Consider the following 281,276-nt stretch of genomic DNA (forward strand, 5'->3'; position numbering starts at 1 on the left):
TAGGGCGGCCTGGGTTGGAGGGGAGCATAGGCATGCAGGAGGGGCCATCTGATCAAGGCCTGGGGCTGCCCGCAGATCGGGGAGTGGGGACACCTGCCCGTGGAGAGTGCAGCAGGGGGAGCAGTGGCCCCAGGAAGCCTGGTCACCCTGGATGAGGTCAGGACCTAGTACCGGGAGGGTGGGAGAGGTGGAGGCTTCAGTGAGGGGGCGGAGAAACACCCAGGCCAGGGGGTGGGCTGATCATCCCTTTCCGAGCCCCACTCTGTGGCAGTCTGCTCCCAGCGGCGCCGGGGACCTCTGCCTGGGGATGGTCTGTCCGTCGCCATCCAGCCTGCCTGTGCCTTGGCTGCTTCCTCCTGATGACCCCGTCCCTGCCTGTGGCTGCCCCCAAACTTTGTCTGCAGGGACACCTGCCCCCTCCAGGCTGTGCCCTGGGGGTCCTGTTCTGTGATGGTCACTCCCCCTCAGCCTGCAGGCTCCCAGCAGATCACCCATCACCACTGGCCTCTCAGCCCCATGTCTAGGCTTCACTCTCTCCGGCATCCTTGCCTTCCTTCACCCCTGACTCATCTGGAAAAACCCAACCCGGTGTGTATATGTGTGTAGGGGGATGGGGAGAGGGTAGTTCCAGGGGCTGAGCGAGGGTCTGCATAGGCTGTGTTCCCAGCTGCCTTCAGGGGTGTGCCCTGATCACGGACCCTGTGACCGGGGACACAGGTAGGTGTCAGGAGGTCGTGGCCTGGGCGCCCCTGCAGGACAGAAGTTGAGGCCAAGGCTGACACAGAGTGGAGCTGGACCTGTCCAGGGCGTCTCTGTGGCTTGAACTCCACTCCAGCCACGGAACCGGGGAGTCGGCCATCAGTGGCCAGGGCACAGCCCGGGCTGTTCCTGGCTCCTGTGAAGCTCCTGCTGGTGCGTGGAGGCCAGCCCAGACAGGGGCAGGGGTGTAGTGGAGGCTGTGGACCTGTAGGGCCTTGGGGCTCCAGCCCCAGCACCCCTTGGTCTCCTGACCCTAGACAGGCCCCCATATGGTGTCCTCTGTTGCAAAATGAGGGCACAGTGCCAACTTCCAAGAGCTGTTAGGAGCATTAAAGGGGCTGTGTGTGCCAAGGGCTGACCTGTCGTCCCTGCGGCCACAAGAACCCACCACCCACGAGGGCCGTGAGGGCCCCAGCTAGCTCTCTGTGGGACAAGGGGCTTTTGCCCATGTTGCTCAGTCACTCAGTCGTGTCCGACTCTTTGGGACCCCATGGACTGCAGCACACCAGGCCTCCCTGTCCATTACCAACTCTCTGAGCTTGCTCAAACTCATGTCCATTGAGTCGATGATGCCATCCAACCATCTCATCCTCTGTCATCCCCTTTTCCTCCTGCCCTCAATCTTTCCCAGCATCAGGGTCTTTTCAAATGAGTCAGCTCTTCTTATTAGGTGGCCACAGTATTGGGGGTTTCAGCTTCAGCATCAGTCCTTCCAGTGAACACCCAGGACTGATCTCCTTTAGGATAGACTGGTTGGATCTTCTTGCAGTCCAAAGGACTCTCAAGAGTCTTCTCCAACACCACAGTTCAAAAGCTTCAACTCTTCGAGGCTCAGCCTTCTTTATAGTCCAACTCTCACATCCACACATGACTACTGGAAAAACCATAGCTTTGACTAGACGGACCTTTGTTGTAGCTGGAAGAATAAAGTAAGGAATGGTCACCGGATGAAATGCCATGCAGCTATTAACAAAAACGTGGCCAGCTGGAACACACTGATAAGGAAAGATGTCTGCTGTGGGTTGAATTGAGTCCCCAGACAAGACACAGTGAGCTCCTCTCCCCTGGTGCCCATGAATGTGACCTTATTTGACAATGGTCTTTGCAGCTGTTATTAGGTCATCCTGGAGTAGGTGGGTCCTTAAGCCAACGCTTGGTGTCCTTCTGAAAGGAGGACAGGGAAATTCTCTGGAAGTCCAGTGGTTAAGATTCCAGGCTTTCACTGCTGGTGGGCCTGGGTTCAGTCCCTGTCAGGGAACTAAGATTCTGCAAGCCAAGTGATGAGGGTAAAAAAGCAACAGAAAAGACGACAGACCCACGGGGAAAAGGCAACTTGAGGATGGAGGTGGAGACTGCAGCAACTTGCCTACGAGCCAAGGGCTGCCGGCCACCAGGTGCTGGGAGAGGCCAGGAGAGATCCCACCAGGTGCTGAAAGAGGCCAGGAGAGATTCCACCAGGTGCTGAAAGAGGCCAGGAGAGATTCCCGTCAGGCCCTCCAGAAGCAGCCAACATGGCTGACGCCTGAATTTCACACTTCTGGCCTCCAGAAGCTAAGAGAATAAATGCCTGTTGTTTCAGCCACGCGGTCTGTGGGCCATTGTTACGGCAGCCCTGGAAACTGCTACAATCTCCAGTCTCCAAGACAACTGCCGACTGAAGACAGTGAAGAACGGAACGGTCAGGACCCGGGCCAGGCTTTGCCCCGGGGGAGAGGACGTTCCCACGTGCTGGGACTTGCCTGAAACGCCCCGGGAGGGACGCACAGCCAGGAAGAGGCAGGAGCCAGGTCTTCCTCCTCACTGCACAGCCTGGGTTCCGCTTGCATTTTTTACTTTTTACCACGTTAATAAGGAAATAAATAAAATTCAGATCAGGGAGAAAACAAAATGTCAAAAGACCCGTGTAAACCCGACACCTCTCCTAACCCTCCTCTCACCTGACTTGCTGTTTAACCATCAGCAGCAAGGGTGGGAGCGGGGACCCTGCCTTTAGCATCTGCCTGGTCTCTTTCAGAGGAAAGAAAAATGAGAGGCAGGGGGACCTCACTGGGGAAGGAGCCGCTGCTGAGGACCGGGGCGTGGGGGCCCTTCTGGATTAACCTGTCTGAGGACACCCGGCCTGGGGTCACCAGCCAGCTCCTCTCTGCCCTCCTGTCCTTGGAAACTGCAGACAAGCCTGTCGTCACAGGCTGGTGCAAGGGATTGGCGGGGTGTGAGGGCACAGGAGCCCTGGAGCGCTCCTGGGGGGAAGCTGGGCCTCTCTCTCCAGCTGTCTTCTCTCCTTTGCCGGGGGGGCAGAGGTTTTTGGCTCAGCAGTTGGAAGGAATCTCCAGGCTCAGAGCTGTGGAGACCCAGGGTGGCCCAGATTGAACCCGGGAGGCTGAGCAGAGGTGGGCGTGGGCGGACAGGAAGACACCCCTCTGGCATGCGAGGCCTCCTTCAGGAAGCCCTCAGGGATCCTTAGGTTGGTCTAGGTCCAAGCTCAGAAGGACAAGTCCATCCTCCTCCAGATTCTGGCCTCAGCTAGGGTACCCGAAGCCCTCCCACCTCAGTCCTTCCAGAGAGCTCAAGGCACACAGGGCCTGCCCTGCCTACTCTCCAACTGGGCAGGGACTGGGCCTCCCCTCCCTGGGTCACAAGAGACACAGAGACGCGCTCGCTGCCTGGCCGAGGCTGCACGCAGCACGTCTGTGGGCTTCGCTCAGTCCGCCCCTCACGCCTCCATTAGCCCCATTTTGTAGATGAGGAAACTGAGGGTCTGGAGGTGCCCTGTCTCTGGCCTAGGTCAGGCCAACCACCAAACTGGCCCCTCTGACTCCAGCGAGGGGGTAGGGGTGAACCCCGTTCTTCTGTGATACACAAATGAAACCTCACTCTCTTAAAAAAACAAAGAGCACTTTATTCCCTTGGAGGTTTCTGTACAACGATGATGCCACGTGGGGGTGGGGGGGTTGGGGGAGGGTCATCCTGGCTTCCTTGAGCCACATGGGGGTGGGGGTGGGGGGAGGGTCATCCTGGCTTCCTTGAGCACAGCCCGCCTCCCGGGAGTAGGGCCAGTCAACTCCAGTCGCCGTGGAGGATGCAGTCACCTCCAACTTGTGCGAAAGCACTCACTTCCCTGTCCGGTCTCACGGCCACGATGTGCCAGCTGTACCCAGGCTGCCGGAGCTCACACCACCGGCTGGCTTCTAGTGACGGCCCCGGTCATGTGGGTGCAGATGCCCTTTGGCCTGGAGGGGCCCAAACTGGTCAGACCTGTGTCCATTTACAGGCCCCGCTTGGACTCATGGGAACACAGAGCATTGAGACTGACTGCCTGGGAAAGACACCATTTCCCACAGGGCTCAGGGATCCCACAGGGTTCTCCCTGCCGACCCCTCTGCAAACCTTGGGGAACCCCGGCTGCTGGCAGTGGGCCTGAGCCGAAGACATCAGCTGAGTCATGTTCCCATTTTACAGATGGGCAGCCTGAGGCCCAGAGAGTGGAAAGACTCCCCCTTGCCATGTCTCTGTTTAACTGCAGAGATCTCCCCTTCCACTGATCTGTGCCTGCCCCGCCACCCCAGCTCCTAAGCTAATGTAGAACCTCCAGAAGGTTCCATGGCTTCTTAGTGGTCCCCAGATTACCTTCCAACGGGAGTGGAAGGAGTAGGGGTATTCCCAGCCTTGCAGCTTGGAGAGGCTGGGGTGTGCTGGCAGAGGGTTTGGTTCTGGGACCCCAGAAGGCCTCGAGCTGCCCCTCTGTCCCTAACGCAGACTGGACAGGTGGCCCAGAAGTGTCCCTGGAGCTCTGCCAGGTGGAGGAGTTCAGAATTAATGAATCACTGGCAAGCCCATTGGTGGGTCTTCAGAGACCCTCCCCCTGGGAGGTGTGGCCAGGATCCCAGGGAAGGGTTGGAGTGTTGGCTGGGCTTCTGGAAGAGTCCAGAAGCCAGTAACAGTGACAGGCTGGGTGCCCCACAGGCAGCATCTCTGAGCTTCCTGACGGTACAACAGGGGGAACAGGCTCCGCATTTTGCAGTGGAGAAAACCAAGAGGTCAAATACTGCGGCCAAGGCCCACACAGCCGAGGAGCGGATTCAACCCAGGTCTGACTGAGCCCACAGTCCATGGGGTCTCAGGTGTCTGGGGCAGGGCGATCGGCGCGGGAGCCACTTACAGTTCTGGAACAGTCTGGGCTGCATTTTGGAAAAGCCGCCCCGGGGAAGGTGGGGCGGGGGCATCACAGGCTGGAGGGCTGGGCCAGGGCGGCGGACCCAGCATCGCCCTCCAGCCGGGCCTCCTCGCCGCGGGCGTAGCTGAGCACCACGGTGACGGTGGCGAAGGTGGCGGCGTTGACTGGGAAGGCGCGCAGCAGCGTGGAGGCCAGCCCCCGCGTGAACACGCGCCAGCCCTCGTCGCGGTAGCTCTGCTGCACGCAGTCGACGATGCCTCGGTAGCGCGGCGCGCCCTGCAGCCCATCGGCCTGCAGCCGCGACTTAACCACGTCCACAGGGTAGGTGGAGAGCCAGGACGCGATGCCGGACGTGCCGCCCGCCAGCAGCAGCTTGGGCACCAGCAGGCGGTCGCCCGGCTCGCAGCCCAGCGCGCGCGTCAGCACGTCGTAGGTGAGGAAGTAGACGCCAAAGCTGGGCGTCTCGCGCAGCAGCGTGGACACCATGCCCCGGTTGACGCCGCGCAGGCCCTCCTGCCGGTAGATCTGCGCCAGGCAGTCCAGGGGCCCGCGGTAGGTGCGCGCTGGGCCCGCCTCCTGCAGTTGCAGCCGCGTCTTGGCCAGCTCCATGGGGCAGCAGATGACGCACTGGATGGCCCCGGCCGCCGCGCCCGCCAGGAACTGGTTCAGTGGCGAGTCCCGGCCCAGCGCCCGCAGGGTGTTGCCCTGCACGCCGAACACCAGCGCGTTGATGAAGGTCAACCCCAGGAGCGGCGACCCCAGGCCTCGGTACAGGCCCAGCACCTGCGGGGCGCACGGAGAGGCGTCAGGTGCGCTCCCGCTTGGAGTCTATAGAGCTGCCCAAGCCCACCTCCACCCAGGACCCTCCATGCAGGTGGCGGCTGCCTCGGCCCACCTCAGCTGCTCATGAGGACCAAGCAGAATTTGATCAGAACCCAGGTCCTCAATCTGAGAGGCCCGGGCACGCCCACCCTCCTGTTCCCAAAGTCTGGATGTGCCCCGGAGTTGCCCACCGCCTCCTCTCCCAGCTCTGTGGCCCAGGGACCACAGCGTCGCAGAGGCGGGGTGCCCTGCTCCACCTCCTGTGGGCCAGTGAGAGAAAGTGAAAGTGAAGGTGGCTCAGGCGTGTCCCACTCTTTTCGACCCCATGGACTGTTCTGTCCATGGAATTCTCCAGGCCGGAATACTAGAGTGGGTAGCCTTTCCCTTCTCCAGAGGATCTTCCTGACTCAGGGATCAAACCCAGGTCTCCCGCATTGCAGGTGGATTCTTTACCAGCTGAGCCACCAGGGAAGCCCAAGAACACTGGAATGTGTAGCCTTTCCCTTCTCCAGTGGATCTTCCTGATCAAATTGGGGATCAAACTGGGGCTTCCAGCATTGCAGATGGATTCTTTACCAACTGAGCTGTCAGGGAAGCCTCTGTGGTCCAGGCCTGCACCACCGCAGAGGCAAGGCTGAGGCCGGCGTCCCACCCCACCCCCATGGCCCCCAGGCACTCACGCTCTCCTGCTTGATGATGGCCTGGAAGCAGTGCAAGGTCCCTCGGTACTGGGGCTTCTCCACACTCTGGACCTGAAGCCGCACCTGGAAGGAGGGCCCAGGGTAAGTGAGGTGGCCGCGTGGAGTCAGAGTGCCCAGCTCTCTGGGGCCGGCACGCAGAACCCCCGGGGAGACTCTCGCCAGGAGGCCTGAGGTTGGACCCATGAGGCAGGAAGCCAGGGAGCTTTCTGTGGCTTTTGGAATCCCAGGGAGGGAGGCTGGGTGTCTGTGCCATTTTTAGGGAGGGCTGTCCGTGGACAAACAGTCACAGAGACAGCCAGCTGCAGAGGGGTGGGGGTCCTCAAGACCCCTGTTCACTATCTCCACACAAGGTACTGACAGTGGGGCCTAAGGCATCTCCCAAGACCTCCCACCATCCCAGAAGCAAGTCCTGGCCGATGCCCAAGGGGTGTCCAGGCTTAACACCCCACCACGCGCTCTCCGAGTCGGGGCTGGGAATGCCCATGGGGTGCTATCAGCGAGGAGCCTTGTCCTTGCGGGCCTTCCCCTTGGTTTCTGCCGGTGGCCCCTAGGGAGGGCAGTGGTCATGAGTTAGTAAAGCAGCGACTGGAGAGCTGCTGGCCGCCTCCTTGTGACCACGTCTGCAGCTCGGGGGCCCTCAGACCCCAACGGCCCAGAGCCTCGCTGTGAAAGCAGTCTTTGTCCACAGAGAGCTTATCTCAGTCCTTGATACTCATTCCCCAGGGTCAGAGCGGGAGCATCCTTTCTTCCTGTGTCTGGGGGAGGCGGGTGAGCTAGGTTCAGCCCCAGGCTCAGCTCTGACTCAGACATGACCCCACTACAGCCCTGGCCGTGGTGTGAGCGCCCCTCTGTGCGGGGCAGTGGAGAGGGGCTCCAACGTGATCACTGGCCAAGGTGGGGTTGGGGTCACTCCTGTTTCAAAGATGGGAAGGCTGAGGCTCAGAGAGATCCTGCAACTCGGTCAAGGCTGTCCTCTCCAGGGACATGAGTGGCTGTGTTGGTCGAGGCCAGGGTGGGGTTGAGGGTGCTGGCGAATGCACTTACAGAAAAAAAAATGTGTTGTAAGCAAAAAAGAAATCTCATGTCTGCACACGGGGACCTCAACGCTGGCGACCACCGCTCTGAGAGGCCGCTGCCCACCCCAGCACCCCTCCTCACCCTGGCTGCCAGCTCGGAGTAGAAAAGCACAGCCACTCAAGAACACCAAGGGCATCTCAACACCATGAGCTCTGCCTTGGGTTGCTTCTGTGATGGGAGGTTTCCCACTTCCCCTTCGACGGCTGGTGGTCTCTGGAGGACTGGCTTTTCCTCCTGTGGCCCCTGACACTGGCACCAAGGAGGCCGTGTCAGCAGAGATGATGTGAAGCGGAGCTGGGCCCTGCCCTCCGTGGCTCAGACTTTCAGACACCCTGGTGACATCTTAGCAGGCTGGACTTGGTTTCATGCCCAGGCTTGGGCCAGCTCGGGTCCCACAAGAGGCTGCAGGGGATCTCCCCTTTGTGTCTGACCCCCAGGGGCTGGGATGGGCACCGCCATCTGGGAGTGTGGGGTAAAATGTGGCCCGAGCCTTACAGAATCTAGAGTTGAGGTTTTTAACACTTGGGGGTAGCAGGATCTCATTGGAAGATTGATGGACCCACCCCTGGAAAAGTTGGTCATTTACACACCAACCCCAGGAGGCTCCCAGCTTCCCCCCCAGGGCTGGGAGACCCTGCACAAAGAACCCCTGATCGAGACGGGGCTACTTTTTCTCAACCAGCCCCCAGGGCCCCCACCCCGGGACCTGTGCTTGGACCCAAGCTCATTTCATACCCTCCCTGCCCCTGCCAGTCTGGGAGGGCAGTCTGGTGGGTGGGGGTGGTGGGGCGGGGTCCAGGCCCAGGGCCTGGTTTGGACAAAGAAGAGAAGCGTTGGGTTCCCCTGGTCTGTACTTACTAGAGCTCTCCGGGATGAGGCTTACGCTCATCTACAACAAAGTTACATTTTGCTATGGACGGAGACAGCCCCTAGCTCAGAAAGTAAAGGCAGTTAAAGCAACACAAAATTTCAACATCACATCCAGGCCCGGGACCCCGAGGCCAGCCCCCAGCCTCCCCGCCCCCGCCCACCTGGGGCCGGCTGCTCCCTGGTGAGAGAGGGCTCAGGCGCCCCTGGTGACTGCCATAGTGGCATCCACGGGACAGGAGACAACCTGCCCAGAGAAACACACGTGAAGGCGCTGTGCCCAAGGGCAGTGGCTGCGGTTCTGGGCGCCACAGAGGTGAACCACGTTTTGGACTCAAATTTCAGTTCCAAGGACCTGGGAGGACACACTGCCAAGGTGGCAGTCATGAGATGTGCGGATGGCACTGCCGCGTGGCGTCCCCTCATGCACTTGGAAGCCCGGGTCCAAGTTCACGAGGTTTATAAACAGGGAAAACTGGACCGTGGATGAGAGTTAGGGAGCTGGCCGCCTAGAAGAGGGGAGGGCGGAGGTGTTAGGAGGGGAAGGGGGTTTCTGGTGAGGGGCGCCTTGTTTCTCCTCCCAGGCGTGTAGTTTAGCATTCTTGGGACTTCCCCAGTGGTCCGCTTCAGCGGTAGGACCACTTGCAGAGCTGGCAGGTAAATCCCATTTTTGCCAAAAACCAGGAATATATATGGGCCTGTGTGCATGTCTGTTTTCTGGTAGAAACCATTAACAAGGGTTGGGGGGAAAGGCTACATAAAGGACTAGTTTTGTTTTTGTTTTGTTTATATGTGTTTGTTATGGTGAACATTCTTTTACACCCTACATTACTTTTGTAATAGAAAGCGAATCAAAAAAAGTGTGTATGTATGTGTTTTAATTAGAACACATTAAAAAAAACCCAGCGTTTTCCAGTTTTCTTTGACTGAGAATGCTCATTATTATTATTTTTTTTTGATATTTATTTATTTGGCTGTGCCAGGTCTTAGTTGTGGCACGTGGGTCTAGTTCCCCGACCAGGGAGCAAACCCAGGCCCCTTGCGCTAGAAGCTTAGCCACCAGACCACCGGGGAAGTCCCAAGAATGCTTAACTTTTACAATGGACAACAGCCAGGAAAAAAAAAAAGCCATTGGCATTAAATTAAACCAACGTCCAATCAGAACAAGGTCACAGTGTCTGAGCGCGTGGCGGGGGGCAGTGGACAAGAAGGGTCACAAGCTTGGGTGACAGTGGGGACTTGCGAGGGGTGGGGTTTTTTCCCCCTTCGGAATAAAAGGCTTGGCTTTTTAAAGATAGGTTTGCGCAGAGGTGATGCTGGTTGGCCACAGTGGGAAAAACAAAAACAGTTACAAATGGATTTCCTCAAAGACCACCTCCAGGTGCCAGGTAAGGTGGGGCAGGGCAGGAACCCAGCGGTGGACAGGTTCCTGAGCTCAGGCTACCCCTGGGGCGCTGGCCATAGCTCAGGAGCTCAGAGGGAGCTGGAGGCACCCGAACAAAGTGGTCCGCAGCCTGGAGGGACTGACCTGGGGTGGGACGGGCACCCCAAGAAGCCTCTGCAGAGCTGGGCAGAGGAAGTGAATCAGAGACACTTCTTGGCTAGATGCAGCTTTGAGAGGCACGCACAGCACAGGACCGCAGTGCAGAAGCACAGTGTAATGTGGACCCTGCAGGGCCATCCTGGGCTGCTCTGGCCCTTGGGCAGGTGCCGTGGGGTGGTCAGCTGGGCAGAGGGGTGGCCAGCCCTGGAGGGACTCGGGGGCCGCTGCATGGCAAGAAAGCCAGGCCTTGCCTTCTGGGATGGAAGGAATCGCATGCCCTTTGGAACTAACAGTTCAATCCAGCACAAACTACACTGCTGAGTGCCGGGCCCAAAGGCTTTAGGAAATCTCGCCAGCCCCTCACTGTGCAGGAAGAACAGTTGGCCCGGAGGTAAAGTGACCGGCAGGTGGGCTGCCAGGGGGCCTGAAGCTAGCTGCGCAAGGCCCAGAGAGAGACCTCTTTTTGTTTTTGGAATGGCTTGGGGGATCTTAGTTCCCGATCAGGGATGGGGCCCCAGCCCACAGCAGTGAAAGCGCAGAGTCCTAACCACTGGGCCACCAGGGAGTTCTGGCACAGACCTTTCCAAGGTCAGAGCACAGTGCTTGGGGCCTGTGCTGGAGGAAACGCAGCCCTACTTCACAGGACCTGTTATCAGCCCAGGGACACCTGGGTTCCTGAAAAAGGAGGAGACGGGGGTCTCTCAAACCTGCCTACACAAGGGTGACGTCCTTGTCTTTGCTCCACCCTCGCCCCTGAAGAAGAGGAGCCAAGTTCAGGGTTCAGCGGGCTACAGGGTCTGGCCTAGGGCCCACTGCTTGCGGTTCACTGGGCTCCCAGGGAAGCCCGCAAGGAAGGGGCCTGACTTGGCTAGTTTAAGGATAAAACCCCCAACAACAGAGGGCAGATCTTATTTGGGAGTTTCTAACCGGGAATCCGGAACTCCGGAACTCTTGGTTTCCATTGAGGCGTCGGGGAACCCGGGACCCGACACCGTGCGGAGGAATGGGCTCGCGGAGGGGGGAGTAGGGCGCCTCCCCAGAGCTGTACTCTGCAGCCCCCCGGGAAATGCCCAGGCAATGTGTCAGCCTCGAGGCCCACCACTCTGCGGGGATCGCAGTCACGGGAAAGGCTGATGTGTGATTTCTCTACAATTCTCTCTGAATCCTTGCCTGCAGGAAGCATTCTGGAGGTGTTCTGGGTGAGGACGGGGTGGATGCCCCCACGTCTGGGCAGTCCCTCCATCAAGTGTCAGGATGGACCTCCAAGTTTAGCCCCAGCTGGGAGATGGAGGGACAGACCGGGAGAAAAGGCCGGGACGGCCTGCTGGACAGGCCGCTGCTCACCTGGGCATCAGGGAGAAGCCTGATTCTACCTTCTGACCTGTGGGAGGACCTTGAGGGGCTCCTGAGATGGTCACCAGAAAGGGGTATCCCGCCGCCCCAACCCTGCAAGCCTCCCTCCAATGTCTGCGCCTCCACCATGGCCTGAGGATAAAACGGCGATGAGACTCACCTTGACCGTGTCAAACGGGTGTCCCACCAGCACGCCTGCCACACCTGGGGGGAGAAAGGACAGCCTGTGACCCAGACGCCTCAGAAACCACCATGTGGGGCCTGGGTCCAGCAAGGATGTGCCTGCCACATCCCGGGAGCCCCTTGATCCTTTGGGTGGAGCGAGGGGAGGGTGGCCGTCCCAAGGTCAAGCCAGGATCTGTCAGACTCAAAGCTGGTGACTCTCTCCGCCCGGCTGCCCGTGGGAGGGGACAACAGAAGGTGCCCCTTGGCGCAGCAACGTGGAAGGACCTAGAGAGCGTCAACTGAGTGAAGTAAGTCAGACAGAGAAGGAGAAATACTGCATGACTTCCCCTATGTGTGGAATCCAAAAGGAAATGATACAAATAAACTTCCTTACAAAACAGACTCACAGACTTAGAGAATGCTCTTAGGGTTGCCGGAGGGAAGGGTGAGCGGAAGGGATGGTTAGGGCGTTTGGGATGGACGTGTGCACACACTGCTGTATTGAAAATGGATGACCAACAAGGACCGCCTGTAGAGCACAGGGAACTCTGCTCAACGTTACGTGGCAGCCTGGATGGGAGGGGGTCTGGGGGAGAATGGGTACATGGATATGTATGGCTGAGTCCCTTCACTGTCCATGTGATACTCTCACAACACTGTTAATCAGCTATGCTCCAATATAAAATAAAAAGTTAAAAAAAGAGAGAGAAGGTGCCCCCTGAGAGGCTGTCAATGCCATTTCTCAGGTGTTCCCATCACTCCAAATGCCTGGCGTGGTCAGGCGCTCCAGGGGTTCTGGATTTGGGGTCAGCCCCTTACCCAGCTTTCAGTCTTCCCTCTGTCATTTACCAGCTGGCTGAGCCCACATAGGACTCAGCGTCTGAGCCTTACTGTCCGCACTTGTACAGGATTGAGAGTTAAACTTCCCCAGGGCTGCCCCCGGTCCCAGAGTGCTGGCCCGGACATGAGGCATCGCGGCTGCCGGCTGACCGCTCCCCTGCCCTGCACGGGAGCCACGCTGTGCCCGTGGTGGCAGCCTGTGACCCTGTTCGCTTGGTTATGTATCAGTCTAGACCTGTAAAGATTCACCCTCCCAAAAAAGGACAAGCCCCGCCGCCCCTGCCACCCCGAATGGCTCACGAGCACCTGTCAGCGTCCTGTGTGCTGTGTGGGCTACAACATCCCTGTGAATCAGGCAGTCTTGTTAGGCACTTCACGGAAGGACAGTGAGGCTCAGAGAGGTCAGGAAACTGCCCGACTGACTCGCATGCTGTCCTCCCTGGAACTTCACGCGTGTGCGTCTTACAGCACTGCTTTTATTGCTAAGTTGTTGTTCAGTCACCCAGACGTATCCGACTCTTTGTGACCCCATGGACTGCAGCACGCCAGGCTTCCCTGTCCCTCACCATCTCCCGAAGTTTGCCCAAGTTCATGTCCATTGCACTGGTGATTTATTACTGTATTTATTGCTATATTTCAATGTATAATAGAGCAATTAAACAGGCTAATATTCATTGAGTCACAGTCACGTTTCTACCTGCTGGTTACCATTCTTAGCTTTGTATGTGTACCAACCCTCCCTCTTATGTAAATAAAGGACCATTAGCCCATTTTACAGATGAGGAAACTGAGGCACAGAAAAGTGATGTATGTCCACACCACACAGTAAGTAGTGGAGCCGAGATCTGGACCGAAACCTTCTGAGCCTGGAGCCCTCCTTAACCACTCATCTCTCCTGCTCCCCATCAGAGCTGGTTACCAGCGTTAGTGGATGTCCACAAGTAAATAGGAGTTTTTATGCTTCTTCACATATTGTATTTTTAATCCTTATATAATGTCCTCTTCACCTTGTTTAATGCTTCAGACCTTAAAAGTGAAAGTCGCTCAGTCATGTCCGACTCTTTATGACCCCGCGGACTATACAGTCCATGGAATTTTCCAGGCCAGAATACTAGAGTGGGTAGCCTTTCCCTTCTTCAGGGGATCTTCCCAACCCAGGAACTGAACCAGTGTCTCCTGCATTGCAGGCAGATTCTTTACCAACTGAGCTATCAGGGAACCCACGTGTAGAAACAGGGTTAAGAACTATCACCGCCCCGCCACAGGGTGAGAGTAGGAGGCCTTCTCTCACCCTACTTCCCCACCTTACCCCCAAGCACGTTCCCACCCTGCCCATCTTCCACTGACCTTCACCTTCAAAACCCACGAGACCCAGGGCTATTCCATCTTGGGGTCTCTACTCGCATCCCTGGAGCCTCTCTTGATTACGACCCTCAGATGTAAGACATCTGAACTCCCGCTCATCTGCAAAACCTGCTTCTTTAATGCCATCAGGAAAGACAGTCCTGAGCTCTCGGGAGGACTGAGCCCAGGCCATTAACTCTGGCCACAGCCACGAATCTTCTGGTTTCCAGCACCACAGATGAGACATCCGCGGGCAGCGTGTCTGTTCACCTTTGTCAATAATTTATTTATTCTATCAGAGAGCCACTGAGATTTTTATCTGTAGATTTTGGGAATATCACCAGGAGATACCAAGGGTGTGTCTTTTTTTCTTTAAAGAACTCTGGCTGGTACGCCCTCAGCCCTTTCACGCAGCAGACTTCTGATCAGAGAAAATTTCCACTATTATTTATTCATCCTACTCATCACCTCCAGACCTCTTCCTCCTTCTGGAACCCCTGACATTCACAGGTGGGTGAAAACATACCCCAGCCTGTCTTTTCCCTCAGCTCTTCCACCTTTGGGTTTCTGGTCTTCAAGACACACTTTGTTTTGATCGTTTGAGACCCACCCCCGTTTTCATTTCATGTTTTGAATTTTCTGAATTTGAAATTCTAGTTCTTGGGGGAGTGGAAGTCGGTACTGAGACCCTTCTAACCCAGTCCCCTGCAAGGCCTCAGGGCTGCTGTCAATCAAGGCCCCACCCCGCCTCCCAGAGGGGGAGGTTGGACACGTGGTTCACACGCAGCCAATCAGAAGGGATCTACCCTCTTCCTCCCGGGACTCTGAATGAAGAGCCACTCAAACCCAAGGAAACCAGACAACCTCTGGGGCCCAGGCTCGGGGTGCCACCCGGACATGGTTCCTGGACGGCCCCTCTGCTCTGAAAGCTGAGCCTGGGACAGTCAGGTCACTGTCCCTAGCGCCTTGAGCCTGGGGGAAGGGACGAGCCTGGCTGCCCCCTTGCACTTTTCAGGGCCTAGGTTTCTCCTGGGTCAAGTAACACCAGGAGAGAGGGTCCCTTCTACCCTCGCCCATCTCCGTTCACACCACGGGGGAAGCACAGGCACCTCTAGCCCCAGGCGTTCACCTGGGCCCAGGTAGGACCACAGGTGTGGCGGCCGTGGAGTACCTTCTGCTCGCCAACCCAGGACGCGGCCAGGATCTCTCCCGGCTGGGCGTGGTGAGGATGGGCAGGGGCCCTGGTGAGCAAGAGCCCAGGGTGACTTGACTGTGTGTGTCTGGAGGGATGGGTCTGACTTTACCAAGAGTGTTCCCGCCCCAAACCCCACGGCTCCCAGCACACCTGTGTGAATACAGAAGGAATCCTGCTTCTCTGGGGGAAGAACCCACACTCCTCAAGAAGCTGCAAAGGGGCCTTGGCCCTGGGACTGAGCGCCCACTGGGGGAGGGGTAGAGAAGGGTCTGCCCACCCCCCACCCCGGAGGAGCCCACGGCCTGGTGGCAGGACACAAGGGGAGGTCCCTGGAGGTGGCGGGGGTGGGGGGTGGGGGCCGCGGGGCGGCGGGAACAGCAGAGAGGGGAATGGACAGGGGGAAACCGACAGCTTGGTCCATCGAGGTCGGCCCCTCCTGTCTCCTCTGGCACTGGGCTTGAAAGAAACCTGACGGAAAGCCCTGGGGCCTGGAGGCCTGATTGGGTAAGCGTCTGGGTCACTTCCCAGCACACTCCCTTCTGCATCAGCCTCACAGGAAGCTAACACAGGTTTATGTGCCTAAGGCTGCTCTCCACACTCCTCTTCCTGCTGAGTCCCTGACAGCTAAACCTGGCTCCCAGAGAATACCTGTTGAATAAATTAACTCTACAAGAAAAAACAGAGACACTAAAGGCCAAAGAGGGAAGTGCCAGTGCCGGATGCCCACGGACAGGCCACAGCCAGCCCAGACAGAACGCGGACTCAAGGTCCGCGGGGGTGGGGTGGGGGGACACACAGGGCCTCAGCGCTGTGGGGCAGCCCGGCCTCAGGGAAGGTGCCCCACATCGGGGACATGCACGCGTGAGCCCAAGACGTAGATCCTGCGACGATTCAAGCCTACTCTGCCCGTTCCCAGGGGCTTCCCTGGTGGCTCAGCTGGTAAACAATCCTCCTGCAATGTGGGAGACCTGGGTTCGATCCCTGGGTTGGGAAGATCCCCTGGAGAAGGGAATGGCTACCCACTCCAGTGTTCTGGTCTGGAGAATCCCATGGACTGTATAGGCCATGGGGTTGCCAATAGTCGGACGCAACGGAGCGACTTTCACTTTCACGGCTCCCCGCCCCCACCTCGCCCCCAGTCTGTTCCCCAGAAGAACCGCGCATGAAGGGGGCGGGACGCCAAGGCGTGACTAGGCGCCAGGGATCAGGCCCACGCCTTTTAAGCCATCTCACTAGGGGGTCGTCCGGTGGCCCCCGGCCCCAGCCCACCCACACGGATGCGGGAAACGGGGTGGAGCCAGTTTCAAACTTCTTGTGCCCAGGGAGGGGACCCTGCTCCGAGTCGGCGCAGGCTGGGGTACGGCATGAGGGAGATGGCCTCGGAGCCTCGCCGTCCGCTGGCCTCGGCGAGGAGGGTGGTGGGGCATCCTTCTGGCGGTCCTCTGGCAGCCACGGTAATGTCCCTGAGCCCCAGATCGCTCGTCCGAACGAGCTGCGAAAGACTTAAAAGACAGTTGCCTTGGTGGACAGCGCCCTAGGGGCCCTTCGGGCCTGATGTCAATTCACGCTCACAAGAATCCCGTGAAACAGGAGCACAGCTAACCCATCTTACACAGGAGGAAATCTCAGCCACAGGGCAAGCCGCGGGGCCAAGAGGTCGCAGGTGAGCTGGCCTCCCAGGCCGGACACCTCCTCCCTGGGCACCGGGCGTCCCCGGCCCCCGCGCGCGCCCGGGCAGGACCCGCCCTCTTCCTTACCCCCAGCGCATCCAGCCAGAAAGTCGAGCGCCATTGCCGGGTCCCCGGTGAAGCCGCCTTCCTCCGGGTCCTCCTTCGCTGGCCCCTCGCCGGGCTGGTCGCCGTCGGGGGCCCTCCGTGCTTTGCTGGGCTGGCACTCGGCCTGGCCGCTGCCTTCTGGCACGGAGCCCCGCGCAGGCTGGGGTCTGGCGGCAGCGGCGGCGGCGGCTCAGCGCGCGACTCCTTGCCGGGCGCTTGTCCCTCGCTGGCCGGCTCGCCGGCCTTTCCGATCTTCCGTGCGCCGCCCGTGGTCCCTCACCTCGGGCCGCGCGTCCCGCCCCTCTGGCCGGCCGGCCGGGGTTCGGGCGTGGGGCAGAGCTCAGCCAATGGGCGGGCGAGGCGCGGACAACGCCCCGGGCCCCGCGCGCCGCCGCGGCGCTTCATTGGCCGGGCTGACCTAGGGTGCGGGCGAGGCGGGGCCACGTAGCCGGCCGGCGGGCGGGGGAGGCGCGGAGGCGCTGCAGACAAAGAATGCGCTTCGTGCGCCCGCCCGCGCCGCCCCGGGCGGAGAGGAAGGCGGTCGTGCGCCGCCGCGGCGGGACGGTGGGGCCGGTGCTTGCGGGGAGTCCCGGGCCGGCGCAGCCTGGGAACTTCCTGGCGTGCGTGACGCGGATCAGCGGGGCGGGAGGTGGCGTGCCCTCGCTCTGGACCGGAAGCCTGGGATCCTTGGGGCCTTGGTTCAGATCCCAACTCCACCGCCCAAGCTCAGGGTCCTTGCTTGCATAATGGGGACGCGCCGCGGTTAACGGAGGTGGAGCGCCGGGACCCTCCAAGGCCTGCAGGCTGGAACACTAATTGTAACACTCCTCGAGCGGCGGAACGCCCCTTCGGGGGAGTCTTCACCCCCACGCCTCCTGTCTGTGCGCCCTCCGGCCGGTGGGCCTGGGGCTCCCGGCCTCCTGGCCCACGGCGCTCGGGGCGAAGGGCGTGGCCAGGACCTCGGGGTGCAAACTTGGGGAGCCGTGGAAAGCTGTGCGAAGGGGAGGTTCCTGGACTCGTCCTGGAGCCGCGGGGCGAGAGAGGCCAGATCGGGCGCGGTGTGGTCACGAAACCGCGGCTCTGGAAGGCCTCGGGGCCTGGACCGCCTGGCGGAGGGGAGGGTATGTGAGAAGGCCAAGTGGGAGGGCGCTGGGCTCCGGTCTACGCAGGTAGCTGGGCGGCGGGAGGTGGGGGTGGATTAAGAAAGAGCAGAATCCGACTCTGCTCCGCGTCCGCTTTTCCCCCATCCCTGGGATTGGCCGCGGCCAAGGACCCCTCCCTGGGGAGCGTCCGGGTCAGAGACTCCCACTTGCCCTTCTCCAGCACCTCGTGAAGTCCGGACTGTACGGTTTGGACTCGGTTTGGCCGGGCGCTTTCTCCCTCACCGTGAGTCAGATGACAACTTCAAGCCTTCGCCCAACTTCCTTCATGCTCTTGCGATCAGGACACACAGTCCTGTGTTTCCGGGTTGCAGATCACACAGTTCTTTTATTTGCATGTTACTATTTCTGAAATCGACAATGAGGTTACCATGGATATATACCTCACAGACGGATTTTAAAGATTATATATACTTGCTACTAGGGGATACCTGTCCGGTGCATTAATTATCGTGGTGATCAGAGGCCACTCTAAATCCAATGGTTCCGCATGGTTTCCTTTTATTCTTAGAATCTAAAGAGAACATCCATTGATCTGAGACCCAAACCCAGGTCTGCTGACTCCTAGTCCAGTGCTTGTGATGGCTGGTGGGCCCTGAACTAGGGGTCTGGAGGCCTGGGTTTGAATATCACCAGCCTCTGACAAGACTCATGAGCCAGGAAAGGGTGTGGGCCCTAGGAGAAGCCCAGACCCAAAACCCAGGTGGGAGTTGGCCGGAGGCCTCGAAGTCACAGTGATTAAACTGGACAACCTACATCCAGGTGACTCACCTCTAGGAACAGGGGTCCCTGGGTTGCTGAGGCCTCAAGGGGGAAAGCACAGATGCCTGCAGCCTCCGTATCTGTTTTTGGAGGTTTGAGAAGGAGAGTCAAGAACCTTAACAGGGCAGTAAGTCAGAAAATTCTTATGGACCGATTAATAAGGAGACAAAGAGAACACAAGTGCCTTAAGTTAATGTTGTGCTTGGGGCAGCTTGCATGAGCCCTGACTCCTGTCCTTGGCCAGCCCAGCAGCCTGGTACACAATGAGCACTCAGTATTTAGAAAGCTCCTTGGGGAAAGCTGCATTTGGGCAGACCCTGCAGGCATCCAGGCGGGGGATCCGCAGAGGTAGCAGTGGGATGGATCCTGGATCCTGCACTTCAGGCAGGCGGTGAGCTGTGCACCCTGCAGGGAGGACTTGGAGAGGGGCTGGACTGGGGGAGCCAGTGTTCAGGCTGAGGCTTGTTGGCTTTGGGGACAGAGGTCCAGCAAGTGGTGAGCAGTAGAAGGGTGGGCTCTGGGGCAGGTGTGCCCACGGTGGGTGCTGGGGGTCAACCTCCAACCAGGAGCACCCCAAGGCAGGTGCTGGTGCATCCCAGAATCTGCTGGAAACAGCGTTTGGGGAAGCAGTGAGGAAGCGGCGAAGGCAGGCACTGGTAGGGGCTGGGGTCACGGGGTTGTGTGTACTGCTGGCTTACTAAACCACTGAAAGCCGTCCCTCCCTAAAGAATCGTTCAAAGACTTCTTGGTTCCAGTGGTTAGGGATCCACCTTGAGACCCAGGGGACACAGGTTCGATCCCTGATGGGGGAACTAAGATCCCACATGCTGCAGGGCAAGCAAGTTGGCACGCTGCAATTAGCCCATGTGCCTCAAAGAAAGATCCCGAGAGTCGCAACTAGGACCTGACGCCACCAAGTAACATTTTTTTTTAAAAAAAGAATCATGCATTAAAAAAAAAGTGATTCCTGCTGCCTGAGAATCATTCACTTGGGTGGTGCTCTGCACCTGGAGTGGGCACAGAGAAGACCCGCCTCCCTGGCCTCCAGGGCCTCCCACGCAGCTGGCAGGGAGACCCGAAAGAAGTGAAGATGCCTTAGCCAAGGAAATGAGCTTGTAGGCAATGGGCCTGCGTCATTACATCAGCTGCTGGGGTCCATATCTGTTCTGCTTCATTTCCTGAGATTACAACAGTCTGCTTTTTCAAACTTCTCAGGTTCCACAGGGCCCCGGGTCCCTCCCACCCTTCCTGGGGAGGCTGCCTTGCAGGGGGACTCAGACCCCAGCCTTTAAGAAGTGGGAGGGGCCCAAGGCCAGAGCAGTAGGGAACAGCAGGGAGGGGAAACATGCCACGGGGCAGCAGGGGACAGGCCGGGTCACTGGGAGTGTGTGACAAAGATTTTGTTTTGCAGGGCGTTTGTAATTCCTGACACAAGACAGATTGGGTGTGGGAAAATTAATAACAGCAGTCTCTCACCCTGGAATCTGTTGAATTCAGTGGTGGGAGGCTATTTGGCCCCCGGGGTTGGGTGGGGAGCAAGGCTGGAGCTTGAGATGTCTCAGGGCCTGTGGGGTAGGGGGTGGTCTGTAGACCTTGTGGGGAGTTGGGCTCAGCTGGAGGGTGTGCAGGGTGGGCCTGGGAGCCAGGGCAGGTGTAGTTTTAGGATGGGAGCCACTGGAACAGGTTCCAAAGCTCCTGGGCACAGACGGTGGGGAGGGTGGGGCTGTTAACTGCCTCCCACACCCCCCACTTGGAATAAAACCCAGGCTCAGAGCCCGAGGTACCTGGCCGAACCCTTACAACTGCAAGCTCATTCTGCCCCAGGGCCTTTGAATTGGCTGTGTCCCCAAGCCGGGGTGGGGGCGGGGTGCGCTCCTCCTCCCAGCCTGGTATAGTCCTCTCCAGGGCTCAAGCCCCTGCTCAACTCTCAGCTCCTCAAAAGGGGCTTGGCTGCGGAGCCCCCCACCCCACCCCATGCCCTGTTCTGCCCCAGCTCCTAGAATGACTTTGCATGTTCCTCTAAATGTTTAACATCTCTCTTCCTCTCGAATGTTTGCTCCACCAGGGCGGGGACCTTATCATCTTTAAGTAACACTAAACTTGGCCTGGCACACAGCAGGGGGTGAGCAGGCACCCTTGGGTGAGGGGACCTGGGCTCTGGACTGTCCTGCCCTGTGGCCACGGGTCCCCCCAGACCTCTGGAATTGGAGTCTCCCAGGACAAGCTAAAAGTGCAGATTTCAAGGCCCCACCTCGGCCTCAGGGAGCAGGTGGGGGTAAAACCTGCGTTGAAACCGGCCTCTTCAGGGATGGAGACCTTCTCCCAGGACAGGTTCAGGGATCTCTGGCTCAGTTTTGCTTTCCAGTCTCCACTTGCACCCCTCCTGGCTGCGTGGAAGACCCTGCAAGGAACACGGTGGGGTGGGGTGGGGGTGGCTTTGTGCCAGGGGGTCCACCTGGACCCAGCACTGGGTGCTGATGAGCTGGCTCCGCCCCACGAGTCTTTCTCCCTGCCGATAAACGTCTTCCATCTGGATGTCCCTCCGGCCTCAGGTCTGGTCCACTCTGGGAGTAACTCAGCCTCCCTGGTGAGTGAGTCGGCTCTGTGCCTCAAAGGGGAGAGGGCCTGAGACCACCTGGGGACAGCCAGTCCCTGTCCTGGTGGCCCCTCCCGAGTCTGAGATGCTCAGCGCTCTCCTATTGGGTGGATTTTACAGAGTTCATGTCTCTCAGTTGAGTTTCGTCAGCCCCAAAGGGGCCACCACGCCGTGTGGGTTTCTGGCACCTTCGTTCAGTGGGATACAGTCACCGTGGTCCCCGGGGCGGAGTCCCCAGGGCGGGTGTGGCCTCCACTCGCTTGGCACCCACTTGGCCGTGGAGGGGGTGGACCGAGAGGCCGAAGCGAGGGAGGCTCTGGCCAGATGGAGATATGACCAGAAACTCAAGAAGGAGCGTGATATAAATAGATGCGGCAAGTGCTTCTGGTGTAAAAATAGAGTTAACAGGATGAGCCTGGGGGTGCCCCAGACCCAGAAAGCCACAGAGGTGGACCCCAGCTGGGGTTGGCTCGACTGGTCAGGGCAGAGGGGCTCGGCCAAGCGCGGACATGGGGTGTGCTTGCTGCCCACGGGCCTCGTGGAGTCATGCCCCTGGGTCAGCGCAGGGTGGGGTGGCGGCCAGGCCTAGGGCAGTGCCCTCTGGGGGCACCCGCTGTCATGGTGGGGGGATGGCTGGACCAGCAGATGGTCCGGGGCTGTCGGGCAGCATGAGCGGGCACCCAGGGCAGTGGCCAGAGGAGGGCAGTGTGCCCCTGTTCAGGGCTGGGGTTGGGGCGCCAGGGTGAGGCCGTGTGGGTGCAGTTGGCAGCGGGGCAGGAGTGGGCGGGGCGCTGCCCCAAGCAGGGAATGTGTGTTGGGATGGCAGGCGGGTGCCCTGGGGAGCAATGGAGGGGACAGAGAAAGGGCTGAGAGAAGGGCCTCCTGGAACTCAGGAGCCCGCTGTGGTTCTTGGAACCCAAGCCCAAGCTTCCCCTTCCAGAACCCCTCTGGTGGGACAGGCCTTCGCTAGCTCTGTGTTCCTCCTTCCTCCTGTGGCTTCCTGATGACCCAGGCTCGGGCAGTCATCTGTGGCCCAGCAGGGGGCATGGACCCCTCTGCCCACACCATGATCTCCAGTCCTGTTCCTTTGGGCTCTGCTCCCTGGAGCCCCCACCACAGCCCCATCTTCTGCCCCCTTGGGTGCCTGACTCTTGGCTGCCGTGCCTTGCCCCCGGCGGGGGTCGGGGGTGGGGGGGTTAGGCTCACCTCCCAGATGAAGCCCTTTCGGGGCCTTGCTGTCCAAAGGGAGGGTCACAGGCAGGCCTCTGCCACCCCTTTGAGTGTCTGTTGGCGCTGGGGGTGGGCGTGTGTGTGTGTGGGGGTTGGTCCCGAGTGAGTCTGCCCTCAGGCACTTCCTGTTAAAGTGTGCCGGGTTCCATCCCTGGTCAGGGAACCAAGATTCCGCATGCTGCACTGTGTAGCAAAAAGAATAAAAATTAAAAAGAAGTGCCTGCCTTTGCTTCCCAGCTGGCTCCATGACACTTTGTCCCAACCTCCCATCCTTCCCCAGCCTCTGCCCCACCCAGCCACCGCTTCCGCTGGACGTGCCGTGCCCGCACCAATGAGCCGTGTCCACATGCTCCAGCCGGGGTGTTCCAGGCGCCTCCCCCAGTCCCGACAATCTACTTCTCAGCCTTACCTGGTGCTGCCCGCCTGCGGGTCTTGGCCATGCTGGGAACAGCCTCCCACCCCCCGGCGGGCGCTCCAGTTCTGCCTGTGATTGGGGTCTTCCCCTTCAGGAACACCATAGCTGCACCATGCTCTCTCTGGGACCCCTGACTGTGGGGGACGTTGGGCCTCTTGTGCAGACATGCGGGCAGTCCCATGGGGAGGTTCATGAGACCAGGAACTGAGGCCTCTGGCCAACAGCCCTGTGAGTGCGTCACTCTGGACGGGGGATTCCTCCAGCCCCCCAGATGGCTTAAGATGGCCTCAGCATGAGACACCTTGAGCCAGAGCCACACGTCTACGCTGGTCCCGAGTCCCGACCTGCAGAACTTGTGAGACATGAATGTTTGGTGTCAGAGGCTTCTCCTCATGGGGATAATTTCTCAGGCAGTACCAGAGAAGGCATGTACTCCCCAGGCAGGCCAGGGCTGCAGGGAGGCTGGGCAAGCCTCTGAATCATTGTTGGATGCCTGCGTGGGCTTTGCACAAGAAGGTGTGTGCTGGAATGAAGGAATGAATTATTGACAGCGGTCAATAGCTTCCCTTCCCAGATCAGCAGATCCGATAGGCCTCAGGCCCTGCCTTGACGAGAGCCTCATTCCTCAATTCCACCCTCCGGGGCCTTGGATCTCGTGGTGTCAGAGGTTACCTTGTCCTGGAGAGAACCTCCCAGCCAGTGGGCCCCAGGGATGCCTCCTGTGCATCGCTGAAGGGGTCACAGGGGCCTGGAAAACAGGAGGGGCTGCGCGAAGTGACCAGAAGGGCTTAAGTTACTGCTTGGGCATCTGGGAACGGAAGAGACGGGCCAGGGAGTGGGTGGGGACAGGGCAGGGCTGGAGGCACCTGACCGCTGGCCCAGGCCTGAGGCTGCTGGCTGGCACTCCAAGGGTCGCTTCTGCTCCGTCTGATGACCAGTGCTGGGGAGCCTTCATAGTCCTTACCTGCGTTAGCCCTGCTTCAGGTGGCTGTCGTCCCTGTTTGCAGATAGGGAAACTGAGTCTCGGGGTCACGTTAATCAGTGTCCCCCGTGGCAGCGCTGGGCTCAAATTCCAGGCCTTCCCTTAACTGTCACTGTTGCTCTCTGGCCGCGGTGTCCTCGTCTGTAACACGGGGGTGGGTCCAGGGGCCTGGAGCTCTGTGCTGAGCTCAGACATGAAGACACCGCTCCTGGGGGGGATGGGGGCGGGGGAGCTGAGGGCAGCCCTTCCTGTTGGCCCCGTTGCCCCAGTGGAGGCACAGGCTGGGGACGCCCTGTTGTATGCTCTGCAACCCTGAGACCCTGGGAGCCAGGGCCCTAACCCCTCAGGATGTCAGAGGGAGGCCAGGGTGTCTGGGAGGTCTGAGGTGGGGGGTCATCCACCCTGCAAACCAGTTACACCCTAGAGATGCTCCCCAACCCGGAGGTGGGTGCAGCCTCAGCTCCCGCCTGTGGCTGTGTGGGCTGCAGCCCCCAGTGGGGCGTCGTGGGATGCAGGTAGAGCGTGGCAGGCGCCAAGCCCCTGAGCGTACAAATTTGTCTCCTGTCCCATTTTACAGATGAAGAGACGGAGGCTTAGAGTGTCACAGAGTGAGCCAGGTGACTCCAGAGTCTCCTGAACTCATCCAAGTCTTGCCGAGGAGCCTCATTTTCTGGAAATGCCCATCTCTGGAGCTGGCCCAGTGTCCCACTCTGGACTCATTGCCTGGAAGTCCCACTGCCCCCATCCCTGCCCTTCCAAATCCTGCCAAAATGGCAAAGTGCATGATAGGTAAAAATAGTTCAGGTGGATTTCCCTGGTGGTCTGGTGGTTAAGAATCTGCCTGCCAATGCAGTGGACACGAGTTAGGTTCCTGGTCCAGGAAGATCCCTCGTGCCGCAGGGCAGTAAACCGGTGAGCCACACCTAAGGAGCCTGTGCACATGGAGCTGCTGCCCCGCAACAAGAGGAGCCACCGCAATGGAAAGACACCACAGGGAGAGTCCCCCCGACTAGGCCACAACTAGAGAAAGCCTGGGCTCAACAGCAAAGACCCAGGCCAGCCAAAAAGAAATAAACAGATGTGAATCATTCAGGGGGGTTTGACCCAGTGAACTCCCCTCTGAGAACATACCCACTGAAACACAAAGACCTCAAAGCATAACTCCTGGAGCACTTTCTGTATTTTACAGGCGTATCCCACTTGCCTGTCCTTGACATCACCCGCAAGTTACATCGTAACAGTGATATTTATTCTTTTATCTCGGTTGCACCATGCGGCTTGTGGGATGTTCGTTTCCCAGACAGGGATCGAACCTGTGCCTCCCCCTGCGTAGGGAGTCTTAACGCCTGGGCCTCCTGTGAAATCCCATAACTGTGATACTCAGAGCTACAAGTTTGGCTCCAGGAGCCTAGGGCCTGCTGACCCTTTAGTCCTCCCTGAGCCTTACGGGTGGACGGCAGCAGAGCTGCCGTTTTACAGACAAGGACACTAAGGCCCCAGGGGACCTCACAGAGAGCCCCTCAGGGTGAGGGCCACGCCCAGGCAGCCTGGCTCAGCCTCCTGGTCCACCCCACGGGCACCGTGGACGCGCAGGAGGAGTGAGTCCCCGGGTGCGCGGCGTCCCAGAGGGGTTGAGAAGGAAAGGCAGCAAGTGACAAAATAGTGAAAACAGAGGTGTCTGCCTGCGTCCTGCCGGGAGGCGGGGCCTTCGCCTCGAGGCCGGCTGCGTCTCTTTGGTCTGGATGTCTTGTTAGGAACTTGAAGTTATCCCTCTTGTTATAAAGCGTAAGCACGCCTTTTAGGATATCAGGTTCCTCCCCGGCACCTCGGCCTGCAACTCCCCCGCCACCATGTCCGGTGAGGCCTGCGCCCCACTTCCCCTTGTCCCGGGGGCCCCTGGTGTCTGTGCGGTGTCTGTCTCCCCTTACAGGATGGCTCAGAATTCCTCGCTTGGGCCTCCTGGGGCCGCGCGGGGTGGGCCTGCTGTTGGAGGAGGAAGCCGGAAGCCAAAAGCCGACCTTGCTGCTCCAACAGTGACCCTTTGGAGTGGCCCCAGCGGGTGCCCTGGGCTCTGACTCCTGCCAAGCATGCAAGACTCAGAAAGGTCGCACAACTGGCCCAAGGTCACACAGCTGGGAGGGGTGGAGCCAGGAGCCAAACCCAGGCTAAGACGGCCTCCTGTTGTCTCCCCCAAACCATGCGGGGGTGGGGTGAGCCACAACTCCTCCTGAGCCCAAACCCCCACCTGCCACCAGGGGGCTTCCTTGCCGTGTCCTGGGTCAGGTGCGAGCAGATGGCTCTGCCCCGGGTTCATCCACCTGTCTGTCCAACCATCATCCAGCATCTACCCACCCATCCACCCACGTTTCGATCCATCTGTCTGTCCTTCCATCTGTCAGTCCTTCTGACCATTGTCCGTCCATCCACCAATACACTCACTGACTCATTTTTCTCACGCATTTATTCATCCACTCTTCCCAGGGTGCCCACCGCGGGCCGGGCACGGTGGTCTCAGAGACAGATGCAGCTCGGAGCTGGCTGGGGGCGTGTTCAGACCTGCACGGGGCAGCCTCTACAGTGAGGTGGCAGGTTTTCTGTTTCTGCTGCGGCGAAGGGTAGTTTGGGCATGTTTGTTCAGGAGGCAAAGGGCGCGTGAAACTTGGCGACAGTGACCGAGAAAGCACGCTCATCTGAAATGCCACCTCTAGGGCTGCCCTAACACCCCCATCCCAGCCCTTCCTGCTCCGACTCTCATTGGCACAGACTGCTCTCTGGCAGACTCATTATTTAGGTTATTTTTTGTGTTGGTTGTCTGTCTCCTCCCCTGGATCATAAGATCCACAGGGAAGGGACTTTTGCCTGTGTTTACTGCTGTGTTCACTGAAGTGGCCCCGGTGCCTAGGATGTGGCATGCAGTAGGCACGACATGTTTGTGGCGTGGGTGGGAGGGATGGGCAGGGCGATGGTTGGGGGGTGGTTGGGGGATGGTTGGGGGATGGTTGGGGGCATGGTTGGGTGAGATGGTGGGGGGCATGGGCAGGGTGGGCTGTCGGGAGACCAAGCTGGGGGCTGTGGAGGTGGATAGAGGAGTGGATCTGAATGTGAACATCAAGGGGTTGCCCTCAGGACTGGGTGCCTCACAGGATGCAGGGTGCAGGGGGAAAGGTACCCAGGGCGGTTCCTGGGCTCTGGCTCGGGTGCCCGGGGCCGACACTGCAGGAAACATGGAACTCGACCTCTCCCTGTTTCTTCAGTTAGACTGCATGCCTCAAGTTCCCTCACCATCCAGAGGACTGGCCTCCGCAGTGTAGCGTCCCAGCTGGACGTGGCCTGCTCAGAACAGGCCTGTCCACTCCCTGCTTCGGGAACCTGCGCTCCTACTAACGCAGCCTGCACGCTTGGCCAGCCACTCCCCCAGGGACACACCCGGAGCGTGCCCCGAGTGGTCCCCGACACAACGTGGGTGCCGTCCTCCTCTCGTGGAGGCAGAGACTGGGGTACGGAGGAGTCGAGAGCTCGCCCGAGGTCTCGGGGCTGGGATCTGAGGGCGGCAGCCTGGCTCCTAACAGGATGCTGGCCTGCATCTCTCTAAAGGTCAAGGTTGGCCTCAGGACCGGCCTTGGACGGGCTGCCTCTTGCCCTTTGTCCTCTGTTGTGGCAGTGGCCACTGCCAGCCTGTGTCCCCCACCCGCCCCACAAACACCTGGGCAGGGGGTGGGGATCCCCCTCTGTCAATGCGACCTGCTCAGGGTCAGCCTGCGGTCCACACACAACCCCTGCCCCAGGGTTGCCTAGAGGGGGCTGCCTGGGTGCTGCCGTGCCAACAGCTCTCCCAGTCCTGCCAGCTTCCAGGTTGGCAAAACACGCACCGTGTTCCCTGGGCAAGTGCACAGCCTCCTTAATCTTCAGTGTCCGTGAAGGGCTGCGTTCCGGTGTCATATGGGGGGTGAGAGTCATGAGGGCAGGGCCCATGGGTCTCAGGGCCTGGCCCGCGTCATCAGAGAGCATCTGGTTGGGTAAGTATCCAGTGATCAAATCCGGCCCTGCTGCCTGCATGGCCCTGGATGAGTCCTTTTTCTGGGCCTCAGTGGCTCCATCTGTAAAATGGGACCATCAGCTCTGCCTCCTCCTGGGGCTGTGACGAGGATGCCCTGAGATGGCGAAGGAGGGCTTGGTTAACTAAAGCGAGGGCACAGCCAGGGAGAGGTCACCATCCTTTACAGTGGTTCCCAGTGACCAGCCTCTCACTGGAGTGGCTTCCCCTTTAGGAGCGCCCTGATTTGGTTGGAGGCAAGGTCGGGAGCCCTGGCCCCTGGTCCCCTTCCTCAGCGAGCCCTGCTCAGAGCTGGGTCCGTGCTGGGTGCTGGGGACTCAGAGTTGGATCTGGCTGGAGCCCTGGGCACACGGAGATGGATGTGGAAGCAGCAAGGGGAGTGGGGCCCAGGGTGATACGAAGGACATGGAGACCTTGGTCTGTGGCTGGGTTGCTCACAGGAGGGCCCTGGCCAGCCTCCCTGAGGCTGTGTCATTGGTGGCCGTCATCCCCACTCCCTCCCTGCTAGCTGGAGCTCCCTGGGGATGGGACTGGGCTGCCTGAGCGCAGTCTCAACTCAGAGAGTGTTTATTGAATGAATAAGTGAGGGAACGTTGATGGTTACCCGGGCAGGAGCAACTCCGGGGGAGTCAGGGAGGCCCAGGGATGGATAAGGGCTGAGCTTGGGTTTGGAGAAGTGGGGGCGTCAGAGCCTCCCCAGGGGGTGGTCTGAAACCCGGGCCTGCAGGCGGTGGTAGTGATCATACTTTCTGAATCTGACGTCACCCGTGGCCTCTCACACACTTCTCGACACCTGGATCCCGAGGGCACTGGGACAAGGGTCCTTTGGGGTAGGTGGGAGGGAGTCCAGGTGGGCATTGACCCGCCTGCGGCCCGGCAAGGCCTCTGTCCCTGGGGCCACTGGTCAGCAGGCTCCGCGTCCTGTCCCTGCCCCCACCGCGGTTATTTAAGGTCTGTGAGGAGCCCGCGGGCAGCTTCGGAAGCCACCCTGGTGGTGGCACCAGACCGACGTCTCAGGCAGCCTGACCCCTGCGCCTTCCCCCGCCACCCGCGCTCTCCATGGATTTTGTTGCTGGCGCCATCGGAGGTAAGAGTGGGCACCGTGGGGCCTCAGAGGGGGCCGTTGCTCCCGGGGGACCTGGGTGGGGTGGGGGTGCTGGAAGGAGGCTCTCTGTCCCAGGGCAGCAGTGAGGTTTGAGGCCTCCAGGAGGTGGCTGGTGCCTGGCGGGGGGGGCACAGGTGCTGGGAGGAGAGAGGAGTTTTCCCCGGAGATGACGGGGCAGGCGGCCCAGAGCCCAGGAGGAGCTGGGTGGGGGCGACTCTACTCTGGCCTGGGGGGCTCGGCCTGGAGGCCGAGGGGCGGGCAGGGGTAGGGTGCAGAGGGTGGGTGGTCTCTCTGCCTGGCCAGGGGGAGGCTGGGAGCCACGCGCATGGAGAAGGATGGGATGAGAGGCTCCAGGAGAGGTTGGACGGTGGGGACCAACTGCGAGGGCAGAGGTGTGGTGGGGGAGGGTCCCGGATGAGCCTGGCACCCCCTTGGCTCCCTGGCTGTGTGCACCCGTGGGCCCGTCCCCACCTGGCTGGGCTGTTTTCACCTCTGGAGAGAAGGCTGTTGTGAAAGCCGGATCCAGGAAGGGGATCTGCTCCTCCCAGCTCAGCTCACACAGGCTATTTTGGGTGAGGCGCCCTCGACCTCTGTCCTCTTGTGAAATGGCAGGGGCTGCTCATCAATACTTCTAGGAATAGCGTGGGGTGTTCTCTTCAGAAGGGGTGGGCAGTGCTGAGATGGGAATGACCCGGCCCAGGCCTTACCAGTGGGCTGTCTGAGGTTCCCGCTGGGGGCCGGGCCTGAGGCTTTCCTGGTCATCAGCCCCCTAAGGAGCCGGGGCTTGACCTGCCCTGGATCTCACAGCAGGAAGGGCTCCTGAGTCCCACATCTTCGCGCCAGGGCCCTGGGAAGGCCTGGGTAGAAAGGGATCCTGCTCTCTGTGCCTGACTCTGGGACACGGGGAGGCAGACCTGGGCCTTTTCCTTGAAGAACTTGAGCTCTGGATAGAAGCAGAGCCCTGTGACAGCCATGTGACCAACGGTTTTCTGGCTCGGGGGCAGCCCTGAGTATGGGGGTCAGGGAAGGCTCCACAGAGGAGGTGATGGTGTGGCAGGGTTCTGATGGACGAGCCAGAGCGTGGTGTGGTATAACGTAAGGGTTGTGCCTGCGTGTGTGCTTAGTCGTTTAGTCGTGTCCGACCTTTTGCGACCCCATGGACTGTAGCCCGCCAGGCTCCTCTGTCCATGGGATTTCCCAGGCAAGAATACTGGAGTGGGTTGCCATTTTTTCTTCCCCATGGGACCTTTCAACGCAAGGACTGAACCCATGGTTCTTGCCACGTCTCCTGCATGGCAGGCCTCTTCTTTACCGCCAAGCCACCTGGGAAGCCATATGTAAGGGTCGAGGAAGGTAATTCTCAAGTCAGTGAGCCATTTTTTGGCTTCCCCCTTTTTGTTCCTTCACTCGTTCGTTCACTATTATTTCATTCGTGCATATTTACTGAGTCCTGGGATACGTAATAAATAGGGCTCAGCCCCCACACACCTTCCTGTTTTCAGGTGGTCTTCATGAGCCCCCCCTCCCCCCGGATGAAACCCCAGGGACCTGCCCACTCTCTGTCTTCCGTGTGGTAGCGCCAGGGGCTTGGCTAAGACCCTGGTGTTAGGAGAGGAGAAAGTGAAGGAAGCTGGCACCTGTCCTCTTGGCAGGAGGCAGAGAGCCCTGGTCCCTGAAGTCTCGAGTTCTACTCCGTTTCATGCAAACTTGTGCTTCCAGCAATCCCTCTTGGAGGCCTGGTGCCCCGGGCTTTCTCCGTCCCCAGCCTCTGCCTGGGCCACGGCCCCTCCATCACCCCCCGCAGCTGCGAGGCGCAGTGGCTTCCTGCTTGCAGACAGACCCTTCACAGACTGAGGCTTGAGCGTGAGCTCGGCCTGGCTAGGAGACAGGGCCCAGCAAATGGACCAGTTCTTCTGGAACTTGATGCTGGAGGGGAGGCCGTGGAGCACCCTTGCCTCTCAGAAGGAGGGTTCAGGGGGCCAAGACTCGGAAGGAGAGACCACTGGCAGCCTGGCTGACATCACGTTACCCTTCTGAGCCTCAGTTTCCTCATCTGTAAAATGCGGGTCACGCTCCTGCTCTATTGAGATGTGGTGTGGACAAGAAGAGCCTGGTGGGGTCTCTCTGCAGGAGCGTGGTCGGGGCCCTCCCCTCGCTGAGGCGGCTCAGTCTCCTGCTCCCCTCACCGGCTCCCCTGGTTTTCTGACAGGTGTCTGCGGTGTTGCTGTGGGCTACCCCCTGGACACGGTGAAGGTACGGTCATTGCCAGGCCCCTGCCTGGGCTTAGGTCCCCATCTATGGCCAGAAGAATTTTCTAGCCTGCTGGGCAGACCCTGTCTCTCCCCACCACCTCCCCTCGTGTACTCAGGACCATCAGAGCCCCCTTCTCTGAGCGACTCAGGTCGCTCACCGTGAAGGGGGTCACAGCATGGCTGCGACTATCAGGGATTGGCCCTTGCCCTTCCCCGGGGCCTGCCGACCTCACCCCAGGCCTGGAGTCACCCCTTCCTGAAGCCTGCTTCTCCCATAGGTCAGGATCCAGACAGAGGCCAAGTACATGGGCATCTGGGACTGCGTCCGGGACACGTATCACCGAGAGCGGGTAGGCCCGGGGCCAGGGTCATGGGCAGGGGGTGGACTCTGGGGCCGCCACTCAGCAGCCAGCCTGGCAATCCTGAGCTCCTCTCCGAGCCTTCCAAGTGGGAATAGCTGTACCAGGCCCCCGGATTCCTCTGAGGACGAGAGCTGGGGTTCTGGCACATAGGAGGCGCTCAGAGTGAGGTCCTGCCTCCAGGAGAGGGTCTGGAGGGGGCATCTGGGGACTTCAAAGCTCAAGGGAGGACCACCAGGCGGGGCACCCCTCCAAAGAATGTTGGGTGGAGTCATCAGGGGTCCAGCTCAGAGCCCCATCTGGAGGAGGGGTCTCAGGGACACTTGCCGAAGTGAACTTGGGAGTCGGTGCTGGCCAGAGGGGAGCGAAAGAGAAAGAGCAGTGGCCACGCTGCTAATTCAGCACCACTGTGGTCGCAGCAGCCCCCAGGCGGGCCTGGCCTCCGGGGTGTTACAAGCCCCATTGTACAGCTGAGGAAGCTGAGGCCGCCTTGCTGAGGTCCCGCAGCGGGGGGGTGAGGTGAGAGCCAGCTCCTTGGTCCAGGGGCCCCACGGGCAGCCGGCCCTCCTGCCCCACCACTGGCCAGGCCTCCGGCCTGACTCGGGCCCCGGGGCCTCTGCCCCTGCCGCCAGGTGCGGGGCTTCTACAGGGGCCTCTCGCTGCCCGTGTGCACCGTGTCCCTGGTCTCGTCCGTGTCCTTTGGCACCTACCGCCACTGCCTCGCGCACATCTGCCGGGTCCGCTACGGCAGCGCTGACGCCAAGCCCGCCAAGACCGACATCACGCTCTCGGGGTTTGCCTCTGGCCTCGTCCGCGTGAGTAGGGGAGGGGTGAGGCAGTCCGGGGCACACAAGTTGGGGGACAGGTGGATGGAGGCGGGGGTACTGTGGCTGAGGATGCAGCTGACTCGGTAACCGAGGGCAGGCTAGGGGGCCTGTCTGAGCTTCCGTCTCTTCATCTGTAAGAGGTGTGCTAAGGTCACACGTGTGAAGCCCCCAGCCCAGGGGGCTAACCGGTGGGAGCACCTACGAGATGGCAGCCCATAGTATGAGTAAAACGATCCTGTGTTATAATATATGTTAGTATTGTCAGTGTTCACATTAAGGGTTGCATTACTCTTAACATTAGTTAAATAACACATCAATATGTCGATCCCTGGGTCAGGAAGATCCCCTGGAGGAGGAAATGGCAACCCACTCCAGTATTCTTGCCTAGAGAATCCCATGGACAGAGGAGGCTGGCGGGCTACAGTCTGTGGGGTCTCACAGAGTGGGACACGACTGAGCGCTTGAGCAGCGGCAGTCGTGAGCAGATGAATGGTGTGACTGAGTACTGTCATGAACTGGAGTCACACTGACCCGACACCTACTGTGTGGCGGGCGCTCTGCCAGCAGGGGATGTGCAGCTGAAGGAAGGGCTGGCTCCGGCCGGGTGGGCAGAGCTGGCTTCGAGCCCGCCCCACCGTGGCCCATGGGCCAGCGCAGGGCTTCCCAGGACTCACGCTCCTTTGGAGAGCACTGTGGGCCGCGGAGGCTAAGGGAGCCCTGGGGCAGGGCTCCCAGGCGGCGCTGCCTCCTCACCGTGCCCCCCTCCCCCAGGTGTTCCTGACCTCACCCACCGAGGTGGCCAAGGTCCGCCTGCAGACACAGACGCAGGCGCAGCAGCGGCGGCGGCCCTCGGCCTCGGGGCCCTTGGTGCCCTTGGCCGCGCCTCCCCCCTGCCCCGTGCCCCCCGCGGGTCCGCTGCCCGGGCCCAGGTACCGCGGGCCGCTGCACTGCCTGGCCACGGTGGCCCGGGAGGAGGGGCTGCGCGGCCTCTACAAGGGCAGCTCGGCCCTGCTCTTCCGGGACGGGCACTCCTTCGCCACCTACTTCCTCTCGTACGCCACCCTCTGTGAGTGGCTGACTCCCGCTGGCCAAAGCCGGCCAGGTGAGCAGGGGGGCCTGGGGCCTGGGATGGTGCAGGTTAGGGTATGTAGGGGGGTGGTCAGCCCAGCCGGCATTGCAGCCTGGAGAGGAGACGGATCGAGGCCACGCTGGCCCCGGGGCCCCCAGGTGGGATGCTCGTGGCCCCCAACACGAGTCAGAACAGGCCTGCTCCGGGTGGCGGTGGACAGGTCACATGGGTGGCAAGAGCCCAGGGCACCCTCACGGCCAGGAGGCCCTGCCTCGGGTGCCTGCCCTACCCTGCCCAGTCTCCCCGGCGCAGCTTCTAACCGAGGCGCCCGTGCGCTTTCCCCGCAGATGTCTCGGGCGTGCTGGTGGCCGGTGGCTGTGCCGGGGCGCTGGCCTGGGCCGTGGCCACCCCCATGGACGTGATCAAGGCGCGCCTGCAGGCGGACGGCCGGGGCCGCCAGCGCTACCGTGGCCTCCTGCACTGCGTGCTGACCAGCGTTCGGGAAGAGGGGCTGCGCGTGCTCTTCAAGGGGCTGCTGCTCAACTGCTGCCGTGCCTTCCCCGTCAACATGGTGGTGTTCGTGGCTTACGAGGCCGTGCTGAGGCTCACGCGGGGCCTGCTCACATAGCTGCTGCCCGCCACCCACTCCGGGGGTGGGGCGCCAACCTGCCAAGAGCTCCCAGAGGGGCCTGCAGGAGCTAGAGGCGGCGGAGGGGAGTGCGAGGCTCTGGACCCAGGGGGCTACTACCCCCCAGCACGGCCAGGGCCTCCCCGCCCGGCGATGGACCATGAGGAGAGGTCCGGGGGCCCGCCCGGCCACGGCCAAGTTGACCTGAGGGTCAAAGCCAGGGAGGGGCAGGTGGGCCCCCAGGGATGAGGATGTGTTGGCCTGGGGCTGTCTGTGCATTTGGTTGGTGGGGCCATCCCCGGCTTCCCTTTCAGCCTTTCCCCCACGCTTCGTGTCCTCAGGGCGCCCCTGAGTCCGCCTGACACCGTTCCTGCACCCCACCCCTCCTCAGTCAGCTCTCCCTGCTGTGCAGGCCGCCCTTCAGGCCTGGGACCCGGGCACAGCTGTCAGGCGCCTGCCTGCTTGGTCCCTGCACCAGGCAGCCCCGGGAGCTGTGTGAGGTCTGGTCCCCCTTGTTCTGCTGCAGAAGCAGGACTCAGAGGGGAGCTGTTGCTAATAAAATGTTTTTCTCAGGCTGCTCAGGCATGTTGCTCTGTGGTCTGTGGGGCTGGTGACTGGTTTTCCCCATTGTCAGCTGGTCCTCAGAGGCCAAGGCCCTCGCCAACTGAGTGGCCGAGGTGCCCACCAGGCGGACGGTGCATGGAGGCCCAGCCCAGCTCCCCCTGACTCCCCTGGTCTGTGCGAGGAGCCTGCCGCAGCATGAAGCCAGTTCTCACCCCTCTACCCCGTCCCAAACCCACCCGCTTTCTGAGTCAAGACAGGGCCCGGAGGAGGGGCGGTCCATGTATCCTCAGCACTGCTGGGTCCTCAGGCAGGTCATCACGACGGCTCAGAGAGGGAGCCAGGCCTGCCCAGGGCCACACAGCATGGAGGACGGGGGACCTCACACCCGCACTTCTGAGATCCCAGCCCTCTCTCAGGCACCACGTGGCTTCCAGGGATGGTCCAGCATGAACAGCTAGGTGCCCACTGAAGCAGCCCTCTGATAAAGCCAGGCGACCCCTGCCTGGACACTCACTCATTCGGACACCAGCCTTGACTGTGACTTTGGACTGAAGGACATTCAGGGTTCTGGCTGAACGGAAAACTCTTTCCTGTTCCCAGAAAACATGGCTGGACCCTCCTCTGGCCTCTCCTGTCCCAAAACCCAGGCATTTGCTTACCCCTGTGCTCTCTATGGGAGCACCTCTCCCCGCCCCTGCCTGGACGACCACAGGTCCCAGAGGGCACTTCTTCCAGGAAGCTCTCCCTGCCTGCCCTCGGCTGCGGGAAGGTCTCTCCTGCTTTGCCCCTCTAGGCCCCCCGCTCACCATCTGGTCACTTATCCATCTCCTGCCCCCACCCCCACCCCACCCGAGACTGCAAGCTGCCTATGGGCAGCATGCTCGGTATGGGTTATACTCAGGTCAGAGCCTGGCACACAGCCGGTGCTCGAGGGTTTGTGTGTGATACCGGTGTCATACAGCCGGTGCTTGTGCTTGTGCGTGTGTGTGTGTGTGTGTGTGTGTGAGATACCGGTGTCATATAGCCAGTGCTCAGGTGTGTGTATATGTGTGATACCGGTGTCATACAGCTGGTGCTCGTGTGTGTGTGTGATACCAGTGTCATACAGCCAGTGCTCGGGTGTGTGTGTGTGTGTGTGATACCAGTGTCATACAGCCAGTGCTTGTGTGTGTGCGTGTGAAACTAGTGTCATACAGCCAGTGCTCGGGTGTGTGTGTGTGTGTGTGTGTGAGATACTGGAGTCATGCAGCTGGTGCTTGAGGGTGTGTGTGTGATACCAGTGTCATACAACCAGTGCTCGGGGTGTGTGTGTGTGTGTGATACCGGTGTCATACAGCTGGTGCTTGTGTGTGTGTGTGTGTGTGTGTGTGATACCAGTGTCATACAGCCAGTGCTCGTGTGTGTGTGTGTGAAACTAGTGTCATACAGCCAGTGCTCGGGGGTGTGTGTGTGTGTGTGTGTGATACCAGTGTCATACAGCTGGTGCTTGAGGGTGTGTGTGTGTGATACCAGTGTCATACAACCAGTGCTCGGGGTGTGTGTGTGTGTGTGATACCGGTGTCATACAGCTGGTGCGTGTGTGTGTGTGTGTGTGTGTGTGTGTGTGTGATACCAGTGTCATACAGCCAGTGCTCGTGTGTGTGTGTGTGAAACTAGTGTCATACAGCCAGTGCTCGGGGGTGTGTGTGTGTGTGTGTGTGTGATACCAGTGTCGTACAGCCAGTGCTAGGGGGTGTGTGTGTGTGTGTGTGTGAGATACTGGTGTCATGCAGCTGGTGCTTGAGGGTGTGTGTGTGTGATACCAGTGTCATACAACCAGTGCTCGGGGTGTGTGTGTGTGTGTGATACCAGTGTCGTACAGCCAGTGCTAGGGGGTGTGTGTGTGTGTGTGTGAGATACTGGTGTCATGCAGCTGGTGCTTGAGGGTGTGTGTGTGTGATACCAGTGTCATACAACCAGTGCTCGGGGTGTGTGTGTGTGTGTGATACCAGTGTCGTACAGCTGGTGCTCGGGGTGTGGTGTGTGTGTGTGGCATACAGCTGGTGCTCAGGGTGTGTGTGTATAGTATACAGCTGGTGCTCGGGGTGTGGGGTGTGTGTGTGGCATACAGCTGGTGCTCAGGGTGTGTGTGTAGTATACAGCTGGTGCTCAGGGTGTGGTGTGTGTGTGTGGCATACAGCCAGGGCTTGGGGGTGGTGTGTGTGTGTGGAATGCACGAATGCGTGCGTGAGCAAGGCCCCGCAGAGTGTTCCTGGGGGTTCACTGGTACGCTGGTGAAGATGCTGGGGCGTCCTGGCCAGGTGCTGGCAGAAGGGGTCAGCTCACAAAAGGGTTCAACCGCTGTCGAGCCCTGTGTCATCTTCCTGACGAGAGTGCTGCTAGCCTGCCCAGGTGCTTTCCTCTAGGGGAGGGGGTGGTCACCGGGCACTGGCCCTGCCGTGCTGGGGAAGCGGCTCTGCCTCGCTCGGGCCACAGCCGTGAGGAGGCGAGGTCCTCTGGAGCGCGGAAATGAAGGGTGGGGAGAAGGGCTGGCCCAGAGTCCACAGGGCGCTTCCCAGGTGGCGAGGTGGTAAAGATCCCATCTGCCGACGCAGGAGATGTGGGGACGCGGGGTTGGGGCCGGCCCACCTCTCCACCTGCGTGGGCTCTTGCTGCCCCTCAGACCCAGCTCCATCGGGTCCACCAGACTGGGCACCCCTGAGGTGCCGTGAGGTCTGAGGGGATGGACAGTAACAGTCATGGCAGCTGGGGACCGAATCCAACCTCACCCCTCAGACAGCGCTGGGCTGCACACCTGCCCATCCTGATGCAGGGCTTCTCTCGGGAACTGTAAGAATCCTCTGTTTTTTAGCAAAACGTGGGGGGTGGGAGAGTCTGTGGCCCTTACCAGCAGTGACTTTGGGCATTGACCTCTGACCCAAGACCCAGCTGACCCAAACATGAGGTGTCTGTCGTTGCTTCTGTTACATCAGGGGGTGGGGGTGAGGTCCCTGCCCCCCGCCTCCGTCATTGGCTACTGTGGGGCTGCAGCCCTGTCCTCTGAGACCCAGGACAACGCCCACCCTCCCTGGGGCCTTGGCTGTGGTCCCTCCTGAGAGATGGGCACAGGGGAGCAGAGAGATCACCTTAGCTGCCCAGCCACACCGCCCCACCCTCTGCTGGGGGCTCACCTCCAGTCCGGAGGGAGTAGAGGCTGGGTGAGGAGACGGGACGTGCTCCCGATCCTGGCGCTGCCCAGGTGGGAACCTCGTGCAGGCACAGCACAAGACAGGGTAGGCCCGTCTGACACGACCTCACGGGGCGGCCTTGGACAAGCCGCTGTGTTCTCTGCTGGACCTCAGTCTTCCCGCCTGCAGTATGAGGCGGGCAGGCAGCGTAAGCCCTGGGCTCATCTGGCCGGGCCCTTGCTCTGCGACCCCTGCAAATGGCCTGGGGCCACTGTCTACACAGCACCTTTCAGATCACCCCCATGGCCACTTCCCTCGACCACAAAATGCGGACATCTGTCTGCGTTCTCCAAGGCTGTCAGGAACATCCAGTGAGTGTGGGAGCCAGCGCCACGCAGGGCTGTGATCCCATCCCGCACACGTGCCAGGGGGACCTCTGCAGGCTCAAGGGCATCCACGGCATGGCCCTGGGCCAGAGCGAGGCCCCTGCTCGCTCCTCAAACCCCAGACAGCACAGTGACACAGGTGGGACCACAGGAAGTTTATTGTCATGAGAGAGACCGGAGTAGGGTGCCCAGGAATGGACCCTGTGCCTCCAGAAGGGACAGATACTTGGACCAAGGGCTTTCCCTGGGACAGGTCTGCGCTTTTCCACAGCTGCACAGGGCGCTCCACCAAGCAGGCCTCCCACGGACACGTGGCCGCGGCCTCGAGGGCTGCTGGCGGCATCTAGCTACGTCCGCCCGTCTGGGGACACAGGCAGGGCCTGCTGTGTGCAGACAGACCTCCACACCAGTCAGGTGTCAAAACAAAAGGATCTGCAAAGGCAACAGACTGGCCTCAGCGTCCGGCTCGGTCAGAGTGGAACAGCCACTGGTTCCCCAGATGGAGTGTCTAGGATTACTCGGTGGATAGAGCATTAGTTCGCTCAGGGAAAGGCGCGTCACTTCTGGAGTACAGTACATGCATGGCCTGGAGTTTAGTAAGTAAACTGGAAAGTTTCACCCATAAAGACTCAATTTAGTAAAAATTGGCCAACTCAGGCCAATACTCAGAAACGTTAAAGGCAGCTTTTAAGCTGTGAGATCTTGGAATTTAAAGTTTAGCAAAGCCTTTGGCCATCATTTCGTCTTCAATAAGATGGGAGGGGGGCATGGGCTGAAATGCCTCTTGTGCCCATTAAGCTTTCTTACATTACTGTTTCAAAGCACTTAAAAAAAAGTTTTATGGCAACACCATGTTGATTCCAGGTACGTATAGATGGACTATATATCCTTTTATAGAGCAGGTGGAAGAATGTGTTTGGCCGCAGGATGCTTTCAAACAGGGAGTCGTCCTGTGGACCACAACAGGCTGGTTGGTGGACATCCAGCCCCAGGGGCTGCTTTGTGGGAGGAACTCCAGCTGGACTTGTCTGTGTGACCACACGATACTACCCGGCACCCAGTTACCCACAGGGGCCGGAATGACATTCAAGGGAAGAAACAGCGCTGAGAGAAACACAGAACTTACAGATCTGGGCCAATAATTACCATTTGATAGAGCCTAGGGCAGCAGCAGGGGGGTGCTGATTTGACTGAGTTGGGATTATGGGTAAATTACATCTCTGAGTAAGCATAGAGGAAGTGAGCGTTACTGAAAGTCGTAGGACAGCTTCCGGGGGGTCATGAATTCTTTCACGATCTCGTCGGTGACCTCCTTGCGCCGGGCCTGGTGCTCGGCAATCAAGGGCTGCAGGACTTCGATGAGCTCCTTCTTGAGCTCGCCGGTGAGCATGGCCCCGCTCGTGTAGTCCTGAGCGGGAGGAGACAGGCCACATGAGGCGGCTGTGCGCGCCCGGCCACCTCCCTCCCTCGACAGCACCCACGCAGAGCCTGGCACACTGGCCACACGGAAACATAAGGGCCTTAAACCACCCTTTTCTGAAAACGCCTCTGGGCTCTGCGGGCAGCTGTGACTCAGCTGACACATGAGGACGAAGAGCAGGGCCGGGCACCCCACCTGCGCGCCAGGTCAGCGGAGTCCAAGACCCGAAGCCATGGCTGAGCCTTTCAACCTTACTGGCGTCTCTAAAATCTTCGCTGAATTTGTTTTCATCTTCTGATTGTGATAGTAAAATGTACTTGTTGAACAAACTTAACAAAGTACCTAAAGCTGACAAAAAGCAGCAAAGGAAAGGAAAAAAATCCCCTGCAAATTCCGGGCCCAGAGGCTGAGCCCGCGCGAGCGTCCCGGCCTGCTTTCTGTCAGATTTTGCTCTCTGCGGTGTATTTAGACTTGGTGGGTCTCGCCGCACGGCCAATTTGGGGTCCTTCTGCCACTAGCACTGGCCAATCCTCCTGCGTGATCAAAGCCTCCCGCCTGCCTGAGAATCCCTCCTGACGATTCTTAGTTAAGGCTTCCTCTGCTATACAGTCTGTTCTGAACTTTTTGCTAACACCATTTCAACATATTTGCATACAGAGCTCTTTCTTACTCAGGATTAGTTTCTTGGAAAAGATGCCAAGGACTGGAAATCCTGAGGCAGAGGCTACGAATGCTCCCCGGGCTCTCGGGCTCACTGTGCCCCGGAATTACAATCACTGTAATACGACACAAACCCGCTGGGGAGGCTCGGGGACGGTGTCAGCACTGACGGGTCTCATTTTACCTTCTGCTTCCCTGATGACCAGGAGGATCTAATCTTACAGTGTGGCTACTACTAGTTTGTATTTTCTCTTTTGGGAACCATCCGTTCACGAGGTTTCCAGGCACGTGGTCATGAAGACGACCAACCTACTCAGCTCTGATCTCGTCTCAGCTGAGCGCCGGCCCTGTAGACCCAGGCCCCGGGAACGTTGGCCGCAGGGCATTCCAGGGCCCTCACAGACACAGCCCCGCCTTACCCTCCTGATCTGCTCCAGCTTGTCATCATCCTCCAGGAAGAAGGTCAGGTACATGAAGGACACATCCACGTCACAGTTGCCCCCAAACTGCCGGTGCTCCTCAACGGTGTCCCTGCCTCCGGAGAAGGCGTGCTTGTTGACCTGCACCAGGAGAGGGCACACGGATGCTCGCCAGGCGGCCCCCTGTGTGATGAGGGGAGCCCGCAAACCGCCCTTTCCTGTGGAGCCTGGGGACTGGCCACCGCGGGGCTCACTGCAGAGAAGGGGGCTCCAGAGGGTGGGTGAGCTCTGACCCCTCCCCCGACCCACAGAGACAGAACAGAATCAGAAAAACCACAGCACTGCCCCTGCAGAAGCTTGGGCAAATGTCCTCACCTGTCCGCAGGCTCACCTAGATGACAGACACAGCCACCCGCCCCTCCCTGGGGACAAGGACAGGAGGCACAGAGACAGCCACAGGGAGGCAGAGCCCGTGCAGGGCCTGGGTGGAGTGGGGGGTGGACAGGGCCACGGGCAGCGCCCACCTTAACAGGCACTTCCAGAAGCTGACAACAGACAGGTTCAGAAACTAACAAAATGGCTTGTAGGACTGAAGATAACCTTAGAGAAGTCAGGGTCAAGAGCAGAGAGAAGAAAAGCCCAGAAGTGGAGAGTTCCTCCAATATTCTTTTAGCGAGTGTCTGAGAAACCTTCCATGTACAAACGTATTTTCCCGTGGGGAGAAGAGTGCGCAGAGTCAGTGGTCTCAAGGAGATGTCTGGTAAGCCTCCCAGAAGGACTCCGGGCAGATTCCTGACTGGATCGCCCAGAAGAATGTGGGGGCAGAGGCTGGCGGGCAAGGCCTTTCTGGTGGGGATGCTAAACGGCTCCGAGAAACACTGGAAAGTCTGACAAGGCCCCTGCTACTAGGCAGCTGTTCAGTGATCCATGTTGGGACTGAAATCTCAAATCTGGGCTACCCTCTACAGGCAGTAACCACTTGTACACACGATCTCACGTGAGCTTTGCCTCTAGTCTGCAGTTCTGTAGAACAGCTCCCGCTGGACAGTGATACCTGATGACCGTGGTCCCTTACCAACAGCAGGTGAGCGGCAGGAGCCCGACGCCAGGCCACGGGCCAACCTGGGTTACGGCTGGCCCTCTGCGACCCGGCTGTGTGAACGCAGAGAAGCTGCCAGACACTCTAGGCCTATCCCCTTGCGCAGGCAGTGGACGCAGCGTCCAGGAGGGTCTGAGGACTCCGTGAGCTCACACAGGTGAGCGTGTGGCAGGCAACCACAGTCAGGCCGCCGTGTTCCTAGCACTCTACTCTTAATTCTTGGGACGGGGCTGGAGCAGATGCCCCCTCTCTGGGCTGAAGACTCTGCTTCTGGAGTTGAAGTGGGACTTAGGGATTGGGGACAAGGGCCTGGCCTGACCCTGTCCTGTCCCCCAAGGGACAGGTGCTTGCAATCTCGGCAGCCAGGGTGGTTCCTGACGCTTGGGTCTCTGCTGGCCCCTTCTTTTATAACAACTTCTCAAAAAAATGAAAGGAAATGACTTCTCTGCAGGAGGGAACAGGAGTGTCCCTCCCCTTCTTCTGCATTCCAGGTGCTGGAATTTTTAGCCAGAAGTGAAAGAGAAAGAAAAAGCCCTGTTCACACCAGCCTCCACCTGAGGCTGGGAAAGCTGGCAGCTGCCACTTCCCGGAGGACTGTTCTGATACTAAAGGCTCCCCATTGTCAACCAGAAAGCGGGACTTTCCAGGAGGGGCAGGGGCCTGGACTGACTCATGGTGGCATTACACGCCCCAAATGTAGTTTCGGTCACTCCTGTTGTAATCTTCCAGACCACAAACACACACACAGTTCCAACTAAAATGTCCACAGCTTTGTGCAACAGTGAGGGGTCTGTATGCACACTGGCAGCTCAGAACCGAGCAACGAAGTGCGGGCCTGAAAAGTAAGGAAGCTCAAACGAATTCCCATTTCTCGTTTCTCTGGTGACTTGAAAAATATTTACTGAGCTCCTGCTGCACGTGGGTTGGGAGCAGCACTCCTGGCCAGGACCTGACTGGCCTGTGGAAGGACACTTGTCAATACTGAGTCTCAGCGGGAACGCTCCGGAGAGAACCAGCCCCTACACCCTGGTGCGGGAACACGGTGCGTGGGCTAGGAGGGCACCTTCGGTTTCTGGGGAAAACTGGGTTGAGCTGGTCATCCTCGCTGGGCCTCACCCTTCTCATCTTAAAGGGACACATCAGTGAGAATAAAAACCAAAACATACAGAGAGTGCGTGGTCCAGCTCCTGGAATACAACTGGTGCTCAGAAGTACACTAAATTTTCTCTATTGTTTAGCTGTAACCAAAGAAAATTGCCATGATTTTGTTTTCAGAACAATGTTGGTGAGGAAATCAGAGAAGAAAAAAAAGACAAAAAAAACAAAAAAAAACTCCCAAGTTTTGCCTACATGAAAAGACACAAGCACATTCACTTCGTATCTGGGAACGGGGCAGGCTGCCTGGACCCTGGAACTCAGGGTGCCCGTGGTGGCCAAAGGACAGAGCGGTAGTGCGTGAGTCCCCCGAGGCCTGGGCCGCGCTCACCTTGGTCTTGATCTGCTTGGCCGTGTCCGTGAGGAAGATGGAGGAGTTGGGGTCACTGGCACTCATCTTGGTCTGGGCCCCCTGCAGGGCAGGGAAGAAGGTCGAGTGCAAGAGGGCTGGCTTGGGGTAGCCGATCCTGGGGGCCACGTCCCTGGTCATCCTGAAGTACGGGTCCTGTGGGGAGGCAGGGGCAGGGGGAGACGAGGGCTGCCCTCAGCTGGCAGGCACCTCCCGAGTAACTCTGCCCTGCACCACCGTCAGACCCTCCTTCCCACCCCTGAAGTGGGTGAAGACCCCTGCTAACATCCAGGCTGACGGAACCCTGGCTCTGCCTCCTAACCTGGTCGATGGCACACGGGATGAGGCACTGGACGTCCGTCCGGTCTCGGAAGATCTGAGGGAATGAGTTGCTGAAGGAGGGAGCGGCCTGGATGGCAGGAAAACTGATCTTCCCTGGGAGGGAGGACAAAACATTTTTATACCTGAGACTGGTTTCTGCCTGGAACTGTAGAAGGGATGAACAAAAACGGGCTTTTCTCCCCCCTGGAAAAGTAACACTCGTTAAAGAAAATCTGAAACCTACAGAGAAGGATTGCTGGGAGGAAGGAAGAAAAATCTGCAATGCCAGTTCGTGCCTTTCTCATCCATTTCCCCCCCATTTCAGTGAGCTTCTCCTCTGCTCTGCTCTTCACAGCTTCCACTTCGTGACGCTTACCCACGCTCTCTCCTGTGCCTCAGCCACTCTCTAGCCACTGGGTGTCCAGGTTGTTCCTCAGTGTCAATTAGTATAACTAATTATGACATTTTGGGATGTAAAACTGTTCTTAATATTTTGGATGCTGCTGCTGTTAACACTGCTATTGTATTTGCTCAGACCTGAGGAAGCAGAATTCTGGGGTCAAAGGGCACGGATCCTGGTGTGACCCTCGACGCGTGGAGGCAGGCCAGGCCAGGACGTTTCTGGGACGGCCTGGGGTGGGTCCGGCCTGGAGTCCTGTCTCTGTGACGCTTGTTCCTGGCAGCTGTTTTCTCCCCTCTGCGGAAAGACACCGCTCATTTCTGGGCTCCTGCCTGTCTCTGGGGGTCCATGCAGCAGCTCCGTGGGCACCCGTGTCTCCTTTACAGCACTGAGCATCCTGGGCTCGGGGCCTCCTGTCTACACCCCACGACTCTACAGAAAAGTGTCACCGCGTCCCCATTTTATGTACTGGACACCAGCCCGGATCACCACTGGGTTCCCAGAGCTAGGGTGCAGCTCTGAGAGGCCGAGCCTAGACTCACAACTGGGTCTCAGCAGCACAGAATGTGCGGCTACTCGCCACAGCCCCATCTCCACATTGGCTCGGGGCAGCTTCAGAGAAGTCTCCCCATTCGCTGCCTGGATTCCAGGATTAAAACACCGTTTCAAAGTAGAAAAAAGTACAAACAAACCCCCGAAAACCATTTCCAAAGCAAAAGGTTTATGCCCCAAGTGTCAGGAATGAATCTGACTGAGGCATCAAAGGGTTCTGCTCCTGTGAAAAGCCTCCCAGCAGGACCTCTGTGGTGTTTCTCTTCCAACAGGCCCCCCAGAACGTGCTCCCCCACAGTGGGGCATGCCTGGTACAGGCGCCCACAGATACATCCTGGGAGCTCCATGCTGGCAGCTAGTGGGCCAGGGGCTGGGCGCCTAAAATAAAGGGAGGGGTCAGGAGACCAGCCAGTAGTCTCAGGACTGACTCTTAGCTCAAGGAGCTGAGGGTCTGAAAGAAGAGATGGTCACTGCATCTGAAAGGGGTGCAGAGACACGGGAAAGGGAGGTCAGTGTGTGCACAGAGGCCTGTCTGCTGGGCACTGAGCCTGGCAGAAAAGCAAGGCAGGCAGGTGGGCAGGGTGGCTCCTCCCGGAGGTGGGGAGTGAGGCCCAGGGAGACAAAGATGGCTGGTTCCAGCCACAGAGCAGCCCTCCTGCAACCCGGGTCCCGCCAAGGCCTCCACACCGACGGGCTCCCAGGAACAGGTGGAGGGTCGAAGTCATCCACAGCCTCCTTTTCCTTCTAACCTCAAAACGGACGCGGCAGGAGAGGGACAGGGTGTGACCTGAGGGGATACTCCACGTGGCCCAGAAAAGGGGCCAAATGCATCACTTTACGTTCAGGGAAAACCCACCTTTTTAAAGAGACAAACTGCAAACCACCCCAGAGACAGTGCAGCCTCGCACAGGCACCCGGCACGCGCCCCCCTCCTTTGTGCTCGGCTCCTCTCTGAGGGGCCAGCGGGCGCTGTGGGCAGTGTGGGCTTACCAATGCAGTCGCTGTCAGTGAAGCCGAAAATGCCTTTCACTTGGTTGAAGGTGACGTGCTTCTGGATCTTCACCACGTTCTTGTAGAAGCCAGGGCTCATCCTGTGAAGAAGGTCAGAGTCAAACCCAGAACTGAAGGGTGGTGGCCGAGGGCAAAGCAGCAGACAGCACGGCCACGTGGGGCCGGGTCAGCTGGGGAGGAAGGCGCTCTGCTGCCCGCTGTGGGCAGAGAGGCCGGGGGCAGGCGAGGCGGACACACCCCTGCCTGTGGAAGGACGTCAGCTCGAAGCTGAGCAGCACAGGAGGCAGGAGCACAGCCGATGCAGACTCAGGGGCTCATGTGAAGGGTGTCAGCTCTGCCGGGATCACTGGCTGAGCGTGCGGGGCTTCAAGTTTGGGGGCTCCAGGGCAGTCTATCTGTTGGGACGGACTGTGTGCTTTGTTGTGGGAGATTACTGCTGGCCCTGGAGCAACATGGGTCCACTTACACGTGGTACTTTTCAGTACTGCAGTGCTGCACTGGCTCGGCTGGTTGAGTCTGCGGAAGTGGGGAAACCATGGCTAGAGAGAGCCAGTGGTGAGTTAAAGGCAGATTAACCTTCTCATCATTCAAGGGTATTGGCAACTTGCAGCCGCACAGAGTATCTGGGTAGAAACTGATGGGCCCTGGAAGGAGGGTTTGTCTCTGTGAGCTGCTCTGGCCTGCATCTGGCCATCGCTACCCCCTCCACAAGCTAAGGATGGAAGTCTTAGCTGTCAATAAACCAGGAAACCAGACCATAACATTGAATAAAGGAAGAAAACACTCTGCAGACCTCAAGATCCTTCAGCTGTTTCTGAAGCAGCCCTGGCTGCGATGGCCTGTCTACAGCCTGCGTTCACTCATTTAAAAGGTGGCCAGGCGTTTGCCCCTTACCCCATGTAGTCAAGGTCAGAGAAGATGAACGTTTTGTTGATGTCAAAGCCGCAGGCGATGATATCCTTGGCGTTCTCCACGGCGTAGCCATAGGCCTGATCCAGGGTCAGGTCCTTCCACAGGTACTTCTCGTCGTCGGTCATCTGGATGACCAAGGGGACGCTGAACACATCCTGCAGCCACCTGGGAGACACGGGGAGGGAGGCCCACGCCTTATTTTTCTGCAGAGAAATACTGCTGCGCCTCTGAAACCACAGGTCCTACTAACAGTGTATTTCAAAACCCCCCTGCCCAGGAAGTCTCACCCTCTGACCATACTGTGAACTCAGCTCCTATAAACAGGAACACCCTGAGCTCGACTCTGTGTGAGTTCTTGTTAGCAAGGGCTGTGCAATGTGTGCTTAACCCTCAGCCGTGTCCGACTCTGTGCGACCCCATGGACTGCAGCCCGCCAGGCTCCTCTGTCAACGGGATTCTCCAGGCAAGAATACTGGAGTGGTTGCCATGCCCTCCTCCAGGGGATGTTCCCAACCCAGGGATTGAACCCAGGTCTCCTGCATTGCAGGCTACTGCTGGGGTCCAGCCCCGGTGAATCCAGGGAATTCGAAGTGGGGATGGCGTCGGCGAGATCAGAAAACAACTGATTAGCCTGGAGGGCGATGCATGTTGGCTCCGAGCTGGCCGCTCTGCACTCTACTCTGAAGTCTTACAGGGACAGCAGGGCGGGGCACTGGTACTTCCTCTGGGAGAAGTGGAGACTAAGGCCCAGAGAGGTAACGCTTCTATGGTCACCCGGACAGGGACAGGAGGACACAGGTCCGCTGATTCCACAGCAGTGCTCTCCCCACCACCCAGTCCTGCTAAAGTGACCCTAGGGACGGGGTGGGGAGAAGCCACAAGGGCACCAGCTCCCCGAGACCTTGGCTATCAGGCAGACGTGATCTGGCACTGTCTCCTCAGCTCTGCACAAAGTTTGTGATTAACATTTCTTTTCCTTTTTTTTTGAGGGGGGGAAATAATAATGCTAGTAATACATTTATTGCCTATAATTGGCAGATATATTGCTGGTTTGTTCTCTCCATGTTTCAAAACTCACCGACACGGTGAGCACAGTCCCGCGGTGCAATACTTACTTGGTGAAGATGAATGGGATGAGGTGACCCACATGCATGGCTTCAGAAGAGGGGCCCCTGCCCGTGTAGAGATAGAACGGCTTCTTGTTTTCATAGGCATCCAGAATCTGATGCATGTCTCTAAAGGACAGAGGGGACAAGAAAACAGTGAGGTGTTCTGAGAGAAGAGTCAGGGTGTGAATGCTCAACTGGGAATGAAAACGAGACAGACAATCCAGCCACGAGAGCGTGTTATCCTTGCTGTTCCTGCTGTAAGGACGACAGGAAACTGCTTCTGAACGGCTCCTCCTGTGCCTGCTGAAAAGTGTAAGCCGTGCAGGTTGGGAACAACGTGTTTAAAGGGTGGGTATGGTTGGGCAGCCCCTGGACCTCTTTCGGAATTCTTCCAAATTTCGATGTTGATGTACTGTCTGCTTCACATGCTTTCCCGGGAGTGACCCAGGCCGACACCACCCAGTCCTTCTTGAGAACCACGCAGCCCCAACTCCGCTGGCTCAGGAGGGGGCCATCGCAGGGCTCCCCGCAGTCAGGACTCAGCAGGGCGTGGCGGGGGATGTCCCCAGCTGGAGATCTGCTTTGGGCTCCTCAGCCACACTGGGACCAGGGCTCTCCATCTGGGGAGTTATCGTGCACCACCACAAGGACTGGGGCCCATACCCAGCGCACACCAAGGGGCCTCCTGCGGGGCGGTGCATCAGAGTCACCTGACCAGCCGTCTCCACATCACACCTGCCCACGCCTACCTTCCCAGCCTCTGATCCAGAGGGTCTGGGGTGGCATCTGGGAGTCTGTATCGTTAAAGTGTGCCAAATAAGAGGACTGGCTCCCTTTCCCAGAGGCCTGGGTAGGAGAACCCAGACAAGAGTATTCTGAAAGTGACTTCTATTCTTGACCAGGGGTGAGCAGTGCTTATCTGTGGGCTGACAGGATTAGGGCTATTCTGGATTTTGTACTTAGCTTTGATTTGATGGTGACACACTGCTTCTGAAATAAGGAAAGATGAAAATGGCTGAGTTTGGAAGAAAAAGAGTCCTTTTTCGGTTCTTACAAATAACAAATCAAACATTTATCAGCTTATGGAAGGAAAAAAGAGTGCGGCTGTCACGTAAGCTGCTGTGGATGGTTTTGCAGGAAGTCTCTGAGCACTCGAGGTGCTATCCTGAGGGCAGGGCACTGACTAGGCCCCCTCACTGAGTGCAGTTTTGTGAAGGCAGATCCCAGCAGGGACCGCTCAGCTCCAAGGGATCTAGTCACCTGCCTGGTGCTGCTGCCCGACAATGCACAGCGGATCTCATCAAGTCCTTAAGGAGGAGAGTGAAAAAGCTGGCTTAAAACTCAACATTCAAAAAACGAAGATCATGGCATCTGGTCCCATCACTTCATGGCAAATAGATGGAGAAAAAAATGGAATTAGTGACAGATTTTATTTTCTTGGGCTCCAAAATAACTGAGGACAGTGACTGCAGCCATGAAATTAAAAGATGCTCCTTGGAAGAAAAAATATGACAAACCTAGATAGTGTATTAAAAAGCAGAGACATCACTTTGCTGACAAAGGTCTGTCTAGTCAAAGCTATGGTTTTTCCAGTAGTCATGTACAGATGTGAGAGTTGGACCAAAAAGAAGGCTGAGTGCGGAAAAATTGATACTTTCAAACTGTGACGCTGGAGAAGACTCTTGAGAGTCCTTTGGACAGTTAGGAGATCAAACCAGTCAATCTTAAAAAAGAAATCAACCCTGAACATTCATTGGAAGGACTGATGCTGAAGCTCCAATACTTTGGCCACCTGATGCGAAGTGCCAACTCATTGGAAAAGACCCTGATGCTGGGAAAGACTGAGGGCAGGAGAAGAAGGGGGCAACAGAGGATGAGATGGTTGGATGGAATCACTGAATGGACATGAGTCTGAGCAAATTCAGGGACATGGTGAAGGACAGGGGAGCCTGGTGCGCTGCAGTCCATGGGGTCGCAAAGAGTGGATTTAGTGACTGAACAACTAACAACTTACAAGAATAAAAAGGATTATAAGTGAGTAATATGAACTGCAGGCCAGTGTGCGAGATGACCTTGATGAACCAGACAAAATTCCCAAAGAAACAAACCACCAAAACTGACTCAAAAAGAAACAGAAAATCTGAACAGATCTAGAACAAGCAAAGAAATTGAACTAGTAATAAAAAAAGTCTCAGAGAGAAAAGCCTAAGGTCAGATGGCTTCACTAGAGGATTCTATCAAATTTTCAACAGAACTAACAACAATCCTTCACAAACTTCCAAAAAATTTCTGAAAGAGAGTATACTTCTCAACGCATCTATAAAGCCAGTATTATTTTGATACCCAAAGCAAAGACATCAAAAGAAAACTACAGACCAATGTCCCTTATACAATTAAATCTTCAAATTTATATTTTTGAATTTTTTTTTTCATAAGAATAAATGAACTCAGCAAAGTTGCAGGATGTGGGATCAAACAAAAATCAGTTGTATTTCTGTACAGTAGAGCAATATTGTGGTTGATAATAAGAAATATCATATATTTCGTCTTTGTTTTTATTTTCTATCAGGCATAGAGTTCCTTAAACCATTGTGGGAATTTCCTAAGCGATAAGAATGATAGAGTGTTATTCACATAAAAAGTTCCCCTTTCAACTACATCAAAGTTTACGTTATTTAAGTGACTTTGGGAAAGTCCCTGGATACCCTAAGGAAGGGGACTGGTTGCTGGGGAACCAGCTCTGATTACAGGGTTGGAACTTTCAGCTCCCAACCCCCATCCCTCTTTCTGGGGAGGGAAGAGGGGCTGGACATTGAGTTTAACCATCAATGGCCAGTGATATAAATAATCTGTGTAATGAAGGCTCTATAAAAACCCAAAGGACAGTGTCAGAGAATTTCTGGGTTGGTGAGCACATGGAGACAGGGGCGTGGTGCCCGGGGCGGCGGGGAGCTCTGAGCGTCCCCACATGCCTCCTCCAATCTGGCTGCTCCAGACTTACATCCTTTACATAAACTGGCTATCTAGTGAGTAAAATGTTTCCCTTGCTTGAGCAAATTAATTCCAGATCAGTTGTGGGATTTCAAGCACAGGTAAGAACCTAGACTCTGATCTGTGTCTGAAGTAGGGGGTTGGGGGTAGTCATGTGGGACGGGACTGGACACTATCTCCAGGTGGACAGTGTCAGAATTGGTTTAAACTGTAAGAGACCCAACTCATGCTGCAGAACCCCCGATGGGTGAAAAACCAACCCCCTGATGTGTGAAAACCCTACCTCTCTGGTGTCAGCAGTGAAGCAGAGCTGCAGTGAGGCTGAGCTAGAGCAGACACGCAGGGGTACACTTCCCCTTCAGAAACAGCAGTGAAATGTTCAGAAGGGAAATTCAGAAAATACTCTTTTCAAGAACACCAGAAAGAACAAAACCTAAACCTAACAAAAGAAGTGCAAGGCTTGTACACTGAAAACTGCAAAACACTGCATGAAGAAACCAAAGCGATGAGAGGAAAGATGTTCTCTGTGCACGGGCCGGAAGCTTTAGTATTCCACCTCAGACGCCATCTTAGGGTGCAGACTTCTCCAAACTGACCGACACACGCAGTGCAATCTCTATCGACACCCTGACTGCTGTCTTTGTACAGAAACTAGCAAGCTGATTCTAAAATCCAAACATTCTAAATTCTAATGGCCAAAATAATCTTGAGAACAAAGTTGGAGGACTCACATTTTCCAGTGTCAAGATTCACTACAAAGCTACAGACATCAGGACTATGTAGTATATTTAATAAATCCTTAAATATATTTTCAATTGATTTTCAACAAGGGTGTCAAGAAAATTCAACAACAATTTCCAAAAAGTGGGGCTGGGACAACTGGATATTCACATGAGAAAGAAGGAAGCTGGATCCCCCCTCACACACACACAAAAATTAACTCAACTTGGATCAGAGACCCAAGTGTAAGAGCTAAAAAAATACCACTCTTAGAAGAAAACACACCTGGATATGTTCACGACCTCGAATTAGGCAACGGTTTCTTAGATATGATACCAAGCAACCGAAACCAAACCAAACCAAACTGGAGTTCATCAAAATTAAAGCTTCTAAATGCTTCTAAGGACACTGTAAATAAAGAGCTGATATTTGCAAATCAAGTATTTGATAAGAAACTAGTATCCAAAGCATATAAAGAACTATTATAATACAATAAAAAGGTAAATAACCCAATTAAAAAGTTGGCAAAGGATCAGAAGAGACATGTCTCTAAAGAATACATAAAACAGCCAGTAAGCACATGAAAGATGCTCAGATCATTAGTCATTATGGAAATACAAATCGAAACCATGATGAAATACCACCTCACACTTACTAGCATGGTTTCAGAAAAACACAAACTGGAAAATACAACTAGCAAGGATGTGGAGAAATTGGAATCCTTGTTTGCACTTTGCTAGTGGGAATGCAAAATGATGCACTCGCTGTGGAAAACACTGGCAATTCCAAACAACTGTTAAGGTTACCTCAGGACCCAGCAACTCCACTCCCGAGCACACACCCAAGAGAAACCAGACCCTGTACACAAACACTCAGAGCAGCTCCACTCCCGAGTACACACCCAAGAGAAACCAGACCCTGTACACAAACACTCAGAGCAGCGCTCGTGCTAACCCCAAAGGGAAAACCCCCCAAAGCCCGTCAGCTGTTAAATGGGGCTGCATCCACTCAACAGCTTTCAGGCGTAAAAAGGAATGAAGTACTGGCACACGCTGCATCCCAGGCAAATGCACAGACATGGAAAGATGATTGCTGGTGGCCAGGGCTTCGGGTGAGGGTGGGGTGGGGTGCTGGGAGGAATAGGCAGTGACTGCTAATGAGTAGAGGGCTACTGTTTGGGGTGATGAAAATGTAAGGAACCAGACATGGCGATGTATGCACAACCTTGGAACAGACCGAAAACCCCACTGAACTCTGTCCTTCGCAAAGGTGAATTCTATGTCATGTGAACTAAATCTCAACTAAGGAAAAAACTGTGAGTGTACTCTGCCCGGAAAGAGGGCTGAGTGGGGGCCCTTCTCCCCATGTAGAATTTAGTGTTGGGTGTGCTGTGTAACCAGGGAGCTCAACCTGGTGCTCTGGGATGACCCAGGGGTGGGACGGAGGGACGTTCAGGAGGGCGGGGACACACGCACACTCGTGGCTGAGTCACAGTGTTGTATGTGTGCTAAGTCGCTTCAGTCGAGTCCAACTCTTTGTGACCCCACAGACTGCAGCCTGCCTGGCTCCGTCCATGGGATTCTTCATATAAGAATACTGGAGTGGGTTGCCATTTCCTCCTCCAGGGGATCTTCTCAACCCAGAAACTGAACTCGTGTCTCTTGTATCTCCTGCAACGGCAGGCAGGCTCCTTAGCACTAGCGCCACAGAAACCAACAAAACACTGTAAAGCAATTATCCTTCAAATTAAAAAAATAAAATCAAATGTTCAGTGGAGTGCCGAGTTCTGTCCTGTGTGTGCTGTCCGTAACCCTGGTGTGGGCAGAACAGACCAGCCCTGCCTCGGACTACAAGCTCCAAGATCTCTCGAATCCAGCGGGAGGTGGTGTGTGGGGTGGGAGAGGCAGAAGCTGGCTCCAAACCTGCCCATTCTCTGAATTTATGGTCTCAGGTAGGGATACTCTGTGTCCTGTTCGCTCTACTAGTTTCTCTCTGGACACGATTTATGAGCAGGCCAGTACAATAGGAGGAAGAAGTATGTAACTTCAGGAAGCCTCCTGCTTATCTCACGGGAAATGCTGAGCCTGGACACATTCATCTCTTTTGTTTTGTGACATGCTATGGCTTTTAGCACATAATCTGGCGTGAATCTCCTCTGGTGTATACTTGACCTCCACCTTGTGAGACAGGCAGTTTACAGATGAATAAACTTCGGGCCAGAGGGGAAGGGACAGGTGTGACCCCACAGGCAGTCACTGGCAGGACAGGAGGTGGGACCGGCCTTCTGCCAACTGGCAGCCAGGTCTCCCGAGGGCCGGCGGCTGGAGGGACCACGGCCTGATCGCTTCCTTCTCTAAGACAAGAGGACGGGGGAGGTCCTGCAGCGAGAAGCGCCTGACCTGTGTGAGAAGAAGATTCCCCTGCGCAGGAAGCGGTGTGGTCTCTGGCCCGTGGCTCTCTCTATTCGGTTTACCAGCTCCTTGTCAATTTTACTGCTTCCAAATCGAACTGGAAGAAAAGAAGAGATGCTGAACTTAGGTGGTGGGAAGCTTGGGGACGCTGCAGAGACCAGAGGGAAAGACTCATGATCACGTGCTGTCTCAGCAGAACAAGGCCTCTTTGGGCTACTGGCTCTAGTCCCTTCCATCAGTCCAGAGCAGACGTCACCGCCAGCAGAACACAAAATAAATGCAGGGCTAAAGACTCTCTGGTCTGGGACTGGATTCTGATGGGACAGATCCAGAATGCAGCCTAGTGAGGAACTCCAGATAACCCGCCCAGCCCCCCACCTCGCCTCCTACACACAGCTGCTTATTACTTATTGCAGTATAATTTATATATGCTCACAACCATCATTTTAGAGCCTATAACCAAATTAATGTTTGTCTTCCAGTGAGTTTTCTCTCCCTGATGGTCTGGGCATAAATCATGGAAAACAGCTTAGACTCAGATGAGAGAGCTTTAGCTCTGTTTCTTCTTCGACAGCCACCAATGACCTCAGGGAAAGGATGCTCCTGAGCAGGAAGCCCTCCAGGGCAGAGCTGGGCAGCGAGGACATGCCACCTGTGAGAAGGCTTACTTCTTACACAATCCATGCCTGAATTGTACCCACTCAGTGAAAGACAATTTAAACCACTGTGAAAATACTCGCTGCAATGGACCTTCCCCGAATTCTGACCTGCTCAAGAAAAGGAAAAAGCTAACACCGAGCTGTTTGTGCTGGGCTCGGTTGCTCAGTCGTGTCCAGCTCTTTTCGACCCCGTGGACTGTGGCCCACCAGGATCCTCTGTCCATGGGATTCTCCAGGCAAGAGTACTGGAGTGGGTTGCCATTCCTTTCTCCGGAGGATCTTTCCCATCCAGGGATCGAACCCAGGTCTTCTGCATTGGCAGGTGGATCCTTTACCGTCTGAGCCACCAGGGAAGCCCATTAAGCTGTCTACTATAGATTATTATTTTAAAACATATTTTATATTGTTATGTTAATTAAAAACAAACCTCTGGGAATATAATGGACCACCAAAAGATTCAAGGATCTTTTTTCCCTTGACATTGAAGTTTGACTGGATTTATGATTAATTCAAATTAGAAAACATCAATAACATCACTTCTAAGAGTTGAGGTTTTCCCCATGAACGTACCAATGAGCTTGTCGTAGTCAATGCCTTTGGCGCTGCTTGTCTGCACCGTCCAGGGGTCCACGAAGTCCTCGTCTGCTTCGGTGGCATCCAGGCCCTCACCACTCTCGGGCGCCGGGCCCCCTGGAGGACAGTCCACCTTGTAATCCTCCCCTGTGGCAGCTTTGTAGCTCGTTTTTAAGGACAACAACATCTTCATTGCAGAATCAATTTCATCCTGTACACAGGGGTTAAGGGTGAAGGTGGAAAATATTTACAACCACCAGCGGCAGCCACTCCAGTGCTCTCGCCTGGAGAATCCCACGGACGGAGGAGCCTGGGGGGCTGCAGTCCATGGGGTCGATAGAGTCGGACACGACTGAGCGGCTTCACTTTCACTTTTCACTTTCATGCATTGGAGAAGGACATGGCAACCCACTTCAGTGTTCTTGCCTGGAGAATCCCAGGGATGGGGGAGCCTGGTGGGCTGCCGTCTATGGGGTCGAGCAGAGTCGGACACGACTGAAGCGACTTAGCAGCAGCAGCAGCATTTGCTGAACGTTACTGCTACTGGGTGGCAGGCGGTGTGCTAAACGCTCTCACACTTACTCTTAGAATAATCCTACAAGGATGGCAGTGTTATCACTGGCCTTTTCTGGTTGAAGAGTCTGAGACTCAGAGATGTGAAGGAGCTTGCCCATGCACACACAGCAAGTCGTGGGCCTGAATGTATTTTATTTTTATCTGGGGGTCAAGTATCATGGGTTCCTACCACAAACACTACAGGCTATGTGTAGCGACACAATTTGCACAATTTATGACAGTTAATGGCTGAATATTAAACTTCACTGATGCCAGTGAACGTATGTGACATGCTCCATTAATCAATTATAGTGAGTTCTACACTGGAACTTAACAGATAAGGGCAAGGAAAAAACACAGACTTTCAGAAAACAAGGGGGGACTCACTGGGAAACAGTTATACCACAGCATTTGGAGTCCTATCCAGCTGTCCAAAGTGTTTGCATACTTAGTGTTTTAAAATGAGAATAAGATAAACAAACAAACAAACATAAAGTGTATCTGTGGGTCCGCTGGAAACCTATTAAAGATTTCCTCTTGCAGGAGCCCACACTAGCCATCCCTGGAAGCCTGGCATTTAAAAGAGCAAACCTAATTAAGCAGATTAGTCACGCTATGCCCTAAAGCTCCACTCCCATAATTGGCCTTGCTGGATTTGATGGCAAACAAAGAATACACACAGCCCAATTTGCTTGCCAAGGGAAATACAAACACTTCCATTTAGACTTTAGACATACGTGCTATAAGCTGGGCTTCCCAGTGGAGGAACAACGCTCGCAGTCCCAGACTGCATTCAGAGAGCCCTTCCATCAGGCACGCCTGGGCCACAGAGGGCTGTTACTGTGGGGTGATTTCAGATGCAGGTTTGTGTTTCAAGCTGAACCCATCTGGAATTTGTCATTTAAATGAGTCAGAGTGTGCAATCAGTGGCCCCATGGATATAGCTCATGCAAGAGGCTGGGTGCTGGCCCACCTTAGGCAGGCAGGCGTGTTCTCCTCCCCTCATTCAGCGCTGCCTAGGCTGAGCGCTTGCAGCAGAACACAGGCTCTGAGAGCACGATCTATTGCTCTGTGAGCCATTATCTGAGGAAGAAGTGCCCTGATCTGAGTGCCCTGCTGCCACCGCCCTTTAGTCGCCAGTGGCGTGACAGTTCACACTCTATCTGGTTAACCCAGCTTCCAACCAGGTGGCTCTTTGAGAGTCAAACATCTAACCAGAGTCCCAACTCAAGGACCACCTGTCATCTGGAATAGGACCGAAAAGACAAGCAGGCTCCCTTGTCTGTTCTCCTGTTCTCAATCTAACACGGACCTGGACGTTGAAACAGATTTTAAAAGTTGATGTTCTGAAAAAAGCCAGACGCGGAAGACTATCTACACTATGGGTGATTATATACAGTTCCTGCACAGGAATTCTCCATGGAAGGAGAGGGAGGGAGAGACCTCTCTCAGGAGGGAAGAGGCGAGAAGCAGAGGGGCCTGAGATGGTTTCTGGGCTGTGTCTCCATGGGAATGTTGGTTACACAGGTTTGGTCATCTTGTGAAAACTCAGTGAGCTGCCTGTCTGTGATCTCCGTACTTCTCTGAACGAATGGTGTACTCCAATTTTAAAAGTTTATTTAAACTGAAAGGAAAACAAAAAAGGCTCTGTTCCCTGTCTTCAGCCCCATGGTCCAGTGTCATCTCTCGAATCCTGCTCAAACTGTCTTCCCGTCAGAGCCCCCAGATTCTGACCTGTCCTCCAGGAGAACCTCTACTGAGCTGCTACTTCTGAAACCCATGGGCGTTCTTCTCTCGGTACACGGAGCAGGAAGAACACTGAGGACCGTGACCTCAATGGCACAGAGATGCGGAGGAAGAGCCCAAGGCACCCTCACTGGACCAGCTGTGCCCAAGCGGCTCATCTATTTTGCCTAAAGGGAATTTCTAAAACATCAGGTGCTTCTAGTATGATACACTGGTACAAGTTTACTTCACTTGACTCTTCACATGGTTTCATCATGTAACCTCTGCTGTCTTTTGTTGAACGCCATCTGACTTAGCATTAGTCAAAGACTATGCTTGAAGACTTAACTCTAAACTGCATCAAGTATTGTTTGTTTGCTAAAATGCAGAATGTGACTGGGGTCACTGCTGCTGCTGCTAAGTCGCTTCAGGCGTGTCTGACTCTGTGCGACCCCACAGACGGCAGCCCGCCAGGCTCCCCGTCCCTGGGATTCTCCAGGCAAGAACACTGGAGTGGGTTGCCATTTCCTTCTCCAATGCATGAAAGTGAAAAGTGAAAGTGAAGTCGCTCAGTCGTGTCCAACTCTTAGTGACCCCATGGACTGCAGCCTACCAGGCTCCTCTGTGCATGGGATTCTCCAGGCAAGAGTACTGGAGTGGGGTGCCATTGCCTTCTCTGGGGTCACTAAGAACTACTAACTCAAAGCATTCATTAATGTCATTCAAATTTAATGTTAGATGACAAAAATATCACCGTTAGGTTCCTAAGATGGGTTTATAGAGTAATGAGTTCTTTATTTATTGTAGGTTTATAGATTAAAAAAACAAAATAATTCAGCCTTATCTATTGAGCCCTATCTGCTGTGTAAACCTCTTTCTGTGAATAATCAACTCCTTTTTTGGACATCACTATTTCTTTTAAAAAGTAATGGATTACTTAGGGTCCCAAGAGTCAAAGTAAACTACTGAAACGAGTGTGAGACGGTTGACCCCATCTGGTGAGAACCTAGAAAGAGAATTTTGAAAAGACGACAACAGGGGTTGGAAGTGATGGATGAGAAAGCTGTGGAGCTGAGGAAGCTGGGTGACCCAGAGTGAAAGCAAGGGCTGGTTATAGATGTAGACTGAGTTATGCTTCTGAAACCCAACGCAGAAACTACAGAGAGATCTTTAAAAAAGGCATAACCCACAAAGATAAAGGAAACAGGAAGAGGCTGGCAGCGACAAGCCTCAGCAGCTGGAGAGTAGAGGTGTGATCGGCCTGCGAGAGCACAGGAGAGCAACACAGGCTGAGACCACGCGGGAGTCGGGGCGGCAGCTGGACTCGTATCGCTTGGGATCCCTGAGAGGCTCGGGCACCGGTGGCCCTAGATACTAACACGAGTGAGGGTAAGAGTGGGCTCTAAGATCAGGAGCACTAGCTGGAAGTCTAAAAAGCAGCTACTGAGATCTCCAGGCTAGCCCCCACCCATAGCCGGTACACGTCCCCTGCCCCATCCAGAGGTTTAGTGTCTTGACAAGGAGAGCCAAGTGTCCACGCGGAAGTGCTGTGCACAGTGAGGCAGACAGGCTGGGGGCAGCACACTTCGAACAGGGGCTTCAGCGAAGGACCACGTGGTCAGCTCCTCAGCCCCACTCAGCTCACACCGTGGGCGGCCACACTGGGACCCTTTGGAGAGCGAAGCCGAGGAGTCCTCTCTGGGGACTCTACTGGCCTCAAACAGCAGCTCTAAAGACCCCGCATTGGAGACCTCCTGAGGCAGAGGAGTGCTGTGGGCGCTGTCCAGGGAAGGGAAGGCCACACCCTAGGCTCCCCCTGGCTCCGAGTGCGCCCTCCAAAGCCTGAGTGCACAGCTGTCACTGAACACCTGCCAGTGGCGTCCACTACAAGAGGCGGAAGGAACACAAGCTAAGCTGGAGGAGATTGGTGCATAACGTGCGGAGAGAACACGGGGAAGCTGTCACCACGAGCTCAGAGGCAGAAGGCTAGGCGCCTGTGAAATAAGAACAGAGAGCCTCGAGGAAAGAACATGTGGAAAACAAATGAGCGCTTAGAAATTGAAAGGGGCAGAATGAGTGAAAAACAACAGCAGGGTTAGAAGTTGAGGAAACATACCTAAAAGAAGAAAAAATAAAAATAAAAGGAAAATAAATCAAAAACTAAGAAATTCAGAGGACACAGTCTTTCAACTAAAAAGAAAATACACAAACAGAAAAATAAAAAACCAACCCAGAATAAATCAAACAAATATGATAAATTTCTGAGAATTAAAGGGCATGTATTTCTAGTTTGAAAGGAGTCCTGGGCACCCAACACAGGGTGTTTCAGAGCTGGAGAGGCCCTGAAAGCCCAGGAGAGGGGGCAAAGGAGTGGCACCGGCTTCTCCATCGCAGCCCTGGGTGCTGGGAGGATGCAGCAGCGCTTCAGAGTTCCGAGGGAAGTCACGTTCTCCTGAGAATTCTCTACCGAGCCTAGCTCTCAGCCAAATATGAAGCAAGATGCTTGCAGACCAGGCAAAAGCTCAAAAAACACTTCCTTAGCACTAATTTTTGCAGAAACCTCTGGAGGATTTGCTCTGCCAAAATAAACTAAGGAGGAGTGAGACATGGGGTCAGGAACAGGGAGCGTGGAAGAGGAAAGAGAGTGCGTGGAAGGCTTGCATGGACAGGGAGGGCGGGTCCGGAGATGGGCTGTGAGGGAGGCGGGTCACCACCGGGACAGAAGCGGGCAGGGCATCCTGGGAGAGAGTGCTCGGGAGGATGGACCTGATCAGCGGCCTGCTATGGCTCGAGAGGGGGTTGACCCAACTGGGGGAGCACCTGGAGGTCCAAGAGCGTCAGTACACAGAAAGCTAAGCAGGGGAGGTCCCAGATGGCCTGATGGTTAGGATTCTGGGCTTTCACTGCCATGGTGTGGGTTCAGTCCCCCACCAGGGACTGAGGAACTGAGATCCCACGGGGAGCAAGGCATGGCCAAAACAAAGACAAACCAAGCAAGGAGCAATTAAAACAACCCTGGGAAAAACAAAAGTTGGGCAGGAGAGGAGCAGCACGCGTGCTGTTCTCAGGGGGGTTAGCCGTCGTTTACACGGGGACTGGCGGGTGGGCAGTGCTCCGAGATGGCTAATTCCTTTGTCTTTCACAGTGGAAGCCCCAGACCTGAACATCCATAAGGAGCAATATGATGTGTGATTCTAAGAGATGTGGGCATTGCATATCAAAAGAATCGGCTAACAGAATTGAAAGTGGTTGCTTCCGCAAGCAGGACATGTGGAGAGGAAGGGTGGACAGCGGCTGTGCTTCCCAGCGGCTTCCCTTCAGACCACAGGCATCAATGCCGAGTAAGGAGAAAATACATTTAGCACAAGAGCCAAAATACTTCAGGTGATGAGGGAACAGAAACAGGTGACTGTCCTACAGACTGGCTGGGACACGTGTGGAGGACTGGCAAAATGACCTACCTTGGCTGCGTTTCTGGCTTTGAGGTCCCTTACGAGCTCCCCCTGAGCAGCGATGCTGTGGAACAGCTCCAAGGGGGACCCACAGCCCTGCTCGCCATTGGACATGTCTGCCATCTTCTGGGAAGATGTTCACAGCTGGTTGGGGTGCTGGCAGATTTGCTCAGTGGTCCAGACAAGACTGTGGGCAGAGAAGAGGGACAGAAAGAGATGAACAAACCACGGCAGCTGTTTTCCCTTTACCGTTACCTGGTTCTTCTTTCCAAAAAGGCTGGAGATGAGTTGTGATAAAGGGCATAGATAATATAACATTAATAAAAATATAAACAGAAATATGGAGCCAGGAAACAGGAGAAAAGAGGAGGAACAAATGTTAATGGTGGGGTTGAAAAGAACTGCTGATTTATAGGCTTAGGGAGGGCAAAGAAAGGCCCCTCCCAACCAAGGGCAAGTGAGCATGTGCTGACATGTCCGTGTGCCTCAATTAGTGTCCAGGACACAGGAAGGACTCAGATACCAAAGTGCTTTAGTAAACCTAAGTCCACCATGGCTAGAAGCACTTGGCAAACTGCAATTACTCTTTATCTTAATTGCTCTAGGGGGTGAATTCCTAGGCCTTTGCAGTCATAACCCACATGCTACTGAACAAACAGCTTCCTTTGCTGGCCAGCTGTCCTGTTCTCAGGAGAAGGGGAGCCTGGGGAGGAGGCAGGGCCTTATCCCTTCTGGTTTGCAAGTGAGGCAAGAACCACATACAGCCTGTTCACTCCACAGGCTGCCTTAGTTAACTGCAAACCTTTGAAGAAGATGTCCTTGGGCCTCCTATTAGTCATTATTTATTGCTAATCCTGGAAAAGGTGGGGCAAGGGCAGGCTACCTGAGGTCGCCTTGGGGCTGAGGCTGGCCAGGATCAGCCCCTCTTGGGTCGGTTACTTCCCTTTTCTGAGTGTCAGCTTCCTCATCTATGAAGCAGAACCCACTTACCTCAAGGGCTGTTATGAGAAGAAAGGAGGAAAAAGTGACATGGCGGCATTGTACAGACTGTAAAGCAAGGAACAAGCCCACTGCAAGTGTTACATGTCAGGACTCCAGAGATCGGCTGAGCCCCAGCCCCACCTGAAACCTGCTGATACACCTTGAACAAGGAGGATGCCAGTGACAACAAGGCTATGCCAGAGCAGCTAACTTCCAGAACTGAAGTCCTGCGTCTGGTGTTCTTCTAGTGAGAAGTGAAGTTGAAAGTCACTCAGTCGTGTCCAGCTCTCTGTGACCCCATGGACTATACAGTCCATGGAATTCTCCAGGCCAGAACACTGCAGTGGGCAGCCTTTCCCTTCTCCAGGGGATCTTCCCAACCCAGGGATTGAACCCAGGTCTCCTGCATTGCAGGCGGACTCTTTAGCAGCTGAGCCACAAGGGAAGCCCTTGCAAGCACCTTATGTAACACTGATAATCAATTCACTGATGCCTACGGCAATCCTATGGGACAGATTTGTTGTCTCTGGTGTGCAGACCAGTAAACCGAGGCTAAAATATTTGCTCAAGACCACACAGTTAAGTAGGCAGTCGAGATGGGACACAAACTCAGGCAGTTTGACCCTAGAGCCCACACTCTGTAACATTACCCTATGTACTTACCTGTCATGAGCCTCAGTCTCTTAACTGTGAAATGGGAGCACAATAATGACACTGACTTGCGGTCATGGATTAAGTGGGATAACGCGGGTAAGTAAACAGCCTAGCACAGCATCAGCCGTAGAGCAGAGGTTTAATGAAGGATGATTTTGTTTCTTTTTTTTTTTTAATTTATTTACTTGGCTGCTCTGGGTCTTAGTCATAGCATGTGGGATCTAATCCCCTGACCAGGGATCGAACCTGGGCCCCCTGCACTGGGAGCTCAGAGTCTTAGCCACTGGACCACCAGGGAAGTCCCTGATTTTGTTTCTTTACTCACTACAAATTTCTTTCTAGGAGCTCTATGAACAAAACACACAAATTTGAGGGGATAATTTATTTTTACTTATCCATTTGTTCAGTTCAGTTCAGTTCAGCTGCTCAGTCATGTTTGACTCTTTGCATTTGTTAAGTATCTGTTTAAAAATATGTAATATTTAAACCAATCTTTAAAGTCAATGAAACCATAATATTGAAACCAGGTGGGACAGCAGCCAGTTTCTTTCCTTTCCTTTCCGAGAATTGCCTCAATTCCCGGAAAGGGAGGCCTGTAAGAAAGAGAAAGAACGTGGACAAGCGCTGGAGAGGAGAAACTCTTAGGCCCATATCAAAGAGCAATCAAAGTGACTTCAAGGCACAAATGACCAAACATCATGTCCAGATGCTTTCCACGGGATCCCCAATTCTCCCAAGCTGCAAACCTGGGTGGCACAGAATCTGCTCTGCATTAGCGACCGGAGGCAGATGGCTCAGGCAAGTGAGAACCACCCTCTGAGGCTCCACGCCAGAGCAGCTGAGCCAGGATCTGATGCCAAAGGCCCCTCGACCGTGTCGTGCTCCCTCAAATTCTACTGCTCCCCCTGCCTGGCGTGTTTCCCACCCTCCTCTGCCCGCTGTCTCACTAATTCAAACCTTGGCTCCTGGTTTCCTGGCCCCTGAGCCTGCAGGGCCAAGTTGGCTGCTCTGTCCTTGGCGATCCCCGGGACTCGTTAGTGAGGCTGTTAGAGCACTCACGCTGCATTTGTAATTTATGAAAACCCACCCACAGAGAGAGCAAGCCCTGGGTTTTAGTCTTTCACGTGCTTCAAGTACCTGGCACAGAGTAGCTTATCAAACAGACTGACGATTTATGAGTACAGGTTACTGACTAAATCTCATAAATCAACTAGTTCAATTTCCCCCTCTGGTTTATATCCTCTTATAATATCTCTGCAAGCACTTATTCCAGTTTAAGGTAGATTCCCCCAATCTGGGCTTCAGAAGGCCTCTTAAAATGTCCCGCCAGTGCACACAGCCTTAGTTTTACCCTACGTCTGGTTTGCTCAATCGTTGTGAACACCTGCCCACTATCCTTTTTAGAATTCCCTTTGGTTTCCCCGTCCTTCCAAATATGTGGTGTTCTGCATGAAAGGACACAAGCGAGCAGGACCAAAATCAAGTATAGATTAAAATTACCCTACTAAAGTCCTAGCGAAACTGCCAGGTAGAATGACTCAGTGAGCTCCGGACGGCCAATCCCCCCCTGCCATGGAGCAGACAATTGCAGAGGATCAGCTAGATGAACTGAGCCTGAATTTAGGATCCCTGTTGTAGGGAAACACGTGTACCTTATATATCAGAATCCCATTTAAGTGAGAAAGCAGACTGAGGAAACAGCAGGTGCATTCTCCCTGCTGTCAGGATCTCGAGGCATACACTCACTGCATGGAATCAGCTACACTATAAATCTCCTGTGTATATGATGCAACTTCCTGAATGAGTACAGAACTTCAGGAGTGATCAGAGACAAAGAGAATGGAACTACCATTGCCCTCATTTCAGGCATCCATCCATTTAGCCCACTTATGAGCATATATTCTCAGTTTTCCTTCCCATCTAGTCAACTTTCTCCTTCATTTCTTTGTTAAATAACTTTTAGAATTTAACTTAACTTTAGAGGGTTTTAACCCAGAGTTCAGAACCTCTGAAACGAAGTGAACAGTCTGCCTACACACAGACATGTGGTTCCAAGTAGAATAACCAGGTTTTGCTACTTTCTCAAAGGGGCCCAAGACGCCCAAAGGCTAAGGACCATTGTCCTCAGTGTTTACCATGTAAACTGCAAACAGGGCTCTGAGTCTTTGTTAAGGGAAAGTGCCTTATCTATTTCACAAATACTACAATCTAAAAAGCAAAGGAGCGTCTGCCTGCAATGCGGGAGATCCGGGTTTGATTCCTGGGTCAGGAAGATCCCCTGGAGAAGGAAATGGCACCCCACTCCAGCACTCTTGCCTGGAAAATCCCATGGATGGAGGAGCCTGATATGCTACAGTCCGTAGGGTTGCAAAGAGTTGGGACACGACTGAGCGACTTCACTTTCACTTTTCAAAGCAAAGGGACGAAGCTATCATTTGTGAGGTACTCTATGACCTCCTCTAGAAAAAGGGCTCGGAGAAGGCAATGGCACCCCACTCCAGTCCTCTTGCCTGGAAAATCCCATGGATATGGATGAGCGTGGAAGGCTGCAGTCTATTGGGTCGCTGAGGGTTGGACATGACTGAGTGACTTCACTTTCACTTTTCACTTTCATGCATTGCAGAAGGAAATGGCAACCCACTCCAGTGTTCTTGCCTGGAGAATCCCAGGGACGGGGGAGCCTAGTGGGCTGCTGTCTATGGGGTCACGCAGAGTCGGACACGACTGAAGCGACTTAGCAGCAGCAGCAGCAGAAAAAGGGTTGGGAGTGAGCACAGCAGAACTGCCTACTCCACAGCAGAGTAGGACAGTTTAGGGGAAAACGAAAAGCATTGTATAAACAAACTCTTCCTCTCTCTTTTTAAGGGAGTTGAACCTTGAGCTCATTTTGAAAGGTTCCACTGTTCCTGAGGAGCACAAGAGGCCCTGAAGAAACCGGGGACAGTTTTGGGATGAGGAATGGAAAGAGGAATTGCAGAACTACAACATGACAATCCCTTGGGCCACTCTGAAGTCATTTCACAGATTAGATGGGAATACACTGATTCTGCAGTTTGTGGGGAGGGTGGCATCGTGCACGACAGCCAGCCCTGGAGCAGCTGAGAAGAGCAGGGGGCTTCTGGGTGCCTGGAATATTACCAAGGTGGGGTATCACCCACCACACCCTGGCACCTGAGTGTGGATGACAATGGCCTTGGACTGTCAGGTTTCCAGAGGACAAGAAAATGATTTCTTTCCAGCAATGAGTCCTTCAATGGTTCAAACCTTGGAACAGGTGGAACTCCCCCGTCTTTTAAATACTAAGAGGAAAGCTTACTTTCCCCTCTAAATGATAAGATGGACATTATCTTAAAAGGCAAAGAGGACATTAATCTACATTAAGCAAGGCATAAGCTACTTAGGAGTTCAAGGCGAGATACTGTTGATGGATATGGACTTAAAGAGACCTCATCAGTGAGAAACAGGACAGCCAACATCAAAGTGCTGAAAGTCAAGCTATGACTCCAAATAGGCAGTGGCTCATCCAGGATCTCTATTCCTTACAGAAGTTGTAAGTCACCAGGGCTTTGGGTCAATAGATGAAATGAAACGCACAGCTCTGTGGTCCTAAGACTACTCCCCATCCCCGAAGCCAGGGTTTCCAACACTCTGAGAAAAAGCTGGCAACAATATTCAATAAACTCTAAGCCTACCAAAAGATGGCAATACGTACCCGGTGGCAGGAGTCACTGCAGAGGTGGCCACTGGTCACGCCCGGGAGCTGAGGAGCTGAGACTGCCCAGTGCAGCTCCAGCTCTTAAATAGTCTTGCCCTCTTTCTTTCAGTTTCCTTTTCAAAAAAGACTCTTTTCTCTCTCTCCCTTTTTGGCTTCCTTTTGGCCCCACCCTCTAACACTTGCATGTAGGAGTTTCTTATAAACGATCCACTTTCTCAGAAATACTTTAATCTCATGACCAACCTCTTGGAGGGCGGGGGAACTCTCTTGAGAACCAAGGTGTTACCTGGTCATTGCATCAGCCACCCTACAGCCCAGGCTGGCCTTCCCATAACCTCCTCGCCCTGTTTCTGTTCCCCGTTCTTGGCATCAGTGTGAAGAACTGTGTCTCTTATGCAGTGGCAGCAGAGGAAGCCGGGGTGGAAAAGCAGATGGCAAATTCCTCGCTGCCGCCGCTGCTCACAGAGGCGACGCAGTGCACTGGAAAGACCGTTGAGTTCTGGGATGAGACCTGGGTTTTCAATCCCAGTTTGGGCGTTTCCTTGTTACAAGACCTCGGGCAAATCACATCACCCCTCTGCTTCACCCTCCGTTTCTTCACTTGTGAAATGGGCAAAAAAGCAGCCTCCTAACTTCACCGTTGGAGGAGGGCAGGGCAACCCACTTCAGTATCCTTGCCTGGAGAATCTCATGGACAAAGGAGCCTGGGGGGCTACAGTCCGTGGGGGTCGCAAAGGGTCGGACACGACTGAAGTGACTAAACACACAACGTCACCGAGGAGGCGAAGCCCTTGTCACACGGCCGACACTTGCTAAAAGTGGGGGCCTCATCCTTTAGGGAAACGAAACAGGAGGGAGACGATGAAGGTCCGGTCCCGGCGCGAGTGCATGACAGGGCAGGGTCGGCGGCGTTGAGGCAAAAGGGGGCGAGGGGCCAGAAGCCGGAGAGCAGAGAGCCGGGCTCTGAGAATACATCAGGGCTTGGCGTGCAAGCGGCTCCGAGAGAGCCAGATCATTGGGCTCCGCCCCGGCCTCCCCCCCTGCCTTCCCCGGCTTCTTTCATCCCCTCACTTACCGGCCCAGCCGGGCCCGTCAGCGTTGCCGGCTCAGCTACGGGTGGCCTCCTAGGCGTCCGTGGAAACGCCTTCCGGCTGGAACAACTTCCGGTTAGGCTGCGCCCTCATTGGCTGTTCGCGCGCGGGGGGGAGGGTGCCGGACGGAGGCCGCCGCTGATTGGCTGGCGGTTCCAGCACCGACGGAACGCTACTGGGTTTCAGGGCGCAGGCCGGACGACCCTCCAGAGGACCGAGAGCTTCCGGTGCGTGTGGTGAGCGGCGGGCTGGGTGCGGGAGGGGACTGCGATCTGACGGCGGCCCGAATGCTGCCCGCCCCTTCGCGTGTATCTGTCTCTCTGTGTCTCCGGTTCCTTCCGAGCGCTCAGTGCCCTGGACGGTCCTCACTGCTCCCTCCTGACGATCCTCAGGATCCCTCTTCTCTCGCTCTGGATAGCCCGGCTAACTCCTATTCATTCTTCAAAACCCATTCCCTGGTCTTATCTTGTTAGTGGCCTTCATCAGTCTTAGCCTCCGGCGCAGGATCTGAGTTTTGTGTTTCATCTCAGTCCATAAGACCTAACATAAGACTTGGCACAGAGTAGGTAATCAGGAAATATTTGTTGAATGACAATATCCTATTCCTTTTACGTTCTCTGTGTCCCCCCTTCCCACCGGGTTGTATTTCACAAATATTTCTAGATGCTGGTGATTTAAACAGTGAACAAAACACAGAAAGTCCTATGTTTTGATGGAACTGACATGTTGATGACTGTCCATGGCACTCTCCCCCCCTTTTGTAGCCTTATTTTTCCAAAGACCTGACTTTTTCTTCTGGCTGTTCTAATTGGTTTAGTGGCTCCTTCATTTCCATAAAAAAACCAAACCAAAACAAAAAAACTTCCTTTCCCCCTACTTTGCCTTAGACACAAAAAAGCCAGCAAACAGTTTTCTCTAGAGTTTATTTTGTTCTCCGTTTTTGCCTCTTTTCCTTGACTCATCCTTGCCTTCTTCTCTCCCACCCCATTTTGATCAGTTTTGTTGGTTCCATCTTTGGTGTTTATCACCTCTGCTTCCTTGCCTTAAGATGATCGTTTTATGCCTGAGGCCTGCCCTGGCCTCCTAATTGCAGTGAAACTGCAATCCCAAGCCAACCATCATGCCTCCTTTTCTTTTCTATCCTGCCTTTCTCCTTAGGATTTCTCACCTCCGGACGTGCTCTGTTTCACTTGGTTCTGGTCTATCTGTCTGCACTGGCATCTGGGCGTGGTGAGCTGGGGCTTGGCTAGTAACGCCTGTGCTGTTGATATTTGTTGAAGGACGGAATGAAATGTAAGCAGATAGGAAGCCCTAACATCCACGTGCGGAGAAGGCAATGGCACCCCACTCCAGTACTTTTGCCTAGAAAACCCCATGGATGGAGGAGCCTGGTAGGCTGCAGTCCCTGGGGTCGCTAGGAGTCGGACACAACTGAGCGACTTCACTTTCACTTTTCACTTTCATGCAATGGAGAAGGAAATGGCAACCCACTCCAGTGTTCTTGCCTGGAGAATCCCAGGGACAGAGGAGCCTGGTGGGCTGCCATCTGTGGGGTCGCACAGAGTCGGACACGACTAAAGTGACACAGCAGCAACATCCACGTGCCTGCATTCATTCAGTCCTTGCTGCCTCGCCTAGTAGGAAGTGGGCCTCATAGGAGGTGGGCCTCATGGTCTCTACTCTCTCATCTGTTCCCACAGACCTCATCTTTAGTTCTGGCCACCTGCCTCTCCGTTGACTGGACAGCTGGGTGGGTAGGAGTCCATCCTAAAAGCTGAGAACAGGTGCCTTTGCAGTGGGAACCTGCTGGGTTCCCTTTGGTGGGATGGCATGGGATACTGTGGTGAGTTGGGCTGTGCATAGGAATTGAGACAGATGAGATGTCTGATTAGGTTTTAGGACAGGACTGAGTCATTAAGGTAATGCCAAAGCCTTCACAGTGCAACTGTTCCATTAGTTTATAATTCAGTTCAGTTCAGTCGCTCAGTCGTGTCTGACTCTTTGCGACCCCATGAATCGCAGCACGCCAGACCTCCCTGTCCATCACCAACTCCCAGAGTTCACTCAGACTCACGTCCATCGCGTCGGTGATGCCATCCAGCCATCTCATCCTCTGTCGTCCCCTTCTCCTCCTGCCCCCAATCCTTCCCAGCATCAGAGTCTTTTCCAATGAGTCAACTCTTCGAATGACGTGGCCAAAGTACTGGAGTTTCAGCTTTAGCATCATTCCTTCCAAAGAAATCCCAGGGCTGATCTCCTTCAGGATGGACTGGTTGGATCTCCTTGCAGTCCAAGGGACTCTCAAGAGTCTTCTCCAACACCACAGATCAAAAGCATCAATTCTTTGGTGCTCAGCTTTCTTCACAGTCCAACTCTCACATCCATACATGACCTCTGGAAAAACCATAGCCTTGACTAGACGGACCTTTGTTGGCAAAGTAATGTCTCTGCTTTTCAATATGCTATCTAGGTTGGTCATAACTTTTCTTCCAAGGAGTAAGCGTCTTTTAATTTCATGGCTGCGGTCGCCATCTGCAGTGATTTTGGAGCCCAGAAAAATAAAGTCTGACACTGTTTCCACTGCTTCCCCATCTATTTCCCATGCAGTGATGGGACAGATGCCATGATCTTCGTTTTCTGAACGTTGAGTCCCTTGTATTATATTAGCTCCATTCGAGATGGGCTGGCTCAGGTTTGAAGTTTTATTTAGACAGTGGCTCTGTGTGTAGGTGTTACCTGCCTGGATTGGGCTGCAGATGAAGTTGGATCATTGGAGGAGGCAGACCACAGAACAGTTTTTGGATGATGATGTAACTTGTTTGGCAGTGGAGCCCTTCAGGCAAACGGTACCCGTTACGGGAAAGGTGGGAATGGTTGATTCCAGGGGACATGAAACCCACCGTCCAGGGAAGAACGTGAGTGATAGATAGGCTGTCTGGAATGGTGTAACCGAGGCCCCCCAGGGAATCTTCTGGTCTCACCTGACCCCGCATGTGGGAAGAGGAGCTCAGGATCGTCTGTTAAGGTAGGACACTCGGGCTTCTCGGAAGTCGCCTGCTGCGGGAGCTGTGGACGCTGCTCCACCGCGCCCTCTGCTGTCGTGGACGTGCACAGCACCCTTGTTTTCCTCGACTCTGCTTGGTGTTAACTGCCCAGCGTTGAATTCCAGGAGGTGCTTCTTTGTAGAAATTCCTTGGCTTCAATTGATCGTGTGTGATGGTTCAGAATTACAAGAAGAGTTTTTAAGAAAGGGGAAGTAGATTGTTGTGTGAGTCTGTGTGTTTGGAGTGAAACAGGAGGATTTGGATTGCACCCTTTGAATGGGGGGGCCGATGCCAACATCCGCTGGATCATTGAAAAGGCAAGAGAGTTCCAGAAAAGCATCTATTTCTGCTTTATTGACTATGCCAAAGCCTTTGACTGTGTGGATCACAATAAACTGTGGAAAATTCTGAAAGAGATGGGAATACCAGACCACCTGACCTGCCTCTTGAGAAACCTATATGCAGGTCAGGAAGCAACACTTAGAACTGGACATGGAACAACAGACTGGTTCCAAATAGGAAAAGGAATACGTCAAGGCTGTCCATTGTCACCCTGCTTATTTAACTTATATGCAGAGTACATCATGAGAAATGCTGGGCTGGAAGAAGCACAAGCTGGAATCAAGATTGCTGGGAGAAATATCAATAACCTCAGATATGCAGATGACACCACCCTTATGGCAGAAAGTGAAGAGCAACTAAAAAGCCTCTTAATGAAAGTGAAAGTGGAGAGTGAAAAAGTTGGCTTAAAGCTCAACATTCAGAAAACAAAGATCATGGCATCTGGTCCCATCACTTCATGGGAAATAGATGGGGAAACAGTGGAAACAGTGTCAGACTTTGTTTTTTTGGGCTCCAAAATCACTGCAGATGGTGACTGCAGCCATGAAATTAAAAGACACTTACTCCTTGGAAGAAAAGTTATGACCACCGTAGATAGCATATTGAAAAGCAGAGACTTTACTTTGCCAACAAAGGTCCATCTAGTCAAGGCTATGGTTTTTCCAGTAGTCATGTATGGATGTGAGAGTTGGACTGCGAAGAAAGCTGAGCGCCAAAGAATTGATGCTTTTGAACTGTGGTGTTGGAGAAGACTCTTGAGAGTCCCTTGGACTGCAAGGAGATCCAACCAGTCCATCCTAAAGGAGATCAGTCCTGGGTGTTCATTGGATGGACTGATGCTGAAGCTGAAACTCCAATACTTTGGCCACGTCATTCGAAGAGTTGACTCATTGGAAAAGACTCTGATGCTGGGAGGGATTGGGGGCAGGAGGAGAAGGGGACGACAGAGGATGAGATGGCTGGATGGCATCACCGACTCGATGGACGTGAGTTTGAGTGAACTCTGAGAGTTGGTAATGGACAGGGAGGTCTGGCGTGCTGCGATTCATGGGCTCCCAAAGAGTCGGACACGACTGAGTGACTGAACTGATTGACTGAACTGATGCCTCGAGTACCTCGGCCCTGTGCTGGAGGTCTGTCTGTCTACACTGGCTTGTAGTTGAGATGGGATGTCAGGGGAAGAGCATTCTAGGCGGAGAGAATAGAAGGAAGGCCTGGAGCGCGGGGGGCGGACACAGGTGAGGAGGGCATGGTCTTGCCATGTGGCGGGTCCTGGTCGTCTTTCTGTTCCAGCGTGTTCAGAATTAACTTCGTTCACGTTGACGAGCGCTTGCTCTTCTCGTTTGTTGCTTATAAGCCACGCTGCAGGCCCTCTGTGTACCTGTCTCTGCACACACGTGCTAATGTTTGTGTAGGATAGAGTTCTAACGTGGGGTTGTTGCAGTAAAAACCGTCTGTTTACATTTGTGGATCCTCCTGGAATGGACCTTTGAAAAGGCCCCCTTAAAACCCTGAGTCTTCCCGCTCAGGCACCCTGTGTCCATTGAGTCAAGTCCCCCTTCGTGTCTTTAAGTAAATTAGTTTTCTGTGTGTAGGTCTTGCTATTTTTGTTATTGTTGTTGTTAGATGTATTCCCAGACATTCCATAGTCTTCATTTAAAGCCTTGTGTCTTCTAACTGATCATACTTGGCGCGTGGACGAGGTCTCTTTTTTTGGCTGCGCTGGGCCTTGGCCGCGGCGCCCGGGCCCTTGTTGCAGAGCGCAGGCTTCTCTGGGGGGCGGGTCCCTCTGTTTTCAGCAAGTGGCCTTAGTCGCCCCGTGGCATTTGGAATCTTAGTTCCCCAACCAGGGACTGAACCCATGTCCCCTGCACTGGAAGGCAGATTCTTAACCACTGGACCACCAGGGATGTCCCAAGGCTTCATTAAAAAAAAAAAAATTGAATTTATTTATTTTTAATTGAAGGGTAATTGCTCTGCAGCGTTGTGTTGGTTTCTGCCAAACAGCAGCACGAGTCAGCCGTGGGTATACCTGTGTCCCTCCCTCTTGCCGTTGAGAAGGCAATGGCACCCCACTCCAGTACTCTTGCCTGGAAAATCCCATGGACGGAGAAGCCTGGTAGGCTGCAGTCCATGGGATCGCGAAGAGTTGGACACGACTGAGCGACTTCACTTTCACTTTTCACTTTCCTGCATCAGGGAACGAAATGGCAACCCACTCCAGTGTTGCCTGGAGAATCCCAGGGACGGGGGAGCCTGGTGGGCTGCCGTCTATGGGGTCGCACAGAGTCGGACATGACTGAAGCGACTTAGCAGCAGCAGCATCACTTTCATGGGTATTTCAGTCTTGGATTTGTTCGGTGGCACATTTGCTTTTAACTGCGTGTGGTAGGAAGCGTTCTGCCACACATATCCTCTGACACTTGACTTTGTTTGGCCTTAGGGAAGTTTGCCCTTGAAGGACAACGTGAAACTGTGTCTTTAATGGCTTCGTTGGTGGCCTACGAGGATTCGGACTCAGAGGCTGAGACCGAGCCTGCGGGCAGTTTCCATCCTGTTGGCCAGATGGAAGACACTTCGGCTATGCTCAGACCTCCGGAGCAGGATTTTGGATCCAGGGTCCTGGATGCGACAGGCGGGTGGGCGCCGTCCCTGGTGTGCGGCTCTCATGATGACCCCACCACGTGTCGTCTCCCACTGGCTCGGCTCTGGAGCCAGGACCCGGGGTCCTGCCCCAGCCAGAGACTACGATGGCCCAGGCCAGAGCCCGAGGCCACCCTCCCCGCCAGCCCGCCGGCTCGCCCCTCCCTGTGGACCAGCCAGGCCCCTGCAGGCCACGTGCCCCTGGCAGCGGCCCGCTCGAAGCAGGTGAGAGTCTGCTGGGAACCTTCCGGCTCCCCCAAGCCGTCTCTCCCTAAGCCGTCTCTCGATGCCCGAACGGGGTCTGAAGGCCCAGGGAAAGGCAGCAGCTCCCTGCAGAGGAAGCGGCGTGAGGACTGTGTTGTACCTTATATCCCGAAGAGACTAAGGCCGCTGCAGGCGCTCAGCACAGAAACAGACAGCGGTAAGGACACGGAGGCCCGGGGTCCCCTTGCCGGCCGTGTTCCGGCCCCGCTCTGTGTGGCCCCCGAAGTGTCTGAGTTTATCCAGCCATATCTGGACAGTCAGTATAAGGAAACCAAGATTCCCAAGACGGTGCTCTTCCACCTGCGGGGCCACCGGGGCCCCGTCAACAGCGTCCAGTGGTGTCCGGTGTCTGCCAGGAGCCACATGCTTCTGTCGACGTCGATGGATAAAACCTTCAAGGTGAGGCCTTGAGTGAAGCAGCTCTTGGGAATGAGCCGCTGGGACGTTTTGTTTTCCCAATGGTGAGGTCGGCCCGGTTGCAGGCCGGATGTTTCTTTCTAGGAATTCCTGGGATTCTCTTTGTTGCCCTCGGGAGAGGGCTCTCGGTTGCCCGCTTGGATGGCTGGTCTGTTCTACCCCCTGCAGCCCCTCCAAGGCTGCCTTGCCCAGGCCACCGGCGGTAACTAGTTCAGACCCCACGTGGGTCATCCTCATGGGGGCCACCAAGGACGCCTAGACCCTCTCCCGCCCTGGGAGAGGGAGATGGCGGAGTGAGAAGGGAGGAAAGCAGACCCAGATCCCGGGGACTCTGGGCCATCCTCGGTGACCCCCGCTGAGTGCGGAGTGGCGGTAGCTCTGTTCCCGGTGCTGTGCTGGGTGCGGGGGGGTGGGAAGGTCCCTGGACTCGACCCTGGCTTCCGGGCCGGTACATGGAGGTAGGGGCTGCGGAGAAGCGGAGAGGTGCTCACAAGCCTGGGTGGGGCTGTGAGCTCGGAGCCCCAGGGGGTCCCACTGCTGCAGGTGCCTGGAGGAGGGGCAGCCGCCAGCAGGGAGGGCTTGGCGAATGCTTCCGGGAGGGAGCAGGTGGGCTTTCAGGTGGGCCTTCAGGTGGGTCAGGCAGAAGACGTTCTTGGCTCTAAACAGGGGAGGCTGTGAGGGGCCTGCAGGGGGTCGGGGGAGGCCCTGGGAAAGAAGGCAGCGTCACACCAGGGAGGGCCTCGGGTGCCCTGCTGGGGAGTTCTGGTTTATACAGAAACTTTTTGGGTTGTTATTTATTTATTTTAAAAGCTCCATTAAAAAAAAAAAAAAGCTCCTGGGCTCCCCTGGTGGCGCAGTGGTAAAGAACCCGCCAGCCAATGCAGGAGAGGGGGGTTCAATCCCTGGTCTGGGAGGATCCCAGATGCCAGCTGGCAACTAAGCCCGTGTGCTACAGTTACCGAGCCTGTGCTCTGCCACGAGAGAAGCCTCTGCAGTGAGAAGCCCACAACTAGAGAAAGCCCACGCACAGCAGCGAAGGCCCAGCTCGGCCCAAGATGCATGAGGAAGTAAAGTTACAGGCCTACACACGGGAAGCTCCTGAAGCAAGGCAGACTTACGGTCGCGGCGCCCAGGTGGGTAGTGTGGCAGCTGTGTTCCACCCTCCAGGAGCTGCCCCCGGTCCCCGGACTGTCGTCTGTCTGTCCCCACCCCCAGGGGAGCCTCGGAGACCTTTCCTTTTAATTGGCGCTTTCAAAGGTGAGGTCTGTGTAATGGGCCTGCACACCCCTCACCTCCTCTCTCCAGCGCCTGCAAAGCACAGCACGTGTGTGTGCGTGCCCAGTCACTTAAGTCGTGTCTGTCTCTTTGCCACCCCGTGGACTGTAGCCCGCCAGGCTCCTCTGTCCATGGGATTCCCAGGCGAGAATACTGGAGTGGGTTGCCAGTTGCTTCTCCAAGGGGTCTTCCCAGCCCAGGGACTGAGCCCACATCTCTATCTCCTGCGTTGGCAGGCGGGTTCTTCACCACTAGGGCCACCTGGGAAGCGAAGCCCAAGTGCACTACATCAGTTCGGTTCAGTTCAGTCGCTCAGTCGTGTCTGACTCTTGTGACCCCATGGACTGCAGCATGCCAGGCTTCCTTGTCCATCACCAACTCCTGGAGCTTGCTCAAACCCATGTCCATCGAGTCAGTGATGCCGTCCAACCATCTCATCCTCTGTTGTCCCTTTCTCCTCCTACCCTCAGTCTTTCCCAGCATCAGGGCCTTTTCCAATGAGTCAGTTCTTTGCATCAGGTGGCCAAAGGATTGGAGTTTCAGCTTCAGCATCAGTCCTTCCAATGAATATTCAGGACTGATCTCCTTTAGGATTGACTGGTTTGATCTCCTTGCAGTCCAAGGGACTCTCAAGAGTCTTCTCCAACCACACAGTTCAAAAGCATCAATTCTTTGGCTGTCAGCTTTCTTCACAGTCTAACTCTCACATCCATACATGACTACGGGAAAAACCATAGCTGTGACTGGGCGGACCTTTGTCGGCAAAGTAACGTCTTAGTACATAGTAGGTGCCAAATACACGCGATCCGAACAAAAGCTACCTGGGGAGAAGGTGGCTTTGGAGTTGTGTGTCACGGTTGCGGAGGAGCTGGTCAGCGGCCCGGCCACCCAGTTCAAGTTCCAGAGTCTCATCTGTGGGGGCCTGATTGTGCTCAGTACCTGAGCCATGAGACCACGTGAGAACTCCCTTCCAAAGCCCCCGGCACAGGGCAGGAGCCCCACAGGCGCTCACTAGACATTGGCTCCCCACCCCCAAAATTGTCCTCACGGCTCTGGAGCCCTCCTACCCAGAACATTGTATCTGCAAGGTTTGTTTTGAGCTTTTCGCATAGGAGGCATTTTCATAAGCTGAGACAGGAAGTCCAAGTGCAGTGAAGTCTTGGCTAGGAGCTCCATCGGGAGTGTCACTTTAGGTGGCGTGTTTGAGTCCCAAAACGACGTGTCCGTTTTCACGTCTGTGAGGCTGATGGAGTTCTGTGGGGACAGTGTCGGGTCCTGTCTGCAGTCTGGAGCCCTGGGGTTGGCACACACATCTCTGGTGCTTTCTCCGAGAGGTTGGGGCCCTGTGCTCGACTCAAGAGGTCCTGGCGTTCCTGGTGTGCACTGGACACCCCCCACCACAAGGCCAGGGGCTTCTCTGGCCTCCCTCCGGAGGGCCTGCAGCTCTAGGGGGCTGTGGGGGCCTGTCGCTTTGGTCAGGAGCCCCCCCGGAGGGTTCTTGGTGGTCAGTGTCCCTGGTGGGCTGGCCCCTGGAGTTACTTAGAATGATCTGGGCTTGGTGGAGGACTGATTCATTTGAAAAAACCCTGATGCTGGGAAAGATTGAAGGCGGGAGAAGGGGACGACAGAGGATGAGATGGTTGGATGGCATCACCGGCTCAATGGACATGAGTTCGAGTAAGCTCTGGGAGTTGGTGATTGACAGGGAGGCCTGGTGTGCTGCCATCCATGGGGTCGCAAAGCATCAGACACAACTGAGTGACTGAACTGAACTGAACTGGGCCTGGTACTGGCTCCATACCAACAGCTTCATGATCTCAGGCAACGCACTTGACCTTTCTGAGCCTCTTTCCTCTTGACAAGTTCCTGAGGCCTATGACTGAGGCTTCTGTCTAAAGCTCCCAGTTTAATGCTGGGCACGTGGTGCTGTGTTTTGTGGAGGGTGGCATGGGTCCAGGTGGGCCGCCTGAAGGGCGTGGGCAGCCCCCTTCTGGGACCCTGAAGGGAGGGACCAGACTAGCAGACATGGGCAGCGCAGGCTCGAGTGGGCAGGCTTCCTGGGGGTCTCAGAAGGCAGGCAGAGCTGGGTGGAGGGCTGTGGTGGAGGTAGGTGCGTCCTGGTGGGTGTCTGCCTCCCTCTTGCCCTCGGGGTCACGTCTCCTGGCCTGGAGCCCTGCGGGGACTGGTCTGCACTTGGCCTCGGTGGCGTGCTCCGTGGCCTCTGCCCTGGTCTCTTTTGCCCAGGAAGTTTAGATTTCCTAAGGCCATCCCACAAGTTTTGGAATGGAGGGCGTCTGAGTGAAGCCGTTGACTTAGGCCGTGGTTCTGTCGCGTAGTGGGTGTCAGTGGGGTAGATGAGGGCGCCCTGCGCGGGGTGTGGGAGAGGCCGGATGGAGGGGAGCTGGGAGCCGCCAGCCGGCAGTGACACTGCATGACCACACGGGGGCGCAGTTGGTCCACCTTGGGAGGCTGCTCAGGCGCAGGGACTGTGTTCCTGGAAAACCCACCTGCTGGGGGCAGTTCTCTGAGACCCCCTCCCTGGCTGCCAGGCTGCCTGTCAGTCCTGTCCCGGGGAGGGTGGTGTGTGCTGCAGGCAATGACATAGTCTCGGGCCACTTGCTGGCAGCCAGGAGCCCCGTCCACTGCGCCGTCCATCTCTTACGGCGGGCTGTCAATAGAGGTGTCCCCAGGGGCAGAGTGTGGCTGCTGTTGTGGCCATGGGGGTCCATGTCTCCTGACCTTCTTACTGTGGTATCTTGAAAATCAGGGCGTTGATAAGTGTTAGAGGCCAAGGGTCCAGGGTCCTCTCTGCTTTATGACATCTGGCAGTTTTCAGTGACGGAGTCACATGGCAAATTGACGTTAAGCGACTGTTCGGTGTGAAGACGATGTGGCAGGGCTGGAGGAGCCATGATGGAAGGTGGGTGGGGAGCAACTGGGGGCTGGGGGCCCTCCTGGCTGAGACCTTGGTCGTGCTGGGCCCCCAGGGGTGTGTGTGTGGCAGCAGGCAGTCCTGGCAGGATGGTGTTATTTTCCCTCCCTGGTGTCAGCAGGTGGGCAGCGTGGAGGTCCTTGTGGTCTGGTATGAGATCAAGGGGCGCATGGGAGGTGTGTGGGCGTGGAGTCTGGAGTGGGGCAGGGGTGCAGGTGGGGCTCCGGGGTGGAGAGCAGATGGTGGCTGAGCAGGGAAGGAGCTCGAAGAGGTGGGCTGCTCGAAGCAGTCCCTACCTGTGCTCTGTTTTGAAGGTGCCTCCCCCGCTTTTGCTTTGGCTGTGTCTCGCAGCATGCCGGATCTTAGGTCCCTGGCCAGGACCTAATTCATGCACCCCCCGGCAGTGGAAGCCCAGAGTCTTAACCATTGGCCGCCAGGGAAGTCTCCCCCCACCCACCTTTTCTGGTTAAAGTTTGCCAGAGTGCCTTCTTGTCCCCAACCTGGTCAGGAGGGCTGGGGTCACAGGACTTGGATTCTGACTGTCCCTCTGCTGCCGACTGGCTGTGTGATCTCACCTTCTCTGAGCCTCAAGCTCTGTATGTAAAGTGGACCCAAGGATGCATAATCTGTTGGGTTTTTGTGAAAAAATAAGTGATGTTGGCTCTGAATGACCTGGTGTGACTCCCGGCTCTTGGCGGGCACTCACTGGGGGCTCACTCTTGCCCTCTCTGGAAATGCTCTCCCTTCCTCACCATGCCACGGTATCTCATGCCAGTGACCCGGCCGTGGAACTGTGCCTGCTACACCTTGTGGATTTTTAAGCTTCTTGAGCAGGGGAACTGTGTGGAATCTGTTTTTACATTCTCCATAGCACCTGACACTAGGTTTTGTACCTGTTAAGTGATCAAAAAAGATTGAAAATGTTTTTTGGATTTTCCTTCCAGCCTTTGGGGAGAGGAGTCGTCTTTAAAGTGCACACATGCTCTTTGCCACTAGGGGGCACAGTAAGACAGGGTGAGTCGCTCTCCCAAGCTTCTAGAACGTGGAAGAATCCTTGATTCAAGGTAACATGTACTGAAATACGGTTTATTTTCTGATCAGGAGGAAAAAACACAACACAATCCATCTGATAAAGAACGTGGAGTGCCAGTTCCTTCATCTCCTTAAAAACGTAGCCTCGGAATTCATAAATTTCAATTGGGCACGTTACAGCAGAAAGATACTCATTTTAATATGTTCTAAATGTTCTGTGAGCTGTAAAATATGCTTGTATTAGTTTTGAAAAATTTACAGCTAGAGAAATTGAGTAAAACAAAACAGTGACGTGTAACTCCGACCGATGCTCCGCTTTCTCTCCTGCCCGCCCTCCGGCCCCGCCCCCGCGCTTCTGTTCTCCACGGCTGTGGTCCCAGCACAGATACCCTCCTGTGCGCTCTGTCCATTTCCCTGTGTCCTCGTTTGGCTCAACAAGCTTGAATACCCACTGCATGTTAAGGTAGAATTCAGACTTTGAGGCCCTTTTTTGAAGGGAAAAGTACAAGCGTGTTGTGTTTTTGACCAAACTTGGGCAGCCCTGATTGGCAGCCCCCCTGGCAGAGCCCTCTGCCAGACACTGGGAAGACCCCCAGAGGCATCCGGGCGTGTTTCTTGCTGCCTGGGACCGACTTTGAAATGCAGAAAGCAGGAAGGGGGAAGGCGAAAGCAGAGATCCCTGACAGTCCTCTCCCCAGCCAGCAGCTCGTTAGCACAGGGCCCTCCCTGGTCGGGGCCAGCATGTCCCTGGTGTTTACTGCTTACGGCATCGGGCTGGTGCCCAGAGCGCACGTCTCAGTGATTTGGAGTCTGCGCCGCCCCCCACCCCCCCACGCCCTGTCTTTTGCGCCGGAGCATTTTTATGCCTCGTTAAAAACTTTCCCCAAACATGTTTTTTCTGACCGTCTTCAGGTTCCGAACTTTGTTTGCTCATTTCCGTGTTGCGTGCTGCCGTTTCCTGCTTTTGTTTTTCACATCGAGCTGCACTGAGCACGGCCCTGCGGCGGCGTGGGCTTTTCTGCTGCCTTCATGAAGCGAAAGTGGGCTTTGCCCCGCACCCAGTCTGCAGCTACAGCCCTGTGGGTGTTGCTGAGTAGACCCCGGTTAGGTGGGCCAGCCTCTGTGCCTTCGTTACAGGAGACTCCTGGGTTCCCGACCCCCACGCTGCCTGGTGGCTGTCTGACTTGGGGGAAAATCACCTAGCCTCTCTGATCCCGTTTTCTCACTGGTGAAATGGGGTAATGGCTGCCTGTTAGGTTGTTGCTGTTGGAGCAGGGGTGAGGAGATGCGGCCCAGGGCCTAGCAGCGGGCAGGGCTGAAGACAGGCTCCCGCACTCCCTGCCCCCGGGTCTGTTCATTAAAAAGCAACCGGAGGAGCGACGAGTCACCCCCAGTCCTCCGACTGGGTGCAGCTCTCGTTCTTGTGAATCTTTTCCTAGTCTGTCTATCGATAATGTATTTTTCAAGAGTTTCGATGTTACTGTTCCCGAGGTAGATACTTTTAAAATTTAAAAAGCTTTTGAGATTGTCTGTACCCAGCCATTCAGCCGCTCCCTTTTCATGCACTGCGCACTTGGAAGTTCCTCCTGGAGGGCTGGCTCCCTGTCTCCGAACTGCTGGCATCCGAGTGTCTCGTGGGTGAGAACAGGCCCAGCTGCGTCTGCCAGTCCGTGGAGTGTTTTTGTGTCTGAGCCTCCGACAGGGTGGTGGGTGGGGGGGCAGTGTCATCATCATGCCCGAGGAAACCCAGGAGGGTGAGGGCTGGGCGGGCGTGCCCGCAAGGTCGGCCACGGACCCCTGCCTGTGGCACAGATGAGAGGGAGGGGAGAGCCGACCGTCCCGGGGTGCCCACCCCCCAACCAGGCACAGCCCTAGAGCCTCCAGCTCGTGTTCACAGCAGGTGTATGGGGCCAGTGCTGCTCTTCCTTCCATTTCATGGGTGAGGAAGTCGAGGCCCAGAGGTTAAGGGGTTTGTCCACACTCACACAGCTGGCCATCAGGCTCCAGAGCCCGAGCGTACAGAGCCAGAGAGCCTGCTCTGCTGCTCTGCCTCTGAGAATAAAGGACGGAAAAGCAGACCCCGTCTCCCGGGTGGTCCCCCAGCACTGTCCAGCTTCAGAGCCTTATGGTTCCCGTAAAAGGGGCATGAGGAGATGAGGTGATTTCTGCGGGGGCTTGGATTTGCATTTTTATGTATTACAGGACCCCGCTGATTTATCATTGTTAGCGTATCTGATTATATTAAGGTGTCTTAGATGTGCTTTGTAGAAAGTAATATATCTCAGATTCAAAGACAAGGAATTTATGGATTCAAGTGCCAGAGTGAGGGTTTTTATTTCAGTTTTAGAAGAATTATTCTTGATGGATTTTACAAAATGAGATTGAGAAATGATTTGATGTGTAGAGTGAGGAGTCTCGGGGCATTATGTAGATGATTGGCAATTTATTCCGAGCACGAGGCCAATCTATTGGAAACGAGAGCCGCACAGCTGGGAAGGAGGGCTGGGCTGCGGCGGTGGGCGTCTGGTATTCGGGGGCTGAACAGTTAACAGCGCGTCGCCGGTAATTAGGTGAAGGAGAGGAGAGAATGGGTGGTGTGTGGGTGCCTGTGTGTGTGTGCGTGCACACTCGTAGAGATCATCTCTTCCATCTGCACTTGACGGAAGCCCAGAGAGGGGAACACACTTGCGCGGGGGCACACAGCGGGGTCAGGTGTAGGAAGCGTTCAGCCACCTCCCTCTCTGCACCCTGTGTCTGCAGTTCTCTGTTCCCACCCTTGGAGTGTTCTCCTTCCAGGGAGAGTTCACCACCATCTCAGTGATCACAGGGCGGAGAGCAAGGGCTTCAGGCTGGTCGAGCCAGCAGGGCTGCCGAGCCTCCAGGAAGAGCTGTGATTCCGGGCTGGAACCCTCTCCTCGTGGGAAGTGAAGTTTTGACACTCTTCTCCCCCATATGAAAGCTGCGACGTTTCTGAGGCCAACAAATGAGACATTTCCCACTTCTCCTGTGCTTGCCAGAAGGGCCTTGTAAGCTTATGCCTGCCTCACAGGAAAAAAACCCTGGGTTGAAAGAGGAATAAGAAAGAAAATTGTGGCAGAGCCCAAGCTGTGCTTTCTGCTCTTGGAGAACTTCATTCGGTTTAGACTTAAACAGCTCGGTGTCCCTGGTGCCGATGCTGACGGGAGAAAACAGCTCCGTGTGAAGGTGCAGCCTCTGTCCTTGGGGAACCAGCCTCATCCAGGCCCAACCCACGTCATTAAGGGAAGAATAGAGCAATTGGGGAAAATGCTTTTAATGTAATTGAAAAATGCAGATTGCAAAATTGGCACACTTAGGAGTTGAGCCTAGCAAATTATTTCTTGCTGCTTTTAAAACTTGGACCCAGAAGACTCTTAAAAGGCCCCTGTCTCGTGCCCAGGGATGGCATTGTCCTTTTCCTTTAAAGAAAAAAAAAATGACAGAAATTTAAGAGGTAACCGTAGACCCTCTGCTCAGACATAGCGACTGCGAACATTCTACCGGTAGTGCGTCCAGCCTTTTTCCCACGTGCGTCAACCGATTTTAATCATACCCCTAGGTACTTTATTTTTGTAACCAGCAATTAAAAATTCCATGGAGGTCATTTCCTCTCCCAGTCGCTAGTATTTTTATCCCTGAAAAGAAGGAGTGGGTAAGTCACTCCAATCAGTCCTCTCCCCCCAACCCCTGCTTCTGCCGTCTGGCGCCTCTCCCAGACAGACGGACGCGGCCCTAGCGAAGACCCCGGGAACTGGGGGAGCTGGGCAGGATGCGGGGACCAGAGCCCTGGACTGAGGCCAGCGGGGTCGGCCCAGCGCCCCTGGAAGCTTTCCTTCACATGGCTTCCCTTTGGCCAGCTTCCCGAAGTTTCTTTATGAGATAAGAGAGAGCAGGCATGCCTCACTACCCCCCCCGCCCACCCCCACCCAAGATGCCCTGACCCGTTAGCTCCGCTTGGCCAGGGCTCCTGGAGCTGATCCAGGCCCGGCCTCCCTCCCGAGGATGAGACGTGCGGACCTCGGCGCTTCCCAGGGAACAGGGGCCGCTCAGAGATATCGAGAGCCCCCGGGGCTGTTGCCTGGCAAGGGCTCTGACTCTGGCACTCTGATTAATTGGATTATCTGGGTGTTTCTGGATTGAGCTTCTAATGTTTTTATATCTAGTTTTCTACTGCTTTGCCTTCCTGTTTTATTTTTTCTGGGGGACACTCTCCTGCACTTTTATCTTTTCAGTCCTTACCCACCAGCCCCCCACCTGCCTGCGATTTTGTTATCTCTGCTGTTCTATGCGTGAGCTTTTTCCTCCATGTACTCAGAAGTGTTCCCTTCTATCCTCTTTTTACATTCCAAGGGTTGTTTCTTGTTTTCTGGATATTCCTTTCTAATCCTGTTTACAGTAGATTATTTTTATTGCCTACTGATAAGGTCTTTTCCTGGCTGAGTTCTTTGAAAGTTTGCCGAAAACGCTCCTGTCTGTCTCCAGCCCCTTGTCTTCTTGTTCCGGCGTCTGTGATTACGTGAGAAACATTCTGCTGTTTATTCTGATTCAGGAGGGAGATCCTGAAAAAGCTGATGTGACTCTGTGTGTGTGTGTGTGAGTGTGTGTGTGTGTGTGTGACGGCGAGGATGTTACAGAATGATGAGGTAGGCTAGACCCCCGAATGTCCACATCTCCGCTGATTGTCTCTCGGCCGGGTCAGGAACCTCCCGGCCCCTGTGATGCGCTCAGCCCCTGCGTCCTGGCTGAGTGGAGGCTGGGGCCTCTGTTTAGCACGCACGCTTCACTCCGGGGCCGTCCACCAGCTGGTTTTCTCACTCGCGTGCCGTGCACGTCTTTCCCTCTAAGCGCCCAGGTCCACGTCCTTCTTTTGAGGGGCTCCGTAGCCTTCCGCTCGTGGCCCACGCCACCACTTCTTGTGGAGACGTGATTGCGTCTCTTCACCCTCGACAGCACTAAAATGATTACAACAGTGGCTAAGCGAGGGGTATATTGTTTGAGAACCAAACGAGTTCATTTACCGGCGGCTCTCTTAGAACGGAGCCTGGCACCTCGTGAATGCTGAATAAGTGTTTGTGGTTCTCACCCATTAATCTCCTGGAGTCTTGGCATTTCTCTTACCCGAGCAATTTACATGCTAACAATACTGACCCGTCATCATAACCTGCCCCCTCCCCTCACCGTGTGTTGTTTGACTTTAGTATCTCATTACTTATTTTTTGGTCCTGGACCTAACATTATTTTATGGTCCAGTCTGAGGGCCTCTCCCTTTGTAATTGTCCCCTGGCCTTGGAGCGTGTCCCTCCCCCTCGTCCCAGGTACTGAGGAACAGTCGCCTATATTCGACCTTCATCTTGCAGTGATTAGCGGGAGCCACTTTCAGTTCTCATCATCTCTCCCCAGCTCCCTGCGGGCCCGGGCAGGCAGCGCGGGTGATGGATGTGCGCTGGGTGCCAGGGATCGACGGCACGCAGGGAGCCGCCGCACCCCACGCCGATGCCCGCCACCTACGGTTTAAAATGACCTTCTTACCATTGGCTGGTTCCGCAGGGCACAGATACAGCACAGCCACCCAAACCATTCCTCAAAAAAGAAATGTTGTTTCTGACCATAAAAGAAATACACACACACTATGGGAAAAAAACGACAAAAACAGGAAGGCATAAAGAAAACAATTGCCCATTGTCTTTCTACCCAGAAGCAATGACTGCAGACGTTTTAGTCTATTTCCATCTACTCCTCAAAAAAAAAACCAACCCTGTTGAATTCCAACTGTGGGTATAATTTTAAACCCCCCGCCCCCCTGACAGCAGCAGCTTTTAATGGTGTTTATTGCAGTGGCGTTGAGTGTGTCTGCAAGCCCCTGGGGGTCCTTGAGACCCTCTCATGGGGTCTACAGGGTGAAAATCATTTTCATAATAACACCTAGAAGTTCCTTGCCTTTTCACTCTCGTACTCTCATGAGTGTACGTGGAGTTTTCCAGAGGCTAGGGTATGTGTGCTGTTGCAATTGATTAAATACAGAAGCAGTTATGAGAACGCAGCTGTCTTGTATTAAGCCAGCCATTAACGAGATAGCAAAAATGTAAACAGTTCTTGCTCACTCGTTAATTTTTTATCTTGGAAGACAGTTATTTTTCATAAGAAGTATGTTATCTATGTTAACATGTAGCAGCTTTATTATTGTTCCTTTTACATAAATTAATAAGTATTTTTCTATGTCCTTGTTATAATTTTTAATATGCTAAATGTGGAGGGGTGAACCACGTGTAAACAGCAGCTCTTTGGAGCCTTCCCTGGCTTTCAGTTCAGTTTAGTCGCTGGGTCGTGTCTGACTCTCTGCGTCCCCAAAGGTCTCTGACTTTAGAGAGCGTCAAAGGGACCGAAGAGTTTGTGAGCTGCGGTTTCACTCACATCTATAATTTCATGGGGGTAGGGGGGCTGTCTGTGTTGTTAAAGACAGTGCTGCCTCCCAGCTCGGATGTGTGCCTGGGGGTCAGCCCAGGCTCTGCCACCGCCTCCACACTGCTTGGTCGGCTTTCCAAACCGTGTGACCCCCGCGCGATCCTACAGGCTCCCAACCTCTCCTGGTCCCCCTTCCCCCTCCTCCTTGCCCCTCTGTTCTGCCCTTTACGAAGATGATGCGACAGCATTACAGGATGATGGGGGAAAATCTCCCAGTGCCAACCTAGACTAAGAGTATGATTATCCTTTTAACACCCTCCTGTCAGCTTGTGGCCCGCACGGGCCTGTGTGTTTCACGGGGCGCGCGTGCCATTGTGCAGCCCACTTCCCCACTTAACATTCTCTCCCAGTCATTCCCGCCGCAGTGCCACCGGCCGCCTCCGAGTCTTTGGAGGGCCGTCAATTTCCACGGGTTCGGTGATGCTCTATCGAGTTGATTAACTGTAATTTACTTAGCTGTCCTCGGACACTTAGGTGGTTGCTAATTTTTGCTATTATAGCTAATGCTGAAGTGGTTATCTTCATGCATGGAACCTTTTCTGTCGGATTATTTCTTTCGGATTGATTCCCATAAATGGGACTGCTGGGTCAAAGGGTTGTACATTTCCATGGGTCCAGATACATCTCCTGTCAGATTGCTTTCCAAAAGGATTATACCAATTTGCACTGCCACTGCAAAGCCTGCGTAATAACCAACTATTTTGCTTAACTATCATGCCTAGAATTTTCCTTTGGAGCCCCAAGGGGGCAAAGGCCCTTATCTAAGTGGATGTGATCTATAATTATTTAGACTAACACCAAAATTGCTTTGAGAACATTTTTAACCTGCTGAGTCTAGGATTCTGATTCGCATACACGCTAGCATTAAAAGTTTCCCAAGTAGCAATTTTTCTCTCCCTGCTCGCAGTGTATTTACACAAGCCCCGGCAACCAGAGGGAAGACTCAAGAGCTTTTATAAACAGAAGTGGTCTCTTTTCTGAACTAGTTGAAGTGTTATTTTGAAAGGCACAAAAACACAAATTAAAACTCATTTTCATTGTCACCTTCGGGTAGAAAACTTGTTTGTTTTCTTCCCCCATCTCTCATCCTGTTCTTTGGCTCTCATTTCGAGTGTGTTCTGAAATGTCCTGATGCTCCGAGCCGGGCGGAGGGGGCCGGGCGGGAGGCGCGGGGCTGCCCTCCGGCGCCGGCAGGGGCTGCGGCAGGCAGGGGAAGGAGATGTCTGCTCTGGGGCTCGCAGGGGCCCCTCAGCACAGGTGAGAAAGAACCTTCCAGCACTTGGAGCCGGGTCGCCACGGGAGCGGCTTCCTCAGGGGGGCGCTGAGGATTGGGAGGGTTCGGGGCAGGCTGGAGCCCGCACTGCTAGTGGGCAGGGAGGTCGCTGCAGGCTGGGCCGGGGGCTCCGAGGCCCCTTTCTTGGACGGCGGGTGCACAGCCCCTGGCTTGGTCCCGACCTGCGGTGCCCCTGGCCCCCGCGCCGGTTCCGGTTCCGAACGAAGCTGCGTGTCCTCCCGGGACTCGTCGGGGCTTCGGTGTTCTCATCTGTGAAATAATTACCTCACCGGGCTGTAAGGATCAGATGAGGTTAGACGTGTGAAACCACTTTGTAAACTCTAAACCCTTACAAATGGAAGGTATTATCAAGAACTCTAAGTCCGGGTTTATTCTGTAATTGCCTCCTAAGCCGCGTTCCTAAGCACGGGAGGCTTGCAATCCAATTTGCCTCCAGTTGCCTTGATTCGCTGAACAAATAATCCGGCGTGCGCCCACCGACAGCAGCGGGCTGCTCCGGGCACCTGGGCCGCCCGGGACGTGCTTGCCTATTTTCCGGCTCAGCAGCGTGACGTTGGCCGCTCGTAGTTGGGGTGTTGACCTGGGGGCGGCACAGCCCGCGAGCCAGGCCTTCTGGACTCGCTGCTCCGTGGCCGGGGGCCTTGCTCAGGCCTTGTTTGGGGCTGTGTCAGCGGTGTGAGCAGCGAGGGCCCCGGAAGGGGCCTGGGTGTCAGAGTGCATGAGTGGCCCCTCCGGGTCTGTATCGGGAGACCTGCTTCCCCCATTGCATTCTTCTGCTGGGCGTCTGTCCAGCCATCGATTGAACGCTGGCTCTCTACAGGCTCAGAGGGGACCAGACACCCTTGTTGTCAAGAAGGCTCGTGGGGGATAGGTGTCAAAACAGACTGACGGTGTGACGGGCCCAGGGCCCACCGGTGTTGGGGAGCGGGGTGGCTCTGTTGGGGTCGGGGCAGAGGACCAGCCAGGCTTCAGGGAAGGACACGCTTGAGCTGGGTCTCAGGATGGATGACACGGGGGTGCTGGGTGCTGTGCTGGTCTGTGGGGCGGGGGACGGGTCTGGGCAGTGTTGGGGCCTAGCGGAGGTAGCTGGGTAGGGGGTCTCTTGTGAGCTTTAGGCCTGGACAGTCAGTGGCAAGAGGCTGGCTGGGCCTGCCCCACACTGGGTTTTTGCATCTTAATGACCCCCAGCTGGGTTATAGGGCAATCAGCTAAGCTCAGGTCCCACTGCAGTGGGGGTGGGGGGTGTCCACCCTGCCCCTGTGCGTTCTGTGTGGCTTTGGGTAAGTTATATAACTCTTGGGACCCCAGATTCTCCATTAGTAAAGCAGGATAATCATAGCATCCATCTCAGTCTGACGATGAAACAAGAAAACTCATGGAAAACTCTTTGAGAGCATACAGCAGGCGCTCCCTAATGTCGGCTGGCACCGTTGTTAGCCCCATCTTTATGCCCATTTTACAGATGAGAAAACTGAGCAGAGAGGGGTGCTGAAAGATGTGTAGCTCCCCAGCACAGGGCTGGTGTTTGAGCTCCCTTCTTTCTGCTTCTGCATTCTGGGGTTGTTCCCTGTCCACTCCTTGCTTGGGAACTCCGGAAAGTAGTTGTGTGGGTGTGGGTGTATGGGGGTGTGGGTGGGGTGGTGGTAAGGGGGCAGAGTGGGGCAGGGGGGCAAGGCCCTTAATCGTTATGAGTCCTTTATTTGTTTGGTTTTGTTTTGTTCTTGGGCCATACCCTGCGGCACGTGGAACTTCCCTGACATGGGATCGAACCTGTGCCCCCTACATTGGAAGCACGGAGTCTTAGCCGTTGGACCACCAAGGAAGTCCTCCTTGTGAGCCTGAACTAGTTCCTCTGTGAAGTGAGAAGACGCTTCAGAGGACATCATGAGAAACGCCGGGCTGGAGGAAGCACAAGCTGGAATCAAGATTGCCGGGAGAAATATCAATAACCTCAGACATGCAGATGACACCACCCTTATGGCAGAAAGTGAAGAGCAACTAAAAAGCCTCTTGATGAAAGTGAAAGAGGAGAGTGTAAAAGTTGGCTTAAAGTTCAACATTCAGAAAACGAAGATCATGGCATCTGGTCCCATCACTTCATGGGAATTAGATGGGGAAACAGTGGAAACAGTGTCAGACTTTATTTTTCTGGGCTCCAAAATCACTGCAGATGGTGATTGCAGCCATGAAATTAAAAGACGCTTACTCCTTGGAAGGAAAGTTATGACCAACCTAGATAACATATTAAAAAGCAGAGACGTTACTTTGCCAACAAAAGTCCATCTAGTCAGGGCTATGGTTTTTCCAGTAGTCATGTATGGATGTGAGAGTTGGACTGTGAAGAAGGCTGAGCACTGAAGAATTGATACTTTTGAACTGTGGTGTTGGAGAAGACTCTTGAGAGTCCCTTGGACTGCAAGGAGATCCAACCAGTCCATTCTAAAGGAGATCAGCCCTGGGTGTTCTTTGGAAGGACTGATGCTAAAGCTGAAACTCCAATGCTTTGGCCACCTCTTGCGAAGAGTTGACTTATTGGAAGACTTATTGGAAGACATCAGAGTAAAGACTCTGATGCTGGGAGGGATTGGGGGCAGGAGGAGAAGGGGACGACAGAGGATGAGATGGCTGGATGGCATCACTGACTCAATGGACGTGAGTCTGAGTGAACTCTGGGAGTTGGTGATGGACAGGGAGGCCTGGCATGCTGCAATTCATGGGGTCTCAAAGAGTCGGACACGACTGGGCAGCTGAACTGAACTGAACTGATGTAAATTCCGTAATGGCAGGGAATTTATTTTCTTCCTTTGTTGTATCTCCCCTTTAGGAAGAGGGCTGAACACAGAGTAGGTGCTTTAAGAACACCTGGGAATGAATGAATAACACCTACTCAGTCCCACACCCTAGTGGGCCCCTTGGATCTTGGGGACACGGAGACTCTCGGGGGTGGTCTTGTCTACAGACCTCGATGCCCTCCACACCTCTGATCTGAGCAGGAAGCGCTCCGGTGGAGGCGGCCGGGCTGGGGAAGAGTCTTCGAAGACCAGAGTGGAGCTGGAAACTAAGTCAGAGTGAGGCTTGCTCTCCATCCGTCGGGATGTTTGTGTTTCCACTCTCGGGTAACGTGTCCGGGCCGATGCTCGCAGCCTGTGCATTTGTTTATTTGTTATTTATTTATAAACCGTAAATCCAGAAAAGATTTGAGGAGGCTTACAATAAAAGACACACACATGGTGAAGCTGTTAAGACAGAACAGACCATGAAAAGCCACCCTGGAAGGAGAAGCAGGCTCATAAATCAAGCTCAGAGCCCAGCGCCGCTGCGGGGCCGGCCAGGCTCTGCATATGCTCACGGCTGCCGGGCGGGGGCGCGGGCTGCCCAGGCTTGCTGCCTGAGCCTGTCGCCACGGCGAGCGGCCCTGCCTGGGGATGTGGGCTGGGCGCTGGCAGTGCCAGGGCAGGCGTTTTCCCCCAGGGCCTTGGCCGCCCTGCGGTAAGATTGGAGGGTCAGAGCGGAGGCCCTGGGCAGTCATGTGGGGTCAGTCTGAGGAGCTGCCATGCTCTTCCGGGGCCCCTGGGCCGACCGCCTGGGCTGCCCCTCACTTTTCTGCACCTCAGTTACCCTCCTACCAAGTGGTGCCAAGACTCAGCAGACTGTTGTAAGGCCTTAGCGTGTGGCCTGAGACCTGGCCCTTGGCGAGCACAGTTGTTGTGGATCTGACCTGTGTGGGCTGTGATTCCCGGGGCTAAGTGTGGTCCTGGGCAGGTCCTCACCCAGGTTCAGAGGAGGCCCCGCCGGAGGGGGTGGCAGGACGGGGTGCCCCCGGCTCCGTCCGTACTGACGCTGTGGACACTGAGCCTGGCCTGTTCATTATTGCTTATAAACACTCAAGGAGTTCGAAGCGAAGAGAACATACTTTTTAATTATTTCCCTGCTTGTCTCCAGCTATGCTGTTGTCAAGGAAACTGAAACCTTTGAAAAGCTTTTCAGCTTCCCGGTTGGAAGAGGATACTCGCGTAGGGCTCATGTTGTCTGTGGAAATGGACCCGTCATTCTGTAACAAAATCTGTTTCTCTTAAAAGGGCTTGCTGCTTTTGCGTCTCACAAATAGAATGTTTTTGACCCTTTCACAGAAGATGGAAGGTTTTATACTGGTATTTTCTCTTTTAAAAGAGTTGCCCTCATTCTTGACTCCCAAGTCTTTCATTCATTGAGCATCTGTTGCAAGACCTGGGTGCTGGAGGTGAGCGTGGATACAGGGCTGAATTCAGCATCTCACCCTGCCTTGAAAGACGCTCGGTCTCTTTGGGAAAAAAATACAGGTGGACATGTACTTCCATTCCATCATAACTGCTCTGGTGGGTGGAGGAGAAGGTACCCCCAGGGCACACAGGATAGCCCTGGAGGGGGTGCCATTTCTGTGAGAGTCATGTGGGGTCTTAGAGGATACACAGAAGTCGTTCCGCAGCAAAGAGGTGGAAGTGCATTGGGGAAGAGGGAATAGACCACGTGAAGACTGGAAAGCATGGAGGAACATGCAGACTGCAGGGCTGTCAGCAGGGCTGGTGGGTTGGACCCAGAGAGCTGGGGAGCGAGGCTCTCTGGAGAAGACATGGGAGGCAGGAAGTCAGGAGTGCGGCGTGTGAAGAGGCTGTAAAGGCAGGTTCTTGCAAGCCTCTCCGTTTCTGCGGATCAGAGCCCTTGCCCCTCGGTGCACGGGGCCCGTCTCTCCCTGCATCCCAGTTCCAGAGCACAGCGGCAGTGCTAACACTTTCCGAGTTTAATGATTCACTTTTGTTGCAGGAGCCCAGCTTTCGCTGTAATGTTTCAGCCAGCCTTCCAGTGAAACTTTACGATAGTTAAACCCTATCAAGGGCATTGGTTTTATATGAAAAAGATAAATCACTGTTAGAAAAGCAGGAGTCTTACTTTAAAAACAGCCCTTGTTGTTGTTCTTTTAAAACTTAAAATAATTTTAGACTTACAGAAGAGTCGTGCATGTAATTCAGAGAGTTCCGAGGTTCCCGTCTGCAAGCTTCCCCGGCATCTTATACAACCCTGATGCGTTTGCCAAGACCAACATGTTAACATCAGTGTAACTACATTTGCTAAGCTGTAGACTTTGTTCAGATTTCACCAGTTTTCCCCCTAGTGTCCTTCTCTATTTTAGGATCCAACCCAGGATTGCAGGTTGCATTTAGAGCTCTTGTAATTTTTACTTGTTAATTATTGCTTTTTTTGGGGGGGGGCAGGGAGTGGACTGAATCTTGTCCTGGCCACTTATTCTGAGCTCCTTGTACTGAGGACCGCCCCTGACCTCCAGACCTGACTGGCAGCCCATGTTAGGGCCCTACAGCCAGGCTCTGGCTGGACACATTTTGGTTTTCAAGACCCGTCTCGTCGTGCAGCCGCGAGCAGGACCAGCAGGTTTGCCTGCTAATGAGGCTCCACAAACGCGCTCGCTTTATCAGGCGCCAGTGGGGCTGCGTCCTAATGGTTGCAGGTTAGTGATAACAGGTCTCCCGGGCCTTTGCTTTTCTCTTCCCTTTTTTCCCTTCTGGATTTAACCCAGCCAGACCTCTGGGCGGATGTTGACGTTACTGAGAGTTTGGAGTCAGACCTCTCACCACATTCACGTTCCGGCACAGCTTTCCTGGGGTTTATCAGATAATTGAGTGTGTCTTGAGGCAGCAACCGGGAGTTGAAATGGGTTGCATTTAACAAGTGGAACCAGGAGGCTCTTTGCATGCAGATAGAAGTGCACCTGTGGGTGGTTTGGCCTGACCGATGTCCAGCGTCTCCTCTTCCTGCCCCTCCCCTCCCCTCCTTTCTTTCTCATCTCTTTCTGTACTTTTCCCCTGCCTTCCTCCACGTCCCGTCCTCGGCTGCCCCCTTCCTAGCTTTTCCTCCTCTCTACCCCACCGCTTCCTCCTGCCTCTCCCCCCTCCAGTTTCCTCCTCCTTTCTGTGACAGGCCAGTGAAACTGTTGCCACGGAAACAGGAGCCCCAGCAGAAGCTCTGCTCTGCGGTCCGGATGCTTCTAACGATGATGACGCAGATAATGTTGAGTTCTAGAATCAGCTGAGCCCCCGGCCTGTGGCCTCCAGAGCCCCTTCATTTTCCAAAGGCCAAGCTAGTGCCATGGCTCATAAATCTGTTCAGTAGATGGTCATTTTTGATATGGCAATTTCTAAATTTGAGTAATCCATTTTCCCATGGCTCCAGAAGACTAGTTGCAACCCATGTGAAAAATCCTTGGCTGAATTTACTTAACGGGGCGGGGGTGGGGGGGGCGGAAATCACAGGGGAAAGAGAGGTAGTGGCGGGGGGTGTGGCCAGGTTCCCAGGGTGACTTTTAGGTTCCGCTTGGGAAGCGGGTGCGCCACACTAGTTGCGTTCCTGGCATGGATGGCTGACTGCTCTTCCAGGAGGTTGGGAGAAAGAGAAATGTAGTTGGGGCCTTAAAAAAAAAAGTCTAATACTCAGTTTCACTTGACAAATGTTCATCGAGGACTGGCCAGTTCCAGGACAGGTGCTGCTCCCCTGGAGAAGCCCGTGCTTGAGCAACAGAGTGTGTATGTGTATGTGTGCATGTGCGCACGTGTGCACACACACACCCCGCACATGCTTTACTGCAGAGTCACATGCCCTGCTGTTTGTCATAGCAGTCCAGTGGGTCTGGCTATTGTCACTTCTGTGGAGTGGCGTGTGTGTGTGTGCGTGTGCTCGTGTACACACACATGCCTCACTGCAGAGTCACATGCCCTGGTATTTGTCTTAGCAGTCCAGTGGGGCCAGCTGTTGGCAGTTCTGTGGCGTGGCCTGCATGCCCGCACGTTAAGTAGGCTTCGTGGTCTCCCCCCAGCGCCCAGAGGACTCCGTGGAGCTGGTGTTTATAGTGATGGCACTGTCGCTCCGTTCTGTTTGTTCAGGGTCTGACTTAGGCCCAGCTTGTTGGCATTAGCTTGGACTTGGAGTTTTGCCATCCAGCCAATACCAGCTAATAGCCCAGCAGGGGAGACTTAGTTCATGGATTACATTTAAGTTAGTACTTATTCCCAAAGGTAACTTTGCTTAATAAAAACCTTAAGCCTTTATTACTGTGCTTATGGGTATCTTAGCTCCAGGGTGTAAAAATAAGACTTATAAAATCCAAACATTATTTGTGGAAATGCAAAATCATTTTCATTAATAGAGGGTGTGATAAAAAGCAAAAGGCGCTTCCCGTTGGTGCCTAAATGGTCTTGCTGCACTTGGGTCTTTTTATTTTCATAGTCATTTCGAGCTTATTTAAATATCGTCCTTTCAGCAGTGACTTTTAAAGGAAGGGAGCTTTGGTGTGTGAATAACTTTACAGCAGCCCGCAGTACCTGCAGCCAGTTGCTGTAGCTTAAGTTGATAATGTACCCCACACAGCAGTCGCTAATGGATGATAATCTGGAGTGTTTTTGTTATTGTTGTTTTTATTTTAGAAGAAAGGTTTGAAATTAGCATAGTAAATCTCTGTGGGATCTTTGCAAATAAAAGAATATTCACGTTAAAAACAACTTTCAGGAAAGATGTATGGTAATGAATAAAACATCAGTGAGTGAAAATAAGCGTGTTTAATTATTCAAGTAGAAGTAGTAATTTAAACTAATTATTGCTTGCGGATTTCATAATTCAGTTTTTGTCTTGCAATAATATTTCCTCTGGGCCTCCGGGGCGCGTCGGCGGCTGCTCCCGTTCCCGGGGTGGGGGGGAGGTCCCCCTCCCTCCTGTACGCAGCCCCTGCTCCTCCGAGGATCTACGTGGCTTCCTTGGTGGCCTCGGGGTGGGTAGTCAAACAGTACCCCTCCTTGTGCTGCTTAACTAAACACTCCTTGCTTATTACTTTTTCCCGTTGCTTCAGGGGGTCTCAGTCCAGTCCTGCCTGTGAGCCCTAAGTGTCACGGGGGCAAGACCCCTCTCCTTCCTGCAATGTCTTTGCCTTCTCTGCACCACCCCCATAGCCCAAGCCACGTCCCTGTGCCCCCCAGTTCCCCACGGGGCAGGTCCTTGCGCTTCTGGGCTGTCCCAAATTCCCTCTGCTGAATGGCCTTCCCTCACCCTCTGCCAGAATTGACCGTTCCTTCCTCCTCATCGCTCTTTACCAGTAGGCTCTTGTGGCCCATTAAAAACAAACAAACAACCGCGGGGACTTCCCTGGCAGTTCAGTGGTCAAGACTCCACACACTTGCACTGTAGCGGGGGTGCGGGTTCTACCCCTGGTCGGGGAAGGGAGAGCCCGCATGCTGTGCCAAAAACAATATTTTTTTTTGTTAGTTTACAAGTTTTTTGTTTCTCTAGCTTTTCATTTTGTTTCTGACTCTAAACGGGTTTGTAGAGAGGAGTTGGAGGGTATGGGAGAGGACAAGGAGCAGGGGGACAGTGACTCACTCGTAACTCGCACTCCGGGCTCTCTTCTCCTTCCTGAGATGCCCTGTGCCCTCTCAGCTCAGCGCATCCTCTGTATTCAGGCACCTGCCATTTCCCCCTGGAATTTGGGGTGTCATCTTAGTACAGACTCCTGGGAGGGGCTCCAGCTCACTCTCCTTGGTGCACCTTCCTGGGGTCTGACTGGCATTAGTCGGCGCTGGGGAAAGAGTAGTTAAGTGTCGGATGGGACTTGTGCTAGAGCGTGTGAGGCTTTTAAACCCGCTGATTCATGGGAGTTCCCTGGTGGTCCAGTGGGAAAGATTCCACGCTCCCACTGCAGAGGGCTGGGCTTCAGTCCCTGGTCAGGGAATTAGATCCCATATGGCGTGACTAGGAGGTCGCATCACCACAACTAAAGAACCCATGTGCCGAAACTGAGACCCGGCACAGCCAAATAAAGGAAATAACAGCCCAGTGCTTCCTGCTGCTGCGGTGCACGCCTGCAGTGGCATGAGGCTAAGGAACCTCTGCCTGGTACACGCGTGCTGCCCCGGACAGGTCTTGACGATTCAGGTGATTTATTATTCTGCCTCCAAGAAAGTAAAGGGAGGAAAGCTTTCTCTTTGTAACTTCTTCTTCCCAAGTGCCCTCTGTCAAAAGGTAGTGACATCTGCTCTCCTGACAGATGACAGGCATTATTACCTTGGTATAATCATCCACCATTCCATCTCACGCTGAAAAGCTTTCCACCCATCACGTCAGGAAGGACAGCTTTTACTTAAGACACTCCCCCGCCCCTCACCTTTTCTTTGTTATTACTTTTTTTCCTAAGAAAACAATGCTGTGATCCTACAGGCATGATCTGGGTGAGCGAACGACTCATTTCTCTGTGCAGTTATCTTTGTGGATGGGCACAGACAGGTGAGCCATGGGCGCGGAGTGCTGTGAGCCGGCTGTGGGGGGCCAGGGGCCCACGTGCGGGCCAGCGTGTACCAGCTGGGACCCTGAGCACGTCAGGCCAGATCTGGCTCTGATTTCGAATTGGGAAAACGGAGGCTTTGACGGCTCTCCAAGGCCTTTTTTAAGCTGGGTGGTGGTGTGATCTGCAGACTAACTTCGGCTAAATGAGAAAACGAGAGGATTATAGGTGTCACCCCAGCTCCTGTGGGCAGAGTTGCTGAAATGCGCTTTCCTGATTCTGAGTAGGTTTTCTCTCCATATGACCTCCCGAGGAAGCCACTGAGCAAGCAGGGAAGTTGCTAACACCTTCTGACCCCGTCCCCCCACCACACGCAAATGCCGGGGGACTGGACCCGAGGCAGCAGCGTGGAGCGGGTCCTTCGCTCTCCAGGGAACTGACGGCTGAGTGTCACCGCATTTGTGACCTTTCTCACGAAGCTCAGGGCCTCCACAGCACAAGGACCCAAAAGATGGTTGTTGGGGTGAATGAAAATGTCTCCTGTGGATTGGATCTCATCTCCCTTGTTTGATTGTAAGCCTCCTCAGGAGGAAGAAACCATTTTCACTCATTGCATTAAAAAACAAACTTATTTTTAAGAGTAGAAATGTTGATTTGGCCAAAAGGTTTTGTTTGGGTTTTCCGTAAGATGGGATGGAAAAACCCAAACGAACTTTTTGGCCAACCCGATACATGAGTTTGGTGTAACATTAAAAAGAAATGGGTGAGCTGTTTTTTTATTTGTTTTTTTTTTTTTTAGTTTAAGGTAAAAAAAAAAGGCAATTAAAAGAAATCAAGGCAGACAGGATGTACAGAACAAAACAGGTCTCCTCCTCTTGGCCACTGTGGTCCCAGGTCCACTGCTATGGGCTGGGGGGGCCACTCCTCACTCATTTCTAGATCCTGGGGTGCACCTGCAGTCAGTCTGCAGCCTGACTGCAGAAGCAAACGGACGTGGGCTCAGTTGAATTCGAAGGACCCGGCTGCCTTTCCAACCAGAGCACGTGTGACCAGATATTGAGCGAGTGAATCGGAGGGAAAGGCTTCAGAATTGTTGGGACCAGTGGGGCTCCTGGAAGAAGCTGGCCGAGCTGTTCCTTAGCTGTGTTCTCTCTCTCCGGGGCTTCGGGAAGATTGTCGGCCTCTCTCCCGTGTCACTCCACCGGCACACTTTTGCACATTCAGTGTGATGGCAGTCATGAGTGATGCCTGGAGCTTGGCACAGCTGTGGTAACTCCTGGTTCCTTCCCTGTGCTTAAAATTCAGGGTGGAGAATGAATATGCACCATTCTGCAACGATAATGTAAAATCAATGTGGAGGTGTGATTCCATTAATAGTTTGCTGATTAACTCAACTTTTTAGGAGCTTATTTGTTGCCCAGAGTGAAGCTGGCTGGAATGAAGTGGAATTAGAACGGCCAGCCTCCCCTTCTAATTGAAACGCACATAAAGTGCTCGGCCCTCAGACTTGCATCGAGATGATTGCAGCGATCAATATTCCAGTTTGCTTGGTTGGCAGCTTCCGGGGAATAGAGTGGATGACGGACCTAGGGAAGCATGAAGTTGATTCCCGTTGGCCTGGTTTCTGGCTTGCCTGAGAAAGTGTCTTGGGGCACTGGGGGCCACGCTGGTGTGGACTTGACCATGGCTTGCATCTTGTACCACAAGAGCTCAAGGGGAGATTGACTTCCGGTGGGAGGACAAGTCTATTTGCTGAGACCCCACCACGTTCCTGGCTCAGTGCATGGCATCACACACATGCTTGCTCCTCCCCAAACCTTGAGATGTTGATGGCACCTCAGGCCCAGCTTGTTAGGGGAGCCCCAGGGCGTGCGCCGGGTGGACTCAGCAAGACGGTGGCAGCATTTGGGAGCGGAGTGAGTTAAGCTCAGACGACAAAGTTTTCAGAAGTCCTTTCAGGGAAAGATCGATGCCAGGCTGAGCCTGCAGTTAACATCTTAATACTACCAGGGAATGTGTGAGAGGTTAGGCAATGATGTATGCACAGCACTCAGACGTTTAATTTGCATTGTGTCCTATATTCCTGAGGAGTCGCTTTCAGATTCTTATTGATGTGTTCACATTTTGGGGGGTAATTGTTCTCCTTTGACATGAATAACCCTCCCCTCCTGTTGACTCTCAGGCCCACATACCTCTCCTGGTCCAGGAGGCAGTGAGGAAGAGCTTTTAATTCAAAGCCCTATTCATCTTCCTAAGTCAGGTGAGATGATGTTAGAAAGTCAGCTTGGCTCAGAGCAGCGAGGCTGGCCTCCTGGGCAGTGGGCGTGGGCAGGGCAGATGGCTGCCTTTCAGCTCCCGACTCCTGCTTCAGGGAGCCCTCGTTGGAAGCCAGTGCATTCCCAGGGCAGCTGCTGCTGGTGGCTGCTTATTACATGCAAATCAGAGAAACCTTTGAGGCCACGTGTACGCTAGGAGCTCTGCTATGTTCTTCCTAGAGGTTTTGGAGGCAGCTGTCCCCTAAAGATAAAATTACTAAGAGTAGGGACCACAGTCTCACAGTTTGGTGCCCAAACAGGCCCCGATGGCCAGTGTTACTAGACTGAGTCTGGGTGCCAGAGACTGGAGTGGGGACAGAGGTGTGGCCCACCCCTCCCCTGAGAGCTCATGGTGTCTGGCCAGTGTCCAGACAGTTCTCATCAGGTGGGCTATAGGAGGGGCCCTTGGCTGGTGTAAACCAGGTGTTGGAGCAATGAGGAAGAGGGCCAGTCCTGACGGGGGTGGAGGGGACACTCGGGCTGGTCCTGGGGGTCGGGAGATGATTGGGGTGGGAGAGAAGCAGGGCAGGCTGAGGACCCTGGGGTACAGAGCAGAGGTGCCCACACAGCAGGTGGTGAGGAAGGGTCTGGGGCGGGGAGCTGTGGACAGGGCAGTGACCTGTAGTGGGGGATCAGGGCTTTGTGGGGAATACTGGAGGACCTTGAGTTTTTCACATAAGCACTGGGAGCCTTGCGGGGTTTGTTTGCTGCGTGTGGAGTTGAGGGAAGCCCGCCTGCAGAGACCCCTTCTGAGACTCCGTGATCAATTAGACTATTAAGATGGAACAGATAGGGGAGGGTTGTGTCAACCCCAACCTCAGATAGCTTTACCCATTCCTTTATTGTAGACTCCCAAGATTTCAGTATAAATGTAATTAAAATTTAGGGGCTTAAAAATGCCTGCATTTACTGAAAACCCACTTATACATATATTGAGTTCCAATATTGCCTGGCCCTGTGTGGTGGCTGTTAGGGATGAAGAAATCTGAGGTGTGGGGAGGTCAAGATCTCTCTGGAAGATTCCACAGAGCCTCCACCCCCAGTGCTGAATCTGTTCCTTCCGGTGCCCACCCCCTTCGCCCCCCGCCCCCAGTCTCTGAAGCCGAAGGCAGCCGGGGTGATGAGTGTTTACGCAGCCTGCACAGGGCTCGGTGACGCAGCAGAGCCGCAGAGCTGCTGGGTGACTCATCAGACCTTTCTAGACACCGTGGTATTTTGCTGCTCTGAAGGGACGAGAGCAATTAGCCGTTAACGCTGGCAGATGACGCTGGAAGAGTACAAAACCTTCCCTGCTTGTCTCCTCTGTGCCTCGGGTGTTTTCTTTTGCTTTTTTTTTTAAAAGCCATGTGAATTATTGTCTTTTTAATAATGTTTGTTTTCTTCTGATTATTAAAATAATGTATGCTTATCGTAGAAAACACATAAATGCATTAAATAGGAAATAAAATGCATGAATTATTTTTCCATTACAGTCTTATTAAGAGCGTTTTGCTTGTGCAAAGGAAATTCAGAGCACTAGAATTATTTTCTTAGAGGGGCCTGTTGAGATAACTCAGATCGTTGGTTTGCAACCTGTGCTTTGGCTGGGTGGGGGGAGCTCCAAGGGCTTCGTGGAAATTTGGGGGGGCTCCCTCCAGGGAGGGTGAGCTGGGGGGCTCCAGCACCTTCTCCCCCTGCCCCACCCCATAGCTCTGCATTATCTGTCTCATGACTGGGCTTCCTCACATGGCTGCCTTGGAGCAAATGGCTCTGTGACTTATCAGGCTGGGGGCTCAGTGATCTGGGTCCAGCCTGTCGTTTCACGAGCACGCCGTTTGAGCCCGGGGGGAGATGTGTCTGGCCTAAGGGGCCATGGGGGCTTGGGGCTCGTCTCCGTGGTTTGTGACTCCGCACTGCCTTTTAGAATATGAATCACAGATGTTGGCAGGCTTGAATGTCGTTGTCGTAAGCTCTGTCGCCACGCAGAGACCCGCCCCCCCTTAGGAGGCATAGCAAGGGTCTCTGTGGAAGGCAGGGGAGACCTCGGAGCAGCTGGCGCTTGAAAAGATGTAAAGTAAAAGCCCCATCATTGCCGTTAGGCCCACAAAGGAGGAGAAATTGCTTCGGGTGATCCCTGGTTGTATGAATAATGAGAAGAAATTAAGTAAAGGCCGTGTTTCCTGACACTGATGTATTAGAACACGGAGTAACTTTCTACAGGAAATTGGAACAGGGATCCCTTTAAATTGAATTTGAAGCTGTGAATAGCAAGCCTACATTGGCCCTGCGTGTCCTAATGCAAGTGAAGGAAGCCGTTTGCCGGGTAAGAGTTAAGTACTTTAGGGATACAGGTTAATGTTGAGGCCAACATGGCGAAAGTTAATAAATTGCCTCTCCCGTGTATTTGTCTGTGAAGACGCCGAAGAGTAATTTGCTTCCCGCAGAGCCGCGCCAGATTCTCCACTTACTTTATTAGGTTTGTGGCCCAATACATTCGCTTCCTCTCATTGGTTTTGTTGATAATAATTACCCACCCCTTCTTCCATCTCCCCATGGATTGCTTTCGATTTTAATTGTTTGCAAGTAGCCGAAAAAAAGTTTACTATTTTAGAAAAGAAGTGTTTCAATATAAGAAGACTCCAGGTCAGAGCCCTTCTGGGCTTCCAGAAGGAGAGAATTAAAGCTCTGTTTTTCTGAGGATTCTGAGGATGGCAGCCACTGGGATTAGGAAAAGGGCCACCTCCATCACACGTGGGACAACCAACCCCTGGCTTCGGGAGCTCTCTGGGAACTGTTTCTTGGAGTTGGAGATGCCACAGGCCTCCCAGGGGAGACTGGAGGCCACACACGCGGCCTCCACCACGCCGCGCTGCCGAGGCCCAGCTCCTGACCCTGCAGGCCCAGGGGAGACAGCCATTGGTAGAGGTAGCCACTGCCCACCAAGGGCCTGCAGGGGGGCAGACCTCATGCCAGGGCTGCCCTGCCTAGCTCACAGCCTAATAAATTCATTCATTAACAAGGTCATTATATGTAGTGAAGTGCTATTTACTGGGAAATAGAGAAACATGGCCTGTGGGTACGGATGTGAGAGTTGGACCATAAAGAAGGCTGAGAGCTGAAGAACTGATGCTTTTGAGCTGTGGTGCTGGACAAGACTCTTGAGAGTCCCTTGGACAGGAAGGAGATCAAACCAGTCCATCCTAAAGGAAATCAACCCTGAATATTCATTGGAAGGACTGATGCTGAAGCTGAAGCTCCAATTCTTTGGCCACCTGACGTGAAGAGCCAACTCATTGGAAAAGACCCTGTTGCTGGGAAAGATGGAGGGCAGGAGGAGAAGGGGGTGACAGAGAATGAGATGGTTGGATGGACATGAGTTTGAGCAAACCCTGGGAGATAGCGAGGGACAGGGAATCCTGGCGGGCTGCAGTCTACGGGGTCACAAAGAGTTGGATAGGATTGAGCGACTGAACAACAACAAGGGGAGAACCATAAAGGGACGACGTGCAGGCTGAGATTGGAGATGTGAGGGAAGGACCCAGGACTGAGGACCGAGGCGCAGAGCAGGCTATAGGCGTGGAGGGCTGGGCTTGGTGGTGGGGAGGGGGATCGGTGTGGCAGGAAGGGGAACGAGAGGCTGGGTTGGGCCCCAGGTTGTCCTCAGAGAAGTAGGCGCTTCAATTACAGTCAAGTCTGTCAGGGTTCTTAAATGATAGAACACTCTTCATTTTGGAGCACAAAGTTTAAGCAGCTCTTTTGGTATTTTGTCTACCACGTAATTTGTAACCATCTGCCCATCACACACACACACGAGTCCCTGGCAAGTCAGTCAGCGCTCAAGGCATTTATGAAGGCCATGTTACTTTATGCTGGTCCTCAGCTGCAGCTTCTCAGCTTGTGATGCTGGGTGAGCAGTTGCTTGATGCCTCAGTTTCTTCACCTGTAAACAGAGAAAATGGCACAGAGGGTGTCAGTTTCCAACAGCGTTGGTGCCAACACTGACATCGCTCATGTTTCTCTAGGCCAGAGGAAGCCCCTCCGTGGTGCTATTTACTAAGGAGTTCGGGCCAGACAACGTAGTGTGTGTACCCTAACAGCTTGGCACCTGTCGGGCACGCACAAGCTCTCCAGCTTGTTAGAGGAAGCCTGGGCACTGCCATCCTCATTTCCTGTCCCGCATCGAACTTCACGTGTGTGCTCAGCTGCTAACTTGCGTCGGACTCTTGGCAACCCGGTGGACTGTAGCCCACCGGGCTCCTCTGTCCATGGGATTTTCCAGGCAAGAATACTGGAGTGGGTTGCCATTTCCTTTTCCAAATCTTCATGTGATACTTGCTTTTCATCACAGAACCCCTGAAAACCCAGCTTTACCTAGATATGACATCATGGAATACAGAAAATGCAGAATGATCTAACATTGAAATGGGTATCTATCTCAGCTTGCAGTCTGCATGGTGTTAACAGATAGTACTGTGTTTCTTTTAGAAAGTTAAAATCTCTCTTGACACCGCTGCGAGGTGCCCAGAGGTGCCTTGGTGCGGAGTTTGGGAACTGTAGTGGTACTTACCTCTGGTGGTTTCGTGAAGGTTAAATGAGATGTTTGATACAAATGCTCAAGGCCGTTCCCTGTCCTCAGGGCTTAGTAACCACTGGGCTCCCTGCTTGGACACGTGTAGAAGCGCCTCTGTCTCTATAGTGGGGAGGCCACTGATGTTGAGGATGCCTAGGAAGAAGGAATGGCAGTAGAAGAATACAGTATTTCTAAATATGCATGTGTGTTAAATTAAAGATAAATACAGATGTTTGATCATTTCCCCAATATCTCTACAAGTCTGTATGTTCACGATGGCCTCTAACCTTTTTGTTTTGCTTTTAGTCTTCTCCCTGGGAAACGAGGGAGGTCCCGCTGGTTTGCCTTAGATCTGGAATGTTAGCAGCTGGGAGAGTGGCTTGAGTTGAGGCTGGCGATTCAGGCAGGGGCCAGATTATGGGGGGCCTCCAAGGACCTGATGGGGCCTTAGGATTTTATTCATAATGAAGTTGAAAGGTTTTAAGCTGAAAAAAAAAATGAATTCATTTTCAGTTCAGTTCAGTTCAGTCGCTCAGTTGTGTCCGACTCTTTGCGACCCCATGAATCACAGGGTGCAATTTACATGTCGTGAAGCACACCCATTTTAAGTGTGCCGTTGGGTGAGTTTTGACAAGTTTGTGCCTCCAATCAACCACCCTCCCCCACCATCAAGATACAGAAGGCCTCCACCACCCAGAAAGTTCCAAGTGTCCTTTATCAGTCCACCTTTTCCTTCCAACCCCAGCCCCAGGCAACCACTGATCTGCTTTGTCATTATAGACTAGTTTTGCCTGTTCTAGAATTTCTCATAAATGGAATTATGCAGCATGTAATCTCTGTGTCTGGCTTCTCTCAACGTACTGTTTTTGAAGTTCGTCCACGTTGCTATGTGTTGTCAGTAGCACCTTCCTTTTTATTGCTGAGTAGTATTCCAAGACATGAATATGCACAGTGTCTTTATCTTGTTCTTCTGTTGAGGGACATTTGGTTTGTTTCCAGCCTGGAGCTGTTAAGAGATCATACTTTTATGAACGTTCGTGTGTGGTGATTTGTTCTCATGACTCTGAAGTAAATATCTAGGGGTGGAACCTTGGGTTTTATGGTCATTGTGTGTCCAGCTGTGTAGGAAAACTGACTGTGTTGAGCAGGGGTGTGACCGGGTACCTGTGGGCATCTCTCGGGCCTGGCCCGTGCCCACACCAGCCGAGCCAGGGGCGCCTTAGCAGGACACTTAGCACCCTGGGGGCTTTAAGGTCCTCAGTCTCCCGTCACCCAGCGAGTTGGGGAGGCAGAGGACCTCAGGTCCGCGGAGATGGAGCCAGATTTGGAGCCAGGCTCTTTCCTACCCACCTGGATGAGCGGCTCCTGTGCTGCGGCTCCTGCAGGCCCGAGCCCCGGCCCTGCCCCCTCCCCGGGCGGCGGCGAGCATCTCGCTCCCGCCGCGGGGAGCGCCGTGAAGTCCCTCGGCTCGCCGGCAGGGGCGCTAGAGACCGAGCCTCGCGCCGGCCGCCCTGCCGGGCCAGGCAGGAGCGCGAGCCTTACCTTGAGGCTGCCGCGTCTGTCTGAGCGGCAGACAGCGAGCCGCCGTCGCTTTTTCCACCTGACATCCCCCCGGCCGCCGCAGGAGTGACCCTGAGCTGTTTCCTGGCCCCTGCTGTCCACCTTCCGTTATCCCTGTCACGGTGACCTTCTCCCACACCGGGCCGGGACACTTAAACTCCGCGCGTGTTACTTTTAGGTTGGCACGAAAGTCATCACTGACCTCCTCACTGCCCGTGAGTTTGCGCATTATGCACACGGGGACAGCTCTGCACTCACTTTGCCACTTCGCTGCATCTATTAAAAAGGACAGCTTTGAGCAACGGTGCCGTCGTCTGAGCCACAGCGTCAAGGGCAGGCATGTGCCGAGGCGGGGTGGAGGGGCGTTCCTGGACAGCCCTGGGGTCACCACACTGCCCGGGGAGCGGTCCCCACGCCCACAGCTCTGGTGAATGCCATCCCCTAGCCCCTGTTTCTCGCGTGCGACGCCGGCCCTGGAAGGCTGAGCTGCAGGATAGCTGTGTTCCCCTCTCCATGGGGGTGCCCTCTCTGACCTCCCGGGGCCTCGCCTCTCGCCTGCCTCTCCCCGCCGTCTGCCCTGTAATGTGTTCGCCTTCTCAGGGAGCCTTCAAATGAAACAGTCTTTAGAATTGTCGAAAGCTCTGTTGGAAAACAGAAAAGGCTATTTCATGGGAAGATGATGACCTTATTAACTATAATTAGGCAATTCACAGAGGTTTCCAATATAGTCCAGCATCTTGCCTTGTTGAAATGGGGGGGAGAATTCTATGGTAATGTCTTTGGGGCTGTAATAGTCTTTAACACATTAACAGTTTTAATTTCTTTGAGAAGGTTTTGCAGCCTGGTGTTTTCATTTAGCAAGCCGAGGTAGAGTTTTACAGTCATCCACATGAATATAATAATTATAATTGTGAGCACGTCATTTCAGACCCTGACATCGAGTGTTTTTTTTTTTTTTTTAAATAGCTGAAGGAGATCTCAGGTAAAGAGGTGAAGACCCCCATCTAATTTGGCATGCCAAGGCAAACCGGGTCACGTCTGAGGACGAGGCCTTGTGTCTGGAGCCAGGGAGGTCAACGCTCAGAAATTCTTCCTGCACTCAGTTCTCAGGGAACGTGCACGTCTGAAGTTAGGGGGAAACTTTCTTTGCTGAAGAATTTCAAGTACACGAGCCTTTGCCCTGAACTTCCTCCTGGGCTCTTCATATCAGATGGCCCTGTGCCCTGGGGTTCTGTGAGGATGTCCCTGGGCAGGGGGGCAGCACCCACCGAGTTCCACGAGAGCCTCCCTCACCTGGCTCTGTCATCTGGACCTCTGACGGCCCCTGGTGGCCCGGGGCTGCCACCTTCTGGGCCAGCCGGCTGTTCCTACCTCCACACCCTCCCCTCCGCCCCTGTGCACCCCACTTAACGGCATCAGGCCCTGGCCATTCCCCTTCTCACCTCCTTCTGCTGCCTTGGCCGTCACTGCCCACAGCAGATAACCTGAGTTTTGTGTTTTCCCTTTCCCCTGTGAACAGATTCTGCTGCAGTTCTGTAGGCATTATTCATATATCAATTTGGATCCTGTTCCTAAAGCTTAATGTCTCTCCCTATTTTTATAGCCTTCAAAACAGTCATCCTCTTTCATGTTGTTGTACCACGACTTACTAGATTGTGTCCCTGTTGCTGAGCATTGGGGTTTGTTCCAGTGGGTTTTTATTGTTGTTTTATAGGCGCGGCTGCAGTGATCATCTTTGTGTGCATAATATTTAGCTTCTGTGTAGTTATTTCCTTAGGCTTGATTCCTAGGGCTGGAATTACTAGCCAAGACTCAGATCAACTTAGAGAAAAACATAAACGTTTTCCTATGATGGTAATGTGTCGTGTGTGTGTGTGTGAGTCACTCAGTCGTGTCCGACTCTTTGCAACCCCACGAACTATAGCCCACCAGGCTCCTCTGTCCATGGGATTCTCCAGGCAAACATACTGAAGTGGGTTGCCATTCTCTTCTCCAGGGGATCTTCCTGACCCAGGGATTGAACCCGGGTCTCCTGTGTTGCAAGCAGATTCTTTACCATCCGAGCCAAATTTGGAAAATAGGAAAAGGGAAGAAAAGGAAAATAAAGATGACCGGCCATCCCCTTACTTGGAGTTCGCACCGTGTCAACTAGGAGCGCCCTGGACTTCAAGTCACAGGAAGCCCCCTGGTGAAGATGTGTGACTCGGGACAGGGTGTTCGAGGGGGGTCCCCGGCTGGTTCCCTGGAGACGCCCCCTGCTCTCTTCTGCCCTCTGTCCTCGGTGGCCTGGCCTCCGTCCACACCCCCGTCCCTCATCCTCCGCTCAGTTTTCCCACGTGGCAGCTTCCTGCGGGCCTGGCTGCAGCCTTGCCCGCCGCTTCCCCTGGAGGGGCCTTTGATTTCCGCCCGCTTCTACTCCACAGACCGTCTCCTGTGTTTGGGCTGTTATTATAACGAGACGTTTGCTGCTGTTTCCTGCATGTCTCGCCTTTGCGGCTGCCTGTGTGTTGGTGGCATACCGTTTGGCCACAGCTGAAATCTTCACAGTGTCCAGGCGGAGGAGGGGGCGCCGAGCGCCTCAGGCCTGGGGAAGGGCTCGTCTTCCTGTTTGGTGGGCTGGTCTTGCATCCCGTGTTTCGAGGCCTGCTGGGTCCCTTGGGGGAGCAGGTCTCCTTTGCTCTCTGCTTGGCTCCCAAGCACCAGGGGCAGGCTGCACGCCTTCTGGGGCCTGTTGGTTCCTCTGGTTGATCCGGCAAAGGGGAGTCTGTTGAGCACCCGCTGTGTGCAGTGGGTGATCGCGAGCACAGGCCTTGCCTCAGGGAGCTCCCGGGAGAGGGGAGGAATCAGGCAGAGAGGCCATCACCCGGTTATCACCAGGTAAGCCAGGCCAAGCATAGAAATGATCAGTTTGTGACCCATTCCACCCTCCAGAAAATTAAAGATAATAAAAGATCCCAATGGACCGCCCCCCCACCCCCAACCAGGTTTAACTTACTGACATTTTACCGTGTTTGTGTTGGGTCCCTCTTTTTATTTTGTAAAGAGTGAATTATTACTGAGGGCTTCCCTGTGGTTCAGTGATAAAGAATCTGTCTGCCAATGCAAGAGGCACAGGTTCGATCCCTGGGTCAGGAAGATCCCATGGAGAAGGAAATGGCAACCCACTGCAGTATTCTTGCCTGGGAGATCCCATGGACAGAGGAGCCTGGAGGCTACAGCAAAGAGTCAGACACAACTGAGTGACTAAACAACAACAACAAAAATTACTGACGTAGCCGAAGCCCTGCCTCCCTCTCCAGCCTTACTACACGTGCTTGTCTGTAAGCAGTATGGAGTATCGGCTTTGTGCTTTAAAAACTTAGAGAACTATGACCACACTCTTGATCCTTTTGTGATTTGTGAAGCATTAAATGTGATGTTTTTGCAGTTTTTCCATACACACGCACACACAGAGAGACGCACACACGCACATCTGTGTGTTTCTCTAGATTATTCCCTTTTAACTGCTGTGTCGTATTCCACCAGGTGGAATAAACTAGAGTTTGTTTTTTCATTTTCCCTACCCATGGAAAGTTTTCACTTTTTATCTCTCGGCAAATAGTATTTCAGTGAACCTGTTTCAGTTGTCCACTCCCGTGTAACAAAGCACCTCCAAACTTAGTAGCCTTAAAACAGTCACATTCATTTTGCTTATGAATCTGTACTTTGGGCCAGGCTCACTAGGGAGAGCTCCTCTCTCCTCTGCTGGGCATCGTGTGGGATGATGCCCTCTGAGGGCTGTTCACTCGTGCGCCTGAGGGTGACCCCTGGCTGCCCTGGTGGGCCCCTGATGTACCGTCCCCTGGAGCACCACGTGTGACCACCCCAGGTGGTCTTGGCTTCCTCGCAACGTGGCATCTGGGTCTGTGCGTGAAAGAGCCAGGCCAGAACTGGGTGGCTTTTATGACTTTGCCTCGGAAATCAGACAGTTTGCTGCCTGCTGTTTGCTGCCTTCTGTTCACCAGAAGCGAGTCACCAGGACTGGCTCCTGTTCAGGGGGATCAGGCTCCCTCTTTTATGGGGCATCCCAGATAGCTCAGATGGTACAGAATTTGCGTGCAATGCAGGAGTGAAAGAAAGTGAAAGTGAAGTTGCTTCAGTCGTGTCCAACTCTTTGGGCCTCCATGGGCTGTAGCCCTCCAGGCTTCTCCATCCACGGGATTTCCCAGGCAAGAATACTGGAGTAGGTTGCCATTTCCTTCTCCAGGGGATCTTTCCGACCCAGGAATCGAACCCGGGTCTCCCACACTGTGGGCACACTCTTTACCTTCTGGGCACAGGGAAGCTGGTGCAATGTAGGAGACCCGAGTTCAATACCTGGGTTGGGAAGATCCCCCTAGAGAAGGAAATGGCAACCCACTCCAGTATTCTTGCCTGGGAAATCCCATGGACAGAGGAGCCTGACGGGCTACAGTCCATGGGGTCACAAAGAGCTGGACATGACTGAGCAACTAACACTTTCACTTTTAATGGGACAAATGTCCCAGTGTTTAGAGCTGTTTTAAAACCAACGGCCTTAGCTGTTCTTCCTGTGCACCCCTGGGTGAGGTTCTTGGGCCCCTCCTGGTGGACTGACACTCCTTGGCATGCGTTCCCTTTAAGCCACCCCGATGTTGCCGGTCTGCTGACCTGGGTGTTTGTTCTCCTGACACCACCACAGTACTTGAGAATTCCATTTCTTCACACCCTCTCCAGCCCTTGGTGCTGGGGATTTTGATTCTTGCCCCTCTGGTGGGTGTGAAATAGGATCTGGTGGTTTTAATCTGCTTGTTCAGGGGTGAGGCCGAGCCCCACGCTGCCCCCTGGGGAGTGTCGTATTCCGCTCCCCAGCTGGTTGCCCTAAAGAAGACAGAAACACCAAAGTGTTATTTTTTTTGGCTTATGATGTCAGTTTTTCAAAAGGGAAGTGGTGAGTATCCCACAGAGTTTATTGCAAACTATTATGAAGACCTTGGAGTTATTATTGGTATGACTCACTTATGAAAAAAATATGATTTCAGTAACTGCAGGCTGTATTTGTAATGTGATGGATTTTCATTTAATCTCTCACCTCTCTATAATTTGCCCAATTTAAAAATGCCCCGAAGCTTGCTTTCTCCTTGTCTGGGAGTCCTGTTCTTGCTATGTGTTATCACAATAATAGTAATAAGAAATGATGCCAGTACGTGTCTGTCTTCGAGTCTTGCTGTCTCCTCGGTCATTTAATTACTTCTGGTACTGTTTCCCCCCGCCACCCTCGTCTCCTGCTAGAACAGAGTGTGGGGGAAGCTTCTGGGGAGAAGGCCTCCCGGGACTGGGCGCTGTCAGAGTCGGCAGGCCCCAGGTTAGGAGGCTTACCGGGACCCCCGGGCTGGGTTGGAAGACTCACTGGGACCCCCAGGCTGGGTTGGGGTCCTCCCCAGGCTGCCTGGTACCCCACCCCTCAATCATGCCTTGCTTAAAGGCTCTGTGAGGTTGCAGAAGGCATCTGTCACCTCCAGAAAGCCTGACACCTGGGAGCATTCAGCAGCTACTCACTGAACCAAGTAATTCCGAATGTTCAATTATTGTAATGATCAATCCAACCTACCGGCTTCTCTCAAGAACGTCTGGAAAAACAGCCACGTCTGAATCACAGGTTTTAAAATGAATTCCTAAGCCTTCCTTGAAAAGCAAACTTTTGGCTACTTTTTAATTTGATCAAGTTCTGGCTAAACACTCTGTCAGCGGCTTGCCAGGGAACGTGGTCTTCCCCATCTCTGTCCTGAGGGACTCTCCACTGCTTTTTATCTGTGTTCAGAACCAGAGCCTCTGTGTTGGACTCGAGACCTCGCCTGTGTGCCGAGAGCCTCTCAGGTCCCCTGCAGACACAGCCTCTGCGTCTACAACAGGGCCCCTGCTGAATGGCGCACGCCGCTGCCCGAAGCGTCTAGATGGGGTGCCCGCAGCGTGTCCTCCCACGTCACTGGTGCCTTGTCATCCAGATCCTGCGGCGGGGGCATGGGTCACCACAGGAAACACCGGGGGGCTCCTGTCCTGGCCCAGCACCACGCTGGTCCTAGGGAGGTCACTGATGGGTGTCATTTCCCAGAACAGGGCGGCCAGCCCGGACTGTCAATGCCGGTCTCCCTGGGCTCGCCCTGTACTGACCAAGTGTGTGTGTGTGTGTGTGTGTGTGTGTGTGTGTGTAGATGAAGAATCTATTATCTGTTTTTTTCAGGGGGAAGAGGTTTGGGGGTGGTTCATTTGCACCTTTGTGGAGCCACTGGGTCATCCGAGGCTATTTGGCAAGGCCTCCTAGGCTGGCAGGGTGGGAGCCCCCAGGCCCAGGCGCTCCCACGACCACCCCACTTCTGGGGAGCCGAGTTTCAGAGCCCGTGGAGTTTTCACACCACATTCTAGGTGCCGGCGAAAGTCTAACAAGGGCAGGGCCTTAGCTTTGTTTCCGTGACAGGTTTGTTCACAGCCTAACAGTTTGCATCTCGCCGAAGCAAATACAGGCGCCTACGATCCTAATTACACTGAGACCTCATTTGCTTAAGGAATGTCAGCGGGGTGTGTCCTTAGTTATTGGGGACCTACCACTGACGCCAGGGCTTCCTTATCTGATGACCCATGTGAGATTTGCCTATGCTTTGCCAGGGGTCCCAACCTCCTGTCGGTCTCAAAGTCATCCCTTACCCCCTACCCCATTCTGTGCCCAGGAGCCTGAAACCCTGGGTTCTGGGATAGCCCTCCCACCTGGGGTCTTGTTCCCTTGTCCATGAGTTTAGGGGTTGGGTCTTGTTTCCTAGTCTGTGAGATTAGGGGTTGGATATCTGTTCCCTAGTCCGTGAGATTGGGGGTTGGGTCTCTGTTCCCTAGTCTGTGAGATTAGGGGTTGGATATCTGTTTCCTGGTCCATGAGATTAGGGGTTGGTCTTGTTCCCTAGTCCGTGAGATTAGGGGTTGGATGTCTGTTCCCTAGTCCCTGAGATTGGGGGTTGGGTCTCTGTTCCTTAGTCCGTGAGATTGGGGGTTGGATGTCTGTTCCCTAGTCCATGAGATTAGGGGTTGGGTCTCTGTTCCCTAGTCCATGAGATTAGGGGTTGGATGTCTGTTCCCTGGTCCGTGAGATTGGGGGTTGGGTCTCATTCCCTAGTCCGTGAGATTAGGGGTTGGTCTTGTTCCCTAGTCCATGAGATTGGGGGTTGGATCTCAGTTCCCTAGTCCGTGAAATTAGGGGTTGGGTCTCATTCCCTAGTCCATGAGATTAGGGGTTGGATGTCTGTTCTCTGGTCCGTGAGATTGGGGGTTGGGTCTCGTTCCCTAGTCCATGAGATTAGGGGTTGGATGTCTGTTCCCTGGTCCGTGAGATTGGGGGTTGGGTCTCGTTCCCTAGTCTGTGAGATTAGGGGTTGGGTCTCATTCCCTAGTCCATGAGATTAGGGGTTGGATGTCTGTTCTCTAGTCCGTGAAATTAGGGGTTGGTCTCATTCCCTAGTCCATGAGATTAGGGGTTGGATGTCTGTTCTCTAGTCCGTGAAATTAGGGGTTGGGTCTCGGTTCCCTAGTCCATGAGATTAGGGGTTGGATGTCTGTTCCCTGGTCCGTGAGATTGGGGGTTGGGTCTCGTTCCCTAGTCTGTGAGATTAGGGGTTGGGTCTCATTCCCTAGTCCATGAGATTAGGGGTTGGATGTCTGTTCTCTAGTCCGTGAAATTAGGGGTTGGTCTCATTCCCTAGTCCATGAGATTAGGGGTTGGATGTCTGTTCTCTAGTCCGTGAAATTAGGGGTTGGGTCTCATTCCCTAGTCCATGAGATTAGGGGTTGGATGTCTGTTCTCTGGTCCGTGAGATTGGGGGTTGGGTCTCGTTCCCTAGTCCATGAGATTAGGGGTTGGATGTCTGTTCTCTGGTCCGTGAGATTGGGGGTTGGGTCTCGTTCCCTAGTCCTTGAGATTAGGGGTTGGATGTCTGTTCCCTAGTCCGAGAGATTGAGGGTTGGGTCTCGTTCCCTAGTCTGTGAGATTAGAGGTTGGGTCTCATTCCCTAGTCCATGAGATTAGGGGTTGGATGTCTGTTCTCTAGTCTGTGAAATTAGGGGTTTGGTCTCGTTCCCTAGTCCATGAGATTAGGGGTTGGATGTCTGTTCCCTAGTCCGTGAGATTGGGGGTTGGGTCTCGTTCCCTAGTCTGTGAGATTAGGGGTTGTGTCTCATTCCCTAGTCCATGAGATTAGGGGTTGGATGTCTGTTCTCTAGTCCGTGAAATTAGGGGTTGGGTCTCGGTTCCCTAGTCCATGAGATTAGGAGTTGGATGTCTGTTCCCTCATCTGTGAGATTAGGGGTTGGGTCTCATTCCCTAGTCCGTGAGATTAGGGGTTGGATGTCTGTTCCCTAGGCCATGAGATTGGGGGTTGGGTGTCGTTCCCTAGTCTGTGAGATTAGGGGTTGGGTGTTGGTTCCCTAGTCCGTGAGATTAGGGATTGGGTCTTATTCCCTAGTCCATGAGATTAGGGGTTGGATGTCTGTTCCTTAGTCTGTGAGATTGGGGGTTGGGTCTCGTTCTCTAGTCCGTGAGATTAGGGGTTGGATCTCGTTCCCTAGCCCGTGAGATTAGGGGTTGGTCTCGTTCCCTAGTCTGTGAGATTAGGGGTTGGTCTTGTTTCCTAGTCTGTGAGATTAGGGGTTGGGTCTCGGTTCCCTAGCCTGTGAGATCAGGGGTTGGGCAGATCCCGGGTTCCTCCCCGAAGCAGCTGACACTGTCACCACCTGGAGTGCACCTGTGAGGGACCAGGTCTGCCAGGCACCTCGCCGTCACGCAGAGCAAGGTTTGACTCATGCCATCGTGCCGGGAGGGAAACCGAGGCCCAGTGAGGCAGCACCTTGCCCCGCACACCTGCCCCTCCTGCCTGCACCCCCTGGGGGCTGACCCCCACCCTCTGCTTGGTAGTTGGGTGGATATACACATGTTGCCGGAGGATGCACAGCTAAAATTGGGGAGACCAGGATTTGGACCCACATAGGCTAGATTCCAGAACTCCCCACCCTCTCTGTCCGCTCGCGTTGATGATTCGAGGCTTGATGGGGGAACGGTACCCCGGCTGAAACCCGACTCGTGCATTTCACGGTAAGCGTCCCTGGCAGCCCGGCGCGCCTCTCTGAAACCCATTAGGAAGCGCTGTCACAAGCTGGTGAAGCTGAGATCACCCGTGTTGACGCGTACTCGGCAGGCTGTATGAAGGCCTTGGCAGGTTTTTGTTTTAAAAAGACTTCTCGAAAATGACAGGTTTCATTTCGGGGGTCTTTGTTAATCTAACAGTGTTCCCTGGCTGAAATGTGCAGACTGTTTACTAAAGCTCTTGCCGGTAATGAGCTCGGGGCAGAATTAAAACAATTTTGGCTTCCTTTCGGGCCCAGTGGGCAGCCTGGGGGGAAGGAACCCTCAACACGAGCCCAGGGCTGTTGAATGGGGCCAGGGTTCGACCTGGAGCCTGCCCGGGGCCTGGGCTGACGTTTCCACCCCAAAGTGGGTCAGTATCAGCACAAAGCAGCCCCTGGTTATTCTCCACACGGTGTCACCTTGCGTACGCGTTCCGGGGCTTTGCGTGGGGTGGTTTAAAAAATTAATAGACAGGCCTTTATTTCTCTCTCTGTGAGCCAATGTTGGGAATTAATTTTTTCTGGCCCACTAACTCTTGTGGTTAAAAGTACAAATTAAGCTTTCTGGGAGAATCCATCACAAAATTATTGAAAAGTCAGTGTGGGGAAGATACTGGGTTATGTCTATAGGGTTATTGTTTCTGCAATTACACTTTGCTTTGCCTTTCTTCTCCCCGTGCTTGGGGAAATCAACCTGAGAATGGTCTTCCAACTCAGAAGAGTTATTGGCTATTTTTCCCCAAATGGGATTGGCCTTCCAGAGAACAGTGGGCATCTATTTGACAACAAGTTATAAATTTGTGCTCCAAGTTCTCTGAAGAAAGCATGAATCTTAGACAATGGCGCTCTGGCGCGATATTTCAGGCGGGCGTGTGGAGCTGTCAGAAGCCAATGAAGTCCTCAGGCGTCGGCGTGCACCCAGGCAGCGTTTGTCAAGCGCCGCGTGTGGAGTCTGCGCGGGATTAGGAGGTGGTGTCATAGTGAGTTCCCTAGCGGTTCTCATCCCACAACCTCCCTAAGTGGGCAGCCTTCCTCATGTGCACATCCCACACGCTAGGATGTGTTCCCCAAAGCCCATCCTAGAGGTGGTCGCCTGAGCCCCAGCCGTCTGGGGCTCAGCCTGGTCCACACGTCTGTCGTCCACACTCAAATTACTGGGACCTGCTGGGTGCCAGGCATGGGGCTGGGCAGTCACACATGTAGGATTGGAGGGGTGCGCCCTGCCCCCAGAGTAGCCTCCCCTGCCAGCTGGGCCCCGTTTCTCCACGGCAGCTACTGAACTTGTGGACAGAGGGGCTCCCAGGTCCTCAATGACTCGAGTCTTGCTTCAAACCCTGCAGAGGCTCCTGTCTGTCTTTGGAAGAGAGTCCTGATTGCCCCCGGTGCCCCCGGTGCCTCCGGGCCTCCCTCTTCCCCTGAGGGGCTTCACGGAGTAATTCCCCAGGACCCCCCCACTTCCTACTGGGAGGGGCGCCCCCTCCCAGCGTGCCCCCTTGGTTAACCATGGGGCAGGGGCGCGGGCCCGGCTCGCGGTGGCGTCCCCGGGTGCGCACGGCGGGCACCGCACAGTAGGCGCCTTGTCAGTGTTGAGGAGCCACCCCCGGTGCCCCAGGTGACGGCTGGCAGCTGTCAGCGTGCAAGCGGGGGTCGCGAGGCAGGAGCTGGAGATGGCGTGAGGGTGAAGGATGCGCATTGGGTCCCAGTCATCACTTCCTTTATTAAACTGGCCCTATCACTTGACATCCTTCACCACCGAGGGAAAAATAGCCTGTTTCTGAGGACAAGTTCAGGGGTGTCGGGGCTGTGGCCGCTGGAGAGAAAAATGACTCCTGGCAAGAGTGCCAGGTGGGCGGGCGGGTGGGGCTGCTGTTAGGCCCTGGGACCAGCCTCCTCTCCCTGCCCGCCTGGCGGGACCCTGAGGGCAGGGGCAGGGGCTGCGGCCCTGGCCTCCTGATTCCGGGTCCAGGGCTCCTTCCTGCTGCTTCTCCAGGGAGGAGAGGGCACTGAGCAGGCAGCAAGGTGGGGCCTGTGGGCAGGAGTGGGCTTCCTTGCCCTGATGGGCAGCCGGCGCTTATGGGGACTCTGCTGACCCCTGGCCCCACCCCCCTCCCCCCTGACCTGGGTGGGAGGTGGCTCCCGTTCCTCCCCCAGCCTGGCTCCCTGGGGCGTGCCTCCCAAGGCCACGTCTCCCTCCTGAGGAAACCCCTAATGTGTGCCCCTGCCATGAGATTGGAGGCTGTGCTGTGGGACCCTGGACGCCAGCTAGGCCCCCCAGACAGACGGCAAGGGTGGCCTGGGTGGTAGGGTCCAGGGACAGGAGGCCGGGACCACCAGGCTCCGGCGTGGTGGGGGGGTGGCCAGCGTGGAGTCCTCACCGGCCCCTCTGGGTTCCATCCCCTCACCAAGGAGGGTGCCTGCCCTCTGAGCCCTTGGTCCTGTGCCCCTCCCGGTGGGCAGACCCCTCCCCGTGGCTGCTTCCTGTGCAGCGCCGGGTCTGCAGCTGCCCCCAGGAGTAGCCCCCTCACTTCTCTTGAATCCAGTGGGTGTGCGTGTATTTTTTTCTTTTTCAATCCAATACCCCTTTCAAAAGTACTGCACCTTAGTTTTTATTCTACTTTGTAAGTTTAATTTAGCTGCACATTTACATTTAAAGTCTCATGTGTATTTATTTCATGATATTGGTTTGTTTCTCTTCTCGCCTTTCACGAAGCAGTACTATCGAGCTTTCTCTCGCGTCTCTGGCACCCGAGCCATCGCGCTCCCCCGGGCCACTCTGAGCCATCTAATAGAGGTTTCCAGAGCGCGTCGGCTTCACTTCCACCTAGGTCGTTTCAGATCCTGCACTTACTGAATCAGCGAGTGATGCTGTCACTGGAAACTTCTTACCAAGCCGCAGGTACTCGTTTGTGAAACTTTAGGACATTTCGTTTTTCTGTTTGGCACTTTGTACTTTTTGTCCTCAGGCTTTGATCTGGGCTGCAGGGCAGGCCTGTCCCCACCTCCCCGCTCTGTCCTCCCACCTTCTAGAACTCTGACTGTCAGCTTGTCACCAGCTCCTGCTCTCCTTGGGGACCAGGGAAGTGTGGGGCAGGGTAGCACAGCAGAAGGAAGGGGGCCTTGCATGTTCCCATCACTTGGGGCTCACAGGAGACCGACCTGCCAGCACGTGAGTGGAACCCAGAGTGGAAGGAAAGAGATGGAGTCATCCCCCGAGGTCTCAGGGGCTCGAGGGGTTCAGATGCAAGCCTGTCCTCTTGCAGGAGAATCCATTGTTTATCTGTCAAGATGCCTTTTATAAACAAGGCCCCTGTGGCCTGGGGGAGGCCTTCACGGTCCTACACATCCAGCTTCTCGGAGCCTAAGAAAATGAAGGATTCAACCCAGTGATGTATGTGAAATGCCAGGTCTTAGTCTGCTTGGGCTGCTGTGACAGAATCCTGCGGGCTGGGTAGCTCACACAACAGAAATTTTTTTCTCACTGTTCTGGAAACTAGAAGTCCAAGATCAAGATACTGAGGGTCGGTGTCTGGGGAAGGTTTTCCCTTGGGACATGGATGGCCGCCTTCCTGCTGTATCCTCACGTGGCTCTTTCTGCTGCTTTGAAAGAGCGCAAGCAAGCTGTCTCGTGTCTTTTACGAGGACACAAATGCTATCAGGTCGGAGCCCCACTGTTAGGACCCCAAGTAACCTTTATTTTTGGCCATGCCATGCAGCGTGTGGGATCTTAATTCCCCTGCCAGGGATCGAACCTGTGCCCCCTGCATTGGGACCTCAGAGTTTTAACCACTGGACTGCCAACAACATCCGTAACCCCAGTTAGTCTTACTGACTTCCTTAGAAGCCCTTTCTCCAAATACAGCCACCCTGGGGGTTGAGGCTTCAACATATGAGTCTGGGGGATGCAATCCAGTCTACCACGGGCCTAGCACCTTGCCCGACACAAGGTGGGGCTGCTCAGTGAGCACTCACTGCGTGTGAACCTGCAGGTCTTAGGTGGGCCCAAAGGCTCTCGCCAAATCCTGAAGACCGTGAGGCCCCAGGGAGTGGTGTGTGTTCGCAGGAGGGCATGTCGTGACCATCGGCCAGTGTCAGGTGTGAGGCAGGAGGGGAGGGCCACCTCCGCTCTTTCATCTGAGCCACCCCCAGATCCCCAGTCTCTGACGTCCTGACCCTCTTGGAGAAGTGGAAGAGTCGCCAGGTTTGGCCAAGGTGGGAGGAGGATGCTAATGGGGCCATGTTCTGTGAAACCCAAATTCTTGGTGTCCTTGCTAATCATAATACCTTATTTTCGAGTAATTAGCTCTGGGAGCGCACGGAGTTTGACAGTTTTGTGACCAGCATGTATCATGCCCGGCACAGGTAGTTAGAGTTGTATGGTCCTTATGACCCACGTAATGCTTCTTGCACTGGCAGCTTCCGCCGAGCCTGGAGGGCTGCCATCCCCACTGGTAGGTGAGGACACAGAGGTGCCGAGGGGACCGGTGACCTGTGTAGGTGAGCCAGTGAGGGGGTCCGGGCCCTGCTGAGCTTAGGACAGTCCTGGGAGGACCAAGCTGTGTGGGTTTGCACAGATTGGGCTCGCTCCTCGGGCCCCCTACCTAGCAGGCACCTTTCTGGCAGGCGGGGAGGGGCCTAGGAGATGCCTGCTCCGAAGTGCCCCAGGCCTCAGCCTGTGGGAGCAAGCCGTTGGCCTCCTGACCTGCTTTGGGTCTCCACGGCTGGGGTTTCTGGAGTGAGTGAGTGAGTGAGTGAGTGACTGAGTGAGTTGATGGAAGGACACGCTAACCAGCCTCATAGGCTTAAATCAAGGCCATTTCGCTCAGCTGGTTGACCTGTTATTCCCTTTGGCCCCTGCCATTTATTCTGAGGTGCATTCTTCTTTTATTAGCGTGGCTAATTAATGCATGACATTAAAATATTGACGGGGATTGATTTGGGTATCTGTATCCTTGGAGATTCAGTTAATAAAACAACTTTTGGTAAGACTAGCGGCTTTAGAACATTTAGACTTAATTATATTTTCTAAAGGATTTTTTTTTTTTTCTGGAATCATATAACTGCCTGGCAAGGTACTTCAATTCCCTAGTTAACTGAAAGAAATTGGTTTTTCGTTTGGTTTTGTTTAATACGAATTAAAAGTAATACACATTTGATGAAAACAGTTAAAGGATTATTTATTAAAGTCTCCCTCTTTATGTATTGGGGGGAAAAAACATCCGTAAGAGCTGAATTAATTTTGAGGATGATGTGAGAGCCTCTGACAGCTGGAGAGCTATTTGGCCCGGAGAAAGCCCATTTCTGTTTAGAGCCTCCTCTGTGACTCTCCCTCCAGGATGAGTGCTTCTCTTCTTTGAGCTTGTTCTGTGCGGTAGATCTGTTACCCCAAGCGCGTCTCAGCTTCGGCGTCCGTGAGTCGTGAATTTTGACAGTGTTGGAAATGGGCGAGCTGAGGAGAATTCAGGTGTTTTATTCTCATCTCACTCAGGCGAGGATGCTGCCAGAGGTAGCAATTTGAAAAGAAAGGAAAGAAAGGGAGGACATGAAAGGGAAGGTACCTTTAGAAACACCGAGGGTAAAGAAGACGAAGCAAGTGGGTGCCACCCCGCTTGTGAGAGTCCACCCCTCACTAGTTGTTTTCAGGAAGCGCTCTGTCCCAGCGCCGAGGTCTCCCCCAAGTGTAGCCTGCAGGAGACCTTGCAAATACCTCCACCAAATTTTACCAGCCTACAAAAAGAAAAACACAAAAATCATTTTCTCCTTTCTCCTTCCTTTTTTAAAAGTTTTGACACAATTTCAGCCTTACAGAAAAGTTGTGAGAGTAGCACAAAAATTTTCCAGATACGCTTTACCCAGATTCCCCAAATGCTGTCAGTGCCGCTGTGTAGTCTCTCTCTTTTTCTGTCTTGATATATGGATGTATATGCATAGAGGGCTTCCCTGTTGGCTCAGCTATAAAGAATCCGCCTGCCAGTGCAGGAGATGAGAGTTCGATCTCTGGGTCCGGAAGATCCCCTGGAGAAGGAAATGGCAACCCACTCCCATATTCTTACCTGGGAAATCCAATGGACGGAGGAGCCTGGCAGACTCCATGGGGTCACTCCATGTGATCCATGGGGTCAAAAAAGAGTCAGATACGACTTGGCGACTAAACAACAACAGCAACAACATGTATATACGTTCTTACACGCATCTTTAGGTACTTTTTTTTCCTGAACCACTTAAGAGTAAATTACGGACTGATGGTAATTTCCCCTTAAATACTTCAGTGTACATTTCCTAAAAACAACAAATTCTCTTCCATAACCGCAGTGCATTTATCAAAATTGAGAAAATAATACTGAAACAACATTATTCTCTAATCTCCTATAATATACTTCGAGGAGATTTTTTTTTCAACAGTGTCCTAACAATGTCTTTTATAGCAAAAGAAACTTCGAGATCGTGTGTCGCCTTCCTTGTCCTGTCTCTTCAGTCTCCCTTAGTTTAGAGCAATTCCCGTCTTCCGTGACAGTCACATGCTTGAAGAGTGCAGGCCAGGTGTTCTGTAGACGGTCCTGCATTTTGGGTGTGTCTGGTGCTTCCTCATGGTTGGGTTCAGGCTGTGGACTTTGTGGCAGGAATGTCCCAGGGGTGCTGTCGCGTCCTTCTTGGTCCCCCACGTTGGGAGGCACGTGCTGTCGACTAGTCCTGTTGTTGGAGATCCTGGCTTTGATGGTTTGGTTAGGGAGGCGTCTGCCAGGTCTCCCCTGTATAGTTATGGTCTTACCTTTTGTCGTGCAAAAGTATCGTGTGGCGAGACACTTGGAGACTACGCAAATAGCCTGTTACTCCTCAAACTTCTACCCACCAGTTTTCATGTCCATTGAGGTTTCCTCTGACAGAGGATGAGATGGTTGGATGGTATCACCAACTCGATGGACATAAGTTTGAGCAAGCTCTGGGAGTTAATGATGGGCGGGGAAGCCTGGTGAGCTGCAGTCCATGAGGTTGCAAAGAGTCAGAAACGACTGAGCGACTGAACTGAACTGAACTGGTGTTTCCTCTGATTATCAATTCCTATGATGGTGGTTGGAAAATGGTGATTTCTAATTCTATCATTTCTTCCTACTATAAAGACCCCCCCCCCCATAAGTCTGTTTATTTTATATCAGTGTGTATTCACGGACTCTTACTTTAATAAATTCTAATCTTTTTTTACCATCTGACTGGTGGAAGCTCCTTCGAGCTGTCTCCCATGTCCACTTGAGACGTCTCCACCGTTCTTTGAATACCTGCTTATTTTCTGGCTCAGCAGCATATCCCAGGCCTATCTTCCTCTATCTTTGCCCTGTCTCCAAGGAGCTGTTTACAAAGGACCTTTAAAAACCTCTGCCTTCTTTCAGTGGAGAAAGGTGTTTAGAAGCCAACATTTGGGTTTTAAGTATGCTCGCTAATGCTGGGCTGTCAGTGCTTCTCAGAAGACAGATCAGTAGATTTACACATGCAGATACCCGTGTGTACCCCTACCTACTCCTTACTGTCACACCCACGAGTTCACGTGGGTTTCTCTAAATCCCACCCAGTACTGTGAAGCTCATCCTGCCCTTTTCCATTTCTGTATTTGTGTCTCCCTTCTCCAGTAATGTGAAACTTGACTCCTATTTTCACAGCGTGTTTATTTACTTGCTCATTTCTAGAATGTCAAAACACCGTTTCAGAATTGTTAACCTCTGTAAAAAAAAAAAAAAAACAAAAACCCTACTAATTAGAATACATTATTAGAGTTCTTTTTTTTTTTTTTTTTTGCCTGTAGTCTGAGGGCAGATTGTCCAAACATTTAGATGTTCCTTGAGCTAAATTCTTTTCTGCTGTCCCTTTCAAGTGTAATTTTGTTGTTTGTTTGAAATACCATTCGGTGCGCTTGTTTTTCTTTCTGTTCCACTTGCCCTTCTTCCCTTCCCCCCTCTCTTTCCCAACCTTCCTTCCCTCTTTCCTTCGGTGTAAACCACTAACGTGTGTACAAAAGTCAAGTCTGTACAGAAAAGTTCTGTGTAGAGAAGCATCTCCCCACCCCCAACACGGTGTCCGTATCCCAGCTGCCCTCCTCCCAGCCCTGCCCTGTCTCACAGCAGGTGTGCACGCTCAGTTGCTCAGTCGTGTCTGACTCTTGTGATGCCATGGTCTGTAGCCCACCAGGCTCCCATGTCCGTGGGATTCTCCAGGTAGGAATACTGGAGTGGGTAGTCATTCCCTTCTCCAGGGATCTTCCCGACCCAGGGATCGAACCTGTGTCTTCTGTGGCTCCTGCATTGCAGGCAGATTGCTTACCTCTGAGCCACCCAGGAAGCCATATCCCTGGGTGCTACATAAAAAGATCCCGGAGCAGGGAGGGGTAACCCAGGAGAAGCTGTTGAATGTTCCACTTACAGCTACTTTTCACATTATCCTTCTGAAATTTCTGTGTGTGTGTGTGTATGTTTTATAATGTGTCTAATGTATGGGTAGAATAGTATTTATGTACTCAAAGTTGTGTGCTTAAAAAAATTTTTTTTAATTAAAGTGATAGTGATATGTAATCAAAATAGTTTGGAGGCTTCTGAAAGAGTTGCTCTCTAAGCCGGAGTGGGCCTTTGGTCCAGGGGTGACTCTTGTGACCCCACCAGCCCCCGCCACATGGGACGAAGGGCTGGGCATTCACTGATTCATTTGCTCACTGGCCGGGCAGTGAGGTTAATGCAGTCAACAGGAGTGCATTGCCCAGACCTCATCCAGAGGCTTCCAGTCCAGATGGGAGCTTCCAGCCCCTCAAGGAAGAACATGGGGCCCTGGGTCACCCCAGAGAGGCTCTTGAGTGAGACTTGGTGGCTGGACTTCCAGGGGGAAATAAGAAACAGTGCAGGAGATGCCTGTGAGCCGGCGAGGGCATGGAGGAGGGGACTAAGGCTGTGGATGGAGCTCACGGTGCATAGATCTTGCGTCTTCCTGGACTTCAGGTGGCTTCTCTGTACCACCAGCCCCAGGGCGAGCTCTTCTCAGACGAGTGCAGATTCTCAGAGCCCAGACTTGGGCGTCACACTTCCCAACTCTTCTCCTGGCCGGCCACGTGAGCTTGAGATGTGGAGTGTCTGAGTGTGTAACTTTCTATCTCTCCCCTTATCCTTTTTAACCCTCTCATTAATGCAGCATGTTTTCTATACGGGATCTTGGGGCTCAGAGAGGTGAAATGCTCATGGAGGGTCACACAGCGAGTTGGAGACTGAGGCTCGGCTGGAACGCAGGGCTTATTGCCGAGTCTGGGCTCAGCTGGATGGACTGCGTGCTTTTCTTGCTTAGACTTCTCCTGCACTTGAGAGAGGGGTTCTGTTTGCTTTAATGTTACTCTAATGCTTTTTGGAATCCATTTCCTTTGTTTATTTTACAGCAGTATAATTTGCAATGAAATAGTTTTACACTGAGCTTACATGTTTTAATGGTGTTTTAATGGCATCTTAATGGTGTCTCCATGGATTTGCCGACTGATACTTTTGTTATCCTAACTTCCCTGCCTGATGATCGGCACCATGCAGCAGTGTGGCCGTGAACTGTGGCCTGAGCTCCCCTCCAGGCCCACTGGGCAGCCTCTGGGTGTCCACTGTCTCAGGGCAAGGGGGCCTTTATCCCCAAGGAGAGGAGAAGGGAACATCGGTTCCCTTCTCACCGGGGTCTCACTTTGCCACATGGTTGGGTCATTCCTGGGGTTGTGTCCCACTTATGAGTGTCTGACCAGGAATCACCTGTGCAGAAGCGGAAGTCCTGGCCCCTGCCCCCAGCCCCTGGAGCTGGGACGCTGGCCCCAGAGGGCGTCGGATTGCCTTGGTGCTCTGCTTTCGGTTGTCCCTGCGCCACCCCATATGCTGAAGCATCTGCTCTGCTTTTCTGTTTTGGAAAATGTGACACAACAGTTCGAGTCTTGCCTGGTGAAGCACAGAAGGCCTTTAGGGCTGGGCTGGGCCTCAGCCATTTGGGTCCCCCCCAGTGCTTGGCATGGGCAGGAGCCGGAGCAGGGGCCCAGTGCCTGCTCGCTGAATGAATGAATGAATGAATGAAGGCTTGATTCATGTGGCTGCAGGGTGATGACCGCGGTAAGAAAGGAGGCGGTGAAACTCAACCCTGGGACCCTGTCCAGGACTAGCGCAGTCATTGGCTCTGCTCCTGGCATAACACCCGCTACAGAGAGCAGGTCTCCAACATTTCTACCGCCGTCCAGACTCAGCCCCGCTTTCTCCTTGGCTTCCGCAGGACCCACCTCCGTGGAAACATCCGGCGCTCGTTTGCCGGATGTTTGCTGCGCCTGTGGTGTCAGCACCCAGCACTCGAGCGCCGGGAAAAGCCTCCCGGACCTGGGCCGGTACCCGGCTCTGGTGCTCGCAGGCTGTGTGGGCTTGAATGAGGCGGCTGCTGGCTCTGGCACCTGGTTCCCTTATCTCCAGGTTGGGAGGTGTGTCCCCGTTTGCAGAGAGCTCTTGTAGGGATGTGGATGCTGTGCGTCCTGCCCAGCACCCTGACATGCGGTCACTAGTGGCTACTGTCCTGATTGCGATCCCTCTTCCTGTTCCACCCCAAAGCAACCGTCTGCTGCCCTCTGCTAGCCCACTGTCCCCGCTGCGTGGCCACCCACAGTCCTGGTGTGTTAAGGCCTCCTCCAGTGGGACAAGAGAGGAGCCGCCATCAGTGTGTACGTCTGCAGAGCTGCTCCGAGCCCCAAGTCGACCACTGAAGCTCGAAGGGGCTTCCAGGCAGCGGCTACCCCACCCTCCCCCGCCTTCTCTTTCTCTTTTCTCCTGATGCACCATTGTTTTCTCAAAAGGAAAAAAAAGAAGTGGTTTGAGTCAGGGAGAGAAATCCCCAGGGCCCTGTTTCAAACGATTGTCCCATTTCTAAACTTGAGTTAATAAGAATAAACAAAGTAGTAGGTGGATTTGCACAGAAGAATATTATTCTGACGATTATGTAAATATTTATGCGTTCTGGCTTTCTCATTTTGTTACTGGTGTCTAATTTCTGAGTCTCATAATGAAGTGTAATTTGGAGAAGCTTTGCAAAGTCAGGCACAGCAGTGAAATAATTTGATTTGTTCAGTAAACTTGGTTTCAGTTATTCCTTTTCATCAGTTCTTTTAGAACCCCTTCAAGTTCTTTGTGATTTGACAACCGCTTTTAGCCCGATGAAGATATGACTCTTAAACATTGCCAGGAATTCAGAAGCGGTTTATAATATTGTTGCTTAATAAGAAAATGCATTCATCGGCAGGATATAAAATTTATGGGCTTCAAATGGATTTGAGTTTGTAGTTTTAGCCCTCTGCGCTCCTGCCATTCTCGAGGCTATGAGTAGGGTTTTTTAATTAAGTCAAATTGAATTGAATGAGCTTTTATTGAGCGCCCACTCCCTGCCAGACACAGTCTCCTTAACCCGTGCACCGCCTGAATGGTGGCGAGGGGGAGCCAGCCAGCCCAGGGAGGCCCAGTGAGGTGCCGTCCTGAGCTCAGGGCATCCAGCAGGTCTGTCTGAGAGGTGGGATTTGGAATTAGGGCTGAGGCTTATGCTCTTTCATCCCCAGCTGATTAGGAAGAAGAGACAGGTTGAGTGGCTTTGCATATGTTATCTCCTTTAATCTCGTTTAATCTTCTCAACCACCCCTTGAAATTCAAGTTTGTTGCATTTCCCTTACTTTACATCTGAGGGAACTCAGGCTGGAAACGGGCAGTGCTGAGCCTGGTCACAGAGCTGGTGAGAGACGGAGCTGGGGGTTTGAACTCGGAATCCTCTGGGTCCAAGGCCATCATTCTTTCTACAACTCCTGGTGCAGGGGGTGGGCGTGGGGAGTGTGCGGTTGGGGCCGGGAGGAGCGTCTGCATTTCTGCCGGCACGTGACTGACCACCTGCTGGTGGCAGTGGCCCCTTAGTCACAAAGGCGCCTTCCTGTGGACCGAGGCGAGGGGTGGTGCAGAGGTGGATTGGTCTTCAGTTTCCCGGGCACTTTCTAACTCTGAGCCCGAGCCCGAGCCAGGCCTCCTCTCTGACCATCACTCTTCCTACCGGTGAGTGAGTGGGCATCGTGAAACTTTCTGGGTTTTTTTTTTGTAGGATTACCTATGCTATGTGGGAGACACTTGGCAGTGTCTGTCCTGTGGCGGGCCCTGCATTGAGGAGCCCTGCCCTCTGGAGACCTGCTCGTTGCCACGGCCGAGAAGCTGCCTCAGCCCCGGGCTCCTGTGCGTCACGGAGCTGACTGCAGTGCAGACAGGTGACTCATGCAATGGCATTTTGTGTGGCATTGTGCACTTCAGCCTGGCACAGCAAACCACACCCACAGCAGGTATTCAAGAGCCATTAGTGTTTATGAAGGGGATGAAATTGCCCAAATGGAGGGAAGCCATCAAAATAAGAGCCTTCGCCTGTCTGATGGAAGTTAACTTGCAAACCTAATGACTGCTGGGCTGTCGAGAAAGTGTCATCTTGTATGTCTCACTGGAGACAGAACTCTCCGGAAGGGCAGTCGGGAAGCCCCTGATCGCCTTGTGGGGGCGGAGGACGCATTTTACATGACAGTGAGTTGGAGAAATTAGCAGTGGTCTCCAAGGAGCGCCACCCCACCTCCGCCCACCCCCCCCCCCCCTGCCCCCAGCCCTGCTCAGCTTAACCCTTTGAGTTGCAACAGCTTTAAAATGAATCCAGGAAATAGCTGTATATATACTTCATACTCCTCATGTTTTCTCTGCAAATAAAAGCGATCTTGAATGTCTGAGATTCTGGTGACAGAAATGCCTCTCCTTTGTGCAGTACGTTGCTGGGGCTTGGAACAGAACCAGCACAACATATTCTGTGCTGTGGCGGGGTGGGGGGTGAGGCCAAGAGGTTCGTTCAAGCTTCACTTCTGGTTGGGGCTGGGGGAACGAGGACCCCCGACTTTTGGCCCGAGGCCAGGTTTACGTCAAGGAGAGGATCCATTGTTTAAAAACAAATGTGCGTAACAGTCCCTGAACAGTCATTTTCAAGTCATTCTCTGATAAAGATAGAACGGCTAATTTAGGCAAATTTAATGGCTCCAGAGCATTTGGTGTAGTCCTGGGGAGACAGCAATGCTTCCTTATTCCGTCTCAGCCTGACTTCACTCCTGTCTTGTGTGTCAAGTGTCAGTTTATAGCAGGGGAGCGTTTTCCTCCTGGATGCGTTTGCACCTGGCAATTTGTGCAGGAATTCCTTGATTGCAAAATAGCTGCTCTCAAAAAAATGCAGACAGGCGGCCGCACTCAGGAGCCCCTCGGTCGGCCACCGGCAGCGGGGTGCTGCCAGACACCTGGGTTTGAGCCCCGCTGGGGCCTGCTGCTCAGTCTGTGCTCAGCCGCTGTTGGCCAGCTTATAGAAGGCGGGTAGGACGGGACCCCTCATAAGGTCATGGGGACCATGGAGACTGGCCAGTGTGATATAGGGTAAGCTCTCGGGGGCAGGGGACCACACTGGGCACTGAAGGATGCAGGGATGGAAGGACAGGCCCCGGCCCGTTGAGGCAGGAGAAGCTCATGCGTCCGGGGCTACACCCTGCCCAGCTCTCCAGGCGGCCTCCACCTTCTGGGGCATTTAGAGGCTCAGTCCTTGTTTCTGTCCCCTTTTCTCATTTTGGGTGAGCTGGAGCAACAACTCTCAGGTCAGATTATTTGGAAGATCCATATTACCACTGATTATTTACGAAGGGACAGGCCAGGAGGGAGGTAACCAACTCGATTAACTTGTCAGTGAGGCAGCTGGAGGGACGTGTGACGAGCAGACCAGGCTGTCATTTGACCAGAGATCGTCTGCGCCGGGATTGTTCCCCCAGGGTGGCCATGATGACAAATGTAATTGACATTTTTTTTATTAACCCTGAAATGATTAAAGACGCTGCCGCTGAATTTGTGTCAAAGTGCCAGGTCCCTGGCCTTCCGAGTGAGGCTTCCACGTTGGAGGCAATGAGCAGGCTTGTGTTTATTTCCTGCTCATCGATTCCATCAAGCAAGCACACCGAGCTCTGCCTGAGTTGGTCTTGAAAGCAGGTCCGGGAGCCCAGGCTCTGCTTCCTGGCTCAGGTTCTCAGAATGTTCTGGCACTAGCGTCATGATGGACACTTAGAAGGCTCTCTGTTCATTGAGTGCCAGGTGTTAGCTGGGCCCCTGCTTCGTGGTGGGTCCCAAGACGTACAGAGCGGCAGGTTGGGGGCCCCGCCCCTTGAAGGAGCCGTCCTTGCAGAGGGCGCGTGGGTAGATGTCTACAGGAGCAATTGTTTGGCCCAGGTGCTGGGAGCAGGACTGGGACTGCCTTCACGGCTGGGGGAGGAGGGACGGTGGCACCGGGCTGACGCAGGTCCCAAAGGGAGGGCATCCCCTCACCAGGCAGAGCTCAACCTCGGGGGCCTTCCAGGCAGAGGTGGAACCAGTGTCAGGGCACATGGAAGTGGGTGAATTGCAGGGAGCAGTGAATGCCGTGCAGGAGCATCCCCCGGGGGCGGCTTGGTGCGGCCCTGCAGACGGGCTGGGGGCTCAGTGGAGACCACCGTGGGCTTGCTGCTGCCTCGCCTGCTGCCGAAGTCACCGAAGCTCTCTGTGCTCAGTCCTCTCACCTGCAAAGCAGAAGCAGTCATCATGGCCTCATATCCGTCAAGGCTGCTGTGACCATGAAGTGGCACTTCGAGTAAAGCTCTTGACCCGCTGGTCCTGGGCAGGGCACCAGGCAGCGGGCATCCCACGGGGTTGCTGACGGTGGAGGGGTGGGGCTTGTGGGAGTGCAGAGTCGCCCATCAACGGTGCCAAGCGCTAGGCAGAAGCCACCACCCTGGCTTCCCATCTTAGAGCCGAGAAGCCTCCTCTTGAGAGGGTCAGGCAGCCGTGCAGGGTCATATGTGGCTGGGCAGGGGTTGGGAGAGGGCAGGGGACTCGTCTAAGAGGAGCGACCTTGTGTAGTGAGGGGGTTAGGAAGTGGTCCCATCATGGCGAGAATAGGACAGTCACAGTGCCCCTCCATCAAGCGATGCATCGGGCGTTTCCCGAGCACCTCTCTGCCGGGGGTACACAGATTCACTCAGTCACTGAGCAGTATTTACTAGGCACCTACTGCATTCTGTCTGAGCCACATGGGCTTTCCAGGTGGCACTCGTGGTGAAGTCAAAGTCTTAAGTGTTAGTTGCTCAATTGTGTCCGACTCTTTGCGACCCCATGGACTGTAGCCTGCCAGGTTCTTCTGTCCGTTGGATTCTCCAGGCAAGAATACTGGAGAGGTATTCATAATAATAATACTGGAGAGAGTGGGTAGCCGTTTCCTTCTCCAGAGGATCTTCCCAACCCAGGGATCAAACCCAGGTCTCCTGCATTGCAGACAGATTCTTTACTGTTTGAGCCACCAGGGAAGCCTCAGTGGTAAAAAACTCACCTGCCAATGCAGGAGACTTAAGAAACGTGGGTTTGATCCCTGGGATGGGAAGATCCCCTGGAGGAGGGCATGGCAACCTACCCCAGTATTCTTGCCTGGAGAATCCCATGGACATAGGAGCCTGGTGGGTTACAGTCCATAGGGTCGCATAGAGTCGGACATGACTGAGTGACTTAGCATGATGCACTGTGTTCCAGGCATTCTGTGAGATCCAGAGTACCCGTGGGTACGTGGTGGGGAAAGAAGGAAAGAAAAGAAAATTATGACATGTCTAGCAATGTGGATAATTGCCATTTCAACCTTGAAATAGTGAGTCCATGTCATTAAAGTTTTGTATATTGGCCCCCTGCCAACCCCAACTGACCACCACCCCCCCTTCCCCCGCCATTGCACAGACTTAGAAGGAGATTTACCCCTTGTGACTTAGACCTGTTGCTTGGGAGTCTTTCCCATCAGTTTAATCTCTTCTGCCTTTTAATCCTGCGGCTGGCAGGATGTTGCAGGGGCAGTAATTTAATAAAAAGTATGCAGTTTGTAAAGCAGCTGCTATTCTGTGTACTAAGCACATTTGCCAACCTTTTCAGGGAAATCTCCAAGCTGTTCTTGGAACTTGGCGATACTGCAGGGAAAAAAAAAAGTTATATTTAATAACATTTCATCCTTTGGGTTCTGCAGCTAATAGTAGCCTAAATGGGAGCCGTGTCTGAAAGCCATTTCTTTATGTGATTCAGAGAACCAGGACACTGCAATTACCCCGCGTACGAGATTTATGAAAACATTAATGCCTAACAAGAAGCAAACATCTCAATAAGTTATTTAATTTGAAGTTGCAGGCCTGGCGGCCGGTTCCTAACTCAGCCCTGCTGTCAGCCCACAGGCACTCGCTCGGAGGCGGGGGTGCGGGCTGGGCAGAGCGGAGCTGGGTTAGAATCACGTCCTCCTGACTCAGGAACCCATCTCTGCCAGGGCAACCTTGTTAGGTCTGTAACATGTGGCAGCCACATGATCTGCTGGATGAGAAACACACATTTAACCAAATTCACGTGCTACACGCTTCCCTTTCTTTATTTCTCTCCCCCCACCCTGAACTGACATAAAAAGGAGAGTCATACACAAGCAGATGTCAGAACGACTGCCGTGCTCTGCCTCATCAACTGGAAAAGCCACCAATTGAATTACTCCCGACACCATTTCTGTGGATGGCAGATGTGGGGCGGGAGCCCGGGGTGGGGGCCGTCTATTTTCCTGTGTTCGGTGATAGCTGAAGCCTTAATTCAAAAACAAATTAAGTCCTTCAGCTGTCACTTGATTGTTCCCTCCGATCTTTGGGGATACATATCATTGCTCCTGCCTCGGATCTCTTCTCCTTTTTCTCGAAGCTTCCCCCCACCTTTTTTTTTTTTCCCTCTTTGCCCAGAACTCAACATTTTTTTTTTTTTAATAAAAGCATGCATTATTTAGAGCCTGTCGCTTCCTGAAGTTCTTTAATTACAGAATTAAACCAAAGTAATGACAGTTTAATTTGTTCTTTCATTAATTGGGAGCGCTCGGGGCTGATGTGGAGTGCGTGCGTTTGGGAAGCGTTGAGGAGTGCGCGCTGAGTGATTGGATCATGAGTCATAATCACGGCTGTCGTTTATCGCCCGGCACTGGGCTAGGTGCTCCTCCTGCACATTCTCAGTTTATCCTCCTGGCCACCTTGAGGAGGAGGGGGTCCCGCTGCTCCGTCCCACAGATCCCAGAAAGGAAGGACAGCGCCAAGTCCGCCCAGGCAGCCGGAGGGAGAGCCAGGCGCCCCCGCCACTGGGTCTAGCACCCCTCACCCCAAGCCCCTGTCTGGTTCTTGGGCCCCATCAGTGGTCTCAGTTCCATGAGGGCTGCCCCCACGAAGACCTGGGGTGGGCCTGAGAAGCTTGCACTGGTGCCTGGCCGAGTGCTGAGGCTGGACCCATGAAAAGGAAAGGCAAGACAGACAGGAGGGGGCCAATGCTCCATGGAGGCTGCTGACAATTTGTCGACTAAGAAAGTGGCGGCGGGGGGTGAGTAGAGGCGTGCCTGCAAGCCCAGCCCGTCCCATTTGGTTTGTGGGTCAGGAAAGCCGCCCCAGGGAACCACGCTGGGCGTGTTGCTCTAAAGCCCGTGGCGCGAGGTGGCGCCCAGGTGTGTGAGGCTCTGTCTGGCCTGGGCTCCCCTCCAGCCAGGGCCTGGCCCAGCCCTGCCTGGCTTAGGACAGGTCTCGTCACCAGCTGAGGCCGAGGCCAGGGCAGCTGCCGAAGCCAAGACGGCGGTCTCAGGGCAGCTGCGTTTGCTCGGACGCGCGTGGCCCAGGCCTCATTCTCTGCACACTGACCCCAGGGCCCGCCAGACCTCTGGACCGGTCTGTGTGTCTCTGGCCACGTCCATCATGTCTGCTCGGGTCCTGGGGCTCCAGGACTGAGCTAAGGCGGCCGCTTGGTGCTCTCCCGTGCGCAGCCGAGACGTCTGGCCTGGCCGGCCTGCCGGAGGGAGGCGCTCACGCTATGCTTTAACTTTTTTTAGGAGCCTGAAGCCCTGTTTGCTCCAACCCCAGGACATTTTGGTGGCAGGTGGTAAAGGATGATAAAGAGAACAGGCGGCCAGCCTGCGGCATCTGCCTTTGTACCTTCTACTCTGTTACTGTAATTCTCTTTGAGCCTCCCTGCAGCTCTGGGAAGCGAGGGGGCTGGCCCCATTTTCTAGCTGTGGAAGTGGTGGCCCAGAGGTGGGGTTGCCTGCTCAGGCCACGTTGATGGAAGGGCACCGCCGGGTTAGGGTTTGGGTGTCCGGAGTTCCCCGTGGGATTGGGCCTTCACGTCCCCATAGCTTTCACCCGGAGTCCCCCAGGCCGCCTGCCTGCTCTCAGACCCCCTAGGACGCAGAGCCCCGCCCCACGGCTGCCCAGTGAACATGGGAACGTGTGAATGCATTCTCTGCAGCGACGTCTAGATGAATTTAGGATGAGAGGATTCAGTTACACTTTATTATTGTTTGCCATTAAAAATCATGCAAATAAGCCACAGGATAAGGCAACTTGTATTGTTTTGGACGCCAGATTTACATGTTTACTGGAAGAAAAATGACACCAAGCGCCTTCAAGGTGGTAATAAGATTGTGCCTCAGAGCCTTCGCTTTGTTGGTCTTTATTTATAATTTATGCCACGAACACTTCCAGAAGAGGTTTTAAACTAGTTTATCATAAAAACTTAGAGTGCGACAAGAGGATCTTGAGGCTTACTGTCGTCGTCAGGATGAAAAGAAAGCTTAGCAGTGCTGTGGCTTGGGGGCGGGGGCGGGGGCGGCAGAACGTGCCGAAGCCGGCTGACCCGGCCCCCGAAATCACTGGAGACTTCCCCTGTTGCCAGAGCTGAAAGGGAGGCCTGCTGGGTGGCAGGCTTCTCATTTTCGGATTATCGGGGACCTCCCCTCCGCCTTTGTTCTCAGTCTCCGGGTTGCCTTGTTGAGCTCCTGACTCTTCTCTGGGAAGGAGTGGGCTCGGAGTCCGGCTTGGAGCATCTGGGCAGAGAGGGTCCAGGCGAGAAAGACACTGTGTTCCATCCTAACCTGAGTGTTGGAGGCGGTGCTGGGGAGCGGCCCCCTCACCTCGGGGTGCACTTCCGACTTGGTGACAGGCCGCCTGGGTGACACCCGCCTTGGGGGGAAGGACTTTAGGTCGGCCATCCCAGCCAAGGAGAAGGAGTCTCAACCACGAGGATTTGGAGCCCTAGGTTAACAGCTGCGTGTGGCCCATCCCTGGCACTGTGCCTGCACTGGGCCACCTTCCGGCTGGTGGGGTGGGAAGGAGCAGCTGGAGGCCCAATCAGAGTCCAGACTGGAAGCGGGTTGGCGTGTACACCTGCTCCTGGGGTCCCCTTCACGAATGTCTCGGAGCCGCAGCAGGTACCCTGCTGGTGTGGACAGTCAGCATCAGTAAAGATGTATATAGATTATAACGCATAGGACACAGCGTGCTGTTGTGTGCTCAGTCGCTCAGTCGTGTCCGACTCTGTGCGACCCCGTGGACTATAGCCCGCCAGGCTCCTCTGTCCACGGGATTCTCCAGGCAAGGATGCTAGAGCGAATTGTCGTTTCCTATTCCAGGGCATCTTCCCGACCCAGGGATCGAAGCTGCGTCTCTTGAATCTCCTGCATTGGCAGGCGGATTCTTTACCACTTGGCCACCGGGGAAGCCCACACACCACAATAAAAGAACAGCTTGTAAGCTAAGCAGCAGTTGAGCTGCTTTCCTCCTTGAAAAAAAGCTGGAAGCCACGTGCCATATCTGGAAGCTCGTGAGCAAGAGTGTGGGAGAGACAGATTGACTAATGGCCGAATGGGCCTTCTGTAATCAGTACAGGCATTGCTGATCACACCTGGCTCTTGGGGGAACTGCTGTTCTCTGATGTATGAGTCCTTGTTGCTGTCAGCACAAGTACAGGTAAAGGGATTTCTGGCTGCTAAACTCACAGCCAGGCAGCTTCTGTAAATTACAGGCTGTGTGACCACAAAAATCGTTGACTTAAGTGCTGCAGACTTATCATTATTATCCGATTATATAACTCTTCTTAATCCTTCAGAATCACTTGTTAAACTTTCATAGGTAAAATAATTTTGCACTCATTGAAGTAATGTAATTATATAGACTAATTCAAAACTATTAGAAAAATTTTGGGGGCTCCGTTTCTAATACCACCTAATGCATTCTGGGTACAGTTTGTTAGGGAGTGATGAATTTTCAGCCTCCAAGAACCCCAGGCCTGGGCATGAGTTCACTGAAAGCTTCCTGTGGCGCTAGTAGTAAAGAACCTGCCTGCCAGTGAAGGAGATGCGGGAGACTCAGGTTCGATTCCTGGGTCAGGAAGATCCCCTGGAGAAGGAAATGGCTACCCACTCCAGAATTCTTGGCTGGGGAATCCCATGGACAGAGGAGCCTTGTCGGGCTACAGTCCGTGGGGTCGCAAAGAGTCAGACACGACTGAACAACTTAGCACAATGCATTCCAGGTACAGTTTGTTAGGGAGTGATGAGTATTCAATCCCCAAGAACCCCAAGCCTGAGCAAGAGCTCAGGGCGCTGAGGTTTTGAGTTAACTGAAAGCTACCAGAAACTGGTTAGTTGGTCCTTAGCTGGCCCTTTTAGAAGTAAGTAGACTTAGGGGTTGTTTCTGAGAAATGGACTCAGTTTCAGCTCAGTTCAGTCGCTCAGTCATGTCCGACTCTTTGCGACCCCATGAATTGTAGCACGCTAGGTCTCCCTGTCCATCACCGACTCCCGGAGTCCACCCAAACCCATGTCCATCGAGTCAGTGATGCCATTCAACCGTCTCATCCTTTGTCGTCCCCTTCTCCTCCTGCCCTCAATCCCTCCCAGCATCAGGGTCTTTTCAAATGAGTCAGCTCTTCGCATGAGGTGTCCAAAGTACTGGAGTTTCAGCTTTAGCATCACTCCTTGCAATGAATATTCAGGACTGATTTCCTTTAGGATGGACTGGTTGGATCTCCTTGCAGTCCAAGGGACTCTCAAGAGTCATCTCCAACACCACAGTTCAAAAGCATCAATTCTTCGGTGCTCAGCTTTGTTTATAGTCCAACTCTCAGACCCATACATGACCACTGGAAAAACCATAGCCTTGACTAGACGGACCTTTGTTGACAAAGTAATGTCTCTGCTTTTCAATATATTGTCTAGGTTGCTCATAATTTTCCTTCCAAGGACTAAGTGTCTTTTAATTTCATGGCTGCAATCACCATCTGCAGTAATTTTGGAGCCCAAAAAAATAAAGTCAGCCACCATTTCTACCGTTTTCCCATCTATTTGCCATGAAGTGATGGGACTGGATGTCATGATCTTAGTTTTCTGAATATTGAGCTTTAAGCCAACTTTTTCACTCTCCTCTTTCACCTTCATCAAGAGGCTCTTTAGTTCTTCTTCACTTTCTGCCATAAGAGTGGTGTCATCTGCATATCTGAGGTTATTGATATTTCTCCTGGCAATCTTGATTCCAGCCTGTGCTTCCTCCAGCCCAGCGTTTCTCATGATGTACTCTGCATATAAGTTAGATAAGCAGGGTGACAATATATGGCCTTGATGTACTCCTTTTCCTGTTTGGAACCACTGGAGACCCATAAATCTACTACGGTTTGACTTTGGCGCCAGCCTGGAGATGCCACTTCTGGGCAGTGGGCAATAGCAGTGGGCAGCAGAGCTGGCTTCTGCTGTGGGTGGGCCTGTGAGCCTCCAGGGGGAGATGAGAGCTGTTCCTTGTTGGGTGTCTGTGAGTTGAGCAGATTGAAACTTTCTCCTTGTCTCTCAGGAGGGATTTGGGGGTATCTGGGCCCAGGGGCTCAGCCTGCCACCCCTCCCCGCCTCCAGGTCCGAGTGCTCTGAGTTTGTTGATGCCTGATGCGGTTCCATGGAGCACAGCCGGGCAGGTGGGGGAGGCGGAGGAAGTCGGGCCTGCACAATGACATTTCTGTGGCCTAATGATTTTCAAAAACCATTTGCGAGATTGAGGTAATGTATTTCCCAGACACAAGCAGTTTACTCCTTCCCACCGTGCTGAATCAGGCTGTTAAACCCTCTTGCTGTGTGCGTATAGCTATCGGCACCAGGGAAAAATGGTCAAGTTCAAGGCCCCTGCCATCTCCGTGCTTGGCTCTTCTGGAATTGATGAGTAACTGCACTTTTGAAAATGAAGTTTTTAAGAACATTGGAAAATGTTAAGTGAGGAAAGCAGGATGCCAAATTATATATTCAGCAGGATCTCGGGAGAAAGCAGGTACACAGAGAAAAAGACGGCGCAGACGTCGCCTGCGGGTCCATGGCGGCTCCGCCGTCCGAGGGCAGGGAGCAGACCCAGCGCCACCTTCTGCTCTTGCCCAGCCCCTCACCCACAGCCCACTGCCCCGGGGGGCGCCCCAGAGAGGAGCACACAGACTTTGACTCTGGGACTGTCACTTGAGCCCTGTCTCAGTATAACCTGGGGCCGCTCTCCTCATGCCCAGAACCTCGGTCTCCTCACTTGTAAAGGGGCCCAGTGGCGTCCACCTCACAGGGGTGCTGTGGAGACCCTGTCATCTGACTGCGCGCCTGGCAGTGTGGGGTCTGTGGGGGTCTGAAGACATGATAGCTCTTGTGGGCCTCATCATGTAAGTGCATGTGTGTGTCTGTCAGAATCTACAGAACGAGGTAAATCACAGGGGAGGGGAGTAACGACCGAAAATGGGAGAGCAGTGGAGTCCTGGCCACACGATTCCTCCACTGACCACTCTGTCCTGACCACGCTGACTGCTCTTGTCTTCAGGAAAGAGGAAGTTGGCTGGCAGTCGATGGCGCAAGGTGCGTCCAGCCCTCCCAGAGGGGCAGCGTGGAGCATGCTGGGAACATCTGCTGGGATTTTACCCCTGGTAGTCATGAGGGCTTCCTGGAGGAAGGAGCATCTAAGCTGAGACCGGAAGGAAATGTGAGGACCAGTTGGTGGAGAGGGAGGAATTCACTTCAAGTAGAGGGAGGGGGGTTGTGTGTAAAGCCACAAGTGGCAAAGAGCAGGGTGGGTTTGGGAAGTCGTGATGGAAGGTCATGTGTAGGTGAGGTGGTGGTGGGAGGTGAGGCTGGCGGGTGAGTGTGGGTCTCTCAGGTCAACTGAAGGCTTCCCCGATAGACGAGGGTCCACTCACAAACCCCACTGAGTCCCTGAGTGTGTCTGGCAGGAGCCCACAGCCAGATAAGGCCTTATGGCCAGAAGGCACCGGGTGTACCTTCTTGCTGGCTTTCTGGATGAGTTCTAGGGTCAGGGGCCTGGGTTCTTTTGAGAAGTCTTAATGAAAATGACCACCCCGCTCAGGGAGGCTGGCGAGAACCGTGGCTTTGGTCGGCAGCGTGGGCCTGATGGAGCCGCCCACAGGACTGCCCTGGAAGGCCTTTTTGGGGAGTGGAGACAGCCTGGCGCTGGCCTGTGGTGGTTGCCATGGCAGCAGGACCCAAGTGACCCTCACTTTCCTAGAGTGATCGCCCCCATCGTGGGGACGTGCTCTGGCTGGCTGTCAGGTTGGGGGGAGTCATCTCAGCTGGGTCTCTGAGCAGGCACTCAGGAGATGCTCTGCCGGGACAGAAGTGTGTGTGTGACAGCCCAGGACATGGGGGCCCCCAGGCCGGGCCCGCAGGAGGGTTCAGTTGGAGCTGGGTCAGGCCGCACTCTTGGGGCGCCCACTCAGTGACTGCCGGGGGCACCCCGCCCCAGCCCGGCCTGGGGGTGAGCCGGCCCCTCACGCCCGCTCAGGTGGCGGTGTCCCTGCTCCCTGCCCCTGCCGTCACTCCGTCCTCCCCGCTGCTCCTCCAGTGGTGCCCCTTCTGCCTGCAGCAGCCCAGCTGCTTTCCTCGCCACCGCTCGGATTGCCCCCCAGGCCCTGGCGCCCCCTCTCCTGTATGATGTCCAGCGTGCCCTTCGCCCTGGCGGACGTCCTCATCACCGGTCTCCCGCAGTACCCTGGCCTCCTGTGCCTTAGCCCGAGTGTTCTTTCAGAAGGAAAATCTTGACTATTGCTTTGCTCTCCTATGTTTAACCCTTTCAGCTGCCCCCACCACCCCCATTTTTCATGGAGGGAGGCAGCTCTGAAGTTCTCCGATCTCTTTTCCCCCACTCCTGTCTCGCGTCCATCCTCACGGGCTCCTGGCCCCCTTCAGGCTGGCTCTTCCCCGACCTCTTGCCTCCCGTCTTGCTCAGAAGCCTGCCCACCTCCCCAGTCGAAATTAAGCTTCACCTCTTTTACTTATTTATCTAAATTTGTTTATTTAACTTTTGGCCGTGCTGGGTCTTTGTTGCTGGGCGTGGGCTTTCTCTAGTTGCGGCGAGTGAGGGCTCCTCTTTGTTGCGGTGCCCAGGCTCTAGGGTGCACGGGCTTCAGTACTTGTGGTATGTGGGCTTAGTTGCCCCGTGGCATGTGGGATCTTCCTGGGCCAGGGATCAAAGCCGGGTCCCCTGCATTGCAAGGCGGATTCTTAACCACTGGACCACTAGGGCAGCCCCATTCACCCGCTCCAATTATTTCACGGAGGCCAGCTCTTTCCTCTCATGGTGTCTTCACTGGTACTACCTGTTTATACGTTGGCTTAATATCTTTCTCTTCCATCAGACTCTTGTTAGCTCTTTTGTTCCCCAGAGATTCAGGCAGTGAGCGATGTCCTTGGCACATAGTGGACCCTGAGTAAACATCTGTGGAATAAACCTGATGAATGACTGAGAGTTGCCCAATCTTTCCAAGGTTGTGTTTGCACACCTGTGAAATGGAGAGAACTTCCCCCGCTGACCTCGTGGGGCTGTGTGAGGCTCATGTGATGCCATAACGTGGAATGTGATGCACAGAAGTTAAACTATAATGTCGTGACTCCTTCTAACCAGGTCAGAGCGACTGAAGGCAGGAGGAGAAGGGGATGATAGAGGGTGAGGTGGTTGGACGGCATCGCTGATGGACATGAGTTTGAGCAGGCTCCGGGAGTCGGCAATGGAGAGGGAGGCCTGGTGTGCTGTAGCTTATGGGGTCACAAAGAGTCGGACACGACTGAGCGACTGAACTGACCTGAACAAGGTCGTACCCTCCACTTCCCCCTCCAAGTTTTGAGCAAGTACTTCTTAGGATAAAAAGATTGGGGAGCAGGGTGAAGCCCCGTTTGATAATCTGCATTGAGGGTGGGCACAGCAGGGAGGTGAGAGCCCTGCGGCTCAAGGGTAGATGTGACCCTCAGCCTGGAAGGGTCCCCGAGTGCCCTTCCTGGTCCCCTCTGGTGTGGACTGAAGGAGCGCCTGGCAGTGTAAGCGAGCTCCAGCCCTGAGACCTAGAGCATTCCCCCTGCTGGTGGGCTGCGTTGGTGCCTGGAAGCTGTGAAGAGCGGGGGAGGGTTGAGGAGACCAGATGGGCTTTCCAGGAGAGAAAACAGGTGGTGTTAGAAGCCTGCTATCAACAAAATTAACGTTGACTTCTGGAAAAATCTACAAGGGGTTTGTGAGAGAACTCTTGGTTGCAAGTGACAGAATACTCAGTTCCTAGTAACTTAAAGCAAAAAAAGTGAACCCATTGGTCTAGGGGTGAAAAGGCCGAGGACCGTGCGGCTTCCGGTGTGGTGGTCAGGTGTCCCCGTGTCTCGGTCCCACCTTCTGTCTCTCTTGGCTACCCTGCGGTGACCCCCTTTCAGCTCCGGCTCCAGTGTGGCTGTCCTCGCGGTCAGATGTCCCGGTGTCTCGGTCCTACCTCCTGTCTCTCTTGACTACCCCTGTGGTGACCCCCTTTCAGCTCCCGCCCCAGCCGTTCTCTCATCTGCTTTGCAGCCCAGCTGGTGAGGAAATGCCTCTTCCCGTTTCCTGCCTGCTGCAGACCGGGGCTGGCGCCTCATGGCCTCGAGTTGGCCAGGCCTGGGTGACGTGTCCTTCGTAGGAGCTCTTGAGCCAGTAACACACTGACTGCATGGGGCACGGATGGTTCTCCAAGGAAGGAGTTGAATGGACACCGGGCAGCCAGTAGAAACCACAGCGCTGCAGGACTAAAAAGCAGTTGGTGTGCTTGCCAGGAGCCAGCATTCACTCCCCCTAAACCATTCACTCTTTTCTGAGTTCTTAGACTCACAGGATCTGTTTGTATTGAAGCTAGAGCCAGTGTGTATCTTGATTTGGAAAGGCACCTCTCACTCCCAGGGCACAGGCCTTTAGAACCTTAGTGATTCCATCTCATCCTTGTTTTGCAGAAGAGCTGGAACCCCAGGTCCTCTTGGTGGCAGAGAATCTCTGGCTCGTTCTGTGAGCATGGAGAGAGAGAGAAGGGGGGTGTCTGCCACGTGATACAGTCCAACTGGATGACTATGACTTGTTGAAAAATAGCACCCATCTCAAAGAATTAATGATTTACTCCTAGAGTTGGGAGAAGTTTCTCATGATCAAAGGGCATTAAGCTTAGCATTCTTCTGTTCCACAATTTAATAATAAATCCTGTAACATCATAGAAGTGACGTCTGCTTGTCCAAGCTATTGTGTTCAGTCACTAAGTCGTGTCCGACTCTGTGACCCCATGAACTGCAGCATGCCAGGCTCCCCTGTCCTTCACCATCTCTCGGAGCTTGCTCAGAGTCACGTCCATTGAATTGGTGATGCCATCCAACCATCTCATTCTCTGTTGCTCCCTTCTCCTCCTGCCCTCAATCATTCCCAGCATCAGGGTCTTTTCTAATGAGTTGACTCTTTGCATCAGGTGGCCAACGTATTGGAGCTTCAGCTTCAGCATCAGTCCTGTAGATAACTAAAACCCAGGATGGCTATTCTTTCAGTCATTATACCTTTGTCCATTCATCTGTCCCTCGTCCATCCATCCCTAAAGGGCTGTCAGTGGGAAGAGGGGTCAGTCTGGCCTTGTGTTGTGTTAGTCCAGAGAGCAGGGTTAGGAGCTGTGGATGGGAGCATGTTGTAGGTGAGAGGTGGATAGCATTGGAGGTTGAACCTGAGGGCTCTGCAGTCAGGCTGCCTGTGTCTGAGTCCCTGTTCACCTCTCACCCTGTGACTGGGGTGGATAACCCCCTGTGCCTCAGGTTTGTCATTTGTCAGATGATGTTTATGATAACACCTACCTCATACTTGGTGGTAAGGATTGAGTTAGTTCTTGTGCTTAGAAGCATTTTATTTATTTATTTTTTTGGTGACTGCTGAATGCGTGATTACTCTTACCTGGAGGTGGGAGATGAGGTGGTATTTTGTCTCAGAATAATGTCCGAGATTGCAGTGCTCTCAGAAGGGGCTCTGGCACCTCCTGGAGCCTGCGCTCCCCGCAGTTGGCCAGGTGGCACCCCCTGCTGGGGACCCTGCAGGCTGCTGGGGACCCTGCAGGCCGCTGAGGGCTCACCCCAGCTCTGCCAGGAGGGTGGCACTGAAGGCCTCCAGAGTCTCCATCTCCAGCTGTCTGCGCACCCCTCAGCAACCTCTGTGAGATGTCTTGCTCTTAATCCTTTTTACCCAAAGAAAACTCTTTTTTGCCCTTTTACATCTTCTGTTGACATTTAAAACTCCTTCCCTTTGTTCTGACCTTATTGAATAGACAGCATAATTTCTTGGAATTCTCTGTATAATGAATGCTCGTGTACTTACAGATTCTGGTCAAGTTTCTTTTCAACCTTTACTTTGAGGGAACTTGCATCATTTGGTACAGAAAAAATTTTAGGAAGCACTTAGAAGGATGGTGTAAGATGAAAATGCTGCCTTAGCTCTCACTATTTCTGCAAATGTGAACCCCTTGTAATACAGATTCCAGCCAAGTTACGCTGCTCTTAGCGATTGCATTGAAATTGGTTCAGACTCCTCTAATTGCATGTGGTAGGAACGCTGCAGGCTTCTGAGGCCCTCTACAAGTTTTCCTGAAGTTGACAGGGTGGGGAGATCTGTGTGGGTGGGACTATCTCCTCAAATCATTCCCGGCTCCTCTTTCATGCCTGCAGTAGATGACATCAGCTTGTACATCACACTGGCCTGCTTTGTCATCTCTGTGACACAGTGTCTCACCCGCAGGACAAATGGTCCAATCCCCTCACTATTCTAAATACTCCCACCAGGATTCAGGATGTAGAGAGATTTTGACTGAAGTACTGGGGCAAAGAAGTATGTATATGTCGGGTGTGAGGGTGGAGGGGAAGAGATAGGGTGGGGTATTAGTCTCTATTACTGCAAACCAGATGCTTAAAATTGAATATTAGATTTGACTTCCAGTAGCTAAGCAGCAGTTCCCATCAGACTAACTTTCCCGCAGCTGACAATTATAAACTGAACAAAAACACAACTAACTGCCTAAGCGTATTGGAGAGCGACAGAAAGCAAGCAGACCTAGAAGGGAGCCTTCCCTTAGAAGAGGAAAAGGGAACTGGTGAATTTCCTGCTTTATGTTTTTCTGCATGAGAGTAGGCTCCAGTCAGTACCAGGCAGAGCAGCTAAAGTTCAGATAGAAAACCTGCAGTGTTACTGACTTGAAGAGCCAGAGGACATAATTTGGGGCAACGAGAGCAGCTAAAGAGTGAGGAGGGAAATCTCAGAAAGGAAGGAGAGAGGGGAAGCCACAAGTTCTGTATATAGACTCTACCCAAATCTCTGATGACTCCTGAATCCACAAATGGGGCAGATTCTAAGAAGCTCAGGTTATATTGAGAGAACTGAATAGAAATTTCTACTGCTGCACATAACAGAGGAGACAGAGTTTGAGATTTGAATAGGGGAAAGTTAGCTCCCTATTTAAAAAAAAATTTAAGTTGATGTTCTTCAGAGAAACATAACAGAATCCAGAGCTTATACAATGTAAATTTTGTATTAATAATATCTAGTATGTGTGAGTTACTCAGCCATGTTTGACTCTTTGTGACCCTATGGACTGTAGCCCACTAGGCTCCTCTATTCATGGAATTCTCCAGGCAAGAATACTGGAGTGGGTTGCCATCCCTTTCTCCAGGGGAGCTTCTCGATCCAGATCTCCTGAATTGCAGGCAGATTGTTTACCATCTGAGCCACCAGAGAAGCCCAATAATACCTAGTATTTCACTCTAAAGTACTCAATATAGTAGGAAATAGGAAAAGGGGACCTATATTCAAGAGAAAGGGTTTCTCTCCAAGATAATCCCAGTGTTAAAATTAGCAGACAGTTGTTTTAAAACAGTTAAGACAACGCTCAGAGACACGAAAATATAGTCACAATGAGTAAAAAACTAGGAAATCTCTGTACAGAAGTAGAAACTTATAAGGGGATAAAAAGTCTAGAGCTGAAAAATATAGTAGTGTCTGAAATAAAGAGTGTGTGCTTTGGACTCTACTGCAGAATGGAGAGGACGGAAGAAGGAGCCAGTGAATTTGGAAATAGAGTAATAGAAATTATTCAACCTGAAAGCAGAGAAAAAGAATAGAGGGAAAAAGGAAGAGATGTTCAGGGACTCTGGACAATAGCCAGAGATATTTGTGTAGTATATAAGAGGATGAGATGGTTGGATAGCATCACCAACTCAATGGACATGGGTTTGGGTGGACTCCGGGAGTTGGTGATGGACAAGGAGGATTGGCGTGCTGTGGTTCGTGGGGTTGCAAAGAGTCGAACACGACTGAGCGACTGAACTGACCTGAACTGAATAGTGTAATATATAGTACTTTTCGTATGTGCATTGTTGTCGTTCAGTTGCTAAGTCATGTCCAACTCTTTGTGACCCCGTGGACTGCAGCACACCAGGTTTCCCTTCACTGTCCTTCACTATCTGCCAGAGTTTGCTCAAACTCATGTCTATTGAGTCAGTGATGCCATCTAATCATCTCATCCTCTGTCACCTCCTTCTCATCCTACCCTCAATCTTTCTCAGCATCAGCGTCTTTTCTAATGAGTCGGCTCTTTGCATCAGGCGGCCAAAGTATTGGAGCCTCAGCATCTGTCCTTCCAGTGAATATTCAGGGTTGATTTCCTTTAGGATTGACTGGTTTAATCTCCTTGCTGTTCAAGGGACTCTCAAGAGTCTTCTCCAGCACCACAGTTAGAAAGCATCAATTCTTCAGTGCTCAGCCTTCTTTGTGGTCCAACTCTCACATCCATACATGACTACTGGGAAAATCATGGCTTTGGCTATACGGACCTTTGTTGGCAAAGTGATGTTTCTGCTTTTTAGTGTATTGTCTAGGTTTGTCATAGGTTTTCTTCCAAGGAGCGAGCATCTTTTAATTTCATACCTTCAGTTACTGTCCATGGTGATTTTGGACCCTAAGAAAATAAAATCTGTCACCATTTCCACCTTTCTCCACCCGTTTGCCATGCGGTGATGGGACCAGATGCCATGATCTTCGTTTTTTTGAATGTTGAGTTTTAAGCCAGTTTTTTCACTCTCCTCTTTCACCTTTATCAAGATGCTCTTTGGTTCCTCTTTGCTTTCTGTCATTAGAGTGGTATCATCTGCATATCTGAGGTTGTTGATATTTCTCCTGGAAATCTTGATTCCAGCTTGTGCTTCTTCCAGCCCAGCATTTTGAATGATGTACTCTGCATTTAAGTTAAATAAGCAGGGTGACGATATACAGCCTTGACGTACTCCTTTCCCAATTTGAAACCAGTCCATTGTTCTGTGTCTGGTTCTAACTGTCACTTCCTAATTGGAGTCAAAGATGAGAGAGAGAGTGGGGAAGAAAAAACTATTCAAAGAAATAATGCCTAAAACCTCACCAAATTTGGTGAAAATATGTACATTTCCAGATTCAAAAGAAAAAGAAAGCCAAACCCTGCAGATCCCAAACAAGGCAAATGTAAAGGAAATCACACTGTGACCTAGCATAGTTAAGCTTCTGGAAACCAAAGATAAAGAGGAAAATCTTAAAAGTAGCCAGAGAAAAATGAATGTCATGTGGAAAGGAATAATGATATAAAAATATATATACTGACTTCTTATCAGAAACAGTAGAGTTCAGAGACAGTGGAATGGCACCTTTAGAGTGCCATTAAAAACATTTCAACTCATGATTCTGTATCCTTTAAGAATGAAGGTGAAATAAAGACATTTTCAGATGAATGAAAAGTAGGCGAGAATTTGTTGAGCAGATATGCACTGCAGAAATGTGAAGGAAGTTCTTTAGGACAGAGAACTATGATACCGGATAGAAACTCGCATCTCTAGAAGAATTGAAGAGGCTGTAAATGGTGAATATGTGGAAAGATATAAAAGATTATGTTTTCCTCTTACATTAAAAAAATACACGACTATTTAAAGCAAACATTATCACATTACATTGTGGGGTTTATAACATGGGTATAATACATATAACAGCTATAGCATAAAGGATAGGGTTCAAGAAAAGATATTTATGGTTGCAAGCTTCTTATATTTTATGTAAACTAGTACAGTTTAACTCTAAGATGACTTTAAAATATTAAGCATGTGTATTGTAATCCTTAGCGTAAACACTTAAAAAAATGTTGAGGCATAGCTCAAAGGAGGAAAAGAGGAATAAAGCACAGGTTAAGACAGAAAAAAAAAGAGCAGAGTGATAGATGTAAATCTGCTCATATTAACAATTGCATTATATGTATATCAATTAAATGCTACAATTAAAGGAGATTGTCAGGGGTCTTCCTTGGTAGTCCAGTGTTAAGACTTCACCTTCCAATGCAGGGGATGTGGGTTCAGTCCCTGGCAGGGAGCTAAGATGCCATACACTTCTCAGCCAAGAAAACAAAACATAAAATAGAAGTAATATTGTAAAAAATTATTTCAATAAAGACTTAAAAAATGGCCCACATTAAAATTTTAAGATTTAAAAAAAAAAATCTTCAAAAAGAAGATTGTTAGAATGGATACAAAAGCAAGACTAAATTGTATATTGTTGGCAAGAGGTGCACTTAAAGCAAAAAAGAAAGAAGCTAAAAGTAAATGCATGGAATAAAGGGATATCATCCAAATAGTAAGCTTAAGAAGACCGAAAGTATTGTAGTATTGAACAATAAAATAGGCTTCAAGACAAAAGGTATTACCAGAGATAAGAGGGACTTTTCATAATGATAAAAGGATCAATTCATCAGGAAGATATAGCAATCTCTACCTAATAACAGAGCTTCAAAATACATGAAGATGTTTTCACAGAATTCAAGGGAGAATAAACAAATCTATAGCCATAGTTGGATATTATAACACTCTCTCTAAGTAATTGATGGAACAACTAGACAGATCAGTAAAGACAGAAGATCTGTGTAACCTTGTCAGCTACCTGAACTAACGTTTAGGGAACACTGTACATAAAGTGCAGTGTGTAGATGTTTTTCAAATTCAAATAGTACTTCTCTAAGGTAGGGCATGAGCTATGATGTAAAGCAAATCTCAATACATTTAAAAGGGTTTAAACAATAGCCTAGTCTCTGATCACAATGGAATTAAATTTTTAATAAATAATAATGACTGAAAAATAAAAAAAATAACTCTATAAACATTTGAGAATTAAATCACACACTTCTAAATAACTTAAGAGAACTTGCGCTTTTGGCAGAGATGGAGTAATACGGGGCCAGATTTATGCTTCAAGCTTAAAGAAAAACAGAGGAAATGTAAGGGAACAGTGATTTTCAGACACTGAACACCAGGTACTGTAGACAGTGATCCCTGAGAGAGGAAAAATGGCATGGTCCCTGAGATTGTTTCAGGTTACCGCCAGGTGAGAGTTTCTGGCCTATAGCACAGGGAGGAGACACCCAGACGGGTCCCAGTGATCTTCCTGGGTTGAGGAGGCAGAGCTGGAATCCAGGAACGTCACGGCAGCTAGAGTTCTCAAAATAGAGAATCAGGCATTAGAGTGCTGCCTGGGGTGAGAGGGGGTGCTCCAGAGATCTGTAGGAGCTCCCCTCAGTATCTTCAGTGAAATACTGATTAGCACATGTGTATGAGGAAGCTCCCCCAGGTGAGGAAAGAGCCACTTGAAAGGAATAAGATGAACAATCCCCAGAGCTCACAGGACCATGAATATTTCATATTCCCATAAGCCAGAGTGGGAAATCCTTGTAATTCACAAGGGTATTGCCTCAGGAGTGAAGTAAAACAGCCCTAAATAAATGCTGCTGTGGTTCCTCCTATCAAAGCTTAGAGACTATCTTGGCAAGAAGTGAACATTTTCCAAGTAATCTAATTGTGTCCCAGGACAAACCTTAAGAGTATTATAGGAATAAAAAAAAATCCACTAAAGTAAAATTCATGGTGTCTTGCTTCTGAACAAAGATTGTAAGACATGTGAAAGAATTAGAAAGATCTGAACCATGATGAGAAGAAAAATGAAAAATAGAAACACACCCACAAATGGCACAGATGATGCAAATAAGAATGTTGCACCACCTTTTATAAATATGCCCCATATATGCAAAGAAGTAGAGAAAAGCTTGAGCATGTTAAGGAAGATAGAAGAAAAATCCAAATCAAACTCTAGACGTGAAAAATGTTTTGGAGGAAAAATACACTAGATGTAATTATTTGCAAATCATTAACTGTAAAATAGCAAATTTGAAAACCGGAAACCATCTAAAGTGGAACACAGATAGTAAAAAGTTTAGGAGAAAAATAAGCAGAGCATCAGTGAACTGTGAGACAACGTCATGCTTACCCAACATACATGAAATCAGAGTCTTCAGAAGAAGGGAGAGCAGAACGAATTATTTAAATAAATAATGGCTAAAAGTTTTCCAAATCTGATGAAAAATTAGAAATCCATGTAACCAAAACCTCAGTGAATCTCATCTTATAATAATAAAGGGTTCATTTATCAAAGGATGTAACATGAGGTGCTTAACATTAGGAGCATAAATATGTATACACCTAATAAGAGTTTTAAAATTCATGAAGCAAAACTTATAGAACTGCATGAAGAGTCAGTCATATCCACAATTATAGTTGGGGCTTTCAATACCCTTTTCTCAATAATCAATAGATCAAGTAGGCAGAAAATCAGTAAAGGTATAGAAAACTTGAACAACACTATCACTCAACTTGGCCGAATTGACATTGATAGAATACTCCATGTAACAGCAGAATACACATTCTTTTCAAGTGTACATGGAATGTTTACCAAGATAGACCATATTATAGGCCATAAAACAAGGGTGTCAGTAAATTTAAAAAGATTGAAATTATTCAAAGTATATTATCTAATGATGATAGGATTAAATTAAAAATCAATAACAGATATTCCAAATATTTGGAAGCTAAACAGCACATATGTAAATAATCTGAGTCCCGGGAGAAGCTGATAGGAATATTAGAAAACATTTTGAACCAAATGCAAATGAAAACCCAACATATAAAATTTTGTGGACTGTAGCTAGAGCAGTTCTCAGATGGTAATTTATAGCATTAATGCCTGTATTAATAAAGAAGAAAATTTTAAATCAATGGTCTTAGCTCCCGCTTTAAGACATACAGAAAAAGAAAATTCAACCCAAAATAAGCAAAAGAAAGGTGATAAAGATAGAGCAGAAATAATTCAAATAGAACACAGATAAACAGTAAAGTCAGTGAAATAAAAAACTGGTTCCTTGCAATCAGTGTAAGTGATAAAACTTTAACCATTCATCAGGAATAAAAAAGATACAAATTCCCAATATTAGGAATGAGAGAAGTGACTTAATTACAAATTCTAAAGATATTAAGAGAGTACTAAGGTAATGTTGGGCTTCTCTGGTGGCTCAGTGGTAAAGAATCCACCTGTCAGTGCAGGAGACGTGGGTTTGATCCCTGGGTCAAGAAGATCCCCTGAAAAAGGACATAGCAACCCACTCCAATGTTCTTGTCTGGGAAATCCCATGGACAGAGGAGCCTGGTGGGCTATAGTCCATGGTGTTGCAAGAGTTGGATATGACTTAGCAATTCAACAACAACAAAGGTAATGTTGTGATCAACTTTCTAGCAAGGAATTCTACACCTTAGATGACCTGGATAAACCCCTTAAGAGACTCAGACACTTAAAGCTCACCCACAAAGTTAGATAACTCCCAAAGCCTTGTCTCTATTAAAGAAATTGAATTCCTATTTAAAACCCTTCCCATAAAGAAAACTCCATGCCCCAAAACTTCACTAGTGAATTTTGCCAAATATTTAAGCAAGAAGTAGTAGCAATTTGTTATGAGTTGAATTGTGTCTCTCTCAAAATTTGTATTTTGAAGTCTTAACCCCCCATTGGCTCAGAATATGTCATTATTTAAAGATAGGATTTTTACAGAGGTAATCAAATTAAAATGAAATCTTCAGAATGGACCCTAACCCAGTATGACTTACGTCTTCATTAAAGGGGAATATTTGGAGACAGGCATACAAGGAGAACACCAGATGGACATGAAGACAGCCATCTGCAAGTCAAGAAGAGAGGTCTGGAACAGATCCTTTCCTCACTGCCCTTGGGAGCGACCAGTCCTGCCCTGATTTCAGGCTTTTGGCTTCCAAAACTGTGAGACAGTACATATCTATCTATCTACCACCCAGTTTGTGGTGCTTTGTTACAGGCAGCCCTAGAAAATTAACACATAATTCTACTCAAACTCTTCCAGGAATTCGAAGAAGAGGAAACACTTTCCAGTTTGTTCTATGAGGCTACCTTGGTACCAAAGCAAGAGAAGAAAGTAATAGACTAATATCTCATGAACATGGATGTAAAATTTTTAAATAAAATTTAGCAAATCAATCCTACATACATCCCTTTACTTTAAGCAAACTAGAAATAGAAGTTAATTTTTTCAAACTGTTAAGGCACGTTTATGAAAACATTACTTCTAGCATCTTTTTTTGTTTTGTTTCTTTTTTATTGTATTTGTTTTTAATTGAATGATGACTGTTTTACAATATTGGCTTGATTTCTGTCATACATCAGCATGAGTTGACCATAGGTATACATATGTCCCCCTCCCTCTTGAATCTCCTTCCCACCTCCCACCCATTCCCACCTCTACCTCTAACATCTTATTTAACTATAAAGAGTGATTGCTTTTCCTGTAGTGTCAGAAACAAGACAGGGGTGTTTACTCATGCCACATCTATTCAGCATTGTTCTGGAGATTATAGCCTGTGCAATAAGGCAAGAAAAAGAAATAAAAGATATCTAGATTGGAAAAGAAGTGAAATTGTTTTTGTTCATATACATGATTGTTCATGTAGAAAATTCTACTGAATGTACAGAAAAAGCTTCTAGGACTAATAGTTTAGCAAGTTTGCAGAATTCAAGGTCAATATACAAAAATTAATTGTATTTTTGCATATTAGAAGAGAAGAACCTGAAATGACAAAATTTTAAATACCGTTTATAATGTCATCCAAACATGAAATTAATAGGGATAAGTTTGACAAAAGGTGTCTAAGATTTTTTCATCAGAAAACTCTAAACCATTGCTTAGATGATTCCTGGGTCAGAAAAATTCCCTGGAGAAGGAAATGGCAACCCACTCCAGTATTTTTGCCTGGAGAATACTGTGGACAAAGGAGTCTGGAGGGCTACAGTCCACTGGGTTGCAAGAGTCGGACATGACTTGATGACTGAACAACAGCAAGAGAAATTAAATAAAAGGAGCCATATATCTTGTTCATGGATCAGAAGACTCAGTGTTTGTTGTTAAGTCATCTCCCCAAATTAGTCGGTGGATCCAGCACAATTCCAGCCCTTGAACATACTCACCCTGAAGGATTCTCACAGCTTTTGCAGGTAAATGGTATGGTGAAGGCTTGGGCACTGACTACACAGGATTTTGCTAAGCTGTGCAAGCCTGACAGTGGTCTCTAGAACGATATCCTGGGAGGCAGCAAGGGCTCAAGGATGGACAGGAGGTTAGGAGCTGGGGCTTAAAACCAGGAAGAGCCACAAGGCAGGAGCTGGCAGGACCAGGCCAAACGAAGATTCACCCAGAAGTCTGAAACGGTTGTCTCCAGGTGGTGGGATGATGGCAGACTCTTATTTTTTTCTTTGTGTTTCCTCTCTCTCTCTCTCTCTTTTTTTTTTTTTAATTTCACAGAACACAACTATTTCCAATATCATCAGAGAAACAGCAGTCCTATTGTTGGTTCCTATGGGGTTTTCCTTTCAGTCCTTTTATAGAATTTGGGTATTTTTAAATGGAGATTGTATTTGTTTTATAACAAAGAACAAAAGGCAGGCAGACAGACCGAAAGAACATGACCTGTGGCTGAAGCAATAGGTTTTGAGAGACTAGGGGGAGCTCCTGGTGGGGCCACAACTCAGGAGCCAGGACACGGAAGCCTCAGGAAATGTGGGATGAGCAAGCTACAGCACCACACTTCACTTGCCATGTTCTTCCTAAATCTTTCGTTGGACACACAGAATGTCTCCAGTTAACACATCAAGTCATCTTAGCACATTTGACAGAAGCCGTAACTCCTTAACTCCACGGGGGTAGATTGGGATCTCTTAATTACTTAATTGAAAAAAGGTACACATGTCAGACTGCTGCAGTGTTTGGGAATTAATCTTTAAAACTTGACAGTGAACATTAAATTCAATTAGGGAGAGCGATTAGCAAAGATTCTTCTCTTCTTCACCCCGGGTACTTTGGGAAGCGGCTGACTGGTCTGCATTGATTCTGATGCTATCGTTGTGTATATATCAACCAGGAGAGCCAAGTAAGCATTTTTCACTTTGGAGGGGAGTTGTTGGGCAGCTTAGGGATTGCTGGATTTCCTGAAACGTGTTTCCACGACTGGTTCAGGAGGTGGTGGCCGAGAAATCAGACCTCTCTGGTCGCTGATTTGGCCTTGGTGTCACAGGGTTCAGAGTCTCTTCTTTCTTTGGTTGGGATTCCCATCTACCCCCTCCTCCTCCTCCTTCCCTTCCTTCCCGCTCCAACGTCTGGTACTCAGGAGATGTTTGTTGAATGAATAAGTAAATGAATACATTTAATAGATGGGGACATTTGGGCACATGTGCTGCAGAGCACATTGATTTTCTGACCCTCTCTCTGCCTCTCTCCAGGGGAAATACAGGATGGTATTCACAGCTCCCTTCCCCCAGCCCTGCCCCTCGCCCTCAATTCCTAGAAGCGACTACCTTCTCCATATGTATTTTCTTTTTGAATTTATTTTTTGGTTGAGAGGCCTGTGGGATCTTCCTCCCTGAGCAGGGATCCAACCTGTGCCCTCTGCAGTGGAAACGCAGAATCTCAGCCACTGGACCACCAGGAAAGGCCTTCCATGAAGATTTTTGTAGTCTTCTTCAGTTCAGTTCAGTTGCTCAGTCGTGTCTGACTCTTTGCGACCCCATGAATCGCAGCTCGCCAGGCCTCTGTGTCCATCACCAACTCCCGGAGTTCACTCAGACTCGCGTCCATCGAGTCAGTGATGCCATCCAGCCATCTCATCCTCTGTCGTCCCCTTCTCCTCCTGCCCCCAATCTCTCCCAGCATCAGAGTCTTTTCCAATGAGTCAATTCTTCGCATGAGGTGGCCAAAGTACTGGAGTTTCAGCTTCAGCATCGTTCCCTCCAAAGAAATCCCAGGGCTGATCTCCTTCAGAATGGACTGGTTGGATCTCCTTGCAGTCCAAGGGACTCTCAAGTGTCTTCTCCAACACCACAGTTCAAAAGCATCAATTCTTTGGTGCTCAGCCTTCTTCAGTGTGCAAATAAACATGGTAGAGTTTTGCTTCATGTGAGTTTTTATTTATTTTAAACATTTAAAAATACTTTTAATTTATTTATTTGGCCGTGCTGGGTCTTAGTTGAGGCATGTGGGATCTAATTCCCTGCCTGGGCATCAAACCTAGGTCCTCTGCATTAGGAGTGCAGGGTCTTAGCCTCTGGACCACCAGGGAAGTCCCTTCTGTGTGTTTTTAAAATTGTGATGAAATACACATAAGATTTACATAATATGTAATGGCTACATAGGATGTAGCCATTTTTCAGTGTAGATTCATTGGCATTAAGGTAGCTTCCCTGGTGGTCCAGTGGCTGAGATTCCGCACTCCCGATGCAGAGAACCTAGCTTTGATCCCTGGGTCAGGAAGATTCCCCCAGAGGAAGAAATGGGTACCCACTCCAGTATTGCCTGGGAAATCCTGTGGACAGAGGAACCTGTTGGGCTATACAGTCCATGGGGTCGCAAAAGAGTTGGTCACCACTTAGTGATTAGACAACAAGTCTAAGTGCATTCACATTGTTGTACAGCCATCACCACCATGCATCTGCAGAACTCTTCATGTTGCAAAATTGAAACTGTGTCCCCATTAACACGATCCCCATTTCCCCCTCCCGGCAATCCCAGGTAACCACTGCTGTACTTTCTACCATGATTTTGACTGCTCTCGGAACCTCTTGTATGTGAGATTATACTTTTTGTGACTGGCTCACTTCACTCAGCGTGAGGTCTTCAGGGTTTATCCATATGGTGGGATGTGTCAGAATTTCATTTCTTAAGATAGTAATATTTCACTGTGTAAGTGTACATGTATGTGATATACATGTATGTTATATATATAGATCACCTTTTGTTTATCCATTTATTCATCAGTGGACACTTGGGTTGCTTCCATCTTTTGACTGTTGTGAATAATGAATGCAGCTATGGACATTCAGTCCAGTTCAGTTCAGTCACTCAGTCATGTCCAGCTCTCTGTGACTCCACAGACTGCAGCACAGCCCCATGGACTGCAGCACGCCAGGCTTCCCTGTCCGTCACCAACTCTCGGAGCCTACTCAAACTCATGTCCATCGAGTCTGTGATGCCATCCAACCATCTCATCCTCTGTCATCCCCTTCTCCTCCTGGCTTCAATCTTTCCTAGCATCAGGGTCTTTTCAAATGAGTCAGTTCTTTGCATCAGGTGGCCAAAAGATTGGAGCTTCAGCTTCAGTATCAGTCCTTTCAATGAATATTCAGGACTGATCTCCTTTAGGATTGACTGGTTTTATCTTGCAGTCCAGGAGACTCTCAAGAGTCTTCTCCAGCACCACAGTTCAAAAGCATGAATTCTTTAACACTCAGTTTTCTTGATGGTCCAACTCTCACATCCATACATGACTGCAGGAAAAACCATAGCTTTGACTAGACGTACCTTTGTCGGTAAAGTCACGTCTCTGCTTTTTAATGTGCTGTCTAGGTTGGTCATAGCTTTTCTTCCAAGGAGCAAGTGCCTTTTAACTTCATGGCTGCAGTCACCATCTGCAGTGATTTTTGTCACTGTTGTGAAAGTTCTAGGGCCTACAATAGATTTCCCAATGTAGGGATCTGGCAAAGGGGCTGAGGACCCCCAGGGAATTTGACTTTGAAGGCCAGTGGGATTTGATTACAGAACTTGCACAGGACTGGGGAAACAGCCTCTTGGAGGGCACAAACAAAACCTGTGTGCACCAGGACCCAGGAGAAAGGAGCAGCGGCCCCACGAGAGACTGAGTCAGACCTGCCTGTGTGAGTCTCCGGTGGAGACGTGGGTTGAGTGGCTGCCGTGGGGTCAGGGGCACTGAATACAACAGTTCTGGCATAAGCCCTTTAGAAGGAGGTCACCCTTACCGGCCTTACCCTTACCACAGTTTGGCCTCAGCCAAAATACAGGGAGGGAACACAGCCCCATCCATCAACAGCTATGAACATTGGGGTACAAATATGTCTTTGAGACCGTGGTTTTACTTTTTTGAGCATATATACACAAGTGTATGGTTATATATATATATATATACACATATATATATATAATATGAACAATTGCTGGTTCATATTATAATTCTATGCTTAATTTTTTGAGGTTTTGCTATACTTTTTTTCCCTCTAGTGAGCAAACCGTTTTGCATTTCCATCAACAATGTACAAAGGTTCTGATTTCTCCACATCTTTGCCAACACTTATCTTCTTCTTTTTTTTTAAATAATAGAAGCCATTCTAATGGATGTGAGGTGGTGTTTTTATGTGCTTTTAAAGCTTAGATGACATCATACTGAATATATGCAACAGTGTGCATTGCCTTATGTATTCAGGACTATAACCCTGTAGATCTAGTTCATTAATTTTACTTTATTGTATCTATTCAAGTCATACTTGTACATAGTTTTGAAAAAAAACAGCAGTTTCCTGTGCTCTGCCTTTCCACCATGAATTCCCACTTCACTTTGAAGTCTTCTGGCTGCCTCCTCTGTTATTTCTGTTCATATTTCTAAATGTAAATGCTGCTGGTTTTTGCTTTTCAGTCTGAAACCCCAGCTGTTGACCCCTCACAAGGAAGAAAGGAACTGAGGTCTCTCAACATCCTTGGAAGGCCACTGTTGACCTCTTGTTTTCTTAATCTTAGATATTTACATATGCCTGGGAAATAACGCTTTCAGAACTCTGATCCTGTGCATTTGGAGAACCTTCAGAATGTGACAGGGTGAATTTTCTCATCTTGAAAGGGGAGGTTATTGCTCACATCCAGTTTGTGGATGCGCGTGGGCATGCTTTGGGTTTACTCTTACTAAGGAAACAAGAGAGGGTCAGGGAATCCTGCTGTTAAAAACCACATGCTCTACACGCCTCAAGAAAGCACAGCCTCCAGCACCGCAGCTCCTGCCGGGCGCCAGGCACGGTGCAGCGTGCCCAACCCTCTCTCGTTCCCCGCCACTGCTGTCCGGTAGTGGGGCCCCGCTTACCCCCGTTATGTGGAGGTGCAGACTGAGGCCAGGAGAGGCCAAGCTTCTCGGCCAAGTCACATGACCTGCGAGCAGCAGCGTCACTCGGGAGGCGCAGCAGGTGCCTTCTGGCTACTTTGTTCACGCCTCTGACCCAGCTCGGAGGGTCGGTGAGAGTGTCCCCTTCTTCCTGGGGTGACACCAGAGAGGGGGATACTTGTACTATTGAGCACCCCCCTGTGTCAGGCGTAGGGCTAGCTGGCTCAGGCTCCTTGCTTGCTAGTCTTTCCTGGGGGGCTCATGGTGGTTGGCGGAGTTTGCTGCGAGAGCTGGTGGGAAGCCAAATGCAGCTCTTTCACGCCCGAATGGTCCCTGCTCTCGGAATGTTCAGTTCTGTACTTGAGGGCTTAAAAACACATTTCAGAGGTCATTAAGTGTACACAGGGATTTCTGCCATGAGCATCACTCTCCACAGAGAGCAGGGGCCCAGGGAGGGATGGTACCTTCTCTCCCAGGAAAAAGGACAGCGTGCCCCTCGGGCAGGTGTCTGCTCCTGGTCTGGTTGCAGGCACCGGTGTGGCAGGCTCTAGTTTGGATTTTAGTCTTAAAGCGGGACGTATGCAGATGGCCTGGCCTGCTGCCATGTCCATTGCGGGGCTCAGAAAGCCCTGTCTCAGAGGACAGAGGTCAGAGGCACAGGTGGCGAGCAGGTGTGAAGCAGGTGAGAAGGGCTGGGCAGGTGCGTGGCAGGATACAGGACAGGCTGTTTCCTTGTGGGCTCCCTTAACCCCAGAAAAAGTTTTGGGAACGGCTCCCTCGTGACCTGCCAGTCCTAAGGCCTTATTATATTCCCACCAAGAGAATTTCGCATCTAGATCCTGCTTGGAAGGTCAAATATGGGGAGTCTAGTTCCACTCTGGGAGCGTTTTCCCCATGCAGAGGGCCCAGCTGAGCCCGAGGTCGGGGTCCCACTCATGCCGTGTGTCGCTGTGCTTGCCTTGTAGGTGTGGAACGCCGTGGACTCAGGGAGCTGTTTGCAGACCTACTCCCTGCACAGCGAGGCAGTGCGGGCCGCCCGGTGGTCCCCCTGCGGCCGGCGCATCCTCAGCGGCGGTTTCGACTTTGCCCTGCACCTCACAGACCTCGAAACAGGTATGTTTTTCTGTATCCTTCCCCCGAGGCGCCGCCTCCTGCGAGCTGGCAGCTGAGCCAACGTTCTCTCTGGGGAGGCTCCTCCTGGCCAGGTTGGGGTGCGGGGGTGGAATCCTGCGGCCACAGGCTGCAGCCATTTTCAGGGCTGGGGCACCTGGGATCAGGGGCGATGCAGCTTGGGGAATGTGTTTCCATTTGGCTGAAACGGAGCCTCTCCACGGAGAGGTTCACGGTGGGCCTTGGCCAACTCGCCTGGAGGACAGAGCCCCAAGGTTGTCTCGGCCCCAAGCTGTGGGGCTGGATAAAGAGGTGGCTTTTTAATCAACTTCTGACATGCAATTTGTACTGAAATAGATTTAGCTTTATCACAGTGTCCTTTGGTTGGAATCAGTTTAGAATTCCTGTCAATTCATTACCGTTGAAAGGCTGTAAGGAACGATTCCAGCTCATAAGGGAAGTCTGCAAACGAGTTCTGCTTTCATGCCCGCCTGCCCCGCACCGGCCTCTGGGTGAGATGGATTTGTGCTGGCTGGGTCCTCAGGGGGTGCTTGACAAGCAGGGCGAGAAGGAGAGAGAAGTCAGTGAGGGAACTTTTCCACTCCCCAGCTTTCCTGGGCGGCAGGCGCTGGGAGCACCACGGGCCTGGCCGTGGTTCTCCAGTGAGGACGGAGCTGGCTTCCAGCCTAGCCCCCCGACCCCAGGCTGGCTGCCCTTGGTGCCTCCCTGGCTTCCTCCTGGCTCACTTTGTTCTGGGTACCGCCACTAGGGCCAGGAGGGGAGGCCTGGGTTCACACTGATCCCTGGGACGCCCCTGGCTGCCTGGCCAAGCTGGGGAGACGCTGGGGGCCCAGGCTTCTCCCAGAGCCCAGCAAACAGTGGGCTGAGCACCCCCAGAGCCTGGGCCCTCACTCTGCCCCGCGGCTCGGGTGCAGCGGGTATGTTCCTCACCCCGAGTGTCCTTGTCTCTTGCTGGGTCATGCAGGGTAGCCTTATGCGTGCCTCGCAGTGCCTGTGACCGAGCCCCGGGGGCTGTCAGTCGGTGGGGTGGTGACCAGGCTGACAGCCATGAGGGCGGTGGGTGCAGTGTTCCAGGCTTTGCATGTGACACGTTGATCCTGCCAGCCACCGTTTTCCCCATTTCCCAGGTGATGAAACTGAGGCTCAGAGGGGCAAGGGACTGGCTCGGGGCCTCCAGGGGTGCACGGAAGGTGGGGTTTGGAGCCACACCTGTGCCGCTGCAGACTCCATGCCCGTTCCACCGTGCTGGGTGTGTGCGCTCCTCAGACCGTGACCTTCCTGGGAGCCCGTCCAGGCCGAGAGGGAGCTGCGGCTCCGGGGGTTTGGTCCCGCTGGGTAATGGTGACCGTTGAGTCAATGACAGTAGGAGGTCCTGTCACCAAGTGCCTGCTGTGTGCAGGGTCTTCTGTAGCCTTCCGTTCAGGGTGAGGCCCCACTTACTCCTTGAGACTGGCACCTCCAGAGTCCCCTTTGTCACGCAGACCCAGAGGCACAGCCGGGCAGTGGCCGAGCCAGGATGATCACAGGTCTACCAGGCTCCGAGGCTGGTGGCCTGACTGCTACACTGTGTTGCCCGTGGATCCAGGAAGCCATGCTTGGTATTGGAGACACAGAGGTGAACAAGCCCCAGGATCCACCCTGGAGAAGCTCCCATCTGCTGGTGGAGACAGACATGCAGGGAGTCCCAGAGAACAGTGAAAGGCTGAGATGATGTAGCCTGGAAGATCAAGGAAGGCTTCCTTGAGGAAGTGGGGCCCAAGCTGATGCAGGAATAGGGGAGACAGAGAATCAGGATGGAGGGAAGCTGGTGAGGAGGAGGAGGGAAGTGGAATTTCAGCAGATGGAACGAGGATGGATCCATCATGGGAGCATGAACCATGTGGTGTGTGTGGGGTGCAGGGAGCTGGGGGAGGTGAGTCTGGGGGTGCAGGAATGGGAGCTCCAGCTCCACACGCGTCCTGGACCATGGGGCGTGCCTTCCCCACATGCTGCTCCCCAGACCAGCATCACTGAGCACCCACGGGTGCCTGCATCGCCTGCCCAGGGGTGGAGGTGGGATGAGTTTCCCACACAGGTGATGCTGGCGGGTTAATCAAATGCAAGTCAGTTTGACAACATTAGTGAATTCCTGGTGGCCCTTTGTCACAATCTGTCTCCTCAGTCAACAGATGTTAAACAGACCCTGCCACGGTCTCTGGGTGTGAGTGTGGGTGGGAGCGAGTATGGGGGGTTCAGACGTGTTCAGGCCTTCCGGGAGGCCTCCCGCCTACTGAGTTAGGGCCTGCCACAGCCGGTGGCGGTCGGGGGCTGTTGCTGAGTTTGGAGCAGGAGGGAGTCATGGCAGGTCTCCCTGGTGGCAGGTGTGACCCACGGTGCGGTGGGAGCCGCAGGAGGGGAATGTGCCCGCCCCACCCGGTCTGTGCTGGACTGTGCTGGAGGGAACGCCGTCTGCTGCCCCAGCTGCGGTGTGTGGGGTGGGACGGGCCTTGCTGTCCACTCGGGGTGGTGAGGGGGCACTTTCCTCTGCACCCCTCTGCTGGGAATGGGCTCACCACCTGATTCGCCTCTTGAAGGCCCCTTCTCATTCATTCAGCTGTTACTTATTGAGCACCAGCTGTGTGCAGGCCCTCGTGCCGGGCCGCATTGGTGAGCAGCATGCATGCACTCTGTGCCTTGAGGGGGGCAGGTAGGGGCCAGGGGTTTGCTCTTGCCCTTGGGGAAGCCCTCTAGCTCCTGGACGGGGCCTTTCCTGTTGAGGGGTTGTTGGGTTTCTGGGTCCGTCCACCCCCGTTAGTGTGGGAGCTCCCTGAGAAGGGCGGCGGGGGGGGCCTGTCCTGCTGGTCCCTGGGTCTCTGTCACCCGGCCAGGGCCCGCTCGAGCAGCTGCTCAGTGGATGTGTGGACGAGGCTGAGCTGAGGCTGGCACTTGCTGGGCAGGGCTGGGTTCACGGGGGCCGCAGGGTGGGCTGGGGGCTCCATGTGCCCTGGCCCAGCGTGTGCGGGGATGTTCTCCGCCTGCAGTCCCTGTGGCTCGCGACCTCATTTGACTTCTCTTGTCCTTTCTCGCCACCAAGTCTGATCTTCCTTTTCACTTGATCTGCCTCTTTCCGCCCTTGGTGATTTGGCTTTTTCATTTCAATCTAATTAGAACTCCCTGCCAGGAGAAGGCACCGCAGGGCGTTCTCACTGCTGCGCTCTGGGAATTAGTCACTCGGTGCCCATTGTCGCTAATGGGAATTTGGCGCCAAGGCCATTTATCCTGGTGTCCTCAATCAATACAGTTAAAAATCTGTGGATTCGGAAACGTCAATACCTGGCCTGAAATATGGAGGGCCAGCCACATTTTATCTCGTTAATTTATAGTTCTGACGGGCTGTTGGCTTATAGAACAACCATGAATCAACACTTAAATAAAATCTGCTCACAGATTAATTATTTTTGGTGCTCTCATTTCAGTCTGTAGTCTTCCTAACAAAACGTCTCTGGTACATTCGGCTGAGGTGGTCTTGGGGAGCGCTCGTCGACTCCTCCAGGGCGCAAGTGAGTCAGTGTCCGGCATACCAAGTCAGCCTGACTCCTCGGAAGCCCCCGGCCAGCTTGTGCTTGTTCAGTTCCAAGTGGCGCTGGTTTCTTGCAGATTCCAGCCTGCAGCCTGGCTGGTGAGGCCTCGGACTTGGCATGCATTTGTTGGCTACAAGGGAGGTGGTCCTTTCCCTGGAGCCCCCAGGGCGCTGGGTGGTCAGGATCCCTTATTGTCCTTCCTGTGCCCAGTCAGCTCTCCCAATGTGTGACTAGCCCGTGCGGGGCATCCGGGCAGTGCCACCTGGTCCCAGCTCCCGGATACTGGAGGCACGGTGGGACCGAAGGAGCTTGGATGGGGTGCAAGCCGGGTGTCCTTGGGGGAGGGTCCTTGAGCTGTCTTTCTGCATCTGTGAAGTGGGTAGCAGTGCCCAGCGGGTGGGCTCGTCGAGGGGCACAGCTGAGATCACATGTACAGAGTAAGTGCCTGCTGCATGGAGGCCACTTAGCAAAGCAGCTCCTGCCCTGCTCCATCTCTGCCCTACAAGGCCTGACAGAAGGTGGGAAATGATGGCCTTGTTCCTCTGAGCATCCGGATCCAGCTGCTGGACGATTTCTCCAAACGGGGCAGCTTTGGTGGCTCAGTTCCGAGAGCCTCCCAAGAGGCCCTGAGCCGGCTTCCTAGCATGGCCTTGATCCCACGTGTGAGTCTAAGGGCAGATGGATGGGAAGACCACCTTTCAGGGTCTCCCAGCTGCTTCTCCATCTTTTCCTTCTCCATGACAGGATGGCCTGGTGGGGGGTAGCAGCTTTCTGCTCGTCATGTGTTGGCACCTGCCCTTTCTTTGGGGTGGGTGTCCTCTTTGCTCAGACCCCACCACCCACAGCCTTGCTGTCCCCAGCCCCTGCCTGGCTTTTCCTGCTCTGGGATTGCTGTGTCCCTTGGCATGGGTATGTGGGCCCAAGTGGCCAACCGGGACTGGCCCCACCAATAATCATTGCTCTTGTTTTCCAGAAAGTGTCTTCTGGTGCTTCCCTCGTTTTTGCATCATGATTGGGGCCTCCATCACAGAAACATGGAAAAAGGGAATGACAAAGTGGCCAGTGCTCATGGTGGGCCAGGCCGTGGGCCCTCTAGCCCTGGTTCCCGGCACCCTGTTTGGCCTGTATCAAGCTGAAATGAATAAGTGGATATTAGGCCCTCTGCTTAGTATGTATTTAGTCTCCACACTAACCAGTCAGTGAGATATTTTTATCCCCATTTCATTGACTCAGACACCGAGGCCTGGTGTTTGGTGACCTGCAGTGACAGAACTGGGGTTCAGCTCCAGCCTGTGAGACTGGCAGAGGCTCTGGCCAGTCTCCTGGCGTTTGAAGGGCAAGAGTGGGTTCCCTCACCACGTCTGTTTCTGGGTTGCAGGCCAACAGTTTGTGTAAACTGAGTCCAGGAGAGCCTGCTTGGCCCTCTCCCGAGCAGCTGGCTCCCTGCCTGCCGAGTGGAGGATAACTCGTGGCGGTGGGGTGGGGCGGCGGGCCTCTGGGAAGGAGCCGCACCCAGGCCGATCCGGACTCATCCCTCTGATGAAGTGAGTGGCTGTCCTGGCTGCACCCCTCCTTCCGGCAGGAGGAGTGTTTGCCCTGATGATTTTAGAACACTTGGCAGAGGAAGGGGTGAGAAGCCTCCAAATTAAAAGACCCGAGGAGAGTGTCAGGGGCTCGCTCAGCTCTGGAGAAGGGGCCCAAGGGGAGGCTCCTTGTGGGGCCACAGCCTGCAGAGCAGCGCTGCCCCGAGGGGCCTGGGTGTCTCTAGTCCCGGGCTTTTCAGCACCTTGACTGTTTTCTAGAGCATCTCAGAGGACCCTGGTTAAGCGTTCCCCCTGTGCCCATGGAGAGCAGGAAGGCCTGCTGCCAGTGGGCATGGATACGGCGCTCCCGAGGGTGCGGGCATGTTCGTGTCATCACTCCTTTGGCCCTAGATCCAGACATGGAGGCTGTGCCCCCCTGATCCAGGCACGTGTCCCCATTCCCACCCACGTTCTTCTCTTCCGCCTGCAGGAGTATCTCTCTCCAGTCCCAACCTTAATTTCTCCCCCTCTTTCCACACAGCTTCGGGGTGAGAAGCTGACCCTAACTGTGTATATATATGAAATCGGGTGCTACCATGCTTGAGGAGGCCCCCGCCAGCCCTGTATCTCACACTTGGAATGTGCCTCTGAGGCCCCTCCCTGCCTCCACAGACGTCCGTCTTGTCATCTGCTAGTTAAGCTCATGCCAGCCCTCTGGATAAATCAAAGGTGGTTTTTAATCAACGGTGCTATTTCATTCATTACCGTTATTGCACAGCAGTGGTGGCTTTATCTCTGTGTGTGTTTAATTGCGATTGCAGTGCAGTTTGGCTCCCTTCGCAGGTAGGATGACCTCCGTTGATTGACCCCGGAGCCTAAACACGGTCACGGCTTGTTCATGTCCCAGCGGTGACCTCCGAGTCCCAGAAAACCAACTTAAGTTATACCTTTGGGATGGACCCTTTCTTTTTGCAAGTGGACAACTATTTTTTTTTTTTTTAAAAGTTAGTAAACTCAGCCCTGTCCAGTTAATTAAATGCAGTGGCCAAGCTTGATGTAAGAGAAATTTCTATAACTACTGCCATTTCTTCTGTTACTACGGCTGCTGCCGCAGCTGCTGTCTTCAGGCCTGTCATTTGTCCGGGGCTCTCTGTCTTACCTGCATTGTCTCTAATTCTCAGAACAGCCTCTGAAGGTCAGATCTGTTATCCTAATTCCTTGTACCTGGAGCCTACAGATCCGAGAGGATTGCCAGCTGATCCAGGGGCTGCCAGCTTATCTGTGGGGAGAGCGTGCAGACGTGGGCCTGTCTGAACTCTGGCCTGGGCCCCTCCCCAGGACTCAGCCCGGCATGCCAAGGCAGCCCTTGTTTCTGATCTGCAGAGTTTGATCTGAAAGTTAGCAAGCTCCTGTTCTTGTTAACTTCGAGTCAGGATGGTTAAATTTACAGCTGGCTGAATACTTCCCAGAGGATGAGTGTAACGATATTGATTTTAGTGGAATGAGTCATATGCCGCCTGCCTGGGAACACGAGCTCCATCACCCGCAGCCGGCAGTCGCAGCCAATCCCTTGTCAATGTCTCCGCAGCCCGCTCCCCAGCCCGCGATGAGCACGCAGAGCCCAGGAGAAGGAAAGGTCACGGTGTACCTGGGCAAGGTGGGGTGCAGCCGGCCGGGCCCCAGGGTTGCTTGGGTCCAGCCTCTGTCCCAGTGTGACCAGTTTGTGTGACGTCCCCTCTCTGTCCTCTGTGCAGCCCGCTGTGAAACAGGTCCACGCAGAGTTGCAGTAGGACCCATGCACGCCCCAGGCAGGGGCCCTCTCCCCTGAGAAGAGGGCCTGAACTTCCCTGCAGTCTCTTGGGGACCCAGGCTTGGGTTTCACCTGAGTTGTTACGTGCCAGGACCTGGGCTGGGATGCAGACCTACTGAGGGGGCTGGAGAGGCCCCTCAGGGCCCTGGAGCCCGCATGACGAAAGGGCCCTGCATGGTCGGTGTTAGGGTGGACAGATAGTGTCGCCCAGCCGCGCGGGTGGTCACCTCGGGGAGCTCAGTGTGTCTGTCTGAGAAAGGGTGGTGGGGGCTCCCTGAGGAGGACCCCGGCCGGCGTGACTAGCTGCCTTGTCTCAGCAATATCGGTGACGGCACCCTGGCGGCAACAGGAGTGTCAAGAGAACAAATTGCATTTCTGCGTTCTATTTCCAACATGTTTTTGCTTTAATGGCGAGTTATAGTTTGTTTGTATCATTATTGATTCACGGAGGCAAAGAAGTGATTTTTCCTAACTCCAAGAGGGTCTGAACAGTGCTTATACCGGTCAAGTTCATTATAACACGATCAATAACGTCAGTGTTAGTGGATTAAATATTTTAAAACTCAGTTTCTTATAAGCAGCATACAATGAAGAAGTGGAATTTTCCATAACAAATGTGTAAACAAGTCGGATGCGTCTCACGGTTAGAGGTTATATATAACCAAGCGTTGTGCTCAGAGTCTCATGGCCCCGGGAAGGGATGTGATAACTATGCCGCCCAGTTTCTGAGAAGTTTCAGAGCAGGAGCACATGTGACAGGCCAGGACCTCCGCTTCCATCACGGCTATCACCTTCAAGACAGTGTCTGATAAATGTTTGCCAGCCTTATCCATGTCTCTTTAAGAAAATGTAAAGGCCAGCCCGGGGCATCATATTCTCATAGCCTCAGAACAAAAACTTAAGTCAGTAATCTCTCAAGTCTCCTGCTGTTGAAAACTCATATCCCTTGGTTTTAGCTTTCAGTTTAGCTAAGGATGAATTCAATAATTTGGGGCTTAGTTGTCTTCAAACCAGAAGAGTTTCCCTTTGTTGTTTGCTGTCTGCTGGGCCTTCTAGAATCCTCTGCATCCCACGCTGCTTACTGCCCTCCCAACACGTGTGCGTTTGAGGGCACGTGACTCCGCGGAGAAGGGGCCTGCCCAGGGTCGCTCTCCTGAAAGTGACAGAGCTGGGATGAGCCCTGGGTCTGTGTGACCCTCAACCCCTCCTCGGTATCACCTTTCGCTTTGCACAGGTTGCTGGGGCCCTGATTGCATCACAGTCTCACCCCAGACCTCCTTAGGTTGTGTCTCTCGAAAATTAGGGATCTGTAAGCTGTGAAAGTGCTGTACTCAATATGCCAGCAAATTTGGAAAACTCAGCAGTGGCCACAGGACTGGAAAAGGTCAGTTTTCATTCCAATCCCAAAGAAAGGCAATGCCAAAGAATGTTCAAACTACTGCACAATTGCACTCATCTCACACACTAGTAAAGTAATGCTCAAAATTCTCCAAGCCAGGTTTCAGCAATATGTGAACCGTGAACTTCCAGATGTTCAAGCTGGTTTTGAGAAAAGGCAGAGGAATGAGAGATCAAATTGCCAACATCTGCTGGATCATGGAAAAAGCAAGAGAGTTCCAGAAAAACGTCTATTTCTGCTTTATTGACTATGCCAAAGCCTTTGACTAGGTAGATCACAATAAACTGTGGAAAATTCTTCAAGAGATGGGAATACCAGACCACCTGACCTGCCTCTTGAGAAACCTATATGCAGGTCAGAAAGCAACAGTTAGAACTGGACATGGAACAACAGACTGGTTCCAAATAGGAAAAGAAGTATGTCAAGGCTGTATATTGTCACCCTGCTTATTTAACTTCTATGCAGAGTACATCATGAGAAATGCTGAGCTGGAAGAAGCACAAGCTGGAATCAAGATTGCCGGGAGAAATATCAATAACCTCAGATATGCAGATGACACCACCCTTACGGCAGAAAGTAAAGAGCAACTAAAAAGCCTCTTGATGAAAGTGAAAGAGGAGAGTGAAAAAGTTGGCTTAAAGCTCAGCATTCAGAAAACTAAGATCATGGCATCTGGTTCCATCACTTCATGGGAAATAGATGGGGAAACAGTGGAAAGTGTCAGATTTTATTTTTCTGGGCTCCAAAATCACTGCAGATGGTGACTGCAGCCATGAAATTAAAAGACGCTTACTCCTTGGAAGGAAAGTTATGACCAACCTAGATAGCATATTGAAAAGCAGAGACTTTACTTTGTCAACAAAGGTCCGTCTAGTCAAGGCTATGGTTTTTCCAGTGGTCATGTATGGATGTGAGAGTTAAACTATGAAGAAAGCTGAGTGCCGAAGAATTGATGCTTTTGAACTGTGGTGTTGGAGAAGACTCTTGAGAGTCCCTTGGACTGCAAGGAGATCCAACCAGTTCATCCTAAAGGAGATCAGTCCTGGGTGTTCATTGGAAGGACTGATGCTGAAGCTGAAACTCCAATACTTTGGCCACCTCATGTGAAAAGTTGATTCATTGGAAAAGACTCTGATGCTGGGAGGGATTGGGGGCAGGAGGAGAAGGGGACAACAGAGGATGAGATGGCTGGATGGCATCACAGACTCAATTGACATGAGTTTGAGTGAACTCCGGGAGTTGGTGATGGACAGGGAGGCCTGGCGTGCTGCTGTCCATGGGGTCGCAAAGAGTCGGACAAGACGGAGCGACTGAACTGAACTGAACTGAAGCTTATTAAAAAATGGAAACATTTTTTAGTTTTGGTCCCTTTTAACAAAGAAAATACAGCAGAGGCCGAGATATTACAAGTAAAAGTAGGAAAAAAAGATATAAATTATGGCTTGTCTTCCAACTGGAAAATTTTAGTACTTAAAAGACATAGATTCTCAGTCTCTTTAGGGAATGGAGAATGAATAACATAGTCAAATACGTTTTTTTTTTCAGCAAAAATGTTCAGTCATTATCTTTTAGCAGCTCGACTTTCACTTTTCCTCTCCTCTCCCCCGCCCCCCACCCGTACCATTGCTGGCAAGACTGTATCACTACACTTTTTGAAAAAACATGGCTAATTCACTGCCGTTCCTGAAATAAGCATATGGTTATATGATATGGTCCAAGAAACAGGGAGGATTATTTTTTTCCTCCAGGCAGATAGTTTGTTTTTCCTTTTGGACTTAAGGGTTGGCAGTGAATTGCAAATGAGCAAGAAGTCGGCATTAGGCACAGTTGTTTCCTTCTGAAGAGAAGACTTGTGGCCTGCTGGGGCCTTCTCGCATTGCGAGGGCTGCAGCGGCACCTGGACGCTCCTTTTCCAACAAGGGATCGTGATGATTGCCTTTCCCCTGAGCCCCCATGCGGGTCCCCCAGCCCTTTGGCTGAAGCGAGGCTCCTGAGGCCAGCCCTGGGGTGCACAGGCTGGCAGCCTCTGTTCCATCCTTCCTGGACGGGGAGCCTGCTAACTGGGCTCTTAAATGCTGGGTTTCTTTCTTTCATCTTCCTTTTAAATATTTGTGTACTTGGCCACGCAGGCTCTTAGTTGCGGCGTGTGGCATCTTTTGGTGTTGGTGGCAGCACGTGGGATCTTGACTTGTGGCATGCGGACTCTCAGTTTGCAGAACGTGGGATTGAACCCGGGCCGCCTGCACTGGGGCTGTGAAGTCTTGGTCCCTGGACCACCAGGGAAGTCCCACGCTTGGTTTCTGACCATGGTTTTCTGACTTGGTTTCAACTGTAGCAGAAAGGCGAGGAAGAGTTTGGGTTCCAGACAAGTTTCAGGAAAGGCAAAGAAAGAGGAAGAACGAGAACAAGAAGTACCAGGTTTCCAATGAGATTCATTCCCCGGGAAGCAATTTTTTTGGTTAACTTGAGAGAGTTGCTTGTCTTTTGAGCTAATGAAAGGGACACAGCACCCAGAACACTACAAGTCTGTTCATCTTCCTGATGCTTCACAGGGGAGTTATTTATTAGAAAAGCAGTATTATGACAGCATATCAGCGTTATCTTACTATGCCTCGAACAATGCATTTCCTTGGGCGAATCACGTCTTCCCACCTTGGTTCACGTGCGTCCTTCTTTAATGTTCCTGTGACTCAAGAACAAGTGCCCAGCATGGTTGTTCTTGCCACACTGCTATTTACAGTCCCAGCTGTAAATGGCTTTTCAACGTGGCGCCGGGCAGAGAACCATATTTGCCTTAACTGCTCCCCTCGGGTTGGACAGCGAGGCCACTGTTCATGGTCCCTTCACTGTAGTCAGCAGTGCGACCCCGACTGGCCAGCCCTTGACGGCACGTCATGATGACACACGTCGACCACGGAGATCTCTGTGTGTTGCATTTTGTAGCAAAACAGTGGAGGGGCTTATTGAGCTTAAGGAGGCATAGAGTCTTCACTTACAAAAAGTCAAGTGTTTCCAGAATTTCCTCAGATGACAAGTGACTGCCAACTCTAGGCCCTTAGAAGATATTCGGGGAAAAAAAAAATCAACATGTTTAATCATCCATCAAGGTAAAGGTGATACTTTAACAAAGAGCAAGAGAGTAGCCTCTTTCCAAAAAGTTTGTATCCTGGAGAGGACATTTTGAAAACAGATGTTTTTAATCATTTGTATTATTCTGTAATTTTTGTTGCCCCAAATAATGTGAATGTATCACCTATTAAAACTTTGATTTTTGCACTTTTAACCCAGGAACAGTGTTTTTCTAATCTGCTCTAAAATCCTGTAAATGAAAATTTCAATGGATTGTGAATTGGGTTGTTAAAGATTAGTTGCAGGAGCCATTATTTTGCATTAGGGGAAATGGAGCTTTATTAGCAAAATGTTCATAAAATCCTTTGCATCAGTGGTAGAAGAAAGTGGGAAATGTCTCTCCTGTTTCCAGCGGTAAATGTCTTCCATTCTGGCTCCTCGAATCTCTGGAAGGAGGCTTTTGGGGCTCTGGCAAACTTCAGGGTCTAAACTGAGGCTGTAACTCAGCTGCTGTCAAGTCCCCGAGTCAATGAAAGGTCCCTAGATTACAAAAATGGAATAAGTATAGTCCTGCTGCTCTTACTAAAAATATCACAACTCATTTGGTTTAATCATTTCCAAGAGGTTTGTTGCTACTCTTAGTAAATGGCATATTAAAGTGTGTTTTAAAATATGGGTTATTTTATCCTTTTGTCCTTGTCTCAAAATCATCTTTTTTTTTTGGTAATTGTTTTTATATTCATAATACATTGGTACAGTAGCACACTGTGTCACTTATTTATTAAATAAATATACCCGTGTTGGCATCGTATGCCTAAGGGTGTTCCTGTGCTGTCAGACAAGTTTGGAGACCAATGATCTAGGCAAATTGGCTTTATCAAGACTTCTGCTGTAACTCTCAAGAGCACCAGTTGATGAGTTTTATCTCCTCACCTGGTGAGCTGCTAGAGCATTTAATTAAGTATGGTCCTGAAGGCAAAGCCAGGCGGCCTTCCGGAAGTGCTTTCTAAATCCGTGGGCCCAGCGCATCTCCTGGGTTCCTGTGAGAGGAGATTCTGCTTGAGATCTTGGCAGGGCACTGGCTTCCGGCTTCTTAGGTCCCTAACTGCCTCCACCTCAGTCCAGGGGAGGGTTTTTGAGGGCCAAAGGTGGTCAAGGATGCCCCTCCTGGGCTGTGGCACTGTGCAGAGGAAGGCACGCTGGCTTTGGAGGCCAATATACCTTGGCTCAGCGCAGAAGTTCCGTTCCCCACGTGCCCCAAGTCTGACCTGTTCTAAATGATCGACAATTCTGGCATTTTTATGGCTTACCTCTAAGTGATCTTGGTGATAAAGAAGATATTTTCCACAGCAGAGTTACGTGCATACAGGCAGACATTTGCACAGTGCCTGAGGGTGCTTGATTGCAGTATCATGGCAGATAGAAACGGTGGTCCACACGCCTTTCCTCCAACCTGTGGCCTGAGTCACTGTGATGTCACACTCTCATTGATCACTCAGGGTCTGATGGCACCCCACCTGCCACACTCTACCGCAAACCCCACCCACCGCATCCTATTGCAAGCCATAAGGGTGTGATTGTAAGGTGCTGATCCTAAGAAGAATCACTTTGGCTCATCCCGCTCTTGGTTTTTACACTGCCCGATGAGTAATCTATGGTATTAATTGTGTAGCTTTGGAGCTGTTATTCAGTCTTCCTGAGCCTTGGTTTCTTCAAACTGCAAAGTGGGTTTAGGGTTGCCATGTGCTTTAACTGGGTTGATGTGCATGGGTTTACTGTGCACCTAACAGGTGGTGTTTGTGGACTCAGGCACATTGCTTATCCCAGCGGGTAGGGGTGCGGTGGGGTTGAGCTAGTGGAGGATCTCAGGTAGCCTGAGAGCGAGGGCAGACGCTACCCTTGCTGAGATTCCAGAAATTCTCCCCTGGCTGCCTGGGCCCAGGCGGCTGTGTTCTGTGGCTCCGTACCAGGTGGCGTCTTAATGTTAAGTATTTAGTTTGTGACCTGAGTATCTTCTGACTCTCTCCGTTTCGTGCGTTGCAGGAACCCAGCTGTTCAGCAGCCAGAGTGACTTCAGGATCACCGCCCTGAGGTTCCATCCGAGAGACCACAGTGTTTTTGTATGTGGCGGCTTCAGCTCTGAAATGAAAGCTTGGGACATAAGGACCAGCAAGGTAACACCCATCGTCCGCACTTGGCCTTTCCAGGAGAGCTTCCTGGACAATCTGAATGATTGGGGGCGGTCAGCATCTATATATAGGACCCTCGAGATGGAGCAATTACCACTTAATATGTAATCAGTGCAAAGCATAATTTTTAGATGTTTTGAAAGAACATTCTTGAGTCATTAGATATTAAAGCGTCGTAGGTGCAGTTCTCTGCGAGCATGTTGCTAAAAATATTTGTGGAGCACCTACTGTGTGCAGATGCTTCCAGATGTTAGAAAGTGAATCAGCCTTGGGTTACTCAAGGGAGTAATATTTGGATACAGATCAGTGGTGCGGAGGGGTGCTCTTTGTGTGTCTATGTGTGTGCGTGAGGGGAGGGGGCTTGGGGCGGGGCCAGCATTCACTCAGGGCAACGACAGCTTCACAGCGGAGACTGTGTTGCCTTCGGGGCTTAAAGGCTAGTCCCCATCAGTCCTATAGAGAAGCAATTGTCCAATCTCATCCGTTACTACAACCTGCTGCTCCCATTGCTTCCCTCACTTAAGACATGGCATCTCCATCCTTCTGGTTGCTCAAGCCAAACCCATCATCACGCTCTCTGCTCCTGCTCTCATCCCCCGACACCCGAACCATCAGCAGATCCGTTTGTAACTGTGGCTTTAAGCCGCCCTTGTCTCCCGCTTGGGTAATGGCAGCGCTTTCCTTTCTGATAAATGTCTTCCTGGCAACACCACCCCACCCGCACCAGCCCCAGCCCCTGACAGTGTGTTCCTAACACAGCAGCCAGGTAGCCCGTGATAGCGAAAGTCGGATGTGTCACTCTTGCGGTCAGCACCGTTCAGGCTCAGGTCTCACTCACAGTAAGGGCTGTGTCCCTGCAGTGGCCCACAGGGGCCCCTTCTCTGCCGCTCTGGTCCCAGCAGCCTCCTAGCCATACCTAGAGCACGCCGGCGCATTCCTGCCTCAGGGCCTCTGCACCTTTGCTCTTCCTGCCTGCAGTGCGCCCCTCCCGGGTTTCTATGGAGAGGTTCCCACCCTCCCTCTTCCAGGGTCCTGCTCAAACGCTGCCTCTGCAGGAAGGCCTTCCTGGACCAGGTGCCGGGCAGCCCTGGCGTTCACTAGTCCCCCCGCACCTCACTTCTCTCTGTGTCATTCATCATCATCTGGCCATGGCTGTATGTATCTATTTGTCTGTCTCCCTCCCTTTGAATGTAATCTTCCAGGGCAGTGCTTTCTGTCTGTTTCGTTTGCTGCTGACTTCTAGCTCCTAGACCAGTGCCTGGCACGTGGTAGGCACTCAGCAGAACTTGGTTGACTGAATGAGCAGATGGAGGCGACCATGCAGACTGTGGGAGACTGGACAGGACCAATGACCTGCTCGACACGGCTGGGAATGGGCCCCAGGCAGTGGGACAGGCGGGCAGAGAGACTTTTAATGCTATGCATCTGGATTTGGATTAGCAGTGGGGAGCCATGGGAGGTTTGTGAGCAGGGGCGGCCAGGATCAAGACTGAAGAAGGACTCAGGGAGGGGTAGTGAGGAAGAACCTCTGGGGAGCCAGTGGTTTCAGGATGTCTGTTTCAAGCCCTGAAAGCAACGCCCCTGGTCTGAAGGAGGCACCCAGTCTCTCAAATGCTGCAGGGTCATTCATGATGAAACGTGCATCGATCTTGACCTTTGCGGAATGTCAGAGACTGCCGTCCTCTGGCTGGGACCCAGGGGAGTTGGTGGTCCCGTGCTGAAGGGCTCTAGCCTGCTGCACCTGCAGCACAAAAGCCGCTGCCTAAAGGCATCCCCGTCCCGGCAGGTGCAGCGGCCCCCGCAGGTCTGCGCTGAGCAGAGGCCGTTCCGAATGGCTGGGGTGGAAGGTGGCGGGGTGAGGTCTCCAGTGCTGGATTCAGAAGGCAGGCTGGTGCTTCGGATCAGCAGCTGCAGGAAGGTGCTCTCCCACCAGGCTGTGGACGGGGGAGGCTCGTGTTTTGAGGAGAACCTAAAACCAGAAACAGTTTCCTTCAAGAGGACAGGATGTTCCATCCATATGTATCTTGCTTACAGGATTGTGCCTCACACAGAGGGGGGAGAATTAGACATAGAGAGATGTACTCTTTTTTTAAAAGAAAAAACACACATTTTTTTCTTTTACAAAGAGACTATTTTTTTTTTTTTAAACAAAAATATTTGGAAAAGAGAGAAAAGCTACCCATAAAGAAGTGGACACGTGGACTTATAAAAGCACTGGAACACTCATGTTTGGGCTATAAATACATGGAGAATGAAAGAAAACACTGGGAAGTGCTGTTGGAGCTGGAAACTCTTAGTCATGCCGTTTGACGGGGCCTCCTGGTCACCCAGCCCCTGCTGGCGGCCACGTCCCTCGGAGGTGCGCTTACTGTTTTTAGCCCCGAAGAGCAACCACGTAAGAAATTACTCGTCAAGGACGCCATCTGATTTAAGACTTTGTTCAAAATATCGGATTTTCTCCCAGGGCAGACGCCAGCTGATGCGCTCTGAGAACGCTAGGGGAGAAGCAATTAGGAGCAGATGTTGCTGAGACTGGTACTGGCACGTTTGCCAGTCCTCTCCCAAGCTAGTAACGTGGGTAACGGGACCGCGCAGCGTTTGTTTTTGCTTCCTTTTCCCCAACAATCCGACTGCCTGTCCTCCTCGCTGGGTCACAGGGCTCGTTACATTTGCACCAGCCAGACTCAGGGGATCACTCTCTCTCCCGCTTCAATGAATATTTCATCTGAGAGGTTTGACCCAAGCGCCTCCTGTGGATCCAGCGGGAGGGCCAGAGAGGAGAGGCAAAGGTGCCCGCTTAAGGTGACTCTCCGCAGTCCTGCTGCGCTCCCACGGGGCGTGGGGCTCTGTCCAGCGTGCTGAACTCTCCAGCCCTGCCTGGCGAGCGTGCAGACACCTAGGGCTGAGCAGTGTGGCTCTTATTGCCTTCGGGGGCAGGCAGGAAAACTGCAGGAGGTACGCAGACTTTACCTTAAAATCATGACAGATTTCCTCTTTTAAAAATAATGGGAAGGGGACTTCCCTGGTGCTCCCGATGCTGGGGCCCCAGGTTCCATCCCTGGTCAAGGAATTAGATCCCACATGCCATAACTAAATATTCCATGTGCCATCAACTAAGATCTGGTTTAGCCAAATAAATAAATATGAAAAGGACAATGGGAAGGATTTTATTATTTCATATAATATGTGATTTTGTATGAAAAAATTAGAAACTAGAAATAGAAGGGGTGGCCGAGCCAGCTGAAGGTGAACATTTGTAACGTGTACTTGCTTTTTTTTTATTTCAGTGTTCTTTTCCACTGTGTGTTTTTTAAACGTTGATTGGTCTTATTCTTATAGTTTTGTATTTCGCTTCACACGTTTCACACGGCATTCTAAGGGTTTTCCTTACAGTGAGATGAGTTCTTGTAGATTTTCAGTATATCCCTCGGACCCCGCACGCCTGGCTGGTTTGCTCCTTGCCTCGTCCTCGGTACTGAGAATGTGTGTCTGACACAGCAGGCACTCAATAAATATGGATCAAATGAATATATTTCAAGTGGTTCAGCTTATTAAACCATTTCCTGAGGTTGGTTTGGAGGACATTTGCTTTCCTTCGGTTTGCCATTTAAAGCTAGTAGATGTAAAGGTGGCGATGAGGGGTCGACCAGCTGAAGCTTAGGGCTACGTCTGGCATACTTCCTATGTTTGTAAATAAAGTTTTATTGGAACACAGTTCTGGTCATTCACTTGCATAGCAGCCACATCTGCTTTCACACCGCAGCAGCAGGAGTCGGGTTGTTGAACCGAAGACCGCATGGTCCGTAGAGCCAACACAGTTAGGATTTGGCTGACCCTGCCAAGACGGGTCTGGCTGTGGCGTGTGTCACCCCACGTCTGGTCGTGGCTGATCCCCCTGACCTGGCTGACCAGGTGGGGCCCCCCGTGCCTCACCCCTTTATGGGCACCCTGTGGAAATCGTGTGCACACAGAACGTTGTTTCCAGAGAACCATGCCTCAGTCAGGGGTATGCGGGTCCTTTTCTCTCCCTGTTACTGTCCCCAGGCAAACCACCCAGTCTGCTTTATTGTACATTCTGCTGTCAGGCCCATTTGTGCGTCTAGTGTTTTCCACACTTGCAGTTTATTTCCTGCAGCTTGGGCCCCAGAATTCAGATTGCTGGGTTAAAGCAAGTCTGCGTTTTGAAGGCAAGGGGTAGGTGTCTAAGGCCACGGCTGATCCCACCAGTGGAGCATGACAGCAGGACCAGACAGCCTCCTGCCGGGCCCAAGGAGCAGTTGGAACAGATGACATTAAAGCTGCTTTCCAGCCATACATAGACTTTTATGATTCCTTAAGCTAAGCTGCATGATCAATGTCAGGATTCTGGGCTTCTCCGGTCCAGCCCAATTCATTACAGCAAATGGGCGATTTGGCTCCTCTCTCTCTTCTCCGCCAATCTCTTTCCACTCAGGTTTGATGATCAGAGCACATCCCTCATCTCTGCAGTGCCTGACTTCATTTCCGGCCGGTCGGCAGGCTGTGTTCCGCACTAGCCCTCTGAGCCTGCTTACTGGCGCTGGCTCCATGCTGCCAGCATGAGATTTTCTGATGCTTTTTGTCTCCTGACAGTCTGCCCAAATGTGGGTATGGTCTGGAACCCAAGATTTCTGTCGCCTTACCTTTGTGTTACCGTGGGGGTCAGAGCCCCGATGGGCTGCCAGAGCATATTGACCTCAGCTCCAGGAGACCTGGGCTCCCAGCCTCCCTCTCCCACATGCTTAGCTGGCTGATTGTAGGGGAATCTCTAGGCAAAAGCTTCCCTCCATCGGGTTTCCCCAGTAGTGCAGGAAAGGGGCAGCAAGAGGTCATCTCCGCAGCAGGCCTGTCAACCCTCCCCTACGTAGGAGAGCACCCGGCCGGGGCTCTCGTTAGGATGCGGATTCTGTTTCCGCAGGATGATGTCTTAGTCAGCTCAGATTGCTGGAACAAAGCACTGCAACCCACGGGCGTGGACAGCGGATGCTTATTTCTCATGGTTGCGGAGGCTGGACTCCAAGATCAGGGTGTCAGTGTGGTCGCGTTCTGGTGAAGGGTCTCCTCTGGGCTGGTAGATAGCTGCCGTCTTGCTGTGTCCACACATGATGGAGAGCGGGCAACCTCTGATCTCTTTATGCCTTTTTAAGGCCACTGTTCTCACCATGGGCCCTCCACCCTTATGACTTTATCCAAACCTGATTACCTCACAAAGGCCTCAGCCCCAGAAGTCATCACACTGGGGACTGCTGTTGTGCCTTGTTGTCTCAGTCGCTCAGTCGTGTCCGACACTGTGGCCCTATGGGCTGCGGCACTCCAGGCTTCCTGGTGCACCACTGTTTCTCAGAGTTTGCTCAAACTCAAGTCCACTGAGCCGATGATGCTGTCCAACCATATTGTCCTCTGCCACGCCCTTCTCCTCTTGCCCTCAATCTTTCCCAGCATCAGGGTCTTTTCCAATAGTTGGCTCTTCACATCAGGTGGCCAAAGTATTGGAACTTCAGCATCAGTCCTTCCAATGAATATTCAGGATTGATTTCCTTTAGGATTGATTAATTTGATCTCTTTGCTGTCCAAGGGACTCTCAAGAGTCTTCTCCAACACCATAGTTCAAAAGATCTAACCAGTCAATCCTAAAGGAAATCAGTCCTGAATATTCATTGGAAGGACTGATGCTGAAACTGAAACTCCAATCCTTTGGCCACCTGATGTGAAGAGCTGACTCATCGGAAAAGACCCTGATGCTGGGAAAGGTTGAAGGCAGGAGGAGAAGGGCATGACAGAGGATGAGATGGTTGGATGGCATCACCAACTAAGTGGACATGAGTTTGAGTAAGCTCTGGGAGTTGGTGATGGACAGGGAAGCCTGGCGTGGAGCGACTGAACTGAACTGATTTAGTGAATCATCCTTTTTACAAGAGTAAATTATGGAACTCCAACCTCAGCAAATTACCTCTCAGCTGAGCAGGTTCTGGCGCTGCAAACTGGAGCAGGCCTGGAGAATCTAGGACACGTGGCTCCTGGAACTGGGAGCCCGGCCTCTGCCCCAGTTCTCTCCCCTTCTGTAAGCAGGGCCAACCCCGGGCGGGCTGGGGCAGAGCGGGCTTTGATGCATTGTTGGACTTTGTGCCCAAGAAGGAGCCTCAGGGGCACTCAGGCCCCCCAGGCCTCAAAAACACCGACTGCACCTGCTCGGGTAATTCTCAGGATGAGATCCGCTCCGACAGGCCCGCACAGTTTTGCTCTAGTGTTGGTTTGACCTGAATCGTCAATCTTCCATGCTTGTTCTACAGCTTTTCTTTCTATTTTTAAAAAATATTTTTAAAAATACAACTTTATTTTTGGCTTTGCTAGGTCTTCATTGCTGTGCTCGCGGGCTTTCTCTGGCTGGGGGCTCCTCTCTAGTTGTGGCGGGCGGGCTTCTCTTTGCAGTGGCTCCTCTTGTTGCGGAACACAGGCTCTGGGGCACGTGGGCTTCAGTAGTTGTGGTGCTGGGGTTTAGTTGCCCTTTGGCATGTGGGATCTTCGCAGACCCCGGATCAAACCAGTGCCCCTTGTATCTTAACCACCGGTAGAGCCCCTTTCCTTTCTTTCTTTTTAAGTTTGCAAAGGGGCGTCTTGACTTGCAGATCTTGAATTGGTGTCATGACCTCCTTCTGGAGTTTTGTCCCAGACCCACTGCAGGTGAGTGTCCTCATGCAGGTGACGGTGCGGAGGGGTGGGCAGGGCAATGTTCTGGACCATCCTTCCCATCCTCCTGGAGTCTCATCTCTGCCCCTTGTCAGAGCCTCTCACTCTGGTGTGCTTTCCCTGCAGAGCGTAGACTCCCTGAGGGCAAGAATTTGCTCACTTCTGCTGTATTCCCAGTGCCTGGCGGAGTGCTGGGCAGATGGGAAGGAACTATCGCAGGAATGACTTAACGGCCTAAATCAAGACCAATTAAAAAAAAATCCCACGTGATGAGCCCTCCCAGTTGAATCGGAAGTTGAGCCAGCATCTGTTAACACGCTCTTCTCAGGTGCCCTCCATGGGCATCGTGCCCTAGACAGGGGCAGGGGGATGAACCAGCCGGTCACTCAGCCAGCGGTTGCTGGTCTTCACTGGTGACCTGGTGGTCAGAGCACCCAGAACCTTAGAGGAGACCCAGCCCCTCTGCAGGTGGTCTCTGCACCCAGCATTCTGAAAACTTTGCAGGTGATTCTAATGCAGAGCTGGAGTGGTGACCCACCATCCTGGGAGCCAGGGTTTGGGTGCATCAGTGAGAATCCCGAACCCCGGATGGTGCTGTGCAGGGTGTCTGCCGGCCGGTGAGGGCGTCCTGAAGTGCTGGCTCCCACTAGGGCGGCTGCCTGGGAGACGCAGCGCCCTTGGCTCTGGGTTCTGGGCACCATCCGTTTTTGCGGTGTTGCAGGCCGGTGGCTTATTTGCCCTAATGAGGTTTTGATTACTCTCCATTTGTCTCTTTCATCAGCTTTATGTTAAAAAGCCTTTTTATTTGGATTCTTTGTACTTGTGCAGTTCTGACTAAGTTTTGCCTCAAACCAAACTTTTTATGCAGATGAGAGCTGGAGATAAAGGAGGAGGTGGAGGTGGGGAAGGGGCGTGGCAGCCTGGCGCCCAGGGGAGGTGGTCACAGCTCTGGGCTCCCGCGGCCCGTCCGTCCAGTGGCAGCGGGGAGCTCTCAGCCCTGCAGCCTCCCAGCCCCGACACGCGGGGTGTGGACTGGGTAGGCACCGCCCGGCTGACTCCGTGATGGGCTCGGGGTGTGGACTGGGTAGGCACCGCCCGGCTGACTCCGTGACGGGCTCTCTCTTGTGTCACCCATAGCAACACAGCAGTCCTGGGAGGCGTGCCAGCAGCTGTTGTCACCCTGTCCCCCTGGCAGGGAGCCTGAGGTTCACAGAGGTGCCAGCATAGGGCCGGTTGATAGTGGGGTAGGACCTGGACCCAGAGCCTGGACTCCCACACCCCAGCAGGTCCTCCTTTTCACAGGTTGAGGGCAGCGTTGGTCTTGGGTGTAGGGGAAGCTTTGGCAGTGAGAGCCGGGCACTTGGGTCCTAGGGAAGCCTACACAGGGCAGCCCTTGAGTTCAGATGCCCGCTCAGCCCTGCCGCTTGCAGCCCGGTGCCTGGTGTCAGAGGACCCAGCTGTGAAATGGAGACTGCCAGGGGCCTGCAGCCTCAGGTCAGAAGTCACAAGCCCAGCATCTCTGTGCGGGCAGCCTCTCTGCCCCACATGTGGACGAGGAAACCAGTCCTGGAAGGTCCAGCTTTCAGGGAAGGAGTCTGCAGCCACTGCGGACTTGTATCTGCACCCAGAACTTATTCTGAATTCTCCCTCTCCCTACGGCAGGAGGAGGACACACTTCAATAACTGAGCCCCCGCTGGACACCAGGCATCGTCCCAGGGCCGGGAGCTCAGGATCTGGAAGAAGGACCCGAGAAGGGACATTTCTTTAGTGTTGGTGGACCTGTGGGCCTCACCGGCTACCTTCACAAGCGGCCGGGGAGTTTCTCTGTGTCTCCTGGGTCATCCAAAATCTTGGGCAAAGCTAGAGAAAGGGTTCCTGGGGTCCAGAATCTCAGAGACTACCCCTAGCTGGATCCTTCTCTTCACCTTCACTCGGCAGCACTTTCCTCGGGGTGCCAAGCAGACTCTGGTTAAAAACCTGAAATGGACCTGCCACTGGAGCTCAGTGTGTGTCCACGGGAGAAGGTGCCACTCGGGAGGACCCTGTCCCCATGTGAGCACTTGGGCTCTTAAAGCTGGAGTAGGGCTGTCAAAAGTAGAAAGCAGATGCTGAATGGACCTGTAGTGATTATAGAAATACAGTGTTTGCGTTATGTCAATGTGTGTGTCGTTTGTAGTTCATTTTGCCACTAAAAGAAGCTGTGTTGCATACCCTGAACACCTATCCTTGAAATTTTTAAAAATTTAATACTTTCATGAAATTTGTAATGATTATATAAATAAATGTATATGTCCTTTGCAATTCATTTTATCACTGAAATAAGCTGTGTTACATACACTGAATCTCTCTCTTTTGAGATATTTTTTCGAGATTTAAAAAAATTTAATATGTATATGAAATTGCTTCAGTTTTTGTTTTACTTAAACACTTATTTTAGTTTGCCATAACTAATAGCATCCAAAAAATCATATGTTTGATGCCCTAGTTATTCTTTGTCTTAATGTGCTTGAAATACTTATTAAAATTTTTTGGTGGTGGCTTTGTTGAAATGAAATTCACAGATCATCAATGCCTCCATGTGTAGCACAGGATTCATTTGTTTTTAGTATATTTACAGAGTTACTCAGCCATCACTGCAGTCAATTTAGAACATTTTCATCACCTCAGAAAGAAACCCTGTGCCCTTTAGCAGTCACCCCAACTCCTCTGTCTCTATTTGTTGAGACAGGGAAGAAGGACCATCGGTCTACCTTCTGTCTCTATTTGTTGTTCAGTCGCTAATTTGCTAAGTCGTGTTTGACTCTTTGCAACCCCATTAACTGCAGCATGCCAGGCTTCTCTGTCCTTCACCATCTCTCAGAGCTTGCTCAAACTCATGTCCATTGAGTCGGTGATGCCATCCATCATCTCATCCTCTGTTGTCCCCTTCTCCTTCTATCTTCAATCTTTCCCAGCATCAGGGTCTTTTCCAGTGAGTCAGCTCTTCACATCAGGTGGCCAAAGTATTGGAGCTTCAGCTTCAGCATCAGTCTTTCCAGTGAATATTCAGGGTTGATTTCCTTGACTCTCAAGTGTTTTCTCCAGATGTCTCTGTAGATCACCTATTCTGGACATTTTATATACACAGGATCATACCGTTTGAGGAACCGCCAGACTGTCTTCCAGAGTGTTTGCATTACTTTTCATTCCGAGGAAGGTTCTGAGTGTTCCCGTCCTCACCTCACTTGTTATCAGTCTTTTTGCTTGTCTCTGTCCCAGTGGATGTGAAGTGGTGTCTCACTGTGGACTCCTGAAAGTCTGTCTGTCTATCTGTGCCAAACCTTGGTTGTGGCATGCAAGATACTTACTTGCTGCACACAGTTTCTTAGTTGTGGCATGTGGGATCTACTTCCCTGAACAGGGATTGAACCTGGGCTCCCTGCATTGGGAGCTCAGAGTCTCACCACTGGACCTCCAGGGAAATTCTCTCCTTCAGGTTTTATATAGATCTGTGCAGACTGTCGGAGAAGGTAATGGCACCCCACTCCAGTACTCTTGCCTGGAAAATCCCATAGGCGGAAGAGCCTGGAAGGCTGCAGTCCATGGGGTCGCTAAGAGTCGGACACGACTGAGCGACTTCACTTTCACTTTTCACTTTCATGCATTGGAGAAGGAAATGGCAACTCACTCCAGTGTTCTTGCCTGGAGAATTCCAGGGACGGCGGAGCCTGGTGGGCTGCCGTCTATGGGGTCGCACAGAGTCGGACACGACTGAAGCGACTTAGCAGCAGCAGCAGCAGCAGTGCAGACTGTATTTCTTCATGAATGAGCTTTGGTAGTTTGTGTTTCTCAAAGAATTGCTTTGTTTCATCTATGTTATCAAATGTATATACATAAACTTTTTCATGAAGTGAAAGTGATCATGGCTCAGTCGTGTCTGACTCTTTGCAACCCCATGGACTGTAGCCTGCCAGGCTCCTCTGTCCATGGAATTCTCCAGGCAAGAATACTGGAGTGGGCAGCCATCCCCTTCTCCAGGGGATCTTCCCGACCCAGGGATGGAAGCTGGGTCTCCTGTGTTGCAAGCAGATCCTTTACTGTCTGATCCACCAGGGAAGCCCCAACTTGTTCATAATATTCCTTTGTTACCCTTTTTGATGTCTTTAGGTTCTGTCTTTTTCATTCCTGATATAGATATTTATGCCTTTTTTTTTCCTTAGTGTGGCTAGAGGTTTATTTTCTTTTACTTGCTTTGGGTTTAATTTGTTCTTCCTCTTCTTATTTCTTAAGGCAGCAATTTAGATTATTGATTCAAAATCCTTTTTAACATAAGCATTTTAATGCTATACATTTCCCTCTAAGAGCACCCCGCAAATCTTGATGTGCAGCATTTAAATTTTCATGCAATTAAAAAATATTATCTAATCTTAGTTTTAACCTCCTCTTTGACATATGGGATATTTAGAACTTATTACTTAGCTCCTGGGCTTCCCTGGTGGCTCAGAGGTAAAGATTTTGCCTGCCAATGCAGGAGACACGGATTCAATCCCTGGGTCAGGAAGATCCTCTGGAGAAGGAAATGGCAACCTACTCAGTTTTCTTGCCTGGAGAATCCCATGGACAAAAGAGCCTGGTGGGCTGCAGTCTGTGCAGTTGCAAAGAGTCGGACATGACTTAGCAACTAAACAACAACAATAACAAAACTTAGCTTCTAAATATGTAGGGGGTTTTCCTGCTATCTTCCTGTTAGTAACTTCTTTGTTTACTGATTCTGTTATGCTCAGAAAACATACTTTGTATGATTTCAATACTTTTATGTCCCAGAATATGTCTTGTTTCATTGAATATTCCGTACGCTCTTGGCAAGAATGTGTGTCTTGCTGTTATTGGGTGGGGTGTTCTGCAGATGACAGTTTGATCAAGTTAGATGAAGGGATTGTTCAGTTAGTTCTTCTAGATCCTGGCTGATCTTTCTGTCTGCTTGTTCTTTCAGTTATTGGGAGAGGAGTGTTGAAGTCGCCAACTACGATCGTGGGCTTGTGTGTTTCTCTTTTCAGTCCTGTCATTTTTCCCTTGTGTATTTTGAAGCTGCCACCAGAACTCCACTGAGGGCCTGCTCGTAGGTCAAAGCTATTAGAGAAAATAAGAAGAAAAAAAAGAACCGGAAAAGAAAATAGCTTCTCACCTTTGTGCTGGTCATGTTTGCAGGTTTCGCCCTCTCTCTGGGGTCTGTTTGCTTGTGTTTACTTTCAGAGTCCTTGGGGAGTTGCTTTCTGCATTTTCCCCCAGAGTTTTAGTTGTAATCAGGGGGCAAGAGGTTCTGGTGGGCTTACTGGATCCCCCCGGATGGATGTTTTCCTCCTGGCCTTGAATGTCCCCTCTTCCATTGGCCCGATGCCTCCTGTCCTGCAGGTGTCCACGGCTGTCTCCTCTCCAGGGCCTTTTCCTCAAGCCTCATTTCCCCCTTCCCTCCCTCGTTGCGGCTTGTAGCTTCTTGGCAAGTGTCAGCTTCCCGCTCCACAGGAATATGAGGACTGGGGGAGCCGAGGGGCTCGTCCAACCCAGCATTGTGTCCCCAGACCCCATCTTGCTGGCATGGGGTCAGTGGCTCCATGTTTCTCAAATAAATGATTGTACCCACCTTCGTGAATCTGCAGCCGAACTCTGCAGAGATTCTATGACTTACGTTTACGCAATCCAAGTTCACGCCCCAAGGGCTGTGTTGACGCAGCGCTGTTCTCAGCACGTTGATGTTCTGTGAACCCCGCCAGCGGACCCACTCTGCTGGCAGCCACAGCCTTCCCCGCCGACCCTGACAAGAAGCCTGCCTGGTGTCCGTCTGCGGATCCAGCGCACTAGCCGAGAAAGGCGGTGGACTGTGAGGGAGGAAATGGCACAGGGCTTCCTGTAATTAGACTGTGCTGAGTGGTCCACTCATCCCGTGGACTCAGGGAGGAGATGAACGGTGGACGTCTTTCCTCACCACCCCCTGCACGTCCTTTTTACATCACGCAGATTTCTCAGTTTTTAATTACAGCCTATCACTTACTTTTTTTTTAAAGAAAGGTCTGGTTATCTGGCCTGTTTCATTCATTTATTCACTGAACATTAGCCAAGCACCTATCACGTGTAGGCCATCTCCCTAGTTTTCTGGATTCAAAGAAGCTACAGGAGACGCCTCACACCTGCACTTGGCATCGTTAATCCACTGAGTTGCTGGACCAAGTGGGAAACCTCGGTGGCAGCTTTAGGACTGCCGTCCCCTCGCCACCCCCACACCCCTCACCATACCCAGTGCTTCCCTCCTCTGGGGCTGACACATGAGGTCATGCAGGTTGTCTCTGCACATAAGCACTCAGTCAGGGGGTGGCTGAGTGCTGGAATCTGGCCAGTGTTCTGCTGGCCAAGCCCTGCCCTTATCGGGGATGATGTCACCGGAAGGAGGGTCTTTTCCTGATATGAACCAGGGCCCAGGTGGGCCGGCTGTGGCCCCATCACTTCCCCTTCCACCTGCTGTATCCACTGTCTCTCATCCTCACCAGGTCTACTCCGCACCCTCTCCCCCGGGTACCCCAGCGCTGCCTACCATCCACCCCGTCTGTCTTCCATACCGCAAGGTCATCTTTGGGAAATGCAAATCCAAACCCATGTATGTACCTCTGGGCTCAGAGCCCTTCCTGACCCTACACTGCCTGTGAGGGCAGGTCCAGGCCTGCCTTCCTGGTGAGGACAGCTCTGCAGTGCCCAGCCCCGCCTCGGTCACCAGCTGTGCCTCTGAGTGCCCAGCCTTCCCCAAGCCCTCCCCGCAGCCACCACCTCACATGCCCGGGGGACTTAACACCTTCCCAGATTATTTGACTTGTCTGCCACGCATGGGATTTACTCTTAAGAATAAAGGAGCAGGCACATTATTTTCCAAAGAGGATAGAGGATGAGGAGCTTGCAAAGGAGCAGCCAGAGACCTGGGAGGAGAGCTGGATCCAGGGCTGCGAACTGTTGGGGGTGGGGACTCAGGATGCCAGCAGCGTGCATCGGTGGGGACAGAAAAGGGCGTCGGGTGTGCCTGTGACATGAGAGCAGAGAGGCAGGCTGTGCTCTGGACATGCATTTTCATTACAGAAGTAATCTGCGCTCTCTGCAGCCTCCTTGGAAAATAGGAAAATATAATGAGAAAGATAACCATTCAATTTCAACACACCCAGAACCGCCGTTCACAGTGGGGTCCTTCCTTCCAGTTTTCTAATGCGTATATTTACATCTTTAAATGATTTCCCCCTATTTAATATATTATTAGTGTTTCTGTATGGTTAAAAAGTTTTTGGATAATGTAATTTTTTAATAGTTACCCAATATCCTATAATGGATTTAACCAGTCCTCTAATTATTGGGTATTTATCATATTCCCAGTATTTCCTTATTACAACACTCATGTAAACATCTCTCTATGTAAGTTCCCAGATGCAGACTGTAAAAAAATTTAATATATTTATTTGGCTGTGACGGGCACGGGGCGCTTAGCTGTGGCACGTGGGCTCTCTAGTTTTGACACGTGAGTTGCAGAGTGCGCGGGCTCAGCAGCCCTATGTCACGTGGGATCTTACTTCCCCGACCAGGGGTTGAACCTGCATCCCCTGCATTGGAAGGTGGATTCTTTTTATTTTTTCTCTTTAAACCTTTTATTTTGTGTTGGGATATACCTGATTAACCATGTGGTGGTAATTTCAGGTGAACAGCGAAGGGACTCAGCCATACATATACATGTATCCATTCTCCCCCAGACCCCGCTCCTATCCAGGCTGGCACATAACGGTTGAGCAGAATTCCATGTGCTGTGCAATAGGTCTTTGTTGGTTATCCATTTTAAATGTAGCAGTGTGTACATGACCTTCCCCAAGTCCCTAACTATCCCTTTTCCCCCAGCAATGGTAAGTCCATTTTCCAAGTCTGTGAGTCTCTTTCTGTTTTGTAAGTAAGTTCACTTGTATCATTTTTTAAAAAGATTCTACATATAAGGGATGTCAAGTGATATTTCTCCTTCTCCATCGGATTTCATTCAGGATGACAGTCTCCAGATCCATCCATGTTGTTGCAAAATGCATGACTTGATTCTTTTTAATGGCTGAGTAATAGTCCATCACACACATACACACACACGGCACATCTTCTTTATCTATTCCTCTGTCAACGGACGTTTAGGCTGCTTCCACATCTAGGCTATTGTAAACAGTGCTGCAACGAGCATTGGGGTACATGTGTCCTTTCAGATCATGTTTTTCTCTGGGTATATGCCTAAGAGTGGGATTGCAGAGTCATATGGTGCTCTGGGCTTCCCCACTGGCTCAGCGGTAAAGAATCCACCTGCATTGCGGGAGACCCGAGTTCCTTCCCTGGGTCAGAAATATCCCCTGGAGCGGGGCATGGCAACCCACTCCAGTATTCTTGCCTAGAGAATCCCATGGACAGAGGAGCCTGGTGGGCTGCAGTCCATGGGGTTGCAAAGAGTCGGACAGGACTGAGGTAGCTGAGCACGCATGTATGGTAGCTCTATTTTTAGTTTTTGGAGGAACTTCCATACTGTTCTCCAGAATGGCTGTACCAGTTTACATTGGAAGGCGGATCTTAACCCCTGGACCACCAGGAGAGACCCCCCAGATGCAGACTTGATCTAACGGTATGTGTAGTTTTAGGTTCTAGACTCCACTGGCCACTTCCTTCCATAAGGGATGACCAGTGTGTACCCTACGAACAGGGCTGGTGGGTTAGCTGGCTTGTTTGGGGCATAAGAGAGAAGTATGAATGCTCACCACCCTCGGGGAAGGTCTGGTTCAGAGGGATGCGCTGGAGGCTGGGGAGAGGCGGGGTGAGAGGGGACTGCCTAACTGGGGGCTGCTTCCTTCCAGGGCCCCTGTCCTGGCCATGGACTGGGTCTCAGGGGGGCAAAGGCCGTTGTGTTTTGGTTTCCTCCTCTCAGGCCCAGGCAGGACAGCACCACACTCTCTGTCTCTCCTGCCCAGGGAAGGCCTGAGCCTCTGCGTGCCCCCATGCCCTCGGGGGGTCCGAGATGCCTGGAAGAGAGGCATGCACGCTGGGCACAGCAGAGGGGCGCGGGCACCACTGAGCCGGGCCGCCTTGGGGCAGCTGCATTGTTAGAACCTGCTCTTCACTCATGCCTCCATTGTTCAGCGCGGAAAACCAATTTTTCACTTGAGAGGATCAGCGACGTGGATACACGTGTAATTGTCTGTTTCTGCTTTTTTCCCTCTCCCTCGCGTTCTGTAGCCGTAATTTGAAATTTCACAGTCGTCTCCAACGTGACGGCCTCTCTGTGGGTCGCGTTCAGATCCAGCTCAGATCCAGCAGGCACTAATTGAGCAGCTACTCTCTGCCCCTGTCTGGGCAGCCTGTGGTGTGCAGTGGGATGGGGTGGGGGGCTCCAGTGTCAGCCTCGTTGACTTTGCCTCCACCCAGCAGGGTGATCACTGGCCAGCCCGTCACGTCTCTGGGCTTGGTGTCCTTGACTGCACAGCGGGGCTGGGGATCCCCACCCCCAGGGCGGTTGTGAGCATGGAGTGGGGTCACAGGGGAAGCACCTGGCAAGGTGCATGCACACAGTAGGTGTTCAGCTAATGCTCCCTGCTGTCCCGGGGCTTCTCAGACAGTCACTGCTGGGCCGTGCTTTCTACGAGCCTGCGGTGATTGGCATTCACCAGCTGCCTTCAGTTTTGCTAGAAGCTCGGTGGAGGTCATGCTTTCCCCCCAGCCAGGCAGTGCACCTGACCAAAATGTCAAGTGCCTGCTTTCAGTCGAAGGTGTTCTAACCCAGTGCGATAACAGGGGTCCTCTCAGGCTGATCAGAGGCTCAGATATACATTCCCCTGTGTCTTTGATTAATTTTTAAAAGAGAGAAATGAATTAATTATTGCCTAGTGAGTATGGAGGCTTGGAATGGAGGGACGAGCGGAGAGTGGGCCCTTAGGAGGTGCCTCAGTGGGAACCCAGCCCCAGGCACCTGGGAGCTGTTGCTGGTCCTGTGATTCCCAAGAGACTGGCCACTAAACCGCCCGAGAGACAGAGGAAGGTGGCCACACAGGCTCGACCCAGAGGTGGCCAGGGGTGGGGGGGCATTTCCTGGGTTCCCTGGATCTCCTGGAGAGTGAGACATAATAGGCTGCTTTCTCTCCAGGGTCCCCTCATCCCCCCCTTCCTCAGGCCTGAGGCTCACGACCTGCCTCAGGAACCAGCAACCCCCTTCACTCCATCATCTCTTCGGGCCCCACTGTGGGTGTCCGCGGAGGAAGGCGGTCCCCAGGAGGCAGATCCTTCTGCTGCTTGGAGGCAGTGGAGGAGCCTAGCCTCTGGCGTGAGTCCAACAATTTCAGGGGGTGTGGAGAGGGAGAGGTGGGAGGCCCTTGCCCTCCCACATGCCCCCCACCCCATACTGGTGGCGGCTTCTTCCTCTCCAAGTCGTCCGAGGGTCAGTCTCCTCCTCTGCTTTCCCACCCCACCCCCTTGGGAAAGGCCCGAGTGGCCCTGGTGAGCCCCACATTCAGCACCCTGTCCTCTGGGCCTCAGTCCCCCCTGTCTGTCAGGCAGGGGCTGGACTCTGAGACGAGGTCTGCATGGAGCAGGGCCCTTCTCTGCAGCATGTCCCTGGGGAGGCTTGGCTGACACTACATGCTGTGAGGGGTCAGCACCCTCTCCCCAAGGGGAGCTGCAGCCCCCCAGACAGGGGCTGCCCCTCCCCCCACCCGCTGACTGACTCCCCAGGGCCCTGGAGCTGTTCAGTCTACATCCATTCATCAGGGAGCCTTCAAACACTCACCAAATGCCTGCCGAATGGTGAGTAGCTGTGGGATAGAGGGGAAAGCGGCTCATCCCCGCGCCTAGCCCTGAGCTCACAGCCAAGGGGAGGAGACAGAATCGGACAGTTAGAGAGTAGAGTGATGTAGTTGTCATGTAGAGGGTGGTGGAAGGCCTACAGAGGAAGGAACTGAGGAGTCTGTCTGGCTCTTTGGGAGGCTCAGTTGGCAGAGGGTTTTAAAGGATGCATAGGAGTTTTCTAGGCAGCAAGTCAGGGTAAGGAATTCTAGGCATAAGGAATGTACCATGGCACAGAGGCGTGGAAGGGCTTGACACATAAGGGAATGGTGAGGAGTCTGTGTGACTGAAGTACACACAGGGTGTGTGAGTGTGTAAGTTGGTGTGTGTGTGTGTGTATGTGTAGAGGAGAGTCAGGAGTCAAGGCTAGCCTGGATATCACTTCAGGGTCTCCACCCTGGCCATGTGTAGGTTTGGGGCCCAGGGCTGAGCACCTCAAGGGGAGGCTTTCGGGACAAGGAGCCCTCCTCAGGCACGCAGACACCCCCAGTGCTCACGACTCTGTCTTTAAGGAAGGCTCGGAGCAGAGGCTGGTCCTCTGGGAGCCTGAGCCAGCTCATCAGTTATACCTAAATGCCAAAGGGAAAGGTGTCCTCCCCCAGCATATGGTTATTAAAGCGCGCCATCTTTAAGCCTCATTAAGGGCTGTTAAATGCTAATGAATTTAGAGAAGGGCGTCTTGGGGCCTCTGTTTCCTTGGAAACGTTTGAGAGCAGGTGCCTTATAATGAGCTGTACCTATTTTAAAAAGTGAGCCACGAGGCCCGCTTTGATAGGCTGGATCTCAGATGCTGATGGGTAAGTGTGAACAAAGCTGGTGGAGACCAGTGGAGACGCTTTGTGCTCTCTGAAATACCATTCTCTGGTGGTTTCTATAGAAACCACTGGCACCTAGGTAGGAGCATCGCCGAGCTCCAGAGTCTCATTTACGCAGCACAGCATTGCCTCCAGCCTTGGTGACTCGGCCTGGCCTCTGAAGACCACTGGAGCCCTGTTGGCAGGGTGGGACCACACTCCGGACGAGACAAGACAGATGTATGTTGCTGTAGCTGTGGTTTTGCTTTAATTATGCCTGTGCTGTGCCTGCTGCTAGATTTCCTCTGGTCCTCACTCTGCTTATTGTTTCCGGCCCCACTGACAAGGAGAAGAATTAACATTTGTGAAGCTCATTCCTCCCCACAGAGCACTTTAAGGAAACTTTGTATTATTGAAGCGTTTAAATATATACCAAAGTAGAGAAACTGTTTAATGAACCTCCAGCACCCGGTTTAAACAATTATAAACATATGGCCAGGCTTCTTTTAGCTCTAATCCTACTCATTTTCCCCAGTAGTCTCTCCCTCCCCACCCCCACTGCTGAATTATTTTGCCACGAATCCCATAAACATGCTAGTATTTCATTTGTGCACGTGTGCCAAGTCGCTCAGTTGTGTCTGACTCTTTGTCACCCTCTGGACTGTAGCCTGCCAGGCTCCCCTGTCCATGGGGATTCCTCAGACAAGAATACTGGAGTGGATTTCCATGCCCTCCTCCCAACCTAGGGATCGAACCCGCATCTCTTGTCTCCTGCATTGGCAAACAGCTTCTTTACCACTAGTGCCCCCTGGGAAGCCCAGTATTTCATTTATACACACTCTTACTTCTTTAAAAGATAAAGACTGAAAAAGATTGCTATAATACCATTGTCCGTCTAACAATTTAGCAATAGTTCCTTCATATCATCAGATATTCAATCCATATTTAAGTTGCCCTGATTGCCTCATGGTTTTAAACATTCTTAAAACAGTTGCCTTGTCCAAATGAGGAACTAAACATTTGGTTGATAAATCTCTTAGTCTTGTTCAGTCTCTGGGTTCTGTCCGTCCTTGTTCTCCTTGTAATGCATCTATTGGGAACACATTGGTTGTTGCTCGTCCTTCGTTTTCCTCACTGCATCCCCCGTGGTGTCATTTAGCACGTTCCTCTGTTCCCTGTGTGTTGTATAAACCGGGAGTCGAGGCTAGACAGGGCTTCTGATGCTGCAATGTGCACTCAGTCACCGGGGGAACTTGTTACTCTGATGCTAATTCTGACTCAGTGGGTCTGGAGTGGGGTCAGAGAAGATACACTTCTAATAAGCTCCCAGGTAATACCTATGATAGATGCTTGATAAGATTCAGGGATTTTTTTTTTCTCTCTTTTTTTTCTCTCTTCCCCTTTTCAATAATATTTGATCAGATTCAGGCTCAGTGTTTTGAAGAACAGGTCATGGTACATTCTTCCATCAGGAGGCCCCCAACGTCTGGTTGAACCACTTTTGATGGTGATGTGATTCATCAGGGAGTTCAGGGGTTGTCTGCCTGGCATCCCCTTTATAAAATCCTCATCAGGTTTTCACCTAATGATCTCAGTAGTTACTAATGATCGTTGTCGAGATCTGTGAATTCATTAGAGGTTGTAGAATACCGGACTACTTCTATAGAGAAAGCTTTGTTTTCAAACTTAGCTACCCTGAGGACAGAAAAGGCAAGAGAAAAGCTTGAGTCTTTTCCTTTATTTACAAGTTTTCAGAATAATGATTTGCTTCCCTAGCATCTCTAAAAGTACCTAATTAGGTTTTCATGGGCTTTTTCTTTTTTTTTGGTATCATTATGAATTTTTGTCTTCATAACATATTTGATTAAGTCTCAATCAGTTGTGGCTCTTATTATTCCAGTGCTCAAATTGCCCAGTATTTGGTGAGTTGAGCCTCCTTTAAGTAGGCTTCTGAACCTTTTTTTTAAAATCAACTTTATTATAACTTAATACAGTTAACTGCCACCCATTATTGTGCACAAATCAATGAGTTTTGACAGGTGTATACATTTGCGGAACCACCACTGCAATCAAGATACAGAGCATTTTCATCATTCACAGGTTCCCTCCCGCCCCTTTGCAGTAAATCTCTTCCTCTGCTTCAGCCCTTTGGTAGCTACTGATCTATTTTCTGTCACTAAAGAGCAGTTTGCATTTTTTTTTCTGGACTTCTGTATAAATGGAATCATGCAGTAGATACTCTTTCGTACCTGGCTTCTTTTAGCATAATTGTCTGGGATTCATCCACATGGCTCTATGTATCATTATTCCTTTCTATTGCCGAGTCATATTCCAGGGTATGACTGTATCAATCCGTTTATCCATTTACCTGCTGATGGACATTCTGGGTTGTCTCCAGTTTTGGGTTATGACTAATATAAATGAAGCTGCTGTGCCTGTTCATGAAAGGTCTCTGTATGGATATGTATCTTCACTTCTCTTTTGTGTAGCTGGGAGTGTAACCATCAGGTGGTATCATATGTGTCTGTTTGCATTTGTAATAGATTGCTGGCCTGTTTGCCCAGTGGCTGTGCCATTTTGCACTCCCGTTAGCAGCGTGGGGAGGTTTCAGTTGTCCCCCACTGTCCCCGACGTTTGCTGTGGTCAGTCTTGTCCATCTTAGCCGTTGTAGTGGATGTGTAAGTGGTACCTGTTTGTGGCTTTCATTTCGTTTTCCTGATGGCGGATGCTGCTGCTCACCTTTTCATGGGTTTGCCGGCCATTTGAATACCTTCTTCTCAGAAAGTCAGTTCAAGTCTTTTGCCTATTTAAGGTGATAATAATAGTGATGATGATGATGACGGTCTAGGAGTTCTTTGTATGTTTTTTTCCCATTCCGTGGCTTTTTTGTGTTCTAGTGAAGAAACGTTTGCCCGCTCTAAGGCTACACAGACCTGCTCCTGTGTTTTTAGTCTCATAGTTTTTCTTGTATTTTGAAGTCTTGGGTCCATTTTGAGTCAGTTTTGTGTCTAGTGTGAGGTAAGGCTTGTTAGCTTTGTCACGTAGTGTGAGCTCCGTTGTTTTAGCACCACTTGTTGGAAAGACATTCCTTTCCCATTGGATTGCTTTTGGAACCTCTGTTTGAAAATCAGTTGTCCATGTAAGCACGGGTCGCTTTCTGGGTTCTCAGTCCTGGTCATTGATTAATATAGCTCTCTTTCCCCTATACTGTAGTTCTTAAAATTGGATAGTTTAAATCCTCCAACCTTGTTTTCCTTTTTCAAAATTTTTCTGGCTATTTTAGGTTTTTATCATCCCATTTCAATTTTGTAGTCATTCTGTCACTTTCTACCTCCTGGTATTTTTCTTAGGATTATATTTAATATATAGATCAATTTCTGGAGAATTGACATCTTAATGATATTGAGTCTTCTGACTCGTGCCCATTATATTTCTTTGTTTATTTAGACCTTCTTTAGTGTCTCTCAGCAGGGTTTTGTAGTTTCCCATATTCGGAGGTTTCACATACTACATTAAATTTATTTCTCAGTATTTCGTGGTTTTGAAAACTATTGTAAATGAGTTTTTAAGAAAATTTTTATTTTCTAGTTGTTTGTTTCTCGTATATCAGTTAGTTCAGATCATTTCATTTGCTCAGTCTTATCTGACTCTTTGCTACCCCATGCACTGCAGCATGCCAGACTTCCCTGTCCTTCACCATCTCCCGGACTTTGCTCAAGCTCATGTCCATTGAGACGGTGATGCCATCCAACCATCTCATCCTCTGCTGCCCGCTTTTCCTCCTGCCCTCAATCTTTCCCAGCATCAGAGCCTTTTCCAATGAGTCAGCTCTTCGCATCAGATGGGCAAAGTACTGGAGCTTCAGTTTTAGCATCAGTCCTTCCAGTGAATATTCAGGGTTGATTTCCTTTAGGATTGACTGGTTTGATCTCCTTGCTGTCCAAGGGACTCTCAGGAGTCTTCTCCAACACCACAGTTCAAAAGCATCTATTCTTTGGCACTTAGCCTTCTTTATGGTCCAACTCTTACATCCATTCATGACTACTGGAAAAACCATAGCTTTAACTATATGGACCTTTGTTGGCAAAATGATGTCTCTGCTTTTTAATATACTATCTAGGTTTGTCATAGCTTTTCTTCCTAAGAGCAAGCATCTGTTAATTTCATGGCTTAAGGCACTGTCTGCAGTACTTTGGGAGCCCAAGAAAAGAAAATCTGTCACTGTTTCCATTGTTTCCCCATCTATTTGCCATGAAGTGATGGCACTGGATGCCATGATCTTTGTTTTTGAATCCTGAGTTTTAAGCCAGCTTTTTTCACTCTCTTCTTTCATCAAGAGGCTCTTTAGTTCTTCTTCACTTTCTGCCATTAGGGTGGTATCATCTGCATATCTCAGGTTGCTGATATTTCTCCTGGCAATCTTGACTCCAACTTGTGATTCATCCAGCCTGGTATTTTGTGTAATGTACTCTGCATAGAAGTTAAATAAGCAGAGTGACAATATACAGACTAGACGTGCTCCTTTCCAATTTGGAACCAGTCTGTTGTTCCATGTCTGGTTCTAATTGTTGCTCCTTGACCTGCATACAGACTTCTCAGGAGTCTGTTCCTATCTGTTTAAGAATTTTCCACAGTTTGCTGTGATCCACACAGTCAAAGGCTTTAGCGTAGTCAATGAAGCAGAAGTAGATGTCTTTCTGGAACTCTCTTGCTTTTTCTATGAAAAAGAATGGGTATATGTGTATGTGTAACTGGGTCACTTTGCCATATGCCTGAAACTAACACACATTGCGTACCAACTGTATCCCAATATGAAATAAAAAGTAAATTTAAAAACTGTATGTATAGGCTATTCAGGTGTTCTATTTCTTCTTCACTTTTGTAAATTTTTTTCTTTCAAAGATTTTGTCCATTTCATCTAAGTTGTCAGATTTGTTGAAATAAAATTGCTCTTATCAGTATTTCTTTCAATTTATTTTTTTGTTGGCTGTTAGTGTCTTCATTTCTTCCTGTTGATCTGAGTACCAATCTACTGTTATTACCCTTCAGTCTGAAGAACTGCCTGTAACATTTCTTGTAGTGTAGATTTGCTGGTTGTGAATTCTAAGTTTTTGTTTATCAAAAAAGTCTTTATTTTGCCTTCATTTTTCCATGTCAGCCCTTTAAAAATTACCTTTATGAAAGTATAACTGACACATAATAAATAGCACATGTTTGAAGTGTATAGTGGCGACATGCACACGCATCCGTGAAACCATCACCAGGATCTGTAACACACCCATAACCTTCACGTGTATTTGTGCCCCTTCTTAATGCCTCTACTGATGTGTTCCCTGTCGTTAGAAGTTAGTTTCCATTTTCTAGAATTTTTGTGTAAATATGGTCATATGGCAGGTAACTCTTTTTTGCATGACTTTTTTTTTCCCATTCAGCATAATTATTTTTGAGATGGACCCACTTTGCCGTGTATCAGTAATAGTTCATTCCTTTGTGTTGCTAAGCACTATTCCATTTTAAGGCTATTGCACAGTGCACCTTCTTACCTACTGATGGACATTGGGTTTTTTCCAGGTTTCAGTCACTACAAACGAAGCACATGAACAAGCCTTTGTGTGGATACGTGTTTTAATTTCCTTAGGTGTTACAGACTGAACTGTGTTTCCCTGTGCCCCCTGCAAATCCGTAAGTTGAAGCCCCAACCCCTAATGTGACTATATTTGGAAATAGGGCCTTTAAAACCTAATTAAGGTTAAATGAGGACCTAAGTTGTTGTTCAGTCAATGTTTTTTATGAAATTTTCTTGCTCTTTCTGTGATCCAATGGATGTTGGCAATTTGATGTCTGGTTCCTCTGCCTTTTCTAAATCCAGCTTGTATATCTGGAAGTTCTCAGTTCCTGTACTGTTGAAGCCTAGCTTGAAGTATTTTGAGTATTACCTTGCTAACATGTGAAATGAGTGCAGCTGTGCAGTTGTTTGACATTCTTTGGCATAGTTCTTCAGGCATCCTGTCTATCAGATCTAATCCCTTGAATCTGTTTGTCGCTTCCAGTGTATAATCATAAGGGGGTTGATTTAGATCATATAAATGAGGTCCTAGGAGTGAGGCCCTAATCCAAGGGGCTGTGTCTTTTTATTTATGTTTGGCTGCGCTGGGCTTTCCTTGCTGTGCACGGGCTTTCTCTGCTGCAGTCCACAGCTTTCTCATTGCGCTGGCTTCTCTTGTTGTGGAGCACAGGTTTTAGGCACGTGGGCTTCAGGAGTTGCCTCACGTGGGCTCAGGAGTTGTGGCTCACGGGCCTTAGTTCCCGCACGGTATGTGGAATGTTCCTGGACAGTGATCAGACCCCTGTCCCCTGTATTAACAGGTGGATTCTCATCCACCGTACCGCCTGGGAAGTGCAGACTAGTGTCTTTTAAGACGAGGAAGTTCACCAGAGCTTTCTCTGTGTGCTGCACAGAGCAAAGGCCACGTGGGGACACAGAAGAGAGCACCATTTTCAAGCCAAAGAGATAGGCCTCAATCCCGTTGGCACTTTGATCTCGGACTGCCAGCCTCTGAAACTGTGGGAAAATAAATGTCTGCTGTGTAAGTCTGTGGTACTGTATCATGGAGGCATTGGATAAATACCTGGCAGGGGAATGTCTGGGTCATGTCTGGCATATGTTTAACTTCTAGAGAAACTGTCAGTTTTCCAAATGGTTGCACTCTTACATTCCCACTGACATTGTGTGAGGGTTCCATTGTTCTCTGTTTTAGCCAACGTTTGGTATGGTCAATCTTTCTGATTTTAGATCTTCTAAAATGTATGTAATGTGTTATCTCACTGTGGTTTTAATATGCATTTCCCTAATGACTAATGGTGTTGAGTGTGTTTTCATGAGCTTACTTGCCATCTGTTTCTTTTTTTTTTGATGGTCTGTTCAGATGTTTTGCTCATTTTAAAAATCAGATTGCTTTTGTAATACTGAGTTTTGAGTGTTCTTTATATTCAGAACATAAGACGCTTATCACACGTGTGATTTGTAGATACTTCTTCACAGTCTACAGGTTGTATTTTCATTCTCATAGCAGTTTTTTAAGAGCAAATTAAAATTTTTTTTAGTAAAGTCCAGTTTATCAACATTTGTTATTAGTGGTCAATATAAGTAAATTGTATAACTCAAGGCCACAAAGATTTGCTCCTGTTTACTTCCAGGAATTGTATAGTTTGGGGCTTTTTATTAGTCTGTGGCCCATTTTTTATTAATTTTTATATGCGGTACAAGGTATGGATGGAAGTTAATGGTTTTACAAATAGATACTCAATAGTGTTGCAACATCTGTTGAAAACAGTATCTGTGACTTTATGCCTTTGTGGAAAATCAGATGACTGAATGTATGTAGGTCTTTTTGGTACCGTCTCTTCAATTCTATGTTTCCTTTGTCTGTCTCGACACCAATGCCTATTGTTCTCATTATTGTAATCTTACAATGAGTCTTGTAATCAGGTAATGCAAGTCTCTCAATTCTTTTTCTTTCTCAAAGTTGTTTTGACTATTCTAGCTTCTTTGAATTTACATTTCAATTTTACAATCACTTTGTCAGTTTCTACAAAAAAAAAAAGCCTGCTTGAACTTTGAATGATGTTGCATTTAAGCTGCAGATCAATTTGAGGAGCGTTGAATTATTAACAATTTTGAGTCTTTCAATCCATAATCATTGTATATTTTTCCATATAATTAAATCGTTCACATTTTTGTTAGATTTATCCATGTTTATATATTTTTATGCTATTGTAAGAAGTATTTCTCAACTTCAATTTCTGCTTATCCATGGTTAAAATATAAAAATATAGTGGATATTTGTATATTTACCTTGAATTCTGCAACGATGCTAAGCTCATGTATTCTAGTTGCTTCTTTCTTTGTAGATTCTATTTCTGCAAAGACAATCATGTCATCTGTGAATAAAGGCAGCTGAAATGCTTCTTTCCTAATTTAGATGTAATTTCTTCTTTCCTTCTTCCTCCTGTTACCTTGGATTCCCTTGTGGCTCAGTCGGTAAAGAATCTGACTGTAATGCAGGAGACCCAGGTTCAGTTCCTGAGTGGGCAAGATCCCCTGGAGAAGGAAATGGCAACCCACTCCAATATGCTTGCCTGGAGAACCCTAAGGACAGAGAAGCCTGGTGGGCTACAGTCCACGGAGTCACAAGAGTCAGACACAACTCAGTGACTAAAACACTACCACCTGTTACCTTATTGCACTGGCTCAAACCTCTAGAGCAGTGTTGACTTAGAAATGTTGAAAAGAGACATACTTGCCTTATTTCCAATCTTAGAGGAAAAATATTCTTTTCCATAGTTATGTATGATGTTAACTGTAGTATTTTGTTGTTTTTTGCTAGATGCTCCTACCAGTTGGAGGATGTTCCCTTTTATTTCTAGTTTGTTGAGAGTTTTTATTATGAATCGCCACTGGATTTTGTCAAATGCCTTTCTATATCTGTTGAAGGGATAGTGTAGTTTTTCTCTTTTATTGTGTTAATATGGTGAATTTTCTTGAAAGATTTCCAAATGTTAAAGCAACCTTGTAATCCTGGGATAAATCTCACTTGATTATGATATATTATCTTCTCTACATAATTTGGATTCTACTAGCTAAAATCTGTATTTATGAGAGATATTGATCTGTTCTTTGCTTTTCATATAATATCTTTGTCTAGTTTTCAGTTCAGTTCAGTTGCTCAGTTGTGTCTGACTCTTTGCAACCCCGTGAACTGCAGCACGCCAGGCCTCCCTGTCCATCACCAACTCCCGGAGTCCACCCAAATCCATGTCCATTGAGTCGGTGATGCCATCCAACCATCTCATCCTCTGTCGTCCCCTTTTCCTCCTGCCCTCAATCTTTCCCAGCATCAGGGTCTTTTCAAATGAGTCAGCTCTTCTCATCAGGTGGCCAAAGTATTGGAGTTTCAGCTTCAACATGTGTCCCTCCAATGAACACCAAGGACTCATCTCCTTAAGGATGGACTGGTTGGATCTCCTTGCAGTCCAAGGGACTCTCAAGAGTCTTCTCCAACACCACAGTTCAAAAGCATCAATTCTTCAGCACTCAGCTTTCTTCACAGTCCAACTCTCACATCCATACATGACCACTGGAAAAACCATAGCCTTGACTAGACGGACCTTTGTTGGCAAAGTAATGTCTCTGCTTTTTAATATGCTGTCTAGGTTGGTCATAATTTTCCTTCCAAGGAGCAAGCGTCTTTTAATTTCATGGCTGCAATCACCATCTGCAGTGATTTTGTCTAGTTTTGCTATCAGAGTAATTCTGTCCTCATAAAATAACTTGGAAAGTGTTCCTTTCTCTTCAGTTTTCTGGAAGAGTTTGTGTATAATTGTATTATTTCTTCCATAAATGATTACTAGAATTGACTAGAGATGAAATTGGCTTGGCCTGAAATTTCCTTTGTGGGAAGGCTTGAAACCTCAAATAAAATTTATTTAGTAAATATAGGATTATTCCAATTTTCTTTTTCTGTTTCAGTGGCCTTTGGTAGTTTCCGTCCTTCAAGAAATGCATGTATTTCATCAAAATTATCTTTTTGGTATGAAGTTTTTCATGCTATTTTAATTATTTTAAAAATATCTGTATAATATGTAGTGATATCACCTCATTTCTCTCATTCATGATATTGGTAATTTGCATCTTTTCCCTTTTTCCTCTTATCAGTCTGGATAGAGATTTATCAATTTTGTTGATCTTTATACATTTTTGTATCACTGATTTTTCTCTATTTCTCTTAAGAAATTATCACTTACTTTTTAAACTTTTTTCTTTTCTGCTTAAAACTTAGGTTTATTTTCTTTGGGGTTTTTATTCTTTCCTGCTATAGATGTTCAGTGCTTTTAGTTCTCCTCTAGTTTTGCAGCTTCGTTACACAACTGTTGATACAGTTTTTCATTTTCATTCAGCTAAAAATATTTTCTAACGACATTTTGTAATTCTTCTTGATCCATGGATTGCTTAGGAGAATTTAGATTGCAAATACTTGGGGATTTTCCATATATATATATCTGTTAGTGATTTCTAATTTAACTCCATTGTGGTCACACATCATACATTGTAGGTTTGAATCTTTTTAAATTTATTGAAACTTGTTTGATGTCCTATAACGTGGTCTGTTTTGGTAAAGGTCCAGTGTGCTCATTTTGGACGCTTTTCAATCAGTATTTTTTCTTTTCGGCACAACTCTTATCCCTGTCCTTTAGGAACTCCATTGACTAAAATATTTAGGTTCTGATATTATCTCACAAGTCCCTAAGACTTCACTCATTTTTTCTTTTTAAATTAGGACTTAACTTTTCTTTCCTTTTAATGAATCTATTTATTTATTAACTGTGCTAGGTCTTTGTTGCTTTGAGTGGGTCTTTTCTAGTTGCGGCGGGCAGGGCTACTCTTCGTTGAGGAGCTTGGGCCTCTTGTGGCAGCTTCTCTTGTGGAGCGTAGGACTTGAGGAGTCACGGCGCACAAGCTCCGTGGTCACGGCACGCAGGCCCTAGAGCGCGGGCTTGGGAGTTGCGGCACGTGGTTGCTTAGTTGTTCTGTGGCACTGGAATCTTCCTGGACCGGGGATTGAGCCCGTGTCCCTTGTGTTGGCAGGCAGATCTGTATCCACTGCTCCACCAGGGAAGTCCTCGTTTTTTCTTAAGGTCGAAATATTTCTATTGATCCTTTTCCAAGTTCACCAGTTCTTTCTTTTGTCACTTCCATTTTGTTATGGTGCTTACCGCACTGTTAAAATATTTTTTTCTGTTCTAAAATTTCTACTTAAAGGTACAAAGTATATATGTGTGTGTGTGTGTGTGTGTGTGTGTATAAGTGTGTGTGTGTGTATATATATATATACATATACATATGTATGTATGTATGTGTGTATATATAGGCTTCCCTCATAGCTCACTTGGTAAAGAATCTGCCTGCAATGCAGGAGACCCTGGTTTGATTTCTGGGTCTGGAAGATCTGCTGGAAAAGGGATAGGCTACCCACTCCAGTGTTCCCTTGTGGCTCAGCTGATGAAGAATCCACCTGCAATGTGGGAGACCTGGGTTTGATTCCTGGGTTGGGAAGATCCCCTGGAAAAGGGAAAGGCTACCCACTCCAGTCTTCTGGCCTGGAGAATTCCATGGACTGTGTAGTCCATGGGGTCACAAAGAGTCAGACAAGACTGAGTCACTTTCACTTATATGTATGTATGTATGTGTGTGTATATATGTGTGTGTGTGTGTGTGTATTTAATTTCTGGGCTTCCAAATTGGCTTAAGTGGTAAAGAATCTGCCTGCCAATGCAGGAGTCATGGGAGATGTGGGTTCAGTCCCTGGGTTGGGAAGATCCCCTGGAGGAGGAAATGACAACCTGCTCCAGTATTTTTGCCTGAAGAAGCCCATGGACAGAGGATCCTGGCGCGCTACAGTCCATGAGGTTGCAAAGAGTCAGACACTACTGCGCGTGCACTGTACTGCTTATATATTTCTACTTCTCTGTTGAGATCATCTGTCCATTCATTTCAGGGGTGTTTATCTTGAGGATTAGTATTTAATAGATGTTTATTTGAGGATTTTTATTTAATAGTTGTTTAAATGTGTCTGATAGTATGGGTCAAACATCTGGGTCATTTTGGGATTGGCATATATCATTTCTCTTTTCTTATGGGTACTGTTTACATTTTCCTGGTTCTTTGTATGTCAAGTAAATTCAGAATATATTGTGATTTTTAATATTATGTTGTAAGATCCTGGTCTTGTTAAAATCCCATGGAGAATAGTGATTTGTTTGTCCTAATAGGCAGCCAAGCCTGTTAGATTCAGATCGTGAATTCCTTCTCTCCTGTAGGCAGTAACTCTATTTTCAGTTCCATATTCAAAACCTTCGTTATGCTGAACCCCTTAAGGGTTAGTTTCAGACTGGGGCAGCAGTCACATATGTCACTTCTCAAAGCTTTAGCTGTGCTTCTTTGGTTGTGTTCCACACACACGTAACTTAAGGATTGTCCTGGGATGCGGTCAGTTCATATACAGAAGCAGAGGATTCGTTCCTCAGCTTGCCTGGCTTCCTGAACTCCCCTTCCTGGCTCTCTTGCCCAGAGATGGGGTTCTTTGAGAATGTTAGCCTGCTGCCTCGTCACACCATGTCCGTAAGTGGGATCCCCTTCAACACAAATTGGCCAGAGAAACTAGATGAAAAGATAACATGAATTTTCCCTCTTCTCCTAGTTCTTCTATTTAGATTTCTTCCCTTCTGGTTTTTAAGTATTTGTCCTGCCCTGTCAGAGCTGTTGGGGTTGGCATCAGGGCGGGGCTAGGAGAGCAAGGAGATATTTTAAAACTTTCCCCCATATTCTCTGACTTACAAGGACCCATTTTCTTATTCCTCTGGCCAGGATGATGGATTTATTTCAAAATTTTTGCTGTCCATGTCTGCTATGTAATTCCTTAATTCAGTCTGTCTGTGGGACAACATCAGGAGTTAAAAGGCTAAAAAAAAAAAAAAAGAAAACCCCAAACAAACCCCCAGTGCCCCCCTCCCCCCAAAACTAAAACAAACAAAGACTAGAACCTTACCTGTCGTACTGATCTTTCTTCAAATTTCAGATTCCCTCTTCAGCCTACCAGCTGTTGTTTACTTTGCAAAGTCTTCAGGTAGCTGCTTCTTGGATTGTGTCCAGAGTTTTTAGCTGTAATTTATGAAAGAGAGTGAGAGGCCCTAGTGGGTTTGCTCCATTTGGATTTAAAACTAGATTTTGTTCATTTTAAAAAATTCAGTCTTTTTTCTTTCCAGTATGTTTCGAAATTTTCAGTTGCTGTGTCTTCTAGCTCGGTAACGTTGTCTTTCACAGTGTCTCATCTGATGTTAGCCCCGTCTGGCGCACCCTTCCCTCAAACATTGTGTATCCACCACTAGAAATTCTGTGGGGCTCCTGTATCCTCCACGTCTCCTCTAACCTTGGCCAGTCTTCCCTCTGCCTTCTTAAACATAGGTTACGTGTAGCTGTATGCCTAGTGTGATGCCTTCTTTGTCACCTGTCTCTCTTGTGGGTTTCGTCTGGTTTAGAGACCAAATCTGAGTGTGGTGTTTGCTCATTGTTTCTTGGCTCCTTCAGACAGAGCTAGGACATGTTTTTCTTTTTAAGAAAAAGCATATCATTGTTTATGCTGATTTGTCCAATTCAGATTTAGCATTACAGAGCTTTTCTTTAACTTCTTTATTTTTATACATTTTCTAATCTCTTTTGTACTGAAAAATTTTATTTTTCTCTGCCTTAATTCAATTTTTATGGTATGTATTGACACTAGCAATGTAATGACTGGAAACAGTGTGATATTTCTCACAGTTCTTTTTGTTCGCAAAGTATATCCAATTAAGATTTACCATCAAATTACTGTTTTTCAGTTTATAATGTGTATCAACAGAGGATCTACCTTCAACTACTGTGCTTTCGTGTCTTTTAAAATGAATCCTATTTGTGTGGTTAAGCTACTAGCTCAAGATGGCTAATTTTATTTGCTTAATTTTGCTTTCACATTTTAGAGTCTGCCTTTTAATTTTGTTGTATAATTTTATAAAATATGGACATGGTTCTGGAGAAGGGATTGGATAACTACAGCCCATGGGCCCAATCTTGGCTACACTGTTTTTGTATGGTCCTTGAGTTAAGAATGGTTTTTACATTTTTAAATGACTGTAACACACATCACACACACACACACACACACACACACACCCCCCACACACACACACACAGAGTGTGCAACAGTGCCTAAATGTAGCTTCCAAGCCCTAATATATTTACTGTCTACCCCTCTGTAGGGATCCTCTGGGTTCTACCTCCAGCCCCGAATTCCCCAATCTGTCCTCTCCGGTTCAGAGGCAGCCTGACTGATTTATTTACTTACTTAGTTTCTGGTTTATTTTCTGCTGTTTTTGTGGAGGCAAACACAACCTTTCCGCCCTGTTTTTCTCTGCCTTGGCTCTGCACTGAGCATTGTCTCCTGGGGGCCGGCCCACAGCGGGCCTCACCCTCTCTCAGCACTGCACACAGCATTCAGAACGCGCCCTGGACTGCCATCTATTTAACCGGTCCCTTCTTGTATATTTGGCTCAGATGGTAAAGAATCTGCCTGCAATGCAGGAGGTGTGGGTTCAATCCCTGGGTTGGGAAGGTCCCCTGGAGAAGGAAATGGCAACCTACTCCAGTATTCTTGCCTGGAGAATCCCATGGACAGAGGAGCCTGATGGACTACAGTCCATGGGGTCGCAAAGAGTCTGACACGACTGGGTGACTAGCACGTTTTGTACATTTGAGTCATTTCTGCTTTTTTAATTTCACAAGTGGTGCTGGTTTCAGCAGCCTCATGCTTCTGTTTTCTGGGATTTGCTGCTGTAACTTTGGGGTCAGTTCCTACAAGTCGGGGTGCTGGGTTATACATGTTGCCGAGTAACAAGGCATATGCCGTTTTGCTTGGTGTTGCCCAAATTTTCTCGGGGGGGACAGGACCATTTTACATTTCTGTCAGCAGTGTGTAGTGTAACTAATGCCCCACAGCCACCTAACAGAGTGTGTTGTCAAACTTTGGGATCTTCTTATTTGATAAGAGATGATATCTCCATGTAATTTTAAAATTTTATTTCTTATGAGCAGGATTGAAGGACCAGTTACATTCCCTCTCATATGAACTCTCTGTTCATTTCTCTTGCCCATTCTTCTGTAGAGCTATTGGTCTTTTTCATCGATTTTTAGAAACTGTCTGTGTATTAGGGACTGTTAAGGGTAGTGACCTATAAATTGGGGCTTCCCAGGTGGCTCAGTGGTTAGGGATCTGCCTGCAATGCAGGAGACACAGGTTCTGTTCCTGGGTCTGGAAGATCTCCTGGAGGAGGAAATGGCAACCCACTCTGGTACTCCTGCCTAGAGAATTCCATGGACAGAGGAGCCTGGCGGGCTACAGTCCATGGGGTCGCAAGGAGTTGGACATGACTTAGCAACTAAACAAGAACAAGACCTATAAATTTCAAGTATCTTTCCCATCTGTCTTCTTTATTCCTCTTAATTATTGTTTCTCATGCCATGCAATAGTGTTTAGTATTGTTATTAGTGTTATTTTCATGTAAATTTCATGTAATTTCATGTAAATTTCATGTATCTGTCTTTTTTATTCCTCTTAATTATTGCTTCTCATGCCATGCAATAGTGTTTAGTATTGTTATTACTGTTATTTTCATGTACTCAGATTTGCCATCTTTTCTCTCGGTGCTCTGGCCTTGGAGCACCAGCCAGGATAGTTTCTCCTAGTTTCAGGTTGTAGGAAAATTTAGTCATACTCTCTTCTCATATTTGTATAATTGCTTTTTGTCTTTAATAGAAATTTCTGATTAAAAAAAAATTACCCACAGAGCGCTTTTGGCGTACACTGTCCCGTGTGACCGGCCACTTTCCCTTGTGTGATTCTAAGCCACAGAAAAGGGCCCTGTGCTCAACTCTCCCACGTGCCTTTGTGCAGAGACTTGTCTCGTCTTAGAACCCGAAGAGACCAATATGTTTATTCTCAAGGGGAAGGAACTGAGGTTTGGGGAGGAGGGGTTTGTCCAAGGACCCGCAGCCCCATCCCGGGGACAAGCTCCGGCTGGCCTGGGGAGAGGATTATGATCAGCTGCTCTGTGTTGGCTGCTTGGCCAGGCCTGTCACCATCCTTCCCTCCCGAGCCATAGGTCCTGCTGTTAGTCCCACCTTGCAGGTGTGGAGACTGAGGCCTGGAGAGGTGAGTTGCCTGTCCTGGACCAGGCAGCTAGATGGGCCATCATGCTCAGGTACCCGGGCGTCTGCCTGAGAGCTTGGCCCTCCCAACTCCGGATGTCTGGCGATGCCAAGCATGCATGCACTGAGCGCCACCCCACCCCCCTGCCGCGGCCTCAGAGATCCTTGGAGGTTGAAGTGTCCTTGTCTCCATGTCAAGGGCCGTGGAGGGGCCTGTGATGGACTTCGTGATACCCAAGGGCTGGCATGCTCCTGGCAGCCAGAGGCCACAGGTCGCAGCTTTTCAACTTGTCCTTTTGTTCATTCATCCATTTGCGTAGCTGCTCACTCACTTATCCTGCATTCAACACACCTTCCTGCCGCCTGCAGTGGGCAGTCCCAGTCCTGGCCAAGGATGACCAGACAAACAAACAGGAGCACCACGTCCTGCGGGGTGGGCGGGTGGCCTCGGCCATCCTGTGGGGCCCAGAGCAGTGGCTCCCTCGCTGTCCCTAAGGGCCTGGGTGGGAGGAGGGGAGCTGGCTTCCCCAGCCCTTCCTGTCTCTGGGATCCAGTGCTGAGTAGAAGCTTGTCATCCAGGCCAGTCCCCGGGTGGTGACGATTCGAAACCAGACGCGGTGAGGGCAGGACTGCCCTGGGCACACAGTGAGTCAGCAGGCCAGACCAGAGCCTCGCCTGTCCCCTCCAACCCCACGCACCTCGGACATGGCAGGGGCCCCTGGAAGGGAAAGCTGAGCCTTCAGTTGAATCCAGAGCAGCCCAGTTACCCAGGATTGTCTGGTGGGTCAAGCAGACTTTTTAAAGGGTTATCCGGAGGTTTTCATTGCACTGAATGTGTCTTGATCATGTCTTCCTTTCCTCTCAGAGCTGTAGACTCTTGGCCAAATGTCTCCAAGCGTCTGCTGATGGAGGCCCGGGTTGCCAGAAGAGTCTGAGTGAGGCTCCCCTCTGGATCCAGCTAGTTAGGCCCGTGTAGCGCCATCCCAAGGCCCCTGGGACAGGACGCACCAGCTGTCGGTGTAATTAAGTTCGCCATAAAACCCACCAACTAGACGCACAAATGACTTCCCTGCTCTTTCCCGGGGCAGGAGCAGTTGGGAAGACAAGTCAATCATATTCAGCGGCCATCACTCCAAAGGTCAGCCTTCCACTTAGAGCAGCGTTATTGGCAGGGATCACCCATAACACGGCTGGTTTCCCGGCCGTTGGATTTTACGACACCCTAATGAATTGGGCCATTTCCATGCATTCTCAGGAAGTGTACAGAACAAGGGTTTTCATTCTCCTGGAAAAGTTTGTCTTGGGGAGGCAAGGTGGCGTGTTGGTGGGCACGCAGGTAGTTCTGCCAGGGTCGGCTGAGCACTCCGGCACTTCGCTCCTCCGGGCTTCGATGCCGCCCTCCGGGGTGAAGCTTCCTCCCGTGTTGGCAGGAGATGAATTATCTGATGCTCCCGCCGCCCTGGCTGGAGCTCCGGGAGTGGTCCTCATACCCCATCCTCTCCTGGGTCAGTGCATTTCCTGAGTGCGTGTGGGGACTGAGGTGCCGCTGCTGGAGATGGTCCCCGTGCCCATGGGCCTCACGGTTGTGCCCACCGATGGCCATTCTCCATGGGCCGGTGGGGCTCTGGGGGGCTGTGTGCCCCCGACCCAGGAGGAGAAACTCCTCGGTGCACTGGTCACGTCCAGGCTCATGAGTTGGGTCAGACTTACTCCCCTCCTTGCTGCCCCGGCCATCCTCAGCCCCCTGCTCCTCACCTGGATGCGGTGATGGCGAGAGCTTTAGGAAAGGGGGCAGGAGGGCATGTAGCCCCGACGTGGCCTCAGGGTGGAGGTGTCGGGTGGCTGGTGATGGGGAGGGGGGTGTAAGCAAGGGGAGAGGCGTGGCCCTGCAGATGGGCGGGGCCGTGGGTCGGGAGCCCCAGTGATGTGCCGGCCTTGCTCCCACCCCTCCCTGCTCTTCCCACCAGAGCAGGTTCCAAAGCCTGTCTTGAAACAGCTCTGTGCTTGGTGAATCGGGATAGCATGTCCTCATAAGGGCAGATGTTGGGCACTGAGGCCGCGTGCCCTGTCCGCTCACAGGCCCTAGACCGCTGCCCCAGCTCCAAATGGGCAGGCCGGAGCATCCGTCCGCAAAACAGCTTCTGTGCCCCTCCTGGCTGGGAGTTGGAGTGTTCCTTCTAGCTTACACTCCAGGAGACTCAAGGCTGCCTGGGAGGGCAGGGCAGGCCTGCGGGATCCTGGTGCAGGGAGAGAGGAAGGGAGGGAGGCAAGGAGGCGGGCAGCCCCTTGCTGTCTGGGGAGCAGCCGCACAGTCTGGCCTGGGCTCCAAGGCCTGCATGGCCACCCTCTCTTTTCTGCCCCTGGACCACTCCTCAGGCTCCAGGGGGCCTACCCAGAAATCACACTCACTGGGGACTGCTTCTGAAGAGGCTCAGAGAAGGTACTTGTTGGTTGCCCACCCTCCTCCCATCAATTTGTCCCAACATTTACCAAGTCAGGACTTGGCCAGCAGGAGGCCTGGATGGGGCCCCCCCCACCCCCGGGAAGCATGACGCCCTGGCCCTGCACCCTTGAGCAAATGCCTGCATCTCTCTGAGCCTCAGTGTTCCTCATCTGGAGAATGGGTTACAAAATACCCCTCTGTCTAAATTGGATTTATGGAGTGCTGCATTTCATGTGAATTTGACTTACATATGTTTGAAAGAGGATGCTACCATATCTAGGTCTGCAACATTGGCAAGATTTTAAATTTCAGTTTTTGAAATATGTCAAGACAGCTGGTTTCCCAACTGGCGGCCGAGGTGCCGGAGAGCTGTGTTCGTGCTGTGGCCACGTGGTGGCGCCCTGGGAGCTGGTAAACAGGCCGCCAGGCCTGGCAGGCGGGCCCAAGGCGCTGTGCCCACAGCCTGCTGCTCACTATTGCAATTTAAAGTCATCCTGGAGTTTGTTGCACGGAGGTACTTGTTGACCCTGGCGCTGGGACTCCCACCCTGCCCCTAACCATCCCATTGTTGTAGAATGGAAGGTTCATGTGATAAAATGCTCTGAAGAAAGCGGAACAACGGCTTGATGCTAAATTGCGTTAGTTTAGAGATGGGAGAGTGTGGAATGTTGGCGATGTTGTAAGAAAGAAAGAGTGTCTTTAAAGGTAGCTAATGTACTGTGATTCTGGCTCCATGAGCTGGAGACTACTGGCTCCCATGTTGCAGGTACCACTCCGGGGGCTACAGGCCCAGGCCTTGAAAGCTATGAATTGTGGGACTCTTCAGAATCAAGAGCACAAAATATGGCCCGGGTTTTGGTGGGCAGCACATGACGGTGCCCTTACATGCCCTTGGCCGGGCGTGGAGCCCTTCCCTAAGCTCTCCTTCATTGGCCCCTGCTGCTCTCTAGGGGACCAGTCATGAGGCTGGGGGGCATCTTCATGCCTCCCTGGGCCCATGTGCCAGTTGGTGTGGGGAGGGTGTGGGCATGGAGGACATCCACGGGGAGAGGCAAGGCGTGGAATTGTCAGGGAGCAGGGCCCGAGGGAGACAGACGTGTGCCTGCTGGGGGGCGGGAGGCCCCGGAGGTCTCCCTCCAGCAGCCCCCACACCCATGCTTGGGCTGCTCATCCTGGGAAGGGGGGGGCGTGTCTTCACGTACTGCCCTCCCAGACCCTGCAGCCCACATGTACTCGGCGCCCCCCCGGCCCTGCCTGTGGACTCTGGGGGCCCCACTGTGACGGGTGCCCACTCTTGCAGGTGGTGAGAAGCTACAAGGCCACCATCCAGCAGACCCTGGACATCCTCTTCCTCCGGGAAGGCTCCGAGTTTCTGAGCAGCACAGATGCTTCAAGCCGGGACTCTGCCGACCGCACCATCATTGCTTGGGATTTCCAGAGCTCCGCCAAGATCTCCAACCAGATTTTCCACGTGAGAAACCCTGTCATTGGGCCTTGCTTTCAGGTTGAGCCCCAGCCCCAGGTGCATCCATGTGGCCCCCAGGCTGTCTGGGGTCCCAGGTCGCATCCTGCAGAGGTGGTTCAGCCAGCAGGAGCTTTGGAGGGAGAGGGCTGCCTGAAGTCTGTAGGGTTGGGGGAGGCAACGTGCAGGTCCAGGCCTGCCCGGAGTGCCTAGCATGGGCTCCCGGATCAGGGTGACTCCCTCGCGGGCCTCTCACTCGCTCTCTGCCCAGCACAGCCAGGCCACGGGGTAAAGGTGTGGGAAGCAGCCTCATTCACGCCCACAGGAAAGTGGCTGTCCACCCCGAGACAACCCTACTCTAACCCTCCCCACCCCAGCCAGCCTGCGGGTCCACCTGAACTCTTGCTCAGTAGCCTCAACAGGGGCTGTGACTCAAGGGCTGGAGCCCAGACCCTGAAGGTGTACCAGCTGCGTGAATTAAATTCCTGTTTCCACCACCTACAGGCAGGGGCCCAGGCCCAGTAGTTACCCTCTTTGACTCTCATTTTTTTTTCCCCTTAGAAAATTGAGGATGAGAATATTTCTTGCCTCATAGTGTGGTTTTGAGAATTAAAAGATGTAGATACTTAGGCCAGCACAGTGCCAGGTGCAGGGAGTTCTTGATAAATACATTACCTATCATCACCATCACTGCCACCATCACCACCACCATCATTACCATCACCACCACCATCACCACCGTCATGACCACCATCCACCACCATCACCATCTCCACTCTTATCACATCCTCACCATCATCACCATCACTGTCATCTTATCATCATCATTATCATCACCACCATCATTCCAACCATCACCGCCATTACCACCATCATCATCATTGTCATCATTACCACCCTCCTTATCACCTCACCTTTTACCATGACCACCATCATCACCATCATTGTCATCACCATTATCATTATCATCATCACCACCATCATCCCAACCGTCACTACCATCGTCACCACCATCCCCCGTCACCACCATCCCCACCATCACCACCACCATCAACACCATCCACCATCACCACCACCACCATCCCCACCATCTCCACTCTCCTCACCATTCCCACCATCATCATCATCCCCACCATCTACCATCACCACCATCTGCCATCACCACCATCACCACCATCATCACCATCTCCACTCTCCTCACCATTCCTATCACCACCATCCACTATCACCACATCATCACCATCCCCACCATCCACCATCACCACCCGCCATCACCACCATCACCATTTCCACTCTTATCACATCCTCACCATCATCACCATCACTATCATCTTATTATCATCATCATCACCACCATCATCCCAACCATCACCGCCATCACCACCATCCCCACCATCACCACCATCATCATCATTGTCATCATCTCCACCCTCCTTATCACATCACCTCTTTTACCGTGACCACCATCATCACCATCATTGTCATCACCATTATCATCATCATCACCACCATCATCCCAACCGTCACTACCATCGTCACCACCATCCCCACCATCACCACCATCTGCCATCACCGCCATCATCCCAACCATCACTACCATCATCACCACCATCCCCCATCACCACCATCCCCACCATCCCCACCATCACCATCTGCCATCACCACCGTCATCACCACCATCATCCCAACCATCACTACCATCATCACCACCATCCACCATCACCACCATCCCCACCATCACCACCATCACCACCATCATCACCGCCATCATCCCAACCATCACTACCATCTTCACCACCATCCACTGTCACCACCATCACCATCATCACTGCCATACACCATCACCACCATCCCCACCATCACCATCATTACATTCCCCACCATCACCATCACTACCATCACCATCACTACCATCATCACCATTCCCACTCTCCTCACCATTCCCACCATCATCACCATCCCCACCATCACCATCACTACCATCACTACCATCACCACCATCCACTGTCACCACCATCATCACCATCCCCACCATTACCATCACTACCATCACCACCGTCATCACCACCATCCACCATCACCACCCTCATGACCACCATCCACCACCATCACCATCTCCACTCTTAGCACATCCTCACCACCATCACCACCACCATCCACCATCACCATCATCACCATTTCCACTCTCCTCACCATCCCCACCATCACCACCGTCATCACCACCATCCACCATCGCCACCATCAATACCACCATTCACCATCACTGCCACCATCACCACCGTCATCACCACCATCACCACCACCATCCACCATCATCACCATCTCCACTCTCCTCACCATTTCCACCATCATCACCATCCCCACCATCACCACCATCATCCTCATTGTCATCACCACCACCATCATCTTTTAAGATTTCAAGTTAGCTATGGCTAATCTCTTTGATGCTGCCACCCAGAATTTAAAAATATATATCAGATGTACGTTGGAGTAGGAAATGGCAGCCCACTCCAGTATTCTTGCCTGGAACCCCATGGACAGAGGAGCCTGGGGGGGTGCCGTCCACGGGGTCCCAGAGTCAGACACGACTGGGCGCTCAGCAGCAGCAGCAGGTGTGTGTATGCACCATTTCCTTCTCCCTGTTTTTTTTTTTTTCCCCCTGGTTCTTAAAGGATTCTAAGTGGCCCTGAACAAACCTACCTCTAGACCTTCACTTCAGAGTTCTAGTTCAATGCCATGAGAAAGGCAAGCCCTAGGAGGGGGCCGGAGGGGTGTGTCTGGCCCCTGGGGCATCCTGCCTCCGCCGGCCCTGCGGAGACCAGAGAAGCGAATGAGGTGGATGACGGTGCTGCATGCCCGAGCTGCGGCCCTCCTAGAGGCACACCTCCTCGCCCTGCATGCTGGCGCACAGGCGCTCCGCCTGGAGCCTCACACCAGGAGCTCATGATGAGGTCGCCGTGCGCCTCCAGCAGCACATTAGTCTGCGGTTCCAATTGCTCCCAGTGTCGCCCTTTGAATTTGGGCTCATTTAGAGGCTGTGGCTTCAGGACATCACTTAGAACACGGAAGGACAGGTGTAGTGCAGAAGGGCGCTTTTAGGGGTGTTTCTGTGTGACTCAGTCCATTAAGCAGCGAGATCTCTCCTCCTGCTCGGAACCCCGTGTGCACGCATTTATCTCCACACTTGGCCAGTCACCTCCTTGCTCACTATGTGTTCTGGCAGCTCTGGACCCTAGGCTGGGCTGGGGCTCCCCGACGGCTCACTGTGCATGTGGGGAGATGGGTGTGTGGATTTGTTTTCTGTCGCTGTGTAACAGATTACAAAGTAGCATAAATCCAATGGCTTAAATCAATAGAAATGTGTCCTTTCAGTGATGGAGGCTGGAAGTGTGTAGAAAGTATCCTGCGGCTGAAATCAAGGTGCTGGCGGGGCTCTGTCGTCTGTCCTTTGCTCCTTCCAGCTTCTGGTGGCAGCTGGTGACCCTTGGCTTGTGCTGTGTCCCTCCAGTCCGCACGCCAGCATCCTCAGATCTCTCTCTGCTCTGTGTTCATGTCCCCGCCTCTGTGTGTCTGGTCTCACTCTGCCTACCTTTTCTATGGATGCCTGTGATTGCATTTAGGGATGCAGTAATGCAGGGTAACCTTTTCATCTCAAGATCCTTAAGTTAATCCCTGCAAAGATCCCCCTGCTTTTTTTAAAAAACACAGATGGTGACACAGGTCCCAGGAATTTGGACATGGAAGTCTTTGGGGGGACATTTTTCAGTCCACCCCAAGGGCCAAGAGGCAAGGAGCGTAGGGACCCCTAGAAGCTGGAAAAGACAAGGAAACAGATACCCCCCAGAGACCCTAGAAGGAGCAGAGCCCTGCTGGCATCTTGATTTTAGCCCAGGGAGACCTTGTCAGATTCCGACTTCCAGAAGCATAAGATAATAAATGTGTGCTGCTTTTAACCGCAAAATTGGAGGCATTTTGTTACAGCAGCAACAGGAAGCTCGCAGCCCCCTGAGCCGAGGTCTGGGCGGGGGGCTCGAGGCCCCGGGAGCAGAGGGTGGGTGGCGGGCCCGTCAGAGGCAGGAGCCCACTGGGGAGCCCGCCCCACCCTCTCTGAGCCCTGCTGTCTCTCAGGAGAGGTACACCTGCCCCAGCCTCACCCTGCACCCGCGGGAGCCTGTGTTCCTGGCGCAGACCAACGGCAACTACCTGGCCCTGTTCTCCGCTGTGTGGCCCTACCGGATGAGCAGAAGGCGGCGCTATGAAGGGCACAAGGTACCCCATCTTGTCCCGTCCCCCCGGGGGTGGAAAGTTGTCCCACGCCCACGCCGGCAGTCCCCAAGAGCACGGACCCTCCGTCCAGGCAACCTGTGATTTCTGTTTCCTGGGTGACCCCATACCGTGTGGCCTGATGTCCACTCAAAGCCCTGGGCCACATCTGGCCCTTCCCTGGGCCCCAGCTGCCAGACAGGGGTCTCCTGGATTTGTTGGCTTACATGGACCTGGGGCTGGGCCCTTTGCATCGGCCTCTTTTCCCTGTGGGCCGCCCCGAGGGCACAGGCACCAGGGATCCACTGCCCATCCCCGTGCTAGAGCTGTGCTCTCTGGACCCACGAGAGCCATCTGGTGACACCGGCCTGGGCACAGGGACCCTCGGCTCATGGCAGGAGCTCAGCCGCCGGCTCCGGGCCCCGGCTGCTTCTCCGTGGGAAGGGCCATGGGGCCGAGTGCGCTGAGCCGCGCTGTCGCTCAGCTGGTTGCTCATCCTCTGCAGGTGGAAGGCTACTCGGTGGGCTGCGAGTGCTCCCCGGACGGCGACCTGCTGCTGACGGGCAGCGCTGACGGCCGGACCCTGGTGTACAGCTTCCGCACTGCCAGCCGCGCCCGCACACTGCACGGGCACACGCAGGCCTGCGTGGGCGCCACCTTCCACCCCGTGCTGCCCGCCATGCTCGCCACCTGCTCCTGGGAGGGCGACGTCAAGATCTGGCACTGAGCCTCACGATGTGGAAGCTTCCTGATGCCGGCCGGATGGGCGGGCGGGCGTGTGCGATGAGGAGGGTCTGAGGTTGGCTTCAGGGCCAGGCTCGGATGGATGCCGCCTTCCCATCCGCCGAGCCTCAGTGTCCTCATCTGTAAAATGGGGGCGAAAACCTTGTGTCTCAGGGTTCCGAGGACTATGCGTTAGCAAAAGCACCTGACGGGTTGCGGGCGATGCTCAATAAATGTGAGCGTTTTGCTATTTCTTGGTTGTTTCAGTGAAAACACGCATCGGCAGCTTCTTTCACCTCCCTTCTCGCGGGCCTGCTGGAGCTTGGAGACAAAGGGCAAGTGGGGGCTGGAGAGGTGGGGCTCTGGGTCCTAGGTCTGCCTGCCCGCCGTCTCACAGGGTCTGCTCAGGCCCAGGCGCCTCCTCCCTCCTCCAGAGCATGGCCGGTGGGGTCCCCAGGTTTGCCTGAGCCCAGGGCCCTCTGCACTCCTCCTCACCCTCTGCCCGAGGAAGTACATCTGCCTGGGGAGACAGAGCGACATGAAGAAGCAAGGAGCCCTTGAGGATCCCCACAGGCTGAGGAGCCCTAAGCCCCCTCGGGATCACGATTGAGCTGTTACCCCAGGAGCCCAAAGGCCCCCTGATGGGTGAGGGAGGGGGCCAGAGGTGCCCGTCTCTGGACAGGCGCGTCCCTGCAGTCCTGGAAGTCTCCCTGGAGGAGGCTGACTGCGAGCCTGTGAGGACAGTGTCCTGGCAGGGGGTTAGCGAGGAAATGCAGGACCTGAGGAGGAGGCCACAGAGGCAAGCAGTGCCCAGCTGGCCTCTCCAGCACCGGGGTTCCCCATCTGGCTCTGCTGTCGGTGTAGCTGAGAGCGAGTCACATTTCCTCTCGGAGCTGCAGTTGCTCCCTCTGTGAAGCGGTGTCAGAACCCAGCCTGCAGGCCTGCTGTGAGGGTCCAGGAAGGTCAAGTGTGTGGTGGGTGTTGGCACCTGGGAGCTCATCTGGGGATGGGGATTGGGCAGATTGGGAGCAGCCATGAAATTAAAAGATGCTTGCTTCTTGGAAGAAAAGCTATGACAAACCTAGACAGCATATTAAAAAGCAGAGACATTACCAGCAAAGGTCTGTCTAGTCAAAGCTATGGTTTTGTATGGATGTGAGTTGGACCATAAAGAAAGCTGAGCACCGAAGAATTGATGCTTTCGAACTGTGCTGTTGGAGAAGACTCTTGAGAGTCCTTCAGACTGCAAGGAGATCCAACCAGTCCGTCCTAAAGGAAATCAGTCCTGAATATTCATTGGAAGGACTGATGCTGAAGCTCCAATCCTTTGGCTACCTAATGCGAAGAGCTGTCTCAAAGACCCTGATGCTGGGAGAGATTGAGGGCAGGAGGAGAAGGGGACCACAGAGGATGAGATGGTTTAATGGCATCACCAACTCAATGGACATGAGTTTGAGCAAGCTGTGGGAGATAGTGAAGGGCAGGGAAGCCTGGTGTGCTGCAGTCCATGGGGTTGCAAAGAGTTGGACACAACTGAGCGACTGAACAACAACTGGGCTGGTGGAAGCGTTTATCTCAGTGTGTTTACTTTGCCTCCAGACCCTTGAAAGTTTGGGGTCCACAAGCAGGGCATCCCAAGCAGAGGGAAGGGCCACGCAAAGGCCCTGAAGCAGGAATGATCCCAAGGGCTGACTCCTCTTCTGTCCCTCGTCCTCCGCCCCCCACAGTCAGCACAGAGCCTGGCCTGCTGTTGGTGTCAAGTGGATGCTGGGTCCCTGAGCTGGGCTGGAGAGGCCAGAGTGCGTGGGTGGGGGCTGAGACCCTTGGAGGGTGAAGGGAGGGAACTCCCCAGGCCCGGGCAGGATGCAGCAGGGCCCCAGTGACCCCATATGCCGTTGGGCTGGGTGTGGTAGGAGCTCAGGGAAGAATCACCTTCTCTTTTTAGGCTCAAGAAGGGCTGCTTTGGTGAAAAGAAAGGTAACCGCACTCCAGCTCTTGCAGGTCAGCCCTTTGGCAGAAGTGGAGGCCCCACGAGGGGCTGTCCTGGCCTCAGCAGAGTGAGGCTGAGCACACGTCCACTTAGAGCCTAGGCAGACAGTGGACATTCCTGCCTCCCCACTCAGGCCCCAGAGTGGCTGCCTCTGCTCTGGGTGGGCAGCTCTGTGACCTGCAAAGCCCTCCCATTGTCCTTGCTGCCGCCCCTGCCAACCCCTCTTCCCCCAGCCCCCCAGCACCGCCCCCCTCCGTTTCCAGGCTCCGGGTGTGAGCTGTGCCCTGAGCCCCGGCCCCTCCCAGCACACGTGCACAGGTCCGTGTAAGTCTCCTAGGGTTGCAGGCCCCACACACGGGGGTGCTCCGGGAATAACCGCAGGTGTCACCTGCCCACAGGACACGGGCTTCGGAATCACGCAGCCGTGGGTTTAAAGCCCTTCCCCACCTTCTGTTGTCGTGCCGTCACCACCAGTGCCAAGCCGCCCTGTGCCGCGGTGTCCTGTCTGTAAAGGAGAACTCTCAGCACCCAGCCCACACAGGGCGTGTGTGCAGCAGGCGCTCGGGAGCCAGCAGCTGGGGGGGTTAGTGTTCGTGCTAACGTTAGTATCGGTGGCAGCCAAGCCACTGGTGCAGGGGTCGAGCCTGTTCAGGCCAGAGGTCACAGTCGGGTTCCATCCTCAGCTCCCAGTGAGGGGCTGCTCCTTCCCCCGCTCTCAGTCGATAAGTCTCAGGGAAGGCCTTGGATTGGCTGGTTTGCGTCACATACCCACCCCAGACCAGGGGTCCTTGACCAGGCCCAGCTGCCACTGTGCAGCTGGAAGGGAGAGTGACGGGACCCCCACAGTTCTTTCACGATGGGGTATCCCCCCCAGGTCCGGTCTGAATGGGCCCGTGGCCAGTGTTTGTCGGATGGACTGACAACGTGTGAATGAAGTCAGACCCGGGCCGCTAGGGAGGCGGCAGTTGTCCAGGGTTGTGGGCGGCAGTCCTGGCCTTTCCAGGTGCCTCTCGCCCACCTCTCCTGCCCACCGCCGTGTATCCAGCCCCAGATCCTGGAGTCTGCTTTCTAGCCCAGCCCAAAGCGGGCATTTTCCTGCCTTCCTTGATGTGGAGCGTCTTCCGAGTGAGACTTTCACCACGTGGTTTGCTGAGTGCTTTCCCCACTGTGGCGTGCTAGTATGACCACTCGTGTTTAATGCGTGTCAGTCACAGGCTGCACTCAGTGGGCTTTGGCATGGGCGCTGGCGATTACCAGGGGCTGACCTTTGTGTCCACCGAGCTGCCTGGCCTCTCCCTTATTCTGAGCCCACACCCCGGCTGGCTGCAACCTGTGGGTCCCAGACCCATCCCTTGCTTCCATGGGGCCTTTGTGGGCACTTTGTTTCTCTGAACCTCAGTTTCCTCATCTCTAAAGTGGGCCTGCTGGAGTGAACAAGGGAGGAAGTGCAGAGGAAAGGGCTTTGTAGGTTGTTACCGTCTCACATTCTCTTGGGGCAAACACCATCCAAACTTCTGTCCTCAAAGAGAACACCCTGGTGGAAGCTCTGACCCCCCCCGCCCCCAGGAGAGGGACATCCAGGGTCACCAGAAACCACTGTGGCTCTTTCTTAGCCCCCTCCCCTGCGGGCTTGCCTTCTCCACTCTCCGCCTGCAAGCCCCGCCCCCTCATTAGGTTATTTCACCGGGAAGTAAGGCAGGTGCTCTCGCACCCTCATCTGTTTCTTTCTCCAAATGCTTTCTTCCAAAGAGCATTCAAGACTCATTCTGATCCTCTGCAAGGTGTCTGGGAGTTCACCATTTGTAATTTTGAAACGAGATCTAGAATTAGAAAGTACGGAGCTGGAATGTAAAAGGAGTGTGGGTTGTTCCCCTCCATCCACCTTCCTGGGGCTGGGCGCTTACCTTCGCCTTACCCATACATCTGAACAGGGCTCTGAAGCCGGCGTGGGAGGAGAGCAGTCCATCTTGAGATGCAGGCATGGCTGTGTGTGCTGCTGGGTGTGGCCGTGACCCTGAGTGAGGCTGGTGCCTGCAGCCCCCATGAAGCAGCCGTGAGCCCCGATGCTCGGAGGGCAGAGGGACAGGCCTGGGAAGTCTGTGCTTGTCTCGTCCCTCCGGACCTGCCTCCAGCTCAGCCTGGGGCTCTTCATGCACTGGGACAGCCACTGTCCCAAGCGCCCCTGAGAACCTCACGAGTCAGTGTCCGCAGGCTCCAGAGGGGACACGGGCCCCGAGGGCCTGGGACTTGCCCAAGGTCACACAGCCCTGCACTGTCCCCTGTGGGTTGAGAAGAAACATGGATGGAAGGGTTGGTGGATGGTGGGCGCCCCGTTGGGAGTCAGGTAGGACTGGAGTGGAACAAGAGGGGTGTCTGGTGGAGGAAGGAAGGTCCTCCACCCGCCCAGCTGTGGCTGGCTTTGGAGGCCATGGCAGGACAGCTCTGTGAGGCCTATTGGCCATTTGGGGGACGGGTGCTCAGGCTCTGAGGTGACAATGTTGGGGCCCAGGCTGCAAAGCCCTTGGGGTTCCCAGCCCCGCTGTCCAGTAGCACAGCCTGGGTGGGACTGATGAGCCTCAGGGTCCCTCTGGGAGCATCTCTGAGCTAGAGCCTGCTGGGCAACGGAGGTTGTCTGTTTTCCCACCACCCTCCCGTCGCCACCCTCCCTCCCTCCGCAGGTCGGTGAGGGTTACTTTCCCACCTGCCCACAGGGAAACTGGGCCCCAGACGGGGGAGCTGACTCCCGAGCCTCCTGACAGGCCCCCTCCCTGCAGCAGTCTGCTTCCTGGGGTGCTCCTCAGGGTCAAGGGCAGGCACCCTGGAGTTACACAAAGCTGGGTGGGCCGGGCAACTTCAGGCATCACCTGGGTCCAGGTGGTCCCCTCCCAGTGGGAAGCGCCCAGCCCCTGGAAGAAGTAGACATAAAGGCCCTGGAGGAGCGGCCTCCATCCTAGGCCTTGTGGAAATTTTACAGGTACTTTCTCAAGGGCATCAGTGAGTATGCTCAAGGATAACCGGGCACACAGAGAAACCAGGCAGTGTGAGCAGGAGCCAAGAGAAACAGGTCTCTGTAGACCCCACTTGACGGACATGTCAGACCCAGCTGTGAACCAGCTGTGCCTGCTCCGTTTAAGGAAACAAAAGACAAGCGTGGAAATATCTCTACAGAATAGGAAACTGTTAGAAAGTGGCATGGTGTGTTTTGAAAATAACCAGATAGAAAGAACTTCTAGAAATGGAAACCATTAATAACTAAAACCGAAATCTGTGGCTCTGATTGGCAGCTGAATGGATGCAGCAGAAGGGGATTGGTGACCTAGAAGGCATGCAGACCAGGCATGCTGACCCCAAGATGTGGGTCATAACGAGGGAGGGACATGGAAGCAGACCTCAGTAGGAGGTGCTGATGGCAGTCCCAGGAGGAGGGAAGGGCAGAGAGTTACTTTAAAAAGTAGCTGAGGATTTCCCAGAACTGATGAAAGACACCAGTCCACAGATACAAGACTTCCTGTGGTAAATCCACAGCCAGACACACCTCAGGAAAACTGCAGGAAACCAAAGTCAGAGGGAAGAGCTCATGCAGCTGAAGAGAAAAAAGATAGCACCAAAGGAACAGCTCCCAGAGGGGTGGACAGCACATGCCACCCCAGCAGGAAGCCGGGGGGACATCTCTTGCCCCTGAGCCAAGGGCAAGAGACCCCTGCTGCCATTCTCCCAGGTAAGACAAACCTTCAGAAATGGGGCAAAGTAGAGACATCTTCAGAGGGCGGGAAAAAAAAAAAAAAAAGCCAGAAGTGTTTGTCACCAGCAGAGCCAAACTAAAGGAAATCCTAAGGAATCTTGAGGCAGAAGCAAAGTCTCTAAGGAACATATCAGGGCAATAACACCATTCAGCAGAGGTTGAGACAGTGGAAGAATTCTAAGCTGAACGACAAAAGACGCCAGGGCGGGGAAGAAGGGGTGTTTCAGGAGGCTGTGCATAGAGGGGAGGACGGGGAGGGGAGACATCCAGGGCCACATGCCCCGAGAGCAAAAGGCAGTGGGGAGAAGAAACCACCCAAACGCCAAGTTCTTTCCCACCCATGTCTTTATTTAATGATCGCAAAATACAGTACCGAGACAGGGCATGCATCACAGACGACAACACAGAAGCAAGTCACGGAAACCGGGGTCAGAGGGCCTCATTACGTGTGAGGTAGCGCGAGGTGGTGCCGGGGAGCGGGACGCTGGGGGGGGACGAGCACCGGCCCCACTCGGGACACACGGGACTACGGACCACAGTAGAGCTGGGGGAGGGGTCGTCGGCCACACGGAAAGAACAGCTAGAAGCGTTTCACATCCCATCACCCGTTCCAGTCCCCCTCTCTGTGGACACAGCTTCTGATCCCCTTATCACTGGGGATGTCTCCACCCTTCCCTTCCCTTCCCAGGGGCAGGCCCCACCTGCCCTCGCCCAAAAACATCCAGGAGCGTTTGCGCTGAAAACGCCCGGGGCTGCCATCCAGGGAGCTGGAGGCCGAGTGTGTTAAGACACTGCTCTATAAGAATAGTCGCACTTGGTAAAGCTGGGGGTGGAGGGGGTGGCAAGGGGGAAGGATACTCATCTCAGTCGGGGAAGGCTGCTGCTGAGTCAGGAAACGTTGCACAGTGGTGGTGCGGGGTGGACAAGACGCTCGGGTTGGGGTCCCCCTCTCGGGCTTGACTGGGTTAGGTGGAGAGGGGTCCTGGTGTGCAGGGCCGAGAGGGTGGGGTTGTCGGGGAGTCGAGGCAGCACCCCTGGGAACCCGGTGTGCGGGACTGGCCGTGGCGGGGCCCACACGCGGGGTGCTCAGTTGAGCAGGGTTCCGTAGAGCTGGGCTTTCGTGAGGCTGTCCTTGCGGCTGAGCCCCGAGCTGCCCGCCCGAGGGAAGGCAGGCTGGGGGCTGAGGCGGGCACCGGGGTGCATCTCCGGGGAGGCCTCCATGGAGCTGGGCTCCAGGGAGTCCCTGGAGCTGCGGAGGCTGAGCTCAGGCTCAGGGCTGCCGCTTGCCCCAAGGAGCTGCACCCCAAGCCGCTCGCGGTCCCCCTCACTGGCCGCGTAGCTGGGCAGGGGGTCAGCCGAGCGGCCAGGGCTAAGGCTCAGGTCACCAGCTGCCCGGAGGTAGCGGGGCTCGACCAGGTGGCCCTGGGAGAGGTCATCACCCTCCGAGAAGCTATCGGCCTTGTAGCTGGCATAGAGGGGGCTAGCGCGGCCCTCGGCATTCTCACTGGGGCTGCCTCGGGCCCCATAGTAGCGGTCATTGAAGCCGCCAGGCGAGGCGAGGCTAGGGGCAGGGGCCGCAGCCGCGGCCGGAAAGGGATAGGCGCCAATGTCGTCCACGCTCAGTGGCCGCCACTGGCCGCGCCCGGCCCCTGCGACCAGCCGGGCGGACCCAGGCTTGGCCCGCAGGTTCCACAGGTTGGGGGGCATCAGGGCAGGCTGGGGGCCCGGGGAGAGTGGGAAGCGGAAGGGCTCGGCGGGGAACGGCGACACAGTCCTGGGGAACCCCGGAGCCACTGCGGCCTCCAGCGGGGCGGCCACCGCAGCTGCGGCAGCCGCATAGCGCGGGCTGCTCCCGTAGGCTGCGGGCGGCTTGCGGCCGAAGAGCTCGTCGCGGCTATTCAGGTAGATGGCCTGCTGCGAGGCGGTCAGCGTGCTGGCCTGGGCGTGCTCCTTCTCCTCGGACGCGGCGCTGAAGCTGGAGTAGGAGCTGGACGTGGGCAGCGAGGCCGCGTAGCCGCCGAAGGCCTCGTGGCGGTAGCTGGCGGGGTAGGCCGCCGCGCCGGCCTCGGTATCTTCCTCCTCCTCCTCCTCCTCCTCGGCCGTGCTGTCGGTGGAATTCTGGGCCTGCAGGAAGCCCACGTCGGACCCGGGCCCCTCCACGCTGGGCCGCCGGTCTCGGTGCCGCTCCTCAGGGCAGTAGAGGGCCGTGTCGCTGCAGTAGATGTCCCCCTTGTAGGGGGGTCGGGACCCTGGCTTCTCCAGCCCCTCAGGGAAGCCCAGGTCTTGGGCCGAGGCTTCCGACAGGTGGGAGGACAGGCTGCTGGGGTCCGGCTTCTCCAGCACCTTGGCAAGCACGCAGGGGGGCACGCTGTCGGCGTAGGCCGGGCGGCAGAGCGGGGCGGGCAGGCTGCAGCCTGGCTTCTCTGCGTGCAGGTTCATGCGTTCCTGGAACTCCGCGGGCAGCTGGTGGCGGGGGGCGATGCAAGGAGCAGGAGGGAGGGGGTCACGGTCAGCCCAGAACCGGCAGCCAAGGCTGACAGACAGGGGACCTGCCCGGGGCCTGTCTGATCCCACCAGCCAGAGCTGTATCCTGCAAGCCGCAGGATGGCCCCGGTCCCCCCCGGGTCACTCTGATGGGGCCCCCGCAGAGCCCTGAGGCTGGACCCCCAGCTCTGACTCGGGCCTCCTCCTGAGGGGCTGACTCGCTGACCCAGCCCCACGGTCTCCAGGGGACACCCAGTCCTGTGGCCTGGCTCAAACCAGACAGACTCAGATGCAACAGAGACTGAGGGCCCAGGCATGCAAGGGGTTTCCACGTGAGTGCTTGATGCCTGGTGGGGGACGGCCTGCTACCGTTTGATCTGTTTTGTGAGGGTCTTGGGGGGTGGCCCAGGCTCCAGGAGAGGGCACCTGGACAAGGCCTGGGTGAGGGGCGTGCCCAGACAGGGAGGGACAGCCTGGCTGGCACGGGGGCCCTGGGTCCAAGTGGCGCTTGCCCTGTGGCCCTGGCCGAGTGGCTCCCGGGTGAAGCCAGCTTTCTTATCTCTGCAGAAACTGTGCCCAGACCAAACCACTGGGTTTCTGAGAGGCTCACACAGGGTCACCCTGCCGGGAGCAGCCCCTTGGAGGAAACTGGGGCTGAGTGGGCAGACCATCCAGGCTGGTGGGGAGGTACGTGCAGGGCGGGCCCTCCACCACATATGCAGAGGGGCTCGGACAAGATCGAGAGGGCCGGGGGCATGGGGTCTTGGAGCTGCTCGGAAGGAGCGCGGTGGCCACGGGCGGCGGGCCTGGCCGGGGTGGGGCTCACATTACCTCAGCCATCTTGCGGCCCCTGCCGTAGGTCTGGCTGCACTGCAGCAGCTGCGCCGCGAGACTGCAGTCCTTCCTGTAGAGCTCCTAGGAGACAAGCCATTTGACTGGGTGCAGGCTCGGCCCATGCCAAGGTCCCCGCTGCTGACATGGTAACCGGCCGCAGAGCTGGCCGTGCGGTGGGCAGCACGCCGACCCTCTCTGCACCTCTCACCTGTAGGATGGGTTACCGGCCCCGACCTAGAGCCTGGTGTGTGGACGGCCCCCTGGCCGGCAGTCCTGCCGCTGACCCGAGTGGGAACCTCCCACAAAGCAGGGGCCATGGAGGAGGAAGGCTCCCCATTGGCCCCTAAAGTCCCAGAGGCCCCCAGGCATGGACACCAAGCCATCTCCCCGCCCTCGGCTTCTGAGTCCCTCCTAAGGGAACTCTGTGGACAGTGCTGGCAATAGCCAGCGATTACGAGTGGACCTGCCACCCCCCCAACCAAGGTCTCAGGGTGAGGCCTGGCAATGGAGGGGGCTTGCAGCGCCAGGCAAGGGTCAGGGCGAGTAGGGGCGGAGGGCCTGTGTGACCCCAGGTTCAGACAGGGACCGGCTCAGCCTCCTGAGCTGAAAACAGACGCACACAGGAGGAGTCCAGGGCACGTGGTTCTACCTTTGGGAAACCTCTGTTGCACGTGCCTGTGGCTGGACCTTGGTTCCCGCCCCCGCTCAGGGACCCTCTGCAGCCAGGGCTCTGATGGGGTTGCCCTGGCCCTGAGATCCACCCACAGTCTCAGTTCAACCAGAACCAGGTGTCCTGCAGTTCGGGGGCGCTGCTGAAGCCATGGGCACCCCTGCCAGTCCCCGCTACCCTGGTCCTAGAGACTCTGGTGTCCCCCACTTGGCCGGCACGGTGGAGGGAACCCGGGTCGCCCACTCCTTCAATGCATCCCTGGAAGGGCACGGTTGGCCAAGAGCTGAGAACTGAGCCCCATGTGAGGCCCAGACCAGCCACCGCTGGCACCAGAGGGCTGGCCAGCCCTAGACCTGCCACTCAGTCGTGAACAGACGCCAGAGTGCTGCCCCATCAGAGCCTCCCCTCTCCTTTGCATGCACTCGTCTGCCATCTCCTACAGATGGCACCTCCACCTGGCTGGCCAGGGCGCCTGCCGCACCCTCCTGCTACATCCTCCCCCTACCCCCCAACCCCAGACCCCAGCCCAGAGCACAGCAGGTGGCTCCCGTCCTGCAGATTTCAACTTCTGCAGTCAGACTGGACCCATGTCGTCCTCTGAGACCCCACATCCCTACTCGGCCAATCGGTTTGCTTCCATCTGCAGAACATAACCGGAACTGAAGCCCCCTCCCCGCCTCCCGGCCGCCATCCCGGCAGACTCGTCCTCTTTCTCCCAGACTGCTTCTTGCTCGCACATCCACTTAGAGCTTCATCCCCCACGGTCTGTCCTCAGCAGAGCAGCTGCGGAGCCTGTAAGAGGAAGTCCAGCCAGGCTTCCCCCTGTTTAGGAACCTTCAGTGGCTCCCATTTCAGGCAGAATAAAACCCAGATTCCTACTGGTGCCTAAACGCCACCTCCTGTTATCCTGACCTCAGACCCTCGGGCCCTCCTCCCCACCAGAGCCCCCTCCGGTCTCTTTGCTGGTCTTCGAGTTACTCAGAGCCCCCATCTGCTGCTGTGGCTTTCTGCCTGGAATGGGAGCCCTCCCCTGCCATCAGCTCCCTGCTCGTCTTCAGGTCTCGGCTCCTGCAGCCCCTTCTAGAAGCACCGGACTGAGGTTCCCAGACCCTGCAACTGGCGTCTCCCAGCCCCCTTGCTGCCTTATTTTTTCTGCAGCATTTAGCACTTCTAACTCGCTACACAGTTTACCTATTTATCCTGGGTTCTGTCCGCCTTCCCCGCTCAGATGTGAATTCCACGTGCACAGGCCCCTGGCTTGCCTGTGCTCTTCACACCCTGTTCTCAGAGCCTCGAGGAGCAGGTGCTAATCAGCGAGTGTGTGCTCAGCAGTCAGAGGTCTGTGGAGGGGGGCGCCGCCCTTCTCATGGGACCCAGGGAATCAGGACCCACGGGCAGCCCCAGGGCTCTGATGCCCAGTGGGGGTGGCCAAAGGCAGAGTCCTGAGTGGCCCCACCCCAACCTTGGGGTCGGGAAACCCTGCTTTGACTGGGCCAAGGGGGCCTCGTGTTCCCCACCTTGAGTCCTGTCTCCTTCCAGCGGAGGGTCTCACGGACATGGTGTGAGAGGCAGCCCCTGTCATTCCCTGACCGCCCACGTGCTTGTTGAGGCCCTGCCCCCACCCCCCGTCTCTCCACCCAGCCCTGTGCCAGCCCCTCAGGGCTGCCGCGCGGGCTCAGATTGGCCAGACACTCACATTGTCCTCCGAGAGCTTGTCAATGGTCACCTTGGCCTCCAGCAGGTGGCTGTTGAGGGCGACAATCTCATGGCTGAGAGCTCGTTTTTCTTCCTCATAGTGCTGGCCCTGGGGTTGGGGGACAGGCAGGGGGGTGGTCAGCGGTCAGCAAAGGCCTGGGACTCAAGCCCCGTTGTTCCTCCTGGCTTCCCCAGAAAGCGAGGAGGAGTTTGGAGGCCAAGGAATGCAAGGGTCAGAGCACAGAGCGACCCAGGTTCCAATCCCGCTCTGCCAGTGAGGAGCCGAACAGCCCTGGGCAAGTCACGAACTCCCTGAGCCTCCGTTTCTCATCAGTACTGTGGGGACAGTGATAGCTAAGGGCTTGACAGCACCCTCCCATTCGGGGTGGAAATGGAGGGGACCGGCCCAGCCCCTCGGGGAGAGGGCAGGGTGGAAATGAGGCCTTTGGCCCAGCTCCACGGGTAAGCGCATGGCGGCCTGGCCCTCAGTCCTCACCAGGGTTCCAGAGCTGGGGGCCCCGGGCTGGGCATGCTGGGGTGGGGCAGGGGGTTGTGGCCTCACCATGCGGAATAGCTTGTCCTCCAGCTCCTGGTTGATCCTCTGCAGCGCCATGTAGTTGCTCTGAATCCTGGAGTGGAGGCCGTGAGGTCACTGCCGTGCCAGGCCTGGCCCTCCCGTGGCCCCTGCAGCCGTACGGCCCGCTGATGGCTGAACCTAGGCCCCCTCTCTGGTCTAACTGTTCCTGTGCTAGAAAATATCTCATTTAAACTAACAGGTTGCCAGGGCCCAGGACCCTTACTGATGAGAAGGGAAAGTTTCTTATTCAGAAGAGATTCTCGGGAACTCGCTCAGAGCTAGTTAATTCACATTTTACACACAGTCCTAACAACTCTGCCTAAGGGGTTCCCAGTTCAACAGCAGGTTAGCAGGGAATAGGCTTAAGACTATGCAATGAGCCCTGGAGTGATTGCTGAAGACACAGGGTGAGTAGGATACGGTTTCCCTAGAAGAGGCTGAGGTGGGGAGGCAAGTGTGGGGTGGGAATTGATGGCCGCCCTGAGGTGTGATGGTGGAAGGGGCAGTGCCCACCCTCTCGACAGCCTGTGTGTAGTGTTAGTGCCCGTGTCTTGCCAACAGAGAAACTGAGGCTAGAGGTGCTTCAGTAGTTAGGGACAAAGAGCCCCCCTGCAAATTCAGTGTTCTATAGAATCATGGGTTAGGTCCCTGGGTCGGGAAGACCACCTGGAGAAGGAAATGGCAACCCACTCCAGTATTCTTGCCTGGAAAATCCCATGGACAGAGGAGCCTGGTGGGCTACAGTCTATACAGTCACAAAGAGTTGGACATGACTGAGCACACAATCCTCAATAAATATTTAAAACAAACCAAGCCAACAGCAAGCTGAAACTCCAATACTTTGGCCACCTGATGTGAAGAACTGACTCACCGGAAAAGACCCTGATGCTGGGAAAGATTGAAGGCGGGAGAAGAAGGGGATGACAGAGGACAAGATGGTTGGATGGCATCACTGACTCAATGGACATGAGTTTGAGTAAACTCCAGGAGTTGGTGGTGGACAGGGAGGCCTGGCATGTTGCAGTCCATGGGGTCACAGTCAGACACAACTGAGTGACTGAACTGAAGCCAATGGCAAAATTTGAGTGGTTTTTTTTTTAAAAAACATTTTTTCTAAAGGAAGGCTGTAAAGTGCATAATATTTTTTAAGAAAAATACCCATATTAAATGTGTGTGCTGTGTGCTAAGTCACTTCAGTTGTGTCTGACTGCGTGTGGCCATTTGGCCTGCAGCCCACCAGGCTCCTCTGTCCATGAGGTTCTCCAGGCAAGAATACTGCAGTGGGTTGCCATTCCCTTCTCCAGGGGTCTTCCCGACCCAGGGATCATACCCGCGTCTCTTACGTCTCCTGCATTGGCAGGTGGGTTCTTTACCATTAGCACCTGTGCAGAACGGTGTTTTCAGAAGTTTTAAGGGAGTCATCCCTCAGGGTCCCACACGCCAGGCCGCTGAAGGAAACGGTCTCTAAATAAATGCTGGTTCATGTCCGGGGCTAGACACTGTTTTCCTATCAGAGACCCAGGCGACAGTGGCTGGGGCCCCGGTGGGCCAGTCTGGGTCTGGAGATGGCTGCTCCTGTGTCACCATGCCGCCCCACCACGTAAAGAGGACAGAAAGAATGAGCAGGGGACCAAGAGGTATCAGGGAAGAGCCTGTACCTCGCAGCGGCCAGACCCACGTTCAGATCCTGGTTTGGGAGCTCGTGGTACAAGGTGCGACTCTGGAAGAGCCACTTGGCCTCGCGGACCTTACGTGCAAATGGGGTTACCCCGCCTTCTCGGCCCCCGCCCCAGAGCTCCTCCCCGTCGAGGCCACGTCCCTCCAGGGCTCCGCCCAGTCGAGACCACGCCCCTCCATGGCTCCGCCCAGTCGAGACCACGCCCCGCCAAGGCCCCGCCCCCTCACCTGCGCAGCTTCTCAGTGACTTTCTCCAGCTCCTCCTGCGCACGGCGCAGTTCGATCTCCAAGAAGTGGCGGGTGGAGTCGAACTCGTTCTCCAGCTTCTCCAGCCGGTGCGTGGTGTAGGACAGCCGCTTGCGCAGCTCGCCCTTCTGCTCCTGCAGCGAGCTGCAACGACAGGCGGCGGCGGCGGGCCAGGCCGCGGGCACTGAGCTCGAGGCGCGTGTGGGTGCGCCCCGGGCGCGCCCGGCCGCACCAGTGCATGCGCACACGCACCGCACACACACTGCACGCGCGCGGGCACACACACACCACACCCCACAGGCACACACACACACACCATACGCGAGCGCGTACACACACACCACACCCCACAGGCGCGCGCACACACACACACACACACACACACACAAGCGCGCACACCTCCCCAGCCCCTCCCTGGGGGGGTCACGGTCCCTGACACTGAGCCAGTCTGGCACTGGGGCGAGTGTTTGGGGGCGGCTGAAAGGACCTGGTTTAAAGATCGCCCAGCAGCAGCACCCCGCCTCCGTGTGGGAGCCGAACTCCAGCCGGCACGGCTTACAGGGCCCCCGTCTTGCTTCTCTACAGCAGGGGCCCGGACCGGTGAGGCCCAGAGTCAGTAGTGCCACATCCTAGAGCAGGCCTCTCTTCCTCAACCAGGCTGTGTGCCCTCTGGGCCCGGGAGAGGAGGGGTCCCGTGTGAGGCCCCGTGCCCTGGCAGCGTCCACCACAGTGGCCAGCTAGCTGCACGGAGCACCAGAAACTCAGAAAATCCCGGGCCTGCTCATGTCTCCCTTCCTCCAGGAAGCCTTCCAGAGGCAAGCCTGGCTCATAGGCTCTACTTTCCCCCACAGACTGAGGGCTCCTCTGGGACCCCGGCCACTGAGTCCCCTTGCTCAGGGAAAAACAGGGGGCGGCTCCCCCCTGAGCCACATGCCACCCATTCACATGAGCTACCCTGGGGCATGAGGCAGGAGGGGCAGGTGTTACTGGCCACACCCTCCTGTCGGCTGCCACCCGGCTCCTAGAAAGCACCTAACCACGGCTGATCATGTGCTGACCCTCTGAAGCACCCTTCCCTGGGCTGGCTGAGCGCGCAGAGGGGGGCCGCGGGGGGCAGACTCACCTTCAGCAGTTGGGAGGGCTCGTTTCTGTAGGGAAGGGACAGCTGCACGGTGGGTGGGGGCACCAGGGGAGTTCTGCTGGCTGTTAGCCACGAGTGAGGCTAAGATTCAAGCTGCCGTTCGGTGCCCTGGGTGTGCGCTTTGCTCAGTCACCCCCTGAACTGTGCCCCGTCAGCCCCTGTGCTACAGTCACAACAAAGCCCAGAGCTCCATGGCGTCACGGGGTAGGCAGGGGCCCTGCTGTCACACAGCCCTGGCTGCCAGTCCCACCCCCCGCAATGCACTCGTGACTGTCCCCCTCTTGCCCTGACACACAAAGCCCTGGTTCCAGAGGGGTGCCCAGGTGTAGGGGCCCAAATGCCCATCGTTTGCTTGAAGAAGCACAGCCCCCCTCAGTGGACCATCTGGAGCCAAGGCCCCTTGGATGGTAACTTCTGGTGGGTTTTCCTGCGGGCAGGCAGGAGGCTTTCTCCAGCGCCCGGGGAAGAGTGATCATCAGCTTCCAGCCTGATCACACAAACCACACGTGTGACCACAGGCACACACCCAGCAAACCTCCCTTAAGCATTCCTGGACCCCTGCCCAGGTCTACATTTTTTCAAAATAAGTAAAAATAAAGAGTTGCCTATGTTTTGAGAACCTCAGAGAAGGGCGGGGTGGGTCCTCCCAAGAGTTGATCCCCAAGGAAGATGCCAAGTGACAAGCAAGCAGGGAGCCCAGTGGCAGAGTGCCCAGGGCTGCCCACACAGGCCCCGCCGCCTCCTCCAGGCAGCACACCTGACTGATTTCACTGAGAACTTCCTGCAGCTATTGATCCCAGGCTCCCCCTTGGCCCAAGCCTGTCTCTCCAATGGGCTGCCAGACCTCCTGAGGGCTCTCCTACATCCACCCCAAGGGTTCCTGCAGCGCATGGGGTCAGGGCAGCAGCCCCTGCAATCAGCCAGCCTGCAGGGTTGTAGGTGCACCCACAGCCCTCGGTCACAGGGGGTCCACGCCCCCCGGAAAGAGGTGCAAGCACCCACCCTCCACCTCTCAGAGCCAGCACCCTTCCCTCCCCGACCCTGGCCACCCACCCGCAGCCACAGCTGGGGCCCTGCCATCCCAGGACTGTTCATTCCTGTTACCCCGCCTTATCCCCACTATGGCATGTCCACCCTGCCCCCTTCCCTCCTCGCTTGCCCTGTGCCTCCCGTTTACCCTGCACCTCACAGCAATGGCAAACATGGCCCTTGGCCCTCAGAGCGTATCATCTCGAGGGGAGACAGTGAGCAAGGGAACAGGCTCCCCGAGAAGGCGAGTGGAGGAAGAAGCCCTGATGGGGTGGTGGGGTGGCCCCAAGCAGAGCCAGGACCTGCCCCGGGGCAGTGTGACCCTCTGTTCACAAGGCAGCCGGCTCCATCGAGCAGCCCACCTCCACCTCCATTCACCTACGGCCGCCGGATGCTCTTGCAGATGTGCCGGGCGGCTGTGTCCCCACCAGCCCTCAAACGCTGCTCCCATCCTCCCTGAGCCCCTCACACCCACCCACCCCTGAGCCCATCCAGCCCTGGGTGGGTAGCGCCCCCAGCCCCTGGCCCCTACCCTCTCCTGGTGCAGGTGCCCGGGCCCCGGGCCTGAACGCGCCTCCCTGGCCCCTCAGCTGCACCCGCCTCACTGCCCGCCACCTTTCTCCAGCTCCACTGCTCAGGCTGACCCCAGGGCCCTGGTTTGTCCCTCACCCCTCTCTGCACACCTCGGGCCACACGTCCTCTGTGTCCAGCCCCACACGAACCCCTCCCAGGCCTCCATCTGGAGGCCCCACCTCTCTCTAGGGTTCCACGATCACCCCAAATCCAGCCGCCCACCAGCCACTCCTCCCAGAGGCCCACATGCACCCCTCACCCAGCACGCCCGATGCTGACCCCTCTCTGCCTCCTGTGCTGCCCATCAGTCTCCAGTCAGACCCCGAGAGGCCGTGGTGATCCCTCTTGCTTGTGGTCACCCTCCACAGCCCGTCACCAAAGTCCTGCCAATCCACTACTCAAGAGCTTTGGACACGTCCCCGCCCTTCCTGGTCCAGGGAGGGCCCTGGGCTGGGCACTCCCGGGGTCTTTGGTCACCTGGGTGGTACCACCATCCTGGGGCATTTACCCGAGACCCGCCTGACCTCAGTCTCAGTCTCTGCGTCTGTAAAATGGGGATGTGTGCACTCGCACCCGGGAGCGCCCACTCTCGGGGAGCAGGGCTGTCCCTGTGGTCCCTGCACCCCTGTGATCAGAACCACCGGGAGATAATGCCGGGGGCAGGCACTGTGGCCTCTGCCTCCCCCGGGTGTGGAGGTGGCTCAGGGAGCCCTGGAGTCTAGAAACAGCCTGGTAACAGGTGCACAGGGTGGGCGTGGAAACCCCTTGTGGCCGCCCTCAAATCAGGGGCACCCTCCCAACTGGTGGGGGGCTCGGGAAGCCCTACTGGAACTGCCATCTGGTGTGTGTGGGTGTTTCATGGTGCCCTTCTTGCCCGTGAGAAGTCCCTGGAAGGCTTTCCCAGCTCACAGGAGAGAAAGATGAGCTGCTTGGCACAGAGTGGGGCCTGGAGGGACCCTGCCAGCCTCCCACCAGGGGCCCCTCTGGCCTCAGCAGAGGCCCGAGCCCACGGACCGAGCCCTGGGCTGGGCTTGGGGGGCACCGGGGCCTGGCCTCCGAGACAGGATGGCCGGGAAGCAGGGCTGAGGGTGCTGGGCCTCTTCTTGGTGTAGGGGGGAGCTGATGCCGACGCCGGATGGATGTCTGGGGACAGAGGCTGAGGAAGTGGGGAGACAACAGGTGTATTACCTGTCCCAGAGCGAGGGCGAGGACCTGGCCCGTCGACCCTGCAGGTTGCGGGACTGCCCGAGGCACGAGGGCACCCAGGCGCTGCGCAGCCTGTGGGTGAAGAGGACAGAGCTGCTCAGAACGGGGACTGGGGGGCACGCCGGCCCGCCAGGGGCACGCAGTCACAGAGATGTGGGGGGTCGTCCCCCCGCCGGCAGGAGAGCTTCTTTGCTGTCACCAACACAGCAGCGGGTGCTTGTGCATGTGCCAGGGTGTAGGCACCTGCCAGCCCTGGTTGCCTGGATGCATTGCTGGCCCCGTGTCCACCAGCAGCGGGGTCCCCACCCCCAGGCCTGCACCCCCATTGCAGCCTCAGAGGGGAGTCCCGGGGGGCAGGCTCCACCCAGCTCCAGATTCCGGTCCAGCTGTTGCTTCTTCCTAGTGGGACCCATTGGTCAGAGACCCTGAGAAGCCAGGAGGATGGCGGGAGGGTGACCCCCTGACCCTGCTGGGAGGTGGTGATTGGCAGATCTGTGTGCACATGAGTGGAGTATTCTGGAGGCCGTGGGGGACCCAGTGGATGTTAGCGGTTCAAGACAGGGCCCTCCTGGGACCCCTTCTCGCCAACCCTGCCCGTGGCCTGTCCGGGCCAGGCAGGGGGTGGGATGCAGGGTGGAGGAAGACCCAGCCCAGCCCCGTGGCACCGCCCTGCTGTGGGGCAAGGGGATGCCCTGGGCCTGAGTCCACCGGGTCATGCCCTTGCCACGGTCTCTCCAGGGAGGCCGTGCCGGCCCCCCAAGCCAAAGCGGAACTCTGATGGGAAGATGATACCCCGGACGTTGGGCGTCCAAACAAGGCTTGGAGACGTGGGCAAGCGTGTGTGTGAAAGAGCCGTGGAACTGGTTGACAAAATGATCTCACACAGACGGCCACTCGAGGTGAGGGAAGCGGAGAAGGCCGGTGTCGTTTGGGCCAGGTGGTGGGGTTCGGGGCGGGTGCGACGTTTCCCTTTACACTCTGCTGGATTTATCATATTTCCTACAGTGAGGATGAAAACTTTTTAAAAAGTTTACGAAGGACCACATTTGGCTGCTCCCCCTCAGAAAGATTTCCAGTGTTGATCTGACAAGGGGTGGGTGCGGGTGCTGCGGAAGCTCTGGGCTCTGATCTCCACTTCTGTGACCCTCTGTGAAACGGGCTGCCCTTGGCCCTGGTTTTCTGCAGGCCGGACTGGGGGTAGGCAGGCTCTCCAGTTCAAAACTGGACTCTGGGATTCCAGGCCCGGGGTCCACTCTCGGGTAATGACCCCAGAGCTGTCGAGTGAACAGACAGTGGGGGCAGGACGGGCCGGTTCTTCTCTTGTGGGAGCGGCCAGAGACCCAGTCTCCCCTCAGTGGCTTGACCGAGGTCAGCGATTCCTGGGGGAGTCCCCTGCCTAGCCCTCGCCCTCCAGTCCCCATCCCAGAAGGCCCTTCCGCAGGGAGACCCCTGGCAGGTGAGGTCTCATGGGAGTAGAAGGGAGACTGGGAGACTGGGGCCCAGGGGAGGGGGACGGGGGGCTTGCCTGGAAACACAGGGAATGGAGGGTGTTGCTGTGACCTGACCCAGACCTTGCCTCTGGTCACACGCAGGGCATCTATGTCCCTGACAACTGCTCTCGTTCTGACCCTGATTCTCACTACCTCCAGCCTCTGCAATGTGGGGCACCTCTTGCTAGAGATTAGACTGGTGCCCAGAGAGGTTAAGCAAGTCTCCCCAGATCACACAGCAAGTCCAGGGCGAGGATGAGATTCCACCCCCACCCCCCGACACCTGTGATGCTTGTGCCAGGTACAGGGTGGGAAGGATACAGGTGCCATGGGGACCCAGGGAGCCGGGGGGCCTCCTTCCCTGCGCTGTGGAGGGGAGCGGTGCTCCCTGGTAGGCGGTGAATGGGGCAGGGCGGGGCTGAACGAATGTCCGCTCTCTCGCTGGATGCTGGGTACACGGAGCCAGGAGCGGCCGGTCCATGTGGTGCCCCTAAAGGCCCCCCCACCCCGTGTCCAGCTCCCCCCCAACAGTCACGCTCCAGTGGCACCAAATTGCTTGTCATTCTTCACAGGCTGCAGGCGGCTTCTCATCTTGGTGACTTTGTCCCCACGTCCCCTCTGCCAGGATGGCACTCGCTCCCTCGGTCCAGGTTAACCCCTCCCCACCCAGGGCCTGGCAGGGGGGACCCTGATACCCCTGCCGGCCCGGCCGGCCCCCCAGGGAGCGTCACGGGGCTGAGTGCTCCAGGGCAGTGTCCTGCTCCACGCAGGCCCTGAGCCCAGGCTTCCCCATCAGCGGGAGGGCAGGTCACAAAACCCAGCCAGACCACGCCCACCTCCGGGCAAGATTCCGCCGCCCAGTCCCGTCCATCACTCAGACCCGCACTGGCCCCGCCTCGCCCGGCTCCGGGCTGCGCCCGAGTCCTCCTGGGTCCCTTCCTTCCCACCCTGTCCTTGCCGTCCGCTGGGTCAAGGACCTTCCCTCGGGGCTGTTTCTGGGCTGCCCGCTCAGGCCCTGGCTCCCGGGACAGCCTGCTTTCCTCCACTGAGTCTCATTCCCGTGGGGACGATACCCCAGGCACTGGCCTGCCCTCCCGTGGGACCGCCTCCTTCCCACACCCCCTTGCCCCATTCCCCGGGCACTGTGTCTGGGCGGCGGAGCCGGGGACCAGCAGCACGTGTTGTTCAAAGGCTGTGCAGACGGCGGGAGGAGAGACGCTTGTCTCCTCTCTGGGGCTGCAAGATCTGGGGCGTGTTTATGTCCCTAGGGCCTACCGTGAGGCTGGGTAAATGGTGGGGGGCGTGGAAAAGTCTCCCAAGTCGTCCCTTCTCCACCGCGGGGCTGGTGAGGCCCACCTTGCTCCCTCCCCCACCCAGCATCTCACGGTCCCCTGGGAGCGGACCCCCTGGAACTCAGGCTGATGGCCCGGGGACTGGCTGGCAGCTCTCCGTGTCTCAGGCCCGTCCAGCCCCTGGGCAGCCCCTCGGCTGACTCTGCCACAACCTCACCAGCATCGCCATGGACATGGGGACGGGGTCTCTGGACCCGGCCACCAAGGCGCCAGGTCCTGTAGGAGCCTGCGTGTGTGTGTCTGTGCGTGTGCGTGTGGGGGAGAGGGCTGTCACAGGGCTGGCCTGGGGCCCCCAGCCAGGAGGGGTCCCCCTGCTCAAGCCAGGAGGAGCGGACGGAGGGCAGGGATTCTATGCTTGCCCAGGCCCCGCCCTCTCCTGCTCCGCTAACCGAGGTCATCCAGGGGCACCCTCCTGCTTCCGTCCTCAGGGCCAGTGACACGACTGCTCTTCCGCCCAGAGACCTGGAGACGCCGCAGGAGACCTTTCACCTCGCCTACCCCGCATCTTATCAGGCAGCCGGCCTGGGAGCCCTCCGTGGGCGGGCAGATCCAGGGGTGCTGGGGGCCAGGCCGAACAGGGTCACCTCTGGGCAGGTGGACGGAGCAGCTGCAGAGTCACCCCCGGGCCTTTGCACATGCTGCCCTTCCTGCTCTGAACACCCCCTTTTTTTGCTCTTCTGTTCATTCTGTTTACCTCCTCCAGGAAGCCCTCCCTGACCTCTCTAACCTTGCTCTGGTTGGGGCCGCCTCTCCCTAGCCTGGGTGCCGGCACCCCGCACAGACACACGACGTCCCTGGGGCCGAGCCGCCAGGCTTTCGCTTTTAGCCCAGTCGGCAGACGGGGCAAGCCGCCACATCCTCTGTTGGGTTCCCTCCCTCACCTGCCTAGGAAACGTCTTCAGGAGCTCTTCTCTGCTCGATGTCCCCACGCCTCCCACCACCCCGCCCCACTCACAGCTGAAGACCTCGCTTCCTTCTCCACTGAAGACGGAGAAACCGCCCGAAGGGAACTTCGGCAGATGCCACTGCCAGCGCCCCCCCTGCTCCCCCCAAGCATCTGCCTGCCTGTTACTACAGACACCCTGCCAGGCAGCCCCTCCGCCCACTCCAGGCGTGGCTCCAGCCCAGTCTCCCCTCCCCCACCAACCGCCCATTTCTCCCTCTCTCCCGGCTCCTCTTCCGGCACACAGGCATGCAGGTAGGCTTCCCACATTGCGAACAACCCTCTGCTGGCCCTCCAGTACCATCCTCATTCTCAGCTCCGAGACACGTCGTGTGTCCTCACTCCTGGCCCACTAGACCAGGGCCTGACCTGGCTCTCGTCCCCTCGAGGCCACTGAACCGGCTCCTGCCCGGCCCTTCTCAGTGCTCACGTGGCCTCAACCCTTAGCACCCAGGGCACAGTGGACCCCGCCCTCCTCCTGCAAACCCCGCCCTCGCCTGGCAGACCTCCTCAGCCTCCTCGGCAGGTGGCCCTGGTCTCCCTGACATCCTAACGCCCAGGGCCCAGGGTCCTGCCTCCTTCTCTGGGTACACTCCCCCCATAGTGAGCCCTGCCAGAGATACCATCACTTCATGGAGGAACCACCCCCCCAAATTTTTGTCCCTCCCCCCACCCCCCGATGCCAGGTGTGCATACCCTCTGCGGCCTCCATCTCTGCTTGGGTAGCTCGCAGGCAGCACAGACCTGCAGGGCCCTCCATATCGTATTCTGCTTTCTCTCCCCGCCTCGCCAGCTAGGCCAGTGCCCCTCCCCAAACCTGGAGGCATACTCCACTCCTGTCTCTCTCCCGTCCTCCCAGGCCAGCGGCAAGAGCCACAGCCCTGCCTCCGAAACACATCCTCTGGCTCTGCCAGCCCCACCCACCACCCTGGGACCAGCTTCTCTCACGGGATTACTGCACAGCCTGCTAACTGGCTTTCTGCCCTCACCTGCTTAGGCAGAGAGGCCCTGTGGAAGGCTAAGTCGGATCCACCCCCTCCCTCTGCTCAAAACCTGCCCCCACGGCCCCTACATCACTAGGGTCAAGCCAGATGTGTTCACTCTGGTCACCTGATGGCAGATGGCCTTCCCCTTGGCCCCCTGGACCTCACCTTCCAGCCACAGGCAGCACAGCTTGCCCCCCAGGGCCTTTGCACCTGCTGTTCTTCTGCCCGGATCCCTCTGCCCTGTGGCTGCTCCTCTCCTCCTCCAACATTCAGATGCAACTTTCCTGAATTCCGCTGCACCCTCTCTCTCCCTTTCCCTGCTGGGCCTGTGTCCATCTATGGCCCCACACCGCCAGAGTGGGAGCTCCCCAGGACAGGGCTTTCTGTCCACCTCATTCCCCGCTGTGTCCTCGGACCCTGAAGCAGAGCCTGGCAACCAGAAGGGCCCTGTAAGCATTCACTGAATGAATGGAAAACAGAGTGAACGTGTTTTACAGATGAGCCTGTGGAGGGGCCGAGGGAGACAGTGCCCACCCCGGGTCCACAGCCTGCAGGCTTCCCGCCGGTCAACCCAGATGCCCCTCGGCAGTGTCTGGTGCTTCGGCCTTTTCCTCGCCTCTGAGGTCTGGGGCTGTAGGGGTCTGGCTTTGTTTTGTCAGCCTCGGCCAAAAGGAGATGCTCTCTAATTTCCATAAGGCTGACCGCCCCCGCTCCCCTCCCAGGCCCGAAATGATAGTGAGAGGGTCAAATCTGAATTTCAGGCCAACAATAGTATTTAGTGTTAAGAATGTGCTGAACGGGGCGTGGACACACTTATGCTAAATAAGCATCCAGCTGTTTGTTGAGATTGGGCAGCCCAATAAAGCAGAGGATGCCCAGTGAAATGTATTTAGATGGATTTAATTCATTGGGCATCCTGTACTTCATCCGGCAGCCCCAGGACGAAGGCAGAGGTGATTCTGTGGAGGCGGGCCTCCAGCCCCGGCAGGAGAGGTCGTCCATGCCCCCGTCATGAAGCAGGCTGGCCATCTGTGCGGGAGACTCAGCGTGGGGCAAAGGCTGGGGGGTGAGAAGATCCTGGCGGGGCCAGGGTGTGTCCGGAGGAGAGTGTGGCTTGAGCCCAGGCCTGGGTCAGCCAGCCAGGAGGCCCCGCGAGCCTGGCTCTGAGTGCAGGCCAAGCATCCCATCCCGGCTCCCCGGCTGCTTGGGGCACTGGGAGCCCCAGGGCAGAAGGCAGGATGGGAGGCAGGCCCGGACTGGGGCTGTCCTTCTGGTAGGTGGACCGGAACAGGGAGATCTAAGGAGGCTGCCTCAGGAGATGGGGGCCCCTCCCCTGCCTGGCCCCTCTCTCCCAGCACCCAACCCAGCACCGTTGCTTGTCTACTCTCGTTCCCCCTCTAGACTGCGGGTTGGGGCGGCCTGGAGGATGGGGCTGTGCACACCTTGGCCCTGGGTCCCTCCCTGCCCCAAGGTCACACCTGCTCTCTGCCCAGAGTTGGTGTTCAGAAGGTGTCAGCGGGGAGGATGGGAGAGTGGCATGACCAGGGTTGTCCCCACTTTGGGTGAGCAGCTCCCCACAGGGCTCCCAGATGAACCTCTCAGCACCTGCCACGAGGCTTCGGAGCCCAGGTGGGAAGGGGCTGCCGTCCAGCACTGTGATGATCAGGTTCACTGCTGCCCCCCATGCAGCCCATGCTGGCTCCACTAATGTGACCACCCCACCAGCTGGCTCACCCCTGCAAACAGACTTGGGCATGCATTAATTGGATCGGTGGGAGGGCCTGATTTCTAGAATTTTGGGGATCATAAAAGTAATCAGGACTGCGGGAGGCTCACTGATGACCCTAGAGAGCGGGGTGTAAGGAGCCTGCCCCCACCCAGTGCCCCCCACGTGGCCCCAGGCCCCTCAGGGATGCCCTTGGTCCCTGGTCCCTCTGCTCTTGCCTCCCCACCTACCACACCCACGGGAGACAGTCCTGGGGGCCAAACCCCAGTCTGGAAGAAAAGAACTGGTGTTATGATGGAAGATGTTTGCAGCAGCAGCAGGTGGGTGCAAGGCACGGAGGCTGAGGAAGGAGGCTGCTTTTCTGGGCCTCAGTTTCCCCATCAGTGACTGAACCCCAAAGGGATGCTTGTGACCATCACCTTCCTCTGGAAGCGTCCCCCCTGAGATCGCCCCCTACTCAATCCTTTGGTCAGCTGACACACAGAGGATGGAGACAGGGCAGGTGGGAAAGCACGAGGTACTTGTTGGGTGGGAACAGGTGTCCTGCGACCCTCAGTCCTCATCATGGGGTACTCTGCGGGGCGGGGTGCTGTGTCCTGGCCAGAGGGCCAGGGCTGGGCGACTAGTGGCACTTGGAGGGGCTGCCCTGGGGGCCTTCTATCCTGGCTCCCAGGCTCTTTAACCAGGCTTTCTAACTCTTGAGAAAGGAGCTGGCTTTCCAGGCCACCATTCCTTCGTCTGTGCAATGGGCAGCCTCCCCCCGTCCCTTCCAGAACCTTGGGTGAGGACTCAGCGAGGAGACTGTCAAAGGCATGCAGTAGGTCTCACTGGGTGATTGAATGATTAAATAGTGATCTCAGGCAGACATTTCCAGAACCTTCAGCTCCATTGCTCAAGAAAGACCCCCAGGCCTTGCCCTCATCATTGACGCCCGATGGAAATGCCTCCGGACACTCAGAGGGCCTGTCCAGGGATGCGGGCCATGTGGCAGCGCTCAGGCTGTTGCGAATGTCAAGTAAGAAGGTGCCGGAGGGGCCCAGAGATCTCAGCCAGCCAGGGCCGGTCTTCTGCCTGTGGTTAACAGGGGTGAGGCAGAGGCTGGGAAACAGGCCCAGGACACATCCTTGCTCTGAAACACCCAGTCACTGCCAGGACTGGGGATGTGCAGGGAAAGTGCCTCCTGGGGGCACAGCAGGGCCGGCCCCCTGCCCCCACTCTGAGATGCTCTGGCAGTCTTAACTCCATCTAGGTCTGCAGGTCACATCCTGACACCCCATTTCGCCGGGTCCTCTCTTTCATCATAGGAATACTGTCATTCGCCTGATGGTTGGGGAAACAGGGCCTGGGAACAAAGGGGACCATGTGAGGTGGGCGGGGGGCAGGGGGTTAACAGGCAGAAGCAGTCCACGTAGTACCAGCCATGTGCCTGGCTCCACGTGGGTTCATGAGTTCATTCTCAAAACGGCCTTCGAAGTTAGGTGTTGTTATTATGATCTACGTTCTATAGATGGAGAAACTGAGAAGCAGAGATGTTTAGAAACTGGCCCAAGTCTACCCAACCAGTAAATGGCAGGTACGGGATTCAAATCCAGGTAAGTTCACCTTCTTACTAACCCACATACTTCATCAGGCAGCCTTTGCAGAGGAGTGGGGACTCAGATGGGCTGTAGGGACAGGAGACTTTGAAGGGCAGAGCAGAAGAAGGTGAGACACAACAGTCTATGTGGAAAAGTGAAGCTGAAAGTCACTGTTGTGTTGGACTCTTTGCGACCCCATGGCCTATACAGTCCATGGAATTCTCCAGGGCAGAATACTGGAGTGAGTAGCCTTTTCCTTCTCCAGGGGATCTTCCTGACCCAGAAATCAAATTAGCATCTCCTGCATTGCAGGAGGATTCTTTACCAACTGACCTATCAGGGAAGCTCCGTCCATGTGGCAGGTCCTTTTATAATGCCCTGACTCCCAGAGGGAGAAACTGAAGCAAGACAGTCATTCACAGTTTAGTGAGAATTAGCCCCTAAGACTTCCTCCCCCAGAATTATGTTTAGAATGTGAGGCAGAGCCGGGAGGAGCAGCTGGGTCAGGTGGCCACAGAAGAGGGCACTGGGTGCCATGCAAGAGCATTGGTTTTCTGAGGGTAAATCGGGACCTGGAGGTCTTGGAGGTGCATCCTCAGCTCTGGACTTCAGGAAGGGCGATGGCGTGGCCCTCAGGAGGGGACGTTGGAGGATGGCCACTGGGCTGTAAATTTTAGCCCAAACACAGAGAAGCCTCTTCCCATTGGGCAGTGACCAGCTGTTTCGGGAGGCTCACACGCCTGGAAAAGCCCCTTTCTGCTTCTGGCCTCCGTTTCTCCAAAACCCTTCAGCTCCATATTCCCTCCTGGCTTGGAGGATGCAGTGGGCAGAATGCTGAGGGCCTGAGAAAGGCAGAACTCAGGTGCCACGGGAGGAAAAGCGTTCCCTCCTGCAGTGGGCCTTTGCCCGTGTCGGACCCCTGCTGAGAGCACCCTCCCCATACCTCCTCATCTCCACCCAAGCACCTCCCTGCGTCCAGCCAAATCCCTCCCCTGGAGGCTCTCACAAGGTGGTATTTTTTAAAAAATAATAATAAAAAAAACCCTGGGAGTAGGGTGGGAGGCACAAGTGTCCCCCAACACTTTTTAGGGGTCAGAGTGGAGAGCCCCACCATGGGCATCATGAAGCATGGGGAGGAGCTCTTCTCCGTCCCTCTTCCTCACTGTGCATCACCCGTGGGTCCCCACCATGGGGTCACGAAGCATGGGGAGGAGCTCTTCTCCGTCCCTCTTCCTCACTGTGCACCACCCTTGGGCCTCATTTCAGAGAATTTGCTTAGCAACTACTACGCGACAGCTCTAAGTGCTGTGGATCAGCAGTGAGCTGCTGTTCTCGGGGGAAGACGGACGATAGACAAGATAAATGAGTAAGACAAACTGAGAGTCAGGTGGGGATCAGGGAGATGGAAATGAAGGCAAGGAGAGGGAGCATGGGGGAGGGGACCTGCCTGTAAATGGAGTGAGTGGTCAGGAGCCCCCCCAGCCCTGACCCCCTGACCATGAATGACTTTTGAGCAAGATGCGAAAGGAGGGGAGGCAGGGAGTCACATGGGCGTCTGGGAAAGAACATTCCAAAAGGAGAGGCACATGCCAAGGCCCTGGGGCAGGTGCTTGTCTGATGGGGAATGAAGCACAGCAGGGAGGCCTAGTGTCTCGTGGGGAGTGGGCTGGGAGACTCTCTGGAGATGAGGTCAGTGTGATCTGACATCTGTGAGGTGACCTGAAACCCATCTGTCTCTACCTCTAGGACGTCAGCCTGGCACCTGGCACAGTGTCTCCAGCATGGAGAGCGGCGTCTGGCAGAGGCAACGCTGCAACACACATCGGTGATACAAGTGAATCGAGTGTGGGACTGAGCATTTGGGCGTCTGTGTGAAAGAAGAGCGCACAAACCACCAAAGCCCCCAAACAAAAAGTCAAAAACAAAACCCAACAAAAACCACGCCCCACAAAAGCAGAAAGAGAAAACAAACCCACAGAAAGCCAAACAACGAAAGACCCAAGCCAAAAACACCTCCACAAACCCCAAACAAGAAAAAAACAAAAAATTAACACCCCCCCAAATTAAAAAAATACAATCCCCCCAAAACACAAAAACCCAAACAAAAAACTCCCACAAAAATTTTAAAAAAGCACAAAACTCCCCAAACAAGAAATCACTCAAATAAAAAAAATTAAAAACTATATAAGCTACCCCCTCACAAAACATAAAACTCATAAAACCAAAAAAATAAATTAAAAACACAAAACCCTCAAAACCCAGAAAATAAAAAAATCCATAAACTAAAAAAACAAAAAAAAATTTTAACTCAAAAAACAAACAAAAAAAGAAAAACAAAAATTTAAACCCACAAAACCATAAAACCCAGAAAACAAAACAAGCCAAAGCCCCCAAATCCCCAAAATTTAAACCCCTGAACAAAAATCCAAAAACCAAAAAATTCCCCAAACAAAAATAAAAAACCCCACAAACCCAATCCCCCCGATTTAAAACCACAAAACTCAGGAAACAATCCAAAAAGCAAAAAAATATTTTGAACCCCAAAACGCCCCCCAACCAAAAAAGTTTAAAACCCACAAAAACGAGAAAATAAAAAAACTCAAAATTTAAAACCTCCAAAACAAAAAGCACAACTCCCCCCAAATCCCCAATGACAAAACAAAGAAACAAAACCTCCTCCAAACCCCCCCAAAACACGGAAAGCAAACCACACACACACACACACACAACCAAACCAACCAAGGGTGGTGGTGGGGGGCGGGGGCCCGCAGTGGCGGCCCACGATGAAAAGGAGCCCAACCTCAAAACCATGCACAAAAACCTCTTTCAATAGGTTCATGACATCAGAAGGGTTGCTTAAACAAGGCACAAAAAGCTTCCATAAGAAAGTAAAAAGCCTAAAAGATTCGAGAGAAATTCAACAGAATTAAAACGAAGAACTTCTGTTCATCAGAGGACCATTGAAAGAGTCGGAATCCAGCAGCGGGCGGGAGGTGCCTCTGCCACACGTGTGACCGGCGAGGGCTCTCTCTGAAGAGCTCCAAGTCAATACCGCAACTTGATGGAAAAACACGCAGAAGTCACCCGCGAGGAAGCTCCAGCCGGCTGTCATCCAGGGCCGCGCAATTACCGCGCCCGGAGCAGCCGCTCCGCCTGTGGCCTGGCGAGCTGGGGCTGGTACCCGGGTGCCCGGTGCGCGGAGGATGCGGAGATGCAGGAAGTCCCCGGCCGCGGGGAGGGTGTGGCCTCCCCGCCGAAAGCTGGCCGTGCGCGAGCCGCCCCCCACCCCAGGACCCGCCCCCCTGCGCCCCAGCAGTGCGGTTCCCGGGTCCCCTGGGGGGAGGCTGCACGCTCGGGCCCCCCACCAGCCCCCAAACCCGGACAGGCACGGTCACAGCATCTTCATTCGCTATGGTCCAGGCTGGAAGCGCCCGGACAGCCATCAGCTAATAACCAGATTGCAGCAACTTCACTCAGCCGCCGCCGCGCCGTTCCGAGACAGCCAGCCTTCCGCAGCTCCACGCACAGCTAAGGACGCCTCTCCAAACATCATTGTTTTGGGGGGGTTAAAAAAAAAAAGCAAACCTGAAAAGCACAGGCTAAAAGACAGCACATGTATGTGAAGTTCTAGACCAGACAAGACAAAAAACTCGAGTCAGTTAGGGATGCTCACGGGCTGCCAGATCGGGAAAAAAAAAAAAAAAAACCAACAAAAACCCAAGCAACCTCCATCACAAAAGCCAGGATCCCGGAGACCTCCGGGGGAGGTGGAGGGGGCTGTGATGGGGGAAGAGTCTTGCAGGAAGTTGGGGGGGGGTGTCCTTGGGAAGCTGGCGCACTCAACTTCTTGACCTGGGTGGTGGTCTTCTTAAAGTTAACCTCTAACCTGCAGGGGAATTATTTTTCTAGGTGCCTATCACAGTTAACAACTTTGAAAAATTATGTTGTGGGGGAGAGGCGCAGGCTTGAACAGGTTTGTGCTTGGGTTTCCGGGGCCCCTTCTGCGTCCCGCGTGCCTTGCGGGGCAACGGACCCACTTCGCTCTGTGACAGAAGAGGGGACTGAGGTTCACGCAGACAAAGTGGCTTGCCAAAAGGCACGCAGCAAAGTGGCCATGGCGGAAGCCAAGGCAGGCGGACCGGTGCAGAGGAAGGCAGAGGAGGGGATTAACTTGGGGATTAGCCAAGCAGCGGCTCGCATGCAGAGAGCCAGTTGGAACTTGCTAATATCTGCAAATATTTGAGTGTCACCAGAAGAGTTTTTCAAGCAGAAGCAGGATAGCTGAGTGAGCGACAGGCAGGGGGCCAGAGCAGAGGTGCTGGAGCTGGGGCTGGAGAAATGGACTTCCAGGGGCTTCTATCTGGGGTGGGGAGGTCAGAAGACACCCCGCTTCCCCGACCTCCGTTCCCTACACTTCGCCAATCTCCCTGAAAACAGCCTCGCTTCCTCAGGCCCCCAGGACCCCGCACCTCTTAGAAGGCTCGTCCTATCTGTCCTCCTTGCAAACTTCTATTCATTCTTTAAAGCCTTGGTTCAGGTGTCCCTGCTTCCAGGAAGTCCTCTCTGATTCCCCCAGCCAGTGTCTCCAACCTGGCATCCCTGGGAGCACGTGTGGATGGGTTTGGGTCCCTGTTCTGGAGGGCTGGCCCGCTCAGGGCCAGTGCAGGAGCTGGATCACAGAGAGGGGAGTGAACCCACCTGGGGGGTGAGGGAGTAGAGAGTCACAAAAGCCACTGAGAAAAGATGACGAGGGTAACTAGTTTGCCATGTGGACAAGAAGGTGGGTGGAAGGGCATTCTGAGCAGAGGGAACAGCATGGGCAAAGGCAGAGAGGCATGAAGGGGACAACTTGTTCGGGACCCAGAGGTGGGGCGCAGTATGGGGTGGGTGCTAGGAAGGAGAACTCAGGCAGAGAGGGACGAGTGCAGGTCACCCCAGCTGGGTACCTGAGGATGACAATGAACCCTGCGGTTCTGGGCCCTGTGGTGTGCGTTCTTGTGTGACAAGCATTGGATGAGGCAAAGGACCTGCCGTCTTGGAGCTCAATTCAGATTCCTAGGCCCAGCCTGCAATGTGCGCCTAGGAACAAGAGGAAGGATCCCAGCCCAGGGTCATCACTCTGGACACACAGGACCCCTTCCCTTGGACCACGCATGAATCTTCTCCTGCCTGGGAACCCATAGTTGTACAGCTCAGATGCCCCACAGCGAACATTTACCTGGATCCCTGCTGTGGGCCAGCTCCCAGGTGGGGTCTGTCACCCACAATAGCTCAGGTCATCCTCCCAACTGCCCTACAAGGTAAGGGTGGCTAGAATACCCACTTCACAGATGAGGAAACTGAGCCCCAGAGAGGGTCAGGACTTTGCCAGAGGACCCCACAGCCTGTGACCTACACCGTGGGGGGGCCATGCTGACCAACTTCCCCTACATCCTTTAGGGCTTCTTGGTCCTGGACTCCTGACACTAATTGCAGGGCAGAACCTCACAGGGGCAGCCCCAGCTCTGGCCAGGAAGAAATAGTCTGGAAAAGCCCTTGAGGGAGCTCTGAGACCACTCATGGGGTGAGAGGGAGAAGAGGGCAAGAGGTGCCCCAATTCTGGGAGGCTACACTGGGTCCTGGCCATATGGGACCCCCCAATCCCACCAGTTCTGGAACTCTGCTTCTGCTGCCCGAGTGCAGCCCACAAGCCCGGGCCCCGGCCACTGCCACCAGTCTTCTGGGTTTGGCTCAGGGAAGCCCTCTGCCCACCCAGTAAAGAGATGCTCTGTGCGCTCAGCATCTGGGGCAGTGGGTCTGCCCACCTGGCTGACCTATCGGCCTGTGTTCCTAGCTAGGTGGGGCCACATCTCTGTCTCTACTGCCCAGAGCACAGGGACAGGTGCTCCAGCGTCTTGGCTGGGCATGGAGAAAGAGGGAATGAGACAGAGGACCTTAGAGGGCTCTCCCCCCACCCTGGTCTCAAGGTGCCCCATGAATGGTGCCTTTTTTCCCCAAGTCTCAGATAAGTAGGGACCCCCCCTCCACAGAGAGCCCAGTCCAGTGGGGGTTCTGGTGAGATACAGCAATGGGGGTATCGGGGAGGGTCCTGGGGGGTTCAGATCTGAACTCATCTACATGGCCAGAAGCCCAGAGCTCCCCCTGGACCTTGACCAGGACTAGGTGGGCTTGGCCGATGGACATTTGAGACATTTGGATCTGAGCTCCTAGGCTCTAAGAGCCTGGACCCCTCCTTCCATCCCCAGACAGATGGGTTCTGGTCCTCGGGGACCCACAGGGGAGGGCTGCACTCCAGCCCAGTGGCCAGAAGATGGCCCTGCTCTCATGTCCAGCCTGGGGCCAGTCCGTGTGAGCCCACCTGTCCCCAGGCTCCCACCTGGGCATGCCCCAGTGACCCATCCACGGCAGTGAGGATCACTTGGGAAGGCCCCAGGACCCTCCCCGAGACCCAGGGACCCGTCCTGGAACAAGCTGGGCTCTGCAGGCTCCCCACCCCTTGGGGAATGGGTGCATCTGCTACCCAGCGTCCTCCCCAGGGATGCTGATCCTGGTCTTAGGAGGGGGAAGGAGGAGAGGTGGGGGGAGGGGAGGCCAAGAGACCCCCCCACCCAAGCCCAGGAGACTGTCCTGAAACCCAGAAGCCAGAGCTGGGCCTCCTGCCCACACGAAGTCTAGGTTCAGCCTTCGGAAGGAAAACAAGAGGGGGGGGGTCGTGGGGGGGCGCGCAGTATTCCCAAAGTGGGGGTCAGGGGGCTCGAGGGAAGTTATGAATATTCAAATCGACCGATCCCGGGCCTGACACGAAGGGCGCCCAGTTGGAGTCCACCGAGGCTCAAAGTTTAGCACCAGGAGGGAGGCCGAGGGGAGCATTCCCCAGGCGCCGTCGCGGGATTCCCCCAAAATGGCTCCAAGACGCGACGGCCTGGCCAGCAAAGAGGACTCCATCCCCCACCCCCCCCATCCCCTCCCAGTCCCACTGAGGCGTAAACTTAAAAGCTCAGAACCAAGAAACTGTCAGCTGGGGGATGGTGGGGGGCGGCCGGCGCGGGGGACTGGGTGCGTAACCGCAGAGCAGAGACCCCGAGGGTCCTGGGGGACAATCCAGAGTCCAGGGCAGGGCCCGGGGGATCGCGGAGGCCCGCGCGCGCGCGCCGGCCCGGCCCTTGGTGGCGCGCCCCCACCCACAGCCGCAGTGGCCCCAGCCCCGCCGAGGACCCCCGCGCGGGGCTCCCCGCTGTCTAGTCGCGCGCGCGCCCACACACGCACCACACACAGGCACACCGGCCCGGGCCAGCCGCGCTGGGCGGCCGCGGACCGTAGATGCGCTCGGGCACAACAGTTCTCTCCCCTTGCCCTCCCCAGCGCCCCCATCCCAGACCCCGGCCCCGGGAGCCCCGGCACGGAGGACGCTCCACTCACCTGAGTTTCTCCATGTCTGCGGCAGAGGCCTGCGAGAAACCAAACGAGAGGGTCAGCAGGCAGGAGTCGTGCGCTCCGCGGCCGCGCCGAGCGGGGCTGGGCACCGCGGGCACAGCGGCGGGGCACCCGGGCGCGCCTCGGTGGTTGGGAAGTCCGGCCCGCGTGCCCCCAGCCCACACTCACCGGCCGCGGTCCCCGGGACTCAAGGGGTGCGCGGGGCCTCGGCCGAGTAACAGGTGAGCCCGCCCGGGCCGCCGCGCACCGAGTTACGCCCCCCGGGGAGAGGAAGGGGCTGGCCCGGGGACTCGGGACCGCACTGCCCGAGGCGATCCCGGTCTCGCCCGCCCGAAAAAGAAGGGACCCGGCCCGACTGCATTAACTCTCCGGAAGCTGCGGCCCCCGCTGCACACCCCCCCACCCTGCCCCACCCCGCCCGTTAACCCTTCCAGCCCCACGTTCCCTCCCGGAGGAAGCCAAGCCCGGAATTGCAGAATCTCCGAGTCGGAGAATGTTCAGACCGGGCAGTTGGGGTCCGTACAGGAGTGGAGAACCAGACACGCTCGCGAGCCGAGGGTGCCAGCAGTCGGGACCTCAGACTCCTCAATCGGGGACCCTTCTGCCCTCAGCTTCTGGGGTCCGGGCCTGGCTCGCCCCTCGCGGGCCCAAGGGATTAACCCCTGCGCACTAGGTTCGCCAGCGGGGCTCCCTGCCGGGCTTGCGCAGACCCGCCCGCGCGCGGCTTGGAGACCCTCCCCGCCCAGCCCCGCGCCGCCGGGCAGCCCCTCTGCTGGCCGGGCGGGGGGCCCACCCGCTGTTGTTAACCCTGCGGGCGCCAGAGAAACACTGGGACCGCGAGCGGCCCGGGCGGGATCGCACTTCCTGCGCGGAGCGGGGGGCGCGGGGAGGGCTCTCCGTCGCCCGGGAGAGGCCGCTCCCGGGAGCTTTCCCCCGTCTTCCCGTACAATGCCTTGGATTCAAGGGGGACCGGGGGAGGGGGCTGCGCCCAGGGACCACGCGACACACCTGGGAAGACTGATGACTGCCCATCCCGGCCCCTCGCGCCGGGCGCCGCCGCCGCGTCCGCCGGGAGCGCGCTCCGCTCCGGTCCGGGCCCCACGCCGCCTCCCCCACCGCCCCGCCGGGCGAGGGCGCAGCCCGGGCCGCCAGAGCCGAGCTGGAAGGCCCGGCCGGGGGCCCTCCTCCAGGCTCCGTCACCAATTCCCCGGGTGCTCGCTCGGGCCCTCCCGAGATGCCCCTGGCCTCAGTTTCCTCACCTGCGAGCTAGATTTGGGGGCGGGGGGAGCAGGACGAGGCGTTCTGTTGCCCTTCTGCATCGCAGACTGCGGAGGGGCTGGGGTGCGGGAAGGGATTTCAGACGAAAGGATCCCCGAGGCTTCTGGATTGGCAGCCAGACACAGTCCCCGACGCTCTAAAAGTTGTCGGAGCCCACGAGCCCAGACCCCTCTATATACCCTCCTCCCCCAAGACAAGGAGCTGGCCGATTGGCCAACACCTCCCCGACGCCCCCTATGTACCCAGGCCCACCTTTCCCGGGTTCCCATCAGCGCGCTCAGCACACTTGATCCCAGCATACAGCAGGCGCTCAATAAACACGGACGAGGCATGCTTGAATCCTACTCCTCTGTGGCGTGTCTTTCCCTGCCTCTTCCCTTCTGGCTCTGAGTTCCAGGCAGGAGTCCTGTCCCTTCACCAGGGCACCCCCAGCACCCGGCAGGCCTGGCCTCCACCCCGCCAACGCAGGGTGGGAGGAGCCCTGCGTTGCCAGGGTCAGCCCCAACCCCAAAAGTCCAAGTGTTCCATCATCCACCCACGGGTGCCTCACTCATTCATTAGCTTGGGGCTTGGTTCTTGGGGTTCGGAGGCGGCAGCAAATGAGGTGAGCCCTGCCCTCCAGGGGCTAATGGTTGAGAAATGAAACCGTGGCTCCTGTCCCAGGAGTCCACCCACAGCAGAAGGGCTGAGGTCACAAGGACACCACCACCCAGCAGCCCTGTGTTCGTCATCGCGCTGGCCAGCTCTTCCTCCAGGAAGCAGTCTCTCCCATTGTACAGAGGAGGAGAGCTGAGCCCAGAGACTCAGCCCGGCTGGGACTGGCCCCCAAGCCTCAGGGACCTTTCCCACCCAGAGGCTGGGGACACTCCTCAAATGTCTCCGGTTGCCTCCATCACTCACAGTGAATGACCTGCCAGAGAGTTTGTCTAAAATTAATAAGCATGTATTAAAATTTAATTATAAAAATCTAGCATTTATTATTTATATTGAATGTTTCAGCTCATCTAAAAGGCCTGTCTGGGATTTTTCTCCCCCACGAAGGGACTCTAGGAGAGGACGCTGAGTCGCCCTGGTGGCAGGGGGGTGGCCGGTGGGGGTGGGACAGAGGTTGACAGGGAAGAGGGGGTGGGGACCCAGCCCCAGCACCTTAGCAGCCTCTCCCTTCACTCCGATGATCCAGACCCTGAAGCCTGGCTCTGATCCTACCAAGTCTCACCTTCTCCCCAGATCCAGTGCCCATGTGGTCACTGCTGTCCTCATCCTGAAAGACCGCCTCCTCCAGGCAGCCCTCCATGGAGGAGACCCAGCCGAGTTGTTGGGTTTGGCTTCCACAGCAGGTCTGTGCTCCCTGGGGCAGGGTCTATGTCTTTCCCAGCCAGCTGTGTCCTGGCTGTGTCCCCCCAGCACCTCACCCAGGGGGTGGGAGTTGTGTGCGAAGCTCTGGGAAGTCGAGCCAAGAGCAGTTACAGCTGTGTGCGCCTGGCCCCATGGGGAGGCGCTGTGCCTTTGGCGGCGGTCTTGCAGTTGAGGCCAGGGCCCTGTGTTCGAGTCTTAACTCTGCAGTTCATAACCACGAGATTCGGGGGGTATTCCTGAGATGAGGAAACCCAGCAGGAGCGTGAATGGCCGGCTCTGAGTCCCCTGAGGTTAGCTGAGGGCTGTGGATGGGCTGGGCAGAGGAGACCTGAGGGGCACTGCCCGGGCCTCAGGCCAGAAGTGGCGCCTCGGTTACAGGAAGGGGCAGCTGTGGGGATCACAGCTCTGAGGGGCCTGTGAGCTGCCCACGGTCCCCAGCGTGAAGTGAGGCAGCAGGAAATAGCCTCAAGGCTCCATCGGGCCCCTCCAGGGACCCACAGGCAAGGGAGGCCCCCAGTGGTCTCCTGATATAGATGGGAACCCAGGTGGGCACTCTGGGTCTCTCAGAGGGACAGTCCATCCCCGCCCTGGGTGCCGTCCCTCCAGCTCACTCCAAACTCACAGCCCTGTGCCTACTTCTGCAGCAGACCTGTGACGTTATCACTGTCCGCCCTGAACTGGCCTCTTGTCCCTCTGGGTGGTCCAGCCCCTCTGGGTGGTCCCACCCTCCTGGTGGTCCAGCCGGGTGGCCATCATCTTTATTTCCCAGCCTCACACAAGCCCTCCTTGCTGGCTAAACTGGACGGTGCCACACATCTCGGCCTCAGTCCGCCTCCTCCTCCCATGTCTCTGCCGTGCTGGTCCCCCGCCGCCCCGACTGCTTGCCTTCCCACACCCCGAGCCCTATTCTGATCCCCCGCTGACCACCGGAGCCCTGCTGCCTCCCTTTCCTGTTCCCCAAGACTCTGAGCTTCCGGAGGGCCAGGTACAGCCCCTTCTACCCTTGAGCTGCCCGCTCTGTGGCCAGCACGGCCAAGGGCCCGTGGAGGGAGGCAACTCTGGGTTACAAGTCAGGCCTCAGCCAGGGGTTGGGAAACACGGACTTGGCCCCGCCTAAGCCTCTGCCCACACCCCACCCCTGCCCTTCGCTTGGCACACACTGGCCACCGTGCTGGCCCCAAGCTCACCCAGCTCACTTCTGCCTCAGGGCCTTTGCACTTCTTCCCTCCTGGATCTCTGCAGGGCTGGGGCCTTCCTTTCTCTGACCACCCACCCAGAGGAGCTCCTCTCTCCAGCACAGGGTTTCTCATCACACCCTGTCCCTTTGGACTCCACTCCTTTGGCCTGCCCCTGAACTCCAAGCGACACCCCTGACGGCAGGGGCACCTCTGCTTCAGCCACGGTGTCTCTGTCTCTAAGGCCCGGTACCGCGGCCTCCAGTGAGCAGGCGGTGACACCCGAATGAATGCAGTTGCTCTTTCTCCCCAGCCAGTGGCATCTGCTCTCCGCCTCCAGCAGCCTCTGGTCTGCTCTCAAGGTCCCTCATGGTCTCACTCCCATGCCGGCCCATGCCCCCCCACGCCCCCAAAGCTTACCATCATGCTGGGGATACCCGAGCCCGCTTGGCACGCAACATATATGCACCCACACAGATCCCTGCCCAGGGAAGCCCTCTGCCAAGTGGGGTCAGCCCTGCTCCGGCCCCCACAAGCGGATGTGTGACTCTTGCTGGACCATCTGGCCCCGTCCTATTACGGCCCTCCTCCACCCCCGAGTCCCATAATACCTGAAACCTCAGCGACAAGGAAAACGAGGCCAGGTCAGAGAGGGGCCTGCCGGGTGCTCAGGCCCCCCCTCCGACTTGCCCCATGACCCTGGGCGAGCCCCTGTCCTTCCAGGAGGCCTGTGCTCAGTCCCCTGGGCCCTCCTGAGATCTACTTTGAGCCCCAGCTCCCTTGGTTTCTTTGGTATCCTGCTCCCTCAGCCCCTCTTCAAGGGGAGGAAACAAGCCCAAAACTACAGAGGGCAGAGGTGGCGGAGAGGACCAGATTCCAGATGTGGTCAACACAGTGGCCGCCCGCCTCCCACTGATGGAGTCTTGAGCCTCCCGTGCAGCTATGTAACTTTGGGCAAAGCCCCTCAGCCTCTCTGAGCTCAATGCCTCATCTAGGGAGACTGGCAAGTCTTCAGAGGATGCTGTGAGCGCATAGTGGCCCTGTGAGTACACGGGACTGTCTTGGGGGCAGGGCTGGAGAAGGGCTGTGGCGCTCCCGAGCCAGCCTTTTAACGCCATCACTCAGGGTGGACCCTCTTCGAAGAGGTTTTCCATCACTCCTTGCCTGCTTGCGTTCATTCAACAAACATTCCCTCTGGGCCCTGTTCTGGGGACTCAGCAGCACACAAACTAAACCAGAGGAGCGTCTCTACCCTCATGGTGCTGATATGCCCACAGTGGGAGGCAGACTGCCCAGGGCACCGTGGGGTGCCCCTCCTGCCCTGAGTTCAGGGGGCATCCGTTCATCAGCGGGGAGCAGAGATCGAGTCAGGGGCCTTGTGTGCCGTCGTCAGAACTCTGGCTTCTATCTTGAGAGGGTGGGAAGACCCCACCCAGCTGAACAGAGAGGTGCCCCTCGGGCTGCTGTGTGGAAGACACCCTGAGGCTTGAGTGCGGTGCCCCGAGAGTCCAGCTGGAGGCACCCAACACAGTCCAGGTGAATGGGGCCCAGGGTGGAGGTTCGGACATCCCAGCGGGGCCGTGGACAAGAGGGTAGGGGACAGGGGTTTGGAGCTCAGAGGAGGGTCCAGGAGATGAGGATTTGCATGTGGTCCGCATAGAGACAGCACCTGAGCCCCCACACTGGATGAGACCACCAGGGAGCCAGCCCAGATCGGGGACAGGAAGGACTCTGCTGAGTGAGGGGGTTCAGGGAGGAGCAGAGCCAGTCCAGGAGACTGAGAAGGGGCAGCCGGGGAGGTAGAGAGGCCGGTCTCAGGGCCTGTTGTGCTGGGCACACAGCGATACCTTAGTCGGAACAGAGCTGAGCGCTGATGGACAGGGGAGGGGCGGGTCCTGGCCCAAGGCCCCTCAGCAAGTTGGGGACTTGACCTCAAACCTTGGCTTGGGGCTGTCCCCACACGGGGCCAAGAACGTCCTTCCCCTTGGCGATTCGGGAGGACCCCGCTGCGGGCCAAGAGGTGCCCTGTCCCCTCCCCCAGCCACGCCCCATGCTTCTCCGAGTGGCCAGGGCAGGGCCTCGGGCCCCCAGCCATGTGCCAGTGCAGATGGACGAGGCCCGCGGCTGCAAACTGGCCTCCTGAGCTAAATCTGGCCTGCCAGCGTGTTGTATTTGGCCTGTGAGAGGGTTTTAATTTTTTTTTTTAAACATTTGAGCCAACATTTAAAAATTGGGAGCGTTTACATTTTAAAATCCGTATTTTTGGCTCCTGCTGAAATTTTGGAAGATCTGGCAACTCCGGCCCACATTCCCACGTGGCAGCAGTTGGGGAGCAGGGAAGCAAGCAGCTGCCCCCTCCAGAGGCACCTTGGGGGTCCCCCACTCTCCGCGAAGCAGTGCTGTCACACCTTAGGCTGGCCGCACCAACTGGGAGCCTGGGGCCCCGTGGGTGGAGGGGCTTGCCTGAGGTCCCACGGGGGGAAGCCTCTTGGGCAGGACCCAAATGCAGCCTCAGAGACTCCCAGGCCTGGCCTCTGGGGTCTTGTCACCACCCCCTGAAGGCTGCTGCAGAGCCCCCAGCCCTCCTCTCCTTCCTGGCCACTGGCTGGTGCCTCCGGCTCTTTTCTGCCCCTTGTGTTCTCAGGAAACCCCTGGCTCAAGTCATTCACACTCTAGTGTGAGCAAACCTTGGTACCAGGTGTGTGATGGTGACAGTTTGGGGTCCCAGAGACCTTCTACCATAGCGTCTTGTATGCTGGACAGTGAAGCGTCAGACCAGAGTCCCCCGTGACCCCTCAGCCAGACCCGGCAGAGGCAGGACTAGAGTCCACCTCACCTCCACCCTGCTTTCCCCAACCCCAGCCTGGATTGCCGCTTCCTCCCCGAAGGGGTTCACGGTGTCACTCCAGGCACTGACTTGAGAAATGGCTTTCAGACCGATGCCAGGAAGCCAGGGGTCTGCCTCCCCGAAGCTCCAGCTTCACCCTGGGAACTGTTCTGGGGACACAAGCCTGTCCAGGCCAGGTGGAGGGGCCGTCTTATCACCTGCATGGCTCCCATTGGCCCCGTGATCAGATTCCTGCTGCATGCAGGCACCTGCACGCATCATCTCCCATCCCCGCCACGCACACAGCCTGGAGACACCGTGGGATGTGGCTTGTCCCGGCTCACTGAGCCAGGGCGTAGCCCAGCCAGGACTCTGCCGAGCTCTGCTCGCTGAGCCTAGATCTGGTCTGTGGAATGGGCCTGATCCCGGCATCTGTCTCACTGGCCTCTTTGCAGTATGTGATGCAAGGCTGGAGGTGACCACACATGATGCTGGGGTGGGGTGGGGGGCTGACGCCCACCTCCCGCTTCAAGGTGCCGATGCCAGCTCCTTGGAAAGGACATTTTGGCCGGGCCCCAGGACAGAGCCCTGCCCCCTAGCACCTGCTGCGGGGTCCTGACAGGTCCCAAAGGCCCCGTGCAGCCTGGCAGCCCCGGGAGGCATGTGTGAGGAGCCTTGAGACAGAATCCTCCAGAGGCCTGAGCATCATGGGGCTCCCCCGGGACCCAGTGGTCCCCAGAGTGAGGGGGCAGGGTGTGCAGAGCCCAGAGCAGAGGGGAGTCCTGGATCGCCAGGCCCTTGTGGAGGAGGCTGGGGACACCAGGCTTACTGGGTGATTGCTGGACACTTTCCAGGGACAAGGCAAAAGAAAGCTCATGACCACTACTGCCCTTCCTCGGCTGGGGAAACAGGCCCAGAGCGGGTGGGTGACCTATCCAGGTCCTTGAGGTGACTGTACCCTGAGCTGAGAGCTCACTGGCTGCGCTCGGCCCAGCTGGTGGGAAGGGCTGGTGGGCTGCAAACACCCGGAACCCCCCAGCAGCCATGCCACTTCTGGGCTCTCCCTGGAGAAAGAGGACGTCAGATCACTGGAGGCAATGACGCCAGGGAGCAGGGCTGCAGCGGGGAGTTAAGGTGGCTGTATCGAACCCTGGCTCCTCCTGTGACCTCCCCTCACCTCTTCCCACGCCCCGCCCTATATGTTGGGAGCACAAGGATGGCACCGACCCACGAGGGTGGGGGTGCACCAAGGTCAGGCACAGAGACAGAACAGCATGGGCAAGCGCTCAGCAAGCATCAGCTCTCTCTTACCGCCCAGGACTTTGTTTCCACAACAACCCCTCAAGGCTTCCCTGGTGGCTCAGGGAATGCAGGAGACACAGGTTCGATCCCCAGTCCGGGAAGATTCCCCACATGCCTTGGAGCAAATAAGCCTGTGTGCCACAGCGATTGACTCTGCGCTCTAGAGCCTGGAAACCGCAACTACTGAGGCCCTGCTCTGCAACAAGAGAGGTCACGGCAGTGAGAAGCCAGCAGACCACAGCTGGAGAGTGGACCCACTCTCCGCAACGAGAGGTCACAAAAAGCCCAAGAAGCAACGAAGATCCAGTGCAGCCAAAAAGAAGTAAATAAATGTAACGAGAAACAGAACCCCTCCCCGAAGGGAGGTCATTCTTGGGAGGGGTCTGGTCGAGATCTCCATTGCCCTGGCCCCGTGGCCTGACCTCGGTCCTGTGCCTGGTGTTGTCAGGAGGGGACGATGTTCTCAACAGCCCGTAAGGACCTGCCCCGGCCCCAGGGGACACAGATAGTTTGGGAGATGAAGGTCAGTCCCGTGGTGGGGGTCCTGCCACCCTGACGCACTACATAACCTGACCCCCCAGGACAGCTGGGGAGGTCTCACCAAGTCTTCCTGCCCATCTGTCTGAAGTCAGAGAGTGTGTGTGTGTGTGTGTGTGTGTGTGTGTGTGTGTGTGTGGCGCGTGTGTGTCTGGAGGGCATGCTGATGTGCTATTTAAATTCAAAGACCTCAGTCCAAGTCCAGACTCCCCGGGAGGCCCCGGGGCAACTCAGGACCTCAGTTTTCAACTCCATCAAATGGGCAGCTGTGAAGGACCTGGGCCTACCTGTCTGCCTGACAGGGCCGTGACATCCTACCTCGCATGGACACGACTGATGTTCAAAACCTCAAAGGAAACATCAGGAAATCCTGTGGTAAAACAGCGAGGTCTCTGCCAGTAGGGGAGTGATATTATTATTATTGCTATGAATATCCTTGTTGTCTATTCATGCATACTCCAGAAATCGCCTCCTGCCCTTAAGCCAGAGGTTTCATCCCAGAGGTCCATTCTTTGGGTTCTTTGGGCCTTTGCCATTCCAGTGACTATGAAAGGGGGGGTGAGGCGGGAACTCGGGAGGGTTGGCCAGAGCTGGTGGGGAAACGGCCCCCGAAGGGAGCAGGGCGGGGGCCCAGCAGACCTCTGTCCGCTGTCGACTGGGGGATGGGCGGGGGCTGAGACTCACCCGGCCCGGAGGGCTCCGGGGGGAGGCAGCCCGGCCTCCACGCTTGCTGCTGCCCACGCGAAGCCCAGTGGTCTCCATGGCCTGGCCCGGCCCGGCCCCACTCGCAGCCTCCAGGGCGATCTCCGAGGAGAGTTGGGGGCTCAGGGCCAGGATCTTCTCTGGGGCGGTGGCTCCGGCGAGGGCCTCCTGGGCTGGGCCTGGGTCTTGCTCACCAGGGGAGGGCTCCGGGCTGCGGCCCCTGGGCCCCCGAAAGGCCTCCAGCGTCCCGGGGTCTAGCACCCGCACAGCAACCTCATCCAGGAACTTGGAGAAGGGCAGTCTGGCCTCCCGTCGGCGGCCCAGCCAGGCCAGGGGGCCGGGGGCCGGTCTGCTGCCCGTGCCCGGGAGCTCGGCAGCGGACAGGGGGCTGGGTGAGGCTTTTGTGGCTTCCTGGCCAGGCTGTGATGCTGCCCAGCCGGGGTAAGATGGTGGGCCCTTGGGGTTCTGACCTGAGGTGGGGCTCGGTTTGCAGCCTCTGAGGTCCTCCCTGCAGGCTTCCTTCCTGGGGGCCTCAGCCCTGGGCTCCGTGAGGGAGCTAGGGCCATCCTGCCTGGGGCTCCCGGGATCTGGGCCCTGTGCCTGGGAGCCGGCCCCTGAGAGCATCCTCCTCTGTCAGTCCAAGGTCAAGCCTCTCCAAGTACCTCGCTGACCCCCACTTCCCTCTTCCCACGTGGCTGGGGGCCCTACACCCTCTGGGAGGGGGGGTGGTGCAGGGTCACTGGTCTCTCACTGGCCAGAGTGATCAGCTGAGCGCCCGCCCCCATCGATTCAGACAACACGTGGCAGGGGGCCTCCCGCCCCCTAAATTGATTCTTACTAAATGGGAGCTGGGCTTCAGGGCTTAGAAAGTGCTAGAGAAGCAAAGGTCATGTCCTGAGCTCTGCGTCTGCCTGGGGAGGCAGCCTGAGCTGAATGAACACCCGTTATGTGTCGGAGGGCAAGCCTCACAAATGCCACTCACCATGTCTCCTCATCTCTGCCAGGTGTGAGTTGGGCTCAGGGACATGGGTGAACATGGGGCCTGAAGGAGGGGAAAGTAGAACTGCCTCCATCTGGCATAATAGCAGAGTGTGGTAGAGACTGCTGGCTCCCCACTGTCATCCCACTCTTCTCCTTAGTGAAGAGTCCTCCTTTTATTCTGGGAGGCAAGATTTCCCAGGCTCCTTTGTAGCCAGGGGTAGCCAATGAGATATAAACAGAAATTACTGGGTGCGACCACTCCTTAAAAGGAATCAGATAGCTTGCCGGTGCCCTTTTTGCTCCCACTCCCAAACTCTACTTCTTATATGGAACATGCAAGTGATGGTTGGAGCTACTGCAGCTATTTTGCATCATGAGGCAAAGTTGAGGCAGAAGCCACATATAAAGGCTAGAGGAGCAGAAAGACAGAAGAACCTGGGTTCCTGATGACCACTGAGTCATCACACCAGCCTTGGACCACCTGCCTCTGGCACTGGCACTTCTTTAACTTGCGAGAAATAACCCCTGTCTTATTTAAGCCATAGGTATTTCCAATCTCTGTTACTAGCAGCTGTTTGCAGTTCTTCACTGATACACCGGGGATAAGGTTAGGAATCACAGTTGACAATGCTATGAGCAAGAGCTTTTGGCAGATGGGGGCCCAGAGTGTAGTTAGCTGGGGAGTGGGGAGGGGGAGATTACCCCAGAGAAGGGCCAGAGCTAGTCCTGGGCACTTGCTCTTTTGTATGAAGGGAGACTCACTGATGCCTCTCAGGAAGCCAGGAGTCCAGGCAGGACTCCTTCCTGGGATGCAGCTGCGTGAGTCAAAGGACAGCTCACCAGCGGGTGGCAGCCCCAGGCCTTTGGCCGTGATCCCCAGCCCTGGTCTCTGGTGCTGCTTGGAGGATGGCCTAGGCTGTCTTTAGCGCTGCCTGCCTGCGCTGTATACCTGGGGCCTCTGCCTATCTGGCAAATACTGGATGCCTCACACCGAGTGCTGGGGACCCCTTCTTCTCTGAGCTCAGCTGAACACCTTTCTGAATGTCTCATAGCACCTGTGACTGAACGTCTGAAAAACTTCATGAGCTCAGCTGCCCAGGTCAGGGATGGAAGCTGCCTGCACCCTCCCTCTCCCCCTCCCCTCACCGTGCCCCTAACCACCAGGCCCTGACCATTCAGCCTCTCTCAGACTGGCTGCCTCTCTCCATCCTCACCATCACCTAGCTGGTCCCAGGTACCACCATGTCTCACCTGGACACCTATAATCACCTCTCCCTGGGGCCACTAACCCCAGCTTGGTCCACTCCACAAACAAGCTAGTGTGAACTTTGAAATTCACAGGCCAGATAATCAGATGATGTCACATATTCATACGCCCTGCAAGGCCCTGATGGCCCAGGGTCTTCTCTACCCTCACCCACAGAACACCCCAGGAACTTCCATCTACTTCCTGAACGTACCAAGCCCTCACTGGTCTCAGGGCCTTTGCACTTGCTGGTCCCTCTGCTGGGGAGCATTCTCCCTTCCCCTCCTTGGCATCACCTAACTCCCATCTACCTTTCAGGGCCCCATCTACCTTACTCCTTCCACCCTCCAGATCAGATCAGGTACCCCTGCGGCAGCCTTGTATCATGACCCCTAACTGTAACTGACATTTTCACAAGAATCTGCTTATCATGTGCCCCTAGAAGATGAGCTCCATTTTACCCCAGCTCTCCGCACAGGGCCCAGCACGTTGGAGGCACTCAACCAGCAGTTCTCAAATGAATGAGTAAGTGAATGCACCCCAATGCTGATGCTGAAGCTCCAATCAACTGGCCACCTGATGAGAAGAGCTGACTCACTGGAAAAGACCCTGATGCTGGGAAAGATTGAAGGTAAAAGGAGAGTGGGGAGGCAGAGGATGAAATGGTTGGATAGCATCACTGACTCAAAGGACATGGATTGGACCAAACTCTGGGAGACAGCGAAGGACAGAGGAAGCTTGGCGTGCTGCAGTCCATGGGCTTGCATGGAGTCCAGGCAGGACTTAGCAACTGAACCACCACCACCATCCCGGGTTCAGACTGTCCGTTCATAAGCATCTGTGGCCTGGTGTGAACTTCCTCTGGCTGGGCACGGGACAGGAGAACATGGGAGTCAAGGGCCTGAGGCTCTTGGGAAGGCCATAGTGTCCCTGTCCACTTCTGCTATCCTCTGAAGGCCACCTCTTTACACTTGGATAACCCCCTCCCTGCAGCAGTCATCCAGCCCTGCTCCACGACCGGTGTGAACTAAACTTGGAGGCTGGCAGATCCCGGGTCAAGTTCACCTCCAACACCCCAGCTGACCTTGGGCCAGTCACGTCCTCTCCCGATCGCCAAATGCCAACTAAGCAGCACCCAGCCCCGAACAGTGATGCAGGAGAGTGTACAGGGCCTGCTGGGAGCCTTCGGCATGGAGCCCAGCATCTCGTGGGACCCCAGGACCCCTCAGCCCGGGGGCTCTCAGGTGGCCACTCCCCTGCTACATGCTGTCACAGGAATGTTCCGGGGGCCTGGCCAGCCAGTTCTCCGAGCCTCTCCCAGAGTTGCCGGGCTGCATCAGACAAGTTCCTGTTGTCATAACAACCCACTGGCTCTCAGCCGCCTGGGCCCGAGGCCCCAGAGGATGCTGTCGGCGGCTCACAGCCGGGGCCTGCTCACCTCTCAGCGGCCTGGGCTGCCTCTCCTGAGAGGGCTTCCAGCCCCTGCCTCTTGACTCATTTGCTCCGCCCATCTCCTCCTTTCCTGAGCCCCTACTGTGTGCCAAGCTCCACAAATCCTCACCCAGTCCTGTGAGGTGGGCCAGCCGTAAACTCTGTCTTATGTTTAAAGGAGCAGGCTCTTGCAGGGGCCGAGTGACTCATCTGAGGTCACGGGGCTCAGATGTGGCAGACCCAGAGTGGGGGCTTCAGGCCCTGTTGCACTCTGGGACCCCCACAGCCCCTCCTCCACCACCCAGCCCCACCTTGCCCCCAAGGATGGGAAGCTGGCCAAGGTCTGTGAGCTCTGAGGGAGGGGGGACCCAACTTCGGGTTGTCTCCTGGAGCTGGAACAGTGAGAACTGGTCCCAGGGCACTGGTGGGGCCCTGCGGAGCTGGGGGGTGGGAGGTGGGGAGGGTGGGGGTGGGAAGGGCAGGTTGAGCATTCACTAAGCGCTCCAAACATCACCTTGCTAACCCTCATGGCAACCCCCACCCCCAAGCTGGGACGTGCCACGCCGTCTCTTGGAGCAGGACCCAGGCTGACTGGTAAACAGCACGGCCTGCCACACGCCAGAAGCCGTAGGCAACACCCACAGGAGCACAGCTGCCTTCCAAGCCTCCCTCGTTCCAGTGCGGAAGTTTCTATTACAGCCCCCTCCTTCACAGACGAGGACATTCCAGGTCTGAGGATTCTCACGCTTTTCACCACGCTGCCTCTGCTTCTGGCTGTCTCTGTGCTGGCCTGAGAACCCTCAAGGGCGGCCGCAGCCCCGGCATCCGTGCCCTGGGGCGTGCATTCACACCATTCATCTGCTAGCATGTACCAATCTCCACACGCCTCCACGCCTGCGCCTGCTGTCCGCCACCCATTCCTCCACGTATCTATCCTCGCATCCACACGTCCATGAGGAAGGGTTGGGGCCGAGTTCAGAGTTCAGAGTTCAGGGGCATGCACTTGAGCCATCCAGACCTTCCAGGAAGTCTCCCGGGACATGGAACTCCCTGCAGGAGTCCCTGATTGCTTGCCTGTCTTTACAAGAGGCCACACCGCGGCCTCCTGGCTCCCTGAGCCTGTCTTCCAGCCTAACTGCAGAGGCCTCCTGGCCCCCTGCCCTCCTCCCAGTCCTGCAGCCTCCCTGCTATGGGATCATGGAACGGGAGGGTCTGGGGTTACGTGAGCCTGGATGCTCCACCCACCCACCTCAGTAACCACTTATCCGCTAGCCGGTACCCACCCATTCGCACACTAGTGCATCCTTTCGTGCCTGCACCTGCCACCCACCACCCGTTCATCCGTGTATCGTCATTTGTGTCTTGTATCCACGCATCCATCCGTCCACCACGGATGCAGCCACCCATCAACATGTGTCCATTTCTGCAGTGATCCGCCCTTCCACGCCTGTATCCATGCATCACTAATATATCCTCAAACACTTATCCTTGCGCTCTTCCTGTATCCATCCACCCACTCCTCTGTTCTTACATCCATCATTTTATTGACATTATTCAAGTCCCCATCCATCCACCCCAGCATCCACGCATTGACTGAACCCATTAAGCATCCATCCACTTTCTCATGCCTGTATCCATCCATCCTCTGACGTGGACTCCTGTATCCATCCAGCCCTTTATCCATTCGTCCGTTGACATCTATCCATCCGTTTTAGAGCCTTCCATCCACACACGTATCAGTCTTGTCATATGAATGAGAAATCCATCCGTCTATCAATCCACTCTTATAGCCATCCACCGATATCTTCTATCCATTCAGTCCTATCCGTATCAATTCGTTCGTTCATCTACTCATCCATCCCTTTCTTAACACTTAGGTCCATCAGTCTCTCCTCTTGTGCATCTATCCCTCTAGCTTTCTAGCCATCCATCCACTGGTCTGCCCTGCCACATGCCTCCCACCATGACCATTCGCCTACAATCCACCCACCGGCCTCTGCAGTCCACCCCACATTGCTTCTCCACCTGGATGCGCTGGGATCCCAGCATGGACCACCAGAACCATGACTGGAGCTTTTGGTGTCTGTCTTCCCCAGGCAGGACCAGGTTTGGGCCATCCACATCCCTGACTCGGGTCAAGGCTGCTAGTTGAACAGATGACTACAGTCCCATGGCCTGGCTCAGAGCTAGGCACGAGCTGATGCCCCCCACCCCCCGCAAGAAGCCCCCAGGGGCTGCAGTGGGAGCCTCCAGATCCACGGCCTGTTGGGTTGGAGCCACTGCTCGGCCCCTCTCCTGGCTGGGGGGCCGTGAAAACCACCATCACCCTCCTAACACCGTCATGCTAGGCAAGGTCTGTGACTCCTGGCAGACTGTGAGATCTTGAAGGGTGAGGTTTGTGTCAGATTCACCTAAGTGGTCCCAGTGAACGGGGCGGAGTGGGGGACACAGGGAGAGTGTGCTAAGGGGGATGGAGAAGTCATCCACTTACTCCTTCATTCTTGCAGTACTGAACCGGCAGAGACAGCTCTGGTCAGCTCTTTCTGCCCCTGGCTATCACCAAGGGCTTGTTCTCGGGCCATGGAAGCCACTCCTCTGAGAGAGGCGTTGTGCCCCGGAAACTGAGCCCCAGAGAGGGCAGGGTCCTGCTCAAGACCACACAGCAGAGGAGGAACTAGAACCCAAGACTCCAGACTCCCATGTAGGCCTCGCCCCCTAGCAGGCTAGTGACCTGCTCTGGGGCAGGAGGGGGAGCCAGGAGGGGGACGCCAGGAGCAATTCTCAGCCAACCCAGCAAGCCTGGGGTCACCCCTGGATTTGTCCCCAGAGATCTCTACCTGCATGAGGGGAAGGTCCTCGCCCAACACACACACACACGTGACCTCCACACTTCGGCTGGACCGAGCCTCCTCTGAGGCAGGAAGTAGACAGACCCCACCCAACAGGGTAAGGTGACTGGAGATTCATCCCCTGGAGACCAAAACTCTAAAATATCAATAGCAGGACAATTGAGAGAGGAAGCTAGGCCTTGCCCAGACCACATATTTCTCATTCGCAAAGTCAGGAGACCTCCCCAACCACACATGCGTGGAAAGGCTCCTTGGAGGTCAAAAGGGGACTGATGCTAACTGACGCCAACCACCCATAGGCCTTTGCAGTGGAATCCATCTTGGCTGGGAGATGCGTGCGCACACACGGGAGGAGCCTGAGACACGCCAAATATGGACCCTGCACCAGGCACATCAGAATGACTGGTCAGAGGGAAACCAGAAGAAACGCCCCAGAAAAGTAAGTCCAACTGCCAGGAGGGTGCAACTCTGAGACTGTCTGAGTCTGCCCGTGTCTGTCCACACGTCCTGTACTTTTTTCCTCCTGATAAGCACTTTCCTTGTTTCACTACTCCCCATCTTTGCGGGAATTCTTTTCTTCTGTACAGCCGAAGGTCCAGGGCCTTGTCACTGACCACTGGTCTAGTGGTCATGATGCGCGGCTCTTACCGCCACAGTCTGATCTCGATCTCTGGCCGGGGGACTGAAGCCCTGCTTCCAGCTACTATAGACCCAGGACCACTCTCACCTCCAGGCCTTCACCTCTCATGTCCCCCCATCCTCCCCTGTTCAACTCCCACCTGGGCCCTGGGCTTCACAAGCCTCTGAGGACTTAAAAAATTGTGGACGTTCTCCAGGGGCTCCCCTGGTGGCTCAGACGGTAAAGAATCTGCTTGCCATGCAGGAGGCCTGGGTTTGATCTCTGGGTTGGGAAGATTCCCTAGTGAAGGAAATGGCAACCCACTCCAGTATTCTTGCCTGGAGAATCCCATGGACAGAGGAGGCCGGCGGGCTACAGTCCATGGGGTCCCAGAGAGTAGGACACGACAGCGATGGAGCACGCACGCATGCACGGACAGTCTTCAGCTAAGCCCTCAGTCACCCATGGACTGCTCTCCTCCCCTCATTCATTCATTCTTAACATCCTTAAGTGCCTACGGGAGTGGGGGGCTACTTCAAAGCATTGCTGTGGAGACAAGGCGTGAAAGTGCTTGTATCAGGGCTGGCACATAGTAGCTGCTCGATAAATGGCAGCTCTCTGGGGCCAGAGTCTGTGCCCAAGGGTCTCTGCGGGTGGACAGATCTTCTTCCACACTGCCCTGCCCCGCTTCCACTCTCTGACCCGGAAATGACCCACTCTCCACACCTGGCCCGGTGGGAGGCCAGACCCACAGCACTGAGGCTCCAGGCAGCCCCTGCCCTGCCCACCCAGCATCCCAGGTGCAAAAAGCTCCAGGTTCTGAGGATAAGAGGAACACGGAGCGCAGGAATCTATAAATATGAGACAATAGTCCTTCCGAAAGTGCAGGCAGCCTCCTCTCGCCCGGCACCGGCACTCAGCAACCGCATCTGCCACTGCGCCTGCTTCTCTGTGCCGCCCTGATTATAGTGAGAGTCGGGAAAATTAAGGGTTTTCGGGGACGCTGCCAAGGCCCAGGCTGCTGCCTCCCTGCCCTGTGCGTCACACATGCCAGGCGGAGCCGCCCCTTATCGGCCACTTGCCCTAGCCGGCAATGCCACCCGGACTGGGCGGACGGCACAGCAGGGTATGATGGACTTTCTTCCCCGGTCCTCGCCGGCCCTGGGGGTGGAAGGGACTCTGATGCAGGCAGTGGGCAGGGGAACTGGGGCCCAGTGAAGGGCAAGGACCTGTCCGTGGCCTCTCAGAGATCTAGCGCGCTGGGACCTCCAAAGGAGCCAAGCCCACGGAGAGACCCTGTCCTGCTGGCCCGGAGCCCCGAGGTCTTGACCTCTGGTCAGTTTCCAGTCTGCAAACAGCCCAGGTCTGTGGCTGACCTTGGCCACCAGGGCTCAACCTCTGCAGGCACTGCGTACTCAGCCACCACCGGCCCACTCCTGGGTCCCTACTCTGCTCCCATCAAGCTGGTCCAGGAGACTCCAGGATGTTGCCCACGCTGTTTCTGCCCCAAAAGAACCACACTGGGGACGGGGTGGGGCCCAAACGAGGAAGGAAACACCTCGACACCAGGCAGGAAGCGGAAACGCTAGGGCAGCAATTCCCATCCAACAGTGCTGGGGTTCAGGGAGGGTGGACGCTTCAGTGGAGCGGCCCTGGGGCGCGCCTTCCCCTCCGGAGCCTCGGTTTCCTCCCTTCGAACTGTGGGGAATGGGAGCCCCTTGCCCTGCAGGCGCAGAGTGAGACCTAGAGGGTCCGGGGCCGGCGCAAGCCCACGCACTGCGATCGCTCAATGAACTAGCCCCTGGTCCAGCCTCCTTCTGGCTCCTCGACCTTTCCCGGGGTAGGTGGGGGGGCTCACTGAGCCTCGACTCGCGGCTGGAGGGGGGCCTGCCTGCACGCGGGCCACCCGCCCGGGACAGCGGCAGGTCCCAGATCCCCTCCCCCCGCCCTCCCCCCCTCCCCCCGCCCTGCCCCAGCCTCCCTCCCACCGCAGGGATGCACGTGTTACGGGGGCGAGGACCCCCGCAACTACGTCCCAGGTGCTCGCGCGGGCCTCGCGGGGGGCAGGGCGGCGCGCCTAGGCCGAGTCCTCGCCCCGCCCTGCGAGTGCCCCCCGCGGCGAGCGAAGCATTCATGGCCGGGGCCCCCAGCTCCCACCCCGCGCACCGGCACCGGAGGGGGCGCCACGGGCGGGGGAGCAGAGGCTGGACAGTCACCCCCCTCGCGGGAGGGGGCACGCGGGCCGCCGGCAGCGCCGCGGAGACCGCGCTGCCGCGTGGGTGGCGCCCGCCCCGCCTCCGTGCCCGCGCCCGCGCCCTGCCCTCCGGGCTCGCTGGTACTCACCGCCCGGCGGAGCCGGCCCGGCCGCCGGCCGCCCGTCCACATGGCCCCGGGGCAGCCGCGCGGCTCGCCTGCGCCGCCGCAGCCGCCGCCGCCGCCGCGCTCGGGTCCCGCTGCCGCCGCCGCCGCCGCCCCCGGCCCGCACCCTCCCCTCCGAGGCCGAGCGCGCCCGGAGCCGCGGCGCGGCCGGGGCTCCCCCAACCCCGCCTGGCTTCCCGCAGGGAGCGCCCGCCCCCCGCCCCCAGCCCGGCTCCCCGCCAGCCCCGGCCCCGCGCGCAGCCGCGACTGATTTCGCGGCTCCCCCCGCAGCGCCCAGGCGGGGCGCACTGGCTGGGGGACGCTGGGGCAGGCCTGGGGGCGCGGGGCGCCACGTGCACTCGGGAGCCGGGGAGGGGATGGCGGCCGGCCGGGGAATGAATGAACCCGCGGGAGCATGAATGGTGGAGCGCGGTGAATGAAGGAGTGCGGTGCGAGCTGGGGGAACGAATGAATGAGGAAGGAATGCACTAGGGAACACTGAGGGAAAGAATAGACCGGGCCGCGTTCCCGCTCTGCTTGACCCAGCACACCTGTGCCAAGGTAGCCAGGTGATGGCAATCTTCCAGCGATCTGGAAGAGGAGGTGGCCTCTGAAGGGGTCAGTGTTATCCCAGGAACTTCCAGCTGGAGCACCCTTCTCCCTACCCCTCTCAGAGCCCCAGGCTGGCCCCGTCCTAGTCCTGAAGAAGGGTACAGAGTGAGCCATGGCCCTCCCCCTGAGGCACTGCTGCAAGGTCATCCACGTGGTCCAGGCCTGGCTGGGGCCTCTTCAAAACCAGACTCAGTTCTGAGGGCCTTACACAGGGCACCTGGACAAGTCTGCCAGCCAGGCCGGCCCTGCAGCAGCCAGCATTGGAACCCTGGGAAAAAGAAACATACAAGGGGGCTGGAAGGATCCTGGCTGGTGCAGAGAGAGGTCCCAAAGCACATGCACTTGCCTCCTGCCTTCCCCTGAGACCTATGGTTCACCGTGTTTATGTAAGTCCCAAGCACATGGCATATTACAAGATGCTGCCTATGAATACTTTATATATATATATATCGACTTTTTAAAATCGTTGCAAAAGAACACAAAACTGACCATTTCAGCCATTTTGAAGCGTACAGTTCCGTGGCATTAAGTGCTTTCACTTCGTTGTGCGGTCACCACCACCTTCCGTCTTGTATTTCACGTGTGTGAACTTTGCGGGTTCTATTCACTCATTTAATTGGGGGAGTAGGTGGCTACATTCAGGCACAGGACAGGGCTGTGAAGAGGCACTGATGGCAAGGGAAGTGAGAAAAACAGTGAAGAAGAGACAGCAAAAAGGAGCCAGCCACTGATTCGAGCCATTTAGCGCGGAGGCACAGTCCTCTCTCTCCCGCCCCTCAGGCCCTGGGGACCCTGTTGAGGAACAAATGGAGAGAAGGAGGTGCAGGGAGGTTCGGGGGCTGGGGTGGGCATCAGATGACAAGCCTCCCGCCCGGCACAAAGGGCCTATGATGGGAACGAAGTGAGAAGTGCTGCTGAGGGCGTGGGCTCTTTAAATCCCCCCTGGAGGGCTGTTTTTGGCTCACCTGGGCCCTGGGTTTTCCAGGGTGAGCTGGGAGGCTCTGTGGCCTCTGCTCCTGCCCTTGAGGGTTCTGTCCCCATTCAGGCGCCGCAGAGGGAAGGGGGCAGCACACAGATGCAGTGGGGGCCGACCTCCCGCATGCCAGCCCTAAAGTCCCTGGCCTCCCCAGGTCCCGGGGTGACAGCAGTATGGTGGAAGGTGGGTGGAGGGTACACATAGGGCTCTGCCCGCATTTCCTGCCCAGACACTGGTCCTGCTCAGATGGTGCCAGAACATTCTCCATCAGCCCCGGCTCTGCTGCTGCCAATGCTGCAGATGGCTGGGGGGGTGGGGGCGGGGCAGGGTAGGGGCGGGGCTGCCCAGGCTCAGGCCGCTTGCACACTTGAGCTGGGGGCCTGCTTGGGAAGACCCCAGGAGAGCCCTTCGCCTACACTGCACACCTACTCCCCACCCAGTAAGCCCTCTCTTCTCCCCTCTCCCGCTCACTGATGATGGAAGGGGGGAGAAAGCCAGCATGCTGGGGTGGGGAGCAGTGGTGGTCTCAGTTGACCCCCATAATGGCCTTGTGAGGGAGGTGGCGCTAGCCCTATTTTGGCAGATGGGAAAACTGAGGCTCAGAGAGGCAAAGTCTCTCACCTAAGGCCACTCAGCAAATAGGGGCTCAGCTGGGATTTAGTACCCTGGTCCTTTTGGTCAGATGTTCACTCCTGTTTCAGGTCTCACTTTAGGACCCACCTCTCAGCATCTCTGCCGAGAAGGTCAAGATGGTGCAACCTTGAAGATGCTTACAGGATGGGCTGGCCTGGAAAGGCTTCTGCAGCTGGCATAGCTACAGTCTGGAACATCAGTGACGTTCAGGCAGACTTCCTGGAGGAGGTGAGGTTTCAGCTGCAGATGGGAAGAAGAGATAAAAGTGGCAGGGCTGGGTCGGTCCCTTGTCCCCTGGCCTCCTGCCCTCATTTGGGTGTCTGTTGACCACCCTGACCACAGTCCTCACCCTCCACTTTCAATCCCATGCCCTGACTTTATTTGCTTTTCGTGGCTCTTGCGACTCTCTGCTGTCACCTGGTTGCCTTGTTTCTTGATCTTCCCAGCTGGAGTGTGTGCTTTGAGATGAGGGCAGCGGGCTGGGGAGGGGAGTGAACAAAGGGATGGAGGGTGGACAGAGGAGGGCTTGGAGGAGGCGGCGTGGCACCTGGCTCCTGCTTGTGGTGGCTGAGCCGGTGGGGGAGGGCATCGGGGGAGGGGCACGGAGTGCGCAGGTCCTGCAGACACCCAGGTGTGGGGGTCCAGCCCCTCTCCGCCTTGGGCTTCAGAGTCGGCCGGTCAGTCTGAGTCCAGCCTTCTGTGTTTCCCGCCTTCCCCATCTCAGGCTAGGATGGAGAAGGTTCTAGGAATGTGGGCTCTGGACCTTCCGAGAGGTTTGTTTGCTCCAGGCCCCTACAGGTGTGCGATGTAGCCTCCTCCAGGCTGCCCTGCAGGATCCCTCAGAGCTTCCCTCTGCAGAGCTAGCACCCCTCTCCTCCCCACCCCTCCTCCACCCCTCCCCCATCCCCCCCAAGTCACCACTTCCCCATCCCATTGTCCCCACCATCCCTCACTTGTTTCTCCTGGGAGCACTTTCTTAAGAGTCGTCAGCGTCTGCTTCTGGGGGTAACCCAAGACTTCTGGGCAACCAAAGGACAAAATGTTCCTCAATTCATTAAAAAAAAATAGGGGCGTCAACGCCATGTAGTAAAGACTCCAGGTGGGACCCTGGCACCCCCTCCTCCGTGGTCCTGGCTCACTGGACTCATGGGCCCACAGGTCAAGCCCCAGCCCCTGGGCCGGGACGCCCTCTGGCTCTGCCCCTCGCTCCTGGCTGCGTCCTGTCCTGGGTCGTCTCTGGGAGGTGGCAGTGGTCTGTCCACCACTTGGCCCTGCACCAGGCTCTTCTGCCACGTGGGGCTGGGCGCCGTGACGTGGGCTCAGAAAGTATGAGCGGGGGAAACCATTTTTACCAAATCCTTATCAAAACAAAACTGGGCACGTACTTCTCACGCCTAAATAGACAAGTCAGGTCAGGCCGAGAAAAGAAATGAGAGACACCTCGCTGGAAGAAGGGGCTTCAAGGCAGCAGAAGATCGGGGTCATTTCTTACCACCTTGGGACAGCTCTGGCTAGACAGCGCTTGGCTCCCCCTCCTTCTGGACCATCTGTAGCGCCTGGGGAAGGGCAGTGCCCCGTTTCCTGCCCCAGGCTGCCCTGCAGGAGGCCAGGGAGCCTGTCTCTGGGCCCTCCATCCTCAGGCCTGGGCGTGGTGAGGATCACAGGGGAGGGGATGGCGCCGAGGTGGCCTTGTTGGGATGAAATGGCCACTCTGCGTGCAGCTCTGCCGAGGACAGACTCACCTGCCAACAGGGGCAGATGTAGTCAGGCCGCATCTGGAGACCCAGGCTTCTCTAGCAGCCCACCTGCCTGGTCCTGGGCCCAGCCTGGGTTCCCGGGGTGGGTTGTTCCTGCGCTTCTGCCACGCCCCCCGGCCTGGACTGAAATCCCCCGTCAATGTCCACACCCTCCTGCTTCTGGGCCTTTGCACCTGACGTCTTCTCACCCCGGGATGTCTTGCCATGGCATGTCCCGCTGGAAGACTCCCCCTCTCAGCTCCTGAGGTTGCCTCCTCTCAGAAGGAGGTGTGGCCCCCCCCCAGAGGTGCACGTGGTTTCCAAAGAGCACCAGCCTGGGGCTCACTGAGCAGGTCGTCTTCGGAGGGTCCTGCAGGGGCCTGGGCGCTGGGGCGAGGAAGTGGAGGCTGAGGAGGTGGAGACAGATCAAGAAGCTGAGACTGAGGTCAGGGATGGCCGCCGGCCAGGCTGCCTGGAGGCTGAGCGCCAGCTCCCGGTGTGCGCGTCTGGCACTGTGCTGAATGGCATGGCCGATGGGCAGGGCAGGGCAGTGCCGAGCTGGTGTGCTGGCCCAAAAGCGTGGACACCGAAGATGCCTGGAGCAGGCATCTGTGGGGGTGCCCACGCCTACCCTTCCCAACCCAGAAGCTCCCGTCTCCTTCCACAGAGTCCCCACAGCTTCCCCACTGTCCCCTGTCTCTGAATCCTGCCTGACCTCTATTCTGGGCCCCGGGCAGGGTCCCCAGTACCTTTCTCACCCTGTCCCTCTATTGTTCAAGAACCTTCAATGCCTCCCTAGTGCCCAACATGTCCCATCTGCCACTCAAGGCCTTCTGTGGGCTTCCCTGAGTCTCCAGTTCCATTCAGTTCAGTCGCTCAGTCGTGTCTGACTCTGCCACCGCATGGACTGCAGCATGCCAGGCCTTCCTGTTCATCACCAACTCCTGGAGCCTACTCAAACTCATGTGCATTGAGTCGGTGATGCCATCCAACCATCTCATCCTCTGTCATCCCCTTCTCCTCCCACCTTCAGTCTTTCCCAACATCAGGGTCTTTTCCAACGAGTCAGTTCTTTGCATCAGGTGGCCAAAGTATTGGAGCTTCAGCTTCAACATCAGTCCTTCCAGTGAACACTGAGGACTGATCTCCTTTAGGATGGACTGGTTAGATCTTCTTGCAGTCCAAGGGACTCTCAAGAGTCTTCTCCAACACCACAGTTCAAAAGCATGTATTCTTCAGTGCTCAGCTTTCTTTATAGTCCAACTCTCACATCCACACATGACCACTGGAAAAACCATAGCCTTGACTAGATGGACCTTTGTTGGCAAAGTAATGTCTCTGCTTTCTAATATGCTGTCTAGGTTGGTCATAACTTTCCTTCAAGGAGTCTCCAGTGGGACTTACACTCTTGACCGATGCAGCAGGCTCTTCTGCTCCTTCCTGTCCCTTCTAGATGGCCCCCTGCCTCCTTCTACCCCCATGCCCACTCAGCTTCTTCTCCTCTGGTCCCAGCTCAGAACAGGAGAAAAGCAAAAGTGAAAAGTGAAAGTGTTAGTCACTCAGTCGTCTCTGACTCATTGTGACACCGTGGGCTGTAGACCACCAGGCTCCTCTGTCCGTGGAGTTCTCCAGGCAGGAATACTGGAGTGGGTTGCCATTCGCTTCTCCAGGGGATCTTCCCACCCCAGGGATTGAACCCAGGTCTCTTGCACTGAGGGCGGATTCTTTACCATCTGAGCTACCACTCCAATAAAACAAAGGTTCTTCTGCTTCTGACCCCTGGGATGGTGAGGGTGGGGCCACGGCTTTGGGCAGGGTCTGCGTGCGGCCAGCTCAGTCCACATCTCCACTTTCTGGCACCTAGGACACAGCGTTTCACTATTTCATTCTTCAGTGGCTCTAAACCCTCTTCTTTAACCAGATGGTGCCCCTTTGTGAGTCTCCTCTTGTCCCTTCTCTGTGGCTTCCACCCAGAACAATGCCAAGGTATGTGTGACTTCTAAATCTCCTGCTTAGACCTCTCACCTGGGTACCAGGAGATTGTGGATCTGGTCCTGTCTGCCTGGGATTAACTGGGAGACAATCTCTTCTCTGAGATTTCCTTGCCTAGAAGGTGGGAACCATGCCATGAGTCCGGGGACAGAGGCGTTTGCAGCCTCAGCCCTGGGGTCAAAGGCCTGGAACACCCTAACCGTGGGCACACCCCTCTATGCCAGGTGCAGAGCCCCACAGACAGCGAGGAGGGCGCACAGGCCGGGGCTGCTGGAACGTGCGCGGGCTGCCCTTGGTGAAAGTGGGAGGCAGAGGCGGACGCCAATTTTCCCCACTCCACTGGGCAGGAAAATTATTTCTTCTGATTCCTCTGTGTTCCAGCCGGTTCTGTGCCTGCAAGAGATCCAGAGGCTGGTTGGACCAGGGGCTGCTGTGAACCTCAAAGTCAGACAGCGGCAGGGACCCCGGCTCCGGCTGAGACTGGAGGTGGAGGGAGGCAGCCCGCCCACAGCGGCCGGAGCCCTTCTGGGCCCTTGAGCATCTCCAGCTTGCTTTCTTGAGCCTCTCCAGTCTTTCTCTGGGCTCTGCCCCTCTGCCCCCCACCTCCCCTCTGGGCGGTGGATTTTCTCGGGGCTGTGGACATCACAGAGGAGGGCCCCAAAGGAAAGCGAGGTGGGGCGGCCACATGTGTCTGCCGCAAGTGATCGCTGAGACCCCAGCAGACCTGCAAGGAAGGGAGGCTCAGCCCAGCTTAGAGGGGAAACTGAGCCTCAGAGGGTCGGGCCGGCATGCTCAGGGGACATGAGGGGTGGGCACGTTCTAGCAGGGCCCCTTAGCCCCCCTAGCATGTCCCCAGATGGGACCAGCCAAGCAGAGGGAGGTGAAGCAATGGAGCCCGCCACTGTTTCGAAGGGGCCAGATGCCATTCATGTCTAGGTGCTCAGACTTCTGGAGGACACCACCAAAGCCTCCCATCTGAGGGGGCAAAGCAGGGGCCCAGGGGCCACAGATGAGGTCCAGGAGCCCAGCGTGCTCCTCCCTGGCCAGAGCAGCCAGTGACTGGGCAGACTGGCACAGGGCTGAGCAGGCTTTCGGGCAAACCAGGATCAGTTGGTCCCCCCCAGGCAGATGAAGAACTTTGGATGGTTCAAGTCCAAACTTAGACTGGGAGGTAGTGGGGGCTTCAGGGCTAGAGGGGATTTAGCGGAGGGGAGGGCGAGGTTGACTGAGGAAGCAGTGCTGGCAAGGAGGGAGGTCGGGTCTGCCTGTTTCAAGGTTCTGTCAGGAGCTGAGCACACTCCTGAGGGGTTTTGGGGGTTCCCCTGGGGGAGCTGCGCTTCCGGGACCCAGTCTCAGATCCCTCTCTTCCTCAGGTCAGCCTCCCCCTGAGACACGAGGTCCGGCTTTCAGACCACCTGGATATCCACCCCATCATTGCTAGTGTCTCTCTGGCCAAAATGAGCACCCCCCCACCCAACTTAGGGCAGAGGGGGTGCAGGCTCTGGAGTCAGCCAGGGCTTTGTTCACATCTCAGCCTGGCCTTGTCCTTACCCTGGGAGAGGCCATTTGTGGCTCCAGCTTTTGTTTCTGCATCTGGAAGGGGGTTCCCTTCTCTGCAAAGATGCTGCGAAGATGGAAGATTTGGAGCAAGGTCTGTGGAGGCCCTGGGACGGGCCCTGGGACGCCCAGGGGGCTCCGGGGGAGCTTAGCTTCCCCAGGAGATTAGATCCGGGAGAAAGAAGCTTGGACAAATGGAAGACTGCTGAGCAAGATGGATTGCTGAGCAAGATGGCAGGGGCTGGATGGCAGTGCCCAGCCCCCAGTCAGCCCCCAGGACCCTGTCCATAGTCCCCAGGAAGTGTTCATTCTGAGACTGGACTTGCGGCCCATGCCTCCCACCCTGGTGACTCCCTCCCTCCACCCCCGAACAGAACTTTGTCCAGGGGTTGGCGGTCCAGGCCCAGTTGAAGGATAGCATATTCCAGCCATCCTCGAGCTGGAATGGTCAGGTGAGTTGTGTGGGGAATTGAGTGGAAGAAGTTGTTAAAAGGGATTTTGTTGTTGTTGTTTTCTTATAGCTTCACTGAGGTACAATTGACTTGCAATAATCTGCTCCCATTTAAACCGCACAATTTGGTATGTTTCGACGTGTATGTCAGGAAGCCATCACCACAATCAAGATAGTGAACGTTTCCATCAGCTGCAAGCATTTCCTCTTGCCTCTTTGTAAGCCATCCATCACTTCACCCCTGTCCTCACGCAACCCCTGATCTGCTCTGTACCGTTACAGATTAGCTTGCCCTTTCTGGAGTCTTATATAAGTAGAATCCTACAGTACGTATTCTCTTTCTTTCCCTTTTTTTTTGGCTGGGGGAATTCTGGCTCCTTCCACTTAGCATGATGATTCTGAGATTCATCCATGCTCTTGGGTATATCAATAGTTCATTTCTTTTTATTGTTGATTTGTCTTCCACCGTTCGAATATGCTGTCATTTGTTTATCCATTTCCCAATTAATGGACATTTGGGTTTTTCCACTTTTTGGCTATGAAAGCAAAGCTGCTAGGAATATTTGGGTCCAAGTTTGTGTGCGGACATATTGCTTTAATTTCTCTTGGGCAAATACCTCGGAGTGGAATGGCTTGATCATATGGTAGGTGTATCTCTAATTTGTTAAGAAGCTGCCAAACTGTTTTCAAAGTGGCTGCACGATTTTAAATCCCCAGCAGCTGAATGTGAAAGATCCAGCTGCTCCACATTCCTATTAGCGTTGGGTAAGGCCAGTCTTTTACATTTTAGGCATTCATAATGGGTGTGTGCTGGTATCTCACTGTGCTTTTAAAAAAAAATTTTTTTTTATTGGAGTATCATTGCTTTACAATGTTATGTTGGTTTCTGCTGTACAGCAGAGGGAATCAGCTATCAGTTCAGTTCAGTTGTTCAGTCATGTCCGAGTCTTTGCAACCCCATGGACTGCAGCATGCCAGGCCTCCCTGACAATCACCAACTCCCAGAGCTTGCTCACACTCATGGCCATCGAGTCGGTGATGCCATCCAACCATCTCATCTTGTCATCCCCTTCTCCTCTTGCCTTCAGTCTTTCCCAGCATCAGGGTCTTTTCCATTGAATCAGCTCTTCGCATCAGGTGGCCAAAGTATTGGAGCTTCAGCTTCAACATCAGTCCTTCCAATGAATATTCAGGATTGATTTCCTTTGGGATGACTGGTGTGATCTCCTTGCAGTCCAAAGAACTCTCAAGAGTCTTCTCCAACACCACAGTTTAAAAGCATCAATTCTTTGGTGCTCTTTTTTTATGGTCCAACTCTTACATCCTACATGACTACTGGGAAAGCCATAGATTTGACTAGATGGACCTTTGTCAGCAAAGTAATGTCTCTGCTTTCTAATATGCCATCTAGGTTGGTCATCGCTTTTCTTCCAAGGATATCCCCTCTCTTTTGGATTTCCTTCCTTCGGCCGCTGGGGATGTAAAATCGTGCAGCCACTTTGAAAACAGGTTAGTACAGAGCACTAGGTAGAGTTCCCTGTGCTACACAGTAGGTGCGCATCAGTTATCAGTTTCATACCTTGCGGTGCGCGTGTGTCAGGATCAGCCTTCCAGTTCATCCCCCACTCATTCACCCTCGGTGCCTGTGTGTTCGTTCTCTACGTCTGTGTCTGTATTTCTGCTTTGCAAATAGGTTCATCTGTACCATTTTTCTCGGAGAAGGCAATGGCACCCCACTCCAGCACTCTTGCCTGGAAAATCCCATGGACGGAGGAGCCTGGTGGGCTGCAGTCCATGGGGTCGCTAAGAGTTGGACACAACTGAGCGACTTCACTTTCACTTTTCACTTTCATGCATTGGAGAAGGCAATGGCAACCCCACTCCAGTGTTGTTGCCTGGAGAATCCCAGGGACGGGGGCGCCTGGTGGGCTGCCGTCTCTGGGGTCGCACAGAGTCAGACACGACTGAGGCGACTCAGCAGCAGCAGCAGCAGTACCATTTTTCTAGGATCCACATTATGCATTAATATACAATGTTTGTTTTCCTCTGACTTATTTCACTCTGTGTGCCATTCTGTAGGTCTCTGCAAAGGGCACAGTTTTGTTCCTTTTGTGGCTAAGTGATATTCCACTGCACATGTGCTCCACCTTTTTCTGTTAATACAGTCCTCTGTCGGCGAACATTTAGCTTGCTTCCATGTCCTGGCTGTTTTACATAGTGCTGCAATACACACTGAGGTGTATGTATCTTTTGAAATTATGGCTTTATCTGGGTATATAGGGGCTTCCCAGATGGTGCCAGTGGTAAAGAACCTGTCTGCCAATGAAAGAGACATAAGAGATGTGGGTTCCATCCCTGGGTCAGGAAGATCCACTGGAGGAGGGCATGGCAACCCACTCCAGTGTTCTTGCTTGGAGAATTCCAATGGACAGAGGGGCCTGGAGGGCCCCAGCCCATAGGATTGCAAAGAGCTGGACATGACTGAAGTGACTTAGCACACATGCACGGTGGTTCTAGTTTTAATTTTTCAAGGAACCTCCATGCTGTTCAGTTTACATTCGCACCAGTGGTGCAAGATGATGCCCTCTTCTCCACACCCTCTCCAACATCTATCGTTTATAGATTTCTTGGTGATTTTTTTGTGAGGTGATAACCTCACTGTAGTTTTAATATACATTTCTCTAAAAGACGAAACTTTAACAAGCCTCTTATCCTCATCCATCAGAGGGCAGACAGAAGAAGCAACTATAATCCCACAACCCCCAGCACAAAAACCGCAGTCTCAGAAAGCTAACCAAAATGATCACATGGATGACAGCTTTGTGTAACTCAAGGAAGCAATGAGCCATGATGTGCAGGACCACCCACGATGGACAGGTCATGGTGGAAAGTTCTGACGGAATGTGGTCCACTGGAGAAGGGAATGGCAAACCACTTCAGTATTCTTGTCTTGAGAACCTCATGAACAGTATGAAAAGGTAAAAAGATATGATACTGGAAGATGTGTTCCCCCCAGGGTGGTAGCTGTCCAATATGCTACCAGGGAAGAGCAGAGAAATAGCTCCAGAAAGAAGAGCCTGGGCCAAAGTGGAAACAGTGCCCAGTTGTGGATGTGTCTGGGGGTGAAAGTAAAGTCTGATGCTGTAAAGAACAATATTGCATAGGAACCTGCAAAGGTAGGTCCATGAATTAAGGTAAATTAGACATGATCAAGCAGGAGATGGCAAGAATGAAAATAGGTATTTTAGGAATCATTGAACTAAAATGGATGGTACGGAAAGAGATGGGACTACCAGACCACCTGATCTGCCTCTTGAGAAATCTGTATGCAGGTCAGGAAGCAACAGTTAGAACTGGACATGGAACAACAGACTGGTTCCAAATAGGAAAAGGAGTTCGTCAAGGCTGTATATTGTCACCCTGCTTATTTAACTTATATGCAGAGTACATCATGAGAAATGCTGGCCTGGAAGAAACACAAGCTGAAATCAAGATTGCTGGGAGAAATATCAATAACCTCAGATATGCAGATGACACCACCCTTATGGCAGAAAGTGAAGAGGAACTAAAGGGCCTCTTAATGAAAGTGACAGAGGAGAGTGAAAAAGTTGGCTTAAAGCTCAATATTCAGAAAACGAAGATCATGGCATCCGGTCCCATCACTTCATGGGAAATAGATGGGGAAACAGTGGAAACAGTGTCAAACTTTATTTTTTGAGGGCTCCAAAATCACTGCAGATGGTGACTGCAGCCATGAAATTAAAAGATGCTTTCTCCTTGGAAGGAAAGTTATGACCAATCTAGATAGCACGTTCAAGAGCAGAGACATTACTTTGCCAACAAAGGTCCGTCTAGTCAAGGCCATGGTTTTTCCTGTGGTCAGGTATGGATGTGAGAGTTGGACTGTGAAGAAGGCTGAACGCCAAAGAATTGATGCTTTTGAACTGTGGTGTTGGAGAAGACTCTTGAGAGTCCCTTGGACTGCAAGGAGATCCAACCAGTCCATTCTGAAGGAGATCAGCCCTGGGATTTCTTTGGAAGGAATGATGCTGAAGCTGAAACTCCAGTACTTTGGCCACCTCATGCGAAGAGCTGACTCATTGGAAAAGACTCTGATGCTGGGAGGGATTGGGGGCAGGAGGAGAAGGGGATGACAGAGGATGAGATGGATGGATGGCATCAATGACTCAATGGACGTGAGTCTGAGTGAACTCTGGGAGTTTGTGATGGACAGGGAGGCCTGGCGTGCTGCGATTCATGGGATTGCAAAGAGTCGGACACGACTGAGCGACTGAACTGAACTGAACTGAACTGAATGGTCAAATTTAATTTAAATGACCATTATATCTACTACTGTGGGCAGGAATCCCTTAGAAGAAACGGAGTAGCCCTCAAAGTCACCAAGAGGCCTAATGCAGTACATGGGTGCAATCTCAAAAACGACAGAATGACCTTGGTTCATCTCCAAGGCAAACCATGCAACATCACAGTAATCCAAGTCTATGCCCCAACCACTAATGCCAAAGAAGCTGAAGTTGACCGGTTCTATGCAGACTTACAAGACCTTCAGGAACTAACACCAAAAAAAGGATGCCCTTTTCATAATAGGGGTTCGAATGCAAAAGTAGAGAGTCAAGAGATACCTGGAGTAACAGGCAAGTTTGGCCTTGGAGTACAAAATGAAGCAGGGCAAAGGCTAACCAAGAAAACAAACAGGTCATAGAGAACACCCTCTTCCAACAACACAAGAGACGACTCTACACGTGAACATCACCAGATGATCAAAACCGAAATCAGATTGATTATATTCTTTGCAGCCAAAGGAGGAGATGCTCTATACAGTTAGCAAAAAAAAAAACCAGGAGCTGACTGTGGCTCAGATCATGAGCTCCTTATTGCCAAATTCAGGCTTAAATTGAAGAAAGGGAAAACCACCAGATCCTTCAGGTATCATCTAAATCAAATCCCTTATGATTATACAGTGGAAGTGATGAGTAGATTCAGGTGATTAGGTCTGGGGACAGAATGTCTGAAAAACTATGAATGGAGGTTCGTAACAGGAGGCAGTGACCAAAACCATCCCCACCCCCACCCCCCCAAAATAAGTGCAAGAACGCAAAGTGATTGTCTGGGTAGACATTACAAATAGCTGAGAAAATAAGAGAAGCAAAAGGCAAAGGAGAAAAGGAAAGATGCACCCATATGAATACAAAGTTTCAAAAACTAGCAAGGAGAGATAAGAAAGCCTTCATAAGTGAACAATGTAGAGAAATAGAGGGAAACAATAGGATGGGAAAGACTAGTGATCTCTTCAAGGAAATTGGAGATACCAAGGAAGAATTTCATGCAAAGATGCACACAATAAAGAACAGAAATGGCAAAGACCTAACAGAAGCAGAAGATATTAAGAAGAAGTGGCAAGAATACACAAAGGAACTATCCAAAAAAGGTCTTAATGACCTAGATAGCTACGATGGTGTGGTCACTCACCTAGAGTCAGACATCCTGGAGTGTGAAGTCAAGTGGGCCTTAGGAAGCACCACTATGAACAAAGCTAGTGGAGGTCATGGAATGCCAGCTGAACTATTCCAAATCCTAAAACATGATGCTGTTAGAGTGCTGTACTTGATATGCCAGCAAATATGGAAAACTCAGCAGTGGCCACAAGACCAAAAAAGGTCAGTTTTCATTCCAGTCCCAAAGAAGGGCAATACCAAAGAATGTTCAAACTACCGCACAATTGTGCTCATTTCACACTCTAGCAGGGTAATGCTCAAAATTCTTCAAGCTAGGTTTCAACAGTGAACCAAGGACTTATACATGTACAAGTTGGATTTAGAAAAGGCAGAGGAACCAGAGTCAAATTGCCAACATCCGTTGGATCATAGAAAAATAAGAGAATTCCAGAAAAACATCTACTCCTGCTTCATTGACTATGTGAAAGCCTTTGACTTGTGTGGATCACAACAAACTGGAAAATTCTTAAGGAGGTGGGAATACCAGACCACCTTACCTGCCTCCTGAAAAATCTATATGCAGGTCAAGAAGCAACATTTAGAGCCAGACGTGGAACAATGGACTGGTTCCAAATCGGGAAAGGAGTACGTCAAGGCTGTATATTGTCACCCTGCTTATTTAACTTCTGTGCAGAGTACATCATGTGAAATGTCAGGCTGGATGAAGCACAAGCTGGAATCAAGATTGCCGGGAGAAATATCAACAACCTCAGACATGCAGATACCATCCTAATGGCAGAAAGTGAAGAGGAACTAAAGAGCCTCTTGAAGAAGGAGAAAGAGGAGAGTGAGAAAGCTGGCTTAAAACTCAACATTCAAAAAACTAAGATCATGGCACCCGGTGCCATCACTTCATGGCAAATAAATGGGGAAAAGTGGAAGCAGTGACAGATTTTCTTGGGCTCCAGAATCACTGTGGATGGCGACTATAGCCATGGATTTAAAAGATGTTTGCTACTTGGAGGAAAAGTTATGATAAAGCTAGACAGTGTATTAAAAAGTAGAGACATCGCTTTGCCAACAAAGTTTCATATAAGTAAACCTATGGTTTTTCCAGTAGTCATGTACAGATGTGAGAGTTGGACCATAAAGAAGGCTGAGTGCTGAAGAACTGCTTCTTTCAAATTGTGGTGCTGGAGAAGACTCTTGAGAGTCCCTTGGACTGCAAGGAGATAAAACCAGTCAATCCTAAAGGAAATCAATCCTGAATATTCACCAGAAGAACTGGTGCTAACGCTGAAGCTCCAATACTTTGGCCACCTGATGTGAAGAGCCAATTCATTGGAAAAGCCCTGATTAGGGGAGAGATTGAGGGCAGGAGGAGAAGGGGATAACAGAGGATGAGATGGTTAATGGCATCACTGATTCAATGAAGAAACTCCAGGAGATGGTGGAGGACAGGGAAGCCTGGTGTGCTGCAGTGCCTGGGGTCTCAAAGAGTCAGACACGACTTAGCGACTGAACAACAGCAACCATAATTAGTGATGCTAAGGTTCTTGTCTTGTGTTTGTTGGCCATCTGCGTGTGTTCTTTGGAGAGACCTTTATTGATGTCTCCTGCCCATTTTTTGATTGTGTTGTTTTTTTGATATTGAGCTGAATGAGTTGTTTGTGCTTTTAATTCTCACTTTTTGAATGACTGATGATGTTAAGAATCAACTTTAGTGAAGTGTCTGTTCAGTTGTTTATTTCTTAGTTGGATTGTTTGGGTTATTATTATTCGGTTGTAAGTGTTCTCTATATGTTCTGAACATGAGTTCATTGTCAGAGATCTGTTTTACAAATACTCTTTACCAGGCTATTTACAAATATTCCTTACCAGGCTTTTGCTTGGCTTTTAACTTTCTTCAAACTGTCTTTTGAAGAGTAATGTTTTCATATTTGATTAAGTTCACATTATCAATTTTTAAAAATAACGTGCATTTATTGTGGTTAAAATCTCTTTCCCAGCAATTGTTTGTTGTATGTAGAAATACTATTGGCTTTGTATCTGGCCATCTTGCTAATCTCACAGAGTAGTTCTAATATCTTTTTTGTGTATAAATTCCTTAGAAATTTTTACATAGGTGACTATGCCATCTGTGTGTAGGGATAGTTTTACTTCTTTCTTCACAATCAGTGTGATTCTTGTTTTGTTTTCTTGCTTTACTATGCTATCTAGAACCTCCATTACAGTGCTGGATAGAAGTGGTAAGAGTGAGCATCCTTACCTTGTTCTCTGTATTGCAGGCAAACATTGAATTCCTCCCTACTAAATGTAACTTGGTGTTAAGCCGTTAGGTTTTACTCAGATATATTTTATCAGGTTAAGGAAGTTCTTTTCTGGGACTTCCCTGGTGGTCCAGTATTTAAGACTCTGCAACTCCATGGCAGTGACCATGGGTTTGATCCATGGTCTTGCATGTCACACCATTTGGCCAAAAAAAAAAGAAGAAGAAGAAAGTTCCTTTCTGTTCTTAGTTTACTGAGATTTATTAGGAATGAAAGCTGAAATTAAAAAAATTTTTTTTGCGTCTACTGAGATGACCATGTATATATACATGATCGTTTATATATATGTATATATATTTTGGTTTGTCAATGTGCTGAATCACAATGATTTTCAAATGTCAAACCAATCTCATATTGCTGCTGCTGTTGTTCAGTGGCTAAGTTGTGTCTGATTCTTTGCAACCCTATGGACTGCAGCATGCCAGGCTTCCCTGTCCATTACCAATTCCGAAAGACTGCTCAAACTCATGTCCACTGAGT

At 53.7% G+C, this 281,276-nt stretch overlaps 5 protein-coding genes across 21 annotated transcripts; 2 read left to right on the forward strand and 3 right to left on the reverse strand.

Moving 5' to 3' along the window:
- Positions 1–3,637: 3,637 nt before the first annotated feature.
- Positions 3,638–16,963, reverse strand: SLC25A29 (solute carrier family 25 member 29). 3 transcript variants are annotated; one of them, XM_061395329.1, is made up of 4 exons: positions 16,598–16,963; positions 11,457–11,500; positions 6,436–6,519; positions 3,638–5,716 (listed from the first exon to the last, which is right to left on the reverse strand). In XM_061395329.1, the coding sequence occupies exons 1-4, from the start codon at positions 16,629–16,631 to the stop codon at positions 4,982–4,984; spliced, it is 897 nt and encodes a 298-aa protein (XP_061251313.1). In that variant the 5' UTR covers positions 16,632–16,963; the 3' UTR covers positions 3,638–4,981. The 3 variants fall into 3 exon arrangements, with proteins under 3 accessions (XP_061251313.1, XP_061251311.1, XP_061251310.1); XM_061395327.1 differs by having other exon boundaries at positions 6,436–8,462; positions 16,598–16,643; XM_061395326.1 differs by having other exon boundaries at positions 6,436–11,500; positions 16,598–16,959.
- Positions 16,964–26,814: 9,851 nt separating this feature from the next.
- SLC25A47 (solute carrier family 25 member 47) lies at positions 26,815–34,633 on the forward strand. Its single transcript, XM_061395339.1, has 6 exons — positions 26,815–28,901; positions 31,129–31,172; positions 31,450–31,521; positions 32,163–32,345; positions 33,129–33,459; positions 33,774–34,633. The coding sequence occupies exons 1-6, from the start codon at positions 28,874–28,876 to the stop codon at positions 34,052–34,054; spliced, it is 939 nt and encodes a 312-aa protein (XP_061251323.1). The 5' UTR covers positions 26,815–28,873; the 3' UTR covers positions 34,055–34,633.
- Positions 34,634–38,311: 3,678 nt separating this feature from the next.
- On the reverse strand, positions 38,312–67,175 carry WARS1 (tryptophanyl-tRNA synthetase 1). Of its 2 annotated transcripts, none has more exons than XM_061395336.1 (11): positions 67,090–67,175; positions 60,674–60,851; positions 54,930–55,143; positions 53,689–53,797; positions 47,585–47,704; positions 46,452–46,634; positions 45,537–45,637; positions 43,596–43,708; positions 43,256–43,429; positions 40,671–40,811; positions 38,312–39,579 (listed from the first exon to the last, which is right to left on the reverse strand). In XM_061395336.1, the coding sequence occupies exons 2-11, from the start codon at positions 60,785–60,787 to the stop codon at positions 39,418–39,420; spliced, it is 1,431 nt and encodes a 476-aa protein (XP_061251320.1). In that variant the 5' UTR covers positions 60,788–60,851; positions 67,090–67,175; the 3' UTR covers positions 38,312–39,417. The 2 variants fall into 2 exon arrangements, with proteins under 2 accessions (XP_061251320.1, XP_061251322.1); XM_061395338.1 differs by having other exon boundaries at positions 66,012–67,120.
- An 80-nt stretch (positions 67,176–67,255) lies between these two features.
- On the forward strand, positions 67,256–213,270 carry WDR25 (WD repeat domain 25). Of its 5 annotated transcripts, none has more exons than XM_061395331.1 (7): positions 67,256–67,332; positions 72,935–73,797; positions 156,261–156,408; positions 169,831–169,961; positions 207,873–208,043; positions 212,163–212,303; positions 212,803–213,270. In XM_061395331.1, exons 2-7 carry the CDS (start codon positions 72,976–72,978, stop codon positions 213,022–213,024), a joined length of 1,635 nt encoding a protein of 544 aa, XP_061251315.1. In that variant the 5' UTR covers positions 67,256–67,332; positions 72,935–72,975; the 3' UTR covers positions 213,025–213,270. The 5 variants fall into 5 exon arrangements, with proteins under 5 accessions (XP_061251315.1, XP_061251316.1, XP_061251317.1 ...); XM_061395333.1 differs by having other exon boundaries at positions 67,278–67,341; XM_061395335.1 differs by lacking the exons at positions 67,256–67,332; positions 72,935–73,797 and adding an exon at positions 74,506–74,948.
- Positions 213,271–219,079: 5,809 nt separating this feature from the next.
- Positions 219,080–265,104, reverse strand: BEGAIN (brain enriched guanylate kinase associated). 10 transcript variants are annotated; one of them, XM_061395341.1, is made up of 8 exons: positions 265,039–265,091; positions 246,378–246,406; positions 230,867–230,956; positions 226,918–227,079; positions 224,998–225,064; positions 224,437–224,544; positions 222,068–222,151; positions 219,080–221,215 (listed from the first exon to the last, which is right to left on the reverse strand). In XM_061395341.1, exons 1-8 carry the CDS (start codon positions 265,078–265,080, stop codon positions 219,839–219,841), a joined length of 1,959 nt encoding a protein of 652 aa, XP_061251325.1. In that variant the 5' UTR covers positions 265,081–265,091; the 3' UTR covers positions 219,080–219,838. The 10 variants fall into 10 exon arrangements, with proteins under 10 accessions (XP_061251325.1, XP_061251327.1, XP_061251324.1 ...); XM_061395343.1 differs by lacking the exon at positions 265,039–265,091 and adding an exon at positions 247,923–248,390; XM_061395340.1 differs by lacking the exon at positions 265,039–265,091 and adding an exon at positions 247,652–247,873.
- Between the last annotated feature and the right edge of the window lie 16,172 nt (positions 265,105–281,276).

Source organism: Bos javanicus, chromosome 21 (assembly GCF_032452875.1).
Source record: "Bos javanicus breed banteng chromosome 21, ARS-OSU_banteng_1.0, whole genome shotgun sequence".
Classification (NCBI taxonomy): Eukaryota; Metazoa; Chordata; class Mammalia; order Artiodactyla; family Bovidae; genus Bos; species Bos javanicus.

Excerpts from the sequence above, each read along its gene's own strand:
- SLC25A29 (XM_061395326.1), bottom strand. The coding sequence starts at position 6,639 with ATGGGTCCAACCTCAGGCCTCCTGGCGAGAGTCTCCCCGGGGGTTCTG. Across the intron at positions 5,717-6,435 it reads CCATCATCAAGCAGGAGAGC|GTGCTGGGCCTGTACCGAGG; the intron begins GTGAGTGCCTGG and ends TGCGCCCCGCAG.
- SLC25A47 (XM_061395339.1), top strand. The coding sequence starts at position 28,874 with ATGGATTTTGTTGCTGGCGCCATCGGAG. Across the intron at positions 31,522-32,162 it reads ACACGTATCACCGAGAGCGG|GTGCGGGGCTTCTACAGGGG; the intron begins GTAGGCCCGGGG and ends CCCTGCCGCCAG. Across the intron at positions 32,346-33,128 it reads TTGCCTCTGGCCTCGTCCGC|GTGTTCCTGACCTCACCCAC; the intron begins GTGAGTAGGGGA and ends CCCCTCCCCCAG.
- WARS1 (XM_061395336.1), bottom strand. The coding sequence starts at position 60,787 with ATGGCAGACATGTCCAATGGCGAGCAGGGCTGTGGGTCCCCCTTGGAG. Across the intron at positions 46,635-47,584 it reads ATCCCATTCATCTTCACCAA|GTGGCTGCAGGATGTGTTCA; the intron begins GTAAGTATTGCA and ends CGTGTCTCCCAG. Across the intron at positions 39,580-40,670 it reads AGCTGGAGCAGATCAGGAGG|GACTACACGAGCGGGGCCAT; the intron begins GTAAGGCGGGGC and ends CCTCCCGCTCAG.
- WDR25 (XM_061395331.1), top strand. The coding sequence starts at position 72,976 with ATGGCTTCGTTGGTGGCCTACGAGGATTCGGACTCAGAGGCTGAGACC. Across the intron at positions 208,044-212,162 it reads TCTCCAACCAGATTTTCCAC|GAGAGGTACACCTGCCCCAG; the intron begins GTGAGAAACCCT and ends GCTGTCTCTCAG. Across the intron at positions 212,304-212,802 it reads GGCGCTATGAAGGGCACAAG|GTGGAAGGCTACTCGGTGGG; the intron begins GTACCCCATCTT and ends CATCCTCTGCAG.
- BEGAIN (XM_061395340.1), bottom strand. The coding sequence starts at position 247,711 with ATGCAGAAGGGCAACAGAACGCCTCGTCCTGCTCCCCCCGCCCCCAAA. Across the intron at positions 224,545-224,997 it reads AGGACAAGCTATTCCGCATG|GGCCAGCACTATGAGGAAGA; the intron begins GTGAGGCCACAA and ends CCCCAACCCCAG. Across the intron at positions 222,152-224,436 it reads ACAAGCTCTCGGAGGACAAT|GAGCTCTACAGGAAGGACTG; the intron begins GTGAGTGTCTGG and ends CTTGTCTCCTAG.